This window comes from Eublepharis macularius, chromosome 5 (assembly GCF_028583425.1).
Source record: "Eublepharis macularius isolate TG4126 chromosome 5, MPM_Emac_v1.0, whole genome shotgun sequence".
NCBI lineage: Eukaryota > Metazoa > Chordata > Lepidosauria > Squamata > Eublepharidae > Eublepharis > Eublepharis macularius.
In genome coordinates, this window is record NC_072794.1 from 51,975,304 (window position 1) to 52,219,096 (window position 243,793).

Consider the following 243,793-nt stretch of genomic DNA (forward strand, 5'->3'; position numbering starts at 1 on the left):
CTTCAACTACGGAATACGGTTGCCCATCCACTGCTATCATGTTGACGATGTGGCGCGTGATGCGCCTGCTCGCCCTCCGGATCCCCTCTCTGGGCACACTAGCGCCCTGCATACCAAGCATCTCCGGGAGAGAGGCTTGGCGTCCCTTTCCTGCAGGTACCCTTGGGGGGAGAGCACCAGAGGAGCCTGCCTCCTTCTGGCTAGCTGGCGGCCGTGCGGCGCCACTCGAACCCTCCTCCCGAAGAAGCACCGCCTGGTGGTGCCTCTTCATATGGTACCTCATCCCAGACGTGGAGAGATGCCACACATCTTTGCCACGGCTGACGCGCTGCCTACAATGCAGGCACAGGGCTGCTCGGGGATCCTCCGTTGTCTGGAAGTGCTTCCAGATTTCGGAGGAAAAGGGCATCCCACGCTTCCCAGGAGAAGCGCGTTCGGGACCACCCTGCGGCACCTCCTGTGAGGTGCTCTGGCCGGACACACCGTGTCCCACTCTCGGCCGGGCAGGTGGGGATGGACGAGGCTGAAGGGGCAGAGATGTGGGCTCTTCCACCACAGTCTCTGCCTCTTCCTCCCGCGTCCTCTCCTCCTGCACAGCCGCGAGAGGCCTGCTGCTGGCCTCAGAGGAAACTGGGGTGGACCGCCCCAGGGGGGGTCTCACGGGCAGTTCCTCCAACATCCTCCGGGTTCCTGGGGTGAGCGGGAGCGCAGGGAAAGTCATGTGCTCCGCGCCCATCCCAGGAGACACCACATGCTGCCCCTCCTCCAGCAGCTGGCTCGCAACCACTGGAGGAGGAGGAGCCTCAGCAGCAGGCCCCTGCCCAGTGCCAGCCCCTGCCTCACGCACCCGGGTTGGGGGTGGCCCTCCAGCAGCTGCCTCAGGAAAGAGAGTCTTGCGAACCCTCTTCCTGTCACCAGAAGCCAGGCTGGTGAACGGCAGCAGCGCAGGGGAGGGCCTCCTCCGCTCAGATGGAGGGGCTGCCGCAGCAGTCCCCCTCCCCCTCCCCTCCTCCCCTCTAGATTTCTCCCTAGCCTTTCCCCCGGGTCCCCTCTCTGCTTTCCTCTCTGACATACTTTCCCCTCCCAAATTCAACCCTAACTAATCAGAAAAGATTTAGAAAACAAAGGTCAACTTTGTTTTCAAGACCTAACTAACCTGCTATAAATCTGTGTTTCTAGTGGCTCTGTGACTTGGAGATGAACAATCAAGTGCCTTTTTAAGCAACCCTATTTATGTCAGGGAACCTGAGCCTGCCAATCAGCTGAATTCCTCTGGAATTGAGCTGGCCCTAAACCCCAATAACAGGTGACGAAGCCTTAAACACTCACACACTAGTATGCCCGGGCCGGCCTGGCACCACCACGTGTGCCAGAGATGGGCAGTGGAACCCTAGTTATGGGGGCACTAATGGGAAGCCTATTGACAGCTATTACAAATTTTTATATATATATATATATATATATAGAATTCAAACCTAACACTCACTCACTAATGCTTTCCCTGCTGAGTCCCTATTTAGTTTTTTAAAAAAAACTAGGCTCGGTTTCCCTAATAATTATGTTGAGGGCAATTATCCACTGATCACCTACCAACTGGCCTACCTACCTAAGAGACACTATTTAGCGGGACCGATGTATCTGTGGTATGTCGGTGTGGGGTGTGGATGTGGTGTTTTGAAGATGAGCCTCCCCCCTCCCAAGCTAGCAAGAACCCACCCCCAAGGCCACCCAAATGTCAACCCGGACTCGCTCACACTAACACCAGTCCTGCAGTCCAGCGATGTTCAGGCGGTCTTGCAGCTGGTCCTCCTCTCCTCCACGATGCTGTCAAGAAAATTGGAAATGTTAGCAGAGTCAACACCACACGCCGCACACGCAACCCCAAAATTCAAGGCCCCGTTGCACAAGCCAAGTCAGCCCCCCCCCCCTTAAAGGCTAGGGCCAACCAGCAGCAAAACAAAACACATCCACCCAGCAGAGCTTCTGGCCTGTGCAGGCCAGAAGCTGGCACACTCATTTTTTAGTCCTGTGAAACAGCAGTTCATGCCCACCCCACACTCAAACTTGAAAAATGAAACATGAAAGAAAGCTGGCACTGCGATCAATGCTGGCCCCCCTAACCCCCAAACAATATCCTCTTGCCCAACCAGAAAATGCCCCCCCCCCCCGGCCCAAGCCATAAAGACAGAGCCAAAGCATATGCTCGCAGGTAGGCACAGCAGCAGACATAAGCTCAAAAACCAAATTTAACAACAACCCTACCAGTCCACCAGTGCAGATGTCCAGCAATGTTGATCCTCCACGCAGAGATCTGCAGGCCGATGTCCACCAAGTGCAGTCCAGTCCAGAAGAGGTCCACCAACGATAAACAACCTGAATGTGAAGCAAAACAGTGAGTGCCAGGCCAGCAAACGGGAAGGGTTACCAAAGCCGGAGCAGCAGGCCTGTGTGTGGGCCGAAGGCTGGCACAGTTGATCAGGACGGAGCCTGTTGGGAATCCTTGCAAGCAGGGGACCAGACACAGAAACGCAAGCCACACCATTCCAGATTGTGGAGCACAACTGTGAGTGCCAGGCCAGCAACCAAAAAGGGTTACCTTGGCCAAAGCAGCATACCTGTGTGTGGCCCACAGGCTGGCACAGTTGATCAGGACGGAGCCTGTTGGGAATCCTTGCTAGCAGGGGACCAGACACAGAACAGCAAGCCACACCATTCCAGATTGTGAAGCACAACTGTGAGAGCCAGCCAGAAGAAAGGCTTCTGGCCTGTGTAGGCCCGAAGCTGGCACACTCTGGTTTTAATCTTCAAACAGTGGATCAAGCTTAAAGAAGGCAAGCACAACAACCAATGCTGAACCCCCCCCCCCACCATCAAACATTGTCTGCCCAACCTGTCCCCCAGGCCATACCTGTGTGTGGCCCACAGGCTGGCACAGTTGATCAGGACGGAGCCTGTTGGGAATCCTTGCTAGCAGGGGACCAGACACAGAAAGGCAAGCCACACCATTCCAGATTGTGAAGCACAACTGTGAGAGCCAGCCAGAAGAAAGGCTTCTGGCCTGTGTAGGCCCGAAGCTGGCACACTCTGGTTTTAATCTTCAAACAGTGGATCAAGCTTAAAGAAGGCAAGCACAACAACCAATGCTGAAACCCCCCCCCCCCCCCCACCATCAAACATTGTCTGCCCAACCTGTCCCCCAGGCCATACCTGTGTGTGGCCCACAGGCTGGCACAGTTGATCAGGACGGAGCCTGTTGGGAATCCTTGCTAGCAGGGGACCAGACACAGAACAGCAAGCCACACCATTCCAGATTGTGAAGCACAACTGTGAGAGCCAGCCAGAAGAAAGGCTTCTGGCCTGTGTAGGCCCGAAGCTGGCACACTCTGGTTTTAATCTTCAAACAGTGGATCAAGCTTAAAGAAGGCAAGCACAACAACCAATGCTGAACCCCCCCCCCCCCACCATCAAACATTGTCTGCCCAACCTGTCCCCCAGGCCATACCTGTGTGTGGCCCACAGGCTGGCACAGTTGATCAGGACGGAGCCTGTTGGGAATCCTTGCTAGCAGGGGACCAGACACAGAAAGGCAAGCCACACCATTCCAGATTGTGAAGCACAACTGTGAGAGCCAGCCAGAAGAAAGGCTTCTGGCCTGTGTAGGCCCGAAGCTGGCACACTCTGGTTTTAATCTTCAAACAGTGGATCAAGCTTAAAGAAGGCAAGCACAACAACCAATGCTGAAACCCCCCCCCCCCACCATCAAACATTGTCTGCCCAACCTGTCCCCCAGGCCATACCTGTGTGTGGCCCACAGGCTGGCACAGTTGATCAGGACGGAGCCTGTTGGGAATCCTTGCTAGCAGGGGACCAGACACAGAACAGCAAGCCACACCATTCCAGATTGTGAAGCACAACTGTGAGAGCCAGCCAGAAGAAAGGCTTCTGGCCTGTGTAGGCCCGAAGCTGGCACACTCTGGTTTTAATCTTCAAACAGTGGATCAAGCTTAAAGAAGGCAAGCACAACAACCAATGCTGAAACCCCCCCCCCCCCACCATCAAACATTGTCTGCCCAACCTGTCCCCCAGGCCATACCTGTGTGTGGCCCACAGGCTGGCACAGTTGATCAGGACGGAGCCTGTTGGGAATCCTTGCTAGCAGGGGACCAGACACAGAAAGGCAAGCCACACCATTCCAGATTGTGAAGCACAACTGTGAGAGCCAGCCAGAAGAAAGGCTTCTGGCCTGTGTAGGCCCGAAGCTGGCACACTCTGGTTTTAATCTTAAAACAGTGGATCAAGCTTAAAGAAGGCAAGCACAACAACCAATGCTGAAACCCCCCCCCCCCCCCACCATCAAAGATTGTCTGCCCAACCTGTCCCCCAGGCCATACCTGTGTGTGGCCCACAGGCTGGCACAGTTGATCAGGACGGAGCCTGTTGGGAATCCTTGCTAGCAGGGGACCAGACACAGAAAGGCAAGCCACACCATTCCAGATTGTGAAGCACAACTGTGAGAGCCAGCCAGAAGAAAGGCTTCTGGCCTGTGTAGGCCCGAAGCTGGCACACTCTGGTTTTAATCTTAAAACAGTGGATCAAGCTTAAAGAAGGCAAGCACAGCAACCAATGCTGAAACCCCCCCCCCCACCATCAAAGATTGTCTGCCCAACCTGTCCCCCAGGCCATACCTGTGTGTGGCCCACAGGCTGGCACAGTTGATCAGGACGGAGCCTGTTGGGAATCCTTGCAAGCAGGGGACCAGACACAGAAAGGCAAGCCACACCATTCCAGATTGTGAAGCACAACTGTGAGAGCCAGCCAGAAGAAAGGCTTCTGGCCTGTGTAGGCCCAAAGCTGGCACACTCTTGTTTTAATCTTAAAACAGTGGATCAAGCTTAAAGAAGGCAAGCACAACAACCAATGCTGAACCCCCCCCCCACCATCAAACATTGTCTGCCCAACCTGTCCCCCAGGCCATACCTGTGTGTGGCCCACAGGCTGGCACAGTTGATCAGGACGGAGCCTGTTGGGAATCCTTGCAAGCAGGGGACCAGACACAGAAAGGCAAGCCACACCATTCCAGATTGTGAAGCACAACTGTGAGAGCCAGCCAGAAGAAAGGCTTCTGGCCTGTGTAGGCCCAAAGCTGGCACACTCTTGTTTTAATCTTAAAACAGTGGATCAAGCTTAAAGAAGGCAAGCACAACAACCAATGCTGAAACCCCCCCCACCATCAAACATTGTCTGCCCAACCTGTCCCCCAGGCCATACCTGTGTGTGGCCCACAGGCTGGCACAGTTGATCAGGACGGAGCCTGTTGGGAATCCTTGCAAGCAGGGGACCAGACACAGAAAAGCAAGCCACACCATTCCAGATTGTGGAGCACAACTGTGAGAGCCAGCCAGAAGAAAGGCTTCTGGCCTGTGTAGGCCCAAAGCTGGCACACTCTTGTTTTAATCTTAAAACAGTGGATCAAGCTTAAAGAAGGCAAGCACAACAACCAATGCTGAAACCCCCACCCCACCATTAAACATTGTCTGCCCAACCTGTCCCCCAGGCCATGCCAAGAATAAACTGCAACACCTTTTTGCAGAGGCAGGCCACAGCAGCACATTGCCCAGCATCAAAAAAATTTACAAAAATTTTAAAAAGGCCTACCAGGTGTCCTCTCAGGATGTCCAGCACAGTTGATCCTCCAGGCAGATGTCCTCCAGGCTCCAGGTGCAGTCTCTCTTCTTCTCCTCTCTCGGTCACAGCTCAGCAGCAGCAGCAACAGAAGTGTTCCAGACAGTCTTGCTCCAAATTTAAATCCCCTGCTGCAGCCTCAGCCAAAGATTTAAATCTATTGGCTGGCATGAGAATGCAGCAGTGGGATTGGTGACTCCTAAAGTCCCCAGTCCCCTGCCTTTCCCCACCCACACTCCAAGAGCCACCCTCCTCCTGCTCCCCCTCCCCTACCTGTTAGTTTTGGCGGGAATCTCTGCTGCTTTGCAAATGCAAAGTGCAATGCAATGCTTGCACCTTGCATTTGCAAGGCAAAGCAGGATTCCCTATCCTCCTTTGCAAGAGGGGTGGGGGGTGACAGAAGGAGTGAGTGATTCACTCCTTCTCCCCCCCTCCCCTCTTCTAAGAGCCTGCAGGAAGCCTTTGCTTCCAGCAGGATTTTGCTAGCCGCTTGCTAAGGCAAACGGCTAGCAAAATCAAAATGGCGATTCTCGAATGCCGAAAGAATGCCGAAAGAATCCCGAAACGTTTCGGGTTTTTCTTTCGGCAATCCCGAAACGTTTCGGCATTCCCCGAAACGTTTCGGGATTCTTGAAGAATGCCGAAACACTTTTGTTTCGGCATTCTTTCGGCATTCAGAATGCCGAAACGCACATCCCTAATTGTAAATAACCATATTTACGAAGGTGCCTACTAATCTCCATGAGTTATGGGGGTGTTGGTGTTTTCCCTTGAGAGGTGACTGGAGCACAGGGTGCTTTTGAGTAGTTAAGACCAAACAAGGATGAGTCAAAGAGACCTCCAGCTTAGAGTCTGAGGACTCAAAATGGAACCTGAGAAACTTGGGCCAAGTTGCCTAGGAAACCACTGTTTGTACCACCCTTACTTGTAGCCTAGGCCTGCATAGCCATAATGCCATCACTGTGGTAGTTACCTGCCTACCTGACACACAATGAAACTCCAAAGAGGGTTCTCTCATGGTCTAGAGGTCAACATCAAAAGGAATGAGATGGTGAATAGCACTCTTTTCCAGACAGAAATGGGACACTTTATATGAAGGCACTTCCACAGGACTACTTCCTAATGCCAACCAGCACCACCCTAGTGGTTGTGTGATTCAGTCATAGATAATGTTTTCAAATGGTAGGGAGGAACAAAGAGGAGGGAAAGTAACTCTAACCTTGATATTCAACCAGCCAAAGAAGTAGAGTTACCAGATCTATACTCCTACTCAAAGGATGCAATGCAGTAAGGAAGGAGACCTTGTAAACCTCAGATGAAACAGAGAATGACGGGATCAGGCTTTGATGGGGAAAGATAAAGTCAATAACTCCACTTGGATCCACACAGCAGTGCTCACCTCTGACATTCTGACTCTCTCTACATGAGCAATGTGCCATTGATAACAACAGGAGTCCCTGGCACATATGGGGAAAGAAGAATATCAGAGCTAAGTAGTACGAAGAGAGATTTCCCTTTACTCTGTAAAAGGAAGATTTCAGCATGAGGATTGTGTTGGGTTGTTGTAAACTGTAAAGGGGTTCTGGTTTGGAGTTTATTTTTTTAATCTTTTCACAGTAGCCTTCTTAAAATTTAATGACTCGTCCACTGAACTTTCAAGTATTCTTTGCAAATATGGTACATCTCGGAAATAAAATCTAGAGCTGCTGTCCTGATAGTATTTCATGTTTTCTTGAAGCATTTGTCCTGGAATTACTGACTACATGTTAACCCAAGTATAGGAGAACTAAGTATGGGGAAACAGGCCAATTTCACAACTTTCAAGGCCTGTTTTTAAGCTGTTAGACCAGTGCAGTTAACACTTCCCTATGGTTCTGTCCCAATTCACTTTGGTAACAGCTGCATCCATGGGATAGACTGATGATACACCCCAGCACCACCTACCTGCCAGCATTGAGAATAAGTGTAGTACCTATATTCTGTGATGCTCCTTAGTTTTCTAGACATTACTCTTTTCCATTTTAAAAAATGCAAAGTATCTCTTTGGGAAGCCATTGAATTTTGTAAAGCAATTAGTCCTAAGCAGATATATAAGTCGTATTTCCTTTGTTTAATTTTGCCTGCCATGCATAGTGAATGCTTTGTCCCACCACTTCCCTGAACAGGCCCTACTAGGAAATGAGTTGTTGTATTCTGTCTAGTTTGAGTGTCCCGAATGGGATTCTCAGTTTCAGTGTTAATATATTAGAAAACTTGTGAATAGCAACTTCTGTTGGCAAGCCTGTGGTTACTCAATTTCAGTGGATGATATCAACTGGGACATGCCCAACTTTAATTGGCCTGCAGACATGAAAGATGGATCTGGTTACTAAAATGGGATGTTTTATATTTTTTTAAAAAAATGGGAAATAGACCCCAAATTCATATTGGATTGAGATATGGCTCCCTGGGGATCCAGAAATGCAAGAATAGTCTGCAACATTTGCTCTTTATATTTTCTATGGTTACCAAGCATTGGCCATTGCACCAGTGGGAAAGCAAATGGCATAGATCATAAATATGCAATATAAGACTTGTGGGATATAAGACGTGTAGCATGACTTGATATCATTCCACCCTCCCTCCTTGACCTCCACTCATGCTCTTCAGTTCTCACTTTTTCACAGCAAAACATAGTTTGACATTACCTCAAAATCAGGAAACCATGGTTTGCACTCGATGTCAAACGTTTCAAACGTGGGCTTAGAAGGCAAGGGTAAACCATAGTTGCCGGTTCACATGGAGGAAGGGAGGAAATTCCAGCATGGGAAGAACAGTGGGAGCAGGAGATGCAGGCAGAAATATTTTAATCAGCCCATAGGGTTTGATCCTGCAGTCTGCAAGTGCATGGAACATGGAACTTTCCACCCTCCCTTAAGCCATTTCAAACCCCAGGAAAGTTTATTCCTGGTGTGGAGGGACACACATGTACTAATAGCCTGGAGGGTTGGGCAGTTACAGTTGGGAGGGGGAGATGGTAGAAAGGGGAATCTGCCGGCACCTGGCCCACACTCATCTGGCCCATCCTGGGAATGAACTTGATGGTGATGGAGAGTGCCCTCAAGTCATAGCTGACTTATGGTGACCCTTGGCTGGGTTTTCAAGGCAAGAGACTAACAGAGTTCACTTCAAATCAGTTTGAATACAAATATTTTGTCAACTGTATTGTGGGGTTGCAGCCCAAACAAGTAATGATCTCTAAAAAATTCCTTTTCAGCTGTTCAAATACAACAGGACCTGCTGTTTTTAGTGTATTTGGGGCATAACATCTATGTAGAATACTTAAACTTTTTTCTTTAATTTTTCCGATGTTGTGCAAATGCACAGCCTTCCTTGGTGCAGTCTGTGCTGGCTCCCAGATACCTTGCTGTGCTGAATTCTAAATACACACCAGAGAAATCAGCCCTGTGGTTGTGCAAGTCAAGATCGCCATAGCGCTTCCAAGCTGGTAGCAAATCCTGTACAAATGCACTTAGGGAAATTAAATTTCCCCACATGCTTTGTAATATGGACACTTTATTGGGTTTTGTGTAAGTCCTTTAGGGGGAAAATACCACATTAATGAACAGAACACAGCTTGTTAGTTTGGGGAAGCATGTACGAAACTAAAAATAAACCTTTATATAGTGGGTCACTGTTCCCCCCTCTGTTATGAAGTGTGCTCTGCTCCATTAAATATTGTTATAATGCTAGTAAATAACTAAAAAAAAATTACATTTCAGGCCCCCAAATAGACATTTCTTCTTGGAACCGTTCTTTAAATCTGCAGCTGCCAGTTTATAGAAATTCCTTAAACTGATTGGTTTTGAAAGATAGTTTTCATTTTAGTGTCCGTTTTAGCACAAGCAGCTTCTACTGCACGGCTCTTAAGGTCTGGATAAATGTAAGCTGATGCAAGCTTGATAGGGTGATCTTTTCATAATGATTCTTATCATGTCCATGGCCCTTCTGATGCATAGAGTGCTTCATTCTTAACCTAGTCTTGCAAATAAGGTCATGAAGGTGCCTCCTATGCAGCCTCTGGTCACATGTGAGCTACATCCAGGATTATCGATGGCATAATGTTCTGCTACTACCATGGGCATAACTCAAGCTGAGGGGCCTTAGGATGCCAACTAGCCCAAGGGTGCATGCCTCTGATGCTTCCCATTTTTATGCCTGGACCAGGGTTATACTGGTATAGTGCCAGCTTAGCACCAGAATGGCTTTCTACCATCCCATCTTTCCATATGTTTCCATATCTCCTATTTCTGTCAGTGTATCTTCCACTCAGGTTGCTCTAGGGGTTAGTTGCAATCCTAAATTGTTTAGAGGAAAGGCTTAAAATGGAACTGTAAGTAAGCCAACTAAGGATGGGATATATTCAGGGCCAGTGCTACCATTAGACCAACTAGGTGGCCGCTGCCGCCTAGGGCACAGACCTCAGAGGAGTGCAGAACTGACCTGAGGGGCACAGTTTTATCCAGATTAGTTTCTTTTTCAAAAACAATTGACAATTTATATTTTTATCTTAAAATAAATACTACAACAGTGCTCTAGAATATATAATTAATTATAACATCTTATCAAAGTTTTCTCTGCACCCCCTATCACTTGCAAAAGTCCTATTGGCACCAGCCACTGTGGTCTGCCTTCTGGGGTTATAAGTCGGCAAACAGAGGGAGAAAACCTATTGAGCATTCCCCAGAGGGTAGGGGGAATAGTCCTGTCAACAATCAGATGTGATGAGGGTTTTCAAAAAGTTTTGATAGCTCCTACTGAGATTGCAAAGGAGATTGGAATACTACCAAACTTCAAAACAGGTTAGAAAAAGGAGAAAGAAACAGCAGTTTGAGTATGAGACCCAAGAAGAAGCAAAACAAGATCCAGAGCAGAAATTCAAAGTAGATTTCTATTATGCTGTCTTAGACATAGCCATACAATCTGTTGAAGAGAGATTCCAACAGCTACAACACTCTAATTCCCTATTTGGCTTCCTTTAAGATATATACAGAATCAACAAAAAAATTGCTGAAGACATACTTAAAGCCTGCAAGAATTTGGAAAAATCACTGATGAACAAACGAAACAAAGATATTGATGCTGGAGATCTGTGCTGTGAACTTATAGCAATAGTTTGAAGTCTTCCAAAGTCTATGTCACCACAAGGAGTACTTTTCTTTATACTGCAACAAAAACTCCTGGATAGTATGCCTAGCATTTCTGTTGCTCTAAGGATCCTTCTCACACTTCCACTGTCAGCGACAAGTGGTGAATGCAGTTTCTCAAAGCTCAAACTTATAAAAATGTTGCATACATTCAACAATGCTGCAAAAGAGACTAGTTGGTTTGGCAACAATATCAATTGAACATGCCCAACTATCAGCACTTGATCTGAAGAAATTGGTGATAAAATTTGTGAAGGAAAAGGCACGCAAAATGAGATGTTGATGTTCTTGAACTGGAAACATTCAAGAGACTTAAATTTTAACATCACAATTCACAGAATTATTCAACTAGCACCAGAGCTCGTTGTGACATAATACAACGGGCTCTAGCAGCGGGCACCGGACTGAGCTGCCTTGCGCCACAGCAGGCCACCAGGATGGGCTGCCCCACACCACAGCAGGTGGTCAAGCTGGGCAGACCCATGCCCCAACAGGCCAGGCAGCCCTACGCTGCCGCAGGCCACTGGGCCAGGTAGCTTTCATTGCAATGAGCCGGGCCGCCCTGCACCACAGCAGGCCAGTAGGCTGGGTCGCTACACACTGCAGTGGGCTGCTTGTCTGGGCAGCCCCATGCTGCAGTGGACCACTGGGCTGGGCTGCACTGGGCCCCAAGACTGCGTCATGTCTTCCTGCTGCCACGTTGGTCCTTCCTTGGCCCCCAAAAGCCCCGAGGCAATGGGAAGGCCTGGTGTTGTGGCACCGGGCCTTCCCATAGCCACGCTGGGCCTTTCTAGGCCTCTGGAGGCCCCAAAGAGGTGGCAGGGAGGCAAATCATTTTGCCCCTGACTTGCTTCTTATCCTCATGTACTGCGCCTGTGAGTCATTGGCAACATGGTTTGCCTTTTATGTTTACGGATGATTTGTGATTTGTATGCTAAAACTGATTTGTATTTGAGAAAGAAAATCAAAGTTTGTTGTATTACTTATTCTTGCATTTTTTTAAAAAAATAGCAAATTCAAGTTTTGTGCTTTAGCTTTTCCCTACAATCTATCTGTTTTTGAAAATTGGTTAGCAGGGGGGTGGGGCGCAAATAGTTAGCCTTGCCTAGGGCGCAAAAAAGCCTGGCGCCAGCCCTGGATATTTTCTACAACAATATGAAAATATATTGTTGAAGGCTTTCACAGCCGGAGAACGATGGTTGTTGTGGATTTTCCGGGCTGTATAGCCATGGTCTTGGCTTTGTAGTTCCTGACGTTTCGCCAGCAGCTGTGACTGGCATCTTCAGAGGTGAAGCACCAAAAGACAGAGATCTCTCAGCGTCACAGATCTCTCTTCGCTGCTGGCGAAACGTCAAGAACTACAATGCCAAGACTACGGCTATACAGCCTGTAAAATCCACAACAACCAACATGAAAATAGTTTGGGGTGAATTTGTTTGTCTGTTCTACTTTCTTCTTTTTTTATTCTAAATAAATAGTCACATATGGTCCAGTCAATTTTTAAACAAACTGGTGCAAAACCCAGCTCCTAACTGTGTTTTGAATAGACTTCTATTGATGAAGGAATAAACCCAACTCAACAGTTGAAGACAAAGTAGATATATTTGAAATATTGATTATATACAGCTCCTGAAAAATGGTAATGGAGGTATTCCTGGATGTAGTATGCATGATTCTCCTCATCTGAAAAGTTTGATTAATGCACATCTAATCTTTCTTTTTGTGCTAATAGACTTTAATGTGTTCCCTTAGAAAGAAATGAATTATCAGACCAGTAGTACAAGTGGTTTTAAAGAAGTCCATTTATAATGCTGCATCTTCAGCAAGTAATTCTTGACCTAGAAAACTGTTTCACTAAAAATGACTAATTTTGCCAATTTGATATTTTTGCTTTCCATGTGTTTTTACACCAGCAGACTAATCTATTCTAAAATGTGCATACCAGCTGCAGAATATAAGTGTGAACTGAACATCACTATTTTTTATCTAAAAGAACACCTGAACTATATTTTCCTTTTGCTTCTAAAGATTAGGTTAACCCAAGCCATCTCAAGATCAGAACTCCAAAACACAGAAGGCTAAAAGTGCCTATGATATTTTTGGCTGTTTCATTGAATCAACTATGCATTGTGATTAGAAGTAGAAAGTAAGCCATTTGGGGTTAAGTGAAGGAGAGAAAGGCTATGCATACTGCCTTTAACTCCTTGGACAGAGACTGAAATAAGAATGTGACGGATAAAAAGACTATTTACAAGTGGGGGACCTTGTTGCGGAAAAATCAAATCCCCCCCCTCAGATTTTCCCTCTCCCCATACTATCTCTAAGCTGCATAGAGCCAAGAGGAAAGGCGGGGTATACATCTTTTAATAAATAAAGTAATAATAAGGTATGGAAGTCCCCAAATGGGCTGCAGAGATGTCACAACCTCCAGGAACAGCAGAATGTATTCTGCTGTAGAAGAGGGAAACTGGTAAAAATTACCCCCTCCTTCCTGTTCGTCTACTGGATATCTGGATCCTACTCATCGTTTGGTTTCTTGATCCAATTTCATACCTCTCCTAAAAATAAAAGACTGGCAATAAAAGCTTAACCACATTCTTTGTCCCATTTCACACATACATGTATGTATACTGGCGGATGTTTGCTATGTAGAATAAACACAGCCAATCTGGGGAATTATTTTCAGGAATCAACTTCCCACACAGTTTGATGATTCAGCCATGTGCGCAATCCTTCAAATAAGCAAGGTGTGAGAAGTAATGGTAAAATCCATTGAACCATGTGAGATGCTGCTTCATGCACAGATTTGGTCCACCGGCTGCATGTGTAACAAGCCAGACTGGTTCCTCTGTTATATATGTTACTGAACCAACAGGCAATGGGATGAATAAGTATTATTTGGATTAGGACTGTTTTGCATTTGACAGTTTGCCTGTCTTTTTTTCTAGCTGAAAGGATAGATTTAAGTCTGCTAGGATTAGCAGCTATTGGGGCTGAAGCAGCTATTGGGGCTGATGTGCGGATTCGAGGGACTACCTTGCAGTGGCTCGTCTCTTTCTTCCACAGTCGGGGACAGAGGGTGGCATTTGGGGGGAGGCTATTAGTACGCCAACCCTTGGTGTGTGGTGTCCCGCAGGGGGCAATACTCTCCCCTCTGTTATTCAATCTTTATATGCACCCCTCACCCAGCTGGTACAGAGTTTTGGACTGGGTTGCCACCAATATGCGGCTGACACCCAGTTGTATCTGCTGATGGACGGCCAGCCTGGCTCCATCCCTAGTGCCCTAAATAGAGCCCTGGAGGCCGTGTCTGGGTGGGTGCGGCAGAGCAGACTGAAGTTAAACCCTACAAAGGTGGAAGTCCTGTACTTGGGCCATGGTGCAGTGGATAGGAGATCCAGCGTTCGATGGGGTGCCACTTGTGCCCGTACCAGCAGTCAGGAGTCTTGGTGTGACACTGGACTCCTTATCAATGGAGGCCCAGGTCACATCAGTTACCCAGTCTGCCTTTTTTCACCTTTAGCAGACCAGGCAACTTGCCCCCTATCTTTCAACCCCAGATCTAACTATGGTAATCCATGCAACGGTCACCTCCAGATTAGACTACTGTAACTCGTTCTATGCAGGGCTTCCCTTGAGTCTGACCCAGAAGTTGCAGCGGGCCAGAATGCTGCTGCACATCTCCTGGTGGGTTCACCATATGGGGCACATGTGACTCCAACCTTGCAGCAGCTGCACTGGCTCCCCGTGCAGTTCCAGATCAAGTTCAAGGTCTTGGTCTTAACCTGTAAGGCCCTAAACGAACTGGGACCAGCATGTGTGAGGGACCACCTCTTCCCGTATGTATCCTGTAGAGCGCTTAGATCAGCAGGAAAACATCTACTGGTGCTCCCTGGCCCTAGGGAGGCTCAACTGGCCTTGACCAGGGCCAGGGCAATTTCGGTCCTGGCCCCAACCTGATGGAACTCTCTGTCAGAGGATACTCAGGCCCGCCAGGACCTTGTGTCCTTTTGGCAGGCCTATAAGACAGAGATGTTCCACCAGGCATTTGGTTGAGGCTGTCAGGGCTTGCGGCAGCTGCCGCTGGGCAGGGCACCAGGCAGCCTGCTCCTGACATCAAAGGAGTGCCAGGGATGCTGCAGGACCCTGCTCTGTGGAAGGAGGGGCAGAATACATCACCCAGACTCCCTCTCAATCCACTTGCTGGTCCGCTTAACCTGCACCACTCACCCCCCTTTGCTCTTCTTCTTCTTCTTCTTCTTCTTCTTCTTCTTCTTCTTCTTCTTCTTCTTCTTCTTCTTCTTCTTCTTCTTCTTCTTCTTCTTCTTCTTCTTCTTCTTCTTCTTCTTCTTCTTCTTCTTCTCCTCCTCCTCCTCCTCCTCCTCCTCCGCTCCAGTGCTCTCCCGAGCCATCCTTTATAGGGCTTTCTCTCCCCGCCCCACCCTCCTTGCAGGCTCCACCTGCCAGGCCACACCCCTCCTTGGCCTTCCAGCATTGTTCTGGGCTGCCTCAAACCGTTGCAGCTGGGGTAGCTGGTTTGGCTGCATAGGTCAGCAACAGCTGTGTCTTGTTGGCTGGCTGCCAGGCCTCTCTGGCTGAGCTGGTTGCTGAAGGCAGGCCCAGCTGTGGCCCCTTGGCTGGCTGCCCAGCTTTTCCAGCAGAGTGCCTCCAGCAGCTCCACCTGGAGGGGCTTTGCTCTTGGCATCTCCTGAGCCAGGTTACTGTCTTCTAGCTGAGGTGTAGGGTGGGGCATGGCTCTGAGCTGTTATGGCTGCTTCTCCTCCTTGGATGGTAAGGGCTCTGTTTGGGCAGCTGCTGGGTCCCTATTCCCCCTGCCTTTGCCCTCTCCCTCTGCTCTGCTTAGCCCCCTATCCTCCCCCTGGAGGGTGAGACTAGCTGGCCTCTCCCTGCACCTTCTAGCCCTCTGAGGCTTTGGACCTTTGCCCCTTTCCCCTGGTGTAGGCAGGTTCTGGCCATGGTTGCCAGCTGGGGCAGCAGGACAGATGTCTCCCGGCTGCCTCCCATTGCTTCCTCCAGGCAAGGCCGGGGGCTGTGCCTCAGACCCCGTACAGAGGCCAGTATTCAGATCCACCAACTGGCCTCCCTGCCTGTCTCCTATTAGTGGGGGGGGCTATATGAGTAATCTGCCCCAACTTCACCCCTCTCTTCCCCTTATGGTTGGCAGGGAAGGGTGGAGTGAATCCCGTCCTGGGATATTGGGAACGTGGTGCAGAGTTTGTTTTTATGCTGCTAAAACTGGCTTTTATTATTATTCGATATACTGTTTTATTAATATGTTTTTATCTGTATGTTGTAATCCGCCCTGAGCCCGTTCACAGGGAGGGTGGACTGTAAATTTAATAAATAATAATAATAATAATAAAGTTCACAACAAGTCTTGGAATTCAGCCTGCACTCCTTGACCCAGCTATGATCTCATGATGAAACTACAGAAGGACTAGCTGCACCAACCAAAGAAGCTTCCTAGCACAAAGAGTTGAGAAGGGGTCATGCCTGGCTTCTGTAAAAGTTTCTGGATAAGGCTTACTTGCTGTTCAGAGCAGATAGAGACTTGCTATGGCTGTATCCATTCCTGATGGCCTTTTCTGCCATGGTAGCTAAGTATAAGTAACTAATTACAAAGTGTAAAACGTATATGGTGTGGAGATCCTTGACTAATCAATAGCAAATCAGAAGGAAAATATGAAGCCCCTGAACAGTAAACTCAACTGATTATGTTCATTGATTTTTTAGGTTTGTTTGATATGTGAGAGCCCCCTTTGGATGTCCAGAAATGTTTGGGGAAGAAGTTGGAGAAAAAGACTCAAAGCTCATGTTGAATTAAAGGCAATCCCTCTCCTCCCACCCCCCAGCTTGGATTTAAAGGATAAAATGCTTTTCCTACACTTGTGCCATTTCATGAGTGCCAGTAAAAATGTCAAGAGGAAGGTATAAAATACCTAATGTTTTCAGTTTCCAAAGCACTACACATTATCTTGGTAATTCGTACCAGAATCCCATAAAGTAACTGATATTACTGTCCCTATGTCCTTATTGCCAGTTTGTGAGCAGAGGCATAGTAGCTCACCCAATTGTCTATTTGGATAGTTTGGTGTACTGGTTAAGAGTGGCAGAACTCTAATCCAGAGAAGTGGGTTTGATTCCCTACTCCTGCACTTGAAGGGTGACTTTGGGTTAGTCATGGCTCTCTGACAGCTCTCTCAGCCTCACCCATTCTACAGGGTGATTGTTGTGGGGATAATCGCTCTGAGTGGATGTTAAGTTGTCCTAAAGGGCAGTATATAAATTGAATGTTGTTGTTGTTACCACCAATGGCTGAATGTAGTAGGATAAAACATATTTATTTACTGAAAACATTTCTATGCTGCCTTTTGACCCAGCTCAGGGTCACCAAGACAGTGAACATGAAAACATTTCAAACATTAAAAAATAGCATTTTTTAGTATTCTTGGGGAAAGTATTTAAAGACATTAAGCAAAGCACATAAACACACACCAAACACACAAACATGGAGGAGGGCTAATGAGAGTTAGTGAGGGAATGCCAAACAAAACAAAAAGTCTTCACCGGCTGATTCCACACACGTTGGATAATGCACTTTCATTATCAATCGTTTCAGGTGGATTTTTTGTTCCGCACATGAAAAAATCCATTCCAAATGATCTATAAAGAGGATTGGAAGTGCATTATCCAACGTGTGCAGAATCACTCACTGACTGGTGGAAGAGAACAATAGAGGGAGATAGATGAATCTCCCTTGGCAAAACTGGTTTAGGGACAGCTGGTGTGTCATGATAGCCAACAGAAGTCATGTAGCTGGAATCCTTGGTTCAAACCTTGATTCAGCAGTAGGTAAGCTACTTAGATGAGTTGCTGTGCACCAATCAACAACTGTTGGGACAAATCCTTTTCCCAACCATGAAATCTAATGGAGAGATTTGACATTTAATGGATGCCTGTTCTTATATATAAATGAGTATATGCTATAAAAATGCTGCAAATATACTGTATAATAAAATATGGAAGAAATGGCCTAGAGTAAAAATACCATATAGCACAAGAGAAATGGACTAATGGGAAAGCTAGCAAAGAAAACAGGGCCAAATTGCTCACAACAATTATGTACCAAAACTAAAGAAACAAAAAGCATATTTGCACACCTGCATTATCACATTAACACAGCTATTTTATTCATTTATCTAAATGTTTTTCTCTTGCTTGAGTTTTGCAAAGCAGAATTTTGAAATCAGGCCTTTATTATTGAGAGAAGAGGGCTCTAAGATACATTCAAATTCTGTAGTAGGAGTGAGTATTTCTGATGATACATGCCACAGATAATAGAGAAAGCCAAAAGTGCCCACTGAAGAAGTCAAAAACAAAACAAAAACAGGCAATTTTCACTGGAATGTATAGAACACTCTTTGTGTGTGTGTGTGTGTGTGTGTGTGTGTGTGTGTGTGTGAGAGAGAGAGAGAGAGAGAGAGAGAGAGAGAGAGAGAGAGAGAGAGAGAGAGACCAACCTCAGGTGGGTCAAGCCAAGAGTACGTCTAGTCTTGTGATAACTTTCCTTCAATTATTGTTCCTATCATCTATTATTGACAGGTACATTGCTTCTGAATAGGGAAGATCCATTCATCTCTGGTGGAGAAATGCCATTAATAAATATGTCCTCTATGAATTTAAGAAACCATTCTGTTCCCTGATAAACACTACCACTTTCGGGGAGAGAACTTCAGCTGCCACCAATGTATTTTTTATCCAGAATGTTTTGTCTATTCTAAAACATCCACAATCTTCAGTTGAAGTGTTCGTCACAAATTTTTAAAAAATTATTAATGTGTATGCTTTTACCTTGCCACAGAGTATGGACGCAAAGCAGCTTACAATATGAAAAAACACATGATGGAAAACTACAAATCTATCAATCAGCAACAAACTAATCCACAGGGGAGGGAAACAGGTGGTAAAAGCTCTATGCTTGGTGGCAACAGTCTTCCCCCAGGCACTTAAAAATTAAAAAGTATATCTTTTTAAAAGTGATTAGATGAAGTGAACACCAGCTTACCCTGGCTTCAGGCCTGAACTTAACACCTCCAGCTTTCCACCTAAGGGCAATGTTAAGTAGTAATGACATTAGCAGAAAGGATGTAATCTTTAGCAAAGAAATCCTGAGGATAAAGCTGATGGCTTCCTGCCTATCAGTCATGTCATATGCCCTTAGTCTTGTGAGTTTTTGTTCAAACATTGCTTTCAGTATAGCAGGAAAGGCTTTTGCCCACAGGTAAGCAGGCATGTATACATGCTGAAAGGCAAGAGCCATGACTGACACTCTTTGAGGTAAGGGGGGAGCCTCTTTGGCTGGCTGCTGCTGCTTTCACCACGGCTACAGATGCTGATACAGCTTTTGACACTGGTAGTGATGAGTTGTATATGATGGCCTTAAAGATGTGAGGCGGTGACAAAAACACAAAAAGAAATCTTCAGAATGTCAATTCTATGACCTATTCATAGCTGTGAATCTCTGTAACGGCTATAACTAAACGGCCAAACAATATCAAGTAGGGCAATGAGTGTTATTCTTAACATCACAAAACTATGTCACAGTGAGATTAGTGACCAGATCTCGCCTGGGTAATTTTAAGCTTCAAGTAAGGTTGCTGCAAATTTCTCAAAAATGCAATCAACGTTCAGACTTACCTTTTTTGGAAAACTCATTTCTTTTGTTGAATTGGGTTGTGCTTTGGAACACTTTGAGATTTCTTCACCATTCCACATTGCTTTGATGCTTTAGGTGGTTGGCTGCAGAGAGGGTGGGGAAGGAGAAAGCCAATGGCAAAATATTGTGACGACTCGCAAGGGCAAGGGTAGGGGCTGTAGCTCAGTGGTAGAGCATCTACTTGGCATGCAGAAGGTTCCACGTTCTATCGTTTGCATCTTCAATTAAAAGGATCAGGTAGTACATGATGTGAAAGATCTCTGAGACACTGGAAACCCACTTCCGCTAAGAGAAATCAATACTGACTTTGATAGACCAATAGTCTAACTGAGTTTAAGGCAGCTTCAGATATTCAAAATATTTGTGATTTCAAACATTTAAAAAAAATGGATATTTTTCAAATATTAAAAAAGAACCCTGATCTTTTTCTGTTGTTGTGTGACTATACTTTGTGGGCAAATTGTGAATGAACAGAGAGAAGACCATTCTTGCTTTAAAAAGCAGTAACAAGGGAAATGGCTTATTCAGTTTGTAGCAATGGAGCTGGAATGGGGTGTGTGTGACTCTTTCCCTTACATTATTTTTCCAAGGGCAAATTACCCTCTTGGAACTACTATTTGCCTTGTAGGACAACATACAGGCACCACATGATATGACATAATCTATGCATGGGAATCCTATCATCACACTTAGTTGGGCCTTAAAAGCCAAAGGGAGAGCAAGAGAGTCAATGACTAGTGTTCTGTAAGAGCATGTCTGTAGCTCTCCCTTTTTCAGTTTTAATGTACCATCTATTTTAATACACTGTCTCTCTCTTGGAAGAAGACTTTATGCAGTGAGGGGGTTTGAGAGTGTGAGTGAAGCTGAGAGCAATACCATCTGGATATGAGTCTAAACTCCCAGCAGAGTCATTCAAGGCAAAGATGAAATAAGCAAACTCTCTGAGGAGTGATCTCTGCTGGCTCTAGAGAGCTGAAACTGACAGAGCAACTACACTTCCCAGCTAACGTTGACTCTCCCTTCACTTGAGCATGATTGTGTAAGAGGTCTCCTGTAGAGAGACTCTAAGATGCATCCATTTCTTCAGGAATCAATGGTCACATCATCAAAAGAGAACTGACTGTTCCAGTGGTGAAGAATAGCTACTAGACATCAGCAGTAGTGAAAGGTGACACTAGCAGAGGATTTTTCATAGTCAACAGCAGTGACAATTCAGCTAACCCTGCTAAGTATTGTGCAAAAGAAGGCAACGGTAAACCACTTCTGACCATTTCATGCCTTTAAAATGCTATGATGAGGCAACCCAAAATGAAAGATAATACAGTTCTGGAAAAAAAGACCTCCCAACATTCAGCTGGGGAAGAACAGAGGACAAGTACAAATAGTATTGTTCATAATGACATAACGAAACTAAAACTGAAAGGACATTCAGTTGCTGATGTGAATAGATACAAAAGGAAAGTCCAAAGCTGTACTATATCCATAATAGAAACATGAAATGTGAAAAGTATAAATCAAGGTAAGCTCAAAATCATAAAGTGAGAAATGGAATGTTTAAACTTGTAACCCTAGGTGTAAGTGAAGTTAAATGCACAAAGACTATGCCTGTAGCTAAAAGAAATGAAAAGTCTTGATGGATGAAATTACTAAACATAGATAAGAAACAAAAGGAGATAGATATAGAAGCAGAATTGTAAATGCAGCATTTCAGAGACCTGCATATAGAGACTTTCCAATTGGCAAAGGTATCAGGACAGGATGTGTTTTATTATTTCCCTATCTGTCTGCATGCAGAACATATACACAAAGCTGGATCAGATTTACATGAATGTGGAGTGAAAACTGGCAGAAGGAACCTTATTAATTTGAGATATCTAGATGATACCACATTACTGGCAGAAAATGGTCAAAACTTGAAACAACTACTGATGAAGTTTAAAGGAGTAAGTGTCAAAGCAGGATTACATCAAGAAGACAAAAGTAATGAGTACTGACTGAGGAATGACGTAGATTTAAGGATGACAATGAAAAAATTAAAATGGTTAAAGAGCATCTATTGCTTGGCTCAACCATCAACCAAAAGGGAGAATGCAACCAAGAAAACAGAAGGAGACACAGAAGGGCAGGTGTGAAGGAACTAGAAAAGATCCCCAAGTGTAAGGAAGTTCATACTAGGTATTCACCTTTGCTATATATGGATGTGAAGGGTGGACAATGAAGAAAGCTGACAGGAAGAAATTTGATTCATTTGAAATGTGGTGTTGGAGGAGAGTTTTGTGAATACCGTTGACTACCCAAATGCCAAAGTGGGTTCTAGATCAAATCAAGCCCGAATTCTCCCTTGAAGCTAAAATTAACTAATGCTATTGTACTTTGAGCTCATCATAAGAAGGGAAGACTCACTGAAAAAGTCAATAATGCTAGGAAAAGTTGAAGGCAGTAGGAAAATAGGAAGACCCCAAATGAGATGGCTTGACTCAATAAAGGACGCCATAGCCTTCAGTTTCACGATCTGAGCAAGGCGGTTGATGATAGCATGTTTTGAAGGTAATTAACTCATAGGGTTGCCATAAGTCAAAAGCAGTTTGATGACATATGACACACATTTAGAGAGAATCATTTATATTCTTGTCTAAAGAAAGGAATGTGCATGGTGTAGTACTCAAGGACGTCCCTTTGCACTGAGTTCTGTGCTTACTATGTAATAGCCAAATACTTCCTTATTTATTTATTTTTTATTTATAGTCCACCTTTCTCACTGAGACTCAAGGCAAATTACACAGTGTGAGATTAGTATAGTTAATTTCAAGGACATTTACATAAATGATGCCATAGGGTAAATAAACACAATTTTACAAAATCATAGCCTTAATAAAAAGCCAATACAGAGTTGAAGAAATGCTGAAAAAGAACATAAGCAATGACATTAAACCACGTGAAGCACAAGTAGCTCATAGGAGCACATATTTAAGACAACAGGAAGTATGTAAGGCAACACAGTGGTGAAGTCTATGGTCCTTAACTCATTAGTGAAGCATCTGAGAGCCCCTCCCTACAATACAAACGCCTTTTTAAATAATTCAGTTTTGCATCATTTGTGGAAAGTTCCACAAGCCGTTCCACAGGGTAGGGGCCACCACAGAGAAAGCTTGTGTACGGGCTGCTGTTTATTGTGAGCGCTTGAAACATATTGTTAGGTTTAGTTGTTCATTGCAAGTTTGGTTAACCTTTCGTCAACCTAGAATGGCCAATCATAATAACTTCAAGACCATTACCTGTCAATTGGTATATCAGTGGTCTTTAGCAAAGTAGGGGCGTGGCTAATGCTGTGAAGTGGGAATGCAAATAAGTGGTGCTTAGTGTTGCCTTGTGTGTCCTGGGTAAAGCTAGAACTTCCCTGGGAGATTTCCAAGAGCTGTTTTTGAATACAGGAAATATTTAATCAGCATCCAGGTACAAAAAAATATAACACTTTGAGAAATAAAGACTACCATTTATTTAAACGTGGGTTAATACACAAGGTCTTCAGAATTGCATCAAAATTCACTTATTTCAGTTTCTTAAACACACATAAACAACCAGTGCCAGTGAGCCCAAACAGTGCAATATGCAAATTGTGTAGTTTGTCCTTGGCTTGGGTGCTGTTGTTACCTTTGTTGCATCTGGTTTCTTCTTCTCATCTCTGCCTCTGCTTGAGAAAAGACTTGGCTTGTCAAAATGTTGGCATTTTGTAAAGTTGAAATTAATGTCAGTGCAATATGAGAGAGTCAAAAATCTTGCTTTCAGCTGTTTCACAAAGTGGGCATACACTTTCTGCTTGTCTGACCATACTCTCTGGATGCCTTTTAATTATTTTTATCAATGAGACTGGAAATGCTTCTCAAAAGTCCACCAATCCAATTTGTTTTCCTTTATATCAAGTGTGTTCTTGTGTATCTGGTGTTTGAATGCTGAAGTGCAAGTCAAGAATTGATTTTGCAATTAAACAAATATTAGCTCTGATATGATGTTAGCAGATATAGGACTGAAGGAGAGCAGTAGAATTGATTTATTCTATGTACATCCCACCCCTCCAAAGCAGTACAGAAAGGATTTTCTCCAGGTTTATCCTCAACAGCCCCATGGGAAAGGCTACTGTGAAAAATATCAGCTGACTCATGAATAATTTCATTTGTTTATGGTTTCCTATCTCTTCCTGCTCACTTTTCCATCTATCAGAGAGTCATCTTCCTCTTTGTCCCAGTTCTGAGCTTTTATGGCTGCTGATCTCCAGGTGGGGCCTGAACTACAGAGATCAGTTCTCCTGGAGAAAATGCCTTCTTTGGATGATGGTTTTGCTGTTCTCTGGGGGGGCACTATTGGTTGAATTGAGATAGCTGGGTGTCAGCACCTGTATTCATGTGGTTTTTAAAAATTGTTTCAAAATTGTTATGTCTGTAAAATTATTGGTTTTGTAAGCCACCTGGAGCATTTCTTGGGAAAGTCAGGATATAAAAATTTTGAGACTATTTAGAGAAGCAATTGTGAGACCTTTATGGAGAGTGGGGAATCTTCCTTGTTTTCGATTCATTAAATCATTATAGGCTGGTGTCAGACATCCCATTTTAAGGGAAGGTTCTGAAAGGGGTGGGGCCCAAGCCACTTCACATTCTCTTGGATGAAACTGGTCTTCTGGATCCTTTCAGTTTGGTTTGAGGCCTGGCTATGATATGGAAACTGCTCTGGCTGCTGCGTTGCCAGATCCCCTTACCCTCCCAGCAGAAGGGAGGGGGATCTGGCACTTTCATTCTTGTTGCTCCCAGCATGCTCATCATACAAGGTGGGGGAGCATGCTCGCACTTTGCAGTGGGCGGATTTGGGCCCCAAATCAGCTTACTGCAAAGTGCGGGAGCACTCTTGGGGCAACATGATGTCAGTGATGTTATTGCATCGGCCCTGGGAGTGCATTAAGGAGGGTCATTCTCTGTCTTTCTTCCAGCCGGCCAGGTAAGTGGTGGCAGGGGGCAAAAGGTGGAAGAAGGGGATTCCCCCATTCCCACCAGGGGAAATGGGATCTCAACTGGCTGCTCTGGAAGATGATCTGTATGCACCATTTGACTCTGTCCGTGATGGTCATCCTGGACCTTTCAGAGGCCTTCAACATCAATATATTTTTCCAGACCACCTGACAGAGATGGGTTTAGGTGAAATCTGCTGCCTTTCTCTTTACTGAAAGCAGGATCCAGAATTTGATGTTGGGGAGCTACTATTTAATTTCATGACCATTGGTATACCACAAGGATCCTGTCATGTGACCTATGCTTTTTAATATCTATATGAAACTACTGGATGAGATCATTTGGACCTTTGGAATGCAGAGTCTTCTGCATGGTGATGATGCACAGTATATCTCTCCTTTGCCAGCCACATCCAGGAAGTCTGTGGAAGTGCTGAACCAGAGCGTGGAGTCATTTGGAGAGGAGGATACCATGTCACCTACTGCTTTCTCAGGTGAAGGGTCGGAAGCAAATTCAGAGGTGATGTTAGATCTGGAAAAGAGTTCCTTTTCATTTTCTGAATCCAAAAAGGCAGGAGATGGGTCTCAGAACTGATGGGATAGAACCAACAATGTCCTTGGAATGGGAGCCATTGGAACTGGCAGGATAGGAGCCAGTGATGAACCTGGAACTTGAGCCAATGGAGGAGCAGACTGCAGCAATGGAGTAATAGATTATTCTGAATTCTAGGACACTTATATGTGACCTCAACTCAGAGGGAGACCAAATACCATGAATTGAGTGGGCCCCACAATAAGTTTCCCAACCTAGAAGAGAAACTCCTGTGGTGATGGAAATATCAGTGTATTGAATATCAAGGGGAACCTTGAAGTAGATTTTTGGTGTCAGGCTACCAGCACAGGGCTTTAATCACTGACCTGGGAATGGATTCAACAGTTTTTTGAGTCGGGATCATGGGACTGTTGTTACCAGAACTGCTCTTTATTATAATGGGGAATTAGCTGTAGCAGTCTGAAAATTAGCGCGGATCTTAACCTATGTCTACGGAGGTCCCGATCCCAGACACTCTAGTGAAAAAGAGGCAGACAACAAATAGGTTCCAAACACGTGTATTCAGTGTGGCGTAAGCCTAAACTTGCACAAGCATACAAGAGAACATACAAGATCTAAGAAATACAGAGTAGGAAATACAGAGACGTTCGCATTAGCTGGTTCCCAACGATGATAGGGGGAATACTCACTTATCCTGAAGCGAAGCAGAGACACAGCAGCGAGGGGGGTGGTCCAATGCCAGCACTGGAACCACAGACGGACAGCAAGGAAGTCTGGATAGGATGGCACGCGCACCATGCGGTCTGAGAGGCCGGCTTAAATACCCCAAAACGTACCCTGGGGCTGGTGCTGTACTTGGTGGTTCTCACAGATTAAAACAAAGGGTCTAATGGGCTACTGAATGGCTTGGATGGGCCACTTTGGTAATCAGATTGTGATAAGTGACACCTCAGGAAGAGGGGACAAAAGAGGGAGGGGGAAATCCAAGTGGGCTGAAAGGATGTTCCAGCGGACAGGGCTTGTCCTGATGTCATCAGCTCTGGAATGCGGACTTTTCTTTGAGATGCATTCTCTAAGTGCTTGGGATGGTCGGCACTTAGTTCTTCTCCGGGGCGGCTCCTAAGATATGCAGAGCGGGGCGAGGGGCTCTCGCTGCGGACGTGGTGTGCCCGCTTCGCCGAAATGGCTTCCCAAAGCAGTCTTCTTCCCAGGGTCTTCTGGCTGCCTGAGAACATGGATGCCGGCTGGGCATAGCTGGGGCTGGATAGCAGGCTGCCCGGTAGCGAGGGCAAGCTCGGGGACCGGCTCGCGGGAGGCTCCAGGCGGGAACTGACCAGGGAGCGCCTAGCCAGGCTCGCTGGAGGTTTCCCCGGCAGGCGCCCGGCTGCTAGCAGCGGCTTGGGCCCATATGAGGCAGGCTTCCATGGAGGCAGGGGGAACAACACTTTAAAACACAGTCCAAGGCAAAGAACAGGCACGGTCCGTGGTAGATGGCACTGCAGGCACGGGGCACACAGTCCAAACGCACACTGGGAAGTCCAGATACAGGGCAGGGCAGGGTTGCCCAGAAAGAGAGTCCTTTGTGCAGTTATCCAAACATGGAGTCAGTAAACTACACAGTCTATAGCAGCAGCAAGGTAATTGACACGCAGGCAGGAAACTGACACGTGTATCAGAGCACACACGTGCAAAGCAATCTTTGTGTAGCAGCAGTGAAACAGTAATGCAGGAAACTTTAACACAGTTCATAGCAGGCTTTAAAGCAGGGGAGGGGGCCTACTTGGCAACACTGTATTATTGTATAAACCAATTGTGTAGAGTTCTCATTCTAAGATGTGTAAAAAACATGACAGTTGTTGTTGAAGCCATAAGGCCTAACAGTTTTTGAATTAACAGAACAGGCTGAAAATGCTTGGCTTGAAATAGAAGGTAACAGAAGTTGGAAACCTAAGGGCTGGGTGGAGCTTTGAAATGGTGTCAGAACTGACATGGGCACCATAGGGAAAGTGGGCAGAATGAACAGAAATAGATTTGGCCCAGCAGTAGCCAGAGATGTCAGATCTAGCGGTGGTTGAGGGTCCATTCCAACAGAGCATTGATTTCCTCCATGACATTCCATTGAAAGACATCTGCCATGGAGCTACCTGGTCATCGGCCAGTATGTTTGTGAGACATTATTCTGTTGACACCAATTCAAGAAGGAAGTCAGTGGCTGGGACAGCCGTACTACATTCCTTATTCAACCGATACACTTACACCCTCCTCCATTGGTGAATAGCTTGCCATACTCCCAGTGTGTGCCTGAACAAAAGACACTCAATGAACAACTGTTACAGGTAAGTGCAACATTGTTTTCTTTTTGGTCAGTGGTTGCTCTCATGTGTTTGGCTAAGGCTTCTTTGCCCTGGAGAAATCATTGGATTCCACCCCCTGTAGGAGAGTAGCTGGGGGTACCTTGTTCAGGGACCTGTAGAATTGGACCCCTTGAGCCAATCTTCTCCCCCACTCCCACCCCCCATATTCCCAGCTGCATACACTGCCCAGAGCCATCATGGAAATGGCTGTGGGCAGTACAGATGGCTGAGAGCATGGGCAGCAGGAATGCTTGTGAGCAGGACATGACAGATGCACAGGCTGGTAGTGAGACATATGGGTGAGCGGGTAGGAAGGAAGCCTCTGAGAACTCTCTGTCCAGGGACCTCCAAAGCCTGGAACCAGCCCTGCAGGCTCTACACATGTACATTCTTAGAACAACCACTAGCATAAATGGTTTTAAAAGGGTATTAGATAGATTCACAGAGGATGGCTACTAGTCATGATGACTAAATGGAATCTCAATGTTCAGAGGCAATAAACCTCTAAAAGCAGTGCAACCTCTGGGAAATCCTTGGTCTTTATACCTTATTGGCTGGCCTTCCAGGGCCAGGGCTGGCTGTTGAATGAAACAGGATGCTAGACTAGATGTACCACTGGTCTGATTGAGCAGGGGCTCTTATGTCCCTGGAGAGGACATTTGGCAGAAACATAGGCTAGGGTTGCTAGGATTGACCTGGCTGGTAACCCTTGGGAGAATTTTGGGAGTGGAGACTCACAGAGCAGTGTTTGGTGGCGTGTTGATAATTTCCAGCCATGTAACCAGAAATGTCATCACTGCATTGCTGGATGCTCTAGAATTCACCTAAAACAGCTGGGAATAATGTCATCATGACCTCACCAATCGGCACTCTGACACCAGCGTTTTCACCCCACCATTCGCCAGAGCAAGGGCAGAATTGGGAGTTCCCCAACTCCCACCTTAAAATGGTAACCCTACTTAGGACCTCTGTGGCCACTAAGATTTGGATGCACATTCAGATTATTTGGATTCAAGTATCAGCAACAATAACATGGAAACAGCCTTCATCACATGATTTCACTGCATTGTTTGTATATTGCATTTATATCATGCATTTATATTATGTTTTGAACTCTACTGATTTTTTTAAAAAAATATTTTAGACCAAGAAACCCCCTTTTACATCATATTACACTTTCTAGTGACATTTCATTTGATACCATACAAGAAACATTTGATGTTACTGTAATAAAATAAGCATGCTATATAATTGAATCACTGGGCTCCATTTTGTTTTTTAAGTAACTCCATACTATCAAAATTTGTCATCTGCATGATCTCAATGAACAAATTGGCACAGTTCCCAGGTTGGTATCAGTATTTGCTGACGGACTGTGTAGTTCACTAGCTTACAGCTTGGAGTCAGGTTGCCTTTCCTGCCCAGCCTTTTCTTAAACCAGAGGCTAGGGGAAACCTGGAAATTCTATTTCCGAATGGAATTGGAAATGCCATTTTCAAATGCAAATTAATGTAAATGCATGTAAAGGTCATAGTGGTCAACTGATAGATCAGCTGAGAATGCAAGTAGGCTATTAAGTCCACCAGAACAGGAAGACTGGGCTAGACTCTATGCCTACATGGCCCCTGCTTTTGTAGTCTGCCTTTGATTCTCTGGGAAATGATGCTTGGGAAATGAGACCTTCACTGGCTTTTCTGGCCATGACACAACCTTTAACTATTTGACATCTGCTCAGAAGCCCTGATGAAATACCTCTGCTTGGTCTCTCCTGCGGCCTTGTGCACTTTGATCCGAAAACTGACAAATATTGTTCTGCCTCAGGCATCCTCAGTAGTGCCCCTCAAAGTCAGCTCTAACACTATTATTTGTAGTATCTGTTAAACGTGGCAGCATAGGAACAATTTTCAGCTGCAGCTTCTGAAAAACAAGTGGTAGCTAGGGACTGTGAGCTTGTGCTTTCTGTCTCTTTTCTTCTTGAGACGTCGTCTCCCTGTAAAACAGAGGTTAAAAGGGCATGTTTGACTCAAAGTTTTGATTAGTATCTGAATGCGCATTTCTACAGTCTGCCCTGTTTTATGCTGCTGCTATTACTTTTTTACTGCCTCTTTAATGTTTTTAATTGTTCTATTGTTCTCTTAAGTTTATTGGTTAGCTGTTTTGGAATGTCATTGGCTGGAAGGAAGTATAAATGTGAGTTAAATAAATGAAATACCTCTATACTAACTGACCCTCTCAATTCATTATAAAAGGCTGATGGACAGGTCTTCCCATTGCAAAAGGCAAGCTGATTTTTCCACTGAAATCCATCTGTATATATAAAAGGCAAGCCATATTAGTGACAAGATGACTCACTTTTTATCCTGGTGCACCTGTGTAGGAGCACCAGGATAAAAACTGTCATCAGCAAAACAGCCTCCAGCGGGCACCACTGCAGTGGGAAGGCCAGGCGAGGCGGTCCATCCCTCCGGAAGGTGCTGCCATGGCAGGAAGTCCAGGTGAGGCCACCCATCCCTCCAGAGGGTGCCACTGTGGCAGGAAGCCCAGCATTCCTGTGCTCCATTTTCTAGATCCTATTTTTTAAAACAGGTTCTGTTGCGAGTAGTTTGACATTTGTTTAGTCATTCTAGTTTCATTCATGCCTTCCACCTGTTTACCCAGGACAAATGTCTTTTGTTGTGATTTCCTGTTCCACCTTTCCAGACTGATGTTACATTGACTGTCTTCTAAGCCTTTAGCAAGGAGGTTGATTTTAATGAAAGGCTGCATTAATTTTATTAAAACAGTGTTGTGTAGTGGTTAGAGTTTTAGCCTAGGTGTGGGGAGGTCCCACTTGCCCTGCAGCTCATCATGGGCCAGTCATTAACTTAGCCTAATCTAATTTTCTTTGTTGTTGAGGATAAAATGGAGGAGGGGGGAACCATGTATGCCAGCATGAGCTCCTCAGAAGAAAGGCTATAGTACTAAATAAATAAAAAAATCAAGTAAGTTCTCATTTGAATTTTAATAACCTTTTAGCAAATATGATGCATCTCCTAGTGATCTGTTAATTTGTTATTTCTAAAATCTCATCCTTTGGCATAGCACTTCAGATGCCCTTCCCAAAACAATAGTTCAGTTGTTGGTATCTCTCTTTTGCAGTGACAACAAATATGAAGAATTTGTTTTTCTTTGTGGCGGTCTCCTTGTCTACCTTCAAAAAACCTCCACATCTTTCTTGTCTAAAAGTCCAACTTCCTCCTTGGCTGATTTCCTGGTCCTGATGTATTTGAAGACTTTTTATTTTTTAAAGCAATTTGTTCCTCAAATTCTTTCTTTGCTTATCTTATAAATGTACATTTATTTTGCCAGAGTTTGTACTCCCCTGGATTGGAGCAAAACTAGTGTAGTAGGATTGCCTTTTGTGGTTTCCTTGGTCTTGCAGTTGAACCATACTGGCATCCTCTTGGACTTGTTTCTTTTTTCAAATCTATACTACGCTGTTTATCTGGCATCTATTATTACGATTTTAGATAATCTCCAAATTTCCCAAAGGGTTCTGAACCTAACTCCCACTTTCTACTTCCTTTTAACTAATCCAATGAATCCTCTTATTTCTGAAAAGTTCTCTCTTCTTCTAAACTATGCATTAGATCTTCCGTGACCATTTTCTAGTCACAAAAAAGTTTTGCAAAAAATATTCAGGCAAACAAAAGCTTTGCGAAGCTGCCTTTGCCAACAAAAAATGAATGTAAATAGGAATAAGGAGATAAGCAGCATGAAGGAAACTGTCCTTATAGCTCATCTAAAATAATTAATCTGCTTTGGGGAGCTGTGCTTCAGAAACTGAACTTGCTCTTCACTGGCAATTGCTGTATGCAATATGACATTGAGGCACCGCAGAAAGTTATTTGTGCCTGTGTCATTCTTTCACATTACTGGAGCACAGAATTCCTTTCAGATCAATGGGTAGTACTGATACAATGCTGACCAAAGTCAGGGCTGGTGATGAGGTCAGAGAGAGAACAGCAGGAGATGGCAACTGACTCATTATAGTGCTGGCTTTCCTCCTGACCAAAGGAGAGGCTATTGAATAAAGTAATGTGTTTTAGGCCAACTACATGTGAATGCCATTCCTTAGATATCAAGTTGCAGGGCAGGTCAGTTTGACCCAAATTGCTTCGATAAATATAAAAGCATCCCGAGTGTAATAAAATCAGAGATAGTAAGGTCTTGCTGCTTAAAGGGGCAAAGCAGACTCTTTTGGTGGCTTCCCTGTTACACAGAAAATCCTGTGAGAGATCCCTGGATGCTTTGTCGAGTTGTTTCCCTCCCTCTGACCTGCCTGTGGTGGTTATTTTCATGAGTGCCCTACTTGAAGGCTTCATTGTGCTGTAGTATTTCAGCCCTGAAAACAGAGCAAATATTGGTGTGAAATACTGTTTGCTGTTCCTGCCAGTACTTCAAAACCCACGAGCCAGGAGCACAAAGTCGTAAAATAAAGATGTATGCTTTAATTTCCGACTGGTATCATGATAGTCTATAAAACTGAAATACTGTACCATTATTGGAGCTTTCTTTACATCATTATTATAGCGAGCAATCCCTGCATGTTAAATTTTTCAAAATGGGCAAGGGAGCAAAAGCTATTTGTCTTATTTAAAATGTCAAAGTAACAAAGGTGTCTGTGTATTCACACCTGTGTGGAACCGGGCCCCTATCTGGAGCAACAGACCATGGTTTTGAAAAAGTATAAAGAATTCAGTTTCTCTTACAATTCCTTAAGATATTTTAGAATGAAGCAAATATCCTTAATATATCCTTAAAATATCCTAGCAGTGTCACTTTCTGTTCACTTTGGAGAAGTAGCTGAAGCTGGCACCCAATTGGAGCTAAGAAATCGTTGAACTCTCAGAGTTTTCATGCTAAAAACAATACATTTTAATGTAAGCACTTAACTGAATGAAAGCTTCAGCAAAGGAAAGGTTTTTCTTTTGTATGCAATATAAAAACATCAAGTATTTGTATAATGCTTTCAGGGTTCAAAACATTTTCGTTATCACAATAAACCTTACAACAGCCCTATGTGATGGGTCAGGATTATATCCCCATATTGTAGGTGGGGTCTGATATCTTTGCACAAACAGAGGTGCTAAAAGTATTCCTCACATTTTGCTTGCGCAATTCTATCCTTACGAACTTTTCTGCATAAGAAATGGCGCAAATTTCTTTCTTCTGCTGTGATTTCAAAAACAAGTTTAATAAAACCATGCAAACCATCTGTTGTATGTTCTGTTATTCTGTATATACTTTGGCTTGGATCATGCTAGAGAAAGGCAAACTCTCTGCCTCTCCCCCCTCCATGGCAGCCTTCTTTGCCCCCTGAAATCATGTTCTTTTGGCTTGGTGGACCAGAAGGAACAATGCGGTGGGCAAATTGGGAATCTGCAGCAGGAGGGGAGAAATTGGCAAAAAAATGCTTTCCTCTCCTCTGCAAACAGAAAAGGTGTTCCATTGGGACGAGATGCTGCTGTGCCAATTAAACATCCCCTATACAATCACAGTAATTATTATTTTGTTAAAAATTATGTTGATGTGGTCTCTAAGGTGCTACTGGACCCAAATCATGATCTTCTATTACAAGCCAACATGGCTACCCATGTGACGCCCTTGTACTATTGATTGTGGCCAAGATGAGATTCAAACCAACTACTTCCAGTGCACTGTTCATTCTTTTAGTCATCCACTCTTGGGTGCAAAGGACTTATTAGAAACTGTAGGAGTCCAGGTTCAGTTTTTGGAACCCCGACCACATTCCACACAAATATATTGCAAAGCTGGTGCCCTTAATAGCAAAAGGGCTGATTCATTCATGCCATTAGCAGCAATTGCATGCCACAGCTTTGGTATGAGATATATATTGTTTTGTATCTACTTCCCAAAGAATCGTGAAATAAGAATGTTACCAAATTTTGTGTCAACTGTGATTTGATTTGAAAGTTCATATTTCTCTTATGGTTTCTCCAGACTTGGACTTAAGATAAAATTGCACTTGGCATTTGTTCCAATTATATTAATGGCATTCAATAGAAATACTGCAATAAAAAAATTCCCCTCAATTCTGTATAAAAACGGAATATAATGTGAAAATGGCACCAAAATCCCATAAAAGAAACAAATGGAAAATATGCAGGACAAAAATGGTCTTCCCAACCATGCACAAAAACAAAAAGAAATGGAAAAACTAGTGATCTTTAGTAAAAATGTTCTTTTACACAGAAGTTTTGTGAGTTCCATTTAAAAATCTCCCCTTGACACTTGGGGCCACAAGATCTCTATGCAGTATTTTCTACTCCAAGGTAAATATTGCCCTTGGAAAGAGTGCTTAGGGTAGCAATACTCTAGGTCAGTGTCTCCCAACCAGGGTTCCACTGATACATTGTCAGGGGTTCTCCAAGGGGGAAAAAACCCACTGTATGTGTGTCAGGGCCAGGAGGAAAGTGTGGCAAACTGAGTCATCTGCTGGGGCCCAAAGGCTGTCCATGGGCCTGCTGGTACAAGTGGAGGAGAGACTGTGCCTCCCTCCTCCTCCCCCTCACAGCATGTGGGAAGGGTGTCTCCTGTGTACAAGGCAAAAGGTGGCAAATCTGCTGAGGCTCAAAGACACAGAAGTAGAGGATAGCGGGACTCTGCCTCCCTCCCTTATCCACTTGTAACTTGCAAGGGAAGAGCAGCCAGCCTGGCTGCAGCCTCTCTTGCAGCTGTGCACTGGGAAGTACGTGATGTGTTCTCGCATGCCATCATCTCAGGCAGGAGGGGATAGCTTTGGTTGCCTCTGATTCCATCAGTTTTTTCTGCCTGGTTGTCTTGTTAATTCCCCTTTGCTTGTTCACACAAGGTGCTGCTCAGATTAGGACCCTAGTATATACCAGAGTGGGATCCTTTAATAATAAATTACCCAGATGTGTGTGTGTTGGAATCTGGCACGGAAGATAAGCCTACAAACATTACAGGCCCTCAGGGCTGGCATCAGCATACCCTCATGTGGGGCAGGTGCTGGAGTCCAGGGCTTACTGCTGCCAACCCCCTCATATGTCCCTGTGCTGCTCACACCCATGTTTCCAGCAGCATACACTGCCCAGAACCATCAGGGAAATGGCTGTGGGCAGTGCAGATGGCTGTGAGCATGGGCAGTGGAAATGCTTGTGAGCAGGATGGGACAGATGCACAAGCAGGTAGTGAGACACATGGGTGAGTGGGTAGGAAGGAAGCCCCTAGGAATTCTCTGCCCAGTAACCTCTAAAAGCTGAAACCAGCCCTGCAGGCTCTTCACATGTACCCTACATTTTAGTAATAATGTTTAATCCAGCTCGATAGGTAAGCACAAGACTTCTAAACAGTTGGAGGGATAATGCTGAAGTGAAAATGTGTTTGAATTCCTCTTCAAATGTAGCATTTCGGAAGAATTGGGTTTTCAGTTGGTGGGAAAGAAAATGGGGGGAGGGGGAGAGAGCCAGAAATGAATATAGTATGTACATTATGTAATGTTTTGCAAGTGATGTCTTAATTTTTAAGTTCTTTAGAAGGTTTACATTTGTACAGAAGTGCAGTATTAAGAGATCACAAAAATACATATTCCAAACATCTAATATGTAAAAAAGTGCTTTGGAGGTTTCTGAGGTATATGTAATACCCAACATTCAGTCTTCGGCATCTCCAATAAAAAGGATCTGAGGGAGCAGCTGCCGTAACATGGCACACTAAGCCTTATAACCAGACTCGATTAATTCTTTGTCAGTTTAAATTGTATGCTGCTATTATCCTCTCAAGAGATGGTGGAGGGCATCAGCAGTGACTTATACGGCAGGCTTCCTTTTCCCATCACAAAGTGCTGCTGAAGGGGGAAGCACAGGTGCTGTTCTTTCTAGTTTCTAGGTATTGGGTAGGAGACAGATAAACTGGGGCCATGCTGTGGTACTGTGCAGTTATACTGCTACTGATTGGAAATCCAATCCAGCACTGGCCAGTGGTGTCATCACGGGCACCCATGCAGCCTGTGGTAACAGTTCTGTTACCCAAATTGCCATAAACAAGATGGGCCTGTAATAAGCAAAGGCATCTCCTTGCTGGCCCGGAACAAATGTGTATATTGCAGGGTGTTTATAACAATATTTTGGGATCTTTAACCTGTGTATACCAAGGTACAGATCCAACCTAGAACTCAAAATAACTAGGAGGAATAAGTACTCTTAAAATGAAAAGTGTTTTTATTGAGATAACATAAGCCAAATTAAACAATTTTACAAGAAATAAGAGAGAGGCCATTTCCACACATGTTGAATAATGCACTTTCAATGCACTTTAGCAATCCTTTAGAAGTGGATTTTTTTGTTCCACACATGGAAAAGCACTTCCAAATGTTCACTAAAGAGTATTGAAAGTGGATTATCCAACGTGTGTGGAAGCAGCCATTGAGAGATTACAAAGCTGCAAACCAAAAAACCTTTCCCTAACAGCTACCTGTCTATAAGGGAAAATAAAGAAGGGGGGAATGAGAGCATATGACCTGTCCTGTAGAGTATGGAAATTCTATAAGGCCCTAATGTGAAGAGCAAGAAGAGTGGAGTTGGAGTATATTAGACAGAGACCAGCTCATGTCTCCAAGGAACCTGTGCTCACAGAGGCAGTAGCTTGAAAAACTGCTGCAAAGTATTGAGGACTTGGGGGCTATATTTATGGTTCAGATGTTCATAATCTCGACTGTGATGGTCATAAGGTGAGGCAATGATAAGTAAATAAGACTGAAGTGACAGATGGCTGTCTTTGGGAGGATGATGGGTTTATGATAAGGCTAAGAACCTACTTGGATGGGAGACCTCCAATGAAGACCAGGGTTGCAGAGGCCCGCAAACCACCTCTGTTTATCTCTTGCCATGAAAACCCTACCAGGAGTTGCCGTAAGTCAACTCTGACTTGAGGGCACTCACCAACACCACAAGAACCTGCTAGATCCTGCCCTGCATTTAGACTATCTGAAAACCTAATTCTGGAGAATCATCCAGGTTTAAAGAGGCAGATATTGAAAAGGTAAGTTTTCCTGGTTTGTATAAAAATTAAAAATGCTTCCTGTATGAGGTTTGGAGAGACACCTAAGGCTGGGGGAATAGCACGATTAAAGAGAGGGCAAAAATCTTCCTATGCATTTGCTAAAATAAGGGAGGAACTGGCTGGGCTCAATCCAATGCTCATTGTCTTGGATACCTGGGTCATTCATTAGGGCAAAATTATTCACAGAGGCGGCTCCAAAGTCCTCCAGTTTAATCAGCCTAAGGCGGGCTTTAGGGAGGAGCGGGTCTACATTCCATTGCTGCTTAAAGACTCACCACCTTGTCCTTGACATGGCTCACGGTTGCATAACGAGCCAGTGCTGTTAGCTTAACTTCAGCAAGATGTAGGCTCAGGGCTTTTTTTCTGGGGAAAGAGGTGGTGGAACTCAGTGGGTTGCCCTCAGAGAAAATGGTCACATGGCTGGTGGCCCCACCCCCTGATCCCCAGACAGAGGGGAGTTGAGATTGGCATCTGCGCCGCTGAGTGGCACGGAGGGCAATCTCAACTCCCCTCTGTCTGGAGATCAGGGGGCGGGGCCATCAGCCATGTGACCATTTTCAAGAGGTTCCGGAACACCGTTCCACCACGTTCCCGCTGAAAAAAAGCCCTGTGCAGGCTCCATTTTCTAGCCCTAAGCCCATGGCAGAACCAAAACGGGGGATCAAAATAGGGGTTCCCATGAGAAGAGGGGTCCAGGGGTTGCAATACCACCTTCTGTTAATTAATTAATCAGATGTATATGCTGCCTTCCAGAAACATACTCAAAACAGTTAACAAGATAAAAACAAACAATAAAAGCATAATAAATACTTTTTATATTTCTAAAGTCATAAAGTTGATGATAAAATGTGCATGAAGGTGATGGGACTTGGAATCTTCCCAGTGACCCATCTTCAACTTGTGAGCTGAAGCTGAAAGGCTTAAATCTGTAGCAGGCCTTGGAATATGATTCAGAATTGTTTGGGTAAAATGAAATAAGCTATTAAGCGCCTTAATTACCAAAATTAGAGACAGCAGAATTGTAACTGCCTGTGTCACTACTAGAGGTGGGCACAATAAAAAAAAATTGCCAATCAAGCTGTTCATGGATCCGCACCAGCGACGACCCCAAATCACCGATGCACACCTGTCATCTCCCGTTTCCGATCCGTGGTTTGGTGATCGGGGAGGCCAAAGCGGGGCTCTTTGCTATTCCCAGCTATGTGGGAAGGTGGGTGGTGGTGGCAGCTGCCGGGCCCGGCTGGCACGGGGAGACGGTGACGAGTCGCCTCCCCTCAGGGAGGGGACATTCACACACACACACACACACACACACACACTTAGAGCAGGGGGGGAGTTTTTAACCCGGCAATGAGCCGCCTCCCCTCAGGGAGGGGACATTCACACCAGGGCCGGATCTACGGTTGCCAGCACCCAGGGCAACCGTAGTCAGTCTCTTGAGCATGCACACTCCTGGGTCGCCCCACCCACGCAGCAAGCCGGGACCACACAGTGCAGCATCCAGACAAGAATAAAAGAAGATGAAAGACACTACAGACTTGGACAACCTGAAAAATCAGCAGTGGCTGAACATTGCCTAACTCAAACAGGACACAGTATCTTATTCCAGGACACCAAAATACTGGACAACACGTCCAACTACTTTGTCAGACTGCACAGGGAAGCCATTGAAATTCACAAGCATAAGCAAAACTTCAACAGGAAAGAAGAAACCTTAAGAATGAACAGAGCATGGTTTCCAGTTCTGAAAAACACCAGGCTAACAAAGGACTCTACAACCCACAATAGCCCTGCAGAGAAGATTAGCATATCAAGCACCAATCCATATGCAAAAGAACCTCCTCAGGATACAGTGAAGCATTAGCACTCCATTAGCATTCCACACCCTTGGAAACCCTTACAGGATGACACAACCCAACCCACCTTTCTGAGTAGATATAAATCACCTGCAAACATCTCCTCCTCAGTTTGACACTGAGAGATCCCTGGCTTTCGGTGCTACACCTCTGAAAATGCCAGTCACAGCTGCTGGCGAAACGTCAGGAACTACAATGTCAAGACCACGGCAATACAGCCTGGAAAATCCACAACCACCATCGGCTCCAGACTTCTCCACCGCCCTGCGGGCCCGCAGCTTCCTCCCCCTCCTCCAGCCACGGTGGCCATTTGAGAGGCGGGAAGGCCATTTTTGGCCTCCTCCACTGCCCCGCAGGCCCACACAGCAGCAGAGGAGGCCAAAAACACCCTTCTCGACCCTCAAATGGCCACCGCAGCAGCCATTTGAGGGGCAGAAAGGCCCTTTTCGGCCTCCTCCACTGCCCTGCGGGTGCGCACAGGGGCAGAGAAGGCCAAAAAGGGCCTTCCCACCTCTCAAATGGCCACAGCAGCAGCCGCAGCAGCCATTTGAGGGGCAGGAAGGGCGTTTTTGGCCTTCTCTGCTGCCCTGTGGGCCCACATAGCAGAGGAGGAGGTGAAAAACGCCCTTCCCACCCCTCGCTGGAGGAGGGAGAGGAGGCCACGGGCCCGCAGGTCGGCGGAGAAGGCTGGAACCACTGCTACTGGGCCGCAGCCTCCACCACCCCAGCAGCAGACATCTGAAGAAAGGAGCTCTAGCTCTCAAAAGTTTACATCCTGAAAATTTTGTTGGTTTCTAAGGTGTCACTGGACTCAAATCTTACTGTTCTACTGCAGATCAACATGGCTACCCACCTAAAACTATACAGTAAAACCACACTCTCTGGTAAATACATTGGGCTGATGGTGTGACATCACTTCTAAGAGAAAACTGGAAGTGAGGTAATGCCAACTGCCCAACAGCCATTTAGAAAAATCAGTGTGGTGGTGGGAAATGAGTGCTGGGGGATATCCTGTCCCCACTGAGTGACTAGCAAGTGGCAACCCTAGCTATCTTGTGGAGCAGTTGGAATACTGCTTGAACATTTTCCATTAGGAAACCAAATGGAGAGGTTAGAAACATTTTAAAAAGGAAGCTGGAAATTCAAGAAAGGTGTATAGTGAGTGTGACTCTAAGGAGGCCAGGTCCCTACAAGCTGCCCTATAGTTACAGACGCGAGTTTGGGGTTTTGGCCATGAGTCCAGGGATCCAAGCTTACAGGCATCAATCCTACCCCTCTCCTACCATTCCACTAAGCAGTTTGATGCCTTCCTCCAACTTCAGTGGCTCTTCCATTGTAGAATGGTTGGATCCTCCCCAGTGATATTTGCAGATCTGAAACCTGGCAACAGGATGTTAGCTATGAAATTCCTAGAAATTTTATTAACTACTAAAGGATCAGGAAAGGATTCACTTTCTATCAGGACAGTTTGCCTTTTAATGGGAGTATATCGGTCAGGGCTTCAAAACTATGTAATGTACTATACTGCAGGAGTAAGTGTGTATGCGACAGCTTTCCGGGAGCACATTTGTCATTTTCTGGCAAGTGACTAATAAAGTGACACTCAAAGTCACTAGGGGTCAGTTTTAAAGTATGAGCTGCTGTATAAAAATATAACCCAAAAGAGGCCCCTGCCTCTCATACGTAATGGCCACATTATACCAGAAAAAGCTCAGGTGGGGTTTCTGTTATGGTAGACCACTGGTGCTACTGAACTCAAACCTTGCTGGGCTACCAGTGTGGCTTATGATGATGAGAATTTGGTTTTCCCCATGTTAATCTCTGACTGAGCTGAAATTAACACTTTGGTGCGGAATTTGAGCAGAGTTGATATAGCCTCCATGTGTCTGCTTTGCAGGGAATTTAACCCTCATGTCCATTTGAAGACAATACTACTGGTCTGAAACAACTAAAAACCCCAAGGACTTGAGACAGCAGTAGTACATTAACAACACCATAATCAAAATAAATAGCATGCACACAGGCACACACAACCCCACTTGAACTTTTTTTTAATGGGCAATTTATCATCTAAAACAAAGGTATTCATTAGGAAAAAATGCACTTGGTTATCAGTAAAATAAATGGAGTGTCATAAGATTACTGATTCCTGCAATTGGAGAGTTCCACATTATGGAAACCAGGTATATAAGAGATGTTTCAGGACATACTTGCCACATATTTGACATTCATCTTTGTTGTATATCTTAGGTAGAGTAGTCTGAATAGTCTAAAGATGGAAACTGAGATAAACACTGAGAAGGCAGACAGCGTTTTGGTTTTTTTATATCTAATTGCAGGCCAATTTCTCATGGAAGAATTAATATGGCATATGGAGGTTATGTTTACTCTGGCAGTGTCATAGAAATGCACGTCCTTAAGCTTGAAAGGTCAGTGCATTCGACTGCTTTAACTCTGGGCATTATTGCCATATATGTGTGTGTTGTGTGTGTGTGTATGATTGTGATTGTTTCTATATACACTGGGATATCAACATTATTAAAGTACCTCTATGGTGGCTGTGCAACCTTAAGCTTTCATTAATGAGAGATTATTTGGATTCATTTTAATTCAGTTTTATGTCCTAGTCTAGAAATGGAAACTGTCTCAGTCACCATAACTGAGGTCCTTTTCTGGGAGAATTTTCTGTTTCTCCCGGACCTCATGATCTTTTGATATCAGTTGTGGTATTCTTCTGTAAAGACTGGTTAAAATGGGTTTCAGAGCTCCACTCTCCAATGGTTCTATTCCTATCTAGCTTAGAAGATGGTGCTGGGAAATAATTGTTCAGAACTGTGGTATGGGCACTTCTGCAAGGTTGTTTTATGCCTCATGCTGTTTAATGTTAAACACATATTAAAATTAAAATATTTAATATTTAAAATATATATCAAAACACCAGGAGAGGTTTGTGGAGTTTTGAGGTACGGTTCCATCACTATGTGGATGACAACATGAACTCTTTCTCAGGTGAGTTAGGTAAGTCAGTGGAGACTGTTTAACAGCTTCAACTAATTCAAAATGCAGCAGCCACTTTTCTTGCTGGTGCAAGTTATAGGGATCACATTGGCAGTTTTAAAAAACTGGATGCCAGTTTGCTTCTGGACATAATTGCTGGATATTGCCTATAAAGCCTTGCATAGCCTGGAACCACAGTACTTTAAAGATTTTCTCCCAGTTGAATTAGGGGGGTGAGAGCTTTTCTATGTTTGTGGGGAAATAGCTTGGTTTACCAAACATAATTCTGAATTCAGCTGGGGGGGATTTGCCCATCTCTAATAACAATGTATGTGCTTCACTGTCTAACAAAGTGTTAGACTCCTTCTCCAGCAAATAGAACATTGACATTGGGTGCACACTTAGTCCAAGGGACTCTTATTGCTAGACCAGACTGAAAAACATGAAGTCACAAAATGAAACTTCTGTCATAACAGCTAGTATTCTACCGTACAAGCAAAGCCTTGAATAAATGCAGAGATTTAGTCTTCTTCCTTCACATACTTCAGTGATCCTTGGAAAGGAAGAGGAGATCATAGCAGCCAGAAGAGTGTACACATGAAATTGAATACTGGAGAACAGGGTTGTGAACCTCGTGGTAGGGCCTGGAGATCTCCCAGAATTATAATGGATCTCTAGATGACAGCGATTGGTTCCCATGGAGAAAATGGCTGCTTTGGAGGATGGCTGCTGAGGTCCCTCCCCAAACCCTGTCCTCCCCAGGCCCCCACCCCCAAATCTTCAAGAGGTTCCCCAACCTGGAGTAGGCAATCCTTCTGGAGAATGAGGATGTAGTAAGAGTTTCCCTTTCAAACAGTAGAAAAGAGCAAGCGTCCAGTAGCACCTATAAGACTAGCAACATTTGTGGTACGGTATGAGCTTTTGTGAGTCACAGCTAGACATGGACATGAACAGAAAAAAAAAACCAGTGAACATGGTGTTTGTTGTTCGTTGCCATCCATGAACAATGAACACTGACGAACATGATCCTGTCAGGAACATGTTGATTGTTCGTTGTTCATGGGGGCCAGCAGGCTCTCCTCCAGCCATCAAGATCCCTACCACACCATTCCTAGAAACCCTACCTGAGCAGACAGCATGAAATATACCAATAATAAATAACAGCTTGGCCCCAGAGCCTGGCAGCAGCCCTGGAGCCTGAAGGAGTAGATCCCTACCACACCACACACAAAGAAAATTCAAGCTCCAATGCACTGACCTGTCTCAAAATGCCAACAGCAACTGTCTCTCCTTCACTGCCACACAACGAACAGCAACAAACAAGGCTTGCAACGACCACCTGTTTGTTTTGAATGAGGCCTCATAAACAGCTTGTTCATGAACAGCAGATTGGGTGTTCGTGGCTTTTTTTAGTTTGTATTGCTGTTCATGCCCATCTCTAGTCACAGCTCACTTCTTCAGATACCTGAAGAAGTATCTGAAGAAGTGAGCTGTGGCTCATGAAAGCTCATACCCTACCACAAATTTTGCTAATCTTATAGGTGCTACTGGACTCTTGCTCTTTTCTACTACTATAGACAGACTAACACAACTACCCATCTCTTGAGGGGGAAGTAGAGTATAGGAACATATCTATGCTTGAAGGTGGGAGAACTATAAAATTCATGTTTGTTTCTTTTATTTGTGATAATATCACTTCTACACACAAACACACACGTTATTAACTTGTTTAGAAAGGCTAAGACCCCTTTCACCTTTCTGTTTTAACCCAGTTGTTATCCATTGCTACCCCATCTTTGTGTAAAGCAATGGGGGAGGAGCCGTTTCAAACAGCATTTATGTTCATTTATGAACTGTATGTGAATTACTGTGGCCATTTCAAACAGTGCTGCATTTCCTGGCACTTTGAGTAGCCACTCTCCCTCCCCTGTGGGCAACCAGGACTTTTGCATTTTTAAAAAAAGTTAGGCACAAAAATATCACTATGCCATTATAGCTTTGTAATTATAGGTATGACACTTTCTCTGAATTCTCAGGTTTTATTTTTTTTAAAAGTAATAATCTCACCCCTCCCCTTGTAAGGAAAAATGACATCATCATAATGGGAGAGGCTAGAGATTTTTTTTTTTAATGAAAAGCTGGGATTTTAGAGAATCTGCTACACCTATCATTATACTATAGTGCTATAACACTAATCACTTTCTGTTTTTAAAAAGTAGAATACACTGGAAATGGGAGGGAAAATAAAAAAGGTGGTGCTGAAGTACACCAAATCCTTAAGAATGGGAGAAAACTTTTTTTTAAAGGCTCAACCCCATTTTGCAAACAGGATGCAAGCAGCTTTGTCTAAAATGGTTTTTAAAAATCTGTTAGCGACCAGCAGCCAAAGTGGTTGTGTCTGAAATGGCACAAAAAATCCACTCGCAACCAACCGCCAAAATGGTTTATAAATGCTGTATGAAAAGCTTCTTCTAAGTCTTCTTCATATGGATACAGAAGTGTTTTTGTATGAAGAAGTATTAAAACATTAGAGCACCCAGTCCAGCAACAACAATGTCAAATGTCACAAACGTTGGAACTGAAAAGATTTTTTTTTTTACCAGATTGGTTAAGGGTCCTGGCAGGGACTTTGTGTTTCCTTCTTCACTTTTGCTGTGTTTTATATTCCTGGCTTGTTTGAGTTGTCTTGCTCTGTTGACATTTGTATGTGATGTACTGCTTTACATTTTATTTTTGCAAGTAGAACCCATTGATTCCAGTGGATACAGTGATTTCAATAGTGCCTACTTTCAAATTGAAGGCAGACCATTAGGATTTTAGCTTGTACATTCTTAAATTCAAGTACACCACTTAATGTGCTTAGGAATCAGACCCATATGTAAGGAAATTAATAAATCTGAGCACCCTCCTTTTAACAGGAGCCGGTTTGCATGGTCTTCTGTGCTTTTCATATTCAGGCTTTGTACTCTGTTCCTTTGTATCCCATTATCGATTAAATAAATAGATCAGGGATCATCTAAGGTACACAGCTTTAAAAGGATCAGACATCTGCCCCTGAAAAAGGTTCGAATTTTAGACTTCTGTTTGGAAGGTTGTCATGAACACCAACAAATGCAAAGCAGGGCTTTCAAGCTGACTTTTGTTAGAGGCATATTCTTGAACTATTCATCTGTGCTAAATGCATTTTGCTTGAATTGTATGTCATGTTGCCAGAAAAGAGTTGTTTCCATGCCAACTCATTTGCAGCATGGGAAAAAGGAGGGAGGTGGGGAAAGGGGGATAGAATCAAAGCAACTAACATCTGGAAGATGTCAGTACTGATAGAAGCTACTTGCCATGAAAGGCAGAAGACCGCAGAAGGGTTTGCCAAATAAATGTGACGTGTGGGGGTAGGATATTGTAAACTTACTGCTCAACAGTGCATTATTATTCCATTTTTGGTGATATGCTGGATCTAGCCTTTTGCCAGAGAAAGGTTTGCTGCAAAATGAATATAAATACCGTCTATAATTCTCATGTACTTGTTCTTTCAATTTCTGTGCCTCTCTAAGCTGCAATGTTTTATCCCTGCATTCTTACCATAACCACATGAATCTAAGTGAACTAGGAAAAGACTACACTTCTTTTCCTGTAGCATTTCTTTCAATTCACTGCTGGGCCTCCATTTATAAAAAGCTAATTTATCAGCAAGATTAATGAGTGGCAGGGTCTGAAACTGTGGACTCTCTTTTTGTGTCTGCCACATTTTGTTCTCTCCCCCACGCTCCAGACTTGTGCAGTTACTCTTTTCTCTCTTTTTTCCTGTTTCTTTTTTGCCCCCCAGATAGAAATAAGATTGTTTGGTTATTACCTAAGCATGATGAAATGCCAGCGGCTAGAGCTCTGGTTCTTGAACAGTTCACAACATACCTAGACATATTTAATTTTGAGTCTATCCAGGAGCTGTTCTACTGTTAAACCAATAGGAAGCAGCAGAAAGCAGTACTTTTGCTTCTAGGTGCCAAAACATTTCTAATTTTCTCATCTACAGGCTTACAACTTCATTTAATTTATATTTGTAGAGGCACAGTTATTACTTACTGAAATGTTCTGCAATACAGACTGTGAATGCAATCTACAGGCCATAATGAGGTGGGGTGGGGGGGAATCCCATTGATTTTAATGTATCTGTGCTGCACCCTGTGGATATACCTTCTTTCTTATTATACAGTAATAGCAAATACCCAATAAATTGAAGTTTAATTCTGATTTCCAACAGCTTATATTTGCTTATACTTTGCTAAAGCATCTATCCCATAGCCTAAAACAGTAACTTTTCCAGGGCCTCCTTAAAGGCTGATCAGGGACATCTCAACAGAATCAGTAATGGCTGGCAGCCTTCTCAGAAAGTCTATTTGCCTTATGCTACAGCCAGTTCATTGTCATGTGTAGCCACAGGGGACTGCTAGGTAGGCTCTAGGCAGTAGGTTTGCCAGCTCAGGGCTAGGATATGGCTGGAAATTGGGGTGGAGCCTGGGAAGGGTGCACTTGGGGCAGAGAGAGACCCAGCAGGGTGCCAAACAGTCAACCCTCCAAAGTAGGGAACTGATCTCTGTTGTCTGGAGATCATTTGTAATTCTGGGAGATCTCCAGGCCAAACCTGGAGGTTGGCAAACATGCTCTAGAGTGTTTTCATAGGGTGATCATGAGGCTCTGCATCTCGGAATGTGCCTATTTAGTATATTATATTCATCCTGCTCTTTCTCTAATGAGCTTGGGGAGGCACAAATGGTTCTCCTTTAGAGACTTCCCTCTGGCAGCCCCTGGTCTCTGCTACTGTACTCAGCAGGGCAGTCAGGCTGGAGGTGGTGTGAAAAAGCAGCATTCAGCAATGCCATGACATCACTTATGGAGCAAACTCAGAAGTGACATCATTGCATCATGGTAGGGTTGCAAACATGAGGTTGGCAACCAATGGGAGATGCACCATGAGGGGGGATCTCACTGGCTTTGTAATGACATCAAAGGCAATGTACTGGTGTAACTTTTGGCCATGCAGGAAGTGATGCCAGTGCACTGGAACGCTGACAGTCACCCCTCTTGTTTCCACTCTATTTTTTTCCTGCCACCTCTCAGCTTCACCTGCTGGGGGTGTGGGATCCCTTGTTCCTAGCTGGAACTTGGCAAGCCTGCATCTCAGTGTCATCACTTCTAGGTTCATCCCGGAAGTGATGTCATAGCATTTCTGAATGCCAACCTCCATGTCCCTGCTCCCCCCAGACTCTTGCTGGATGTTACCTGCCAGCTGGCAACTCTATCTTCCTTCTCCATTTTATCCTTGAAACAACCCTATGGAGTAAGGCTGAGAGACAGTGATTGGCCCAAAGTCACCCACTGAGGCTCATCCTAGATCCCTGCCTGATAGGCTAACCACTATGTAACACTGGTGGACACTTGCTCTTTCTGCCTCTGCAGTATGCAAGACTCACAGTAAAAAAGTCAATTCCCTTCAGTTCAAAAGTTTGAAAAGACTGTCCTAACATTCCCCATTCTTGCTCTGTCTGAACATGAATGCACTTTCTTGTCTCTGCTGGTTTCAGGGCTCATTTCGAGGGGGAATGTGCAGGAACACAGTTCCGGCAGTTCCCCAAAGAGGTCAGATGTCAAGTGGCCACGCCCACCTGACTCTCGGCCATTGTGGGCCCGTTTCATCCTGGATTAGGGCCGAAACAGCCCAGATCGGGCCTCTGACGGGTGGTGGATCACTCTCCTGTTCAGCAGCAGCCCAATCCTGACCATTTTGGACCCCTTTTCGGCCATTTTCAGCCCCTTTTTGCCGTTTTGGGCCCAATTTCGGCCCTGAATGGCCAGGATTGGGTCCAAAGCAGCCAGGATAGGTGATGTCTGGGGGTGTGGCATATGCAAATCAGTTGTGCTAATGGCACATTTCTGGTACTGTCAAGGGGTGTGGCATATGCTAATGAGTTATGCTAATGAGTTCCTCCAGCTCTTTTTCTGCGAAATGACCCCTGGCTGGTTTCTATATCTGAGCTTGAGAAGGGAATTCAAAATTTATGCAGTTCACAAAATTTGCACATGCACAGATGTACCTCTGCTGCCATTCTGAACATAAACATAAGTTTTTAAAATGTGAATAGTCTGAGATTATTTTAATAAACATGCTTATCATTTAACTATTAATTTTGAGATATCAGGATATTAACAATTATATTTTGGGCTGCCCCTAAAAAGATAATGGCTGTTGAGCTGGACTTTGTAATAAAAAAATCCTCAGTTCAAAAATACACACAACTTTCTTTGTTGTCAAATTGTAAAACCCTAACAGTGGTGATTTAAGGATTCTCAAGCAATACTGAACGCTACTAATTTTTCATTGCATTTAAATATATATTTTATTGGGCATTAACTCTAGAGTTTATTTTGCATGCTCCTGCTTTGTGTCTTTATTTTCCATAATTGCAGTAACTATTGTGAACAGGTACATTTTATGTACAATTTTTATAACTGCAAAGAAAGTCATGCCTTGGGGATATGTGCTGCTGTCTGTGGGTGCTTTCTTGTGTAGCTAGCCCAGGCTGAATGGTAAGTGTCAATGTTCCATGTATTAAAACCACTTAGGACTAATTTAGATTAATGTTGATTGTCTGCTAACATTGACTCACCAGAAGCTGCCTTGATTTGGGCATTCTTCCCAACATGTGCCATGTAGGAAAATAGCACGTGATGGAAGTCGTCTCTTGTTACAATTCCAGCATGCCAACACGTACAAACAGAGATTAACATAACATGAGAGACTACCCCAGACTTCAGCTTTAACAAATCAACTGATGGATTATGTCTTTAAAAAGTGATTGACCAAATGAAATATGTCATATCAAAGTGCAAAGTTGCCAAGAGGCCACGTTAGCCATGCTCCATCCACTCAATATGTTACTCATTATTTCCCGCCTGACATTTAATTACCGCAGGGTGCCAAACCCTTTCATCCATATCTTTCAGTCTCTAATGATGAACAATATGACTGAGTCAAGGTAGAGTTTCGGCCATAAAGCTGCAAATTGATGAGGAGATCGCCTCTGACCTTGTTGTGCAATTAGGCAACTTGGAGCACTCATTGACAACTGATTAGAGATTGGATCCTTCCCCCCCCCCGCCCCATTTCATTCATTCAAGTAATAAACATTATCAGAAAAAGCAATGAATGAAATTATCTCATTCATTTATTTAATGTCTTGTCCTGGGACCTCTACTGTCCTCCTCCAGATGCTTCACCACCTCTCCTCTTCCCTTGCTGCAGACTTTTGCTGCTGCTACTGCTGCTTGGGTGCAAGCAGGAGGCAAGTCAGCTAATCAGATGACAGATGGTGGTGGGCACAGGAACCTCTCCCCCACCTCAGCTCCCTTTTCCTAATATGTGTGCCATACCTTGAGGAATGTTGTCCTCAGCACATGCACATGTTTGGGGGACTGGGGAGAGAAGATGGTAGAAAGAGGGTGGCTCCAAATGAATGACATAAAGCAACTGGTTTAAATAAGAAATGGAATGAAAGCAAATGTGATTTTTGAAAAATAGATTAAACAAGAAAAACCACAGTGTTAAAAGCTGATTATCATCAATATTGTAGGGACTGTGTCTTATGATGGACAACATGTCTGATGAAACAGTCAAGCTCTTGATGTGGAGACCAACTTAGAAAGGCATTGGACTTTCAGTAGCAGAGAGAGGACTCTTAATTCCACATTTACCTCAAGCATGGAAAGCAAAATTAATGGCTAGGAGAAGCTGAAGGCCGCAAGTGAGGATGCTTCAGTTCACTCTTCCCTTGGTCCCACATTTCCTCTACACCTCTGCTTGTGATTACTTTTCCCTCAGCTTGGCTCCAAGACTGGGGGATTTTTTGGCCAATTGTGAAAAACAACATCAATCCTAAGTGGTTGATGAGTTATATACCTATCTGGGGTTTCAGCAAATGCAGTTCTCATGGTTCATTTGAATGCATCAAAATTCAACATCCTCAGTGTCAGGTTCTGACTGTGTTCAAACCAAAGAAACTCCATTTTGATCCTGTCTGTATATTAAGTGTTTTCTTTGCAGGTGGCAAGCCTTCCAGTGGAAGCTCACAGGGAGAAGAAGAATGTTATGTCTACAGATAACTGCCTTTCCGACGCCCTTGGGAAACTTTCGCTTTCTCACCCTCGGGCCGATTGTTTTGAGAACTAAGGGGGAGGATGGGGCCCACAGGGAACTGCTATTCTGTACCTTTGCTTTTGCCTGTCATTCGTAACAATTTTCTAAGCTCAGCCCTGATCCTTGGATCTGGGAATGTAGACTTATAACTGTTGATATTTTCAGTAAAAGCCTTTTGGAATCAATGAACTCTTGTCTCATTGCAAGGGGTAGGCTGGATTGCAACTTTTATTCAAGCCTCAGTCTGACACTCAGAGCCAAACCACATGCGACAGTAGCCACAAGTTTGACCCATTTATTTGACACCAATGCCATTTACAGAAGAATCGGACCATTTAAAAAATGCCATGAAGATGAAGGCCCAATCCTGTTTGGGCCTGTGGTGTGGGGAGAAAGGCAATCTTGTTTACCTCCACACCAACCAAAGCCATAGGTAGAGGCTGTTTCAGCTCTTGAAAAGTCACAGGTATGAGCCTCAAGGCCAGGGGAAAGATGATCCAAACGTGAGGTGTCACCACAGAAACTGCCCTGTCTTTAGCCATGACACACCTCACTTCTGAAGGCAGGGGCACAGAGAACAGAGCTTACAAGGCAGAGCTTCCCCCTCTCTTTTTCCCCTCCCTTCCTCCCTTCCCCTGAGCTTTCCTTCATTTCTTTTTGTTCTCATTCTGCAATTCTTTTGCAATGTGATAAGGTATTGCATTTGGCTGTGCCTCCTGCAGCAACTATTTGGGGTTTGGCTCTACTTCCTGATGAAACCATTTTAAGGGTAGCACTTATCACCCTCTCAAAAGTGCTCAAAGGTCAAAAAAGTTGGGGACCCCAATTCCATAACACAGATTTTAAAATTGCTCCAAATAGTTCCTATTGGATTGCTCTCATTATTCAAAGTTTTTAAAAAGTTTATAAAAACCAACTAATTTGTTTACCACTTGCTCCTTATTTAAGAACTTTATACAGGGATTTCATTCTTTCTCCTAATGTGCTGCTGTATGTTTAATCTTAATCTCTAATTTCATTTTTTTCATTAAATGCTTTAGTTAGTTTTTAGCAACATCTGCAAAGCATTTGCTCAAGCTGGTGGATCATTTTTCCTGAGGTGCTTTATTCATGTACACATGTAGCTCTGCACATTGATAAAACACCACACACAAAGAATCTTGATGTAGCACTATGAGACATCAATATTGCTTTTTTTTTTGCAGTTTTATCTATTTATCTATGTTGGTTAGAAGGGGGACACAGAATGAATTGTGCTGTGGACAAAATTTAGAAATACATAAATATCAGAACTCTGGAAAAGACTTAGTGTATTGGCTCCAGCTGTCTGATGAGTCTGTAACCCAAACCAGACTCTTCCTAAGGAGCCAGGTAGTATCTACCATTCTACCCAATATGGGGGTAAGTCTGGGATCAGGCCCAGTGCCAGACACTCTGCTTCTCAACACATATGAAAAGTGGCCTCTAGATCCTTATAAGGTGTTTTCTTGACAACTGCTCACCTTTCCCTTCTTCCTTCTCTCCTTCCAACTCACCTACTTTTTATTTGCCCTCTAACTTCAATTATATTTCTTATTTCATTTATGCCCTGCCTTTCTCCACAATGGAGACCCAAATTAGTTTACATCTTTTCGCTCCATTTTATCCACACAAAACCCTGTGAGGTAAGGTAGGCTGAGAATGTGTAACAAGCCCAAGGACACCTACTGAGCATCCAGAGGTGAGTGGTGATTTGAACCTGGGTCTCCCAGATCCTACTCTTGCAGTCTATGCACTATACCACATTAGCTGTTGTTGGATGGCTGTTGAATGGTAGTAAGTCTAGGTGAGTCATGCAAGTCACACTGTAGCAAGTCCTCTGGCCCCAATAAGTCCTCCTTCAGATGCCAAAGATCCCTGGAAAGCCCCCCTCCCAGCCTTTTATTTACAGAATGTAAATATTCTGTAATGCTGTGTTTGCCTAGCATTCATTTTAAAGCAACAGACACTGCTTCTATTATTTGTCGGGCTAAACCTGTGTAGTTATCTGCTATTCATAAAGCTAGCTTATATAAAAGAACATTGGTCCATCCAACCCATGTTGACTGTTGGGAGGGGGAAGTAGGGCCCCAGGCCAAGAAAGTCTTTCTCAAAACTCCCTTAACTGAAGCTGCAATCCTGAAATGCATGGCATGCACTCTAGTATTGACCCACAGTTCCTTTCTAGGTCTCCAACTTCTTAAGATCTTCTAATTTTTTCGATTGTTAAATGTTGATTGTTTGAAGGTCTTTTGAAAGGTCATAACTATATAAAGTTATGTAAGAGAAGGCAATTGTATTCTCATTGTGTAAGTTAAGATGCTTTCAAAGATTGTTCATGCTCATGTTCATTGTCCATGCCTACACAGATCGCCAAAGTGTAGCAATGAATGAATGAAAAGAGAGGAACAACACTCAGGACTACTGGTTGCTCTGAATTTCCATAGTTGATGGGACCTTGTGTGTAGGGGCTTCATGCATGATGTGTGACTCTGATGTGTGTGTGATCTGTACCTACAAAAATGGAGGCTGTGAATCCTGTATTGTATGTCCAGTGGTTATGGATGACTTGGGCATATGTGTTCAGAGATGTCATGATTTCTGATCAACATGTGGTGATCAAGCAGTTGCAAGATTCACCCCCTCTCCTCACTTTTCCCTCAAACACACACACACACACACACACACACACACACACACACACACACACACACACACACACTCTCTTAATTGTACTTTGTTTGGTTGCCTGCCTAGTGCTTAAATTTTCAGGAAATTTTCATTTGTTGACTGATCCCCTATCACGCTATTGAATTGATAGTGGTTAAACTACTGAACTGCTATTTGTGGGTTTTAGATAACATACAGGCTGGCCAGGTGAAAGGTTCACAGCTTCAACAAACAGCAGGGCACTGAATAGCATATATGTTCAGGTCTTCTGGGGAAAGGATAGCTTGATCTTTTAAGGACCATTTGCTACAGCATATTGAATTCTGTTAGATACTCCCAGCTAATCCTGACCTAGTGCCTCAGCCTTTCCCAATCACCTTTCAGATTTTATCTGTATTGCAAGAGTCTTATTCCTCCATTTTTCCTCACTGCATCTTCCCTACCTCTTAGTCCAGCTATTCATCAGTTCATTTTCCTTAGCAATTTCTGCTTATTCATCACCATCCTTATGCATAGATTATATCATTTTGGCTTGATACCGGAAATGTCAGCAATTGACACTATATCTGTTCTGAATAATGTTGTGTTGAGACTTGAGGATGAGCCTAAGGATGGGCCAAGTCTTAGGGTAAACAGCAGAGGAGAATTCTCTTTATTTATTATGTTTTTATCTCACCTTTCAGGGAGAAAGGTGACATGGTATAGCCCGATCTCGTCAGATCTGAGAAGCTAAGCAGGGTCAGTACTTGGATGGGCAACCACCAAGGAAGACTCTGCAGAGGAAAGCACTGGCCAACCACCTCTGCTTCTCACTTGCCTTAAATGTCCCATGCTGGAGTTGCTGTAAGTCAATTGTGATTTAAAGGCACATACACACACATCTCACCCTTCAGTGGATCTGCCTGATGTGTTTATGTCTGGGATTGGCAAACCCTTCCCCTGTATACTGGCTTTGGGGACACCTCCAGGGTGAATGGCAGGAGTGCTGGCAACATTCAGGCCTGCCAGGAGGCAGGGAACACTGTCTGAGAGAGCAGCTGTCAGGCAAGATGCAGCAGGCCTGATCTTGGAGCCAGGCAGGCCACAGCACAGGTCTCTGAAGGCGTGGAGCACAGTTGGCAGGCCATTCCAGCAGACTGGCTTGCAGGCAAGGCTGTTAGCAGCAGCCTTTAATTACCATAGCTTTCCTCTCCACTAGGCTCTCTGACCTCACTAAGTGGGAGAGAATAACATGCACTTCAGAATCTGAATCCTTCCATGCTAACATTTGGAATCCATCCACTACCACAGGTTCGCTGTAATCGAGATCCATGCCACTCTTAGAGGTTAATATTGTGAGGGGGAAGATATATTTAAATATCACAGACAGTCCTTATGATGGGGCAATATCCCTTCACTCACCAGATGCAGGACATACCACCATATAGCAGAGTCAACAGAAGAATCCAGTGAGAGGTAAAATCACCTAAGAAGATAATGTTTAATAACTATTTACAGTAAAATAAACAACTGTGAGAGAAACATTCATGGCTTATACACAGAAGAGAGAGGCAGTTACAGCAACAGACATCTTAACTGCCACAGAAGGAATGTTCACTCACAGCAGGGAGGGGCCAGTTCCACAGCAACAGAAAAACAGACACTATACAATGTATCAAGCCCCTTCTCCACCTGCAAGCACTCTTCTTTACTCTTTCAATTCAAATTAGGCCACAATGTCTTATTCCAACAAATATCACACACTCTCTGGTATGTCCTGAACTTAAAATGGCAGTTAGTCTCTCTAATGCTTGGTTCTCCACAGTAGCCTCTGAACAGTCTAAGCCCTCTGTGGCTTAGACTGTTAACAGTTGAGGAGCAGGCTGCGCTTGTTTGATAATATTCACTTGTTTTGGTTTTAAAGAGGTTGTTTGTTCATTTATTTTGGGACAATTGTACTGCATATGTCTAGTTTCACCACACTGGTAAATTTTTTCCATGATCCCTTCTTTCTGGCCTGAGGGGTTTCTCTGACTCTTGTCACCACTCCCTGTATAACATTTTTCAGTCAGGCAAAGTTCTTGAAGTGGCTCACACCTTTAACATACTTTTCTAGTTATGGTGTTTTATATGATCACGGCAGCCAGAATGTGTTATGCACAGATGTGGAGGACTCAGGAGATACCATCTATGGAAGATTGGATTCTGAAAGTTTTGAATATGGCAGAAATGGACAAATTAACAAGGAAATTGAAAGAACAAGAAGAATTGGACTATACATTAAGCTGGGAAAAATTTAAGAAATATGTGGAGAAAAAGTGGGACATGAAGGGGAAACTGTGGTCTTTGGAGAATTAGGGGAGATAGAAACTTACTTAAGCTTAAAAGGGAGTATATTTTACTGTATTTTATTGGATTAGTATAGTATATTTACAGGGGAGTATAAGTATGAGTAATAAGGTTATAGGGAGTATATGTGAAATATAGATAATATAGTTAATTGGTATGTAAGGAATAGTATGTTATATATATGTAGTTCTTTTTCTTTTTTAGTTAGTATATGTACCTATTATTACTTATATAATTTTTATATTTTTAACTAAGATAAGCAATATAGTTAGTGTAGATAGTTAAGATAAGTAAAGAGATTTGATTAGTATGTATAATTTAGATATACATTATAGATTTTAAGAATTTATATGATATACTTTTTAGATGGGTATGGAAAACTGCTGGGAGTCACCAGAAAAGGGGGGGGGAAGGACGGGGAAAATGCAATGGGGTGGATAATGATAACGATTTTTATGTTTATATTTGTAAACCCATCCAATAAAAATTCTTCTAAAAAAAAAAACCCTTTAACATACTTTTCTGAGGAGAATTTTTTTCTTCCTCGTTTCTCCCTTATCAACCCTAACCCATCCATAATATCAACAGCTTTAGCTACTCTCCCTGACTTTTTATCTTGCACCAACCAGCAGTATTCAGTAGAGATGGGCATGAACAGGAAAAAACCTGAACTATGCAGTTCGTGGTTCGTCAAATTTCACGAACCATGAATCATGAACTTTCATGAACCTGCCCCTGGTTCACGAACCGGTTCATTTGGTTCATGAAAACGTCACATCCAAGTCAGAAAACCATCACTTCCAGGTCAGCAGAAGTTCGCTTCCGGGCCAGCAGAAGGTCTGCAGGAAGTCCATCCCATGTTGCCTAGGAAACTGATTGATTGGCACCAGGCTGTCTGCAGTGACGAACCAAAAAACGAACCAAATGAACCAGCGTAAAAGTTCATGGCAGTTGATCAGAAATGGGATCTGGTGAACCGTGATTCGCAAACCACAAACTGGCCTGGTTCGTGCTTAATTTTGGTTCGTATTTCGGTTTGTGCCCATCTCTAGTATTCAGTAGGCATGATTTTAGAAAATTGTTCCAGTCCTATACGTTTGAGAACATCTTGCTGGGTCATAGCTTTTTCTGTCCATTGTTTTAGCAACCATTGTAGTTTACAGGCTATTTGAGCATGTCTCCTGAGTTTTTTCCCTAAAACTTAGGTGGCATTTTGGTGATGACTCCTTATACTTTACTCTTTCTGATTTTACCTCAGGAGCGTCAAATCTTTTTGAAACAACTGTTCTATTTCCTTGAAAGGTTCTAGGGTCCTTACTACAGCTCCTTCTTACATTACCTCAAAACTATTACCTCAAGAGGGCAACCCCTTTTGTTAAACCTCTATTCTGTTAAAATGCTTTTGATTTCTATTAAAGCTTCTCCCTACTTTTTTACTGTTACCTCAGAAGGCCAACTCCCTATTTGTCAAATCACTCTTTTTAAAAAAATTCATTCTGTGACTCTCTCCACAGCACCTTCTTACATTTAACTTTTACCTCAGAAGGGCTTTTTGTCACACTGAATTTCTACATGTACACACCCAGCTTTACCCAGGTGTTTGCCTCAAGAACATCTTTACTTTGAGTTTGAATCTCACCACTGATCCAACACTTCATGATGATGAACCCCTATCAGACAAGCCTTTCACACTCCTTGCCATCCAGGAAGGTAAAGGCTGGATGTCTACCACATGCTTCCTGTCTAGCCTTCACTATAGCAAGCAGGGAGCCCTGACCCAAATCCTCTCCTCTTTAGGGTTGCCAGGTCCAGGTTGGGAAATTCCTGGAGATTTTGGGGATGGAGCCTGGAGAGGTCGGCTTTGAGGAGGGGAGGTACCTCAGTGCGGTATAATGCTATAGAGTTCACCCTTTATATCAGCCATTTTCTCTACAGTAACTGATCCCTGTTGCCTGGAGATTGATTGTAATTCTGGGAGATCTCCAGCTATCACCTGGAGGCTGGAAACCCTACTCATCTTCCATATGCTCTACTAGACAGGTAGCCAGTTCCCTCCATTTACCTCACCTCACCCAACTATTACCCAGGGCTACTGGGGAAAAGGGGACTCAGAGGTTACTTTCCCTGTACATGCTGCCACCGTTTTAAACTAGGTCTATTTAACTTGATCAGAACATTTGTGTGTATGGTATTTTCCACCCTTGGCTAACAATTTCAAGCCAGTCAAGTTTAAACAAAACAAAAAAAAACTTTAGTTGTTGTAGATTTTCTGGGCTGTATGGCTATGGGCTTGGTATTGTAGTTCCTAACTGCCGTGGAACTACAATGCCAAGACCACGGCCATACAGCCCGGAAAATCTACAACAAATAATGTTCTCCGGCCATGAAAGCCTTTGACAATATAAAAATAAACTTTATTTACAAAATGGAACATAGGAGTGAATCAATTTCAAACTAATAAACAGAATGTTTCAAAGTATCAGAACAGGTTTGTAATCAGCTCTCTCTCTCTGCTGTCTTACCTCAGCAGAGTCAAAACCCTTCTCTTCCTCAGTCTCTTAAAAGCTTCCCCCCCTCCAACAGACACTAACTTTCATTGACCTAGCATTCCACCTGCTCCCATAGGCTCTTTCTCAGGAGTAGACATGGGCACGAACAGCAAGATGTATGGAAAAAACCCAAGAACAGCCCATTCATCTCTTCGCAAATGGGCCGTTTGTGAGTCCCCATTCCAAAAGAACAAGTGGTCATCGCAAGCCTTGTTCGTTGTGTTCGGACGCAGTTCAGGAAGCCAGACACTCAGGCGCCTTCAATCAATTCCCCTGGCAACCGGCAAGGACTGAAATCTGTCTGAACTCCTTCTGGCTTTAACCCTTCAGCTTCCAGCAGACAGTCCAGTTTTTGCCACTCAGAAGAGAAATAGACAGCAAAGGAGGGGACCCATTGATCATACCTTTCCCGGGCTGCAATCTCTCTGAAACTTGGGGGGGGGGGGTCTTCAGAGGACAGTGAGGACTATGTCCCCTGCAAATTTGGTGAGTATTGGACATTGGGAAGGTCAGTTTTGTAATCCCTCAATGTAGCTTCCAACAGGCAGTACAGTTTTTGCCAGTGTGAAGAGAAAATGACAGCAAAGGGGGCAGCGCTGGGTCTCCCAGTGCGAGAGGAATGGAGAGAATCTCTCCATCCTGCTGGCACTGGGAAGGAGCAGCCCCACAGTGCTGGCTCTGCCCTCTGTCAGAGGGACAAGGAGATTCTCCTCGTCTCTCTGACAGTGGGCAGAAGTGGCCCCGTGGTGGCACTGGCTCTGCCCGCTGTCAGAGGGACCAGGGGAGTCTCTCCTCGTCTCTCTGACAACAGGCAGAAGCAGCCCTGTGGCAGAGCCGGCTCTGCCCACTGTCAGAGAGACCAGGGGAGTCTCTCCTCATCTCTCTGACAATAGATAAAAGCAGCCCCGCAGCAGCGCTGGCTCTGCCCACTGTCAGAGAGACCAGGGGAGTCTCTCCTCATCCCTCTGACAGTGGGCAGAAGAGGCCCCGCGGCGGCTCTGCCCACTGTCAGAGGGACGAGGAGATTCTCCTCGTCTCTCTGACAGCAGGCAGAAGTGGCCCATGGTGCTGGCTCTGCCCACTGTCAGAGGGATGGAAAGAATCTCTCCATCCCTCTCGCACCCAGCAACAGCAGCCCGGCAGCGCTGGGGTGGGGCAGGGGTGTGGGGTGTTTAAAGGGCCCTGCCCCTTGCATGTGGCAGGAAAGGGTCCTTTAAACTATCACCTGGCAGGCAGCAAGGGGGAATCCCCCCTGCCACCTGCCAGCTGATAGTTTAAAGGGATCTTTAAAGGGCCACGAACACTAAACATGTTCGTTAAGGGGACATGTTCTGTTCTGTTTGCTGTTCGTGGATGGCAACAAACAACGAACAGGGTGTTTGGAATTTTTTTCCTGTTCATGCCCATGTCTACTCAGGAGACATAGAGCTAAAGCCAATCCTGTTCATCACAATTATGTTCTCCTATTAATCAATCAAGATAAGTTAATCAGTATTTATTCCTATGTTATCTATATAGGGTAAAGCACTAACACTAGTACTGCTCTTTTTACTCTCTTTTATTCACCTGCTCTCCATTTTTAGTTTCCCTCTTTTATGGAGGGGGCAGATATAGGCAGATAACAGAGGGAAGCCTATTTTTAGAATGCTGTTTGGCAGGGTACCAATTCCTTTCATTTTGCAGAAAGTTGGTAGATAAAGAATACATCCAATCCTCAGGGTAACATCATGAGACACAGATATTAAACAGTCCAGCAGCACCTTAAAGACTAGCAAAATTTATACCAGCATAAGCTTTTGTGAGCCAAAGCTCACTTCATTGGATGCATTAACTATGCATCCATAGACAGGTACAGTTAAACCTAAAGCTACACTCAAATGAAAGGCAAGAGCTGGAAGAGGTAACAAAGAGAGGCCAGTGTAAAACAAGAGCAAATCAAAAGAATAAGTACACAGGGTAGATTCACTCTCAACTGTTGAAAGATGTGTAAAGTAAGATTAACAGCAAATCAAATCTAAACATGAACCTAGATATTTAAAACACAGTTTTAAAAATCACATATAAAATAGCATTTACACAAATACCCTTACCACATGAAAATAAGCAAATCTGCATATTAGACTAAAAAAGCAGGAATCTGCAAGGGGGGTCTCATTTCCCCTTCCAGCACTATTTCCCTCCCCTGCAAACCCTTTCCCATTGCTCCTACCCTCAATTTGTGCACCGCTCAGGCGGGCCAAGCCAGGCTCTACCACCTCCCTTGCCTCATGTGGAGTTTGTGTGGGCTGAGCCAGGGTTGTCTCCCTGCCTTCCCCTCTTGCAGAGTTTAGATGGGGCAAGCCAGGTGTTGCCTCTCTTACCTTGCACAAGGCTTGGGAGGAGCCAGGTTTCACTTCCCCCACTTTGCCTTGTGTAGGAACTGGATGGACTGGGTGCTGCTTCCTCTACCTTGCCTTGTGTGGGGCTTTCGTGAGCCAGGTGCTAAACTCTGTCTTGCCCAGGGCTTAGTTGGGCCTGGCTCAGCCCTTCTGTTACAGGGCTTGCCCAGTCCAGTTCGGAGGAGGCCAATGGCCCACCTGGAGATCTTTATGGCCACTTCATCTCATGAATCATGAATTTATCTGACCATTACCTTGATCCTGACAGAAGCCAGGTTCAGGTAGCCAGCTCAAGGTTGACTCAGCCTTCCATGCTTCCAAGATCAGTAAAATGAGTACCCGGTTTCCTGGGGGTAAAGTGTAGATCAGGGGTCCCCAATCCCCGGGCCGTGGACCAGTACCAGTTCATGGACTGTTAGCAACCACGCCACACAGGAGATGAGTGGCGGGCAAGTGCAGAGCCAGCTCCAGGGAGCAGGCAAGGTAGGGACTGTCTAGTTGCAGAAAAACAAGCTCAGGGCTCCCACTGATTCTGCATTGTGGTGAGTTGTATAATTATTTCATTATATCTTATAATGTAATAATAGAAATAAAGTGCACAATTGTATCATCCAGAAACCACCACCACCACCACCCCTGGTCTGTGGAAAAATAGTCTTCCATGAAACCGGTCCCTGGTGCCAAAAAAGTTGGGAACTGCTGGTATAGATGACTGGAGAAGGCAATGGCAAACCACCCTGTAAAAAGTCTGCCAAGAAAATGTCATGATGCGGCGTCCCCCCATGGGTCAGTAATAACTCGGTGTTTGCACTACCTTTACCTTTTTTACAGCCTACAAGAAAACTATCAGGAGGGCGGGGCTGAGAGGGCATTTTTTGAGCAAACTCCACCAAATTTGGAGGCATTTTTCAGGCTTGTAGAGTGATCTGTCTTATCTGTTAATGGCTCCTGTCTCTGGAATCCCCTATCCTCCAATTTGCCTTCCACCAAATGCCCTCTGAAATAGAACTGTCATAAATGTCATGAATTCTGCCCAAATACAGACAGAGAAGGAGTCTTCCATACCCACTCTGGTAGGCTGTTCCAGAGGACTGGACCTATCACAGAGAAAGCCCATGTCCTAACTGTTGCTGTACATATGATCCCAAGAGAGGACACCACAAGGAAAAGGATGATGATGATAATGATGATAATAATAATAAGAAGAAGAACAACAACATTCAATTTATATACCACCCTTCAGGACAACTTAATGCCCACTCAGAGTGGTTTACAAAGTATGTTATTATTATCCCCACAACAAAACACCCTGTGAGGTAGGTGGGGCTGAGAGAGCTCCAGAGAGCCATGACTAGCCCAAGGTCACCCGGCTGGCTATTCTGGGGAGTGGGGAATCAAACCTGGCTTTACCAGATTAGAGTTCCACGCTCTTAACCACTACACCAGACTGGATGTCTGAGGACTGTAACATTGAACAATAAAAGGATGAAACAGGAGAAAACAATCTCAGCTCCTGGTTGTACTGTGATTGTTTCAGACCATTTACATTTAAATAGTCTGAATTAAATTGAACAATTTTTAATTGAGAGTTCTTCCTCAGGCAAAACATCAGAAAACTTTCAAAGGATAGTAAAAGAATTTCTGTACAAGTGGCAACGTTTTTGCACACTTTTTGTGAAAGGCAATATGGAGAACCCTCTTAAGAAATATGTTAGAGAAGTAAAACATCTCAGGAATTTCAAGGGAAGTCTGAAGACATTCAATGATTATGAATATTTATTTGCCTCTAAATTCTGTTAAAGCAGCCCACAACCATCCTTCATAAGTCTCGTAAAAATTTGCTATAGGAGGAATTTGCATATCTCTACACTTAACCTATTCAAAATGATCTATTTATATTGTACTCAAATCCAAACTCTTTTTCTCAGTAAAAACAACCAGTGCATCTAAGGTGTTGATAAAGCAAAACAGGAGACATAGCAATGACAAGGGGGGAAATCGACACGTATCTGTCCTTAAACAAATGGAGTATTTGTTGATGCCAAATCATGTTCCTATTGTTAGGAAGACTTGATCACGATACCAAATAGTATTGTTCAGCACGGATGCAAAAAGCACCAGCTTTGCTTCTGTTATGTAAAATAGGCATTATATAATTATGATGCCTCATCTTCTTACAAAGTCTCTAAATCAACAGTAAATGCTGTGCACTCTCTACTTGTAAATAGGAACATATTGGCTTTGATTTCTCCAGAACGTCACATAATTGCTTTGATCTTTATCGTGAATTACTCTTCAGCTGAGTTTCATGGCCTGTGTTGTCAGTTTAAAATTTAGGGGTTGGGTAGAGGTATTATAGACCAAAATGAGAAGAGACAAGGGTTTTGTTTTGTGCCGGAACAGCTGCTCTGAATACCAAGTTTTTCATAGAAGAGATTAGAGCTCTTCAGCTTGGGAAAGTGATGGCTGAGTGGAAGATATGCTAGAGGTATATAAAATCATTAATGGTTTGGAAAATGTGCTTCGGAAACACCTGTTTACCCTTTCATATAGCACAAAAACACATAAGCACCTGATGATTTCCCTAGCAACAGGTTTTGGAAAAACAGAACGATTCCTCTTACACTGCTGAAATGTTGGATACAAAATGCTCTTTGCCACAGGGTATAGTAATGGTAAAGCACAGAGCTGCCTCAAATGTCATATGGCAATTGTGTTTGCTATGGCTGTGTTTGTCTGCCGTGCAGCAAACATGTAAATCAAGTGTGAAGAACAGATCTGTGTTCCTGAACACATGCTACATGCATACTAGGGCACTGAAGGATACCAGCCTTTCCCATGCATGACCCTAACTCCCTTTTGAGATTGTATATACTTGTTGCAGGAAACACCAGCATAATACATATATTGCTGTAGCAAATGTGATGGTCACTTATATAGACTATGCAAATACTTTTAGGCAATGTATTGTCGAAGGCTTTCACGGCTGGAGAATGATGGTTGTTGTGGGTTTTCCGGGCTGTATTGCCGTGGTCTTGGCATTGTAGAAACTACAATGCCAAGACCACGGCAATACAGCCCGGAAAACCCACAAAACCAACTTTTAGGCAAATTAAGAAAAAACAGCACAATCAATATTCCCGATTCTTAGTAATGGCTTGATCTTATTGACTACAGTGAGTAATAGGCATGAAGGAGTTATCCCGTGAACAGCTAGCAGAGGTTCTCTAGCAAGTAGAAGTGACCATGAACCAGTATCTGCATAATAGATGTATATAAAATGGTGGAAGACTAATGCAATCCTGTAAGTGAATTCTGTGCTAATAAGCTCTGGGAGAAAGGCAACATTTGTAATGGCAAGGGCTGGTATTGTCCAGAAGGTGCTTAGCTGTAGTAGTATAATTAGGTGGTGTCTGCCACAATTCTGCTGATCTCCAAGATCAAGCTCTAAGAAAGTTAAGGTCTGAATTACCAGGTCAGTGTGGTATAAGGGTTAACTCATCAGACTAAGACAGCAGAGATCTGTGTCCCTGCTATACCTATGTGATTTGGGGCCATTTTCACCCAGATCTACCTCACAGAGTTGTTATAAGGATAAAATGGAGGCAATGAAAATGTTTTACACTGCATCAAGCTCTTTGGGGAAGGCTGGGGTGAAATGTAATACACTGATGAATGCTTAAATGATCAGTCAAAACCCAAAGTGATTCAGAGTGGGTTAATGTTTCATAACCACCATATATTGCTGGTGAACACCATCTTCATTCCTGTGAAATATTTTATGTACTTATTGTTGGAAATACAACATCTTGTGACAGAGAAAGCAGAAGACACAGAATACCTGCAGGGGGCAGCAGGTCTGACAGATAGATAGCAGGATGAGATCCTTCTTTCTTCCTCTCTTCAGTCCTTCTTGAATGTCTCCAGATTGGTATTCTTAGGCTTCTTCCTACTTCTTCCTGGAGGGCCCTCTCTCTCAGTTTAGTGAGGTAGTTAGTATCTATCCTGTTTCTCTGCTTTCTATCAAGCCATAGTTCCTGGATAAACTCTCTTCATTCACTTCTTCATCAAACTCAAGATCATTCCTAAGATATACCATACCCTACACTTATTTACACATTTATACCATTTTCTACTCCAATGGGGACCCGAAGCAGCTTACAACATCATTCTCCCCTTCTCCATTCTATTGTCTCTGTGAGCGAGAGTAGGCTGAGAAAGAGTGGGATGGGCTCAAGGTCATCCAGTGAACTTCCAAGGCAGAATAGAGATTTGAACCTGGGTCGGCCAAATCTGTGCTAGCTCTTCAATTCAGCTCTACTGTTGAGCTTTACTCCTTAGAAAGATATCCCTTATTGTTTGGGTTTACTCTTTCAGGTTGCTTTTAGCTTGGGAATGGTTATTTTTGGTAGCCTCAGTGATTATTATTTTTTTTCTTGTTCCTTTCATACTGAAGGCTGGTTTATTATAACAAACGCTCCTGTTTTTCTTTCCCTCTTTCTTTTTTTCTTCCTCTCTAATTTGGTTTTCTTTTGTTTTTGTCTTTTGGCTGTGTTGTTTTGCTGATGGTGCTGGTTTCCAATCAGCCTGATTGGAACAGAGGAGTGACTGGAGCGATAACGAACCCTTCCTACTGCTACTATTGTTGGTCAGATCTGAGTAGTAGCTGCCAGTAAGGCTCTTGCCTGTTCCATGGCTGAAGTGGGCAGAAGGGAGAGGGGTGTGTGTGGGGGGGAGGTGAGTTAAGGACCCCTGGGAGGGGACATCCATAGTAGACAAGCCCCTACAGGACCCCTCTTACCTATGACAACATGACTGGCCCAACTAGATGGGCTCCATAGTGACCAAGACACCTGGAACTGTGTTTCCTTAGCCCCACCGCCATGATCCTGGTTCTCACAGAAAAGCTGGATATAAATATTTCAAATAAATAATACAGTATTATACATTTACTCTACAGCTGGATGCTGGTTTCTGACATGATGTGATGTGACCTATGTATGAAAATGCAAACCCAGGAATAATTTTATTTATTTACTTTAAATTTCTTTCTTTAATCTTATCCTACACTTGGGCAGTTTAATAGAAACAGCAACAAATAATAGGTATAAACCATTTAAAACAATAATATTAATCAAACACCAACAAATTAAAGAGTCATCTAAAACATCCTGCAGCCCAGAGAGGCAAACCGAATTACAATAACTCTAATAAGGCTGTCTAAAAATAATTATTTTACCTGCCTTCAGGAAAGATGGTTCTGTGGATGCCCTTTGGACTGCCTCCAGCATCCTGCTCATTCCAGAGGACTGCTGCCATGGCAGAGAAAAGGCACTACAGTCTCTCACTGATGGAGCACACCTGGAAGGTGGAGGCCTTCACCCTTAGGCTTGTTGTGAGGACCTAAGTTTATACATGTGTTCATAGGGTAGAGATAGCTCTTTAGGTATGTGGATCCCAGGTCATGGAAGGCTTTGAAAGTAAGACCTTTCCAGCCTCATCATTTCCATTTTTACCATGTGAAAACATGTTCATTTATTGTGTAATCTGCTTGGGACATTAGATTTATTTCTAGAGCAGCTGCTTCATTCAAAAGACCTTAAAAGCACACATCTTTGCCACATTTAACTGGGTCTCTGAGAATCATGTATGACACCATTAACACTAAAAAAAAAAAAGAAATCTACTGTCAAGATATTGTAATAAAGGACCAAATTGAAAGTGGAATCAGAGAGTCTTATTGCTACACTGTGCCAATTATATTAGCACATTGTTTCTTGGCTGCAAGACTGATAAGAATCTACAAGCGCCTAGAGCCCAAGGGACTTGAACATGTCTGCTGAAAATTGGAAATCAATAGGAGTCTATAATCGCAAGCAAACAGCATCATTTTCGTTGAGGTGAAAGATGACAGGCATCATTGCATTGCCGGAGACATTGCTACACAAAAGTGTATTTGTGAAATCCTTCTCTGCTTCAGGACAGTGTAAAAATGCACCTGGCTTTCTTATTAAAGCTGGGCGCTAGAAAATTCAGACAAACACTGATGGTTATCCTTTTAGAGAATGATTTGAAACAGATACATTAGCCTTTTGAGGATTACATTTCAAAAGGATGTTTTGTACACAGAAATTTGTAGTCATGCTGACTTAACAAACACAAATTAGCTTACATTTACAAATTTATCCAACATCTCTGCAGAGAAGTTAATGTATCCAGGAGACCAGGGATTCAAGCATGAGAATCAAGAGGCAGCACAGTTTTACATAGGTAAGGTAAAGGTAGTCCCGTGTGCAAGCACCGAGTCATTACTGACCCATGGGAGGATGTTGCATCACGACATTTTTTTGGCAGACTTTTTACAGGGTGGTTTGCCATTGTCTTCCCCAGTCATCTGCACCTTACCCCCAGGAAACCGGGTATTCATTTTACTGACCTCAGAAGGATGGAAGGCTGAGTCAACCTTGAGCCGACTACCTGAACCCAGCTTTCGCCGGGATTGAACTCAGGTCGTGAGCAGAGCTTGGACTGCAGTACTGCAGCTTACCACTCTGAGCCTTGGGGCTCTATAGTTGCTATAGAGCTATTAAACCCTACACAGACATAGGGTTTAATAGTGAAATTTCTTTTCTCCGTATAAGTGCAGCAACAACTAACTGACAGTACAATCCTAAATCAATGGGTTTAGACTGGAGTAACTCTGCTTAGGATTGCACTAAAAATTGCTTTGAGAATTTTCTCCTTTAGTCTTTCTAGTTCACTTATAAGTCCTGATGTGGATTAGCATGTGGTTTACTCAGGGCAATGTGAAATAAAATCCCCCACCACAGCCCTGCCAAATACTCTGCTCACACTACTTAATATCCAGAAAAGGCAAAGAAGCAGCTTTGTCTGTCTCACACAGACAGACATGTCATTTAAGCCTCTGCTATTCAAGGGATGTTTTGGAGAAGCCCATTAGGGCTACAAAGAGTTAATTCTTCAGATGACGGCAGTTCTGTCAAAGAAGAGAAGGTTCAAAGGTAGTGGGGTTTATGCATGAAACTTCTTTAAATTCATTTGAATGAGCAGGCCTCCCAGATCATGAGATTTGAACCAGCAGCTTCTTACTCACTATGTTATCCCAATTCACAGGATGGAGGAGTATGCTGACTGGAGAAGGCTTGCAGAAGACATGGAAGAGCTGGTCCTTTTGGCAAACGAAGCTGCAGATTGAAACACAAATGGAAAGGGAACAGATGAGTTGGATACTAAAAGCTAACTGTATGGTCTGTCTATCCATCTGTCTAAAACCTTAGTGCCCTGCCTTATCTTCACAAACTTAAGGAAGTTAACAAAACAGCAAAAGCTGCAGGACACATTCTTCAGAAGTGCCCAAAAAGTTAAAACCAATACATACTAAAAGCATAAACATAGCCAGAACAATCTATCCTCCACCAAATACCCCCTGGAACAGAACACTCTTGCTGAATGTGGCAAGTGAAGGTGTCCACTGCACCCAGAAGAATGGACCTACCATAGAGAATGCCCATGGCTGCACTATTGCCAGTGAGAATGTATGAGGAATGCTGCTGATGAATGGGAATATACTGGGAGATATGTTTTAAGAGGTATGATGGTGCCATGAAGGGCTTTAAAGGTGTGACACGAATTGAATACAGGCAGCCAATGCAGTTAATGCAGCTCTAGTATTAATACGTTCCAAGCAGCTGACCACAGACAGGAGTTTTGTTGCCTCATTCTGCACCAATTGAAGTATCTTAGATGTCTCAAAGGCAGATCCACATCCAGCAGGTTACAAATCAGTGTGTCTAGGACCCGAAACAGACATGACGAGTTACCTCAATTCAACCTGGGTTTCCTTGCCTCAAGGTTTGACGTGAAGTGTAGGCGTCCTTGCAGGTGCATCGCTGCATTTCTCCTTCCCCTGCTTGTGTGGCCCGGAGCTACATAGCCTCACGTGCTCTGCCTCCCCCCCATCGCACTGAGCATCACTTCTTCTCCCCCCTCCCTCATCTGGCCCAGTCCCCGCAGTTCTGGGCTGCGTGGCTTCTGGTGGGGCCCGGGCGAGTGAGGGGGAGATGCAGCCTTTCCTCCCGCTCTCCCGGTGCAGCCCGGTGTCGCTCTGTGGGGGCTGGGCCAGGCGAGGGGGGGAGATGAAGTGACGCTCAGTGCGATGGGGGGAGGCAACTCCACCCCCTTGCCTGGCCCAGCCCCCACAGAGCGAAACTGGGCTGCATTGGGAGAGTGAGAGGAAAGGCTCCCGGAGCATGCTGCATCTCCCCCTCACTTGCCCGGCCCCCACCAGAAGCCGCACAGCCCAGAACTGCGGGGACTGGGCCAGATGAGGGAGGGGGGAGATGAAGTGACGCTTACTGCAACAGGGGGGGGAGGCAGAGCACGTGCGGCTATGTAGCTCCGGGCCACGCAAGCAGGGGAAGGAGAAATGCAGCGATGCACCTGCAAGGACACCTACACTTCCCATCAAACCTTGAGGCAAGGAAACCCAGGTTGAATTGAGGTAACTCGTCACATCTGCTTTGGCTCTAGGTCAGCAGACCCAGGGGCTAGCTTACAAGCTATATATAATTGAAAGAAGGCACTCCTAGCAACAGGACTTACCAGTTTATCCATCAACAAGGCTGAATCTAGGAGCACTCCCAAGCTCTTAACTTGATCTACTAGAGAATGCTTTACCCCATCTAAACTGATAGGTCTACCTCAGCTAAACATTCTGCCTTTCCAACCAGCATCCCCGTCTTGTCTGGATTAAGCTTCACTTTGTTCACACTCAGCCATTTGACATGAGCCTAGGACCTTCACAGCTATTTCTGGAGGCTTAGATAATGATATATAAAGCTGGGTGTCATCTGCATATCGATGACCACCCACTACAAAGCATCTGATGATTTCTGCTTTAGGTATTCCAGAATCTTGAGGATAAAATGTATTATTGGGATACCCCATACAACAAAACCCCTCTAAACAATTCTCTGTCTCCTGTGGAAACTCTTGGCTTCCTGCCAGCAAGAAACAAGTGAAATCAATGGAGAGATGTCCATCCTATGCCAAATATTGATAGCAGTCAGTCCACCAAATGTCACAGATGACTGTATCAAAAACTTCTGATAGACTTAGCAATATCAGCAGCAAGAAGTGGTGTTCACATCCCCAAGCATTCTGTCAATACCAGTCAAGGAGTCCGATATGAAATTATCCTTAGAAATGTGAGAAGTTGTCACTGTGAGCAGATCATGTATAAATGATATAACCTAATCTGAAGGTTAATGGCTGCTTCCAAAATATTTGAAAACATTGGCCAAGTTTTAGGCTTAAAATTCCAAGAAGAGCTAGATTCTACAGCTGGTATAAATTAAGTAAGTCAGCATAATTTTGCATAACTTATTCTGCTTTTGTCAGTCAAAAGCCTTGTATAACTATTTACCGGCTTCTGGGATTTCAACAAGCATTTCACCTAAATAAAAAAAAGAGAGAGAGACTATATGAACAAGTGGACCAGAAAAATAGTATTCCATGACTGTACAGTTAATTCTTAGTTTCAAGATAACCAGCCAGATGATTTGATTTGCCAGTGCTTACCATTCCTTCTCTTTTTGGAATGTGCTAAAAATAGGAAATCTATTGACCCCACCCCCCCAAGTGGGGGATGTGGGCATGATTTTGCTTGGGAAGGCCCCATCTAATCTATAGGGTAGATCCAGCCACTTTTTTCACTCAGTTTCACCTAATCTCCCTCCTTAGTACAGTCCCCTCCTACATACATGTCTTTTGTCCAGGACTCCCAACAGATTTTGGGGGAGGGTGGTCAAAAAGGGAGAAGATGGAAGGTTGACTCAGCCTTCCATCCTTCCGAGGTCAGTAAAATGAGTATCCAGTTTCCTGGGGGTAACATGCAGATGGCTGGGGAAGGCAATGACAAACCACCCAGTAAAAAAGTCTGCCAAGAAAACATCAAGATGCGACGTCCTCCCATGGGTCAGTAATGACTCGGTACCTTTACCTTTTTTAAAAAGGGAGAACCTCTGCTCCCCTCTTCACCAGCACAAAAGCTGGTTGGATCCAACCCATTATGCAATTACAAGTCATGTCAAATATTTTTTCTGAGCAATCCAAAGACAATCTGCTAAAACTGTCTGACTGGTCTGGCTAGAAGGTTTTCCATTGGAATCATCATCAGGTAGCCATACTGTGTCTTCTGTTGAAGAATTCTGGTGTCTTCTGTGCCATTTGGGCTTTTCACTCTATGAGAGGCCTCAGCATTTTTCCTAGCTGACAGAGGGACAACTGGCCAATCCTGTTTTGCACTCTAATGCTGGTATTTCTCCATCTGCTAAATCCTGAGGCATTTTATCATATAAACTGCAAGAACAAATGATACTTTAAAGATTTCACCCTATGTGTTTTTATAAATATTGCATTGCTGAAAAGCACATTGTTGAAGGCTTCATATCAATAATAAATTTGTAGACTGTAAAGAAAGCCAGATTGTGGAACAGGACTCATCTTGTATAACATGATGTTCAGGAAAACTGAACCCTCCTCCACATTTTATACTCTGCCAAAATATGCCCCGATACTACAGAGAGCATAATCTAGAAAGCGAGAGCATCTTTGTGTGTGCCGTTCAGTTGTGCCTTTCAACTGTACTTTAGGGGATTATTTCAACAGTACTCTAGATGACTTTGGTAGGATTAGCAAAACTGTCAATTCCATCTTTGTTTATTAAAACGCAGGCGAGTGCAAAAGAGCATCGGTATACCCTTTTTTCATCCCTTTTCTCTCTTTGGCAGGGATAATTATTTATTAATGCAAACTTTGTCTTGAGGATTGCCTATGTCAAGAAGCGAACCAGGAAAATAATAACCTAATAAGAAGCTACCAAGGATGCTTCATTGTATCGCAAATGGAGAAAATATGCGGCTCCATTTTTACCACATTTTATCAACTAGGACATTTTTGTTTGTTTCGCAGCATCATGAAGACATAAAAGCAGGCTTTAGCCCTTCCATTAGACCATACTCTCTTTCTTTTCATTGATTAGAGACTTGCTAATGTCAGCATGCTCTTTTTATAACCCTGTCGCAATTCTGCAGTATTTACACAATGATGAGGATTATGGAACGGGAAACTGCTGGTGACTGTCTAAAAGAACTCAGATGTCACATAAGCAAAATGAGCAATGCGAAGGTTTTCTCGATATATCTTGGCAGAATGGAGGAGGTTCTTATTAATGGCTTAATTAGGCTAAGCATTAGATGGGGGAGAAGAAAGCTAGCGTTGCCCTGCCACATAGAAACCTCAGAAGTTAGAGATGTTTCCTCTCCCTTAAGCGAATGCTCTGTAGCCATGCGGAAAGGCACTTCAACCACCAAATCCTGTCTCCAAGCATTTTTTTCTTACAATGAATTATCTGAATAATGAAATGTCTGTTTAACAGTTGTTTGTTCTTTAAATACTGAAGATGCTCACCAAAATCATTGTTGTTTTTCAGATTTAAAAATCGGCCTTTCCTTTATTACTATTATCACGTGTTTCTGTTTATATTAGATTCGTGTTGTTTTCATTACTTTTAATGGGAAATGCATTGTGGCTGTAACTATTTCTCAGTTCATTTTGGATGAAATATACCTTGTACACTTTGCATATGAGAGACTCCCTCTCAAAGTTCAGGCAGACAGGAGAATGAGTCCCCACTTTATAATTATTATTCTTATTTGCTCAATAGAGAGAAAAACTAACATTTGGAAAATAAAGAAAGCAGCAGCTCTAAGTGATCCTCAGATATGACAGAGTACAGATCTACCCATTGATATGAGAGGGTCTATTTTTTTAAAGTTAAATTGACCGCACAGGCATGGAGAAGTAAACCCTGCACTTTCTCGTGCCTTATCTCACTATACTCTAATGCTTAAGGCTCCAACACTGGTGAGCTAGGCTGGGCAAAAAATGCTTATGGAATCAGAATATAGTGGTAAAGCATAGAAGTGGGCAGAGTTCAGTCTTCAAAACTGCCTGTATTTATACCAGCACATGTAAGAAAAATGGCTGCTGCTGGCTGGATAGAAGCAGTACTGCCTGTCAGTAGGAAGAGGGCAGGTGTGGCATTTGAAGTTATCACATCTGTCGCGAACATGATGAATCTGATGTGGGTGGCTACCATCACTAGCCCACCATCCTTTTTTTCTGCGTTTCTAAGTAAATTTAGAGATTAGGTAGAAAGCAAAATGGTGGATGATGATAATCATTAAATCCTCCTAAAATCGAAGGGCATGTTTTAACCCACCCCCTGGCCTTCTTTCTTCATCTGTAATTAAGCCTGAAATTGTGATATAAAATGTCTCAGATCCAGAACTTGAAGTTTGTGTGTGTCAATGCTGAGAAGTAATGCACATGCTCATTGCAATCTATCTTATAAACAAATACTTTAGAATACATCTAGATGTTATAAGCCCCAGTGATCTATCCCCTAAAGAAATCACTTCTAGTGCTCTTTTTCCAGTACAAGAAGCTCCCATGCAGTTGGATTCTAGTACAGTTTTTACCAGAGAGCCAACCCCTTTTTCTTTAACATATTAACAGTTTTGCACAATAAAGGAATAATGGACCATTAGCTGTTTTATTGCAGTGAATGTAAACTCTGGTAACTGCTTAAGTTGGTGGTGTAGCAGAAAACTTTCTGCTGCACTGTAGCTCAACAAGGGTGTGGGTGTGTGCAGTATTTTAAGAGGAGGTGCACAGTATACAGATCTACTGTCTGACTGCTATTAATGAAAGATGACTTTGAGGTTCAGGGAGGGGATTAGATGCAGAGTGTGGAAACAAGAACAGAGACAGAAATCCTAAAATAATATGCATCCATTGATTTCCAGCTTTCTTTGAGGAAGTCATCAGTCTCTGCTTGATCTGCCTGTAGGATGGGCAGGCCTGCTCCCGACAAAAAAGAATGGCGTGATATAGTATGTGACTGATCGTGCACGCTGTAAACATTGCAGTGCAAGTGAGCTGCCATGCACTATTGATGCTACATGGGTGCCTAGGAATGGGGAAATCAGTGAAAAGAAAAGAAATGGGTTACGACGACATGCCAGTCCATTTGACCCTCTCCTAAATTTGATTTATGTATCCTTCCAATCTAAGACTCAAACTATACCCCTCTTTCTCCAGGTTTCTCCAGGTCCCCCCCCCCCCAGATCTCCAGGAGTTTCCCAACTTGGAGCTGGCAACCCTATTTCCAGAAGAGTTAAACTGCCTATACTTCCTCTTCAGACACTTCCACTTCTCTGTGGCCATACTGAGAGAGGAACAGAAACAGGGAAAACAAAGGAATTGGTTAGTGCAGTAACAGGCATGATACTTTTCAACTGCATTTTTCTTGGTTGTCCAGATGGGCAGAGACCCAATATGAATGACTCTCTCCTAGAAACTAGAAGCAGCCAAGCCAAATGAAACAGACCAGGCAAGCCCAGGACAATGATGATCAGCAGCACGTTACTATTGTGAAATTATGCAGTCATACTTTGCTTGGGCACAGATAAAAGCATCCCATCTACCAAGAGTAAGAACCAATTGTCTTTTTCATTTATCTGGTCATCAGATCTGACTGGCATGACCCCAGCCTCTCTTAAAAGTGGCCCAAGAGGTAACTTCAAAGCCAAGACTGGCTCTGGAAAAAAAGAGAAAGAAAACTGGCTTTTACTGATCAAAAGATTAATTACTTTGAAGTAGATGGTTAGTGCAGACTAAATGAGGAGCCTCTAAAGCAGCTGAATGGAAACCTGAAGGAAGATGCTTACTTTGAACTGGTAGTGGAGTGTATATTATACAAATGGATGCATTTCTACTGAGTCAGTTTGGAGGTGGCCCTTTTTAGAGCTGTAAGGTAGGATGAATGGCCTTTTTATCTGATAGCCATCTAAGTAGCCCCAAGGAAATATGTGTTCAGAAGTTTAGGAGCACTGATGTCTCCTTTAATATCTGCCAGAGCACAAACTGCATCCAAGGAATTAAGAATACTGCAGGATTGAAATAACCAATTCCTTCCAGAATGCTGTTGAAAAAAACCCAGCATGTGTTGTAAAAAGAGACATTGTGGTGATGATGCTAAATTTTCTGTCAGTGTTTGGCTGAGCTTCCCTATATCAAAAAATATGGGGCAGGAGGGAGGGTGCTTTGCAACACCATTTCATTTCATTTATTAGCTTTATAGCCCGCCTCCCCACAAGCAGGCTCAGGGCAGGTCACAACAATATTAAAAATACCAGCGCGAAATGCTATGTAATAATTTGTCTTCATTATATCCACACTGGGTCTCCTGCATGAGATGCCTCAGTGCATGTTCGTTAAGTCTAGGGAGAGGCAATGTTAGCTTGGATGCATAGTTTTAAAAGACAGAACCACCGGAGATCACTCCTCAGGGGGTTTGCTAATTTCATCTTTGCCTCCCAAAGGCTCTGTCAATTTCACCTCTCCAGTCTAAAACTTTGTGGGATTGCAACCAGAGGGCAGGGAGGAATAGAAATGGGCTGGAGTTGCCTTCCAGAGCTTGGATCTGGAGATGTTATAATGGGCTGAAGTTTTCCTTCTGGCATTTCACAGCCCCTTCACACAGCTCCAGTCTTTGCCCTGCTGCTGGATCAGTCTTTTAAAACTACCTGACTACCATTGCATCTCCCAACACGTGTTCTTCACATGTCAGATGTCTCATGTAGAGATACTCTCTGTATCATGCATAATACACTATGCTGATTAAGATTGTGGTAATTCTTGTCCTAGTACATTGCTCATTATTACATGCCTCCTCATACTGACTGTATTGACCTACTCTGTGCTTCTTAGAGAGCTCTTTGTGAGGACTGTTATCGATTTACACTGTGTAATCCACTTTAAATCTCAGTGAGAAAGGCAGATTATAAAGACAGTATATAATAATAATATTGATTGGGTTGCTGCAATCCCGGATTGGGGCAGATAAGAAAGGCCTAAAAAAGGAATCAAGACAAGAAGCGAAGCAGACTAGGGAAAAAGGAGACCGAAGCCTGAGAAGGCTAGGACAGGATGGCTGGGTGTGGTCCAGAAGAATGAGAGGAAGAGAATGCTGGAAACGAGACTGAGATCCTCGCTACAAGTGACATCTTTCATGCGAAGGGCACTTGATCATTTTCGCAAGTCTTTCTGGGTACTGAAGTCCCAGTCCCACCCCCCTTTTCCTTCTGTTCCTTCCCCTCTCTGTTAGCACGGCTGCCTGAAGAGACGGAGAAAGCCTACGACAGCAGCTTTTGCAAATCGTCTTGCTGGGGGGTGGGAAATGCTCCAGAGAAAGCTGACATGTCGGTGAAGTCCTCCCCTCTCTGTTAGAACTGTTAGGATCGCTGCCTTAAAAGTCAGAGAAAGCCTGTGTTTGCAAATCGTTTCTCCAGTCGCAAGCCTGCTCTCAATGATCTTTGGGGGCGGGCAGCTGCAACTTTCTTAGCTTTCTCTAGAGTATTCTCCCCCCTCCCCGAGCAAGACGATTAGCAAAGTTGCAGCTGCCTGCCCCCAAAGATCATTGAGAGCAGGCTTGTGACTAGAGAAACGATTTGCAAACGCAGGCTTTCTCTGACTTTTAAGGCAGTGATCCTAACAGTTCTAACAGAGAGGGGAGGACTTCACCGACATGTCAGCTTTCTCTAGCGCATTTCCCACCACCCAGCAAGACGATTTGCAAAAGCTGCTGTCGTAGGCTTTCTCCGTCTCTTCAGGCAGCCGTGCTAACAGAGAGGGGAAGGAACAGAAGGAAAAGGGGGGTGGGAGAGGAACTCCAGTACCCAGAAAGACTTGCGAAAATGATCAAGTGCCCTTCGCGTGAAAGATGTCCCTTGTAGCGAGGCTCTGAGAGCCAAGCTACAAGAGATGAATTACACGAGGAGGAGCACGTGAAGGGAATCACAATGTTAGCAGGGAAGCTGAGTTTTAAAAGTGATTGGAAGGCTGTGTTAATTTCCCCTCTCTAAAGGGCAGGGAGATTGCTGCTCAGAGAGTTTGTTAATTTCCTCTTTGCCTCCTGAAGGCTCTGTCAGTCTCACTTCCTCTTTTAAGAGGCAAAGAAGAAATAAACAAACCTTCTAAGCAGCGATCTCCCTAGCTCTGTAAAGGTCTCTTTACAGAGATCTTAAAAGAGATCAGAAGAGATCTCTTCCAATCTCTTTTAAAACTCAGCTCCCCGGCTAACATTGTGACTCCCTTCATATGCTCCTCCTCATGTAATTTGTCTCTTGTAGTTTAGCTCTGAGAGGGGAAGAGAAGGGGTCTGATTTGAGTGAATGGGGACTTCAAATGGATCCAAAATTATGGTTGTACAAAATGAAGATGCAGTATATTTGCTTATATTTTGCAATCTGAAAAGGCATCATGAAAAGTGGCAGGGCCATGCAGAGTTTGCTGTGGAAGAGACATCCCTTAGGAGGTTCCCTCCCTCCCCATATGCTCCTTCCTTCCTTCCTGCTCCCCTCTGCCTTCGAGCAGGCAATTGACTGCCACCACTCTAGTTCTAGAGCTTTACTGGAGAGGGACCAGAGCACTCGCCCTGCCCCTGAGGCAACTTCTGTTTCAGTTAGGATGTGCCCTGATATGTGGCCAAATATGAGGCATGAATAAGGTTACCAGGCACCACCAACGGCTGGCAATCTCCCAGAGATTTATGCCTTTTCCTGCTAATCACCAGCTGATTGGTAGAAGGAGGCAGGATGGGGAAAATGGGCATGCAGCCCAAGACATATTGTTTTCACCCAGCTCCTCCCCCTTGCCCCCTCCCTTTAGTCTCCTGCTGACTAAATGTAGTTTTAAAAAAATTGACCAGGTTCCAAGTTTCTGTCTTCTTTATCTTATAAGAAAATTCAATATTAATTGCTCTAATCAAATGGATTTTCTGTTTCATGGAAGGTAGATCTGAGTTAAATTTACTTGGGACTTCATACAATAGCACCAGACAATTATATTTCATTCCAATGGTTATTTTGAGAGATATCTAAATCCTTACCATCTTAAAACTTAATGTGATTTCCTCTATGCTCTGATACTTCAGGATGCAATCCTATGGATGTTGAGAGTAAGCCCCAGTGAATAATAAATATGATACTTAAATTTGAGTATAACTGCTTAGGATTACTCCCTAGTCACTGGTGACCTAGTCACTGGTGACCCATCACTGGTGACCCAGTGCCTCTTAAGTAGAGATGGGCACGAACAGCAATACGAACCAAAAAAAGCCACAAACAGCCCAATCTGCTGTTTGCAAACAAGCTGTTCATGAGGCCCCATTCTAAATGGTGGTCATTGCAAGCCTCATTCATTGCTGTTCATCAAGCCAGACAGTCTGGCACCTGCAATCAATTCCCTTCGGAATTTAGGCAGGGATTGTCTGAACTCTGTCTGAACTCCTGCTGTTGCCCTGGAAACCCCAATCTAAGCCCAATTTAGCTTGATAGGCAGGTCTTCCTTTCAAGTGTGGAGCTCCAAATTTGTTACAACAAGGGAACAAAGACCAGGAGGGAGGGGGGCTCCCAGCTCTGACTTCGTAGACAGTGGAGAGGGAGAGAGAGAGTTGCTGTTGGCATTTTGATAGAGTGCATTGGAGCTTGAATTTTCTTTGTTTGTGTTGGGATAGGGATCTACCCCTTCAAGTTCCAGGGCTGCTTCCAGGCTCTGGGGCCAAGCTATTATTTATTATTGGTACCTTTCCTGCTGCCTGCTCAGGTAAGGTTTCTGGGAGTGGTGCAGTAGGGATCTTGACTTGGATGATGGCTGGCGGAGAGCCTGCTGTCCCCCATGAACAGCCAATCACAAACATGTTCGTGAACAGGGCCGTGTTCATGGTTGTTCATGAGTCCCTATTCGTGGATGGCAACGAGCAATGAACATCATGTTCGGGTTTTTTTCTATTCATGCCCATCTCTACTCTTAAGTAGCTGCACTGAATTCTAAGGAGCTTATTTCCAAGTCAATGTGCATAGCATCATAGCCTTAAAGGAAAAGTCATACCTGTAAGATAGGCAAGTTGCCTTCCTTCACTTGTTAGAGGGCAGGGTAACTGGCATGAATCCAATCAAGTGTGGATCAGTGGTGAATGAATGCTTGTTTGTTGAATGTACCCAACAATACACTGAGCCTGCACAAGCATATGTATAACATTGCCATGGCAATGGCATGGGCTATGGCAGCAGGGCAAACATTCACAAAGAGGAAGACAGGATGAAAGCAGGGCCAATTCCAGATGGCCAGAAATTGCAGTTTTTCTGCGGAAATAATCGCTTACCGGCCACGCGTTCACTTTCGTCTCCATCCACTTTGTCTCGCAGCGTGCCGTGCTGTCCCGCTTCCGGATTTTCACACGGCCAACTGAGGTACCCGGGATTGGTTGTTTCCTCCCCATCACAGTTGACGTCGGGGGCCTTCATTAGTTTGCATTTCAGTTTTTTTTAAAAAAAAATTTAACGTGTTTTGCGCAAATGCAAAAACGCGCAGGTATGTGAATACGCAGCGTCGACTTTTGTGCGCTTTTGTGCATTTGTGCATTTGTGCGCATTTGCGCAGTTCGATGTGCGCAAATGTGCGACTGCACAAATGGCGCCCGGTTTAAAAAAAAAATTAAGGGAATATTGTTGCCGGCCGGCTGGCAAAGGAAGGAGGGAAAGGGGAGGGTCTCTCTGCTGCGACGAAGCGTCCAGAAGTGTGCAAACCCGCAATACCGCGTTCACACCGTCCGCTTATAGAGCGCAACCGAGCGCCATGGACCGCAGGTAAGCCGGGACGGGAAATTGTGGGTTTTTACGAGTGAAGTCACTGAAAAAGCGAAAGCACTCGCTCTATTTGTGCTCATCTGGAATCAGCCCAGTTAAAGAATTAGGCTAATCACAGCCACTTCTTTCCATTGGGCTCAAAACTGTTAATTTCATTGGAGTAAGAGTCCTTAAAAGGGAAGTTAATTCTGATCCTATTAACTGCATTATATCCATATGATTTTGTTTCAAAAGTAAAATAATAACAATAACAACAACAATAATAAAGTGCATATTGTGTTGCCTCTGTTTAGCACCATTCTGCCTTCCTATGAAACATGCCTTTAGCAGTCATCCTGGGCCAGTTAGCTACTAAAGAGCAGGATTGGGGGGACAAAATTCTGGCAGCTCTGGTCACCCGGGGAGGGGGCATGTAGTTAGGTAAATCTTGTGATTTGTTTCCATCATGCAGGGCTGCTAGGTCCACCGGTGAGGGAGGGTATTCCCATCCCCACTCCCAGCCTCTATCTCATGCTGCCACTCACCTGGTTGGGGGGAGGGGAGTTCCGGGAAATGGGCCTGGGGGGGGGAATCTCCCAGGCCAGCGTGCTGTGGGCACGCTCCTCATGGGCACGATGACATCATTTCCAGCTGTTATAAACGAAACTAACTGGAAACTTAATCTGTGGCCTCTTATTCATCCATCCAGCACTCTGCTGAATCCATTGTTTTGTCTCACTCCAAGTGCAGGTACATTCCCAAATGGGCAATCCCTCAGTCAGGGCTGCTGAGAACCAGCAAGGGCCTTTGAAAAAAGGTTTGCCGGGAGTCACTGCTTACACACTTAAAAGGCAGACGCACACAGTCAGGACAAAACTAACCAGTCCACAATGAGGGAGGATGAGGAAAAGCCTCTCTAGGAATTCTAATTTGTCTCTCTCTCTCACCCTTCACTTAACTGCAGTTCAGGCTGCAGAAGATCACTAGCTATGATTTATGGTTAAGGAAAAGGTTTAAAATGAATAATTATGCATTCCTAGATGGGCTGCTAGCTGTTGCTGAAGCCCTGAGATTATAAATATTGTCATGAGGAGAAAGTATGAAAGCATTGAGTTTGGCAGGAGAACTTCCTAGCTTCTCAGGGCTCCCAGAGCAACCCAGGCCCAAGGACTTTGTACCTCTAGTCACAGTCCCAACATGGTGGCCCTGACTCTTTGTGCAGAGAAATTGGCACAGGTATCTCTTGAGCTCTATGCTACTCCCCCACCCCTCCATGAATGGGTGCCTGTTCTCAGAGGAAAATGAGCAAAGTTTGTAAATATTATTTGTATCCCACATTTCCCTCCAAGTGGTTAATCACATTATCCTCCACTATTCTACTTTATCCTTGCTGCAACAAGATTGTGAGTTAGGCTCAGGTTGTGACATGCACAAGGTCACCTTGTGAACTTCCATGGCAGAGTGGAGATTTGAAGCTAGGTGTCCCAGGGCCTAAACTGACACTCTGCCCTTTATACCATGCCATCTTCTGCACGTAATGTAAAACATGGAGATGATGGGTGTGCTTCAGAGCAAACTTTCTCCTAACTTTCCCTGGATTATGCCGGCAGGGGTGATGTTTACTTAATAAAGAAAAGCTTCCTTTCTTCTAGTTCACCATTCATTTATCTTTGTTCAAAGTAAGTAAATGCACTACTTAACCTAATGACGCTCTGATATTCTCTAGCAATTTCCTGGGATTCAAAATTGTTCCTCCCTCATTCTATGTGCCTGCTCTTCAGTCAAGGGTTATTACTGATTTATTTAAAGCTCTGTTCATGTCTAGAAAAAGCCCTTATTATATAAGAGCAAGAAGTGTTACTCTTCTGTTAAAATTTGCTGTGTACTTCTGTGCAGGATAGTCTGTAGCAGTTTGAAGCGTAGTCCGCTAAACCTGTGCTTCCATGTCTCCTCCTCCCCTGTTAAAACCATTTACATATTTTTTTTTAAAAAAAATACCCCTGCTCATTTATTAGTAACTGATGTTTGACCATTTCTTTAATGCAAGCCTCCAGCTTTCTTTGGCAAGCTGGTTTGCATAATGTGTTATTATGTCTAAATGGAAAACTAAATGTCTCCATGTGGTCTTTAAATGACAAGTGCTTGTCAGCTTCATGCAATATTCAGAAGTAATAGATCCAAATCACAACATCTCACACAGAGATGTTAAAAATCTTGTTGTATAGCCTTCCTTGACAAATTTACACTTTGGTGTGGAATTGTCAATTAGAGTTTTCATGTGTTAAACACTTCAGTTCAACTGTGAACAAATTTAGTGTAGCTTTATTCTACCATGCTTTGAGAAATTACTGTTCACACAACAGAGAGTTTTTATCCCCCCTCCTCGTTTTCAAACAATGCTGCGCAGGGAATAATCTTCAGATGACCTTGCCAAGATATACTGAAGAACTTTGTCATTAATTATTCTGGGAAACACAAATGCCTCGTGACAAAAGTTCTAAGAGCTCTGAGAAAATCCGTTACTGACTTTCCATTTTAAATAGAGTAGACTTTCATTGTTAGTGTATTGTTTGGCCTTTTTTCTTAGAAGGGGAAATTCAAGGCAGTTTCCACAGTAATGCAGCAGTCCCAGCTGGCAGCGAAGCTGCTATAAGCTGGGGGCCATTGATTGCTCCCCTGGTGGAGGAAGAGCCATGGCACGCTCTTCCTGGCCATCCGAGGATCTGGGGAGGGGCAGAGCAAAAAGCATATAAGGCAGCTCTGCCCCAGCGTTCCCCAGCAGTTGCCTCATGCTCGGCCCACCCACACATGCTATGGTAGTACAGGTTTAGCCGGTCGCTGTTTCAGGGCCAGGTAGGATTTTTTTCTCCCCACCAATTGGTCGACAGTGGGGAGTTTTTCACCTACCTTGTACTTCCAGTATGGTGTGGTAATTGGCTCGTGGTGGTGCTGTAAATAGGTTTCCCAATGACAGGATAGGGTTCTGTCAGGAACACTGGTATTGTTTGACGGCTGCCAGCTGAGAGGGCAGACTGCTGCGTGGGGCCTCCTGTACAAGTACGGCCCCTCACATTTGATGCTGGCAGGGTTAATAGGCTTGGTCGAGGTTCCACATGCCTGGCCAGCCGGGTCCCAGCCATGTCTTTGGATGGCTCAGGCCCGGGGCAGAGGGGCTCGCCCAGACAGGTCAAGGCAGAGGTCCAGGGACCCCAGGGCTTGACCTGTACCGCTAGTTAGGCCCTTGCCATGTTATGTTTAATGTTCTGTTGTTGCCAGAATAAAATTGGCCCTTAGTTCCCAATATCCATGTCCATGTCTTCATTCCATCTGTGGGGGCAAACATTCATGTGGACAAAAATGAACGGAGGTGTGTGTGTGGGGGGGGTCACGCTCAAGCCCACTGACCCTAACCACAACCTCCTTTTATTTTTCATTTGCATGAACAGACACCTAAACCCCACTAGTCCCCAGTATGCATGATGCATGCCCCTCATTTTTACAGAGCATAGAACTGGAGCCAGCCAGCTTCTTCTCTCAATCTAGCCTGACCCCCAAACTTATTATACCTCCCATCCCACCATAGCTGTTGCCAGGCAAGTTCCACAATCCCCAGAACAGCTTTTTTTGATGGTCAGTGGGGACCGCCTGTCTTTTTTACCACCAGTTCATTTCTTCTGCTTTGAACGTCTGGACAGACTGGGCATAGGTTTAATTTGTATTGAAAAGTTCAGCAGACTGTTTTACAACTGTACAGGATGAACAGATATTATGAAGCAAATATATAGGGAAAGGTGTTAGCCAGAAGGAAGGAACCCCTGAGGGTAGTGCTTTGGGAAAACAAAGGGACAGCATCACAGCAGACAAAAGGAAGGATGCAGGAACTGGCTTGTGTGCCTTGCTAGCCCAGCTGCCCCCGCTGAAACACCAGTTGTATCTCCATATCTGAGGATTTGTTCAGAATGAATAATTCAACTAGCTGAGGTAAATTCTATAATTATTTTTAGTGAAATGATGTTAGAGGCTGAAGACTTTATATATCATAATGGCAAGTAAATTTTGTGCTCCAAGTGGCTGTTAAATAGCTTCACAGGCTGTACACACTGTTGAAATAATGTGCAGGGCCATTGCCTGTGTTTTGTATATTTCTGAGAGCAGCTTATTGGGTTTTTTGTGATTTTTCAAAGTAGACTTATTGTCTGATATATGTGCAGTGATTTATTTGTACAGCTCCACATGCATCAGAATGAGAATAAACCCCCTGTTGGGTAAAACCAGCAGAAATGGAAGGCCTCCCACAACAGCTTTCAGTAATCTACCCTTGCCAAAGAATAGATTTAATTATATGAAGAGATGGCAATCAGACTTGATCTTGAGGTAAAAGAAAAGTGGCTGGCGATGTGGAATTAAAAAAAGACACACACACTATTAATTTTTGTTTTTCCTCTGTTGTAGACAAAGGGGTTTAAGGAAAAGAATGAGAAAGTGGAGAGGGCTTCTTCCTAAGGCAACTTTATTTGAGAGTCTTATTGTACCTGTGGATTTCAGCAAAGGATTTTGTATCCTAAGCATGCATGTGGAGAAGCTTATAATGTCCAGTTGCATTATATGGAAGCCGAACCCTCCAGCCAACTTTGTAGGGGGCAATTAAGCCACATTACTGCATGAATGTCACACTGTGATTAAGCTGATGGGACATACTCATCATCAGCCCTTGCATTGAAAGGGGTCCTGATTATCATTTGTGTGCTACATTTTAATAATCAGAAATCATTCTACCGAATACCATAATAGGTTGGAGGACCTATCCCCTAAGCTGTGCACAACTAGCAGAGGTTTTTTTTTTTAATCAACTTGTAAATAAATATTGCTTTCATTGTCAGGTTGTTAGCACTTTGTCAGGTATTCAATGCACTAACAGCCTGACATTGGGGTACCTTTCATGCTTCTGCAGCAAAAGCATAATTCTGAACTATCTAGTAAACAGATTTACTGATTCCACAAAGTCTGAGAACTGGTTTACATTTTACATTTGCTGCAGAGATGCTGCTGCAAATAGCTTCTATCTGGCAAGTAAAGCTTGGCCTTTACAATGTCCAACAACCTACCAGGTAGACCCGTGCCATTTTCTATGTCTCCTTGTTCTCAGTCTATTTTCCTATAAGGAGACTCATGATGTGACAGCAGAGCTTCACAAGGGAAGGCCTCTATACCGGCATTTATTTGGGTCCATCCCATTCTTCCTCCAAGAAGCTTGGGTCAGCAGCACATATGGTTCCCCTCTCATTCATTTTATCCTTACAATAACCCTGTGAAGTGGGATATTTTGAGAGAGAATGACCGGCTCAGCGTCATCCAGGGGACTTTATGGTGAGCTGAGCTTTTAACCTGGGTCTCCCTAGACCTACTCGAACACACTAATTACTACTTCACACTGCCTTTCTGTAGAAGGATGATCCATCTTCAGGGCTCATTTCGAGGGAGAATGCACAGGAATGCAGTTCTGGCAGTTCCCCAAAGAGATCACATGTCAGGTGGCCCTGCCCACCTGACTCTCGGCCATTTTGGGCCCATTTCAGCCTGGACTGGGGCCGAAACAGCCTGGATCGGGCCACTGACAGGGGGTGGATCACTCTTCTGCTCATTAGCAGCCTGATCCTGACCATTTTGGGCCCCTTTTCAGCCATTTTCAGCCCCTTTTTGCCATTTTGGGCCCAAATTTGGCCCTGAATGGCCAGGATTGGGTCCAAAACAGCCAGAATAGGTGATGTCAGGGGGTGTGGCATATGCAAATCAGTTATACTAATAACACACTTACAGTGATGGCAAGAGGCGTGGCATATGCTAATGAGATATGCTAATGAGTTATGCTAATGAGTTCCTCCAGTTCTTTTTCTACAAAATGACCCCTGTACATATATATAGTGTAATATATGCTCTCTGTCTGTTTCCTTCTGTCTTAGCATTTCCCTTGCTTGGACAAAATTAATGCTCTTGAGGTGTACACCTTCTGGAAGGTCTAGTGAGGAGAAAATGTATTGCCTCCACTTACAGTTCTTGGTGTTTGATTTCTTCTGTTGGGAAGGGGTCAGCCTTTCCAGGCATCCTTCACTGCCTCCTTTGCAAAGTAGCCAGTACTATAGAACATGATAAGTTCTACTTTTGTTTATGCATTTCTGACAATATTAGATAACTATAGATTCATTAAAAATAACAGCTTTCCTAGAAATAAACCACTTCACAGGTGCAAAGATATAAGAGCTCCTGAATGATCTGAAGTACATTATAGTCAATCAGAATATAGAAAAATACCTTCTGGTGAATTTGTAGGGTTCGTTATTCCCATAAACTACTAAAGTGACGCTTTCTGACATATTTTGACACCTGGCTCTTCAAATGATTTGCCTCTAACTATTATATTGATGTCTTAACAATATTATAACTCTATGTTTGTCACTGAATGTTGAATACTTCCTTTACACAATCTCTCTGTCACACACAAGACACCTCATCTGTTTTTTTTCCCTTTTTTCAGGCAATCTAACCCCCCTTTACTCTAGGAAATGATCCTAGTAAAGAAATAGCACAATTGTAGTGTATGCAGGTTATAATCAAGAGGGCTACAGATGTAAGGGGGAGACCATTGCATATGTATCTCCTTGTGTACATGCACAATGAGTGGTGTGGAATAAAGCTTGTGTAACTTCCAGAAACTAGTTGGTTTAGCCCAGGAGGTGTGAAGTCTGGAGCTTACTGGCTGAGGAGGAAGCTAGAACCCATGAAGAAAGAGGTGAGAAAAATGGTGCCCAATTAGTGTGAGACTTGGAAGTGAACTTGCAAACAGAGATTGCTGTAATGGATATGTGAAAAACGTTGGGGTTTGATGTGCATAGGACTATTCTATTAATTTATATAGATTCTAGTGATGTAGTTGCAGAGATTAAAAAATGCTGCAGATCTGTTGGGTGTAATTTCTAAAATTCAAAGGTTAAAGGGGCAAGACAAAGAAATGCTGCTGTATGAATTCAAGCCTACCAGTGCTGCTTGGACAATAGGACAGATACTGGAAGCACATGTTGCATGTAGGGTTGTCAGGTTTCCTTACCCTCCCAGCGGGGGGTGAGGGGGAGAGACTTGGCACTCTCCTTTTGAGTTTCCTCTTGTGCTGTCTTGGAAGACAGGTTTCCCCCTCACTTTGGTATGCTCCAAATCTTTACGGAGCATACCAAAGTGATTTAAATACCTGAAGCCGAAGCGGCTTACCACTTTGGCTTTCAGGGTATTACAAATAATTTTCCTGCTTCGGGTAAACACGAAGCAGGAAAATCGAATTTTTTCCCCATGCATACCACTACTGGCAACCTAACCTGCATTCCATGTAGCTTTAAAAGCAGGGGAAACGCTACTGCAGAAGAGTGTTTCTATATGAAACTGCATATGGCAATATTGTCCCTGTTTCTGAACTGAAAGCAAGTTTTATGATACTTCACAGTGTACTAAAGAAGTCACTTCAGAATATCTAAATCGTTTGCATGCTCTGGCTATGCAGATTTTAGAAGAAAGGCAGATAACAGAGGAAGAGTTTAATTCATATGTACCACAGCAATTTTGCAGAGAATGCTGGTATGAAGCAATGTTAACTGCTTTTAGAATAAAAGGCATAGGTGCTGGTAATAAGCCACGGGGTGTCTGGTATGTGGAGCTTCTTTAAGTTGTGAAATCTTTGCAGAGTAAAATTCTTGATAAACAGGAAAGAAAACTTAAACAGGTGATAGCATAAAAGGGGAAGATCTTTAAGTTAAAAGCATGGAGCGAACTGAAAAAATCCCAGAGAAGGCTCCAAAGAGTTATAATGGCAGAGAAATACATTAGAAAGCCAAATATTTTGACTGTGAAAGACAGATGGCTTAGTTAAAGCTAACTGCTCAGTAAGCAAAAGACCTTCTCTTCCTTTCTCGCAAAATTATAGTGAAGAAAGATCAGTAGTACCTTGGAGGAATAGCCAAGCCTTATGGTGCTTTAATTGTGGATTAAAAGGACATTTTAAGCATGATTGTGTTAATCAGCCTAATCCAATATTACTTCATCAGACTTTAATGAGAACAACAGAGAACCAAACGCAAACTGGTTGAAAGGAAACAACCATGAGTTAGACAGTGGGCATATAGAAAGGATATTCTGACCTTGAGTGAAAAAGTATTGCAAGATTTTGTACAATCTATGTGTAATGATTATGTGTATCTGGATGGAATAAAATGCACATATTTAATAGACATGAGTTCACCAGTAATCTGCATATGTGAAACCTTTTATAAAACCCAACTTTCTCATTAAGAATTGCAGCCTATTGGATAAATTTTGGAAAAAGAAGTAACTAGAGTGCAGACAGTGCCTTATTTGGGATTTGTACGCAATTTGGAATTGCTTATCTCACATAATGTGGAAGGAATGGAGGTTAGATATGACATTTTAGATCTTGTGTGTCCAGATCAGTGCATGGTCAAGAAGTCTCAGCTATTATTCAAACAAATGTATTTAAATGCATCATGGATGCTACTACTTATGAAGATGGATCTTGATAAAATTTTCTTTGCCCTTATTATCTTGTATAAGGTAACTGGAAAAATTTTCAAGATGGGTAGCCCTGTTAGTCTGTCTGTAGCAGTAGACAAAATTTGTGGTAGGGTATGTGCTTTTGTGAGCCACTTCTTTAGTATCTGTGAGCTATGGCTCACAAAAGCTCATACCCTACCACAAATTTTGTTAGTCCTATAGATGCTACTGGACTCTTGCTCTTTTCTACTGGAAAAATTTTGTATGTGAAAATTAATTAGTAAAAAGGGGGGGTTAGTTTGATTACTATTATTATTAGTGGTATGCAGCAAAACAATTGAGCTAAATACCATAAATATTTGATATTCCTGAAACCCATGTCAAATTCTCGATTCAGATTTGGTTTAAACCAGGAATATAGAATATATTTGGTCATTACTCCCTATGGGAAAAACTATCTGGGGCATTTTTCAAGCAAACTTCACCAAATTAGAAGGGCACTTATTCCTGCCTGTCTACTAAAAGACCCACCAGTTTCAGGAACATTAGACCCAGGGCTTCAGTTCTATGGGCCCCTGAACAATGTGCCCTCGGCCACTCTCCATTGTTGCCAATGGAGGGAAACATTTCCAAGGCTTTCCAGGTGAAAAAACCTTAAGCAAAGGGGTAACCTGAGGCCAAAAGTCACTCCTCAATGAAAGTTCCAATGCAAGCTGAACCACACCAGAGAATCCTCCCAGAACCAATTCAAAACAAAGAAACCCACCTGAACCAATGTCAACCAAGAGAATACTGGAGAGTCTAGATACTGTTGCAAGTACAACACAACCAACAACTAGGGCTTTTTTTCTGGGAAAAGAGGTGGTGGAACTCAGTGGCATAGTGTGGGTTGCCAGCATCTAGGGCAACTCCTGGCATGAGGTGGCGCCCCAGGACTGCGCGATGATGCCACTTCCGGGCATCAGTGCAGTCTCTCCACATAGAGTTGCAAGCCTCCAGGTGGTGGCAAGAATTACAACTGATCTCCAGGCCATAGAGATTGGTTCCCCTGGAGAAAATGGCTGCTTTGGAGGGAGGATTCCATGGCATTATACTCTGCTGTGGTCCCTCCCTTCCCCAAATCCTGTCCTCTCCATGCTCCACCCCTCAAATCTTCAGTAATTTCCCAACCTGGAGTTGGCAACCTTAACTCCATAGCGTTATACCTTGCTGAAGTCTCTCTCCTCCCCAAACACCCCCCTCTCCAGGCTCCCCCCTACATCTTCAACCTGGAGCTGGAAACCCTATCTCCTTGGCGCAGCACTCCTTAAAAATGTTGTGCCTGGGGCGAATGCTCCTCTGCCCCCCACCATGCTACATCACTGTCTGCCATGCCAAAGCAGGAAGAACAAACAAAAAGCACAGCTTAGATGTTACAGCGTTCCTCTCAGTCTTCCCTCTCTGCTTATAGGGAGCTGGATTATCTTTTGCAATATATCGCTAACTACTGTCCACTCTTTGACTAGAAAGGCAGGGAACAAATTTAAAATAAAATAAACATATATGCCACCTAGGGCTCTCCTGTTGTGTGGGGGGGGGGGGGAATAAGGAAGGATATGTGTATACAATAAATTTCAACAGGCCAGGCACAGCGTAACATCCTTATGAATTGTTCCCAATATTAGCTATCTGCTTTTTAAAAAAACCAATTGCTTTGGAGCAGTTCTATCCCATGCTAGATTACTGGAGGATGTTTCCTTCCCTTTGGAAGCACCCAAGAACGCAAAAAGTGCAATGCTGCACAGGGAGACTCCAGCCGAAGCCCCACGGCAATGCCCTGGTTGATTCTCGGGCAGGACTGCACACAATGGAAAGCCCAGCACAGTTACAAGGGACCCACAAATCATGGGGCGGGTGAGTGGGAAGGAAGGCAGGCCAGAGCGACGCCTCCAGACAAGACTCACAGGGAGTGCAGTGAACAAGGAAGGGACGGGCAGATTCACTGGCTGGCTGGCTGGGGACTGGGTCCACAATGTCAGTTGTGCTCCAGCCTGAGAAAGCCCATGAGCTTGGGTTGCCTGGGTGCAGGGCTGAAGTGGAGGAGAGCCGAGAAGGGGAAGCGCCAGCACCTGGTCTCTGCACCCAGGAGAGGAAATCTCCTGTGCCAACTGGCTATGCCTGCTGCTTCACTGCCTGGCACACTCTCGCGGACAGGGAGGCTCCCTTCTGTCACTGGTTGGGGGGAAGCTCTCAAGGAAGCAGTGGTAGAGGCAGTCCCTCCCTGGCAAACTGGGGTGTGGGGCCTGCTTTTGCTTTGCTGCTGCTGAGGTTCAGCATGCCACAAAAGAGCCGGGCATCTTGGGCTACGCACAGGGAGGAAATGGGATCAAGGGGTGGGGCCACCAGACACATAATTACTTTTGAGTGGTCCTGGAATGCTGTTCCACCGTGTTCTGGCAGAAAAAAAGCCCTGCCAACAACGAACACCAAACCATTACCAGTTAAGTCTTGGAGGTTTGCAAAATGGGAAACCTCACTAATTCACTCACTCCCCTTCCTCGCTACCTCACTCCCCCCTCCCCTGAGGGAAAAAAGCCTGGAAAAGCCTTGGAACATTGAGAGAGAATAAAATAGCTTGCCAGAGCAGCTAGCCAGTTTTAAAAAATCTGTTGCTGCGGTCGGGTTTATCTGGCATTGATTTATTTGGTATCCTAATTTTATTCGGGATTTTCTAATGTTATTAAAATGTTAGAATTAGGGAATTTTATCCCTAATTTTATTCAGTATTTTCTAATATCCAGGTAATACTGAATCAGCAATTATTCGGTATTATCCAAGAACACTGAATACTGAATTGCACATCTCTAATTTTTATTTGAATCATTAATATTGCAGGGCTGTATTATTAAACTGAAGCCTGAAGCCGGGTTTCTCTGATGCCCAGTTTGTTCCTTGTTCCAAGAGAACTGCACTGAAAGCCTTTGCCACTTGGTGGACCAGAAAAGTTGGATTTTGGTTACTTACCACAAAATTCTATCAAGCAATAACCTGTTGCTTAAATGGATTCAAAGACATTATCTGCTGCAAATTTCTGTTCTTTGTTACACCTTTGTTTAATTATACAAATCTGATTGTGTTGTTCTGAATAATTAAAGTTTTGACTTCAAAACTTAACTTTGTTTTTTAAGTTCTATTCTTAATTTGCCCCATAGAACCCACACAGAAAGCGGTTATGCTTGCACAGATTTTTCTCCATTTTTTTATTCAGCTCATTTTATTTTAAAAAAATTCAGATCTTTCATTATTCAAATTATTGAGATTAATTATATTTTGTTTAGATTTCCATTGGTTCCTGCTGTACATTATTTTGTCTCCCAGTTCATTAAGATGAAGTTCTCATGAACAGTACACAAGGGATACATCTTGCAAAATTCAAACAGATAAAAAAAATCTCCTTGCCTGCTTTCCAGGGAGTACAAGCAAAATGTTGCCTATGTCGCCGGAAGGTACACGTGTGGGTTGGGAAAATGAAGTCTCTGCTTCCTTCCCCCTTCATTTGGTTGCACCTACCTTTATCCTGGCAGAAAAGCAGTCAGAATACCAGTGCATAGAATGGCAATCAGACCTAGCCATTTCTTTTTCTGATCAGTGACAGGTGATGTGCACCTTTGAGAAAACCACAGCAGTCTTTGAAAGCCAATACTATTTTAGGTATTAGACTGGAATTTAAATCTCTACTCAGTGATGAAGCTCAGTGTGTGATCTTAAGCCAGTCACTCGCTCTCATTCTAGCCTGCTTTACAGAGATGCCGGGGTGTGGTGGGGAGACTATGAATGCTGCCCTGAAGTGCCTGGGAGGAAGGGTGAGATGAAAAATCAAGTAAATAAAGAAAAATACTCTTCAGAGCCATTATAGGCTTATACATACAACAAATATTGATACTGGACAATGGGCCCAACTCCATTTTAAATGCATTTGCACAAATCTTCTGTGCAAAGGTGAGATATGTATCAGTTCCACCCCTGTGACTAGGAATGCTGTTTTCCAAACATTCATGATTACAGGGACAGAGCCTGTGTGAGTGCAGTTTGTATGCACATAGACCTGGCAAAGGGTGGGGCCAGCATACATGATCCCCCTCTCTTTGCTATCTGCTTTGTCCTAGCATGCATACAGAGGCTACTGTCTATGTAAATCACTGATAAATATACTACCATGAAGGCTGTGGTACAAGAGCACACAAATGGCTGATACTTTGATCTACCGGAGGCGGGGGGTAGTTCAAGTCTCCTGCTTTCACTAGCTCCAAACAGAAATAAGATTCCTTTTACAGCTGCCGCCACCACAATAATGTTGCAGATGTATGCCTGTCTAGTCCCGAATAATACACTTTCTATTATTTTCTCTTAAAAGTATGTTTCCAATTAGGAACCCCAAGTCCTGGAGAATAATTCAAACCCACCTAGGAATTTCCCTAACTTGCATTTTGTACCTTGGTAAGTATAGGCCAAGTTGGGCTTTTCTGTAGGTGTACATGATGACAGTAGGGACAAGCTTTCTCTGTGGTAGTGTGATTCACATCCAGAACAACCTCCGCACATTTATTTGTATGATGCCTACTCTTACACATTTTTGCCTCAGGTTAAAATAGAGTTGGTTTGCTAGACATTTGGTGGTCAGTTTTGCTGATCTGTATAGTTGCTTCTATGTGGGCTGCTGCTGGCTAGCTTTATGTTTATTTAGTATCATCTGACTGACATTGCTATTGTTTCATTCTGCTTCTGGTTGTCTTTCTCTTTTATTCAATATTGATTGTAACCCTGCCAGGGCTGGGTCACCATCAGTCAACTATGACTTATGGGTAGGATTTCATGTCATGTGTAGGTGTGAAGCTTATGCAGTGCATGTGGAACTATGCAGCATAAGTAGCAGCTTTCCTACCTCCCCTCTCCCACTGCTGTCCTTTATGCCCTCCCAATACTGTGCCCCACAAGTTGGTGGGAACCCCCCTCAGGAACATCATGGGGGTCAAAAAAGTAGGGGGTTTCAGTCAGAGGTAGAATTGGCAAAAAGTGCTTACTGCAAATTGAAAAGGAATTTAGGATCTAAGCCACTGTATTTTATGCTGTATTGTGTTTTAATGGGTCATAAGCTGCTTTGAAAACTTTGGTTAGAAGGTAGGATATAAACAACTTAAATAAATTTCTCTACATGAACATTCACATTTCTCCACACAATCATTATAGTGAGCAAGAACTTTAGTTAAATAATCTAATTCAGATTTAGATTATTGTTTATAAAATGGGAATTATTTTATTACCTAACTTGATGTTCCCATCATGAAAAGAAAAACAATTCACTTCCTGAATGATATGAAAATGGTTCTGTCATAAAGTTCTGAGGAAAAATATCCATGTAGAATGTTAGTAAGCAAAGTTCCAGGGCTTTAACTAGGAAGAAGTTAGGTTAGAACTGAAAAATGTTGAGTTTCTTGTGAAAAAAAGATGCTTTTGCGTAGCCTGGATTCTGAGGTCAAAAGTGTTGTACACTCCCGCTACATTTAATCATAGATTCCGGGGGTTTTTTGTATGTATTTCATTAGTTTTCCATATAGATCGCATTAGAAAATAAGAAAAAAGAGTAAGAAAAAGAGAAAGAAAAAAGGATACAAAAAATTCATTAAGCTTGCTTACATTAACATTCTAGTTCTCCATATCTCATACTTTATCCTACCAGATATTTGACTGTGATTGCTGATATTTCATTACAATATTGTATTACTACATTTTAGTCTCTATATTTATCTTTAATCCAGTTGTAGAAGGGAGTCCATAAAGCAGAAAAGTCTTCTTCCATTTGTCCTTTCATTAATATGGTACATTCCTATCAGCCAATGATTTCTATACATTCCACCTTGAAGGAACCCATTCCAATTTGAATTGTCTGTTAAGGAACTGCTGAGTTTCTGCTGTATGCATTGCAGAGGATTCTGGGGCATGTTGTCAGGTATGCCTTCACCTAGCTCTTGCCATCACCTTGCATGAAAGTGTACTCTAGAATACAGTCTATGTATGAAAAAACATTTTAAAATTCCTTTTATTGCACATCTCTCTCTCATTTGACAAAAGTGACCTAAAACTTTTTGATGATGGAAATTCCTGTGTATATACTGTCTTTATTATATAAGAAATCCTAAACCAATGCCAATGTTTGTGTATGGGCCTCTATCTATATACATATGCTGTTCTGAACCAGTGCAATTTGAAATAAATGAATTAGGCTTTATTTTTTAATAAGGTAAGGTATGCAATTATATGATAACTAATTTGTGTGCATAATTAACATGATTGTACGTGCAGATCAGGTAATTATGCATGCAAATAATTGTAATTAACTGTTTTATGGGTAATTATTCAATTATTCAATTTCCACACACAATCACAGTTAATGAGTGCAGAAATTAAGAATGCAATTGTGTGTACAAGTTCAATGCACACTTGTGTGCTTAATAATCAAGCTGTCTTGGAGTTTACTGATTTTTCCTATATGACATGGGAAATCTTTGGTTATACTTTATTACAATTTGCTACAAGTAGCGCTACATCTCTAATAAGTTGAAATTTTATAAGAAGATTGGTAAAATCATGGCGTACAGTTACATGTATTTCAAGAGCGTGCAGGAACTGCAGCTGGGTTCATAAACAGCAGCATTTGTGTGGAGATGCTTTTTGTGACAATCACCACCTCCAGAGGAGAACAATTTTATTTGCATAACTTCAGTAGCCCATTGTTAGGCCAATAAGATTGCACAAAGAGGCACAGATCCATGTCCAAATAAGTAGATAGCCAAGGCTTACAGTTCCCATACATTCTTGGGGTAAATATGATGTATCCCAGAGCTGTGCAGTTTTTAAGCTAACCCAGAAGATCAGGGAGTTCTGTAGTCTTCTTTGCTAGCTCAAGAACTACCTCAGGCATAATTCTTTGGGGCTGGCTTAACTGTATGCACACACACAGAGAGAGGAAGGGAGGAACACAAGTCTGCCTCAAGATGGCTTCCATATGACCATTACAAGGAAGTGCTTTTAAATTGCTGCTAGGGTTGCCAAGTCCCCCTATCCTCCCAGAAGGAGGTGGGGTCCCTGGCACCTACCTGCTGTGTTGCTTGTCACATCTGCACTCCTGGTCCTACGTGATGATGTCACTTCTGGGAACTGATGTCATTGCACAGGCCGTGGCTGCCCTAGGAGCTCTGTGGGAGGAGCTGAATCAGTCCTGATTCAGGCCGAATCAGGATCACATCAGGCCGGATTTGGGCCAATTTGGGCCCAAATTGGCCTTGATCAAGCCCAAATCAACCTAGATTGGGCCTGAATCAGCCTGGAACAGGCTGCTGCAGAGCGTGGGAGTGCTCCTGTGCTCCTCAGCTGCCCGATCCAGCCTGATCTGGGCCCGAATCAGCCTGTTTCAGGCCCAAATCTCCCCATATTGGGCCCAATTTGGCCTGGAACAGTTCACTGCAGAGCAGCACGCTGCAGGCTGATTCTGGCCCAATTTGGCCCGTTTCGGGCCGAATCTACCTAGATTGGGTCTGAATTGACCTGGAATAGGCTGCTACAGAGCATGGGTTCAATCCGATTCTGGCCTAGATCGAGGCTGCAGAAGCACACTACAGTCCCCAGGACTGGCCAGGTAAGTGGAGGCGGGGTAGAGGGTGGGAGTGGGGGATCCCCCACCCCCAGCAGAGGACAGACAACCCTAATTGCTGCATATGGCATTTGTAATCATGTTGAATGCCAGAGAATCACTCTGTGGACTGGGTGATTTTCTTGCAAAGAACATGAAAATCAGGAAAAGCCTAAATGTAAAATTAACGTAGTCGGCTGCTGTACATGAATAGTTTTTTCATATGGAGACTATGTGGTGGTACAATGTGGCCTAGTGTTCCAATAGGCCTCCTGATTTTAAATATCCTCTTTTTTCTATTACTATATTATGTAATAAAATAAGAACACATCTGGATACACATCCACCGTCCAGCACAAGCTCTTCTGCACTGGATGTTGTGCTTAGATATGCAAGCATCATGTGGTTGTCCATTACCACTAGGCCAGAGCTCAAATACTTAAGGTAGTATTCCATCTTTTGGACCCCGCTGTCTTTTGTTCACAGTGCACACTCATTCAAAGTGAAATTAAAACCTCCAGAAAAGGCTAATTTTAAAATACCCATAAATGATATAATTGAATTGACTTTCCACCCAGTAATGTGAGTACTGAATTTGAAACAGAGAGACAAATGGCTAATTAGCAATCATAAAGCATTGGATGCTGTTGTTTCTCAATTTTTGCCGTCTTCATGGAGCTCGCAGCTGCCTTGCACCTAGTTATTCCAAACATTTTATTGTTCTATAAAGTTTCCACCTTTTTTCAGACTGGCTGTTCCAATATTTCTTTATCTTTAGTTTGTGTAACTAAAGATAATTGTGTGTGCATTGTATTCTTTAAGAGAGTCCTTGTTTCTTGGGAGCACGTCTGCTTAACTGTTTATCATGCATGCAATGAAAAACTGAATGCATTGACAAAACCCACATTTCCCTCAGGTTAAGGATGCCCTCTGTGATGATAAAAAAAGGATCAACCTGGTGATCATATCTGACCTAATGCCCCACCTTTTTCTTATTGCGACAGATTCAGTCAGACAAGTTGTTCCTCAAGACAGACAAGACATGACCTTGAGGAGACTCAGGAGAATTCAGGATGCACTGGAATTCTAAGTAATTTATCTGGTGTTAACAATATTACTTCAAATGTCCCAGAAATCTCTTTATGGAAGAAAGGACTTTGCACAAGTGTTAGTGGTATTAATCTTAGAAAACTGATAAAAATGAAGGAGAAAAGGCAGAAATGAAGAGGTTTACAAGTGTAGTTACTCTTTCAAGAGTAGCACATATACCCTTAAATCACATTGCTCCAATTATGATCCTGTAAGTTTCTTTATGTGTGTCCTAGACAAGAGTAAACAAATTTTGCAGTCTTCCTGAACAAATTTTAGATATATTACTAGAGTTTAACTTATTGTAATTGTTTTTATTGTTGTTCTTGTTTCCAAGACCAAGTGAAGTGGAGAGGACTTGACACAGATATAGTAGATATACAAAGAATTTCCTGTTCCATGTAATGACCTAGCATGTTGCCTAGGTGTACATATTCATATCATGGAATGAAAATGGAGTTCCATTATGATCACAGGTATTTTACCTGTTGTGGTCTGGCTCAAAGCAATAGTGTTTCATCTTATTTTTATTTATTTTATTTACTTCATTTATAACCCACCTTTCTTGCTGAGACTCAAGGTGGATTACTAAATAGGGAAAATCAATCAGACAGCATAAAACATCCAATAAATAAGATGATAGGCCTGGGATTACAGATTTGGTAAATAATGCAGATAAACAAATAAAAAGAAAAACCTGCCTAAGACATGCCATATTATAATGCAGAAAGTGGGTTACAAAGGTAGGAGACAAAGAAGTAAAATTCCAGCATTTAATATGACCCTATAAAGGGTGGGGGGGAGGCATGGGTGACTGCAAGGGAATCCTCAAATTACTGATTTTTTAAAAATGTACCCTAACATGTCAGCAAGAGCCAATAAGAGGTCTAAAGTGATCTCTGAGTGACCCCCGCCCACCCCAGTAACTTCTGCAGATGTCCACAGGCAAGGCAAAGAGAAGGTTCTGTACCGGAATGCAGTTGCAGTTAGAGATGCTATCAAAACTCATTTCTCTTGTGCTCAGAATACAAGTTTGCAGTTCGTGCCCATCTCTACTCACCATCTACGCAAAGGTGGATATTACAGTCTGAAATTGTCCTCTGGCTCAGATTGTAGTGCCTGATCTAAGATGTTATCTTTTGATATCTGTATCTTCTTAGTAGCCATATGACATATAGATGCATTAAGGATCCTTCAATTGGCCCTTACTAATATGGTTGGGCCATTTAAACTTTGTTCCATCTACATCGGACATTCACAGAAAAAAATAGTGCCCATATAGCTCAAATAACACATAAAAGACCCTGCAATGAAAAATAGCTTTTTAAGCTAGAAATGTTCCTTTTACATTCCCTAGAACTTGTAACAAAGTTCAATAGGAGAAAAAGGAAAGAGTTACAGTATGCTTATTTGAAACATAAGGAAATTGTTATACATTTTCTTATATGTCACCTATATGTTTGGACTACCTTACATATACCGTATGATATACCAGTGCTCAGCTTGTCTTGTCTCATTAGTTCACATACATTTATTGATTGTGATATTTTGGAGGCCAAGGGGTTTTTCTTCCCCTGCGGAACAGAAGATTCCCAGCATTTCAGGGGGCGTTTTGGCCTGCAGTGTAAGACGGGGGGTGAGAAGGTCAAGCTCTGCAGGGAGAGATCCTTCAGCCTGCAGAAATGCTTCAGTGGATTCAAGCCAGCGTGTCTTACTGAGGAGGCCTGAGGAGCACACACAGGCCTCGATGGAACAAAATAGTGGGCTCCAACACAATAATGTTTAGCATATGTGTCGTGGTTCAGAGCATTCAGTGCCTTTCACAAAGACTGTTTCAGGAATTCCTACAAAAATATCTAAATTAAGTCTCTATTATTATCCACATATTGCTGGGGTGTAGGTTGGCTGTTGTAGAGTGCTTGGCTTTAAATAAGCCAAGAATTTCCTTAAAGTCACCTCTCTCCAAAGACTCAAGGCTGCTAACAACCAGTGTGCCAACTATTAGAAACTACTAAATGAAGCAGTAAGGATACCCATAATAATCAATCAATGAATAGAACGGCATACTTCTAGTGTAAAGATATGACTTATTGTTGCCAGGGACCCCCCTCCTCCTGCCATGGACTGTGTCAGTTTCCTGTGTTGCTGTTCCATCAAAGACTCTGTTTTGGGGCAGCATTGCCCATGCCTATTTCCTGCTCTCACTGCTGCAATGGACTGTACAATCTATGTCTGTTTCCTGCCTCCTTGGGCACCCACCTCACCTGGGCCCAGAGCCAGGCTGCCAGCAGCACAGTGCCAGCCAGAGGGACTCACCACGAGCCTGGCCAGGCACCCCCTGGTCAGTTCCCATGGAGAGGTCCTTGCAGGCCGGTCACTGAGTAGAGATGGGCATGATCCACATTACGATCCAAAAAACCCCACGATAATGGCAATCGCACGATTGTGACTCAGCGGATCGTGATCGGCCACGGCCAATGATCCAGCAATCGGGAGGGGGCTGGATCAGGGCTGGATCGTGCTTGGATCGGGAAGCCAGACACTCAGGCGCCAGTAATCTATTCCTGGGGCAACGGAGCAAGGGGAATGCCTGAGCTGTGTTTCCCCTCCTTCTGTTGCCTTGGAAACCCAAATGGAAGCCCAGCTTTCCTTGATCAGCAGGGCTTCCTTCCAACCAAGGAGCAGCAAAGCAGTCACCAACTGGGAGAAGACACCCAGGGGAGGGAGGGGGAAGGGGGTGTTCTGTAGCCATGAGCACTCCAATCTCATCCCTGCAAACCCTGATAGGCAGCTCTGACAGCCAAACACAGACAGCCAAACGCAAAGATGCTGCTGGCATCACCCACCGTTCTTTTCTCGCCAGCGCACTCCTTTTTGGCCTGGCGGGCGGGCACATGGGGGGTGCTGCCAGTGAGCGGCCAGACCCCCTGCCCCCTGAGGGGAGGCGGCTCATCGCCGTCTCCCTGTGCCTGCTGGGCCTGGTGGCCGCCGCCAACACCCACCTTCCCACATAGCTGGGAATAGCAGTGCGCCCCGCTTTGGCCTCCACGATCCACGATCCACGGATCAGGAACGGGAGATGATCGGTGTGGATCGTTTAGTTGGGATCATCACCGGTGCCGATCCACGATCAGCTGGATCGGCAATTTTTTTTGGATCGTGCCCATCTCTATCACTGAGTCCGCCCTCACCACGAGGCAGCCTGCCAGCGAGCCCAAGCCATGCCAAGGAAGAAGCCATGTTCCCAAGAAGTAAAAAGCCAGCCTGGACAGTTTACTACAAGGCTGCCATTTCGTGAAAGCGAGCCAGTCACGTCTGCAGCGGCCGACCTCACCCCGCTCTGCATATCTCGGAAGCCGACACAGAATGGAAGCTATGTGCCAGCTGTCCTGGACACTTAATGGACACATCTCAATACCACCGCTGCATTCTGGAGCTGATGCCATCAAGACAACACCAGCTTCCTGGCAGATCCAATCAACCCGCCCGGCACTCCCTTCCCCTCCTTTGTCCCCTCTTCCCAAGATGTCACAGTCATACAATCAGACACTAAAGTGGCCCATCAAGGATAGTTGTAGAACCCATCAAGCCATTGTTCCCCTTTTGAGAACTACATGGAAGGCACTAGCCCCAGGGTATGTTTTGGGGTACTTAAGCAGGCTTCCTTGGCCATGAGGTGCGCGTACCATTCCTATCCTGAACCTCCGCTGCCTCTCTCTACGGGTCTAGTGCAGGCATTAGATACCGCCACGCTTTGCTGCTACATCTTTCTTCCACGCCGTGACCAAATGAGTGTACCCAGTTCCGTCGATCTCAAGTGGGTCCTTCTGCTAATGCAAACGGCTCTATTTTTCCTACTCTTTATTTCCTAGTTTCTTGAATGTACCTTAATTGTGTGTGTTATTATAGGCATATGCAACACCATTAGTAAAGACACGTTTTATCTTATTAGTCTCGCGTCTTTATTGCACGGGTAATCTGGAAGAGGAACTCTGTATAGCTGGTTAAGATCCGCAATAATTAAAACCCAGACTGCATGCTAATTTCCCCATAAATAGCAGTTCTGGTAACATTATGGATTTTGTGACTTTCTGCTGTTTCCTAAACAATGAACTATAGTAGTTCTTTAAAAGCCAATAATTTATGTACAAGAGATACCATTAGAATTGAACAATCCATCTTTTACTTGTACTCCCCCCTCCCTTATTCTCATGCACTAGTTGAATCTGGAAAGAAAATTATTTAAATTATCTGCTCTTAGAAGAAGAATTTTGCCTTTTGTACTAGAGAATGTGGACCCTCTCCTTGTTCCAGGCAACCACATGTCTGAAGTGTAGAGTACTCCTTGAACTAGTGAAAAGGGGAGTCTTAGATATTGATTTAGCAAGTGCGTCACTGTCTAGCTCTGACCAAAGGAGGAAGTTACTAAGAGACTAGTACACCAATACAAGGAGGCTTCCCAGAACAATGGACCAAAGTAGACCAGGTGAGCATCCCCCCAAATCTCTCCCAAAGATCAGGGTCAACAAAGATAGAAGAACTTATGGAGGATGGTTATTGGAATCCATCCCTAAAGAGAAACAGTTGGCATGTATGATGACCCCATCAGGGCCTTGAATTGGCAGCAAGGGGAGGTGGTGATGAATAGGCATGGATTTCTTTTTAAGAATGGCATCAAATAGCAATTCCCATTTGGTAATGCTGTTTCACTAACAAGGAAAAAAAAGGAAATTTTTCAGAGAAAATTAAAAAAACCTATGAAGTCTCATCACAGATCTGGATTTTTTATTTTATGTATGAACCAAAGTATTTTACAATGAATCACATCCTGCTAGGGAAGCCTGGCAAGCAGTATAATTAGCTTATTGGCATGACACAGTTTAAACTAAGAGCATGCCAATCTGTTTCATAGTATAGCAAATACTTTAGGAAATTTCCCTTTTTAAGTTTGGAAACTTGTTATTTCTTCAGATGATGCAGCTGCAGTGAATGAAGAAAAAAAGCATTTCAACCTTATTTTGGCTCGTAGCACTTCATACAGGTGCAAATCACTCTTTCTCTCACTAATGTATAATGTGAGTGAGTGTTTGCTACCTATATTAACATATCTGGCAAGGAAAATAGAGAAATCATTGGAGGGTTCTTTTTCCCTCCCTCTTTCTAGCAGTACCTTATGGTGTTAAACTGCCAAATAGCATTTTAATGATGGTGGTCAGCATTACAGTGGCAAAGTTTTTGACTTAAGAACTCATGAATTTTCTAGTTAGGTCAGATCAAATTCTTTCTAATCCATCATTGTGTTTCCACTCGATGGGTAGCATCTGCAGATGCAAGGATCACAGGTCTTTCTTTCATTCCCCTACCCACAGCCATCCTTGCCAACTCTTGAAAAGTTTATTTCCAGACTTGCATGACCTGAGTGGAGTAATAGTCACACAGATCAGGAGGCTGCGGCAGGGAGGAGAAGCAGGAAGAACATCTGCCCCTTTCCCTTCCCAGAGCTGTGCTGAGGCAGTTTTATCCCCTTCTCCCTCCTTACTGCTATTACCTCATGTGGGTGCTTCTATTCTGGAATAAACTTTGTCAGGTCAGAAACAGCTACTGGGAGGAGGGAAAAGCCAGGAAGATCTACAGCTATTAACACCTTCTGTTGATGGATTGCAAGATTCAACCCACTAGTGTTTATTTCCAACATCTGTTATTCCGAGGTACACTATCTGTTGTTGAGCAATGATCTAATCCATGAAGAAAAAGGGGGGACACCAAGGCAAAATGAAGATGAAAAGACAATTGGTGCAGAAGAAAAGGAATCTTTAATAATTTAAAAATTATTTAATAATAATACTTTATATACTCTCCGCTAGAGTGTATATATGGGAACAGAACTAAAAAGAATCTGGAAGGTTCCCACTGACGAAGCTACATGTGAAATGTATAAGAGTTGTACAATTATTAAAGAATCCTTTTCTTCTGCACCAATTGTCTTTTCATCTTCGCAATGATCTAACCCCAAAATATATCATGTGGCTATATTCTTGAACTGTATAGCTTCATGCACTGATAGAGGGTTATTAAACTGGAGTAAGTTTGCATTGGTTTGCACTGTAAAAATGCTAGTGTAACAGCATGGCTAAGATTGTGAGACTGGAGAACTAGGAAGTCCCTCCTTGGAGAACAATAGCATAGTGGCTGAGCATACGAGTTGTATGTGGAAGGTCCTAGATTCAACTCCTGAGTCCTGGCATCTATAGTTAAGGTACCTCTTATAGAAGATGTTGGGATAGACCAGGGATCCGCAACCTTTTTGAGCCTGAGGGCACCTTTGGAGTTCTGAAACAGTGTGGGAAGTGCAGCCACAAAATGGTGGCCACACAATGGCTGTTGCAGGAGGCAGCACCCGCCACAAAATGGCTGCAGCAGCTTATCTTCACCACAGCACAAGAAGATTCTTGAGCTGTCATGGCAGCTGCTGCTGAAGCGACTTTTTAAAAAAAACCCTGCATATCCAATCAAACCTCCAAATGCCAAGCCCTGCTGGGCAAAAGACTCATCTGGCTCCACCCACTTTCTAAAAACACTTGGTAGACACCCAAAAAGGTGTGAATGGGCTTCATAACACCCACTGGAATCACGTTGGGGATCCCTTGGACAGATCTTTCACTGTCTGAAACACAGGAGAGCATCTTCCAGTGAACCAATGATTTGTCTGACTTTAAACAAAGCAGCTTCATACATTCATAATTCTCATGTTATAATAATTAAAGAACTTGAACTCAGATCAATAGTTATTGTTCTGCAGAGGGAAAAGCAAGATATGATTTAACAGTCATGTCCTGTCATTTGCCCCTAAGAGCCAACAGTTAAGAGATCTAGTGCCTCTCATTTGGCTTGTCATGGCTAACGTCTATTGATTGGCCTTTCTTCCATGAATTTGTCTAATATACTCATTAATGCTTCTTCTTTCTACAATGTGCAATAATTATTAATGTGTCTACAATTTTGGTCTTCAAAGACGGCCCATCTTCAATTATTTCATGAAGCAAGGCCTTTTCAGTAGCTGCACCCTCATTGTGGAACTCCCTGCCAAGCTTCCTTTCCCATGGCCTCCAGGATATTTTTAGATGCAGAGGAGTTAGTTAGTTAGTAGCAAAATCAAAAAGAGTCCAGTAGCACCTTTAAGACTAACCAACTTTATTGTAGCATAAGCTTTCAAGACTCACAGTTCTCTTCGTCAGACGCATCTGACGAAGAGAACTGTGATTCTCGAAAGCTTATGCTACAATAAAGTTGGTTAGTCTTAAAGGTGCTACAGGATATTTTTTAAAATTTTGCTTTTGGAGGGCCATTGGTGAGTGATCTGGGTGCTGTTTTACTGCTTCACTGCTTCAGTTATAGCTGTTGTCCTCTGATTTTATGGTTGATGCTGCTGTTCTAAATTTTAAGGTGTTAGCAGTTGTTTTCAAGTCTAAGTCACCTTGAGGGATCTATCGATTTGAAAGATGGTATACCAATTAAATGAATGAGAATAACAATAATTTTTTTAAAAAAAGATTCAGACAAAGAAAACCAAAATGATTGATCAATATAGAGTCACATATTTATTTATTATTTATTGATGTCATTTATAGTCTGCCTTTCTCACTGAGACTCAATACTAGAGATGGGCACAAACAGAAAAAAAAATGAACATGATGTTCATTGTTCATTGCCATCCATGAACAGGGACTCAGGAACAACCACGGACACGGCCCTGTTCACGAACATGTGCGTGGTTGGCTATTTGTGGGGACCAGCTGGGTTTCCTCCAGCCATCATCCAAGTCAAGATCCCTACTGCACCACTCCCAGAAACTTGACCTGAAAAGGCACCAGGAGAGGTACCAATAATAAATAATAGCTTGGCCCCAGAGCCTGGCAGCAGCCCTGGAACTTGAAGGGGTAGATACCTACTGGACCACTCCCAGAAACCTTACCTGAGCAGGCAGCAGGAAAGGTACCAATAATAAATAATAGCTTGGCCCAGAGCCTGGCAGCAGCCCTGGAAATTGAAGGCGTAGATCCCTATCCCACCACACACAAAGAAAATTCAAGCTCCAATGCACTCTCTCTCTCAAAATGCCAACAGCAACTGTCTCTCTTCCTCTCCACTGCCTGCAAAGTCAGAGCTGGGAGCTCCCCTCCCCGCTGCTCTTTGCTCCCTTGTTGTAACAAATGTGGAGCTCCACACTTGAAAGGAAGACCTGCCTATCAAGCTAAATTGGGCTTAGATTGAGGTTTCCAGGGCAACAGCAGGAGTTCAGACAGAGTTCAGACAATCCCTGCCTAAGTTGCCAAGGGAATTGATTGCAGGTGCCAGACTGTCTGGCTTGACAAACACCAACAAACAGCAATGAAGGAGGCTTGCAACGACCACCTGTTCATTTAGAACGGGGCCTCACGAACAGCTTGTTCGCAAACAGCAGATTGGGCTGTTTGTGGCTTTTTTTGGTTCGTATTGCTGTTCGTGCCCATCTCTACTCAAGACGGATTACATAGTGTGAGATCAGTACAATCAATATCAAGGACATTTCCATACAGTGTCAAGGACATTTCCATAAACAACATCGTAGGATTTTACAAAGACAGCATTAGCAAGGATCCAATATAATATGTAACAGATAATATGTAAGGTAACATAGTGGTGAAGTCTATGGTCCCTAACTCATTAGTGAAACATCTGAGACCTCCTCCTTACAATACTTCCCTCCTATCTGAGTAAAAAACCTTTTTGAATCATTCGGTTTTGCATCGTTTGTGGAAAGCCAGGAGAGTGAGGGCTCTCCTGACCTCCTAGGTAGGCCGTTCCACAGGGTAGGGGTCACCACAGAGAAAGCCCATGTACAGGCTGTTGTTGATTTTGCCCATGTGCAAGCTGGCACCTGCAAGAGACCCTGTTCAGATGAGCGAAGCTGCCATGGAGGGATGTAGGGAGAGAGGCGGTCCCATAGTTATGCTGGGCCAAGGCCATGAAGAGCTTTTTATGTAATAACCAATGCCTTGAATTGAGATGGTAGCCAATGGAGTGACTGTAGGATGGGAGTGATGTTCAGGCTCCTGCTCTCTCCTTCTAACAGTCGACCTGCAGCATTTTGCATAGTGTATATTACATTTACATTTTGTATCGTGTATATATTACATTTTGTATAGTGTATTACAACAGTCAAGTTTTGATGTTACCATAGCATGGATTCAGGTGACCAGGTCGGCCATGTCAAGGTAAGAAGCCATCTTCCAGGCTAGAGTGAGATTGTATTAAGTATTTTTTGTGGCTGCCTTAACTTGTTTTTCTAGTAGTAGTGCTGGATCCAGTATAACCCCTAGGCTCTTAACCAAGTCTGCAAGGGTCAGACGAACTCCACCAAAAGTGCAGAGTACAATGTCTTTCAAGATCTCTGCTTTCCCAACAAGCATCACTGCAGTCTTGTCTGGTTCAATTATATATAGAGTCCTTTATTACAAAATTGCTGAATTCTGCAGTATGGTTTATAAGCAATTACAACATGGTCATCTTTAGTGTTATTTAAGGGCAGGGAGCAGCATGTGTTTCATTACATTGACTTGACAGGGTTAACTGTGTCATACTTTATAACATAAGCTATGTGGATTGCATTATTGTTTGAAAAGGATGAATCCAGTCTGATATCACCACCTTTCTATGCCACACACTCAGCATAATCTGGCCCTAGAGCTGCTAAGCCTTCACTGTGCTTGATATTCATAGACAGCATTTTCACACCCCAATGGACACTGTTCCACGATTCAGATTTCAAAACAGCATTCAGGCGCTGCTTTGCAGGCAAGATAAAAAAGAGTAGTGCTTTAAGATATTTTCAGAGTTGGGATTCCAGTTACAGAGCTGCTAAGATCTAGGTGCCCATAATGCTCTGGTGCTTGACAGTAGCCTGGCTCACAAACCTTCCAGGTGCCTAGAGTCAGGATATGATTTCCCCCTTCTATATGTAGGCTGATGATGTGATCTTAAATTTCACCTTAAAGGTTGTTTGTCAAGATTACCTGCTTGGCTGTGCATCACATGCCTGTCTTGGGAGCTGGATCGCTTAACCTTGCCAGCATGCATGGAAAATGTTGGTGTTTGGGCAATGAGGTGTTTTATAATGATGTATGTATTTATAACATTTAAATATGAATAGGAGTCAAAATCTTTTCTTTCTCTGTTGGAGGGAGGGTTTGGGCTCAGATCAGTTGAATGGACCCAAGTTCCTGGTGAATTAAAAGATTACAGTGAAGTCAAAGGTCAACCTGGAGTTACCATTAGTTGACTAGTAGAGAACCAGAGCCAGAGGAAGAGAGAGATAAATAAGGAAAGAGAGTAGAAGCAGAATCAAGATGGGACAGAGGAAAAACAAAGCAAAATGTTTAAGTATTAGCAAGGAAGCCTGCTAAAGCACAGGTTTAACAGAATTTATATGTAACCCTTTTAGCCTTCAGAGGGCCAGATTAGTGGTCACAGAACCGTGGATGTCCCATTCCAAACCTGAATGGCACTTAAACAAATAGCTGTTATTTAAAGGTAGGGAAACAATGGGTTCAGAACTGGGAGTTTTAAATAAAACAGTAAGAATAATAAATTATGTTGAGCAGTCCCAAAGTCAGGGTGAAAAGAGAAGAGTCTTTTTAGTTACTGGGCTCTGGCTCACAAACTGCAGACAGGCCAAATTATGCACTTAAGTGAGGTCTCTCTTTGTCACAGGCTTTGAGAAGCCACCTTTCCTCACAGTCACAGCCGGAGAAGTCCCACAAACACTCTGGATCAACTCTCCTGCCATCTGTGTTTTTCCATCACCACAGGCTTCTTCTGCAGAAACTCTCAACTCCCTCACGAGAAAAGTGCCTCAGCTTCTTCTCTACTCCTCTCCTGGAGTTTACCTCTCCTTCTCCTGTCCTGTTGCCAAGCAAGCACTCGCTCAGCCTCTCTATAGAAACCCCCTCCCTCAGGAGAGCAGTGTTTTCAGGCCAAGGCTCACTATGCAAGTGAAAAATGCCACAAACTTTTTACAAGGCCTACATATAGAAATGAAAAAATGGTACAACAAGATCTGTGCAAATATCCTTCTAGTTGTCCATCCAATTCTTTGTGAGGATAGCAGAGTTATGAAGTGGGATCTATCAAATTAACTCATCGTTTATAAGCAGCTAACACTATAGTGTGGCTAAAATGGCTACAGAAGCAAGGGCCCACGTGATGGAGGCCTGAGGCTCATACATGAAGTAGTTCAGTGGACAATGCAGTAATCAAGCCCAGTTTAACTCTGAAGAGTCTTATAGCACAACCAGCTCTAAGTTATGGATTCAAACAACAGGAGAAGTTTTTGCCTTAGTGACCCTAGAATATGGTTGCAAAGTGCCCGCCAGTGGGGGGGGCAAACCCCCAGTGGTTTGCCACTCTGTCCACTGATTAGGCTTGCCATCCTCCACCTGCTCCCCCCGCCCTGCTCACCTAAGGAAAAAGCACAGGGAAGAGAAGTACATGCACATATGCTCCCACACTCCCCCACTGTGCAAGCTGCAGTTTGCAATGAAGCCAGCGTCATTAAAAATTGCCCATTTGGAATTGATTTTTAATTAATCTGTCTCCAGTGTGACCTGCAGCTCCTCTGTCATGCTGGAAAATGATGTTATTTTCCAGCACAACAGGTGGTCACAGGAGTGTGCAAAAGCATAAGCATGCTTTGCACACAAGAGAGAGGTGAGTATCCCTCTGCCCACTACCCCCAGGTCCCTGCCCCCTGGTTTGGCCCATGGGAACCCTTGTAATCCTATTGCCAATCGCTGCTGATCCTGGCAATTACCACCTGGCAATTACCCACCATTAGCAGGCAACCCAGGTAAAAAAGGGAAAGCTCTCCTGGCCCTGTGCACAGTGACATCACTTCCAGAAGTGAAGTGAAGAGCATGAGAGTGCACATCTGCTTCATGCCAAGGATTAAGAACTGGCCTCAAATGCTATATCTTGGGCTAATTCTGAAAGAATTGGCCCTAGTGTGTATTCATGTATGCCGCCCAATTATGTCACTTCCAGAAGTGACCTCATCATGCATGGGGTTGGAAGTACATGTGTGAGGGATATTGGGGCGAGTGTTGTTTAGGGTTGCCCGGTTACCGGTAAGAGAGTGGGGGATGCCAAGTACTTACCAGGTTCAAACTTCACGCTGCATGCATATACTCTTGGCTGAATCACAATGATGTCACTTCCTGTTTGGGGCTGAAGTTGGACCTACGTGAAGCCCAGGACACTGTAACGGCCAGCACATTGATTCCACTTTGGAAAGTGATACTGTCATGCCCAGCTGGGAGCATGAACTGTTTCCCAGGTTGTCTACTGGTGGTAGGCAATAGCTGGGCAGCGATCTGGGAGTTTGCTTACCACCGGCAAGTACCTGGCAAGTCTATTGCCATTCCCCTACTCCCACCCTCCTCGTGCTGGTCACCAGAAAGACCTGGCAACTTTACCCTTTCTTCACTCTAGGGGTGCTAACTTCAGGCTGGGAAATTCCTGCAGATTTTGCGGGGGAGGGGGGGGGGAGCCTGTTGAGGGCAGGGTTTGGGGAGGGGACAGACCTTAGCAAGGCATAATGTCATACAGTCCACCATCCAAAGCAGCCCTTTTGTCCAGGGGAACTGATATCTGTGGTCTGGAGATCAGTTGTAATTCCAGGAGATCTCCAGGTACCACCTGGAGGTTAGTAACTTTACTTTACTCTCACATTTACACTTACCCCCCCCCCCCCGCAGAATGGTTTTCATACTAATCCCTTTCAAAAAATGATTCTTTCTCACACATACCATCTTAGAAGATTATATCCCTTACCTTCCTGAATGTATGGATCATAAAGATAGCATGAAGTAAATAAATATAAATAAAACTGTGTTTCTCTCCTTCTCTGGAGTAACTTTGAGAATTTGTTAAATTGCCCCTCATCTCACAAACAAGGTCACATGTTATTTCAAGTCATATTTTCTCCTATTCCTTCATATCTATCCCCCCATTATGAGTATGAATGAAACAAAGAAATGCCATAAGGCATGGGGAAATGCTTGTATTTAAGAGATTCTCCCTGATTCCATTTTCAGCATCTATACATTGCATTGTCCGGGTAGAGAGCCCTTAGCACCCTGAAGAAGGCTTGAGTGAGACTCAAATGGCAGTGGATCGCCTGCATTGGTCAACAGGTATTAGGCAACTCATATCAATTTCCAGGGACCCAAATTAGCAGACAGTGTTGTTCTGAGGAACCTGGGAGAACTTGCAGGCAAGATAACGTCATTTAGACCATTCCCAATTGGCAACCCTGTAAGTCTACAGCAGCAAAATAAAATAGATGCGGCACCTTAAAAACTAACAGAATTTATTCCAGTATAAGCTTTCCTGAGTCAGAGCTTACTTGTGTGTGTGTTTGTGGTGGGAAGAGAGGGGATGTTACAAAGAAAGGCCAATTTAATAAGAGATGCACTCAAAAGTGTGGATTATTCCCTCTATCATTTTGTTTAAAAACAAAATGACCTGAATGCAGCCCAAATAAAACTTTTTTACTTTATTTTATACCTCACCAGTGGGGACCCAAAGCGGCTTATATCAGTCTCCTTTCTTCCATTTTATTTTCACAACTACCCTGTTACGTTATGCTGAGAGTATATGACTGGCCCAAGGTCACCCAACGACCTTCCATGGCCGAGCATGGAATCGTACCTCGGTCACCCAGATCCTAGCCCGTCATTCTAGCTACTACACCATTTTGGCTCTTGAAGTTCTAGGACTCTTTGGACAGGGACATTAGAGAAACTAAATGGAGGAAAAAGAATGGTACAAGAATTTGATGAATTGATTGATACACAGTGCAATTGATTATGCTGATAATGTCTGGGCTAACAGACAAAGATGTAATGATGAATGACTGTATGGTCAGTCGCTGCTACTGATGCATTCAATCTTTCAGCGGGTAGGCTGAGACTTCAGCTGTGGCCTTAGAGTACTGTTATTTGTATCCTGTGGGAGATATTAGATGTGCTACTAGTTTTTAGGAGCTTGGTGGCAATTTCTGATGTATTTGCTGCTACATTCTAGCGCAAAGTACTAGAGGGCTTTATCGCATGCCGAGAGAGGACAAAGCAAGCCTACATTGTCTCCCAACCAAAACACTCTGAACTCTTTGCTACCCATTAAGAAGAATAAAGAAAAGCTCTGGTTTGATGACCACCATATGAATGAACTGCTTGAGGCAGATAAAGTTATTGCTCCTCGTTTGTGTAGAAAGTGGGCCTCTCAAAGCAAGTATAAAATGTGAGGGTATTATGAATGTTCTTCCTTCGATATTCTCCAAACTGTGAGTCTTGTGAGCAATAAATCCATTAAACAATTAAAGGCTCAGGAAGGTATTGGCAGTGTCTCTGCATGATTCACTGCTCTGGCTTTTCATTCCCATCAGCCTCCATTGTAGGGTGGCAGCCTTGGGTCTGGGTCAATCATTCAATTACTCCCAGTGCAGAGATGTAATAGAATTATTCACACGCATCCTAATCAAATGAGATGAGATGGAGATCAAGACTTTCTTGGCATCTTTTAAAGCCAAATTTCCCCATTCAAAGCCTGAGGTAATCAGTCCCAACCTTTGAGAGGCAGCAACCTTCTCCTGCTTTGTGAGGGGGTGGGAGAAAGGATGCACACACATACATAATAGCAGGGCTTTTTTTCAGCTGGAACATGGTGGAATGGCGTTCTGGAACCTCTTGAAAATGGTCACATGGCTGGCGGCCCCGCCCCCGATCTCCAGACAGAAGGGAATCTAAACTCCCCTCTGTCTGAAGATCAGGGGGCGTGGCCACCAGCCATGTGACCATTTTCTCCGAGGGCAATCCACTGAGTTCCACCACCTCTTTTCCCAGAAAAAAAGCCCTGCATAAGAGAAAGAAGAGATTTATTGTGCAGAGACAACTAAGAGATGCCTTGTTTTTACTCAGACACATGCATACAGAAAAAAAACCTTACCCAGGGTAGCCCTGTTGCCATGATGTAGAAAGAGAAGCACTGTAACAGCTTGAGCTGGGTTCCCCGAAGGAAGGGGCCCCCAGAACAAAGAGCTGCTCTAATCCTTGTATTTCTTTCCTGAGCTTCTTGTTATTCTGTTTTCTGATAGGCCAACATTCTCCGGAGCAAGGGTTTGCCTCTGTCTCTAGGGAGAGTTACTTAGATACTTTTGACACTGTTCCTTCTGCATTCCTGTTAACCATGAAAGAAAAGAAAATGGGCATGCATTCATTTTTCATCCATTTTTTCCTACCATGGCAAATAAGATTGGGGAGAGGGCAGTTTCAAGAAGAAAATGATGAAAGGTTGGAAGAATTACCCTTCCTTCTCCACATCACCTCAATCCAAATTAGGGGCCTACATGCCTGAAATTTTAGAGAAGCAGTGGAGAGCTGATCACAGATATCCCAGCGTCTCATCTGTTGTACACCTCAGAGGAACCTGCTTGCTGCATCTGTGTATGGATGACTGCTATTGTGCTGTCTTCCCTTTCCAATCTGGAGGTACAATTCAGTCAGTGCCAAAAACACAGGGGAAGGTTTTCTTTATCCTTAGGAATACTGAGGAGCCCCGTGGCGCAGAGTGGTAAGCTATAGTAGTGCAGCCCAAGCTCTGCTGATGACCTGCATTTGATCCTGGCAGAAGCCAGGTTCAAGTAGCCGGCTCAAGACTGACTCATCCTTCCGAGGTCAGTAAAATGAGTACCCAGTTTCCTGGAAGTAAAGTGTAGATGACTAGGGAAGGAAATGGCAAACCACCCCGTAACAAAATTCTGCCAAGAAAACCTCATGATGCAATCTCCCCCCCCCCCATGGGTCAGTAATGACTCAGTGCTTGCACCTTTACCTTTTACCTAGGAATACTGTTATCATTATATATTTAATAGTGGAGAGTGCCCCCACAGTGTGAATAATTTAAGAAAAACCCTCAAGGACAGGGAATGTGGGGCTGAGATAGGTTGGCCTGGGAGAATGAGTGCCTGGCCCAAAGTCACTTGGCAAGCATCCATGACAGAGTGGGGATTCAGATCTGAGTCTCCCAAATCCTAGTTCAAAACTCTTACCACTACCCCACACTGGTTAGGACAACACAAACACTGGATTTTCTAAAATGCAGAGAGGACTGAGTTCTTAATCAATTTTAATACCCTATCCAAGATGCAACATACTTAAGGAGAGGTAAAAATGCTGCTAAACTACCAGAGCTCATCCACTTCAGTAATATGCTCTAGGAGATTCCTTATCTTTACCTTGCCCCCCCCTTTGCAATTCCTATGGACCTGCAACTTGTATTCTCTGAAAGTAAATCTTTTCACATATCCTTGTGTAAATGTTGCCAATTTTAGTTCAGAAAAAAACCCTCATGTTTTAGCCATCAGCATTTGGAAACTGCTGCTCTACAGATTTACCATTTTATTCTGTTGATTACATAAACCAGCCCTCAGTTGCTTCCAACCATCTGCTTCGTGCTGCATAAATACCTCTGGAGAGGCACACCTTGATCCCTTCTCTTGCTTCTGACAGCCTGTGGTGTAGATTATGTGGGTAATCTGTCAGAGACTGATGTATGAATGATCCCGCTATTGCATGGGGTCAGGGGACTGGAATTGATGACCCCACTCATTGCCTACAATCCTATAATTCTAGATTAAGTAATTAACCATAAGGCTCGACATGGATAATTAATACAGAATGTTCATCAGGCTAGTGGGTCTGAGAAGTAATAATTTACATCTGTAAATTAATCAGTTAATTAATTGGTTAAAAAGAAGAGGAGTAATGGATTAAAAATCTTTAATCAGCCGACAGCTATACGTACAAGGTGAGTCGTAAGGCTAGCCTAAACACACCTCCTTGGAACTAATCCTCATTGATTTCAGCAGAGTTATGCTCCAGCTAAGTGTGTTTAGGATCAAATTCGAAATGTACAATCTTTGGTGGAAATGAGCTCATGACTTATAGGCCCATTATAGTGTTTCATGATTGTTATTTGGACTGTCATTAAAAAAATCACATTGTTGACTCAGGCCGCACTCCACTTATCTCTGTGACATAATCTGTAAGCTAAACACTTGCATTAGTTTGCCATCCCACTAAACTGTTTCCAATACATTAATGCCATTATCTTGTTAACTCTGGCAAATCCCAGCCTTGTTATAAATGTGTCATTAGATGAAGAATTATTATAGAGACAACAAACATAATGAAAGGAGAGCAAAATAAAAAGTGCGGAATTGTGTGAAAATCATTCTGAAACTGTTGCTGTGCTTTGTACTTCTGTAGTTCATTAACACATTATTAGGGCCTTAAGTGTGGGTTTGACAGATCTGCACATAGAAAGTTGTCCATAAGTAAAATTGATCCACAGTGAAGAATATATACAGCAATAACGGAGCAAATCCAACAGAGTAAGCTTAGCTTTGTTCTAATTGATCTCTTCTTATCCCTGATTTTCTAACAGCAAAGAGCATAAAGAGTGGCTGGTCTGAGCAACCTTTTGGCAAGACGGACTTTTATATGTTTCATTAGCTGATAATGGCTTAGTTAACAATTTGGCTGATATTTTTCTGAAGCCAGTAAAGCTTTTGTTCCTGTATGCTTATGACTCAGAATTGTACCAGGGCCACTGGTTGCTCATCATTAAATGTTTTTAAATGTATTATTTAATGTTTTTAAACATGTTTGTATTTGTTATCCGCCCTGAGCCTGCGAAAGCAGGGAGGGCGGAATATAAATATAATAAATTAAATTAAATTAAATTAAAATCTAATTTTCCTTTCTTTTAAAGAGAGATACAAGAAAAAGAGGGAGAAATGTCTGTTTGCCTGGTCAGGCAGCTCAGGTAGAAGATGCATCCAGACAAAAGAGAGGTAATGCTGGTTAAGTGAAGGCTGATGGTGTAGAGGGATAGGATCTCCTTGTTCTGGATGGAATGGAGTTGGCCTTTGCAGAGCAGGTTAAGAGCTTGGGGTGCTCATAGACCAATCCTTGCTGTTTGAAAAGCAGGTCATTGGGGTGGCTGAGTGCTTTCTATCAGCCGCATCTGGTTCTCAAATTCTCTCAAGTTCTGTCTTCCCCTTTGCCAGGGCTCTGAAGCAGTGCTTTAACATCCTGGGGAAAAGCTGCATTGACCCTGACCTCTGGTATCTGAGCTGTTCATAGGGTTGCCGGGTTGCCTGTATGAGCGAGAGACCTCCCACCCCTGGACGGTCCTTCCTGCTGCCACTCAGCAGGGTGGCAGGAGAAAATGGGGGGATGGGGAGAGTGATCACCGGTGTACTGGCACAATGATATTACTTCCAGTGTGACTGGAAGTGACATCATCGTGTTGCTGGTGGCATTAAATCACTATTGAACCCCCCCACACACACACCTCAGGTCAATCTCTTACCAATTGCCAGAGTTGTGTTGGGATCCCTAACCTTCCATTCCAGCCACTACCACTAAGAGGAGCAGGAGTGGGGAAGAGAGACAGACTTCATGCCATCCCGGCCATCAAACATAAGAGACAGCCCTCAGGTAAGTGACTGGGAGCAAGACAATTTTAATCCTCTTGTGCTTAGATTTCAGTCCAAGAATTTAGGGCCACATTTTCCTATTCACATTGCCGGTGTGCACTACAAACTCATCTGCCTATCCTAATCAACAAAAGAGGAAGTTCTGCATTATCACTAACAAAGGTTTGTATAAAAAAGTTGAAAACTACCTTACTGTTCACTAAAGTCTGAAATAATATTTTGTACAGCTGACATTCCTGAGAGTGACTGAAATATATAAAGTTGTACAGTGATGGTTTTAAGTATCTAAGATAGACAGACGGTCAAAAGCAAACCTCACATTCCAGAAAGCTGAAGGTGTTTGTTTTTGCAAAGCTTGTTTCAGTGGAAGAAGGAAAAAAGTGCTTTAACTTAGTTCACCCTTGTCGTCTCCTGTGAATTAGTTTACTTGACACTCCCCCATCCCTTATGATTTTCTGGACAAACATCACGCTGCTTGAAAAATGGGAAGCTGGTGGGGGTGGGGTGGGGTTGCAAACACTTTCTATAAAAACTTCTGGTGGATCCAGCCCCTTGCTTTGAATTTGTTTGTTTACATTATTTATAGACCACCTTTCTCAGTTAAACCCCAGAATTACATAGTGGAAATCAATATGAATACGGCTGGAACATCCCATAAACAATGCAATAGTCAGCAAAAATCAGTACCCAGTAGTATAGACTGCAGTCAAAGCATCTTTCTGAACCATTTTGGTACAATACAGCCCTCTTACCTATGTAAAAAAAAGACCTCCTGAATAATTCAGTTTTCCATAGTTTGCATAAAGCCAGAAGAGTGGAAGCCCTCCTAACCTCGTCAGGTGGGCCATTCCATAAGGTGTGTGTGGGGGGGGGGGCACAGCAGGGAATGTGCCTGTGTAGCCAGTTGTTGATTTTGCTCATTTGCAGGCTGAGACCTGCAAATAGAGAGGTGGTCCAGTAGCTATGAGGAACCAAGGCCATGAAGGGCTTTGTATGTGATAGTCAGCGCCTTGAACTGAGCCTGGGGGTAACTGATGGGCAACCATCTTAATAGGATTTCATGCCATTTGAGCAAAAAAAGACATTTTTTATTTCAGCCGTTCATCATGAGTCTTGTTACTGGCAATGCATTAATGGCTGACCCCTGTGTTTAATAAGGCAAAGTGGTGCTGGCCTGTAATTATTCTCCAATCTCCAGCATCTAGAATTAATTGTCAAGCCTTGTTTACAATTGTGCCTGATCAGAATTTGTGGTTATCTTTCTAAAATATTTATTAATTTACATTTGGTAGTCTATGTAGGAAAAAAGTCAACCCTGCCCAGCTTTATAGGGCGAGAAACAGCATGTAATGGAATAAGCAACAAATGATTCTCAAATTGATTATAAGTATTTGTTATCCAGCAGACAGTGGTTTTAAAAGTAAATTCTAGAGAAACAGTTCTTTTCTTCACTATAATGTTATGCTATCTAATCCATGGCTCAGTGTTTTGAAGTATGTTTTCCTGGAACATTCTTTTCCCCAACAGTGCATCCTACAGGTATTTATGCTCCTATAAAGAGACAAATACACTTATTCTAACAGTTCGTCAAACAAATAACACTTTTCAAGAGTAGACCTGCCACAGTAGAATATATGTATGTCTCCAGCTATATATTCAGTGTATTACAGATTCATTGGTGTGCTATTGCTCCATCTGTCTACTTAAAAGCTTTTTTATGAAGAAAAATGAATTAACTGTCCCGCCCAAAAGAGGAGAACTCTTTGGACTTAGTAAGCGCAATGTTTATGGAAAGAAAATCTTCACTCTCTTTTCAAAGTAGAGTGAGGAAGGGCCATTTCTCAATTAATCCTGAGTTATTTTAAGGACTGAAAGGTCAACAGAAGAATAGAAACATATCATTGTCTTTCTCCTGCTTACTGCAGAAACAAAATAAGTAATGTGAAGAGTGATACATTTGCTCAGGTTGAGGGTATAACAAGAAGTTTATTAGATATCAGTTCAATATTAATCACCAGTCTTCCAAGGAAAACCCTCGCACGTGTATGCTCAGCTGCCTGGAGCACAGAATTGGCAGATGGCAGCAAAGTAAGAGCAGCTTGTGCCTGTCACATCTCATGGACCCATGATGATACTGCCACCTAGGTAAAGGAGGCACTCTCTCTCTACTTGCCATAGATATCACAGAGGTCACATGAAAGAAGGTGTACCCCCCCACCCACTGTGCCTTGGCAGCCTGCGTCCAAGGCAGGTTATTCCTTCTTCCATTTGATCTCCACAACAATCCTATCTTTATATTTTCCCCCTGCCCCTCCCATTTTTAATCCCACTCTTCCTCCAAGGAGCTCAGAATGGCAAACATAATTTATTTCCCTCCATTTAATCTTCACAACTGTGAGATTAGTAAATTTTAGTACTGACTTTAGATCAATCATGAAATCACACTAGTATAGAAAAAGGGACATGAAATATGTTCTCTGTACATGTTTTAAAGTAACTGGTCCCTGCCTGGGCCCCTCTGGCTCCTTGGGTCTTTCTGGCTGCACACCGGAAAAGGAGAACTTTTGGCCTTCTGGAAGTATAGATAAATGGGCATTCCTTAGACCCACCTGCAGAAACAGAGATAAGAAAAAGTGAGGGTAGAATGACCATATATGGGGAAGCTGATAAGAAGAAGGTATGAACAGGGATAGAATTGCAGATGTTCTGTTGCGAGACTAAGCTTGAAAAACGGACAATAGCCAATCCAAAGATGTGAAAGAAGTCAGATGCTTCGCCTTAAGTGTGACTTTTGTTTCTCCAATGTGATGTAATGTACCTTTAAAATAGCATGTACTCCTTTGTTCTGGTGACACACTCAGAGCTCACCTAATAGTAGTGTGACCTATATTTGCAAATATACCTGGCTTTTCAACATCCTTCATTAGACTTCATTATCTGTGTGTATTCATTTCTCTTAATTGGCTAAGATAACCAGACACACATAATTTGGGTACAACACAACATCCCTGTGAAGTGAAGTTAGTCTAAAAGAGAATGACCGAGCAATCCAAAGAAGCATTACATCCTTCTAAGTCCATTGAAGCCAAAGGGCTTAGAAAGGTGTAGCTCTGCTTAGGGCTGTTCTGTGACTGGCTCATAGTCACCCAGCAATAATTAGGGGTAAACCAGGGTTGGAATGTAGGTCTCCCACATCTCAATCCAATTCTTTTCCCACTACACAACCCTGCCTCTACCTATCCTGTGAGGCAGGATAGGCTAAGAATAACTGGCCCAAAGTTACCCATGTCAAAAACAGACACTCTTCCTTTATACCACAATGGTTCCCATGCAAGCAGCAAAAAGGTTATTGTCACCATAATGGGTCAGCTTTCTTGGCTGAAGGTACTGAATAGGTCTGGATTTCCTCAGTTCGTATAATAGTGGAGACAAATAATAACAGCAATACTATTGCAAGAATGGCTAAAATGAAATCTGCGACGTGCTTTGAGCTCCTAGGGTAAGTGTTGATTAAGGGCTCCTAAAATATTTTTCAAGAACTTTATTAGTGTGGTCAAAATCTTTTTATACTTTCTCTCTTCCTAAGTACCTGAGGGGGGGGGTCACCAAATAAAATCCATCAAGCCCTAAAAAGATACTTTAAAGCAATAACAGCCATGATTAACAAAACCCACAAAATAGAATCTCAGCCTATGAATTTAAAGAACCTGAAATAAAAACATCTTTGATGCTGAAAGATGCATCATGATGGTGTCAGATTCAGAGGGACAAGGAGGATATTCCCAAGCCAAGGGGGTAGCCACTGAAAAGGCCCTATCCCACATGGTCCTTTACCTTAGAAAGTGGGGAAAATATGAACAAAGGCCTGAGATGAATATCATAGTGCCTGGGCATGTCTATGAATGTTACAGCAATCCATTCATCCCTCCACTTAATACCTTTCCTATTCTGGAAATTATCCTACTAGCTGGAATTTATTGTTCAGTTTAGTGGAGCTCAGCTGGTACAAATGCATTTGGGACGGCAGCCAATGTTTTCTAGCTTAAACATGTTGCTTATGTACTAGGTAATGATGTGGCTCTGTTGATTAAAAACCCTTTAAATCTTCATCCTCTACTACAAGGTGAAACACAGGGAAATGCTACATTTTCTAAGCTGACAAAACTGTAGTTTTCCCTGTGAAGAATGCAGAATATTATGAACAGTTCCTTCAAACTTTTGAGATTCCATTTTTTCTGCTTTGAAAGTTTGTTCTTCACTAAAGAGATTTCACCTTCAAAGATCCTCATTCCAGAGGGATTCCCCTTTGAGGCTGTTCACTGTAGAGGAAATGACTCCTCTCCTTTGATTATTTTCCTCTTCAGAAACAGTCACATTGCTTGGGTATCCTCTTTGAAGATGAATTTCTTTTTCTTCTTTTCTTTTAACTTAAAGGATTTCCCATTTGAATACATTCACATTGTTGAGAGGTGACCATTCCTCCTATGACATTGGTTCTCTTTGATGAGGTACAAAATTTGTGAGGAAAGTCCACAAAATTAATCCTGTAATGATTATACAGTGGCTAAATATACGTGCTATGGAGATATATCTGGTAATTCATGTTGGATGGATGTAAACAACACTAAAAATATGGCCCACTCTGGTGAAATGATACTTTAGCAACAAATTCTGTATAAAAATTACAACTTTGGAAGGTAAATGTTTTAAATGTACTCTGTTAGATGTTGCCTTTTCAGGTAGGCAAAAGGTTGCAGATCACATTTTGGCAGCTAGCCTCCAGTCTGCCAAATCTATGTGGGTATTCCATAGATTAAGGACTGATAGCAAGCAGAATATTGCATGGTATGTGTGTTAAATAAAATGTTTTTAAATATTTTAAATAAATAATAGATTATATAATAATATAATGCATTCTCTCTGGTGACCTCCCATTTTATGGAAAGGCCTACTTGATGAAGTAAGGAAAGTTCCCACTCTCCTGGCTTTCCACAAACTATGCAGAGCCAAATTATTCAAGAGGGCTTTTTTACTCAAATAGGAGGGCTATACTGTAAGGAAGTGGTTTCAAAAGGATAAAGGGATAGGAACTATAGAATATACCACTATGTACTGTCTGTTGTTCTAAGTATGATACTACTGTGTATTTTCTGCCTTGAAATATGTCAGGTTTAGAATTGTTTATGCTCTGTTTCAGCATTGTTTCAGCTCTCTGATCTCTGCGTGTTTTCAAATCCCTGCAAATTTGCATTTGTCTACCCCATTGCCTTGTTTATTGAATTTCCCTGCTGTTGATTGTATTGATTTACTCTGCGTAATCCACCTTGAGTCTTAGTGAGAAAGGTGGACTATATAATTAATGTAAATAAATAAATTCTATAACCTATAAATCATTGCTAGCTTTTTATAGGAAAGTACAGAAGTACTAGCACTTTCAAGGAGAACAAGAGACACAGGTGGCTAGCTAGTCCCCATTCTTTCAGATGGTTTGGAATCAGACTTCAATGGTAGAAGATATCAAAAGCCTCCTTGCACTGGAGTATAATGCAACAAAAATCTTAGTGTCATGGGATAAAAAGAGAGATCCAGTGTGTTATACTGATTAGAGTGTCCTACTAGGATCTGGGAGACCCAAGTTCAAATCCCCACCCTGCTATGGATGCTTGCTCGGTGACCTTGAGCCAGTCACACACTCATAGACTAAACTACCTCACAGGGTGGTTGCGAGGATAAAACGGAGAAGAGGAGCTGCTTTGGGTCCCCGCTGAGGGAAAAGGCAGGATATAAATTTAGTACATAAATAAATAAATCATATGAAATCTATTATTGTTTTACAACAGCAGGTGAAGATTTTTTTTTTAATTTGGCATACCTCCTTGGTTGTGTAGGCATGTGTTTATTTATTTGCATGTCTAAATGCTTTTTATTGTATTTATATCTACATTTTAAATGTTATTTTAATGTTTTAAATGTTTTAATAGTTGTTGTTCAGTGTCCTAGGGACCCTATTTGGGTGGAAATGTTTTAAATAAATAAATAATCATGGGATTCTTAAGGTAGATTCCTTAGGTGGGCAAACTAATAACTCATTATGCTGCATGCATGTAGCAATGTCGAAATGAACGAATGTTTAACATAAATACAGAAATCATCTTGTGATGGCTGTATTGTCTAGACCAAACTTTAGTTCAGTTCTGCGAAACTTCAGTTAGTATTAGGTTAGGTATCTCCATGGTATTAAATAGATCAAAGGCTTAAAAGTTTGTCCAAAACTTTAATGGGTTTTTTAAAAAAAACTTTTGTAAGCCACCATGAACTTTTTGGAGGTGGGAAATGAAATTAAAGAATGAAAACAGTCATTGGTGGGGGGGAGGGGGAAGTAAGATGGAGATTTAAGATAGCACAAAAATTTCAACTTTTTCAGAATGTACCTTTTGACTGGTATTGGGCAAGCATTTTTGCATATAACACCAGTTTGGCAAGGTGCTGGTTTTAATTTTTAAAGTCCTTCATGACCTTGGGTCTGTTTGAAGGATAACCTCACTCTCAGCTCAGCATCTTCTTTTAAGATCTCTTGGGAGATCCATGTGGTTTTTGTCTGATGCCTTCTTTACATCAGCACTTCAAGGAATAATCTTCCAGACGAGATGTGAAGAGGTGAAGTTTGGTAAGTTGATTAAGACTGCTGTATTCCAACAAGCATTTTCTGGTTGATCCTTTCTGGATTTAGATTCATTATTTGCTGTGGTTGATAATATATATAATGTTTGTTTTTGTTCTGTGTCCGAAGTTGTTCAGTAACTTGTTGTTCTGCAGTTGTATTTTATGATGGTTTTCTGGAAGCAAGTAGGAATATTAAGAGAAAATGGGATATGTATTGAGGACACACAGAAACGGATAGTGAGGTTTCAAGGCTGAACATGAATATTTACAACAAGAAGGTGTTATGGCTACTCTCCCTGTTTGATTTGCATGAAGTATCATTTGCTATTTTTCTTTGCACTTCTATGCAATTGAATTTGTCTATTTCCTATTTATATATTTCCTATTTATATATTTATAGTCTATCTTTCTCACTGAGACTCAAGATGGATTACACAATCAAGGGCCAGGACATTCAATAAACAATATAATAGGGTAAGGATTGCAGAAATGTGAAAACAAGCACAAATTTGATACAGAGCTGAAAAGAAGAAACACAACATAAGCAAATAAGCAAATTCCACAACATGGAACTATGCAGTAGAAGCATACTTATAGCAACAGACAGTACACGGTAGTATAATCTACAGTCCCTATTCCTTTCCAATGCATCTCTCTGAACCATTCCCTTACAGTGCAGTCCTATTACTTGTATAAAAAAGACTCTCTGGAATAATTCAGTTTTGCATTGTTTGCAGAAAGCCAGGGAGCTTTCCTGACCTCTTCAGGTAAACCGTTCCATAACATGGAGGCCACCACAAGAATGCACATGTATGGGCAGCTGTTGATTTTGCCCATGTGCAAGGTGGTATATGCAGAAGACCCTGTTCAGATGAGTGAAGCTGCTGGGGCAGGACAGAGGTGGTCCTATAGATATGAGGGACCAAGGGTGTGAAGGGCTTTGTAAATTGCTTTTTAAAAAGGATGGCATAAATACTTTTTTTGCCTATTAGTTGCCATTACTTTTAGTAATTGTTACAAAACATATCTGTGTAAATAAGCAACAACTTGATAGCTGGGATTTTTCTGACACATGGTATGTGTTATGTGCCATCAAGTCGCCTCTGACTTACAACAATTCTGTGAATGAAAGACCTCCAAAATGCCCTGTCATTAACATACTTGCTCAGATCTTGCAAACTGGAGGACATGGCTTCTTTTATTGAGTCAAGCCATCTCATTTTGGGTCTTCTTCTTTTCCTACTGCCTTCCACTTTTCCTAGCATTATTGACTTTTCCAGAGAGTCTTATCTTCTCATGATGTAGCCAAAGTACAATAGCCTCAGTTTTGTCATTTTAGCTTCTAGGGAGAATTCAGGCTTGATTTGATCACTTATTTGTCTTTTCAGCCATCCATGGTATCCGCAAAACTCTCCTCCAGCACCACATTTCAAATGAATCAATTTTCTTCCTGTCAGTTTTCTTCATTGTCCAACTTCCATATCCATACATCGTAATGAAGAATACCATCATTTGGGTTATCTTGATCTTGGTCCCCAGAGAGGCATAATTATCTTTAAGGATCTAGCTGCTCTTCCATGTCTCAGTCTACTGATTTCTTGGTTGCTGTCTCCCTTTTGGTTGAAGATTGAGCCAAGGAATAGAAAATCTTGGCCAATTTCCTCATTGTCATGTGTAATTCCTCGGTAGTCATTACTTTTGTCCTTGATATTCAGCTGTAATCCTGCTTTGGCACTTTCTCCTTTAACCTTTATCATTAGTCATTTCAGGTCTTCATTATTTTCTCCCCGTAATATGGTATCATCTGCATATCTCAAATTGTTAATGTTCCTCCCACCAACTTTCACTCCACCTTATTCTAGATCGAATCCAACTTTCCTTATGAAATACTCTGCATAAAGGTTGAACAGGTAGGGAGATAATATACACCCTTGTCTGACACCCTTGCCAACTGGAAACCATTACGTTTCCCCATATTCTGTCCTAACAGTAGCCTCTTGTCCAAAGTACACATTGCTCATCAAAATAATTAGATGTTGTGGCACCCCCATTTCTTTTAACAATATCCATAGCTTTTCATGACCTACACAGTCAAAAGCTTTGTTGTAAATTGTAAAGCACAGACTGGTTTTCTTCTGAAATTCCCGAGTATGTTCCATTAGCCATCATAAATTTGCAATGTGATCTCTAGTACTTCTTTTTCTGAATCCAGCTTGAATATCTGACATTTTTTGTTACATATATGGTAAGAGTCTTTGCTGTAGAATTTTGAGCATCACTTTGCTTGCATAGGAAATTAACACAATAGTTCAATACTTGCTGCGCTCTTTAGCATCCCTTTTTTGGGGAATTGGAATGTAGACTGAGCATTTCCAGCATGTAGGAATGTAGATTGAGCATTTCCAGTATGTTTTCTTTTCCATATTTGTTGACAGATTCTTGTTAAGATTTTGAGGGACTCAATTTCTGTAGTTTGAAATAGCTCTATCGATATTCTATCTACTCCAGGTGTTTTGTTTCTCCCAATTGCTTTGAGTGCAGCTTTTACTTCACTTTCTAAGATTTTTGGATGTTTGTCAAAAGATTCTTCTTCAAATGTATCTGTCATCCTTCCATCTCTTCTGTATAGTTCTTCAGTGTATTGTTTCCATCTTTCCTTTATTTTGTTCTGATCAAATACTGTATTTCCATGTTGATCTTTCAGAATCCCAAGTTCTGGCTTGAATTTCCCTTTGATTTCCCAGGTCTTGTGGAACAGATCTCCTGTTCTTCCTTTTTTGTTGTTCTCTTCTATTTCTATACATGGTTCTCACTGAGTGCAAGTCGCTGAAAAGGAAGCCTGTTCCACTAAGTGACCACTCTTACTGACAGGAATTTCTTCCAAATGTTTAGCTGAAAACTCTTTTGATTTAATTTCAACCTGTTGGTTCTGGTCCGACCTTCTGGGGCAGCGGAAAACAACTCCATTCCATCCTCTATATGATAGCCCTTCAAGTACTTGAAGATGGTTATCATATTGCCTTCAAGGCTGGGAACCAGATCCCAAGACCAAACAGCCCATGGCCAGGTGCAGGACCTCCATCTTTGTAGGGTTCAGTTTCAGTCAGCTCTGCTTCAACCATCCAGTTACAGCCTCCATTGCCCTGGCCAGATCATCTGGGGCGGAATCCAGCCAGCTGTCCATCAACAGATAAAGTTGGGTGTCATCAGTATAGTGATGACAACCCAATCCAAAACTCAATACCAGCTGGGTGAGGGGACGCATGTAGATGTTGAATAACATCAGAGAGAGTATTGCCTCTTGAGGAACGCCACACACTAAGGGGTGGTGAGGCGACAGCTGCTTCGCAAGCTCCACCGTCTGTCCCCAATGTAAGCAGATCTCCACATCAGCAAGGTGGTTGGTCAACAAATCATAGTCAACTGTATCAAATGCTGCTGTGAGATCTAGCAACACCAGCAGCTCTGATCCACCTCGGTCCATGTGTCTGCAGAGATCATCTGTGAAGGCGACCAGTGCCGTCTCCATCCCATGGCCAGTGCAGAAGCCGGACTGGGATGGATCCAGGAAAGAGGAGTCCTTCAGGATACAATTGTCTTTTTGGTTGCCTGAAGCACATGTTAGCAATGAACAGGTTGTTGGTTTCACAAAATCCTTTGAGTTGCTCTCCTGCTTCATTCCTAGTCAAATTTTCCAAGGATGTTTGATTCTGCTTTGTCTCATACTTTTGCTTTCCACTCACCTATCATTATCAGCATATCTTGTTTAGATGTAAAATCAAAAAGAGTCCAGTAGCGCCTTTAAGACTAACCAACTTTATTGTAGCATAAGCTTTCGAGAATCACAGTTCTCTTCGTCAGATGCATGTTTCGTCAGATGCTTGTTTAGATGTATGATCAATTTATCCTTAGACACTTGCATAAAAAGTTTTCAGTTTCTTCCTCCTCAACATCTGTAGTTGGGGCATAAACTTGAATGATAGTTATGTTAACAGGCCTTAATATTAATCAATCAGACTTTGCGTTGTAGCTTTTGACTGCTTGTGCTGTATCTCACCTTACTATTAGAGCAACATCGTTTCTTTTGAGTTTGTCATTTCTGCATAAAGCACTTTGTGGGTCCTTTACGCAACACGATATCTCTCATCACCATTGGGACTGTCAATTCCCTCCTGCTGATGTGACCGTTGATTCCTGAAGGGGGTGGATGCATCTTATTTTGGTGTCTCAGCTCTGAGCATTCTGCCTTGAGTGACTCTTCCAAGAGTTTAGACTCTTGACCAAGCCTGTGCTCCTGACAGTGTTGCTCTCAGTTTCACGGACACACTCAAACCCCCTCACCACGTTAAGGTGTGTATCCAAGAGGAGGTTCTGACACACTATGACCTTTTAATTACAAGGGTAGTAACTTCTTGATTTTGATTTTTAGATAATTTCCCCATTCTTTTATAATTCTTATTCTTTGAAAAATATTATTCCTTAATAATGATAATAATAAAAATAATAAACCTAAATCTTGTGCATGCTTTCCCGCCCTGTAGTACAAATTGATTTGATGTAGATATATTATACCAGGGCTTATTCTGAGGGGGAACGTGCAGGAATGCAGTTCCGGCAGTTCCCCAAAGAGATCACATGTCAGGTGGTCCCGCCCACCTGTCTCTCGGCCATTTTGGGCCCGTTTCGTCTTGGATTGGGGCCAAAACAGTCCGAATTGGGCCTCTGACGGATGGTGGATCACGCTCCTGTTCAGCAGTGGCTCAATCCTGACCATTCTGGGCCCCTTTTGGGCCATTTTCAGCCCCTTTTTGCCATTTTGGGCCTAATTTTGGCCCTGAATGGCCAGGATTGGGTCCAAAGCAGCCAGGATAGGTGATGTCAGGGGGGTATGGCACATGCAGATCAGTTATGCTAATGACACATTTCTGGTGATGGCAAGGGGTGTGGCATAGGCTAATGAGTTATGCTAATCTGTTATGCTAATAAGTTCCTTCAGCTCTCTTTCTACGAAATGACCCCTGAATTATACAGATATAGAACAATCATACTGTAATAGTCTATAAACATTTTATATAGAACAATAATGTATGTATCTTGATACCTCTCCTAGTGATTCTTGAAATGTCCCAGTAATTCTACAATTGAACTAGAATTCGTACATGGTCTTAGATAAAATGGCTTCTTCTATTGAGACACATTCCACCACTGGATTTTAAGAAGTATTTTTGTTCCTAGTTGTAATCTGTCCAGCCATCTGCTTCTCCCAGAACACCTCTGAAAATTTTGATGGTGAATGAGTTACTTCGATATCTAGGCTGTCACCAAGAGTTTGTTATATCTATAACAAAGAAAAACTGATCTACTGGAGTATCTGAATGTAAAGGTCTGTATGGGAAAGAATGAGGAAAATGTTTCTTTTGGATCCTTTCACACTGCAGAGTGCAGAGGATTGGACAGATACACATTTACAGCTGTCCGTTGTTGTATATTTAGAGCCGATGGTAAATAAATAATCTTGATGTCAAGGTCAGGTTTGTTTTATTTGCAGGGACCCTTGTAGAGTAAAGAATGAGGAGTTAAATCTTGTAGTTTTACCTCTAGATAGAAGAGATCAGGAGTGCACACCTGGGGAATAACACACTTTTTGTTGCTGGGAAATAAAACATAACCTACTTAGAAATAAAATGCCAGAGGATAGCCTATAGGACTTTGCTCTGACATTCACTTGTACTAGCAAGAGTCCTTCTGATCTGAACATTTAAAGAAGAAGACCTGGCTGTATGTATGCTTTCACCTGTAAAGCTACTTGGAGCAGCTGCACAATTTGGTTCAAAAGAGCAGGACAAAACCAAGCCAGAGTACTGAAGATGGAAGACATTCACAGGGCCACAAAGAGCATGAGCTAATGGAGCAAGTGGTCTAGCTTGCCAGTTCTGCACATGATCTAAGGATGGAAAAATGTATACAGTCCTAGACAGCTTGAAAAGATAAACAAGCATTGAGCAATAAGGCACTTTCAACAGATACAGATGAACGATGTAGAGGGCTGAGCCTCTACGTCCTGAAATTTTTAACTCTGTGCATGTTGTTGCTGTTGCTGCTTACTGATTGGTCAAATTTAGCTATGATGTGCATTAGGTCCTCAGCCTCAAGCTATGATCATAATTAATCTTCACATTTATCCTAATAACTTTCTTCAGAGAAGGGGTTTTGTTATGGTTCTCAAACCACTAGGAACCAGTAAAATGAAAGAGTGTACTATAGTTTTAAATACACCTATAAAGCCCTATGCGGACTGGGACCAGCATATCTGTGGGACCGCCTCTCCCCACATGTGCCCCAGAGGACGCTCTGATCGGGAAAGAAACACCTATTGGTGGTTCCTGCCCCCAAGGAGGCCCGCCTAGCCTCAACTAGAGCCAGGGCATTCTCGGTCCTGGCTTCAGCCTGGTGGAACTCTCTGTCCACTGAGACCAGGGCCTGGCAGGATTTGTTATCATTCCGCTGGGCCTGTAAGACAGAGATGTTCTGCCAGGCATATGGTTGAGGTTGGGCTTGGCCTCTGCCAGCCAAAAAAGTGGAGAAGAATGTAAGAACTGAACCCTCTCTACTAGGGTTGTCCACCACCTTGTGTTTTGTTTTGCTGAGTTGTACCTGCTGTTTTATTGCTTGCCACCGTCTGAATCATAGAATCATAGAATCACAGAGTTGGAAGGGGCCATACAGACCATCTAGTCCAACCCCCTGCCCAGTGCAGGATCAGCCTAAAGCATCTCTGACAAGTATTCATCCAGCCTCTTCTTGAAAACTGCCAGTGAGGGGGAGCTCACCACCTCCCTAGGCAGCTGATTCCACTTGGTTACTATATCATTGTATATTAGTGTATATTTGTATTTTATGATTGAATGTTTTTAAAACCATTTATGGTTTTATATTGTGTAAATTAATTTTAATGTGTTTTAACTTGTTGTAATCCGCCCTGAGCCCTTCATGGGGAGGGCAGAATAAAAATCCAAAGTAAATAAAATAAATAAATAAATAAATTTTATATTATGCTGATTAATCTACATATTCCCTTCATTATGACAATTGTATGTACATTACAATTCACCAGAGAGAAAAAGCTTTATAACCGAATGGGACTATTGGTAGCTTTTTGCCTCCCTCCCCTGTTGGCATTACTTCCGTAATAATAATTGTATGTTTTTGCTACCAAATGTATTATGATGTCAAGATTATTCATTAAAAATATATGGCCTGCTATTGTCCTCTAACATCCCTAACAATTTTAATTATCAAACTAAATGGCATAAAGATCTTAATGAAGTACTGACATTAGACAACTGGGAAAAAGTATGGGCATCAAAATTAAATAAATCCTCAACTATATTAACTAAAATACAAAGCTATAAAATTATACATAGGTGGTACCTAACACCCCAAAAAATCTCCTTAATTTATTCTTCAGCATCGCCCTCTTGTTGGAAGAAATACAATAATGAGGGTAATTTTGCTCACTGTTGGTGGGAATGTCCCTTGATATCTCGATTTTTGTCAGAAATACTAAATATTATTAAGGAAATAACAGGGTACAGTGTCCCTATGTCACCAAAAGTAATCTTCTTGGGACTGTGGGATCAGACATCAATCCCAAATGTTAGAAGAGACCTTATCAACTCTCTCCTGGTGGCAGCTAGGAGTGCAATAGCAACCAAATGGAAAGACCAATCTCCACCTACTACAGAACTTTGGTTTACAAAAATCTGGAACCATTTGATAATGGAAAAAATAACTGACAATCTACATCAGACGGAATATCAAACTTCGGGATCAAACTTCTGGGAAAAATGGATCCCATTTTACAAATGCATAGAAGCAAGAGACCTGCAACCTCCCTCTTCACACCACTCATTGTTAATGTATTAAAGTTGAAGCACTGTGTTAATATTTGTAAATGCAATATATTATATTGGTTTGTTGTTTGATTATTGTTACAGTTCTAAAATTGAATAAAAATATTTTTTTTTAAAAAAAGATTATTCATTGATTTGCTATTATGTTTTTATCTTCTCAGCCAAAATTGGCTAGTAAAGTGGTTCACGTGGATAAAAACACATACAAATGATATCAAAGTTCAATAGAAGTCTTCCTTGGGGAGGAAATTCTTGGCTGAGTTCATCCAGGCACAATGGAGGCATGCCTGGCTGCTTCCTGCTGTCCTTCTGATGGCCCTATCTATAGCATTTGGAAACCAGCACTCAGCTGGGGCTTGATCCAGGCATGATGGAAGGGTGCCAGAATGCTTCCTGCCCTCACTCTGACAGCTCTATTCAGCAACTTCAAAGCTGAAGGGAGACAGAGAGTATTTCTCACTGGAGCTAGATTGAGGTATGATAGCCTCACCTTAAATCTTCATGCCATTGGGTATAACAATGGCACATGGAAAGAACACTGCACTGGACTAGATGCAGAGCTGGTATAGCTCTAATATGTCTATTCCCCACCCACCCCTCTTGTCATCTCTGAAGAGCCTAAGAGTGAAGGTCTCTGAGGACTTCTGCTACGCAAAGCTCTGGGTGGGTTTTTCCTTCTGCCTGTAGCTGAGGAAGCAGAGCCCATTGAAAGAGATGCTCAGCTCGAAAAAGAGTAATCTCAATTGGACAACAAGAGTATTTGATGCACTCGTTGCTGCACTCAGCGACGAGTGTTTCAATCTCTTGATTTCAGCGGGATGAAGCACACGTAACAGAATGGATGGCTGTGAATGAATTGGCATGTGAAATCAGCACCCACCACAATTCTAAAAACATTACTTCAAAGTGAGTCCCTTTCAGATCAAGAGGATATGTGTTCATCTTATATGGAGAACACTGATATTCATAGATAGGCACACTATAAGTCCCACATTGCAACACCTGTGACTTCCAGGTGTCCATCTGGCTTATCAATAGCGGTGCAGAAAGGCAAATGCCATAGATGGAAATGGACTGAAGTGGGTGGTCAGTACGGGAGGCAGAGAGAGACAGGAGGAGCTGATGGGCAACGATGATCACAGCTGCAGGCTTATCTTCTCCAGCAGGCTTCCTTTTGCTTTAAGGCTAAAACATCTAAGCTATTTACTCTGAGAAGGGGCAGGAGGGGACTAGCTGAATGTTGTCAGCAAATACAGGTTGCCATACACAGCAATGCATTCAAACTGTGTAGGCCTGAGCATGTGCAGTAGATGCCATCATCATCCAATCATTTCCTCTTTATTGGACTCATGTTTGCATCTGTACATGTGCAAAAGTGTCTACAACCCTGTAAAAAAAAAAACAAAGACAACTGAAAATTAAATGACTGAAAGTTCAAAAATCAGGTCCTTCCTTTTTCCTTTCTGGCAATTGTGCAGAAAAGGTGGGGGGAAATGTCCACAGGCCCTTTTCCTATATTGTTATAGGGATGTATTTATTTATTTAGAACATTTCTGCCCCTCTTTATCTTCTTGGACTTAAGACAGTGAATAACTTAGGTATCTTCATCAAAGCGTACTTGTCATGAATTTGGAGTTTGGAATGGGTGGGCTAGTACCCTAAATCCACGCCCCCAAACTTTAGAAGCTGTAAATGGTCATTTGCATCTAAATGCTCTGTTAGAGCCAGGCATTTAAGAATTGATATTGGAGAGTAGAGAGGGGCACAAACAGCAAAACGAACTAAAGTTCATCATGAACTGGGCTGATTCATGCTTCGTGAAACAGCAGTTAGTGGAAGCTCATTTTCCATCAACTTCCATGAACTGGTGTGCCAGTTTGTTTGGTTCGTGAAAAAGCCCAATACCCCTTTCCATGCTACTGAGAAGCAGCAAGGAAGGGGGCATTTAAACCCCTGATCAGCTGCTTGTCGGGGAGATCCTCGACAAGCAGCTGATCCAAGCCTGCGGGGGTGAAATGCTCCTTTTCATGCCACTGCGAAGCAGCATAGAAAGGCACATTTAAACCCCTGGATCAGCTGCTTGTCAAGGATCTCCCTGACAAACAGCTTATCCAAGCCAGTGGGGGGAATGCCCCTTTCCCTGCTGCTGCAAAGCAGCACAGAAAGGGGCATTTAAAGCCTGATCAGCTGCTTGTTGGGGATCTCTCTGACAAGCAGCTGATCCAAGCCAGAGGGGGAAATGCCCCTTTCCCTGCTGCTGCGAAGCAGCATGGAAGGGGGCATTTAAACCCCCAATCAGCTGCTTGTTGGGGATCTCCTTGACAAGAAGCTGATCCAAGCTGGTGGGGGGTGAAATGCCCCTTTCCCTGCTGCTGTGGAGCAGTACAGAAAGGGGCATTTAAACTCCTGATCAGCTGCTTGTTGGGGATCTCCCTGACAAGCAGCTGATCCAAGCCAGTGTGTGTGTAGGGGGGGTGAAATGCCCCTTTCCATGCCACTTCACAGCAACATGGAAAGCGGTATTTAAACCCCACAAACCACAAACCACTAACTGGTTTGCGAACTGGGGCAAGTTCGTGAAAGTTTGTTGTTTGTGAAACGGGACGAACCACACGGTTTTTTTTTTCCCATCCATGCCCACCTCTATTGGAGATTAACATAATTAGCCCCATGTCATGATCTACAGAGAAAGCGGTAGGTTTGCCAACCTCCAGGTGGGGCCTATTGATCTCCAGGAATTACAACTGATCTCCAGAAAACAGAGATCAGTTCACCTGGAGAAAATGACTGCTTTAGAGGGTGGACTCAATGGCATTATACCCTGCTGAGGTCGGTCTTCTTCCCAAACTCTGCCCTCCCCATGCTCCACAGTCTAATCTCCAGGAATATTCCAACCTGGTGTTGGCAACCCTAGGCAGAGGGCAGGGAGAAGGGGCTCTTCTAAGCTTCAGTGATGGTCATAATCCCAGCTTTCATCTAAGAGAGAGAGAGAGAGAGAGAGAGAGAGAGAGAGAGAGAGAGAGAGAGAGAGAGAGAGAGAGAGATTGCTATGCTCTATAGGCTTTTCCACACGATTTTTTCAGTGGTTCTGGCCCCATGCTGTTTTGGTTTTATCCCCTTATTTCTGCATATATTTTTTTGCTTCTATTTTTGTCTGTTTGTTTTCCTATATTTTCCAGGTTCTTTTGAGACCACTTTTATTCCAATCTTTTTACCGCAATCTTTTTCTTGAAGCCTATTTTGAGTCAATTTTTCCTCATGCATAATATTTCTTTCAGTTTTGTCTCTTACACTCCTACCTGCCTCCAACCCACTTATCATAATTGTTGTTGTTATTATTAAAATTATTAATTCATTTATAGACCACCTTTCTCACTGAGGAGGATTACATAGTGCAAGTGAGATACAATATAATCAACAGCTAGGATGTTCATTGAGGAACTCCATAACGAACAACATTTAGGATATTCAGTGAACAATATAGTACGGTATGGTAGCAGATCTGAAAATAAGCATAAAGTGAAGCATAAAGATGAAAACTTCTGAAGCAACACATAATTAACTTACATGGCATGTTAAGCAATGTGGAAACTCCCTAGTGGTTTTTTTTCTGTATCAGCAGACAGTACCCAATAGCATAGCATATAGTTCCTGTTCCTACCAAAGCATCTCTCTGAGCTATTTCTTATGACATAGGCCTTTAATCTGGGCAGAAAGTTCTCCTGAATAATTCAGTTTTGAATAATATGTGGAAAGCCAGGAGAGTGATTAGACATTTGTCATTGTTGAACTACTCCTCCACCCACCTTTCCGCCTTATTGTTTTTTTCCATCTTGTTTCAAAAAAGCATTAATTTAATATCAATATAGTGACCTACCATTGTAATAATAGGTGCAACAAGTTCTCTGAATTCACAGCTTTTATTATTTTTTTAAAGTAAGTCTCTAGCCCCTTCCATTGAGGTGATATGCCTTTTCTCTTAGATCTCCACAAAGGTAGGAAGTACAGACTTACTTTAAAAAAAGAGAGAGAGCTGGGCATCCAGAGAACTTGCTGCACTTATTGTTTACAATGGGTAGGTCAATGTATTAACATAACATTGATGATTTTTTCAAAAAATACAAACCCTCGGTGGCCCAGGGGAGGGGGTGTGTGCCATTTTTGGTGCCTAAAAAAGCAGCAGAGTTTGAAAAGCACATCACTGCTGCTGCTCCGGGCTCTATCCAAACAGAAGTTGGTTTGCTGATGATGACAGCACCCTCACTTGAAAACCTTGATCATGTGAGGAAGAAAATAAACCACAAATGTAAAAATGCAAAGAAAGGGCAGATATGTGAAAGAACCATACCCAAACCAGTTTCAGTGCTTGTGGACTGATCAACAAGAAAATCAGAAATGTGCAGAAAATTACTATGACTCACTGATATGTTGTGGTGCATTGTGGATATTGTAGTCATTGCAGAGCTGCACTTCTAAAGACGCACCACAGCACTGACATATGACTGGGATTTCAGTTGAGAGTGGACTGTGCAGGGCTTGGCTGCGGACTAGATCTTATTTCCCTCCTTGGAGCCCTTCTGCCCTTTCCTATGGGCCTGGAAATCTTCATTGCAGAGAACTACTATCTGCTGATATACTTTAGGATCAGGGCAAATTTCCAGCAGGGGTCAAGAGCAAAGGGAGGGAACCAGTTGCTCAAGCTAGGCTTGATCCGGAGATATATGTAGCTAGCAAGAATTATAAAGAAGAAACTGCTATTGCAGAATCAGGCCAAGATATGAGGCTAAAGGAAGATACCTTTTTCTGGTGCCTTGGGTAAGCTGAGAACCCCCTGGGAAAGATGCTTCTTCCTTGGGTTCCAAAGTCTTGGGGCTACCCAGCCCTGGTTGTGATGGAAAACACCCCCTCCCTTCATGTAATTTAGAGGTAAATTAAAATCTACAGAAGTTGAAAGAACAAAAGGAAATACTTTTTAATGGGAGGAATGTGGTTTTTAAAATTACAAGCAAGACTCTGCAACAGTATGCTGAAAATTAGCACCATGGGGATGATAGAAATGGGCTTCTACTTGCATCTGATTGTGTCAGTATTTAAAAATGTGAATTAAATTTGTTCTCTCACTTCTCCTTGAGATTGAGTCCCTCTTGGGACAACTTAAATGTATCCATGGGATCTGCAAACTCATTTCCCCTTGGGTGTGAAAAAGTAATAGATGCTCTATTAAACATTTTGGCTGTTTTCACAAGTGATGCTTAAATCATGTTCTGCCTCTGTAATTTGAAAGGAGAATCAACATTTGCTAGCATGTTCTTTCCACTTAGATTGGTTCTCTTCCATTTTCTCTATTGCACTACCAACATTCACAAGCAATTCAGAGAGGCGGTGTGGTGTAGGGGTGGTGGACTAGGATCTGGGTAACCCAGGTTTGACTCCCCGCTCTGCCATGGAAGCTCACTGGGTGACCCTGAGCCAGTCACATACTCTCAAACTAACCTACTTCACAGTATGGTTGCCAGCCTCCAGGTGGGGCCTGGAGGACTCCCAGAATTACAACTGATCTCCAGGCTGCAAAGATCAGTCCACCTGGAGAAACTGCTGCTTTGGAGAGTCAACATGCCCTACAGAGGTCCCTCTACTGCCCCAACCCTGCTGTCTCCAGGCTCCACACCCCAAATCTCCAGGAATTTCCCAACCTGGAGCTGGCAATCTAGCTTAGAGGGTTATTGTGTGGGAAGATATCAAGAAGAGAATGATGTAAGCTGCTCCCCGTTGGGGAGTAAGGTGGGGCATAAATGAAACAAAATAAAATAACATAAATAAAGCAATGGTTTCCAGATAAAAAAGCATCCTTAGAATTCTTCCCCAGGCTCAAAATGACAATATTATTATTGTCAACAGAGAGTAAGGTACTATGATACTTTCCCTGCCATTAATTATTTTTTATTATGTTGGGGGCACTAACATTGATTCCAGATTGTTGTGGTTAATTGACTCTATGAGACTTTTATGCACGTGTTTGTTGTAGCAACTTGGGTCATTTGTCTAGATCCTTCCCTCTGTGGAAGGGGGTACATCAGGAATGTGTTTGGGCTCCTCTATTGTTAAATGTGTATATGAGCGATTTGTTTGCAAAATTAAAATCACCTGACCATCACTCCCCTTCCCTAGCCAATGTTGAAATTCCTGTTCTGTTATATGCTGACGATACTCTTCTCCTCTTCCATATACCTGTTGGCCTATGGCGTTGGTTGAAATCTTTTTCTCAATACTCCATTGGGGGAAAATTGGAAGTCAATACTAAGTCTAAGGTTATAATTTTTACTAAGTGACAGCAACCTCCATCCTATAACTGGGAAATTAATGGGTATAAGTTAGAACAAGTTAAACAATTGGGAACACTCTTTCAATATAACTTGTCATGGAAACAACATATTGAGCGACCAATGCAATTAACTCACTATATTTTTCTAAAAGAGGCCAATATATATCTACAGCACTCTCAACGTATAACTCTAAGGAGGCCCGGGTCCAGCAGTACTCCCAAGTTATGAACCTGCTGCTTTAGGTGGGAATACAACCCCATCTATAACAACTGGTGACAAACCAGTCCATATCTCTGGATAACTTCTCTCAGCGGTTTCATGTAGATGTTAAAAAAACATGGGGGACAAAATGGAACCTTGTGAGACCCTATGGGCAAAGGGGGCCAAGCCTCAGTTCCCCAATACCACCCTCTGAAAACTGCCTTCCAGGTAGGACTGCAACCACCACAGAATAGTGCCTCCCAGTCCCAGTCCCTGAAAGCCACTGAGAAGTCCAGGAGGATCAACAGAGTTGTGATCTCTGATCTATCTCCTGATGCAGTTCATCATCCATATTGACCAAAGCTGTTTCAGTGCCACACAGGTCTGAAACCAGACTGGGAAGGACCCAAATAACATGTTCCACTCAGGAATCCCGGGAGCTGTGCTGCTACCATATGTTCTTTCACCCTGCTCAAGTATGGTATATTTGAGAGTAGACAATAGTGGGAGTACTACCATATGTTTCAGGTAGGGCTGCTAGATAGTTTCTGAAAAAGTACTGGACTCAGTGACTTCATTGCACAGCCCTCAGTTATTGATGCTGCAGCCAGCTGGCTGGCATGGTTTCTAGCTTGGCAGCTGGCCTGCAGAATGCGTGGTCACCTGGGCAGTTTTTTGCAGAGGGCTCTGCTTACTAAGGGCCCAGCTCCTTTGAGCTCTCCCTTCTGGCATACCTCTGCCCCGCTCTGCCCCAGAGGGCCACCACCGCCACAACAGCAGCCGCATCAACTCATTCATGAGACAAGGTTGCGGGATGTAGGTGGGCTGGCTGGCCGCTCTTTGGCATGCAGGAGGCTGGGCGGGCCAGGCAGGCAAGCAAACACTGAAGCGTAGGTCTACAGGATGACATGCTCTGGATGTGCTGTGCACTAGGCTGGGCAGGTGGCCAGCCAGTGCTGGCCACCATCCCTCCAAGGCGGGTGATTCAATGAGGCTATTCTTGGTGGGTGTCTCCTTCTGCTCCTGCACATGTGGCCCCAGGTGAGAGGCAAGGCCAGCAGTGGGGACAGGGAACTAGTATCTCTCCAGGAGCAGCATCTTATTGGCTGACTGCGCTGCCCGGAAGCAGTGGAGGGAGGCAGAGGCAGTGCATGAACCTCAACGAAGGTCTACTGGTGCTGCCACAAGTACATACAAGCCTCAGCCAGCCACTCCTCCCAAGCACAAAAATATTGAACGTTTATATGTCTGGTATTTCCCCTCCATTTCTCCTAGACAGTCCAAGAAAATACCAAACTGTCTGGGTGAAAACCAGACATCTGGCAACCCTAGTTTCAAGGCATTTGAAACCACACCCCTCTCTCAATGATGTATTTACTATCTCCCTGATCCAGTCAGCCAGCCTTCTCCTGGCAATTCTAAGCTACTAGGATGGGCAATGATCATATAGAGAGGCCACAGATACCCTAGAATAATGTCCACATCCTCAGAGTGAATAAACTGAACATATAACTAGACAACCTGGCAATATCTGTTCCTATCATCCATGTAGAGTCCAAATTGGTTCAGAGATTTTATCTACAAACTGGTTCAGAGATTTTATCTGCAAACTGGTTCAGATTTTTTTCTGCAAATTGCAGGGCAAACTAGACTCAATGAGCCACTGAGAAGCCTGCCTCCTCCCACAGGCCAGATCCCAGTTAGGGTCAGGAGTCGGGACAGAGAATTCTCAGTTCCCATGTCCTGCTACTACTCAAAGCAATGGCAGGAGAAAAATAAAATTAAAAAATGGCTGTTGGGCCTATGGAATTGATATAATCTCTCTCTCGGAATCACCAGAAGCTCTATGGTAAAACTATAATGTTTCTGGCAATTCCTAGGTGGTGTGATGTTATTTCTAGGGTTTTCCTGGAAGTGATGTCATTGTATTGCCAACAGCTACTACTCTATGTCCTGACTAGGGGTCCCAGGTATCCACCAGTTGTGGGCAAACTCCTGGGGGTTTCCCCCTTACCAGCTGATCCACCAGTGATCAGCAGGAGGTGGCAAGCTGCTGGAGGTCGCCTGCCACCAGCTGGCACCCCAGGAACACGCATGGTGCACACACTCCCAGGAAGTGACGGTGTCATGCTGGCCATGAGAGTACTCCCATGTTTAATTTGGGCCTGATTTTTGGCCCTAAACGGGCTGAATCGACCCTGCATGTAAGGTGGGAGCACTCCTGTGGCCGATGCGATGACATCACTTTTGGGAGTGGTATCATCGTGCAGGTGCCAGCCAGGAAGGCATAGGGACCTGGCAACCCTCGTCCCCACCCTCCTGGTTTTCCGCTTGTTGCCTGGCTGGGCCTGGCAAGCGCAGGAGTGCTCCCGGGGTAGCACAATGATGTCATTCCCAGGAGTGTGCCCCAGAGACCTGTTCCCCTGCCTTTTCCCCCTGCTGGCCAGATAAGTGGTGGCGGGGGGTAGAAGATGGTAGTAGGGGGAACAGCAACCGTATCTGGTTTTTGCAGGCCTACATTGTGCAGATGCAATGGTGGTGACGTATTGGGGAGGGGTTACTGCCATCATCACAACAGAGTAGGCTTTAAAATCAGCTAGCCCATGTCTTGATGGATTAGTCCTCAATCTGTCTCTATCAAGGGAGCATAAAATTAAAACTTCAGCTCTTAAGAATGTGATTGATCTGAATGAAAAACAAGTAAACCATCTGTACCAGCTACTACCAGAATGAACAGAGCTTTATTAAAATAGGCCTTACTATACCTGTTTCATTCTGCATATTGGAAAAGTAATTCTTGTATCTTCATAAAATAGTTTTCTACAGTCAGATATGGGACAAGTCAACCTCAGTCACATGGTTCTTCTGCATAGACATAAACAGATCTTTTGGGAGATAGATCTTAATATTATCGCTAATGAGCTCATCAAGAGCACATTAATTAGAAGAAAAGCATTCACTGTAGAAGGATTCTGGCAATGTGTACATGGATTATTGCAGCAAACTTTTGTTTTATTCCCTTCCACAAACTCACTTGTTGTGTATAAGAGTTCTTGTATTTGTTTCTACACACATTAATAAGCTTTAAATGAGCTTGTGCAGAGATGTGTGGGAATAGAATGTGATCACCACAAAAGTGGAAAAGAAGTGTGCTGGGTGTCAAATGGAATATTCATCAACCCATCAGTATTTCATTTATGATCTTTTCTTGTCATCTTTGAACTGAAGCATCCTCTCCTCCCACATAGCATACAGTGGTAATTTGGTATTTAATCTGATATTTACACTTCAGGAAGCTGTGCGGCTTGAGGGTATGCTGTACTTTTATATCACTTTTGATTGTAAATAGTGGGTTGAAGAGTTGGTTCCTGTTAGACGGAAAAAAAGGAAGAGGGTCTCTCATAAAACCTAATATTTCTCGCTAGAGACATCCATTTTCTTATTGTTAACATGAAAGATCTCACTAGACCTCAACTAATTTGAAAATGTTTAAACCAGCAAATTTAACTTAACTTTGTTAATGACTCTATCTTTAATGTGTTTCCCTGAACCTAAACAAATTATATGATATGCTTACAGTGCAAATATATTCACTTAAGAATTAGGCTATGATTCACAAATCACTGTCTAGTAGACTCTTTGCATTCAGAAGAATTATGGCAGAGTAAGTGGTTTGAAGCTCATAATTGTGGAGCCTGAGTTCATGCTTGTTTACTCAGAAGTAAGTCCCATTGTCTTCATTGGATCTTACTCATAGGTACATTTGCCCAGGATCATGCTGTTAATGTGTGTGTATTTAATAAATACCTAAACAACTTTCAACATGTTTGTGGATCCTGCAACTTATTTACTGACATATTGTTCATCAGACTTCACTATATTTTCTAAATATTAAAGTACGGTATCTATTTTGACATTATGGAAATATAAACCAGAATATATACAATTTTTACTTTGTCAGATAATGTTGTATAGCTCATTTTGGCCCTTAATGCCTAAATGGATTGTGCTCCACAAACCAGCTAAACCAGGGGGTATTTGACTATAAGTCAGTTTATTTCCAGATTCCAGTTCAACAATACTTGAATGTACTGTTTTTTTGCAGATTGGTCTTAGGCTTGACAAGCTGTAATTATACTGTGCATAATGGCATGACTACTTTGAGTGTGACTCAGTAGGGCATCATGTGATCATACCTTTATGACAGGAAAAAAATTCTTTTCACATTCATCGCTACACAACCATGTACATTATGGGAAGATTGTGACATGTTCAGAAATATTCTTCTCAAAGGGATTTTCGTTTCACATTTTGTAGTTGGATGTTGATATCAAGTATAAAATTCATGTACCTCATATGTCAGCTGAGAATACCTTTAATTTCTTGTTTTCCTCAGAAATAGTGACTGGGAATTCATGTTTGTGTGTATCTTTTTTGTTTAGCAAAGCAACAGTTTAAATTTTTGTGTAAGATTCTCAACTAATATGAGATGCACACAGTCAAATTGTTGTACCTGAGGGGAAAAAATGTTAAGTGGCAGGCATCCCTGAAATACAAGGTTATTCTCTACTGCAGCAGGTTTTAGGATAACAGCCCACATAGAGGTAATAGTATTGGACTGGGACTGGAAACAACTGAGTTCAAATAAGCTCATGAAACTAGGGACTGTGTTGCCTCCTCTAGATACCTTTCTCAATTGGCTCAGAGACCCCCATAACGTAGCAGCAACTCTTTCTTGGTCTGTTTAGTCCTGGTGCCATTGATAAGATTTAAAAGATCGTGCTTTCTGCAGTGTTGCTACTATGGGGATCAGGGAGTCACAGTTAAGAGGAAGTAACTTGAGAAAGAGGAAGGGGCTACTGGATATCCATGTCTCTATTTTAACCTGTAGCCCACTCTGCCTTGGCCCCATTGAAAAAAGAAAGCCTAGGAACACGCTACACATTCCTATGCATGCTTGTTTTTGGTGTAAGTCTCATAGAAATAAATTGGATTACTTCTGAATAAACATGTAAAGGATTAAGCTGTAGGAATGTGCGCCTTTAATCAGAAACCAATTCTGTTGGAGGCCCACTTTGAGACGAAAGTGTGGGATGATATTCAATCTCCATGAGTTGCCAAGTCCCCCAAGGAACAAACTGGGGGGGCAAGGGGTGCTGGACTCCAGGGGTAGGGGATACTTACCCTTTCTCTCTCATGCTCCTGCACTTCCCGTCACACTGGAAACTTAAGTCATTTTCTGGCCCAGCGAAGCTATGGTTCATGCCAGGAGGTAATTAATTAAAAAACACAAAGAAATAGGGGCAATTTTTAATGAATTGCCTTTGAGCGTGACCTGCAGCTTCCCTGTTGTGCTAGAAAATGATGTCATTTTCCGATGCGACGGGAGCATTTATTTATTTATGTCATTTATAGTTCATCTTTCTCACTGAGACTCAAGGCGGATTACACAGTATGAGATTAGTACAATCACTATCAAGTACATTTCAATACAGTATCAAGTAATGACGAGTTATGTCTGTGTGAATTGGGTATGTTCAAGTGTACAGTTCATACTTTGTTGGTGTTTGTATGGCTTATGGCTTCGGCCGGAAAAGCAATAAACATATTATTATTATTACAGTATCAAGGACATTTCTATAAACAATGCCATAGGGTAAATAGATACAAGTTTAAAAGACATAGCATTAGCAAGAATCTAATACATAGTAGAAAAAATTCTGAAACAGAACATAATTCTAGGACTGACATTAGACAACATGGAGCACAGGTGGAGTATGGTGTGCTCCGTGCTTCCCTGCCAGGTGCCTTTACCCCTGGCGGCAGGTGAGCAAAGGCAAGGCAGGGGATCCCCCTGCCACCAGCAGGGGGATAGCACCCCTACTTCCATCCCCTCAAATGCCTTGTCAGTAAGCTATATTTAAATACAACCGTACTTACTTAGAGTCGCTCTACATAATACATCTTACACAGGGATGCTCAAGTGACTTTCTGTGTGGTTTTATATCCAAGCGTACTCTGTCTCCCTAGCAGTGCATGTGTATCCACATGGGAGAACAAGGACCTGAACATCTGTTCCAATATATTGGTGGCAGGGAACTGGATTGACTGCATATAAAACAGGTAAATACAGTTGTTTCAGATGGAACAGGGACATGGTATGAACACTCAAGCTTGTAAAGAAAATGTGGCCACCCAGTTCTAACCTTTTTTTCCTGGGAGCCTTATGGTTCTGAAGGCGCAACCATACAGAAGCCAAAACACATTTTTTTGTCACTAAATCATCATTTAGGCTATTTAGAACTGTCCTAAATTTTTGGACACACGTCTATGTAACAGGATGGTTTAAACACACATCCTCTCTCTCTAGATGAGAAATGTGGGAGGACGCTTTCAAGAAAAAGAAAAAGGCCCAGAGTGTAATGGCTTCTTTCTGAAAAGTAACAGTAGCTAATCAGGTTGCCAACTCTTGGTTGGGAAATTCCTGTAAATGCGAGGGTTTTGGGCAGACCTCAGCAGGATATAATTCCACATCGCCCACCCGCAAAAGCAGCCATTTTGTCTAGTGGAATTGATCTCTGTTCTCTGGCTATCAGTTGTAATCCTGGGAGATCCCCAGCCTCCACCTGGAGATTGGCAACTCTTCTTGTTCATTTTTTTAAAGCAGAAAGAATGTAAATAACTTCTTTCCCGCACCGTTCCTCGAGAAGACGGGTTAAAAAATAATCATCGCAGTTCCAAGGCGCAAAGAAGGACTATACCACGCTTTTAGGAAGAGACGGGCATTTCCCCCCTTGCCCTTAATTTCTCCCTTTAGGCCTTCTGAGGGCAAAAAACTTCAACTGCGTCATCTGCGCATGCCCAGATACTTTGCGCATGCTCACTGAGAACAAAGAAGTCCGCCAGTCTGATGGGGAGCGGAATCAACTAGCGCTCGGCAACCTTCGGCGGTTTCCGTTGGGGCCCGGCCGCCATTTTCTCGCTCCCTCTCTGCGCTCGCTACCTGCGCGGCTCCCTGCCCTGGTCGCCAGAGCTTTGTCCTGTTCGGCGATGGACGGGTGAGTGCGGGAGTGGATGAGGGACGGATGTCGCCGCCGCTGTCGCCGCCGGGAGATGAGAGGGAGGAGGGAGCTGTCGCCGCGCGCCTGCCTCCCCTCTGCCGCTTGTGTGTCTGATAGGGGCAGACGGCGCATCCCTGGTCCGCTGGGGCTCTTTCCCAGTCTCTTCCCGTCTGCCGCTTCTAGGTGCGGGCCAGCAAGTGAGGCCAGCAAGGAGACGACGAAGAGGGGCGTGTGCGCGCGCCTTCTGGTTGGGGCGCCGCTGGTAGCGGTGCGCTAGGCTGTCTTTTCCCCTCAGCCAAGGTGGGGTTTAAAGGGTCTGCTTCTGCAAGTGGCTGCCCCCCTCTCCCCCGAGATACACGGAAGGTTTGGACTCAAGTGTCCTTCGTGGTGCGGGTTGAGGTGCTGTCTTTTGCAAGGCAGCCGAAGAGGGGACCAAACTATGACAAGGCCTTTGCCTTCAATTCCCAAGAGATTTGTTCATCTTCTTACATTCCTACGATTTTCTGGCTGTGAGACGAGGGGATCCTTTATTTATTTCCTTCTCTCCCAACCCCCCCCCCCCGCCGTCCTTTAGGGTTAGAGGAAAAGCTCTAAACAAGCCCCCCCTCCCCGTTTGGAGCCGTTCAGATGAGGAACAAGAAAGCAGCAGGAGGCAGATGTCTAGGTCTTTTGTTTCTCTTGGCTGGTTTAATGGCCTTCTTTCCTCCAAGGTAGAAAGATGCCTTTGTGCATGTGCTGGAGATAGGCAGTCAAAGCCAAAGGAGGGAAAGGGGTTGCAGGCGTCTGCCATATGGAAACAACACGAGGGCCTTCATTGGAGGTAGGGAGCTTGGGTGGGTAGTCTACAAACGTATCACAGACAAGGCCCTCTTTTCATTGAAAGCTGGGAAGTCCCACTCTTGGCAGTAGGCTGTATCAGCATAAAGAGCCCATACCCTAGTTGCTTTGTGAAATGAAGCTGCCCAGTTCCAGTGTACATCATAAACATTAGGGCTGCCTGCAAGATGATTAGCAATCATAACGTTAGCGTGACTAACTCTACTAAACTGTGACAGATTTAGTTAACCTCATGGCAGAGAATTGTGTGTATCTTTAAACTAGTTGAAAGGAGGGGAAAGCTTGCAACAAACACAAGTTGTACTTTTCACTGTGAGCTAGCATGGACAGCTATTGTCTCTACACAAAGAGGCCTTAAAGTGGCATGCTCTTATTTTAACCTGAACATTATTGCCCCAGCACTAGTTAAAATCCAGTGCTTGGCTTTGATTACATTAGATCACATATATTGTGTGCGTAGGTTTACGTGATCCTTTTTATCTTAACGTGGAGATGACAACATGATGTCATGGTGACGATACCAGTATAGTGATAATGGTTCAATGAATGGGCGTCCTTAGTAGAATGTCGTTGTTGTTTTTTTTTTTTTTAGAAAGAGAGAGAGAACTTAATATGACCACTATGTTTTGTTTTTGGAAAACTAATTTTTTTCATTTGCATTGTGTTCAAAGCCTGATGAAGCTCATGCTTTGGGTGAACTGATTCTATGGGAACTGTGCTATGAGCTAACTTACAAAACCATGCCATGAGCAGAATAAACTGCTCATATGAAATAGTGCGTGTTATTTATCAAGTAATCTTAGGGAATCAAATATGCAATACAATTGTTGGCATTCTTTTTTTTTTTAAAGGAGATGGCTTTTATTGTAGAAATAAGAGAGCTAGATTGCTTTTAAAAACTCAGAACAATTCTGAGATTTGTCCATGATTTTCTGTTCAGTATGTAATTTTATAATTATGCTGCTGCTAACTTTTCCTACTTTCCTCCACTATATTTGCCTTCAGCTATTTATTTATTAATTAAAATATTTATGCCCCACCTTTTGTCTTGGCTCAAGGCAGCTTGCAAGCAATAGTTAAAACATTACAAATTAAAACACACACACAAAGGATACCTGGTGTTCATATCCATCAAAAGCCTTCATAAATGAACAAGTCTTGCAGTACCTCCAGAAGCTCTCCAATGACGGGGCTCTCCTCACATCTTCTACAAAGTGAAGGCTGCAGTGGAAGAGGCCCAGGCTCTGTTTTATGCCAGGCAGGCCATGCTAAGTGGGGGAATAGTCCACATGTGGCAGTCTGAAGACTATAGTTGGTGCACAAGAACATGTGGGAGAAGATAGTCCTTGAGATGTGGGCTCCAGGCTGTGAAAGGCCTTAAAGATCTTAAGCAGCATCTTGAATTCAGGAACATACTGGCAACCAGTTAGCTATTCAAAATAGGCAAAATAGCAGTTCCCATCTGCTGGTCCCTTGCAGTAATCAAGCTGCTGTGTTCTGGATTGGCTGCAGTTTCTTGCTTGCCTTGCAACCTAATATCATGCATGTTACAATAATTCAAACCACAAAGTTACAAAAGTATGGATCAGTATGAGTAGATTGGCAGAGTTAAAAAAAGGAGAGATTTGGTGAATCAGATGCACTCAGATCTGTTGGCCTCTGCACCAAGCTGCTAAGGGGAGACATGATTGAGATTTATAAAATTATGCAGGGGGTGAAGAAAGTGGATAGAGGGAGCTTTTTCTCTCTCTTCCATATTAGAACTTGGGGACACCCAATAAAATTGTTGGGAAATACATTCAGGGAAGACAGAAGGAAATATTTCTTTTCTCTACGAGTAATTAAACTCTGGAATTCACTGCCAGAGAAGGTAGTATTCACTGCCAGAAGAGGTAGTAGAGATAACTTTAAAAGGGAGTTAGACAGATTCATGGAGAAAAGGTCCATCAATATTTACTAGCCATGATGACTGAAGGGAGCCTCCATATTCAGAGGCAGCAGACCTTTGAATACCAGTGCTCAGAACACTTTGGCCTCTATGTCCTGTTTGTCCCCCAGGACAATTAGTTGACTGCTGTGTGAAGTGGGGTGCTGGACTGGATGGACTGATCTGATCCAGCAGGCTCTTTTGCTTTTGAAACCGCAAGACTGGGCCTGTGAGCACCCCCAAACTGCTAACCTACTCTGCAAAAGCCAATTCCGCTCGATCCAGGACAATTTCTAACATCAGTCTTTCTGACAAGCATTATCTTTTTATTGCCTGGTTTAAGCTTCAGCTTGTTTTTGCCTTAGCCACCTCACCACAGCCTCAAAGTACTGGTTCAGAACCAAGACAGATAAATCTGGAGGATAATGAAATATAAAGCTGGATGTCATCTGCATATTGATAACACCCAAAGCCAAAGCACTGGGCAATCTTGTTCAGCAGTCTTATATATAGGTGAGAGAATAGAACCCTATGGCACTCCACAGGATAAATCCCATCCAGCTGATTCTGCTCTTTTGGTGGAAACTTTTTGTGTCCAGTCAGAAAGAAAAGACTGAAACCACTGAAGGGCTATTCGATTAATGCCAACTCTATTGGATCCAATAGATAAGAATGGAGAGATCAGTAATGTCAAAGGCTGTTGAAAGATCTATCATTATCAACACAGTCACTATCCCCTGTGCACAGGAGATCTTTTTAAACAAAGATCATCCACCTGCGCAACTAAAGATGTCCTAGTTACAATCTTAGGCCTGGAACTAGATTGAAATGGGTCAAGGGCATGAACCCCAGGAGCTGCTGTACCACCACACACTTACTTACCTTTTCTAGGGAATGTGGGTAGGAGATTGTCTTTTTAAGTGGCCATGTTATCCCTAACCAATGAAGATGTTTGAAACCAAGGTCTAACACTATTTCCTTCAAAGATGTAGAAAGAACCTTCTCAGTCAATGAGACATTGGTGATTTTAACCAACAGCTCCAATACCTTTCCCCAGTATGATTATAAGATAATCAGCAGTAGAATTTGATTTTATGCATGGCATTCATTCTTTGCCCCCTACTTAAGTATGCTATATGTAAGTCTTAATACTTTAAAATCTGGATTGAGTGCCATTGGAATGGAATAAAGCAAACTGTCTTGGGAAAATGGAAATCTGTGGGTTCTGTGATGCCTAAGAGGAATAGTGCATCCTCTTCTCACTTTGTCTACTTGGTTCTGTACTAAAACTCAACCGTATGTTTTTTTTATTTGTTTTTAGTCACTAATGCTTGTCGAGATCTATGCTTTAAAGCTGTTGGTTTTAAAAAAAGAACAGTGGATATGTAATTCCACAGTTGATGAGTTTCCCAAGAGACTTAAAATGTATTGGAAAGTTTGTTTTCAAGGAAAACACTTTCCTCCTTGGGAAGGAGAAATGAAGGTACAGTTTGCACTCTAAAAGATTTGTTTTTCTCTTTCAGCATTGTCACTGATGTTGCAGTTGGTGTGAAGGTAAGCTATGAATTTGACTGATAACATCAAAATATAAGGCTAGTTAATATGAAATCTTTGCAAATTTGTTGAATATTTTCTGTGGTTACTGTTGGATGTAGGGTGGATGCTTACCAGAAAAATATCTTTTTGTACAGTTAAGTAGATCAGTAGTAATTAGTATCTACGTCCAACTGACTTCTTTCTACTAAACAAAAAAGGGGATCTTAGTATGTGATTGAAATCATTTCTTACATCTTAACTGGTGGCTTTTGCCCTCTTATTCTTTGAGGCCTAATGCCAACTAATATTTGCAATGTAACCATGGTTAGAAGACTCTGAGTGTGTTCTGTCCTCCTTTTTCATCGTTAATTTTAACTGTGGTTCCATTGGCATCACATTTAATGATAACCAAAGTTTTCCCTGTATCATGAAATTGAAAACTAGGGCGTAAAGTTTATTTGAAATCCAGGTTTTGAAAGATTCTGGTTAATGGTGCTGATCTTAAGGAAAGCACTTAATCAAACATCGTACCTGTAATCTTATTATCAATATCAGTATATCTAATTCTTAACCGCGCCAGATCTCTGGATTCTTAAATCCAGAGACTGGAGTCATGAACAGACAACATGCCCTTTTTTACAAACCTGAGAAAAGCCCAAGGTTTGCAGGAAAATCTGAAATCTAAAAAAATAAAAGTGCATTGGGAGTTTGCCTACACCCCAAAATAATAGAAATAGTGCCTGCAGCTTTTAGAAACTCAGTGGACATTATGAGGATTGCTAGGCAGCTGCAACAGTATTTCCAGCTCTCTGCCCTTGGTTTCTGTTAGTAAAAGGTGTGTGTTGGGAGGGAGGCCCTTTTCAGTACTCTTTTGGCCATTGATGGAAGACTTTATCAGAGCCAGGGCCAACAGCAACTACTGATGTCTTGATACCATATGATTTTTATGACTCATCCAAGCCTGGCTTTTTGCTACTTTTCAGCAACCCTGAGTTTCAGTCTTGGATATGGGAAATCCAGGTTCAATTTGCCTTTCTGTCGTGGAAACTCACTGGGTGACTCTGGACCAGTCACTAATCTCAGCCTACCTCACAGTGGTCTGGTGAAGATAATATAGAGGAGAGGAGAATGATGTAAGTCAGTTTGGGTCCCCATTAGGGAGAAAGGCAAGGTGTAAATTAAATACAAGTTTAAAAAATATAGCTGAATATGGGAGGCAGATAAAATATAGGTTAGTGGGTGGGAAGGAGAGAAGGAAGCAGGGAAGTGGGAGGATACAGAGTTTGTCGTGGGAGAAGAAAAGAGGAAATAGTATGGGGAGTGGGAAACAGGAGAGTGAAGCCTCTTCAGCAAGTCTTTGTAGGTTCCCCAATGTGCAGCTCGGCCCAGCGGCCAGCACCATGCAACTGGGCCCACCCCTGCAGCCAATACTATGCAGCTGGGCAATGGTTTTCCTGGGGAGAGGCTGCCAGTGGGAGGGAAGGAGTGAAAGTTGAAGATGGAAGGCAGGTAAAAGATAGGTTGGCTGTTGGGTTAGAAGAGGAAAAGAAAGCAGGGAGGCTATGGGGGATTTCAGGGAAGGAACAGGGGAAATAGTGGGGGAAGGGGAAGTGATGTCCCCCGCTTGTTTTACCTATTTACCTTAGATTGAAAGTTGAAGTTCAGGTAGGCTTTATACGTGAAGTATTCAAGAAATCTCTCAATTTTTCTATATAAGCAGCTGAAAAAATATGAGAAACTTTTGAACCCCTGTGAGTGGCAATGTCTCGTGTCCTCTTGAAGGCTCCTTTGCTAGTGCTAAGAGTGGCCTGAAGTGCTGCTTGCAGGTCAGAAAGTTGTAAGTTGTCACCCTGTTAGAGAAGGGTGGAAAACTGTCCTTTGCAGGGGTTTGTGTGGCATGGAACATCCCTCAGGAATAGCATTTTGGAGAGGGAACATTTAGGACTGCTGGGAGAGGGATCGGTGAAAATCATCCTTCACAATATAGAAATCTATGTGAAATCCAACGCACAGATTTCCGCAATATTTTTTTTAAATGATGAAGCATCCCCTACAAATAATCTGAAAGTTCTGAAAATGCATTTTATTTTAAATGTTTTTAAGATGTGCCTTCTAGTGATGTCCTTTTACTTGCTATTTTTAACTTTGTACATTAACTTAGAGCAGCAAGGTGTGACTTTCATCTGAGTAGATTTCTAGTGAGGGATGAAAAAAACTATGACTCTAGGTTTCAAAATGTGACAGAAGCCTCATCAATTTAGATGAAGCTTGTGTTTGTACAGTACTGTGTTTATAAAACTGCCTTTCTTTTGGGAGCATGCCAGCGTATTATGGAAACAGACATGGAACTCCTCATTGCTAGCCATGTAAATTTGTAACAACAGAGTAGAATTTTGTGGCGACTTCATTCTTCAACATAACTACTTCTAAGAAGCATATAAATCACCTGTCATTTGTCAGGTTTCCACTTTGCCTCCTTCAGAGTTGGATTGGCAGGAAGAAGATAGATTAATTTGTCAGAAGCATTATTGGTGATGACAGTGCAGCTATGGTCAAACACCTGCCTGACTTGGTGCCTTGCTCTTAAGCAGCAAGATAACCATGTCATTAATGTAATGGGCTCAGGACGGCCTAAAACATTATATAGTAGTACAATAAATTAAAACAATGACAAGGACTTAAATGAGTTGTAACTGAGTTTCATTTCAGTGCTTTCAGATGGACTTCAACCTCAGTTCAATACAAAAGTTAAAACCACTATCTACGATGCAGCATGTGATGGTTCAACATAATACATCCCACACACTAGTATCATGGAGGTAGGGCAGGCAGGTTGCCAGAATGTAGAACGAGCAGGCCAAAGGCCACAGCAGAAAGGCTGACCAGGCAGTTCACCCACGCCTCAACTACCATCGTAGGCCTGATGGAACATCTCTGTCTTGTAGGCCTGGCAGAACTGTAACAAGTCCCACAGGGCCCTGGTCTTAATGGAGAGAGCATTCCACCAGGCTGGAGCAAGGGCCAAAAAAAGCCCTGGCCCTGGTCAAGGCTAGCTGAACGTCCTTGGGGCCAGGGATCATCAGAAGGTGTTTGTTGGCAGATGGAAATAGCTTTAAGTACATGCTACTTTGTAGTATGTAATAACATGGTGGTAATGGGAAGCAAAAAACCCTCTGGTATTCCTTGTTGTCCATCTGACTGAATTAAGAAACCAATTACAGTGTCGTTCCTTTATGTTAACTAAAAGGCAAAAACTGAGCAGTGAAGTTTTAACAATATCTGATATTCTTTGTACATAGGTCTATCAGTGCATCCCTAAGTAGAGCTGCACCCTTCTAAGCCCATTGTTTTAGAAGGGTTTAACAGAGAAGAAAACTGTGTTTAGGATTGCACAGTATTTTTCCTAAAGGCATGAGAGAGAAAACTAGATGTTCTGCATGAATCTTCTACAAAGTTGTTGACAAGATGTTCTGAGTTCCAGATAAGTTGAATTTGTGTTTGAAACGTATCTCAGAATCCACTGTAACATTGCAGAGTATTCTGGTATGCACTATTTTTTCATTCAGTGAGCTGCTAGGCAAAATTGTAAACCCAGAAACAATCCTACTGATCCATTAATCTTCCTGCCATTTCTTCTTGGAACATATCTAAAGCTAGGAGTTTGTGTCTGTGAAGTTGGGAAGGAGGGGTGCTTCGATGGAGAGACTGCCCGTTGTCCCTTGTTAGATTAGATTTGGCCTAGAGTTGCTAGATGCCAGTGGTTGATCATGGTGATTTTTTTCTTTTTTTGTTTAGCAAAAAGCTCCAGCTCCAGAAACTACTGATTTACAGATCTGCTTTGGGAAATGTGTGTAACTTCTTTTGTTTATCAGTACAGGGATCATTGCATGAACGGTAGCTGATTGTATGATGTCTTACATGTTTGTGTGTGGGTCCTTAGTAGAATGGGACCAGTACTTATACAACCATGCTATTATTTCATCATATACTGTAATTGTAAATATTTCTGTTTGTGAAGCAGAACAGTTTCTTTTTTAAACAGTATTTGATTTTCAGACTTAAGTTTTTTTTAAAGTAACTTGCATAGATCTGTTGAGTCATGTTTGGAAAACACAAACCTCTTGCCCTTGATACCCAATCCCTCAAAAACTTTAACAAAAAATTTAAATGGTTTATGACAGAGAGACTCAAATTTGTGTTGGCTGTTTTCAAGCAATTCTGTAAAGAATACTAGAAGAAAAGGACTTTAAAAACATTACTACAATTCCTGGAAAGCTATAACCATGATCGCTTTCACGTTAAGAAGATGAAACATTGTGTGTAGTCTATGGAAAACATTAGAATGGCCCTAACTGATAACAACAGTTTCTTGTAAGTAGATGTAAACTATTTATAACTAATTTTCTCATTTATAAATTATCGCTGTACACTGTATTACTGTATATACTGCATTATAACTATATAGTCATATACAGTGACAGATACAGTCACTTTCCCATATTTACTCCTTTATAGCTCTTTAAATACATAATAAGAAATACAGAACATAGCTTTCAAATGTTATGGTAAATGTTTATTATTAAGAATTAATGATTTTTAAAAATTACCTTTCAAAGCTCTGATACTAATGTCATACTACTACTCCCGAGTTTCTCGAAGTCTTCTTCAGTACCAGAGTAGTGGCCTACTTGTCTATTACTATTTTTGTTGCAAAGCTAATGATTTAAAGAAGATTCATGGTTTACATACTGGAATTTCAAACTTTATTTCATTTTAAGGCCCATTTTGTCTCCTCGTAGTTATTGAAGAGTTTAAATGTTGGGTGACTTATCACTTGAACTACTGCAGTGAAAGTCAGTATTTTGTGTCCTTATTTCAGCTGTGTGGAAGGATGACTGATGTTTTCAGTGTTTTGTGTCAAATACCGAAACAATTTTTTCTGCAAGCCGAGGAGAGCAAAATGGGTAGCTTGCTTGCTAAGGTACTACAGTTCTGTAAATGTAAAGGTTGAAGAAATTTTTACAGAATGGGAACTTTATGACAGCTTGTACCTACTGGCCCTAAAAATTACTTGCAGCATTCCTATAATAATACATTAGGGCACTTTAAAGCAGGAAATACACACCAAGCAGTTACATTTGGGGGGTAGGGGAGAGCTCTGGTCCTTCAGAAACATCAAAGAGAAAACTGAAATAAACAACATATTAGTTCTTATGCAAATCTTGGCTTAAGAGTCATTGGATAGCCTGTTTTGATAAAATTTGCATATGAATTGGTCAGTCTATAATTTTATTGTCTAGCTGTCATACTGAGAGGTTACACTGTTGTGATGTTAGTTGGGATGTCCTGGTCTTGCTTGTTTACTTCTCTGTCCATGTTCTCTGGACCCAATTATTTGAATATGGGATTTTATTAGACTGTGGATGCTGAACCCATTAACATAGTGGGTGCAGTTTCTAGGGCCAAATGAGATCAGCTTGATTGTTCACTTTGGGGTTTCTGGGGTATGTGAACCTCATGGCTGCTCCCAGGCACTATTTACAGGTGAGAGATAATTAATAACTTAACTGACAGAAATGATAAACCTATTGGAATCAGGATGGTGCTGGTCTGTTTGTGGAATCTTCCCAGAACTTACTGCTCCATGAGCAGCATCTGTGTAAGAGGTGCGATTCAGCAAGCTTATCTTAAATTTAGCATACTGTTGAAAAGGCAGTAGTAAACTATTTGAACTGAAACTAGAAAGGTTCTAGAAAGTTACTTATTTACTTAGTGCATTTTTATCCTGCTTTGCTCCCAACATGCAACTCAGAACAGGTTGTGATATTGAATCAAAACCATAAAACTGTAACCTTCTATACAATCTATCTATCTATATAAAGACAAGTGTCCTGTCTCACTCAGCCCAAACCCCTGGACCTAGAAACATGGAATTTGGGGAGAACATTCCTTTCATGATCTAAACACCCACTAAGAAGAGATTTTAAGAAATTTGCCCCCTAAGGGAGTAAAAAGGGGTCAAGTGTGTTTTCCCAAAGGGATATAGCTTCCTTGTGTGGCTGGCAGGCTGCTGCCTGTTTGTGCCCCCGCCCACTGCCAGCTCAGCCACTCTTCCCTGATTGGGCCAGCCTTTCAAGGTCATTTGCATATGTGGACTGATTGGGGCTCACAACATTCTATACCTCATCCACCCCTACCCCAGACAGTTGGAACACAGAAGTCATTTGCATATGTGGCCTGATCTCCATTCTGAACAGTATGCAGTTGCTATTGGGAGTCATTGAATGTGTCCTGAGGTAAAATGCACCTCCCAGTCTTCCTCTAAAAGTTCACGAGGGTTGCCAATCTCCCTGTGGGGCCTGGCTTTCCTGGGTGGCTGGAAACAAAACACAAACCAAAAAATGTTACATACCGATAAGTATTATAACTGGATTTAAAGTAGTTATATACTGTAGTGAAGCACAGTTATCAAGCTAGTAGATGATAAAGACAAACTCCAAGAAATCAGCCTTCAAGTTAATTCATTATTAGATCTGTTCATTATATGAAAGCTCTCCTAAGCAATCTGGTCATGCAAAGTTTCTGAAAAACTTGCAAAGAGGTGGCCTTGGTAGATTCATGAGGGCCATTTCAAGAGTTGCAGCAGAAAACCTTTTGGAAAGGGTAGTAGCTGTCTTTGCCTGCTTTCAGTGTAATACTGCCAACAGGACTTGAGAGAGATAGTTGTGTAGATGCGAAGAGAACTAACCACAGGTAACCACAGGTGAAGAGAACTAACCACTGAGTTGCCACATTTTTCATCAATTGAAGCTTCTGAATAGTCTTCAAGGACTGTTTGAACAGAACAGTATAATAGTCCAACCTTAAAGTTAACTTTGTTATGGATCAGTATGATCAAATTGGCTGGGTTCAGAGAGGGAGCCAACATCCATACCATAGGTAGTGGAAAAAAGCCACCGACTAACTTGCTTCTGGAACAGCAGTGGCAAGGTCCAGCATAATTTCGAGACTCCTGAGTCAGTGAGAGACAACTGAACCGCATGAAATGTGGGGAACACAACAGTTTTGGGGACCTTGGCTTTCTTAACCAGCAACACCTCCATTTTGTCTGGATTAAACTGCAGATTGTTCTCTCTTAGCGCCTTGACCACAGCATGCAAAGATAACAGCCACTGATGGTACAGGAGAAGACGTATAGAGCTAGATACCATCATTGTATTGATGGTACCCAAAGCATTGAGTAGTCTCCCTTAAAGGTTTTACATGCAAATATAAAGTATAAGGGTTAACTAGAGGTGTGCAAAAAAATAAATAAATTTGGGTTTCCCACTTTGGGAAACCTGAAGCAGAATAAAGGGTCAGAAATAAAGGATTCCTGAAGCGGCAAGCTACTTCAGGAATCCCTTGTTTGACTCCCTTCGGTGTGCTCCATAAAGATTCGGAGCATACTGACAAACTACCCCCCTGCTGCTTATTTCACCCGATTGGAGGGGGAGGAGGGAACCCCCTCTTTCCCCTCCCATCGTGTGAAATCAGCGGTGGAGGGAATTCAAACTCTGCCGGCACAGATCAGATGCTTGGCAGGGTTTGCGGCAGGCCCTTTAAATTCCATCTGGGTCATGGGGGAACCCAGCGCAGTGGCAAGGAAAGGTGCATTTAAAATCTTGTATCCCAAAGCTTCCCAAAGCGATACGAATTGCTTCAGGAAGCTTAGATTTGGGGTTTCCAAACTGGGCCCAGGATGCTGTTCCCGATCCGGAAACCCCGAGTCCGATTTGGGTGTTTTACCCGAATTGGAAACCCAATTCGCACATCCCTAGGTTTAACACAATCTTGTGGCATCCAGCAGACTATATCCCATATTTATGATTTTCTGAACAGGAATGTTCTGAACACTCTCAGTAGCTTGTTTCAAACTGACTTTTTAAAAAGGTTTCAATGGAAAATATTACTCATTTAATGTCAGGTCTCTGTCATTGTACTCACAAGAAGGATGAAGAGTTATTACCATTCTCAAAACATTTTACCTTTGTTTCAGAGAGTTATGGTGATCTTTGTTCTGTTTAGGATTACTCATGATGCCATTGTTAATATTTATGTGGATAAGCAACATTGGGAAATGGTCAGGGAGCTTAAAAGATCTCAGAAGTAGTATTATTAATGCTTTAAAATCTGTTTCAGTGTATTTATTTATTCATTTCCCATTGTGTCTTGCCTGCTTTTGGAAGACAGTGGGACAGCTTATCTTGTAAACTTTAAACCCTGTGGCCTTCCCTTGGTAGGGAAGGCTTAGCTGTTTCTGAAGTCTGCCTTATGTTTGATTTTGTTTTATAGAGTAAATGTAAGTAGAGCAAAGCGATAAGATATTTTTAGTAAAACTTTCCTTGTGCCGTTTTAACCTCCTCACCATATCTTCTGTCTTTGGAAACCAAAGCAGAGCACCTCATCAATTGCTGATGAAATTCTGAAGGGGAGAGAATGAGGGATGGGTTATGTTGCCACCTATCTCCTGAACTCTTGAGGGTTCCTAGTAATTTAAATGGATGATCACTGATTGTTTCCAGCCTGCTTGTACACCTTTCCTGTTGTTTGAGTAACTGAAATGTATTACTTTTTCAGATGGTATTGCAGTTTATTGCTGGATTGTAGTTAACTCAGCTTTCAAAAAAGTTTATTTCCTCTTAATGCATGCCTGGAGGTGATTTTTAGCACATGCCATTGTTGCTAAGATGTTGGAGCCACTATCTAAGCTAGTAGATAAGTTTTTTTATCAACCAAACAAGTAGTTTTGGGACATAATCTGATGTATTGAATACAGACATTGGATGAGAAGGATAGCCTTTACAATCCAAGCAACATGTCATAGCTTTATTAGAGCCAACTGATCTATAGTCTGTAACACAGTAAGATAAAGCCAATGACATGTTTTACAGAGTTAATTAGGTGTTATACAGTTCTAGGTAAGCAAACGCTCTCAGATTTCATCGAAGGGTATTGGAACAAATATGTAATGGCCAGTCTTACTTTGAATTGTAGATTAATTGTGAAGTTGATGGTTTTCTGTTTTGTATCCATGCATATGCAAAGTTCTAAGCGAGCTCACTTTCTTGAAGACAAGGGCCATGGTCCAGATTATATGATAGGTTATGGGCTAAGTGGACAGAACTTCTCAGATGTAGTTCTAATAATTATTGGCTAAAACAGCATTTCTCCATGACAAGGGAACATACATGTAATGTGCTTGATAGTGACAAATATTCATAATTAGCCATAGTAATAAATGCAACGTGCTTTTATAGTGCTTGACCTTAGGTTTCTATGAACGGCCCTGAGGAGAATTCAGAAGTTTCAATTAGTAAAATATTAGGGTAGAACACTTCAAACAAACACCAGTCTTGAAACATTGTGCCTGTTTGCTTCCAGGTTCTATTTTAAATGTTAATTCTTAGCATCAAAATGTTGTGATCTTGAATAAAATAGATAGGCTATGATGTACAGGCCCTAACTCATTCCCCCACTGTGAGACAGATTTCCCCTCCAAAACTGATAAAAGTTGCTTGCTGTGGCTGGACAGTCTCTGGTAGACATGGGCACGATCTGAATTTCGATTTCAACACCCCCCCCCCCCCCGATTTTGGCGTTTGCGCCATCGTGACTCAGCTGATCGGTTCCATCCACGGCAACCGATCCAGCAGTCGGGGGTTTGCTTGTTCGGGACTTGATCGGATATATCGGTTTCTGTTCGGAATTGCAGACACTCTGGTGCCAGTAATTTATTCCCAGGGTAACGGAGCCAAGGGAATGAGCTGTGTTTGCCCTCCTTCTGTCGCCCTCGAAACACGAATGGAAGCCCAGCTTTCCTTGATTAGCAGGCTTCTTTCCAACCACAGAGCAGCAACCCAGGGGAGGAAGGGGGAAGGGGGTGTTCTGAAGCCATGGGCACATAGGAAAGGCAAAAGGCAGCGCGGGAGGCTGGGAGGCTGCCTGCGCCGTTCATCTTTCCCCAGGACAAGGGGTGCGCGGGCAAGCTGGCCGCCCCTTGTCTTGCGGGGCAGGTGAACGGCGTGGGCAGCCACCAAGCCACTCGCGCTGCCGCCAACTCCGCAGCGCACCGGGACAGCCGGCTTGCTGCGTAGACGGGGGGGGGACCCAGGAGCGCGTGCGCAAGAGCCTGACTACGGTTGTCCTGGGCTCTGGCAACCATAGACCCAGCCCTGGGAATGTCCCCTCCCTGAGGGGAGGTGGCTCATTGCCGGGTTAAAAACTCCCCCCCTCTACTCTAAGTGTGTGTGTGTGTGTGTGTGTGTGTGTGTGTGTGTGTGTGTGTGTGTGTGTGTGTGTGTGTGTGTGTGAATGTCCCCTCCCTCCCTGAAGCGAGGTGGCTCATCGCTGCCTCCCCCTGCCTGGCGGCCACTGCCACCAACCACCATTCCTATATTGCTGGAAACAGCGGGGCGCCCTCCCGCTTTGGCCTTCCCGATTCCGGATCGGAAATGGGACTTGATCGGTTAGAATCGGTGGCCTGAGTTCGGCAGCGGCCTGGATCCACGAACAGCTTAATTGGTATTTTTTTTTGGATCGTGCCCATCTCTAGTCTCTGGTAGTGTGTCTCTGAGAATAATTTAAAGGTCTTTTTGTCCCACACTTAACACACATATTTTTGGCTTATAACCCAGCTCAAATACATGGGAGGAGCAGGAGCCCATGTCTTCTTTGAAATAAAATGGCACTAGAGGCTGAGTAAAGTTCAAAAGGAAATAGCAGGTTTATTAAACAGGCAGGGTTGGTATATAAGTAGGCAGTGAAAGAAAAGCTGAGGTAAATTTTAATTGCAGAACAGAATAATTCAAAAGTATTAGGCACAATCATCTTATAGCTTAGTTTCAAATATTTACAGTTCCTAAAAGTGAGAGGTTTGTAGTTTCAGACTACCAGACTTCCAGTTCTATCTTGTCTGTGTAAATTAGTGCTGGCATTCACACTTAAAAACTTTAATTAAAGTCTTCTTATATCCAAAAGCTGTCCTAGTTAGGGCAAACTTTCCCTTTTTCCTCACACAGAGAATTACTAATCTGACCCTCCCTGTCAGATTCCAGACTTCAGCTGTCAGCACCATATGTTACCTTCTCACTGGCCAATCACAGAGAGGGAGAAGCAGCCTGTCAATCATTCTCTTATCAGGCAGCTTTTTTTAACCCTTTCTACTTTCTGGGTGCTGCACTTAGTAAACTTTTCATTTCAAAAAGTGGAATTACTTCCTTTACTATCAAACTATCATTATTTTGCCACTTTAACAACATAAAATGCATCATTTATACCATAACATATAAAATTATACTAATTGGTATGTTTGTGGAATTTAAAAGTATAATTCCTTAGTTTTTTGCAAGAAAAGTTGCAAATATACCCAATAGTTGAGTGAGCGCTGCAAACTACTGCACCCTTTGCCACCATAAGCATATCTTAATTTTAGCCGTCTAAGAGGAAAGAAAAATTAAAAGCTGAAATTATAAAACAAGTTTTGTAGTTAAAAAAATGTATTTGGACAGAAACAGTATCATACACTTACAATAGGTAGGACTACCAGCTTATTTGAATATCAAGTTAAACTTCATAACATTAAAAAGACTGAACTCAATAATAATTCATTATCATCAAACACATTATAACATATTAATTGTTGCCTAAATTAATCACATTTATACAATAAACATGAGAATTACCATTATCTAACATGGTTGATTGTCAAATTTCATGCTGCATGTAAAGACTTAATTCAATGTTTTTAATAGAGGGCTATGAGTTACTTTAAGAGCTATATATACTGGTACTTCTAGGTTGGTGTTAGTGCGGTCTGACGTGATCCAGGGAGCTGGATCATCCGAGTTGCTGTTTCTTAGGCTGGTGAGGTGCCTCGACCACCCACAGCCCCCCGATTTCAGGAAGAAATCGGGCAGGAACGCTCTGCAGCCCCAAGAGTGAGTGATCTCGGCTGAGGGGGGGTTCTGAATCAAGGATTCTCCCCCAGCCTTGAGGTCCCCTCGTAGAAGGGCGAGCCTATATCTCTGCAGCAGCTTTGGAGTCAACGAATTGGCATAGGATTGTCATACCCAAGCTTCAGTTACGGATTTGATTGGAATTTAGCAAAAGAAAGTGATTACAACCCCAAGGAAAGAAGAGGAGGTAAAGATTGCTATCTCCCCTAACGGGCTTGATTTTTAAACAAAGTCCAAAAGTTATTAAATGAGAGACAGAGTTAATTAAAGCGGAAGAGCCAATAAAGAGTTTGGGAGTGAGAATTGTGAGACTCTTTAACATATAAAGCATAAAAGATCAAAAAGGAACTTTTTGTTTACATCCCTGTGGTTTTGAGAAAGCGACGTGGGAGGAAGGAGTGTGGGAAGCGGCAGAAATATCGCAAGAAGGAGTTTGTTTGTTGGAGCCGCAAGCCACGTATAGAAGGGCAGGAAGTGTGCCGGAGTAGCAGCGGAAGAAAAACAACAAGGGGGCAAGGAAGAGCTGAAGAGGAAGCGGAAATTCGCCATTTTGGATAAGGGAATGACTGGAGACTTCATAATAGAGTTCACCATAGAGAAAAGACGCCCGACATTTTGATTGCTGGAAAAGGTACGGATTTTAGTAACTTTTAAACCTGACACAAGCGCAAAAAGTGACAGGTGAAAACGGAGTTGAGAAAGAGAGCGGACTCGTGGGCAGGTGCTAAGGCAAGCCCAACGATGTTGAAGAAGGATAAAGATTGGCAGATGGCGATTGAGAATTTGGATAAAAAAGTGACAGAGGGCAATAAAGAATTAAATGAGACTATACAAAAGACACAGGAAATGTTGCAGGAGTCACAGAAAAATTTACAGGAGTCACAGCGGAATTTATTAAAAGATATTAAAGAAGCAATAAAGTCAGAAGTTGGAGAGGTGGTGAAAAATATTGATGAGATTAAAAAAGAGCTTCAGTCTACCCAACAGAAAGTGCAAGAGGTGGAGATGAAAACGGAAAATTTGGCCACTAACCTAAAAGCGGAGACATCAGTGTTAAGTGACAGGATGGCTGTTATGGAGTGTAAAGCTACTGAAAACAACTGCGATTTAGAGGCGTTCCGGAGACAATGGCACAACCAACCCTGAAGCAAATTACTGAAATAATAGCAGATTTTTTAAATATAGAGAAAGAAGAGGTGGTAGCCAATCTGGATATAGCATACAGAGTTAATTCAAGATATGCAAAACAAAAAGACTTACCAAGAGATATTATTGTCCAATTAACCACAAAGAGAATGAAAGAATAAATTATTGGAAAGCATTTTGAGACCCCATTGGTACTTGAAGGGAAGCGGGTCAGGATTATGAAAGAGTTACCAAGGAAAATTTTGCAAGAGAGAAAGAAATACAGAGATTTGACACAGAAGTTTAAAACTTTGAATATAAGATACAGATGGGAGATACCTGAAGGTCTGAGCTTCGAATTTCAAACAGTAAGGAGAGTGATTAAATCAAGGCATGACATGGAGGTTTTCTTGTTAGAGAATGAGAAAGACTTACCTGACACAAGTAGACTTTAAATATGGAGTACAAATTAGTATCATGGAATGTAAATGGATTTAATTCATCTTCAAAGCGTAAGGCATTATTTCATTGGTTGGCCAAACAAAAATGCAATATAATTTGTCTACAAGAGACCCACATAAAAGATCAAGATATTAAATATTTGAAAAATAAGAAATTGGGACAAGAATTTGTGGCGGCGGCAAAGCAGAAAAAGAGAGGAGTTGCAATTTATATAAAAGATGAGCTACAACCAAAGATGATTGTGAGTGACAGTAATGGCAGATATTTGGCTGTGGAGTTTAAATGTAATACCAAAAAGGCATTAATTTTGGGAATTTACGCTCCGAATGGAGCAAAAGAACAATTTTTCAATGAAGTTATGGCCCAGCTGGGTCAAATTACATATGATCAAGTGATTGTGGCAGGAGATTTTAATGGAGTGGTGGATTTGCAATTGGACAAAAAAAACTAGTGTGAGTAAAAATAAAACAGGGAAACTGCCAAAGGTATTTTTTGAGCTTCAAAAGCAGGAAAGCCTTGAGGATATCTGGAGGAAATATAATTCGAAGATCAGACAATATACGTATTTCTCAGCTAGTCATCAATCATTATCAAGAATAGATATGATTTGGGCATCTAAGGAACTAGCAGTTTGGACAAAGGAGATTGATATCATGCCAAGAGTTAGTTCAGACCACAATCCTAATTTTTGGAGATTTGGAATGAGACATAAAAAGCTGAGATGGAGAATAAATGAAGATCTTTTATACAATCAAGTAAATTTGGATGTCCTGAGGAAAGAAACAAAGTGTTTTATTCAACATAATGTGGACCAAGGGCTGTCAGTTCAAAAAGTTTGGGATGCCTATAAAGCGGTCATTCGAGGAGTTTTGATGGATTTAAATGCCAGAGATAAGAAAAGCAAAGAAATGAAATTGAAAGAAATACAAGAAAAAATAAAGCAAACAGAGCAACAACTAAAGAAAAGACCGGGTAAGAAGAAACTTCAACTTGAGATTAGAATTTTACAGGAGCAGATAAGAGCAATGGAAAATAAAGAAATGGAATGGGAATTGAAAAGATTGAAGCAAAAATCATTTGAAGGAGCCAACAAACCTGGGAAATACTTAGCATGGCAATTGAAAAAAGAGAGAGAGAGAAGAAATTAATAAGTAAAATTATGGAAGACGGCAAGGAGTTGTTTGATCAAGATGCAATTGGGAGAGCATTCTATAAATACTATGCGAAATTGTACCAGAAAAAACCAATTGATATTAGACTAATTGATGAGTACTTTCGAAAGATAACCTTACCAACGTTACCTGATAAACTGAAAGATAGATTGAACGCCAAAATTAAAATAACAGAAATAATGGAAGCGACACAGGCAACAAAAATGGTAAGGCACCTGGACCAGATGGAATATCGGCTAAATTTTATAAAGTAATGGCTGATGAATTGATACAATTGTTGCAGAGAGTAATGAATGCAATATTAGAAGGAGAGGGAGTACCGGAAACATGGAATGAGGCAAACATTACATTGATACCAAAAGAAACCCAAGATTTAACGAATGTTAAAAATTATAGACGGATATCTCTAACAAACAATGACTATAAGATATTTTCTAAAGTATTGGCGGAAAGACTTAAAACTTGGTTGACGAGTTTATTACAGAAGAACAGGCTGTTTTTTTGCCGGAGAGACAGATAAAAGACAATTTAAGAGTAGTACTGAATGCCATTGAATATTATGATAAACATCCAGGGAAGGAGGTTGGCTTTTTTTTTTGTTGACGCAGAAAAGGCTTTTGACAATTTAAATTGGGACTTTATGTTTGCTACAGTGGAAAAGATGCAGATGGGTAAGATATTTATCCAAGCAGTAAGGGAAATATATAAAGACCAATGCGCAGCTATTGTGGTAAATAGTGACTTAACAGAAAAACTGGAAATAAGGAAGGGGACGAGACAAGGGTGTCCACTCTCTCCACTGTTATTTGTGATGGTGTTAGAAATTCTACTTAGACGGATATGTGAAGATGATATGATAAGAGGACTGAAAATAAAAGGTCATTCCTATAAAGTGGGAGCCTTTGCCGATGATGTGATGGTGATAGTTGAAGATCCAATTCAAAATAAGCCAAGATTAATGGGAAAAATAAAAGAATTTGGTGACCTTGCAGGATTTTATATTAATAAGAATAAATCAAAGCTATTATGTAAAAATATGACTAAACAAAAACAACAAGAATTGATGGAGATAACGAACTGTGAGGTGGTGCATAAAACGAAATATCTAGGCATTGAATTAACTGTGAAGAACATTGATTTATTTAAAAACAATTACAACAAGCTATGGCAGCAGATAGATAAAGATATGTTGAAATGGAATAAATTGAATTTATCATGGCTGGGTCGTATTGCTGCGATTAAGATGAATGTACTTCCAAGGATAATGTTTTTGATGCAAACAGTATCAATTGTGAAAGATAATAAGCAGTTTGATAAATGGCAAAGGAAGACTTTGAGCTTCGTTTGGGCAGGGAAGAAGCCTAGAGTGAAAATGAAAGTGTTATATGACGCCAAGGAAAGAGGTGGATTACAATTACCAAATTTACAACTTTATCATGAAGCCATTTGCTTAGTTTGGCTGAAAGAATGGATTTTATTGAAAAACCACACATTATTGGCTTTGGAAGGATATAAAAAATTTTTTGGATGGCATGCTTATTTGTGGTATGATAAGATTAAAATGGATGCTATGTTTTCGCATCATTTTGTGAGATGGAGTTTATTTAGAGTGTGGCAAAAATATAAAAGATATTTCGAGGAAGAGACTCCATTGTGGATTATACCAGCTGAAGTTGTAAACCCCGAATGTGGAACATAGTGGAGAGGAGTGGATGATGTATAAAGAAATTTTAAGAATGGAACAAAATACATATATTATGAAAACTAATGAAGATTTATCATTTCAGTATGGTTGGTTTCAGTATAGACAAATTAAAGACTTATATGATGCAGATCATAGGAAAGTAGGATTTAGGGTTAAAAATTCAGAGTTAGAGGAGTGTTTACTTCAAGAAGGGAAAAAGTTGATATCTAAAATATATAAGATTTTGTTGAGAAGATGAGGTGGTTAAAGTTCAAATGGTTAAATGGGCAATAAATTGTAATAAAGATATTATGATGGAAGCTTGGGAACGATTGTGGAAAAATACAGTAAAAATTTCAACATGTACCACTATAAAAGAAAATATTTATAAAATGATTTACAGATGGTGTCTTACACCAGAAAAGCTAGCTAATGGTAATAGCCAAATGTCAGATAAATGTTGGAAATGTAAGAAACATGAAGGTTCCTTCTATCATATGTGGTGGACGTGTGAAAAGGCAAAGCAGTTTTGGGGGAATATTGTGGATGTTATGTCAGATATTTTGCAGAAAAATGTTGTTAAAAACCCAGAACTGTTACTATTATGTATGAACTTAGAAGAATTTGATAGTATGGACAGAACAATGGTGTTTTATATGGTGACAGCAGCTAGGATTTTATATGCACAACTTTGGAAGACACAAGAGATACCATTGGTGGAAGATTGGATCCAGAAGTTATTGAACATAGCAGAAATGGACAAATTAACAAGGAAACTTAAAGAACAAGATATAGAAGAATTTATTATGAACTGGGAGAAGCTTAAAAACTATATGGAAAGAAAGGGGGACATGAAGGGGAAAATCTGGTCTTTGCTGGTAGTTGAAATATTTAAACAATAGATAATGATAGATAAGGGATTTTTATTGTTAAATATAAATAGAAGAAATAGCAGATAGACTGCAATTTAAATAGGGGAGGTTGGAAAACTGTTGGAAGTCTATTATAAAAGGGGGGGGGGAATGGATAGGGGAACCGAAAAGGGATGGAGATGTTAATTGAATGTTATGAGTGATATATGTTAACCCATCCAATAAAAACTTTTTTTAAAGAAAGAGCTATATATACCGTTAGGTGTTTTTCATATTTCATTTAAAACTAGGTATTTTTTTTATTGTCACTACTTTTTGAAGAACCTGATTTAAATAAAAAGCTCTACCTTAAAAAGTAAATATTAACACTGATTTTTATCCAATCAGCTCATGTTGTGGTAAAGCAACAAAAGGAATTTACTTTATCTGTGAATTTTTCCAAATGTTTTGCAAGGAATTCACTTATTTTTCAGCTCTCTTAACAGAAGAATGTATAGTTTAAGTACTACCCCCCTCCCATGAAAGAGAGTCCAGAATTTTTCATACATTCTTTCTAAAATACCTAAAATGTGCCGTTTGAAACTGATAGGTAGAGAGACCAGAAGGAAGAAAAAATAGTCCTAAATATAGCTCACAGCAAGAAAAAATATCCATTGTTATGCTATGCTCCGTTGTAGATGCCATCATTGTATATAGGAAAATTTGTTACTTATGCAAAATTAGGAATGTTAACTGCATTGATATGCAGCTGATACTGTTAATTTACTTAAAATGTTTATGAACTGTTGAATAATTCCTGCTGTCTTCACAGTTTATGTTCCTGTGGTTCATGGAAAAATTGCCTTGATTTGAATGAAAAACTGCATACAAATAAACTTAACTTCTATTAAATGGCTACCTGATAAAGAAGGCAGGATAATTGTGTCTCTAAATAGATTTTCTACTCAAGAATTTTATTTTTAAGAATCAGTCATTTTTAATATCTGTGTTTTAAAATGACAAACAGCAAAGAGTTTATTCTTTCTTTCTTTTTTAGAGAGGATCTGACGAACTTCTTTCAGGCAGTGTACTCAATAGCCCAAACTCTAACATGAGCAGCCTGGTAGTTACCGGTAAGTGATGTATATTTAAAGGAGATGGTCACTATTAGTACCAACAGTATATCTTGAATAAAATAAGCAGGCATGAGACATATGTGTTGTGGTTTCACTTTATCTATATATTGAACTTTATGGGTTTTTTTAAAACATACCAGCTGCCTAATCAAATATGTATATGTAATTAAATTTAAATTTCAAGCAATATGTTAGATTTTAAATTTAGTATTCTCATGTTTACACTTAAGAAGAGATGCTTCACTTCATTCCCCTTTCCCCAAGCAATTGTCAATATTCGCTCTTATCAACAGTACCATATATTTCTCTCTTTTCAGCCAAGTAAGTGTTATTGCAGCAATGCCTGGAAAACATACCTCAATCTTTCAAGTTTCTTCTACTAGTTTTTGCGTTTTACTTGAGAAGCCCCCTGCCCCCTAGTTAGAATGGTGTTTCAGAAATATATACAGTGGTGTCCTAGTGATTGGGCTGACTTTTAAAACCAGTGATATTTTTAAAATAGAAATTTACATTACTTCTTTCTGTAGCCAATCCACCAAGGTGCATCAGAGAGAAGGGAAGAAATGGAGGCCTTGCTGGGATCAATTGCAATGTTGCTGTTTTTTTGTGATGTTGCTGATTTTTTGTGTGTGTTCTGTTACCTTACAAAGACCAGTAGCTTTCTTAAGTTAGAAGGTGAAATTAGATAGTGCTGTGTAGATGTATTCTTCTAAGAAATGTGCATGTTAATTATGGAGCATGTTAATTTTGGAGCACTGTAAACATTTTTCTTGTTTACAAAACCTCATACAGGGATTTACAACAAGATGGCACGTTACAAGTGGTATGTTAATTTCAGTGTTTTTACTGAATCAAAAGGGTATGGGGAGCAGGTTTATGAAAGTTTAAATGTGACAGAGACCTTTATATTGATGTAGAGGTCAGGAAGCCCCCTCAGGAATACAGGGAAGGAAGCATCTCTACTGCACAGCAAGACAGAAAATGTTCATATTGTCAAGACAGACTGGTTAGTTTTGCTGCAGACAATGATCCTCTACAGTCTATACCAAATGAAACTGAAGACAAAGAATGGATGGACTGTATTTGCTACTAGCGACTAAGCCCGTTGTGAGAAAAAAATACAACGGGCTCTAGAAAGGGGAGGGCGGGCAAGCAGGCATTCGCTCCTTCTCCATCACTGATTCCAGCTGGTGATGGAGGAGGGTGGGCATTGTCATCTGCTCCATGCCTGATCTGCCTGATCTTGGCCATGAAAAGGGGTGGTGGGCTTTGCTGCTTGCTCCATGTGTGATACATTCCAGGTAAATGGGGGGGGGGGTATTGCCTTCTTCTGCACCTGACTATGGCTGGGTGAAGGGGGTCAAGCATTTCCACCTGCTCTGAGCCTGACCCCAGCTGGATGAAGCGGGTGGGCATTGCCACCTGCTCCCCGCTGAGTGAAGGGAGGAACAGGCATTGCTTCCTGCTCCATGTCTGATCCTGAGAGGTGAAGGTGGGCTTTATTACCTGCTCTGCTCCAGATCCCAGCTGGGTGAAGCAGGTGCAGGCATTGCTTCCTGCTCCAAGTCTGATCCTGACAGGTGAAGGTGGGCTTTATTACTTGCTCTGCTCCAGATCCCAGCTGGGTGAAGGGGGTGCGGGCATTGCCACCTGCTCTGAGCCTGACCCCAGCTGGGTGAAGCGGGTGGACATTGCCAACTGTTCCCCACTGGGTGAAGGGAAGAACAGTCATTGCTTCCTGCTCCATGCCTGATCCTGATAGGTGAAGGTGGTTGGTGGGCTTTACTACCTACTCTGCTCCTGATCCCAGCTGGGTGAAAGGGGAGCGGGCATTGCTATCTGCTCTGCTCCTGATTCCTGCAGGTGGAAGTCAGGGTGGGCATAGCTGTCTGCTCAGTGGATTATTCTGGTAAGTTGATGAGGGTGGGCATTGCCACCTACGCTGCTCCTTATCCCAGTTTGGTGAAGGGAAGAAGGACATTGCCTCCTGCTCTGTGTCTGATCCCAGCCAGGTGAAGGCACAAGGTGGGCTTTGCCACCTGCTCCACTCCTGGTCCCAAATGGCTAATGGTGGGGGGTGGGCATTGCCACCTACTCTGCCACTAATACCAGCTGGGTTAAGGCAGGGGAGGGTATTGCCTCCTGCTTCACTCCTAATACCAGCTGAGTTAAGGTGGGAGATGGGCATTGCCACCTGGGTTAAGGCAGTGGTGCATTGTCACTTGCTCCACTCCTGATCTCAGTTGGCTGAAGGAGTGTGGGCATTGCCACCTGCTCTGCTCCTAATAACAGCTGTGTTAAGATGGGAGGGGAAATTCCACTGGCTCCGCTCCTAATACCAGCTGGGGTAAGGCGGGGAGTGGGCATTGCCACCTGCTCCGCTCCTAATACCAGCTGGGTTAAGGTGGGGAGAGGGCATTGCCACTTGCTCCACTCCTAATGTCCGCTGGGTTAAGGTGGGGAGTGGGATTTGCCACCTGCTCCGCTTCTAATACCAGCTGGGTTAAGGTGGGGAGAGGTCATTTTGACCTGCTCTGCTCCTAATACCAACTGAGTTAAGGCAGGGAGTGGGCATTGCCACCTGCTCCAGTCCTAATATTAGCTGGGTTAAGTTGGATGGAGAGCATTGCCACCTGCCTCACTCCTAATACCAGGCATACAAAACAACAAGGCCAATATCCGGTTCAAACCAGAAAAGCACAAAGTGGAAAACCACCCGGATATTCACAAAAATAGTCTCAACATTTATGCAAAGTTATAGCAGTGTTATATACAAATTTGTCCAATTTGCAAACTGCAAATATGTTAGCTTATTACATGCAAAATACATTTATCATTTCCCAATAGTCCAATTGCGTGCCCCGTTCCGTTTCTTCTATGAACAAGGCAAGATCTCTGTGGGTGAAGAATAATGGTAAACATGAAGTAGAAAAGCAATTGTATGATGAAAACAATTATAAAATAATCCCACATGACCCGATGGTCAACATTAGGCAACTGATCAGAACAGTTCTCAATGAAGCCCTAGCCCTAGGGGATATAGATCAGGAGGTATATGATGCATTGAATAAAGATGCAGGACGGACTCTGGTATTTTACATCCTGCCTAAAATTCATAAAAAGATATTTCCTCCACCAGGGAGACCCATTGTCTTGGGCTGCGGTTCCATCTTGGAGCCGCTTGCAGTATATTTAGACTCATTTCTGCAAACAGCAGTGACAAGTGCCCCCTCATATATTAAAGACACTGTCAGTTTTATTCAGATTGTAGAGGATGTCCCCATTGAGGAGAGTCGTGTTTTACTGACTGTGGATGTAAACTCGTTATACACCTCCATACCCCACGACATGGCCAGGATGGTGGTGATGGATGCTCTGCAAAAGAGACAGGATCACAGACCTAGCACCGACTTTTTGATACAACTTCTTGATCTCATATTAGAGAAGAATTATTTCAGGTTCATGGATACCTTCTTCTTTCAGATTAAGGGTGTCGCAATGGGGTGTGCTGCAGCCCCAAGTATTGCTAACATCTTTATGGCCCAATGGGAGGCCAGGTACATTATGAATCAGACCAACCCGTTCTATAATAACATACCCATTTTCAGGAGATACGTTGATGATCTCTTTTTTCTGTTCCGGGATAAGAACATGGTAGAAGATTTTTGTCAGTGGCTTAATAGCCAAGATGAGAACATCCGGTTTGCATGGTGTAGTGATGAGCAGGAGATTAATTTCCTGGATATCACAATTTTCAAGGGGGAGGATAGTAGGTTGAAGATACGCCCCTACACCAAACCCACAGACAGGAACACGTATTTGTCATATGACTCTCATCACCCTATACATCTCAGACAAATTATCCCGTACGGACAGTTTTTGAGATTAAAGAGGAATTCTACATGACAGGAAGACTATGACCGTGGCAGTGAGAGTATGCAGTTGGCCTTTAGGAATAGAGGCTATCCTGAAAGAATTGTGCATAGGGCCAGGATTAGGGCGGATCAGACTTCTAGACAGGGTCTTTTTGAGCAGAGAAAGAGGACAGAGAAGGGCAGGCTTTATTGGTCACTGGATTTTACACCTATGTCTAAATCTCTGCATAATATAATCCGGAGGCACTGGAGTCTTGTATCAGACATAGAAGGATGTGAGATTCCACCCTGTGTCAGTTATAGACGCACCAGAAATCTCAAGGAAATGGTGTCACATTCGGATATAACTAGAAGGGCTGTGGAGTCCAATCTGCCTAAGGGCAATTATAGATGTGGTCATTGTGCAATTTGCCCATTGATCTTAGAGGGCAATGTGCTGGAGATACCAACCTCCAATAAGAAGATACATATTAAACACTCTGCCACCTGTCAAACCCCTGCAGTAGTATATCTCCTTATCTGCCCCTGTAACAAACTTTACATGGGCAACACCATCAGACCTTTAAAGGTGAGGGTCCTGGAACACATTTCCAGGATTAGAAAAAAGGTGCTGGAGGCACCTTTAACAGAACATTTTTTAGAGACACATCATACCACAGAAATTAAGGTAGCTGTATTATTTGTGGCACAGTCAATCCCTTCTCGTAGTACCAACAGAGAGTTATTGAGACGTGAAACAATGGATTTTCATGTTAAACACCTTAAAACATCAGGGGTTAAACAGTGATATTTCTTTCCAGTGTTTACTGGGTTAGAAGAAGAAAACCTTTCTGATGTTACTGCACCTTTAAATCAACATGGTTTTCTTAAGTGTTAAGTGGCAGAAGCCCATATATACAGATTATTAACACCTGGAGAGAGACGCGGACCTGGGATTCTGGGTCACTCTTTGGGTTTTCTGGAATGAGTCAGCTTTCAGGGTAAGCAACCCAGGGTGGGGTCATTTAGTAAATAATGAAAAACAAAATGCTTGTGGAATTAAAATCTTTATGGGCAAGTGCATGAATTAGTGTGTATATGCTCTTCATTGTGTTTGTGTAGTGATCCACCAGCCCCTGAGGAAGTCGTACTGACGAAATCTGCCGCTTAGCCGGCTGCAGTTAGGGCTGCATGTGGTTGGACTCCTTGTACAACATCTTTATGAACATCGTGTGAGGCACCTGCAAGGATAAAAAGACAAAAGCGGATGGATTTTGTTTTGACTCATAGTTACCATTCTTCTTCACCCATGGAGATCCTGCCTTGTTCATAGAAGAAACAGAACGGGGCATGCAGTTCCCTGCGGCAATTGGACTATTGGGAAATGATAAATGTATTTTGCATGTAACAAGCTAACATATTTGCACTGTTTGCACATTGGACAAATTTGTATATAACACTGCTATAACTTTGCATAAATGTTGAGACTATTTTTGTGAATATCCGGGTGGTTTTCCACTTTGTGCCTCACTCCTAATACCAGCTGGGTGAAAGCGGGAGGCGGGCATTGCCACCTGGTCCCATCCTGCTCCGAGTCTGGGCTTCCCGCCATGGCACATTTTCTGGAGGGACATGGTGCCTTACCTAAGCTTCCCTCCATGGCAGTGCCCTCTGGTGGTGCACCAAGGTATAAAGTGAGTTGTCTGAAGCACGCTTACTCAATTATATAGTAAGATAAGTATAAGTGACATTTTTATATAGCCAAATCTAAACTCGTGGCACCAAGATCACCTTTATGATTCCTTTTTCACCTGGGATCACATAATGAAAAAAAAGAGAACTATGGCAATCTCTGGAGAGGGCATATACATTTTCTAACAAAATAAACAATAGCCTTTAAAATATTTCGCAAGCAGCAGGATATCAGGTCTGGAAACAAGAAGAAAACAATATTCACAGAAGGCATGAAGGTAGAGTTTTGGGAGGCTGTTCTGGATCCCATGTGAGCTGTTTAGCCCGATATTTAAGAGTTCATGTTTTGGTTATATATATTAAGTTACCATTCCTTATATTTTCTGGTATGATTCTAGCAAGCGTGTGGTTAAAAAACAAGAGAGAATTCCAATTTTAGGTTACAACCTTGATTATTTCAAGGGACTTGTAGATACAATTGCAACATAAAATATAATATTTGAAACTAGAAATTGGAAAATATCTCACATTTATGTATCAGTAATATAGGTGGCACAGCTTGTATTATTCTATTAACAATTTGGAAGTTGTGAATCTTGTAGAGCAGGGAAGGAAAAATGTTTTCAGTTCTAAAATTCTTGCATAAGAATTTAAAGTGAACTTATAGATGAGCATAATTGGTCTAGCATTCTGTTAATATATAATTTATGGATTGAAGGTCTGTAGTTTCTTTCAGTTGATTGTAAAAATGTATTACACTAGTAGGTGACAGTCACAGTGACTGATTTTGGCTTAATTAGTAGGCCTGTATTTTATAATGTACACACCCATGCTTTAAAATATGGTTTTTTTAATACTATGGTTATGAAGCTTTAAATTATTTTGCTTATTTCATTATTTATAGTCCACGTTTCTCACTAAGATTCAAGGTGAGTTACACAATGTAGATCAATATAATCAGTGACTTGGACATTCAATAAACGGAACTATAGGATATGGACTACAAAAATCTGATAGAGAGCTGAAACAAAACATAAGCGATTTAACATGACATATTAAATGACACAGAAATTATCTAGCAGGAACATACTTGCAGCAACAGACAATACATAGTAGTATAGTTTACAGTCCTTATACCTTTACCAAAGCTTCTCTCTGGATGATTTCTTTACAGCACAGCACACCTTTGTAAAAAAAAAAATCCCACCTGAATAATTCAGTTCTGCATAGTTTGAAGAAAGCTGGGAAAATGAGACCTCCTGGCCTCGTCAGGCAGGTCATTCCATAATGTGGGGGCTACCATAAAGAACTCATGTGTGTATGGCTAGTTGTTGATTTTGCCCATTTACAGGGTGGTACTTGCAGAAGGCCCTGTTTAGATGAGCAAAGTTGCCATGGCAGAGCATAGGAAGAGAGGCAGTCCCATAGATATGAGGGACCAAAATTATGAAGGGCTTTATGTGTGATAATCACAACTTCAAATTGAGCCTGGTAACTGATAGGTGGAGTGGCTGCAGAATGGGAGTAATATACATGCTCTGCCTGACTCTTGATAATGGTTGAGCTGTGGCGTTCTGCACCAAGTGGAGTATCGGAGTTGACACTGAGGGGAGATCTATATCAACACCCTATGTTACCATGGCATGGATCCAGGTAGTCAAATCAGCCATGTTGGATAGGGGAGCATCAAGCTAGGCTGGACTGGAAGAAGGGATTTTTTTGCAACTGCATATATTTGCCAGTTTAGCAGTAGTGATGGATCCAGTATAACCCCTAGCAGGGCTTTTTTTCAGCCTGAACACCTTGAAAACTAATCACATGCCCAGTGACCCCACCCCTTTCCTCCCTGATCAGCCCAAGTGTTGCTGCTTTCAAAGCTGGCAAGTTTTTTCCACTGACAGGAGGGGGATTCCGCTCCCATCAGCTGAAAACTGTTTTAAAATGCCAGTGGCTTTTTCAGCTGAGGGGGGAGGGTCCCTCCCCTCAGCTGAAAAAGGCAGCAGGCATTTGAAAGCAACAATACTTTTCTTGCCATGCAAGGAAACTTGCTGTTTCAAAGCCTGCAGATATTTTCACCTGACAGGAGGGAGATTCCCCTCCCATTGACTGAAAAGCGGCTGGCTTTTGAAAGCAACACTTTTGTTGCCATTTGCAAATGGCAAGAAAAGTGCTGCTTTGCACTTTGTTGTGCTCCGTAAAGATTCCCGAATCACTAAGGAACATATCGAAGTGTTTAAATAACCGAATCTGAATTGGCTTGCTGCTTGAAAGTTCCACCACCTCTTTTCCTAGAAAAAAAGCCTTGACTCCTAGACTCTTAATGGAGTCAGCAAGGATCAGTTAAACCCCATTGAAAGTGGAGAGTGCGGTGTCCTTCAAGATCTCCACCTTCTCAGCCAGCATCACTGTCTAGGTTCAGTTTAAGTTTGTTTTCAGCCATTGAACCAAAGCTGTCAGGCAGCGACTTAGGACCTCTACTGCATCAGTGGAAGATTTGGATAGAGAGAGAGAGCTGGATGTCATCCCCGCATATTGATAACATCCAGTTCCTTAGCTACAAATGATTTCTCCTAAAGCCTTTACATGGAGGTTGAAGAGCACGTGAGATAAGATTGCACCATGTGGAACCCCGCAGAAAAATTCCCACAGTAAAGATAGATGGTCCCCAATGGCAACACTTTGAGCTTGTTCCATGAGGAATGATTTAAAGCAGTCTAAGGCACATCCCTTCACAGCTACTTCTATCTTCAGTTGCCTTAATGGGAAGGCATGATCTACTGTGTCAGAGTCTGCAGATAGACCCAGGAGCAATGAAAAAGCATCACCTTTGTCTACATTCAGATGGAGGTCATCAGCTAAAGCCACCAGAGTTGTTTCCATCCCAAAGCCCTGCCTGGAACCAGAGTGAAAAGACTCTAAAGTACACATATTATCTAAGAAGGCCTGGACTTTATTTGCTACTCCCAATCATTTTGCCTAGAAAGGGCAGATTAGAAACTGGACAATAACTGACCACATCATTTGTGCCTACTGATGTTTTTAAACTAGTGAGTAGATAATCACCACTTTATGTGGCTGAGGGAAGGTGCCTTGAGTTAGTGACTGATTTATGATAGATAGCAAGGACTCTTTTATGTGGTCTTTACATGATTATAGAAGCCAAGATGGACAAAGATCCAATGCAGAATCAAACGCCTTCTCAGAAACCAGGATCTTGTCAATATTCATCATTTTAACTGGGTCAAAATGGTCCACAAGCATGTCAGATGGTGTTTTTGTCCACCTCACAAACTCCCAGAGTATGCAGGCCAAAAGGTAGACTCACCTCATTCACTCTGGAATTCCAAAGTTCAGAAATCAAAGAGTGGCATATTGACCTTCAGCAAGACTAGCTCCTCAACTCTCCAGGGGAACAGGTGAATGAGATCTGAGCTGACAATGTTGTCCACATGGGAAAAGACGTGCTCACCACGTTTGTTGGAGGATATGAGAAGTGCTTCTGAGCCAAGGAAGTCCCTGACTATTACCTCCGTCAAATCCTGAGTGATGTGCCAAGTTTACAGAGTCACGATACACCACCTGTCAAGTCTCTTATTATCAGGCAGAGAGCCCTGACCCAAATCCACACAGTGTCCCCTTCCTCCTCCGGAACTAAGGTGTGCGCTTCGGGTTCCTGGTTCGGAAAAGAACCCTGAACTGGGCCCGATTCATAAACATTTGGTATTTCTGAATCAGGACCAGTATAATGTCCCCGATTCGGAAATAATGAATCAAAGCTTCCCAAAGCGATTCAGATCGCTTCAGGAAGCTTTGGGGCCTTTTTAAAGGGCTGCCTCCCACCACCACCCCACTTACTTGTGACATCCTGGCGCTGGTGGAAGCAGGAGTGCTGGCGGCAGCCTTCCCCACCGCCCTGCTGGCCGCTACGGCAGCCGAAGCAGCAGCGCGGGCAGCAAAGGTGCCGGCTGCGGCCTTCCCCGCCGCCCTGCTGGCCTCTGCCACGACTGAAGCGGTAGTGGCGGAGGCACTGGCTGCGGCCTTCGGGAAAGGTAAGTGGGGTTGGGGTTGGGGAAAGGGGGGCTCAGGGCGGAGGTGGGGGTCTCACTTCAGTATGCGCTGAATCATTTCAAAGCATACCGAAGTGATTTCTGATAACCCTGCTTCAGGTTTTGCGTTTTTCCGAATCGTTTTCCGCTTCAGGTAAACCTGAAGCAGGAAAACTGAATATTTCCCCAGTGCACACCCCTATCCGGAACTTCACTTGACAGGGCAGCCAGTTTGATCAATTCATTACCCCTCTCCAGGTTGGAGTCAGGGAACTCCATATTCTTTCTCTTATAGACTGTCACCATTTAGACACTTTGGTTGTGCCCCCTTAAAATTGTGTTCATGTGTGTAATGTCTTCCTAAGCCAACAACTTCTAGCCAGCTAAGATTAAAACAGAAAATAAAGTAACTTTGATTTAGAAGATGAACAATATCAGAGTTAGTGATTCAAACATTTGAATATATAGTTATTAATGTTTGGTGTAGTGGTTAAGAGTGACAGGACTCTATTCTGGAGATCCAAATTTGATTCCCCGCTCCTCCACTTGAAGCCAGCTGGGTGACCTTGGGTCAGTCACAGTTCTTCAGAGCTTTCTCAGCCCCACCCATCTCGCAGGGTGATTGTTGTGGGCGTAATAATAGCATACTTTGTAAGCTGCTCTGAATGGGTGTTAAGTTGTCCTGAAGGGTGGTATATAAATCAAATGTTGTTGTTGTAAGATGTGAACTTATAACTCACTCTTTCATAACAGTGGATGGTTACTGCTATAATATTACAGGAGTCAGAAGCCAGCTTTCTGTTGCTTCCCTTCAGTAGCCTCCAATCCTCCTCCCGCTCTTCCTGACTATTCTAACAGATCTCAACTGCTACCAGTCCCAACATTGCATTAGCTGTCATTGATGGTTTATTATTGGGAGAACTTGATGGGTCCATCATAACAGCTCATCTTTTTTCTTCAACTGAGTATTCTGTTGGACCACTGGAAAGTATAACACAATTTTAATAGCCTGTATTGTTCCCCTTAAGAGGAACCAAATATATTAATTCTTCAGGTTTGAACACTATTTGTATTTGTTAGATCTGTAGTTTCATTCTCCTTTTTCTTCTAAAGAAGGCATTTGTATTATAATTACCCACTAAAAAGGCAGTATGCATCCTCCAAACATGGCCTATAGATACTGAATGCTTTAAAATCCTTGATTTCATTCCACTTCATGAAGCAGGTTCCTTGCCCTTAACTATTGCAGTTAATGGTCTGGTGGTAGATTTTTTTACAATTAGGAATTTTCATCCGTGGGAAAAAAACCAGGTCTAAGGGCCTAATCCTGTGCAGTGCTGGCCAGAAAAGCAAAGAGTGCATTGCTTCTACAAATCGGTTACTTTTGATACTGAGACCACAAGGGATACATAGTTCTAGCAGCTATACCCCATGAGGGCATGTTTGTCATGTTGCCCAGGGCAGAACTAGCAATAGTTCCTTTGCGTAAAGCTGAGTCACATTGCTGATCATGCCAGGGCAACAGATGCATGCCTGGGAAGATGACTTTTTAGTGTAAAGGAGGGGGCTACAAACAAAATTACTTTTTAAAAAGGTTATTATTATTGCTGCTTCTTGAAACATCAGCAAAAACTCTGGAAATTAAAAAACAATCCTGGAAGTGAAATTGTTATTGAAATATCACGTATTAAAAGGGACTGCACGTTTATAAATTGAGAATCTCCTTTTGATACATTGAAAGGCCAGCTATTATCATGTACTAGCAGTTGAAATTTCTTTTGTAGTTTAAGCCTAGTAATGTGGTAAAATAACAGCACTTTTCATATGAGATGACTATTTTTAATTGTTATAACCGAAATCAGTTGTGATTTTTTCAAGAAAACTAGATAAAATTGAAAAGGATTTTTTTTTCTTTTTTATGAAGCTGTTCTATGGCCAGCAAGTGAATTCACTTAGGTATATGCTCATTTAGAGAAATGCAAAACATTAAACTTCTTTAGACCTTACGTTACAATTAATATAAAAAAGATTACAATTATTGGAACCTAGTAGATCCCTTAAATTGGAGTTAATGATATTTTTTGCTATACAGTTTTCTGAATTTGGATATTAAGTTGCATATTTCAGTTCTGCTGTAGTTCCTTGTTTATCAGTTTGTGATCAAGTTTCAAATAGGCAAATAAAGACAGGTGTGTTTTTGGTGATGTTGAAAGTCACACCCAGAACCCCAGTTGTGTGATTCTTTGAACCTGGTAAATGAGTTGAAGTTTTCAGCTGTGTGGGAGACAGTTTGCAGTTCAGCTACAAACATCCATTCTATAACCAAACATCAGAAATTGTCTGAGTAAATTTCAGCTTAGCAGTTTGTATTTATTTGCTACAGTTATAGTCCCTCTTTCTTAATTTGCTACAGTTATAGTCCCCCTAGACAACGGAAAGGAATGCTCCCCAGTATTCGCATCGAACGTGATGGGGATTGATGAATCTGGTGCCGACATGCCTCCCGGCTTGTACGTGCTCCCAGCAACAAGTCGGCACCGACATGCCTCTGTGGCTTGTGCGGTCTCCCGGCTACAAGTTGGCCTCAGAGCCGCAGAAGAGTTTCAAAAGGCTCATCTCACTGATCGGAAGCTGGATGCATCTGCGTGCACCTGCTCTGCAGCTGGAGTTAGCATGTTACCTCAGCCCAGGCTTTTGGTGGGAAAAGACACCAGGAATCTCCTCAGCTCTGGCACCACAGTGAATGTGCCCATTCCAACCTCCTGGCTGGAGATTCCACAGCAGGCTTTTTCTCTTCAGATCTAGCCCTGCCTTTACAACAGGACTCCTCCCGTCAGATGGGTAACATATGAAGGTCGCAAACTTGCCTGTGTCTTTGAACCTTTTAACTTCCTAAGACTAAACATGAGGGAAGAAATATATAATCTCTGCCGGGCTGAAACCTCTATTAATATGAGATGTTGCAGGTACCTGTGATTGACACCCCAGTGGCCTGGAAAAAAGGGGTGTATAAATCTTAACCCTCCACCATTCTGTTTTAAATTTGTTGTTTTTAATGAACATGAATTTTTAATTGTATTTTTAATATGTTGCTAGCCTCCCTGAGCCCACTCGTGGGGAGGGCGGAATACAAATTTGAAATAAATAAATAGAATCTTTCTGCGCAAGATATCTTCCACAAGAATGCTCAAGTGTAGGGAGACGCAATGCTAGCTGAGAAGCATAGTTTAAGAAGACAGTGCAGAAGGCTCTGTCAATTTCAGTACTTTACACAGTGCTGTCAGAGTTCCCTTCTCCCTCTGAGGTGGAGGACATCTTGATGGGTGATTCCCACCCTCTAGTCAGGGAAACAAGAACAAGTTTTCTATTTTCTGTCTTCCTAGAGGGAGTCACCCTTTCAGTTTCATTCCTGCCTCAACAGGGAGAACAGCTTCATCCGTGCACTGCCTTGCCTTTCTACTGTATTTCTTCCTTTCCTTCGCTTCTACTTTCTAGAACCTGATTCTTGCCTTGTTTGCTCCTTTCTACTCTACCTCCTTGCTATTCTTTCTCCCTGCTCCCCTTCTAGAAGGCTTGCAGGGGAAGCTTTCTCCTTCCTTCCTTCCTTCGGCTGTGGCGGCCATTTCATGGCAAGACAGAATCATGGATCAGCAGAACATGCTCTTCAATCACAATAGGATTCCTCTCCGAAGGAGAGTTGGAAGCCCCCCTCACCACTGCTTCCTGGCAACAGCCCCAGAGACAGTGGGGCAAACCACAAGGAAGCCGCAGTAATAAAGGTAACTTTATTACTCTAGCGAAGATACAAAATAGAAAGAATAGAGCCAATAGTAGTAAAAGAAAGAGAGATTGAACTATTTAATGGTAACAATAACTAATTAAGTGCTATCAAGTCATAGCTGACTTATGGCAAACTCTGCTAGTGTTTTAAAGCCAAAAGAGGATCTGAAGTAGTTTGCCATTGCTTGCCTCTCCATAGCAACCCTGGTCTTCCTTTGTGGCCCCATCCGAGTACTGACCATGACGGACCCTGCTTAGCTTCCACAGTCTGACAAGCTCAGGCTAGTCTGGGGTATTCATGCTGTTAATGATAACAAGACATCAGAAATTTGTGCTGCAATCCAACTAAAAATATTTATTATTTTATTAATTTCATTTAGACCTCACCTTTCTCCCCAATGGGAATCCAGAGTGGCTTACATCATTCTCCTCTTCTGTTTTATCCTCACAACAATCCTGTGAGGTAGACTAGGCTCCCATGTTGGCACTATAACCACTGTACAACCTGGATCTCAGTGGCCAACAGGGAGGTGGGGAAGGCCCAGAGCCGCCTTCTTTGCTGCTGTGCGGCTGCTGCCTCTGCCACTGCAGGAGCCAGCTGTGCAGCGGGGAAGGCTGCCGCCGCTCCGCCGCTACAGCGGCCAGCGGGAAGGCCCAGGTAAGTAGAGTGGAACTTGGTGGGAATTGGGAACTTGGTGGGGTAAGTGGGCCCTGAAGCTTCCCAAAGTTACCCGAATCGCTTTGGGAAGCTTTGATTTGGGATTTCCAAATCTTTACAGATCGGGTACAATTTGGGCATTTTTCCTGAATTGGAAACCTGAAGCGCGCACCCCTAGTTACAACATTAATATTTTCAACCCAGATGAAGGCTTTATTTTAGGAACAATAACTTCTCAGGTTCGTTTAACAGTTATGTCTGAAAACTAATGATTGTTTAGTTGTTTACTATATGGAATAGATAATTATGAAATCATTGCTAAGTGAATTATCTCCGGTTTAATCATTCATATTTGGACAACTTTTCTACTGTACTTTATTGGAAGGAGAAAAATAATCATTAACAATAACAATAACCATTTAGATTGTTTTATTTAACGAAAACAATATATAGCATATGTATGCTTGTATTTCCTTAAGCATCTATGTTTATTAAGATTGTTAAACAAAATATCTTTAAAAAAACCCTTAAGACTAAATCAGCCAGATCCACATGAAAAACGTAAAATACTGTGTTCTGCAGCTCATCATCTTCATTTTCTTGTTTGTTCATAATCTGGAAAAGAAAAACAAGCTTTCCTGCTTTGTCAGGTCCGAAATGATTTTTCAGTTAGAATGAATGAGTCCAAAGGTAAAGAATATTCTTCGTATGCCAGCAGAAGAAGCTACTGTTGTTAAAAGTGAAATAATTACTTCAGCAGTCTCTAAATACAAGTGCTTAAGTGACTTCCAGTGGTGTGCCTTTCTTTAAAACATCAGCAAACATAAATTCCTTGAATGGTTCCCCCTTAGCTCTGAAGTTTATTATAGTTAACATTACAGATGGGTGATTACTCTATACCCATCTCAAAGCTGACTCCTCTTCTTCAGCACTTAACGATTGACCTTGGTACTGGATAGTGACAACATTTGAGAGAAAATGAGCTGGAGATAGTGCTTGTCCCATTCTTTTTTATGATTGTAATTTAATTCTGTCATTGCATATTTCTGTTTTTAAGTGCTCGCTCAGTCCTTTCCAAATTTCAACAGCATCAGCAATAAAACAGCTATTTTTCTGTATTTTGTTTAATGCTTCGGAAGTGGTTTTCAGGATGGTCAGCATATGTTCAACATTTTTCCTAAGCCCAATATTGAGGATTTTGGCTGTGATGGTGTCATCTGTTTTTTCTTGATTTTGTTCACAGACTGTCATCAGAATAGGCCAGTTCTTGATATACTGCTTAAAACAGTCCACTACAGAGTTCCATCTAACATCTTGTGGGAGAGTTCCACCCATTCTTTTCAAAGCAGCTGTTGCAAAATGATTGTTGTGAAAGTATTTAGCAATATCAACATTAGCCTTTATTTCTGGAACACTGGTTTGGCTAGAAGATACATCAAATGAGCACTGCAACCATACGTTAATAGTTTGGTGTTCCCTTCATTCTCTTCTATATTTCTTCTCATCTTGGATTCATTTGCAGCATTGTTCACATATTATTATAGCTTTTGCTGCTATTTTTTTAAGTATTCCACTGTGTGTGCATTTCCTGAGGTATCAATTGCTGTTGCAAGGGAGACATTCTCTTCTGTTGTTATACAAGCACATACATCAGCATCATTGTGGGCATTGCTCCATCCATCACTTTTACCCTCTAGACCCTCTTTCATAAAATTTATCCAGCAGTTTCCCTGCAACATCTGCTTTGTATCTTGGTTTTAATGATTGAACCATATTAATGAAATGTGGGTTTCAGTCAGACCAAAATAAGTGCTGCGTAAAGAAACGGGGCATTTTTTTTCATTTTATCACAGACTTATCTATGGTGATTTTTTTTCCTTTTGATGTATCTGATGTGACTGAAACACTATCCTGGACAGGTAGCTCTGAAACTGTAGAAGAGGAAGAGGATGATCTCAGAGATGGATAGTTTCCAAAATCCTGTATGCTGATGATGGATTCCCCTAAACAAAAAAGTCGAAGCTGTTATTTCATTATTTATACTATTTCTGCTTATTTGGTATTGGGGTGATTCCGCACGAATGGTTTTCCCTGCTTCAGCTTCTAAATGACCTCAATTTTTTCTTGTGTTTCCACACGTGGGAAGGCAATCCTAGCAGCAGATTCGAAGTCACTGCACGTTTTGTCCATTTTTTTTTCATCCTGCTTTCCCCTGACTTATTTGTCCATGTACAGCAGATTAGGGATTTTAATAATGCGGAATTCTTTATCCGATGTTCTCCCCACCCTTGCCCTATTTTCTCGCCCTTTGAATCAACTTAATTTGATTGGCCAATCATGTTTTCTAAGCTACACCCACTACCCTTTCCCTTCCCCTCTTTTTTTTTTTTTTAAAAATGTAAAAAGTTGCAACGTTTCTACAAATCTATGCAGAAACATATCCTGTGTCACATGACAACAGCTGACCAATAACGGATCCATTTTACAACACGCCAAATTTGTTACTTGTTGCTCGCTGACAGCTTCTGAGGTAGTGTGAAAGTGTGATGGAGGGACTCCAGCGTTCAACTAGTGGTCTAGGCATTTCATGGAGGGAGAAAGAGACTGTCCTCAACACAACACCTATCACTAAACCATACTGCTCACGAAGAAAGCGGGAAAGATAGACGCAGGGTCATTGGTAACAATTTTCCCTCCAAATGTCAATAGCCAATACTCTTCCACAATATCGGCGGGAAGTGCTCTGGCCTATCCAATATGTTTATGTGATGCAATGTTTATGTGTAGCAACGTTTTTTTGTGAGAATTTTTTATCTAATGTGTTGGTTTGATGCAACGTTTAGTGTAGCAACGTTTTTTTGGGGGGGGAATAAAAAAAAATGAAGATGTGCATCATTCGACACTTCCCCCGGAAAAAGCAATGAGGAATCGATTTTTATCCTGTCAAAAATTCTGCATGATGGACTTTGAGCCGATGAAATGTGCGAAACAAAAGCCTAATGTGGAATTGGGGAGAAGTGGATTCGTAGGACTCCACCGCGGCATGACTGCTCAGAAAGTCCGATCAAAATTGATCATGCGGAATCCCCCTTGTATTCATTCAATCCTGGTGAAATCAAAAAGTATACCAACTTGAAGATCCTGTTGTGGGTTTTCCGGGCTGTATTGCCGTGGTCTTGGCATTGTAGTTCCTGACGTTTCGCCAGCAGCTGTGGCTGGCATCTTCAGACCTGCCAACATCTTCTCCACACTGTGACACTGAGAGATCTCTGTCTTTTGGTGCTACACCTCTGAAGATGTCAGCCACAGCTGCTGGCGAAATGTCAGGAACTACAATGCCAAGACCACTTCAATACAGCCCGGAAAACCCACAACAACCATCGGTCTCCGGCCATGAAAGCCTTTCTCCTGTTGCATTTGGGCCCCAAGTCCTTGCATTTCTTTGATGCACTGTTTGCATTTTGCATGCATGCCTGCTTTGCCCATAGGTAGAGGAACTTCATTAAAATATTCCCAAAGTGGGTCTTTTTTTTTTTTATAATTTTTTTTATTTTTCATAACTACAAAACACTACACCAGACTATCACAAGGAAAGGGGAGAGGGAAGGGACAAAGGGAGGTGGAAAAAGAAAAGGGGGGGGGGAATGAACTACAAACACTAAACACTACACTTCAATGTTTCCCTTCATACTGTCATAATACAAAAATAGCTCCATAGAATAATGATGGAGTGGTTAATCATACAGAGAATAAACATTTCAAATTCTGATTAAACTTTCCTCCCCCTTCTAGGTCCCGGACGCAATTCTCTCTGTGCAACTGCTGTTGTGATGCTCTCCTCCTCCTCCCCCCCCTCCGGCTCCTCCTTTTCTTCGTTCTTGGTGCAGCAGAGTTCTGGGTTTTTATTCTCAAAATCCTTTAGTTGATCTTCTGATAATATCTTATAGGCCTGATCTTTATATCTGAACCATATTCCTTCCGGGAATAACCATTTGTACTTTATTCCATGGTCCCTCAGAAGAGCTGCAAACTTTTTATATTTAAAACGCCGTTTCCGGACTAGAAATGGAACGTCCTTCAAAATCTTGACTTTCAAACCCATAAAGTCCAAATCCGCATTGTATGAGTTATATAGGATGGTGTCCCGAATCTTTTTAGATGAAAAGTCAATAATGATCTCACGAGGCAACTGTCGCTTTGTTGCATATTTTGAAGAAGCCCGACGGACCTCCAAAATGGCGCTTTTAACCTCTTCTTTAGTCGTCCTCGCGGGTGTCGCCAGTAGTTCCGAGACCAAATCCCACAGATCCTCATTTTCCTCCTCTTTCACGTTTTGGAGACGCAAAATTGTCTGCGTTCGTTCCACCTGTAGCCCGATCAGCTGGTTCTCCACCAACTTCAGCTCCTTTTTTGTAGCCTTCACAAGTGACGCACTTTCCAGAGCAGACTTTTCTGCCCCCCCCCCGCTGCTGCCTTAATGGTTTTCACCTCGCTTTCAATTAAGCCCACCCTTTGATCAGTTTCGTTCAGCTTGTCAACAAAGGGTTTTATAGCTTCCACCACCGCCCTGCGCACCAACTCTTCGAGCGACTCCCCCTTCTGCAAGGTAGCCGAGATTGACTTACCGAGAGCGGGACTTTGTTTCTTTGCTGCCATTTTGGGGGGGGGGCGCCAACAAAATTCTGGAACTCAACGAAGGGGAAGAGCGAGTCTTCTTCAGATCAACCTCTCCTTCACAAACGCTTGTAGAACAGAAGGGATTCGCTTGTTTACAGGCTTCCGCCTGTTTCTTTTACTTGCCGTTTCTCGTTGCCCGGCGGCACTCGAGGCGCCGCGCACATCTGCCGGCCTCCATAGGGACAAACGGGCAATTCCCCCCCCCGCATTGATTTCGGGGAGTTCTTCCCGCCGCGTCCCGGACCCTGGCTCCCTCCCTGGGAGTCCTGGGGGCTAATCCTTGCGGATCAGCCGCCCGGTCAGGGTGCCCGGTCGTTTCCTCCCGGACCAGCCGAGAGGAGCGTCCGGCATGGCTGAGAAAACGAAACCGAATCCCCAAAGTGGGTCTTTTTTATGGCCTACTGCCATTACAAGTTTTCACTTCAAGGGAGAGAATAATAGGATACACTCACAAAGATCTCAAGACTTTTGGAGTATTCCATTTGTACTACTGCTTCCCCTCCCTCACCCTTAGTCTTAACATCTCTTCCTTTTTCAGATCTATTCTAGTTTTCATGCTGCTGCTTCTTGAAAGCACATCGTGAAATACATGCTTTGGTTTGATATTAAGAGAGCAATGGATTCACCCACACCACTAACTCCTGAAGTCAAGATCCCAGAAGATCTCTGGGAAGTCAAAAGTCATGGGTGGGGGGCTGGAAAGCACCATAGGGGACAATGCTGTCCCCTATGGATACAAATTGGAGGTGGTTAATACTGAACTTGCAGCAAAGGTTGACCAGTAAGCTGCTTTATGGAATGTATTATATAGTACTGTTCTCCCACACACATTCTAGCATCCTGTTTTCTAGTGGTTTGGATCTAACATTCTGAAACAGCAAATCAAATGATTACCTTCCTATTCTAAAAAATTATTTCAAATGTTTCTTCTGGGTATCACATTACTTAGAATTTCAGGAGGGCTAGTCATGTTAGTGTGTTGCAGCAAAAATAAAGAGGAGTTTTATGGCACTTTAAAGACTAACATACTATGATTTTAACATAAGCTTTTTTGGACCAGAGCCCACTTCCTCAGGTGCATGTATTGGGTCTTCACCAGATAGACAGACATACATGATTATGAAGAAACAAATAGTAAGAAAGGAAGTAAAGGGTGAGAAGTAGAGATCGGCACGAAACGGGGGGAAAAAAAGAGAGTTTCACGTTTCATCGCGTTCCATGAATCATGAAACACGAACTTCCACGAAATTGACCCGTTTGCTATACGATTTGTTCGTTTCATGATGCATCAGAACCTGGGGTACTTCAACAGTCCCCTTCATACCCAGAGATGCCAAACTCGCAGGGAGACTTCAGCATGCTCTCTTCCACCAATCCTCCCAGTTTGGCCAAGATTGCACAACATTGACCAGGAGGTGTTCAATGGGAAGGATGGCAAGTGCTGCCAGAGTGCTTGATTGAAACAGGGACCGAGACTTGCTGGTCAGGAGGTGGACGATGGATTACCGGCCATGGTGTGGCGTTGGACTGGGAAGACAGAGTGAGAGGTGGACTGCAAGCACAGACAGTCCCAAGAGTTTAGGATGTGGAGGAGCAGGGTTTCTCCAAAACCCTGCCGTTCATCCTGAGAATTCCCCCTTGTTGTCTTCCTCAAAATTTTTGAGGATATCCACTTCCACCCCCACCAGTGGTGAGACCTGTTCTGCATTCTCCACAGCCCCTGCAGGCAGATCTACAGTAGGAGTCTATGGTGCCTCCGAGACCTCCCCCGAATATTGCTGGGCACCAGTGGGCGACCTGGACAAGCTTTGCACTTCTTCCCCCCATGACCATCCTTGCCCTCCATTCTATGCCTCATAGTGCTGCACACAAAAATAATTTGGAAGCAAAAACAAGAAAACTTTGAGGAGTTTCCACCTTCAGCAGAGGAACCCAGAAATCTTGACTCCTGAGGCAGGCAGTCGCCCTGAAAGTGGGCTTGGGGGGATAGCCCCAAAACACCAGAGACACCTGCCCAGGCGGGAGAGATGCTCCAAATAAAAGTAAAATGCACACAGTAGATGAACAAAACAAGAGTGAGATGCACCAAACAAGTGCACAACAAGAGAAAGTAAACAGAAGAGTGAGGCCCTCAGGAACCCACACAAAGCTGTGCCTCAGAGCCAGGCAGTGGCCCTGAGACTGGACTTGGGGGGAGAGGCCCAAAACTAAAACCAAAGGAAACGACAAAAGTTTGAGCGCTCAAAAGAGCAGAAAAATTAAGAAGAAACAAAAACAAGCAGATAAAAAAGGGAGGCCTAGCCTCCAGAGCCAGGGAAAGGTCTGAGACTAGGATGGGGTGGGGTGGAGGAAAAAAGCACCCTCATCCAAAGACCTTCTCACAGCAAGGCCAAGAGCTGGAAATAAGAGACTTGTTTTCAGTCTCTTTTAAAGCAGCAGCAGCCAAAGCCCAATTCCACTCTGTCACTCCAGTCCCAGCAACAGGTCCTCCCTCTCCTTCTGTCTACTGGGACTGAAAAGCACAAGGCAGAGAGCGCTGCCTTATATAACAAATGCTCACATAGAGCAGAACAGGAGGTCTGTGGTTGGTAGACAGACCTACCTAACAGGGTTTGGAGGGGTGAGATTTGTGCCCATGGCTACAGAAGGCCCACCTCCTCCTTTGCCTAGGGGATTAACCCCCGCTCCTTGCTATATAGGGCAGAATGGAAGCTCTCCAGTTGGCAAGGAGAGCTGCCTATCAAGGTTAAGTGGGTTAAGATTGGGGTTTCCAATGGCAACAAAAGGTCTGCTGACATTCTGGGCCTATATGGCCTAAGGAATTAATGGATCAGCGCCAGCCTGTCTGGCATAACAAAGTGTTCATGAATCAAACAAATTGGACCAAAAAGTCGTGAATTTTGTGAAAACGTGAATTGGCCTGATTCATCACGAAAATTGATTCGTATTTCAATTCATGCCTATGTCTAGTGAGAAGTAGTTAAAAACTTGTTAGCCTTTAAGGTGCTGCAACAATTTTTTTGTTTAATTGTACATGTTATTTAGAAATTCCCCTCTTGGGACCTGTATCTGTTAGTGCCATACTAGTTTTCATTTGAGCCTCTGTGTGCGGTTTCCTTGAAGTTCTCACAGGGTTATTTTTGTTGCAAGATACACATTAGTATGGAATGGTTCTATGCAAAATCTTTTTCATATGAACATGTATAATTTTTATAAAGAGTACCTAGCGCTCTGCTGAGTTCTTCTTCCTGTGAAATACTTGACTTTAAGAACTAGGGGTAATTCTCTTTCTAACCAATTCCCAAATTTGTATCGGGCTGTCTCTTATAACATGATTCTTTCATTGTCTCCTTGTTCCTCTTGTCACCCAAATGTAATTATGCAGCCCATCTGCTAAATCCACCTCCTCTAGTCTTATTAATCTGTTCTTAGGGTTTCGTATCCAATCAATAATCCAAACCAAGCCAGCTGCTTGATAATATAACTTGATATTTGGAACCGCCAGCCCTCCTCTACTTCTTTCATCTTGTAGTACCGTGAATCTTACTCTTGGTTTTTTGCCATTCCAAACAAATTGATTTATTTGTTTCTGCCAGTCTTTCAATGTCTTATCTTTTATGCTAATTGGTAACATTTGAAACAAATTAATTTTCGGTAAGATACTCATTTTAATTGCAGAAATTCTTCCTATCCAGGACAGCTTTAACTTGGACCATCTTTCTAAATCTTTTTGGATTCTCCTCCACAATGCCTCATAGTTATCTTTAAATTGTGTTTCATTTTGTCCTGTTACATTTATGCCCAAATATTTCACTGCACTTGTTGCTATCTCACATCCTGATGCTTCCCGAATTTTCTTCTTCTTGCCTTGTTAAAAACTTGGTAATTATTTTAGGTTTTTTCCTATTAATTTTAAATCCTGAATATTTTCCAAAATTCATGAGCTGATCCGTAACATACTGTATTGTCTCCTGTGGGTTCAGAATTGTCATAAGCATATCGTCTGCATAGCATTTCAATTTGAATTCTTCCTCATCTACGTCTTGTCTTAACTTTGAAGCAAAAATCTCCATTGCTAAAATGAATAGTTGTGGTGATAGTGGACATCCTTGGCTAGTGCCCTTTTCTATTTGTAGTTCTTCTGTTAATACTCCATTAATTAAGATCTTTGCCTTTTGCTTTGCATAAATTCCTTTTATCTAATTTTCAAACTTTAGGCCACAGTTTAATTTTGTATTACTTTATATAAAAAAGTCCAAGAAAGATTATCAAATGCTTTTTCTGCATCTAAGAAGAGAAATGCCGACTTACGTCCTTTCCCCCCCCCCCCAATTACAAATCAAACGTTCTCTTTCATATATCTCCTTGGCACAAAGCCAGTCTGATCCGGATGTATTATGTTCGCTATGCATCTTTTAAGTCTTTCTGCCAAGATGGAAGTGTATAATTTATAGTCCACATTCAGGAACAAAATAGGTCTATACAACTGAGGTAGTATTGGATAATTTCCCTCTTTATAAATCAGCGATATATGTGCCTCCTGCCACGTTTCAGGTAAAATCTTATCTTCACTTACTTTATTCATTACTTTCTGGAGTGGCAGCATCAGTTCTTCCAAGCATTTATAATACATGTCAGTTGATCCATCTGGGCCTGATGTTTTACCTTTTTTCATTTTTTTTATAGCTTGTGTAATCTCTTGCACTGTAATATTGTGATTCAACGTCTCTCTTCTGATTTAAACTTTGGGATTAATGTATCTTTGATGTAGTCTTCCATTCCTTGTTCCATGGAAATTTCTTTAATAATTTAGAAAAAAAGGCTTTAATTTGTTGATATATTTCTTTTTCTATGTATGTAATTCCATCGTGTTATTTGCTGTGATTTTTCTTCTCTCAGTTTCATTTCTTAGACAATGAGCTAGGAAGCGACCTGGTTTGTTTGCATGTTCGAAGTGTTTCTTCTTGATAAAGCTTAATTTCCTCTGCATTTCTTCGACTTACAATAAGTCCAATTGACTTCTTAATTGCTTAATCTCAATCAATATTATTTTCCTAAGTGATTTCTTATGTTGTTCTTCCAAGTATTGAATTTTTGCTATGATTTCATTCATCTTTTTTGCTTTCTCCTTTTTTTTTTTTTTTTTTGCTATCAAGGCTGTCAGATTCCCTCTCATGAAAGCTTTACTTTCTTCCCAAACTGTAGTAATGGAAACATCAATGGTACAATTCAATTCAAAAAGTTCTTCTAAATTTTTCTTACATATCTTTAAAATACCTAATTGTAATAGTATATTGTCATCTAGCCTTGTAATAGTATATTGTCATCTAGCCTCCATCATCATCTTCTGCTTTCTTGCCACTCTATCAGTAAGGGATTATGTTCAGCATAGATTTTCACTTGTATCTCTACTTTCTTTAAATTCATTAATGCAGTTTTAGATATCCAGCACATATCTACCCTTGAGTATATCTGATGCCTATCAGAAAAAAGGTATAATCCTTTACTTTAGGATTCAGAGTTCTCCAAGCGTCTTAACAAGTGAAGTACTTTCATACGATGCACGACATTTTTAGGTAGTTTCCCTCCTCTTGTTCTTTTCGATCGATCCATCTTTGTATCCAGCACTCTGTTCATATCCCCACAAATAATAATTTCTCCTTGAAAATCCAGCAGTTTATTAAAAAGATTTTCATAAAAATTTTCTTTAGCAGTGTTTGGTGCATAAATTGTAGCTAAGGTGCTAATTCTCCTATCTGGGTGTTTAATTTTCAATAATATATATCTTCCTTCTGAATCTTTCATTTCCTCCATTATATTAATTTGTTGGTTTCTAACATAGAGCGCCACTCCTCTCCTTGTCTGCAGATGATATATAGGCCTTACTTATTTCTTTGTTCTCTAAGACATATTCATGCTTTTTCTTAATAAGGGTTTCTTGAAGACATATCCACTATCGGCTTCTTTAATAGATTAGATATTTTAGATCATTTTGATGGGGAGTTTAAGCCATTGACGTTTACTGAAAAAATACTAAAGTTTTCCATATTGTTAATATGCTGCCTCTTGATCCAATTTCCCCTCTTCACCCTCTGATGTTTTGTCTCTTTGCGCCTGCTGATCATCCAGAATACTTTCAGTTGCCAATTCTTCAAGCAGTTGTTTAGCTTGTTCAGTAGTTGATACCAGTCTCCTCCCCTTTGGTAACAAAACTTCAAGAGCAAATGGAATTCTCCAGTAATATCTTTCCTTCGTAACAGTTGCCTCAGAGAATCAAAATCTTTTCTTTTTTTCAACAGGCTTTGTGGAAGATCTTGGTAAATTTGTATTTCTGTCCCCAAAACTTTAAGCAGATTCTGTCTTTGTTTCTTCAGGATCAAGTCTCTCGTTCTTTTATGTATAAATTTTACCAATATATTCCATGGTTTTTTAAGTCCTGACCCAAATCTTGAGTAAATCCTGTATATTTGATCTATCTCTAAGCAATCTTCTTTGATCTTGAAATGATCTTGCAATAACCCTCTGAACTCCTCCTCCAGATCTTTTCCCCCAAAATCCTCAGGCACAAATCAAAATCATAAATTTTGAATTCTGCTTTGTACTTCAAGAGTTTCTACCTTTTGATCTTCTAATTCCAGTTGTGGGGTTAGAACCTCTTGATTCAGTTTGAGAGTTTTGTATTGATCTTTAACTACCTCAATATCCTGTGTATTCTTCTGTACCGTTTTTTAACTTCTCCCAGTCCCACTGCAAATTCTTGCTTCAAAGCTGAGATGTCTTTCTTTATCTTCTCATATGGATTTTGATCTTCCGATTTAATATTTTGTTGAGTACGTTCCTCTGATTTTTTTAAGCAGATCCTCTTCTTGAGATGTAATGGTTCGAGAGTGTATCTCTAGATTCTGTTGAATTCTCTCCATAAGATCTTGAGAATCTGATTCATCCTCACTATCCTCCTCCTTCTTCTTCTGGTGGTCATTTTTTGCAGCTTCTTTGATCTCCTCTAAAAATATTTCATACAGATTTCTCATATATCTCTTAGAGGAACTTTGACATACAACTTGTGTACTTATCCAAATTAATCTTCAAGGCTTTGACAAAAATAGAAAAGCAAGAGATAGATGTTAATTGAGAATGAGCAGGAAAGATATCAGTATGGCCTAAAAGTCCATTGATATCATCAATATTCTCACCAATTGAAGCTTTTTGTGATAAAAAAAACAGAAAAGACAATGACTTAATAACATATAGAGATATGATAAACTTTCAAGGAAAGATAAAATCATGGCAAGAAATTCAAGATGAAGGAATAAAAATACAATGGCTGATATACTTTCAGGCAGTCTCCAGATTAAAAGAAGCTCTTAAAGTTCAAAGAGGACAATTAAGAAATCTTACAGAATTTGAGAAAATAATTACACAGAAGAAGGAGCACATTCTGGGTCACATTTATAAACTTTTACTTCAATAGGATACAGAAACAGAACAAGTTAAAACTTGCATGAAAAATGGATGCAAAATTTTGGAGAAGAAATAACATTTCAAAAGTGGGAGAATCTTTGGACAAAGGGTATAAAGTTCACGGCAAGTCAAACTCTTAAGGGAAAACTGGTATAAGATGTTTTTCAGATGGTATATCACACCAAAGGACGTTGAGAAAACGGTTAAGAAATATATAGGGTCATGTTGGAAATGTAAAGAAGCGGATGGCTCTTTTTATCATATGTGATGGACATGCAAAATAAGTAAAAAAAAATTGGAAAGACATACATGCTGAGATGCAAAAAATTTTAAAATTAGATTTTGCCTTGAAACGCCAGACTATGTTGTTGGAAATAATACCAGAAAATATTGATAAAACGTTACATGAATTATTCAGATATTTGTTGACAGCAGCAAGAGTGACATTTGCAAGTAAATGGAAAGAAGATGAATGCCCAACTAAGGAAATCTGGAAAGACAAGATGGCAGAATATGCTGTGATGGCAAAATTGGCGAGTTATATAAATAGAGGACCAATAAGAGAATTTGAAGAGAAATGGGGGATTTATTTTGCTTTCAAAGACTAGAATAAATAAGATGTTGCAGTTTTATAAATTGGAATAAGATCACATACTGACTTATTGTATATAGCTTATAAGAGGTTATAGTCTGACAAGGGGGAAATGTATGAATATATAATTGAATATATAATTGTTAAAATAGTTTGTAGATTTGGAAACATTGATAAAGTTAGGGATAAGTAGAGAGGATTGCTATATTAATCAGTTACATAAAGAGGTAAGATGAAATATTGTAGTAATAATGGAATGAGGAGTTATTCCGTTTTAATTATTAATTTTTATTACTAAGTGTGGAGGAGGAGGTGGGAGGCGCTAAGTATGTGTAGTATAGAGGAATAATATACAGTAATGGGACTTAACCATTGCAATCTTTATTGGTATATGGATAAATGTTGAAAAAGATTAAGTTTTTGTGCACTCTGTATTCTAAGAATTCTTGTAGCGATAAGTCACAAAATCTTCTTGACCTTATTAACTTTTCCCTCCCTCCCTCCTTCTTTCTTTTGTATCCCCTTTTTTACTTTGATAAAATAAAATAAAATAAATAAAAAGAACTAGGGGTAATATTACCTCCTTTTGTTCCAGCTTAATTCATCAAGGAAGAGGAGTGATATGGTGTGGCGAAGGTGAGGGGTATGCAGCTGAATATTGCAAGCCCAATAAATCGACTGATATTTTGGCTACTGAACATGAAATATCTGATACTGCTCCTGCTCTCCTAAATCCCAATTCCAGTATTACCATTACCAATAACATTGGAATTAGGAATCCTATCAGAGGTAGGGACACCTTGGGAAGAAGTAAAACTTCTCAGCTGATTGGCAGAGCACCTGTCCCTTAAATTGTGATTGACCAATGATTTTTTTAGTATGGGGACCATTGAAAATAATGTCCCTTCAAAGTTGAAAGGACAGATGTGCTGCCAACCTGCTGGGGACATTCTAAATAATGTAGCAAGAGGCAAGCCTTGTGGGAATCCAAGGAACCTCCCACGCTTACCTGTGGCTCAACCCCCCCCCCCATTCTTCCTCTGCTTTATAGGGTGGGAGCTTAGTCGTAAAAGGGTTGACCTGGAAAATAGCAGAGTGCACTGGCAGAGAGCAGTGTAGTCTCGGACTCCTCCAGCAGGGTTCTAAATGTCACAGAGATCAGTGGGATTGCATGAGTTCTTGCTTTTGGAAGTGGTTGGGATCCTGGTGCATGTATGTTAAGGCTAATCCTGTTCTCATAAGTCTAGAGGGTCCACTCAGGGATCAGCTGTATTTAATTTGAGGAGTTTAGTTACCATAGTTCACAGTACTTTATTTCTCTAAAAATCAGGTGTACAGGGGCTACATTTGGACTAAGATGGTGGGTGAGGGCAGGGGTTGACTTATATATGCACAAATGCACCCCAGAGTGTGTGTTTGTGCATATATAAGTGGTTAAGTTTAAAACCAAGTAAGTAGCTAAACCTCGAGGTTTGTAGGGCCAGGTATAAGGCATTCCTCAGCTTTATATTTGAATATCTAATTTTCCTTTATGCTTTAGTTGACAATATGTTATGTCAGTTTTCCATGCTATGATAAACATTTACTATCACATTAGTGCATTCTGTAGTGTTTGTAATCTAAATGCCCATTTAACTAATTTTTTTAAAAAAGTAATTAGCTTCACCTTACAACAACTGTGATTGTTTGCTTTTCTTCTGGACTAACTGTGATCATCATGTCCCTTTCTCACAATACGTTATTCAGCTGTCTCCTTCTGTGAAGTATGTGATGTCACTCCCTATTTTAAATGAGTATTTTGAAAGTTTGTTTTTTTATTTAAAAAAATCTTAAAGCTTCTGGCATATTATGCAACCTGATTGAAGCTTGTTGGGAAGTAAATCAGATTCACGCAATATTTTGTCAGAACACAGGGCTGCTTGGGTTAGAGTAATGCAGTGTTTCCAAAGTCACATTTCATTTTTTAAAATTAAAATTGGAATCATACTTAGTTTTCATTCAAAAACAAAAGTTTGATTTTTAATGTGCAATATAACCATATATCTTCTGAGGAGCCTATGTCCTTTGTCACCTATCTGGGCATGCTTTCTGCCTGGATTAAGAGTAATTGATGCTACTGACTGGAAGGGTAGTGGCATTTGATAGGCAGCTTCCTCTAAGGATTTTTATATTCAGATCCAGTATGGAAATGGATCAGAATTACCTACCCTCTGATTGAAAAGAGGTAAGCTTGAAACAGAAAATCTTGCATAGATGCAGTGGGCGGCCTCTTGTGAGGGTGAATAATTTTAGCCCTTCCCCCTTTTAAGGCATGCTAGCTGTTTTTTGATGACACACTAGTATGCTCCGATACACAGTTTGAGGATCACTAAATCATGTTATTAACTTGATAATAAGAGTTATCACACTTGATAACATGAGTGTATGAAAGTGTTACCATTTATGATATGATAATCATTGCTTCTCAGTCGGTCAGGAAATTTATTCTGTTATGTGTGCAGCAAAAAATACATGGTAAGTGGACCATTCAAATATTATAGATATCATGTTCTTATTTGGAAGTTGTACACATGCACAAAATGTGTGTTGGGATGGTTAATGAGAGAGAAATAAATAGGATAGCTTTCCGTTATAAAATGAACTATAAAAAAATGTCTTTCAGCAAATGGTAACGACAACAAGAAATTCAAAGGTGAAGATAAAATGGATGGGGCTCCTTCTCGCGTTCTTCATATCAGGAAATTACCAGGTGAAGTGACAGAAACAGAAGTTATTGCTTTAGGCTTACCTTTTGGTAAGGTAACCAACATTCTCATGCTCAAAGGAAAGAACCAGGTACTTTCTAATTTTGTCTTACTATTCTAGTATAGGAAACATGTCCTCCCTCAAAACCTGATTATTCTGTCTGCCAGGATTGGGCCCACATCATAGCATTTGAGCCAGGAGATAAGATGCTTGTCAGGCCTGAAAGTATTTTAACTTTCTACATGCCAGAATCAGTCTTGGGCCAGTATACAATTTTTATGTGCTGTCCTTTTGCAGGAATGATGGCAAACATTTAAGCGCTATTAAGCACCGTTGTAATTTTTTTCAGGTATCTGTTTTTTCTAGCCTTTACTTGATCCTGTTTTCTGATGTTGGACAGCAGAACATAGGATTGGATTCTAAGTAGGGGTGCGCACTTCAGGTTTCCAGTTTGGGTTTTTAACCCAAATCGGGCCTGATTTGGAAAAATTCAGGATTCCCGAATCGGCACCAGAATTGCAAGTGGCAAGAAAAGTGTTGCTTTCAAATGCCTGCTGCTTTTTTCAGCCAATGGGAGGGGGAAGAGGGACCCCCCTCCCATCAGCTGCAAAAAGCAGTGGGCAATTCAAAACAGCAACATTTTTCTTGCACAGCAAGAAAAGTGTTCTGCTTTCAAACACCCTACCGTTTTTTTCGGCTGATAGGGGTTTTTTTTTTTTTTTTTTTTGCTGCTTTCAAATGTCTGCCACTTTTTTCAGCCAATGGGAGGGGGAGGAGGCACACCTTCCTCCTCCTCCCATTGGCTGAAAAAAGTGGTGGGCATTTGAAAAACAGCAAACTGCAAGAAAAGTGCTGCTTTGAGCTTTGGTGTGCTCCATAAATATTCCCAAATCTTTACGGAGCACACCAAACCTTTTAAACACCCAAATCCCGAAGCGGCTTGCCAAAACAGGAAACCCAAGTCTCTTTCGGGTGCACATCCCTAATTCTAAGTATGGGTAAAACCTGGCCACATTTAAACATTTTAGGTCCCATTGTTTCCAACAGAGAAGCATTAAACAACTTCTTAACCACCAAAGACTGTAATGGTGCTGAATATCTTAATGGTGGCATTAGATTAGTGAAATTAGGGATTCTTCCGCAAACACAAAGCAGAAACCCCTTGAAAATAGACTCCAGACTTCCATTGTTCAGGCTTCACTCAATGCCATCAGACATTTTTTAAGAGTCCCCCCCCTCTCTCTTTCTGCCTCCTCCCCGTTCCCAAACTTAGCTTTGCATAGAGCAACTCTTAGTAGAGGAACTTCCCAGTTGCAGAGAGAAATCTCTTGAGTTTAAGACTGGATATCTTGTGATGTGATTTTAATATTGTGAGTTACAGTTTCCGTTTCCCAGCATCACTGGTTATTCCTGCGTATATTACCAGGAATGTCCAGGCATTAAACATGAGATCTCTGTCACCAGGGAAATCGTGCATATATCAGGGAACATTGGTGGGAAAGCTCGGTGAAAGGAAAATAACAGGCAATCTCCCCCAAGTCTGGCTCAGAATTGGGCTTAAATTTAACTGTATGCCTAATCAAAATCAGGCCCAAATTAATGTAAGTGAGGTGCCAGTGGAGATCAAGCCAACGTTAACCAAGAGCCTGGATAACTTTATGTTCCTGTATGGGATATCACTGCTCTGTTTATTTAAAAAGTCAGAAAGTTTCTCTTACAGGTTGAGAAATCTGGAACACATGAGAGCTGCTGGCAAATCTACCATTTCTCACCTTAACTCTCTTACTAATTTCCCTTCTTCTCCCACCATCCCAAATCCTTAAGGAAATTAGTTGCCAAGGAAGAAGGATAACCAGAAGCAATTCATAAACAAAGTTGACTAATTGCTCCTTGGTTCCTCAGCATATTTGCAATCGTTTCCAGCTTTCTGTATCTGAAATAGCAGGACTTCAGAATTCTCATCAGAGGTGGGCTGCTGTTCTGTAGCCTGGCTCTTGTCATTTATTTATTCCATTTGTACCCAGCCTTTCTCCCCATTGGGGACTCAAAGCAGCTTACTTCATTTTCTTCCATTTTATTCCATACTCCTGATAGTATGTCATTGGCCCAAGGTAACCCAGCGGGTTTCCATGACGGAGTAGGGGGATTGAATCTGACTCTCCCAAATCCTAGTCCAGCATGTTAACCCAGGAATCCCTAGCTTTTTGAACTTGTAGACCCCTTTGGAATTCTGACATAGTGGTGGGTACAACCACAAAATGGCTGCCACAAGAGGCAGAACCTCTTGTAGCAATATGGTTGCTATAAGAGCAAACCACAAGGTATCAGGGAGTGAATTCATGTATTTCAACATCTCAGGCAGAAACTCTGTTTAACAGGATACCTTTTTAAATGAACATATTATCTAAAAATATTTTCTTGCATATACACAGCCTACCTTCAATCATTCAGTGAAGATCCTTGTGCTATATTGGCAGCTGCTGCTGAAGCAACTTTAAAAAAAAAATTCTGCACAATCAGATCGCCAATGGGCAGTCAGAAATCCTGCTAGACAAAAGCTTTATCAGGCCCCACCCACAGGAAAGGTGTCAGCAGGCATCATGACTCCTGTAGGCACCATGTTGGAGACACCTACTGTAATCACTACACAACACTGGCCGTACTGGTTTCTTACTTAGTAATATTGGCCTAAGAAGCATCTTGATATGTCCTTTTTAAAATGTTGTGTATTTTTCAGAGCTCTTTAACTGAAACACCAAGTGTTTTATCATTTGCTTTCTGAAAACTGAGCAGAATAATTGTATCTGATCACAAAAATAAATATGACTTGATTTTTCCAGAGGGCTTTATCTAGGAGAATTAGGATCTCTCAAGTATTAGCTTTTTTCAGCCTTGTATTATCCCATGATGTCACAAAATCACACACATCATCTTTCATATTGCATAGTATAAAATTGTATGCATGAGTTTATAGGAAACAATCAATTTGGAGAATGAGGATTAACAGATCCTTTTGATTAGCATGCTCTTGAGCAAGCAGCATGAACAACTTCCTGCCTGCCAGCATATTTACATATTAACTTGAGAAAGTAGCAAAAGAGCCCTCAACACTTCAAATAGATGAAGACTAGCTTGGGCAGGGGAATAGTTCTGTTTCATATTTTATTTTTCCCCCAAGTACTTATCAGTCAGTGACGTAAGGAAGGTTTTGGTTTCTTCATCACAATGGATTTTGCAAAACAACTAGAATAATCTCTGTTTAGTAAACAGTATCTCTAGGTAAAGTAAACTTCGATTACGCAAACAACAGGATCTGATGAACTGATACAGAATCCTGATACACCATCCTGTGAGACTATTTGTGACAGGCTAGTCTGCCTTCTTTTAGCTCAGACTCGGGACAGCCAAGTCAGCTCACAGGCATTTAACATCAAATATGTGTCTATGACAAAGGAACATAAATCCAGGTCCACACTGAGTACTGCTACTTTGAAAAAGACATGCACGACCTTACACTGCTTGTGTGCAGCATTTGGGGGAACTTGCAATAAAGATAAATTTTGGATTATCTTTAATGAAGGGCTTTTAATTAATCGTTTCCTAATTTGAAAGATATCAAAAGGCAGGTAGGAAATCTCAAGAATCATCTTCTGTCACATGACCTCCCTATGCCAGAGAGTTGCCAAGGAAGCCCTGCTCAGGCTACCATTTTAGCCCTACTCTAGGTACCATGTTTTGTGGAAGCAAGTTTGGCATCTATTAGGAGCCGCAGCAGATCCTGCTGATACTATGGAATACCCTCATTTAGGAGGTGTGATTGGACACATTGTTTACTTCTTTCAGAATGCTAACAAAAACGTGTTATATCAGGTGTTGTGAGGAGACTTTTGTTTATTGAATTACGTCTGAAATCATAGTGAGTTAATAGCTGTTCTTGTTTCGGTTTGTTGGTTTTATTATTTTGCCGCAAAATTAATAATTGAATATTTTAAAAAGAAACAAACTTAGTAAATGTGTGGAGAAGCACTTACATTAATAGTATTGGCATGTCACCTGTTGTTTTAACCTGCAGACCTCCTTTCAGATGTTGGGGTATGCAGTGCTTTGGTGGACTTGAATTTCCCCTTATAACCATCCATCTTTTTATTGCACCCTTACTCCAAGGTGCTCAGGGCAGTGTACATGGGTTATCCTTTCTTGCATTTTATCTTCACAACAATCCTGTGAGGTAGGGTAGGTTGAGATAGAGTGAGTGGCCTCAGGTCAGTCGATTTTGCTCTGTGGCAGAGTGAGGATTTGAACTTGAGGCTCTTACCAGTCCTAGTCTGACATACTGACCACTACACTAACTGGCTGGTGATAGGTGTGATATGTCACTCCCTTTTCAGTGTGCTGGGATTTGGGATGCTGCTGCTTGTTCATGACATCATGCTCATTCCATTAGCTAGACTAGTACTGGTTTCTGTCAGTTCTGGTTTCAGCTAACGTGACAGTCTTTTGTCATGCTGCCATCTCTTTCCTCCTTCTCCAGTTGTGGGAGTGAGAGCTCATATAAAAGTGCTTTTCTCTCTGAAAACAGCTAGTAGGTTTCTCCCCCCCCCCAAAAAAAAACTTTTAAAGATTTCTTCACATTTTGTTACCAAACATAGCTGGGAATGAGCTGGCAGCCTTAACTATCTGGGTTCTAACTCATTCTCTCACAATTTTTTTGCTGTCAGTGGGAATGCTTAGAACAAGAACGTGCCTATTTCAATAAATTTGCCAGAGCAGAGTGGCAGTTACTGTCCTTTTTGCATTCTGTACACTGTTGGGGTACATTCCTAAGGCTTTTATGTACACCTATTGTTGTCTATATTTTCATTTAAGCTCTGAATTATGATTGATCAGCACGTTCAGAAGTAAAATTTAAATTCTTTATTACAGAATTCTTTATTTTGCTTACAATACTCTTTTTAACATTTTCATTATAGGCTTTTTTGGAACTAGCAACGGAAGAAGCTGCAATTACTATGGTTAATTATTATTCTGCTGTGACGCCTCACCTTCGTAATCAACCCATTTATATCCAGTATTCAAATCATAAAGAATTAAAGACTGATAATACACTGAACCAGGTAATACGTGACAGTTAATTGTGCAGTGATTATACACCTCAATGTGCTGGTTGTTTTGTTGTTAATGTGTTATATGAGGTTTGGGTTTTGTTATGAAAATGCATATTGAAGACTTATTTATTGTAAAACCAAATAATGATTTTTTTTTTGACAAATTAAAGGAATAATGTCTTTTGATTAAAATCTCAGATTCACCCATAAAAGAAACTTTCTGCCTCCCTTGTATGTAACAGAAACTCTTGTTTCTAGTACATTAAATAATCTATTTAAATTTAAACATGTAGCCATAGCTTATTTTAGCTACTCTTTCCATAAATGCAGTCACTGAAAAAAAATATTCATATTCACTCCAGGAAATAACTGAAAATACAGTTATTTGATCTTAAACTTTTAGAACCTATTCTTTCAGATCAAGACTGTATTCTTTCCTGAACAGGGAAACTACTGCTCCTGCAGGTTCTAACTTGAAAGGTCTTTTTAAGCGTTTGATGTTCCCATTTCTTACGAAGAATTTTAAAGAAGAATTGACCTATCATGTGTCAGATGATGACATCTTCTTGTTCATTTCTTGTGTTCATTCCTTGATCATACTTACAGTGCTATAATGAGCAATAGTTTTTAGGACTCTTTCTGTTCTGTTTTTCCCTTAATAAGCTTTGCCATTTGAAAATCTCACTTTACCTTTTTAGGACAGTTTACAGCAGGTATTTTAAAAAATGTCTTGGTTTTGGATTTTCTGTGCCAGCAGCTGTGCCAATTAAATGTAATGATATTTGATGAAAGTGTTTGCTTTGTGGTAATCAGAAAAATAGAGCCCTCTCAATGATTCTAGTTGAGTGACACTGATGCTGAAATTTGAATACCTTAATTATTCCATGATACATTCTAAAAAGATTTTAAGAAGGCTTTTTGCTTTATATTCATTGTTCTTGGTGAACTAGTCGTCAGTGGCCATCCTAAAGCTTTACAGTAGAGATGGGCATGAACCGGAAAAAACACGAACCGTGTGGTTCGTTGCATTTCACGAACCCCAAACTTTCATGAACCTGCCCTGGTTCATGAACCGGTTAATTTGGTTTGTGAAAACGTCACATCCAGGTCAGGAAATCGTCACTTCTAGATCAGCAGAAGGTCACTTCCAAGCCAGCAGAAGGCCCCTTCTAGGTCAGCAGAAGGTCTGCAGGCAGTCCATCCCCTGTTGCCTAGGAACCTGATTGATTGGCGCCAGGCTATCTACAGTGATGAACTAAAAAACGAACCAGCCTAAAGTGCGTGGCGGTTCATCAGAAATGGGCTCAGACGAACTGCAACCGCCAGGCCAAAGAGAAGAGCGCTGGTATTCCCGGCGTGGGAGGGAGAGGACATGTCATTCGGACCAGGGGCCTGATCCCCCAGCCACCACGGGTCCTCACCCGAGGGTCCCACTGAGGAACAATGCGGTGGCGGCCGCCAACAGTACACACCTTCCTGCCTTGCTGGAAAACATGGGAGGGAGAGGACATGTCATCATGAGGAGAGGGGGGAACATCCCCCAGCATCCACGTGTCCTCAACCGAAGGTCCCACTGAGGAACAGTGCGGCGGCTGCAGCCAGCATCTCACACCTTCTTGCCTTGCCGGAAAGGATGGGAGGGAGAGGACCTGTCATGTGGGGGGTAAGTGGGAAGATTCCCCGCAACTGCCAGGCCAAAGAGAAGAGCGCTGGTATTCTCGGCGTGGGAGGGAGAGGACATGTCATTCGGACCAGGGGCCTGATCCCCCAGCCACCGCGGGTCCTCACCCGAGGGTCCCACTGAGGAACAGTGCGGTGGCGGCAGCCAACAGTACACACCTTCCTGCCTTGACAGAAAGGACGGGAGTTTTAGGACACATTCCCACCCAGCTGAAAGAGGTCCCGTCAGTCCCATTGACAGGGGTGCCACCACATTGTCAACCGACTGTATCCGTACACAATACAATCGGCTGTGCGAGCGCAACTGATCTGTGTAACCAAGGAGGGAGCAGTAACAGGATATTCCCTCATGAAGCAGGGGCTGACCTGATCTGCCGTCCTGCCTTTGTGGAAAGTAGAGGATAGGCAGGACAGGAGGCATTTTTTGAACTGGTCAGAGTGGTTCCTGAGAGGGGGGGACAGAAATGGGACAGCAGCAGCTGAAATCGGCCACCTTCCTGCCTTTGCAGGAATGACATCAGTCGAGCGACCCATTCCCCCCTGCTCAGAGGGCTCTGTGTTTGCAATGGATGGGGGCACCGTGTGGCTTAACTATATATGCAACAGTTCCTGAGCTGCTGCGCAAGTGTCCAAAGGAGGCTTCCATCAGCAGCATCACCCACCTTCCTGCCTTGCCAGAAAGGATGGGAGGGAGAGGACCTGTCATGTAGGGGGCGGGGAGTGGGAAGATGCCCCTGCAACCGCCAGGTCAAAGAGGAGTGCGCTGGTATTCCTGGCATGGGAGGGAGAGGACGTGTCATTCGGACCGGGGGTCTGATCCCCCAGCCACTGCGGGTCTCACCCGAGGGTCCCACTGAGGAACTGTGGCAGCAGCCACCACCTGAGCCATCAGCCTCGAGGTTGTAAGCGCCGCTGTCCCAGACCCCGAGGGGACAACCTCCACCAGCGCGGCCTGCTGGAGCGCTCTGCTCTCACCAGCATCACGCTCAGGGCAAAGTGATCCTCCCACTGACCCCTGCTCAGAAGAGCTGGTGGCCCCCTTTCTCCCCTCAATGGATGTTTCACTGGGTGAGGAGGGAGACAGGCTCGGGTGGTGCCTCTTCAGGTGCCGAGTCAGGGCCGTCGAAGACAGGTGCTTTGGGGTTTTGCTCCTGCGCACCAGGACATCACAGGCACAGCACCGCACCACACGGGGGTCATCAGGAAGGGCACGAAAGTGCCTCCATAAGGAGGCGTTGTAACGTCGACCGCTAACTGTCCCAGGGGAAGGAGGACAAACGGTTGCAGGCTGCGCTGCGGGGCTGGACACAGACGATGGGGTGAGGGGGGACTGCGGGAGGAGACACCACCGAGAGTTTGGAATGGGGACGGGAGGGATCTTTCATAACACATACCATACCTCCAGGGATCTGTTGCCCACCCACCCCTCCTCAAAATGTTGAGAGAGATTCTCTCATCCCTGCACAAAGACCTCTTGGGCCTCCACAGCCCACATAGGTGAATTGGGGGAAGCGGAATGACTCCCTACGGCCCCCGAGCCAGAACCAAAACTGCTTTCCACAACTGAACCAGGAGGACTGCCATCGTACTTCACCCCACAACCATCCTTGGCAGCCATCATAAGAAGAAGACTCATTGTGCCACAAAACTAGAATTAAGGAGGACAGGAAAGGAGATGACTCTGTGTGCCCTCCACCACAGTGCCCACCGAGCTTGGCCCCAGGGCCTGGCAGCAGCTCTGGCACCAGAGGGAGGGAGGGACTAGAGCCCTAGCCCACCATGCCCACAGATCTGAACAGAACAGTCACTAATAACACTGTGTGAGCCCTCAGTTGAGGTGCCCACTGAGCTTGGCCCCAGGGCCTGGCAGCAGCACTAGAACCAGAGGCTGGGGCTATAGCCATAGCCCAGCACACCAAGATGCCTGGGCAGAACAGGCGCAGTGACTAAGAATAATAATAGTAATAATAAGAATGACCATTAAAATGATTAGGATTGTGATAATAACACGAATCATTTGGTGAGCCCTCAGCCGAGGTGCCCACTGAGCTTGGGCCCAGGGCCTGGCAGCAGCCCTGGCACCAGAGGGAGGGAGGGACTAGAGCCCTAGCCCACCACTCCCACAGACCTGAACAGATCAGGCCCTGATTAATAAAATGTGAGTCCTCAGCCGAGGTACCCACCGAGCTTGGCCACAGGGCCTGGCAGCAGCCCTGGCACCAGAGGGAGGGAGGAACTAGAGCCCTAGCCCTCCACTCCCACAGACCTGAACAGATCAGGCCCTGATTAATAATAATGTGAGCCCTCAGCCGAGGTACCCACCGAGCTTGGCCCCAGGGCCTGGTAGCAGCCCTGGCACCAGAGGGAGGGAGGGACTAGAGCCCTAGCCCACCACTCCCACAGACCTGAACAGATCAGGCACTGATTAATAGTAATGTGAGCCCTCAGCTGAGGTACTCACCGAGCTTGGCCCCAGGGCCTGGCAGCAGCCCTGGCACCAGAGGGAGGGAGGGACTAAAACCCTAGCCCACCAGTCCCACAGACCTGACCAGAACAGGCACTAATGTGAGCCCTCTGCCGAGGTACCCACCAAGCTTGGCCCCAGGGCCTGGCAGCAGCCCTGGCACCAGAGGGAAGGAGGGACTATAGCCCTAGCCCACCACTCCCAGAGACCTGAACATATCAGGCTCTGATCAATAATCAATGTGAGCCCTCAGCCGAGGTGCCCAATGAGCTTGGCCCCAGAGCCAGGCAGCAGCCCTGGAACCAGAGGAGATAGATCCCTATCCCCCAAAGCCAATCTCAGTTGTACTCTCTGTCTCTCTCCCCAAATGCTAGCAAGTGGCAAGCAAGAGCTCTGTCCCACTCCACTGCTCGCAGAAAGTAAAACCCAGCCTGGGAGACCACGGCTATTTATAAGCATGGGTCCCATTCAGAAACACAGGAGGTCTATGTTTGGCCGTCAGAGCTGCCTATCATAGTTTGCAGGGATGAGATTGGAGTGCTCATGGCTACAGAACACCCCCTTCCCCCTCCCTCCCCTGGGTGTCTTCTCCCAACTTGTAACTGCTTTGCAGCTCTGTGGTTGGAAGGAAGCCCTGCTGATCAAGGAAAGCTGGGCTTCCATTTGGGTTTCCAGGGCGACAGAAGGAGGGCAGACACAGCTCAGGCATTCCCCTGGCTCCGTTGCCAGGGGAATAGATTGCTGGTGCCTGAGTGTCTGGCTTCCTGAACCACACCTGAACGCAACGAACCAGGCCTCTCCCAGACGCTGGTTTGTTGGCCGTGGACAATCATGAACCGCCAGATCACAATTGCACAATCACCATTTTCGTGGGTTTTTGAGGTTCGTAATGCGGTTCGTGCCCATCTCTAGTGGAGAGTGTTGCAGCTGGAGTGTTAACTGGAGTTGGCATAGGGACCATATTACTCCAGACTTGGTTCATCTAAACTGACTCCCAGTTTGTTTCCAGGCACAATTCAAAGTGCTGTCAAGCCTTGTATGTTTTGGGATCGACATATGTATCTGAATGACTACCTATTCTCTTACGAATCTACCCAACCACTGCGGTCATATTTAGACGCCTTGCTTCAGGTACCCCAGGCAGGTGGCAATCTGGGAGAGGGCCTTGTTCATGGCACCAAACTCTGGAACTCTTTCCTCCAGGAGATTTGTCTGTCTTCTTGTTGCCATCTTTCACCAATGAGTGAAGGTTATTTGGTTTCATTTGGTGTTCCCTCAGTGATCCCTCCTTCATTCCCAATGTTTTAATTGTTATATCTTTATTTTTTAGCTCTAGTTTTAATAATGTGGTGTAGTGGAAGTGATGTTTGGTTGGTTTTAATTGTTTTAAAATGTGGTTTTGCTGTCTGTATTTTTTATTTGTTACTCACCTTTTTAGCCCTTGTGAGGGCAGAAAGAAGGGCTGTAACTTTTGTAAGATAGACAAAATGACCCGCTGTGAATGGGCAAATGCCTTTGAAAGGCTAGCTTGCTGCAGCAGTCACCACCACCTCCCTGGGCCGAGTGGTGGATCTTTAAAGGACCATTTTGTCTTAGCAGCTGGTGATGGAAGCATCAAACTTTTTCTCCCTCTCTGAGCTGCTCTATGTTGTTTCAACTAGAAGGGGTTATACTAGACTCAGTGTTGCTGCTAGAGAAGCAAGTAAATGCAACTGCAAAAAAAGCCTTCTCTGAACTCAAGCTATCCTGGAAGATATTCCCTTCCTTCTGGTTTCACAGCACAGTAATGTTGAGACTAGACTACTGTAATGCACTCTACATAAGCCTCTTCTCAAACTTGATTCGGAGACTCCATCTTGAACAGAACGTTGCAGCTTGTTTACTTTCAGGAGTGAGTTGGAATATGCGTATCACTTCCATTTTGCAGTCAGTCCATCATCTTCTCATCAGTTACTGGCTCAATTCAAGGTCATGACTATCACATTCAAAGCCCTTCATGGCCTTGACCTATGATATATGTGAAAACTCCTCTCCCCCTATGTTCCACCATGGCAACATTGTTCATCTTAACAGGGCATTCTGCAGATACCACTCTGCAGTTGTGCAAAATCAACAGCTGCATGCACATATGCTTTCTCTGTGGTTGCTCTCACCTTATGGAATGGCCTGCCTGGCTTTCTGCAAACTATGCAAAACTGAATTATTCAGGAGGGCTTTCTGCCCAGAGTATGAGTCTATGCCATAAGGAATAGCTCAGAAAGATGCTTTGGTAGGAACAGGAACTATATGCTATGCTATCAGGTACTGTCTGCTGATGCAAATATGCACTGCTAGGGAATTTCCATGTTGCTTAACATGCCATGTGAGTTAATTACACATTGTTTCAGAACATTTCATCTCTATGCTCAACTTTATACTTTTTTCAAATGTTTTGCAACTAGAGGTGGGCACGAACCAGGAAAAAAACGAACTGTGTGGTTCGTGGTATGTCCCGTCTTATGAACCATGAACTTGCCCACCAGTTCGTGGGGTTTAAATACCCCTTTCCATGCTGCTTCAAAACGGAACGGAAAGGGACATTTCAGCCCCGCCAGCTTGGATCAGCTGCTTGATGAGGAGATCCCCGACAAGCAGCTGACCGGGGGGGGTTAAATGCCCCTTTCTATGCTGCTTTGCAGCAGCAGGGAAATGAACATTCCCTCCACCAGCTTGGATCGGCTGCTTGTCGGGGAGATCCCTGACAAGCAGCTGATCCAGGCATTTAAATGCCCCTTTCTGTGCTGCTTTGCAGCAGCAGGGAAAGGGGCATTCCCCCCACTGGCTTGGATCAGCTGCTTGTCAGGGAGATCCCTGACAAGCAGCTGATGGGGAGGGGTGAAATGCCCCTTTCCCTGCCGCTTCGCAGCGACACGGAAAGAGGCATTTCACCCCCACGAGCTTGGATCAGCTGCTTGTCAGGGAGATCCCCGACAAGCAGCTGATCAGGGGTTTTAATGCCCCTTCCTGTGCTGCTTCACAGTGGCATGGAAAGGGGCATTTCACCCCCGCAGACTTCAATCAGCTGCATGTCGGGGATCTCCCCAACAAGCAGCTGATCAGGGGTTTAAATGCCCCCTTCCTTGCCGCTTCTCAGCAGCACAGAAAAGGGTATTGGGCTTTTACACGAACCACACAAACTGACAGCCCAGTTTGTGGAAGTTCATGGAAAACGGGCTTCCACGAACTGCTGGTTCATGAGGCACGAACACGCCCAGCTTGTGATAAACTTTAGTTCATCTTGCAGTTCGTGCCCGTCTCTATTTGCAACCATACCCTGTTGTATTTGTTCACTGAGTATGTTATCTGTTGTTCATCATGGTAGTCGCTCAGTCAGTGTTCTAGCTCTTGATTGTATTGTATCTCACCTGCACTACATAATCCACCTTGGATCACAGTGAGAAAGACGGACTATAAATGAATAATAATGAATGCTTTCTGTAGTTCATGATATTGTGTCATTAATTATGAAAAATGTATACTATGTTACATTTAAATGTAATTGTTAACATTTTAATGTAAATTTTAGAAATATTAGCCTTCAAAAATAACTTGAAAATGTCTAAACTGCATTTCTAGGTTCCCAATGCTTGTTCTGAGCTACATGCTTTCTGTCACATAGTCTTCTTGACTTAATATAAAGAATTAGCTGCAATGCACTTTATGTGAATTCTTTTTTCTTTCTTTTTTTTTTGGTAGCAGGGCTATATCTACTTGAGTGAGTAAAGATACAGAGTCAGCAAAGTTAAGAATGTATATTACAGCATTCATGGCTTATTTTGATCCATATTAATCAGCCTTTCAGAGGCCTATGAAATAAGTGGCAGTCAGTACTTTAAAAGTGGACTACTTCTACTGATTTCCATACAAAGTCCATTGCACCTAAACACCATAGCCCAGCAAAGGAGATCTCTGTGTGTAAGCAGACTCTAACAGCTAAGAAAAAGCTTCATTGTGATTACTACCCATGCTTCATTAAACTTAGTGGAAACAAATTTTTATATACATAGATGAGGATGCTACCTTCATCCAGGGCCCTTATATGTTAACTCAAACTGGATTAGGACTAAGATGTTTAATCTCTTTGAATTGGAAAAATTAGTATTTTGACTTCAAAATATTGTCAAAAAAAGATCTGACTATGAGACATTCTTATCTCAGCGGTGTTTACCAGATACTTTTTTTCTTATTCTTTTAATTTCATTGTGAGAAGTATCATGTTAATAGTGAGATTTTCACACTTGTACTGTAGCTTGAATAATAATTTTAGAATGCATCGTAGTAATCACTAGGGGTGTGCACCGAGGAAATACTCGGTTTTCCCAATTCGGGTTATTGGAATCTCTTTGGTATGCTTTGTAATGATTTGGAGCATTCCGAAGTGTGGTCCCCCCCCCCGCTGAGCCCTCCTTCCCCCAACCCCACCTACTAAATGCTGAAGGCAGGAGCCAGCTCCTCCACTGCCTGCTCTGCTTCCTCTGTCTCCGCAGTGGCAAGCTGTGCAGCAGGGAAGGCCAGAGGAGACTCCGCCCCAGCAGGGCGGCAGGGAAGGCTGGAACCACCGCTTCCACCTCTGCAGCGGCCAGCTGGGTTATGGGAAAGGCCGCCACCACTTCTGCCTCCACAGTGGCCAGCTGGGTTGTGGGGAAGGCCAGAGCAGGCGCCTCCGCTGCCGCAGCAGGGAAGGCCACAGCTGGCACCTCTGCCGCTGCTGTGGCCAGCAGGGCAGCAAGGAAGGCTGCAGCCGGCACCTCCACCACCCGCGCCACCGCCACCAGCTTGTCCCAGGTAAGGGTGGTGGTGGTGGGAGGGAGTCCTTTAAAAAGACCCCAAAGTGACTGAATCGCTTCGGGAAGCTTTGATTCGGTATTTCCGAATTGGGGCCCTGTTTTGGAAATACCAAATCTTTGTGAATCGGACCCGATTCAGTTTTTTTCCACACCGGGAACCCGAAGCGCACATCCCTAGTAATCATCCTTTATAATTTTTAACTGTCATGTCATATACTTGCCATGTAAAACCCTCTTGTATCTTTTGACACAATCATCTAAGCCGGATGGAATAAAGTAATATTTTTTTAAAAAATTATTAAAGTGCATCAGTACATAGTCAGAACCAGTATATTACACTACTAAAAATAATAGTTGCATTTATATATTGCTTTTCTAGGCTGATTAGTACGAAGCAAACAACACATCCAGTTCACAAATTAAAAACTATTGAAGGAAATTAATAATTATTTAATTATTTATATTTAATTATTACTATTTAATTATTAGTTAATATTAATTTTTCTTATCCATTCATTTCTCACAGTTTAAAGATCTTTTTAAATGCATCCAATTGTTGCCAATGTTTGTAATCTAAATTATTTTTAGAATGTTGAATTGCTGTTAGTTTAACTATTGATTAAAAATTTCCACATCTTCAAGAACCCTTCTAATTTGCTAGGCAATGTTGGTGGTTTCCAATAATGTGCAAATACCATCATGGCAGAGGTCAGAGCAATACTTATCCAAGCTCAAAAGTTATAGTATTGACACACTATAAGAGAGAAATTTCAGGTTTCAAATTAGAGTCCAATGCCCATATCTCAAAAATTGTCTTTGTACATATAAATGTAATCTGTTTTCAGGAGGTACAAAAACCAGCACTCATTACTAACAGAGAGAGGAAGTTTAAATAATCTGTTCTATGCTAGGTGCCATTGAAGCGCTGTTTTAAAGCAGTTATCTCTTACTTGTATGCTAGAAGAAAACTCCATTCCCCTTGTATAAATACATTTCCATTTACTAGGATCCAAGCAATGGCCCTTATTCCATTTAAGAATATGGGTTTTTTCGTTGTCTGAGTTCATACTATACAGTATAACAGTACACAATACTTCCTTGTCAGTTGTCATAAGCTACTCAGTTTGGATCAGTTTATATTCTGCATTACTAGATTGAATCTGCGATATTGAAAAGCTTTTGACTAATAGACATATAGGATATTTTTTAAAACAAAGTAACGTGTGGTTCTATGCTACTAATACATAAAGATCATGGGATTTTTACAAACTTCTATTGCTTTATGGATTTTCTTGGGTTTTGTTTGCATTTGTCTGGCAAGGCTTAGTTAAGTTGATCTTTATTCTGAATGTCTCCAATAGACTTTATAGCACAATGTAGATTTATTAACATAAGACTTGTCAAATTATCCAAAAATCTTCTGGAAGTGGAGTGGGATAAGACAGTCTTGTAATAATCTTCTATGTAAGAGTCAGGGGGGAGGTGAATAAAAGGCACTTCTGCTTTTAGAAAGTAGAGGCCTTGATTTCTCTGGATTCTCCTCTTCAGCAGCAGTCCTCTGGGCTGCAGCTCACTTAGTTCCTATATCCCCCCTTTGCCTCTTCCTCCCTTTGCCTATATCCTCCCTTTGTATCCCTTTGACACCCAACTATATCTGACGATGGATGGCCGGCTCGACACTGCCCCAGATGTCTTGGAGCTTGTCTTCGAAGCTGTGACTGGATGATTGAAGCAGTCGGTTGAAATTAAATCCCACAAAGACAGAGGTCCTGCATGTGGGTCTGGAGGCCATGGGCACAGGACTCTGGCTCCTCGCTCTTGATGGACCGCTACTTGTGCCGGTTTCGAGAGTTAGGAGCCTGGGGGTGATCCTGGATGCCTCCCTGAATATGGAGGCACAGGTCACAGTGGTTGCCTGGTCTTCATTTTTCTATCTAAGACAGGCCCAGCAGCTTGTCCCCTACCTATCTACCCATGACTTAACTGCAGTGATCCAAGCAACGGTCACCTCTAGATAGACTACTGCAACTCGCTCTACGCAGGGCGTCCCCTGGGCCTGATCCGGAGGCTACAGCTGGTCCAAAATGCAGCTGCGCGAGTAATTGCAAGGGTCCTGATTAGGGAACATATAACACATATACTACGCCAGCTGTGCTGGTCACCAGTTGAGTACCGGGTCCGGTTCAAGGTTTTGGTGTTGACCTATAAAGCCCTATGCGGCCTGGGCCCAGCATATCTGCAGGACCGCCTCTCCCCATATGTACCCCAGAGGATGCTTCATTCAACAAATAAACAATTGTTGGTGATCCCTGGCCCAAGGGAGGCCCGCCTGGCCTCGACCAGAGCCAGGGCCTTTTCGGTCCTGGCACCGACCTGGTGGAACTCTCTGTCTGAGGAAAACAGGGTCCGGCGGGATTTATTATCTTTCCGCCTGGCCTGTAAGACAAAGATGTTCTGCCAGGCATATGGTGGAGGCTAGGTTGGGCCCCCACTGGCCACACTAAAGATCTGTCCACCACCCTACGTATGAGCCAGGGCTTGAAAAGCAGTATTTTATCATCGCCATCTGAAGAGAAGCTGTATTGTATAAAGTTGTTTTAATGTTATTTGTATACTGTTTTATCTGTTTTTAACTGTTATTTATGTAAATTGAAACGTTGTATTCCACCCTGAGCCTGCCTGGCAGGGAAGGCGGACTAAAAATCTAATACAATAAAAATAATAATCCCCTTCATGGGCTTCAGGAAGGCTCAGGAGGCTGCGGTGGGAATGAGGTAGTGGGAAAAATTCACTTTGCAAGCTGTGCTGCTTTGACTATCCTATTATCCATAAGTGCTTAATAAAAATAACTTGTTCTAGAATGCTCTTGTTTTAGAACAAAATGCTGAGTAGGGAGTTAGCACCAGTGTTTGACTTCCATTGCTTCTCTTTTGCTGACACTAGTGCCTCAGCTTATTGGAGAGTTGAGACTTCCAGATATACAAAAATTTCTCATAATCCATATTGATTTCATTCCACAAAATATGCATCTTTTACATGATAACAAATGTCAGTGCTTGCTCTTATTCAGTATCTAGATTGAATAAAATGCATAGGTAATATTTAGTTCTGACAAAGTATTCTCTCATACAAGGATTTGGAAAAATTTAAATATTTATAGCAATTCCATTTTTTCTCTTGATTGTTTCACATTTAGTTGGCAATTAAATATAGATACCTCCCACCTGACCTCTTGCTTTGAATGTTTTTCTTTTTTTTTAATTTAGCGAGCTCAAGCAGTTCTACAGGCAGTGACTGCAGTGCAGACAACAAATACTTCCATAAGTGGAACCACAGTTAGTGAGAGTGCAGTAACTCCCGCTCAGAGCCCTGTCCTTAGAATAATTATTGACAACATGTACTACCCTGTAACCCTTGATGTTCTCCACCAAGTAAGTCTTTCTGTGGTTTTTCTTCCTCCTTTGCTGTTTGAACAATGGCCAAACCAATTGTAATGGTATAAATATAGCTTTTGCAGAAGATTTGTCTGTATCTGTCTTCACCCCCAGTAATAACTGATGCTGCTTGTCTCATGTGGCACTATCACGATTCCTTGTACTTCCATACTGTCAGTAATTCAGCCACTAATGTGGTGGGATGGGGTTGGAGAAATAATGTCAAGCCATGGGGTGAATTCTACTAGGTGATTACAGGGAAGCAAGGGGACTAGACATGTCACGGTTTTTGGCATCAGCAGTATGTTTACCATTGTTTACTTTGCTCTGGTTTGAAAAAAATATTACAAGGGGAAAATAGACCTAGGATATGATAAAAAGCTCAGTATCTGATTTTATATACACATTTAGTATTCTAATGTTGCTGTTTGCTACTGTCGTAACACGTTAGAAATTGTGCAACTGTGAAGTGGTTAAAGGGATAGAAATGGATAATTTTTTAAAAGGATAGAGAGTATTGCTGTGTTGAAGGGAAAAAGGTGATGATTTTGTTATAAGACATACACAGTCTCCAATATGATGAATGAAGATTCATCATGTATTCCTATTGTCTAGGAACAACTGAAAATAGTATATTGTAGTTATAAGGTACTGTTGAACTGGTAAATTTATTTAATAGGTCCCATATTTTGGACTCTAGAAAAGCATTCCACATTTTTGGTAACTTTTTTTCCTGGGGCAGCTCAATAGAGTTGATAAGGAGAGAAGCGCAGTGTTAATCTGAATTTGTTTTATGCTAGGATACTAACAGTGCAATCCTAAGAAGAGTTGCTCCAGTCTAAGCCCATTGAAATCAATGGGCTTAGACTGGAGTAACCCTTCTTAGGATTGCACTGTAAAAGCATGAAATCAGATGAGGTTATCCACATGATGTTGCTCCCAGAAGGATGCAAGCTTCAGTGTGAGGGTAGATTTATTTATTTAGAAAATTTCTTCAGAGTCTTGCCTATGGTGGCTTACAATTAAAAACCTCAGTATACAAAACCAAACCATTGCATGAACCTCCATTGAAGATAAGAAGTCCTATTTGAAGGTGCCAAAATATGAACACATTTGAGGAACTGTGGCTACCAACAAGTTTTAAAAAAAGGAAATAGATGGATTGTGGTGTGTTCTCATACCCATTGAAAACATACTTTAGTTTTTGGAAATATTTGAGGATTACATTTGGTGCTGGTTTACATGTAATGCCTAGAATGAATAACTAAAAGCAATTTGGTTTTTATTGTTACACATCTGTGAGACCTGAAGTGCCCTGTTTTGACATTTGATTTTGTTGTTAGATTTGCTGAGGCGGGGGAGGGGTGGGGAATAGAAAATCCATATTTAGATGTCATTGCCATTGAGTATTTTTGACTAAGGTTCAACAATTCCTATTAAGCGTTTTATATAGGATTTCTACCACATCAATTGTGATGGAAGTCCATTTAATAAAACACGTTATTTTGCAATTTATAGAGCTCTATATCTGTATCTATTAATTTCTGATTTTTTTAAAAAAACAGATATTTTCTAAATTTGGTGCAGTTTTGAAAATAATCACATTCACAAAGAATAATCAATTTCAAGCACTGCTACAGTATGGAGATCCAGTAAATGCTCAACAAGCAAAACTAGTAAGTATAGTTCTGAAAAGTTTCACTTAACCTATACTGGTTTTTCTCCTGGCAGTATGTGTGAAATTGTCAAATTGTAATAAGCTAAAGTTCTGTTTGTTGGGAAGAATGTGCAGCCTTGGAGAACATAAATAAATAACCTCCTGCCTGTGAGTAAGTGCTCTTAGATAAATCTAAACATTAGTCTCTGGTTTGTTTAGACAAAGAAATACCTGAGACCAAAATGGATAATGTGGTTTCCAAAGTCACTTTGAAGAAAAGGGATCTCTGTTTCTGATCTACATGTAAATGATTAAATTGTAAAATCCTATGTAGAGTTAACTGCAGTCTAAATACTGGGTTTAAGCTGGAATAACTGTGCATATGGTTGCAGTATAATTGTTCTGCTGAGTGGTTTTGAGAATGAGAGACAAATGGAAGTAATTGAAAGGAATTATTTTTAAGAGAAATAATTTAACATATGTTTCCTCTTCTACAGTGATTGGAGGGTGTATATTTGTTTACACATTTCAATGGTATTTGTGCTATGTGTAGAAAATTAACATGATGAGAGTTAGGGCTCTCTTGATTCATACAGATTTTAGGACATTGTCAAGTTCCAGATTACCACTGAATAAGTTACTGCTGAGTGGCAGTCTGTTTTCAAACTGAATCTACTTACTTTTATTTTGCTGCTGTATAGACCGTTTCTGGACTAAGGACTTACTTAGTTTCCTAGATACGGGATTAAAGTGGTAGAATATTTCTTGTTTTAAGTTTGTGTTTTAACAGGATTGATAGTAATTGGAAATCTCAATACAATAATTTTTGAACAAGTTTTTTTTGGATAAGTTAAAATTGAACAATTTAAAATTGTTCAGCTGCTAATTGTTAACCTCTGATTTGAATTAAAGGGTTTTAAATTTGAACTAAAAGGTTTAAAAGGAAGAAAGAACCAGCATGATTAGACTGCAACTAAGATCTGAGACACTAGCAGTGCAATTCTATGAAGAGTTACTGCAGTCTAAACCCATTGATTTCTGTGGGCTTATTCTGGAGTAACTCTTCATAGGATTGCACTGTTAGTTTTGAATCTCCGCTGTACTGTGGAAACTTGCTGGGTGACCTTGGGCCAGTTACACACGCTCAACTTAACCAGTAGTTGTGAAGACAAAACGAAGCAAGAATAACTGTGTTAGCCACTTTGGGTTCCCATTGAGGAGAAAGGTGGGGTATAAATTAAGTTTTAAAAAATAAATTAAATAAATAAAGTTTAGGAATATCAGGTTTATTGGCAGAGCACTTGAAGATTACCTTTCCTTCAGCAATTGTGAAAAGGTGTATTGTAAATGACAAAATTTTAAATCAAGAAATAAGAATTCTTTATGTGCAAGATTGAACTGCACTCGTACAAAATCAGTAAAATTTTTAGGACAATATTGAAAAAGGAAGTTTATTTTACCAATCTTGAAACGTATTAAGGAAAATGTATATCCATGTCATTCAAATTATGTCATTTAAAAGTCCTTTTAAAAGCCTAAGAGTTAACCAAACTATAAAAAATTGTCAGCTAATTGAGGAAGTTATAAAGGAAAATAGAAAGTACTATCTTACAGCTACTCCCAAAGAATATTAAAAACAGGATGGCTGAGTATAGAATAAAATAGCCATGAATTTGAGGATCAGCGAAGAAGCAGAGAATTTAAATGAGTTTTGTCACTACTTATCAGTTGGTATTTTTTATAGGGAATCAGAATGTGGCCTTCACAGAAATTGAAGGCTCAATAAGGAAGTTTAAAGAGCAATTTAGAAAATCAAGCACCTAGAAGAGAGAGCATTTTCCTAAAGTGTCTGATGAAAATAGTGTTGTTGACAAGACTATGTGCTGTGAAGTGTCTGTGATTTTGAGATTTACTGTTCAAGTTGCAAAAATGGATTCTGCCTTCCAATGATTCATTTTAGTCTATGTTTGATGGCTGTCTTTCATTTATCTACCTGTTCTAACTGATTTGTTGATATACTTAAGATAAAGATAAGTTAGATTCCTGCCATTGCAAATGAAGGGATCCTTTCTAAATAAAGAAAAACAAATATCAGGGTGGGTATAAATTGATTATACTTTAAAATGTTTTATTGTAATCTATTCAAATTTAAAAATCTGTATTGAAAGTTCAGTTCAAATTCCTTACTTTTAAACGGTACTAAAATCAAACCTAAATGCCATGCAAACAAGCATGTTAATACTTTCTCTCATGATTTCTTAACATGATCATCTTCATCCAGTTGTTCAGTTCAAACAATCTTAGTCAGAATTTGCCATGATGTCCAAATTGGGTTAACTGTGGTTAACACATAACCCAAGATAAGATGTGCAGGCACATGCTGAAGCCAAGAAGATCTCAGTCTGGTCAGTACTAGTATTTGAGAACCCTCTGTTCAATACCTCAAGTTTTGTGGCAGAAAGAAGGCATAATAAGTAGTTTCATATCATGGTTTGAAGGTTAGCATTAACCGTTGCTTGCTCAATTGGGGCGTCATGGCCCAGCTGTGGTTAGAGAGAAACCAGTAAACAGAAGTTAGAATTGGCACATGAGAGGGAAGGAGAGATGGGGGGGGGGGAATGTATGATCCAAACCTGGAATGTGAATTCTGGGCCAGGATATCAAATTGATACCCATCTTTCAATTTTTAAAAATCTGAAAATTTCAATCAAGCATCGTGACACAATAAGTCATATACTGTATTTGTGCAAATTATAGGTTGGATACTATAATCTGTCAACAAAAGGAACCAACATTTATCGATTTTCCTTGCTGTCCTCTTCCCTAGCAGTCATTTTTGACCTCAGGAAAATTTGTTACTGAAGTTGCTTTCCATTTTGTAAAGAAATATTCTTCTGCCTATTAATTATCAGCCCTTGTATCTGGAAAGTTTGGGACCGGGGCGGAGTAGCTCTAAACATTAATAATGCTAGCATATTGGTTACCATGACAGCAGCATAGCCAACCCTTTCTCCCCAGAGAAGTGCCCGAAAGTATAATGACTGTACTGGGCTCCATTAGTAGCACTGCTGACACCCAGCAGTCGTGCAGTGGAATCCTCTCTGTCGCCCGTTAGCCTTATATGAAAGCAGCCAACCAACACATTGTGATGAGCCTTCGTGATGTCACCTTTATCCATCCTCTCACAGGGAAGGACAAGGAAAGGAACAAAGACAACACAGCCTTCCATTTGAAGGTAACTGTAGTATGCCCACTGGGAGCTCTGTTGTTGCATATAGCCCTTTTGAGAATGCACAAATTACCAGATGAAAGGGCCTTTTTTTGTATAGGGCCATTCTTTCTAGCAGTCTGTGCCTCAGGAAATCTCCATATATGAGGGTTCAAATCTTCTTCTACAAACACATATGTTTTGAAGGCATGCACTCCAGGGGTGGGGTGTGTGTGTGGCTGCTCCAGTCATATCACTCAGATGTCTCAACAGCTCACTTTGCAGAAGAAATGCATATGGGCTTTTCCACTTGGGTCCAGGTCCCTTAGGGGACAAAGGGATAATGCCTCAAGGATTAGTTCATTGCAAAAAGAGAACACACAACTGCACATTCTCATAAGGCATTTCTATGAACTCTTCAATACCTCACCAGGAAAAAGCACAGATACGGCAAATGAGTAAGGGGTTTAAATTCCACCAAGAAGGGAACTGAGACTAATGTAAAGCTTTCGGCCAGTGATAACAAGATGATGAACAGCAAAAGAGGCAGGATTAGAGGTCGTACGTCATGCACTGCAAAGCCAGTTGGTCACATAAGAAAAAGACACATTGTTTGGAGTGTCAACCATATATATCAAGACAGGAAAGACTCCAGGGAGATACAAAATGCTATGGAACAGCACCAGGTTAGCATTCCAAAAGGATGTGGTTTTTATGATCAGCGGATTTGTGTTATGTTTCTAGGTAGTAAAAAGGCTCTATTTAGTTATAAACCAATATGCTTTGAGCATTTTATCAACCAATTATTAAGACACACTTTTCAGGAAATACGAGTTACAAAGCTGCAATTTGATTTAAATCCTTTCAGTTTGATTTTGTGAAGCCTTTTTTTCTTAATGTCTTCAGATTAATAATTTAAGTTGCCTTATTTTACATTAGTGTGTCATGCTTGAACTATATCCTGTGCATCTTTGGCCTGAGCTGTTGCCTTTTTGCCTTGGTAAGCATATGATGGTTCAGCTTTACGCTGGTACTCAGATAAAGGAGCTGAAATTAAAAGGAACTGATTTGCATTTTGTTTGTTTTTTCCCCACAGTAGTTGTCCTGGCAGTATCAAACTGATGGTTGACTTGTAGGAACTCTTTTTTTTTCTGAGACTGCTTCTGTACTTCAGTATTCATCATCCTTGTTTAGTGTGTTAACCACCAGTCAGTATGCAATCTAAAACCCATGTCCTATTCTTAAGCAAAGGAGATACTGTATTTACTCAAATACAAGACTAAATTTTTCCCCAAGTGTGCCATCAGAAAAAGAGTGTTATATTCATATAAAAGTTACAGTTATGTCCAGTAAAAATGCTTTATCTAAATAACAATATTTTAGGAGACTTGTCTAACATTCAGGATCCAGTAGTACACTGTAGAGCAAATACTGTGGTAAAATACCAACATAAATTATTACAATTAAAACCTTATATTTTATTAATATTCCATCAGTGACCTTTAAAACTTGTGCTAATATGGCAAGTATATTAGTAATTTCATATTGGCCTGGCAAAGAAATCTGGTGGATATTTTTAATGAGTACTGGTGAAAACTGTGGATAGATGTTTTCAACAGTACAGTTAAATCTTAGTTATTTCTCAGTGATATATTCAGCCCAGGGCATTTCTTTTTTTCCCCGTGGTCAGAAGCCTTATTGCTAGGCTTGAAATTATTTCTGACTACTATTTTTGCCCAATTTCTATGAATAAAAGCAGCACATTTGAAGGGGAAAGTACGTTATTTTGGTCATGACCCACCTCTGTTCATGGGCAACTGTTGGCCCAAAGTAGAAATGTACATGTAAGCATCAGCATACACATCCAGGTAATTCAGTGCACATCAGATATAGATTCATGTCTGCATCAGCACATGGACTGTTGCTTCCTATGAATTTCTCTCCTGAGGTTGAGACATTTGTATTTAACAACAAATAAATAAAAGAAGCATGCCCTCTAAGTCAAGAGACCCTGAGATATTGTCTTTGAACTGTGCCTCTGCACATCCTCCTCTGCAATAGTTGCTAGGAGTAGCAAGAAAGCTCAGAGAAGGGAAATTGTGAAATCAGATGAACTTGGTTTGATTTAGATTGTCTTAGGTCTCTTGGTCTAACTTGGAATTGTTCCTTGAGGCAATGATGACAAAAAAAGGAAGTTAGGTTCTGCATCATCATGCAACACCAGCAGATGACAGAACTATCTTAGAACTTTACTATATAGGAGTGAGAGGAATCCTTGTTTTAAAATAACATCTGCTACTCATGGCTTTCTGTGAGTACTATTTTTTTTTTGGATTTAAAAGGTGTGATCAGAAAGCTCTTAATAGGTTAAATGGTTGTATCTGACTGAATATTTCATCTTATTTATTGACCATTCATTCTGAAGGGGAGAAGGTTAATTAGCAGTCCTCAGAGGTATAACATCAAAATAATAACCATACCGACTTGGTTTTTTGCTCTTGTGTCTTGTTCTTTGAACAGACAACATTCCTTCACCAATTAAAGCTCTCGTTTTAATTTGTCAAGAGAGCAATGGTTTTTAACTTAGTATACCCTGCTGTCTGCATAGTTTGACATCACTTGGTGGTTCCTAGAATGTGGTGATAAAATAAAATACTGCTAAAGAGAAGAGAGAGATGAAAAGGAAATCTGAGAAGATGTGTGAAAGGGGAGAAGTGTTATCACCAAAGCTATTCATAGTGTCAACAGAGGCTGTGTTCCATAGGCTGAGTTGGTTTCCTTGAGGTCTCAAAACAGATGGCAAATGTTTGCATCATCTAAGAGATGCTAATTATGTGCATGCATGCTGTGAGATGTTTTTTGTGAATGCTCATTTAGAGCCACTTGTGAGATCAAGTTTTTTTAAAAAATTCTAATAGTAGTATCCACAAATTAGATACTTTTCTGCCTTTATGCCACCTCTTCGAGACTTTCAAGGAATGTATTCTGAATTTCATGTATTATGTATACATAAAATTTAGGCCTTTGTGAGTTGGACGTGAAAGATTATTCAGTTTCTATCATTTGAAACAACAGTCAGACATTCAGAGCCACCTGTGTATTTACTGTTGCACTGACCCAGAACACTTGCATTTACATCCTGTTTCATCTCATTTGAATGTGGCTGTTTGTAATTAGCCATGTTCTTATAAGCCTCACTGGAAAACACTGTTGATGAAGATTGGCTCTGAGAAAGAGATGCGTCTTTCGACCTTCATAACTTTAACTTGCTGCTGTCATTCTTGGCTTTTTGTGATGGTTGTTGGTGTGTGACCTTTCATAATGGATTTGAAAAGAAACAGTTTTTCTGATGTGTGCTTACCTATTAAAGTATGTTAATCTCTGCACTAATAGAATATTTGAAGGCACCTGGTAGGATGGAAGAAAACAAAATCACTATGTTATAGTGCCATCCTAGGAAAATCAGTGAGCTTAGAAGGCTGTAACTTTGCTTAGGTGGGCACTGTTAGAAGTAGTCATATATTAACCTCTTAACAAACTCAGATGACTATTACATGTCTCTTCTGTAGTGATTGGCTTTATGTGACTTCCAGTCGCACTGAGCCAGATTCCCACATAAATATTTACTTACGTTTGGAAATATTATGCTGCAGGAGGGTTACTACTAAGTAGAATGAAGTAGAACTGCTAGTGGGCTTTATAGCTGCCTTTATGCAGTAACTGACCATCCGATGGTATGGTTAGAAGTAAGAATTGTGGGCATGACTGCAACCTAACAATTATTAGTAAATATAGATAGGAAGTTCTGCAGAGTTAAACAGTGCATATTCACAAGTACGTGTTCTAAGGACTGAAATTTAAGAGTGTAAATAAAAAATAAGAATAAGAACTTTAGGGCATTCTTTTTTAGTTGGGAAAACCATAAGACTATAAAGATCAGGGCAGACTGTCAAATGATTAAAATAGAATAAATAGCACACAAAAGAGACCTCTGTAAAGGAGTGCAACACAGAGGTGATTATATATTAATGCTGGAAGCCTTTCCAAGCCATAATAGGGCAGCTGGAATGCTTGGTTTTGAAAGAGAACATACATACAGTGGCCATATCAGAAACAAAACATCAATGGGATGTTATAAAGATCTATAGAAAGGACAGGGGTATACTTGGGGTAGTGCTCCTCTGCCTGTCAAATAAATCAGAAAACTTAAGTGGAACAGATTCCTTCATAGGATCACTGATTAGTAGAAATGCCTGGTTCAAAATGTAATTTAGTTTTGTGACTGGCCTGTAATCTGAATGATCATGAGATAGAGAAATCGAGAGAGGCAGCCAAAAGAGATATAACTACCCTCACATTGATAGGGTAAATAAACATTTGAGTCACGAGAAAATTGAGTCAGTACAATAAATGACTATATTCAGCACCAGTCTAAAGGACTAGAGAGGAGACAATCTAGGACTTAATGTGGACAAGATCTGGTATGAAGATGCAAGTAATGTTGAAATGATTAGAAACACTGAGATTCAACATACATGCAAGTGGAAAATTTCCCATAAAGTCTATTATTACCACATTTAATCTCAGAAGGAGTAACACTTGTCAAAAATGAAAGGATTACTTAAAAGGAAGTTGAAAAGAAGAATCAAGAATGTCAAAGCTAAACAAAATGCTTAGAAGTGAAATAAACCACGACAACAGAAGCTCAGCTTTAATGTATACCATAGATAAGAAAGGAACAAATAAGTCCAAGAGGATGCCAGCATGGTTAAAGAACAGGGTCAGGAAATATATAAAAGACCAGACTTCTTTTAAAAAGTGGAAGCCTTGCTTAACAAAGAAGGTTACAGGACATCATCTAAGCAGACTTTGGAGGAAAATTAGGAACACCTGGGAAACAGCAGAGTGAGAACAACTAATCTCTAAAGGAATATGTTTACAGATTTTGGGTCATCAAAATAGGCACAGAGTACTAAAAAACATTTGTAAAAAATTATAGCCAGTGCCATCACAATACTATTGTATGACTACTATTTAATATGGTAATTGAAAACATTTAACTCCATACTAGAGCCGTGGTGATTTTGGTAGTCTTGGTGTTGTGATTCTCATTTAGTTCACAGCTTTAGTACAGTACTTATTCTCATTGAGTACTTAACACGACCAAAATCTTTAGAGAACGTTAGAAATATATATCATGCAGCAAAATTCTTGGGAGGGACTTTTTTTCAACACTGGGGGGAAACGCTTAAAAAAAAAAAAACTCTTAATAGGTCCCAACATGTAACAACACTGTATAGTAAAGTAATGCAATTGGGATGTTCTGAGAATGTCATAGTAAGACGAGGAGAATCCTTAGTTGTTGTTTAACTCTATCTCATGACAGTTTGCCCTATAGGGTACAGATAAAACATGTGGCTGGTGGAATGATTTTATAAATACCTTCTGATTAATTTCAGGGAACATAAGGAATGTGTTGATTCTTCCAATTTTTCAGTTATATGCATCTTAATATTTTCCTTTCATTCCAGGCATTAGATGGTCAGAATATTTATAATGCCTGTTGTACCTTACGGATTGACTTTTCCAAATTGGTCAACTTGAATGTAAAATACAATAATGACAAAAGTAGGGACTATACTCGTCCTGACCTTCCCTCCGGTGATGGCCAACCAGCTCTGGACCCAGCTATTGCAGCTGCATTTGCCAAGGAGACCTCACTTCTAGGTATGATTGGTTTCTCTCTTGTTTTTTCTTGCTCTCTCCTTCCTTTTCCTCTTGTTTTCTCTATTTACAGTGCCTCCTAAATTGGTGTCGTCTGTAAATTGTATTCACTTTCCTGTTCCTATCCTCAAGGCCATTAATGACTATATATATATATATATATATATATATATATATATAAAAAGACAAGTGTCCTGACTGACCCAGCCCACACCCTTGGACCTAGAAATGTGAAATTTGGGGAGAACATTCCTTTGGTGATGTAGAGGCTCACTAAGAAGGGATTTTAAGAAATTTGTCCCATAAGGGGGTAAAAAGGGGTCAAATGTGTTTTCCCATAGGGATACAGCTTCCCTCTGTGGCTGGCAGGATGCTCCTCCCCTCCCCTCTACTAACTGCCAACTCAGCCTCCCTGAGGTCACTTGCGTATGCAGCCTTGATTGGTCATCATCCCAACATTCTAAACAGTATGCAGGACACATGCTGCACCACCAGACACGTTAATGACTCCCTGTCGTTGAATGTGTCCTGAGGTAAAAATACACCTCCCAGTCTGCTCCTCTAGGGTTGCCAATCTCCCTGTGGGGCCTGGCTTTCCTGTGTGGCTGGCAGGCTGATGGGTCAGCTATAGAACACTGTGTTCTGAGGTAAAAATCAGGTCAAGGAAACTGCAGACAGTTGAAGAAAGACAGTCCAAGACTCCTGAAAACGGATTTTATATAAAAGTCAGTATGGCAGCCGAGTTTTTAAATGTTCATGGGGAGATGGTGCACGACCTTTCTAGGGGCCATTTAAATACATGCCTCTCACATGAACCTGCCGAAGTGCCCACCACACTATCCCTCCCTCAGTCCAACTCCACCTCACACCTCTTACAGCCATCACCTCTTACTGCCCCCAAGAAGCCTCCTGGCAGACGTAGAGCAAGATATACTGATGCTAAAAGGAGGAAGCAACTTAGAGATGCAGCAAAGAAATACGCACATCATACTCCTGCGGTGCACTGAGCTGCAGTGGCCAAGTACCAGCAAGTCCCAAATCCAAGAGAAAGGTGACAATCCCTGCAGGCCTAGGCACAGTACTGAAGACCCTAGCAGACCTAACAGCCACGATATATCCTGATATCGTCACTATTACGGAGAAGTCCATGGACCGGCTGTGCAAGAGTGCTATTCTGACCCCCAAGAAGACAAGGCTGCCATCATTAATGAAACACAATTTAACTCCCTCAAAGTGGCAGAAATGGATACAGATCTGTGGACTCAGTGTGGCAAATGGATGATGCGGTCCACTACCCTGTGGAATTCTTCCACATGCTCAGCCCTTCTGGCTTCCCAGCCCACAAACTTCTCAAAGTGCGGGCTCCAAAGTGGGCGGAAACCACCAATGAGGTCTACAAAGAGGTCCTTCAGTAGAAAACAAAAGGTTGCACATATTTTCACTTTATTTATTGCACTACAATCTTTTCCTTTTAAAAATCTCTTTAATAAGTCTTACATTTCGAAATTCACTTTTTAGGTATCAACATGTTTCACCTTATTCAAACACTTTTGTGAAGCTCAGGCGCTATGCTATTATACTACAAAACCAACTCACCCCCCCCAACCCAAAAAATGTTACAAATCCATAAATATTATAACTGGATTTAAAGTAGTTAAATACCGTAGGAGAGCATGGACATCAAGCTAGTCTATATATATAAAGACAAGTGTCCTAACTGCCCAGCCCAAACCCCTGAACCTAGAAACATGAAATTTGGGGAGAACATTCTTTTCATGATGTAAACACTCACTAATTAGGAATTTTAAGAAATTCGCCCCCTAAGGGGGTGAATGTATTTTCCCAAAGGGATACAGCTTCCCTGTGTGGCTGGCACTCTTCCCTGATTGGGCCAGCCTTTCAAAGTCATTTGCGTATGTGGCCTGATTGGTCCTCACCCCCCACATTCTAAACAGTATGCAGTTGCTGTTGGGAGTCATTGAACGTGTCCTGAGGTAAAATGCACCTCCCAGTCTTCCCCTAAAAATTCACCAGGGTTGCCAATCTCCCTGTGGGACCTAGCTTTCCTGTGTGGCTGGCAGGCTCCTGCCTGCTTGCACCCCCCCCCTCTGATTGGTCAGCTGTGGAACACTGTATTCTGAGGTAAAAATCAGGTCAAGGAAACTGCAGACAGTTGAAGAAAGATAGTACAAGACTCCTGAATAGGGATTTTATATAAAGGTCAGTATGGCAACTGAGTTTTTAAATGTTCATAGGGAGATCATGCATGACCTTTCTAGGGGCCATTTTGATGTGAACCTGTCACATGAACCTGCTGAAGTTCCCACCACACCACCGTCCAACTCCACCTTACACCTCTTGCAGCCATCAGCTCTTACGAAGCCTCCTGGCAGACATCATGCAAGATACACCAACGCTAAAAGGAGGAAGCAACTTAGAGATGCAGCAAAGAAATATGCACATTGTACTCCTGCTGTGCACCGAGCAGTGGTGGCCAAGTACCAGTAAGATCACCCTGAGGTGCACAGAGCAGCAAAGTCTCTCTATGAGCAAAGCTATCCTGGAAGACAAGTAGAGAGGTGCTCACTTCCATGGAAGGTCACGGCTCACTCAGGCATGGCATATAATCCTGATGTGGTTTATAAGGCAGATAGCACTGTATCTCTGGGTACCATGACCCACAAATGCAAGTACTGCAAGGCCCTCAAATGGAAGTAGGCGGCCCTCGGCATGTGTTGCAGCAATGGCGAGGAGCAGCTCCCACTCTTCAAACCTCTGCCACAGCCTCCATACAGCCACCCCAACCACATCCATTTCATGGACTCTGTATGGAAGTACAATGGCTGCTTCAGCATGACATCATTTGGGGCCAAGCAGGTACTACGAGATGGCTTCGTGCCAACCTTCAAAGTTCAGGGTCAAGTGCATACCAATCTTATCATCAGATGACCCCTTCGAGTTCAAGAGACTGCATTTCCTCTCAAGGTCTGCTTTGCTATGATGATCAACGTCCCAGGGGCAGACACTAAAGATGGCAGGAATTGAGTTGAATTGGCAGGTCTACGTGGGCAGTTCTACGTGGCCTGCTCCAAAGTCAGCTTATCCAGCAGCCTGGTGATCCTAGCAACTGAGGGGAAAACCACCAATGTAGTCTACAAAGAGGTCCTTCAGTAGAAAACAAAAACGGTTGTACATATTTTTCACTTTATTTATTGCACTGCAATCTTTTCCTTTAAAAATCTCTTCAATAAATGTTACATTTCAAAATTCACTTCATTGGTTTTCGGCATCAACACTTTGCTTTATTCAAACACCTTTGTGAAGCTTGGGTATTATGTTATTATACTATAAAAACAACTAAAAAAATAAAAACGAAAAAATGTTACGTACCCATAAGTATTATAACTGGATTTAAAAATTTTAAGCACAGATATTAAGCTAGTACTGAATAAATTAAGCCTCAAGAGAGATTTTGTTAGTTAATACTTTGCTTGCCTTTCTATAAAATGCTTTTGTCTTATCCTGTTAACTAATTCCTTGCCCGTTTTACAGAACTGATACCAATTGTTTTAAGTTTTGAGTATCTGCCACCAAAATTAAACTAATAGATCTGCAATTACTTTAGTTGCTTTTATTTCCTTTCTTGAGTATAGATATTGTACATGCATTGGGTAGCCCTCCAGAGTAAAGCTCTATATTAAAATGAGTGCTAATGCATTTGCTGCTTCATGTGCCATCTCTTTTAATATTCTTGGACAGAGATTATCTGACACCACATACTTTAGAGCAAGAGCTTCAGGCTTTGCCTCAGTCTCCAAACCATTAATTCCTGTATCTGTAAAGTTCCCTTTTACTGTTGTTTTCTATCTAGTGTTCTTGAATGTTTAATACAAGCTTTTTTAAAACTATGCTTTGTGTGGGAGCAGTTTTAAAAAAAAAGTCCCTCCCTAGAATAGAAAAATTCAAACTATCTTCTATATTCAGATTGCATCAATTTCATAGTTCTTATCCCTAGTTTAATCTTTGTCCCTTATAGTAATATATGCTTAAATTTCCTTCATTTATATCCCACATATCTCCTCAATAAGGATCCAAAGCAGCATGCACTGTTCTCCTCTATTTTATCCTCACAGCAGCCCTCTGTCCTAGGTTAAACTGAGAGTGTGTGAATGGCCCAAGGTCACTCAGCAAACTTTCATGGCAGAGTGAGGATTCAAACCTGGGTCTCTCAGATCCTAGTATGAGACACTAATCACTACCCCTCACTAGCTCAGTAAATGTGTTAAATTCCACAAAGAAACTTTATATCAGTGATACTTACTCCGTAGCTCATAGAAAGCCACATTCAAAATTACCATCAACTAAAAGAGCCACATTGTATCCTTGATAACAGTTGTAGTTGCAACTGATCTACCCATTCAGACTGGACTGAGATAAACTAGTTTATTTTCAGTAAGCATATTTTACATGCTACTTATATCAATGATGCTTATGCCAAATCCAGCATAGTATTTCTCATAGGGATTTGAGTAATAGAATGGTGAAGGAATGTATTGCTGGCTCATCCAAGAGTAAATTTCCTCTCCCTTTCTGTAATTACACGTTTTCCATTTGTTTTAATTTCTTCAATAGCAGTGAAAGGATCCATACCTCAGATGGCAACTGCTTGAACTAATTTGTTTTATCTATACCATTTTAATTCTGCTCCACTGATTTATCTTATTACATCAACTTTTTGAAATAATAGGAATATGTTTGTCATGATTAAGACACTATCCTGAGGATAAGGGTTTTATAACAAGCCAGTGTGATTTTTTACAGCTTTTATTTTAACTAATGCCCAAATGTCACATAGCAGACTACTTCCTGCTTTTTTGCCATGTGATTTAACTGCCTACAATTTAAGAAACATGAATTATCCATCACTTCCTTAACAGTGAGGACTAATTTTTTAGATTCTCAAATTTTTATTTGCTTTGTTCTATTATTACCCAAGGCTACCTTTTTGTTTTATACTAATACCAGTTCCTTATTTAGACATAGGTTGCATATTGCTGTTCTGTCTCCTTCATCTGCAACCTAATTTAAAGCTGTAAATGTAAAATTTTCAAAAATTTTGAAGACATGGGAGTGGGGCGGATATTTATGGAAGTTTTAGAAAAATAAGAATGTGGTGGGGGGGTTGAAATAGATGCAATATGTACTTTCCTATCAAAGGGAAGTTTTGATAGGAAAGTTTTGTTTTGCTGCTTAGTATAAAATGCATCATTTATTAGTAGACATATAAAATTGTATTAATTGGCTTATTTATGGAACATAAAAGTATAAATGCCTCCATTTTCTAGTGCAACTACACCTAGTACTGAAGAGAGAGTGCACTTCACACTGATACATGCTATGCTATCTTAACACATTTCATTCATTCCAAAAGGGGGGGAAAATGTTGGGTTTTTTTTTTTGTTAGGTGCTTCCCAAAATTTCCCATTTTTCCCACTTCGGAAAATTGAACAAAAGTTGAAGGAGACGGTCGTTTTTTCATGGTCCCCCCACCCCAGGCCTTCACATCTCTGTTTCCTAGTTCAGTTTGATCTTGTTTATCTGAGCCATCCTCTTGGAACTCTCCTGTGATACATGAGATCAGGGCTCATTTTGAGGCGGAACACTGCAGAACGGAGTTCTGGAAGCTCTTGAGAATGATCACATGGATGGTGTCCCTGCCCATCTCCTTCCTTTCCCATGTGCAGTCCACTAGTTCAGCAGCAGCAGCGCTGAGCTTGAGCAACTGTGTGTGTGGGCGGGGGGGGGGGGGAAGCTGGCCCTGAGCTTCGAAGCCTTGATTTCCCCAAGCAGACCGTGAGTGTTCCCTGCATGTGTTCCCCTTCCTCTCCAACTCCACGGCAGGAAACGCAAAGGTGGCCTTCCTCCCCATGCTGCTCTCCACCAAGCCCACCTGGCCGTCCATCCCTCCCTCTGCCGCTGCTACCTCCGCCGCTCCTTCACTGTGGCTGGGATGAGGTTTGCTGTCCCAAAGGCCAAGGTTCCCGTGCCTTCTCTCTGCCTCAGCCTGCATGATTAGTGCTGAGGCGAACACTGTGACTAAGCCATGCTCCTGCCGCTCATCGCAGCCCTGGAAGCCGTGTGTCACCAGCCCTGGCCAGCAGGCACCTGCGCAGGCTTTCCCCCACGCCCGCTGCTCGTCGCAGCTCAGGGCAGCTACGGCCCTGGAAAGCCGTGCGGCGCCGGCCCTGGCCAGCAGGTGCCAGTGCAGGCTTTCCCCTGTGCCCACCGCTTGTCATGGCTCAGGGTGGGCGGCCACGGCCCTGGAAAGCCACGCGGTGCTGGCCCTGGCCAGCAGGCGCCAGCGCAGGCTTTCCCCCGCACCTGCCGCTCATCGCGGCTCAGGTTGGGTGGCCGCAGCCTTGGAAAGTAACGTGGCGCCAGCCATGTCCAGCAGGTGCCAGCGCAGGCTTTCCCCCGTGCCCACTGCTTGTTGCAGCTCAGGGCGGGTGGCCACGGCCTTGGCAATGGGGGCCTAATCTCTTCTTCCCTTCTGTAAACTCTGTAGCAAAAAGGGGGGGGGGAAGAGTGGGTGGTAGAGAGGGGTGGGGGGGAGAGAAAGAGTGTGTGTGGAGGGGGGAAAGGGGGTGGTAGAGAGTGAGAGAGTGGGTGGGAGGGGTGTGTGGGAGAGGGGGGTGGTAGAGAGGGGTGGGGGAGAGAGAGTGTGTGGAGGGAGAGGTGGTGGTATAGTATGTAGTGTTTTTTAGTCTGTAGTGACTTTTTTCCTCTCAGGTTATTTTTTTATTGTCATCTTTTGATTGTTATTAATATCTTTTGATTGTTGATTGTCATACATATCTGGATTCCTCTGGAGCCTCCCTAGTGTCATTTAATGTAATAGGAAAGCTTCTTATTTTTACTTTGGCTGGATGGGTGTCAGAACTGGAGGCTCTACCTGCTGCATTCTGGAGTGGCAATTAGGAAAAACAAAACCAAAGTTACAGATAGATGTGTGTTTCCCATTGAAACAAATAAAATGACAGACCAACAAAGGATTGAATCTATCTTTTTAAAAAAGCCCTTTATTTTCCAGAGCTTTATCTTCACAAAGCAGAAGACAAACAGTCAACATTTCAAGAGGGAGCTCACTGTCCCATCGGTTGTTCTTTCCCATTGGTGGCCACACACACCCCAGCATCACTTCCGGAAGTGACATCACTTCCGGAAGTGACGTTGCCGTGTGCTTCCGGTGGCGTGTGCACACAGGCACAATAGTAGAGAGTTCCACCACCTCTTTTCCCAGGAAATGAGCCCTGCACGAGATCGAAGGCCAACAGTTTGCACCATATGGTGCAATTGTCCATCCAATCTGCTTTTGAGTGGAGACTCTGCATTTCTCAGGGGTTCTGTGAAGTGTCCCTGCATATACTACCTTTTGAAGATTGGGAGCAGAGAGCCATTTGATGCACTCACACTCCTCTCCCTTCCCAGGCTCATTCTATACATGTGGCACACAATAATAGGTAGTGGAGACAGGTGATGGAAAGATGGAGTTGAGGAAGAAAAATGGAGTAAACTTTCACATAGGGCCTAGAGCAGAAGGGCTGTTTACTGTTGGCAGGAATGAAATAGTAAGAATTGCATAAGAGGAGAATTATGGCTTCTGATTTGACATAACTGCCCTAAGATGTCAGTGAGGCCCAGAAAGGGCATATGTGTGAATTGGCCAGATCTTTGGCTATAGATATTTGCTCTGCAGTCTTGTATAGTCATGAGCCACATGAAAAGTTTTGCAAAGCTAATCCTTGACTAATTCTATCCTGTTATTGCTATCTGTTTGTTCCTTAAATGTTGAGAATTACTTCTATCTTTTCCTTTGTTACATCTCACTGGACTTTGGGGGATCAGGCAGTGTCTGTTTTGTTTGTGTCTGAAATTATGCAAATCTTGCCATTTTCTTCATTGGTGGCAAAAGACAATTAAATGTACTTTTTGCTTTGCTGATGAATATTGCTTCAAGGGGAAATACAATAAACTGTGAGTATATTTATAGGTCATTCTGCATGAAATTGAATTTTATTTACTACATTTATTTGTCAGATAGAAGTGAGAATATGCAATGAAAAGGTTTACAGAAGCCTAATATTGTGGTCTCATTGACCATGCAAAGCAGTCAAGTGATAATAGTTGGTAGCTATCCACACCTGCCCTCTCCTAATGTAAAATAAGCCATACTAATCCAGTACTACACATGCATAGCCTTTCTTGCTAAGTCTTTAATGCATCCAAGGTATGTACGGCCTGCTGCTATTTATGGATCTTCCTGGGTGTCCCAAGATTATTAAAAAATGAAATTTTAACAGATTAGCTTCACCCAGACATATTCATATGCTCTGTTCTCCGTCTCATTCATTTGTAGCAATCAGTCATTGAGATGGTAAATTGAGTATAGTTTTTAATGAGCACCATCTTTTCATAGAAAAAAACTCATCAACAAACAGAATGGTTTACTTTCAGATCTGTTGTCAGGAATAGCTCTTGATTCCGTCTAATGATGTACATTTATACTTATGAAACAGAACTATATGAGGAAAATCTTTTTATGTAGAAGCATACTAGCTCTTTCTTGCCTCTTAAGAACAATAACATTATGAAAGTGACATAATTTATCTCTGGGAGGAATTTAAAAGTTTGAAAATTTGGTACTAATTGTAAATTGAAGTCATTCTAAGGTGCACTTGGATACTTTGATCGCAGCAAATCCCTTCCATGTCTTACATTGGTACACCTTGTCAGTCTGCTGTGTGAGTTAGAGATTTGCCCAGGAAAATTGGTTGATTTGGTTTGGTAATATTGAACTGAAAAAAAATTTGGAATTCGGGGAATACTGAATTCATTCTCTGGTTCAGTAATAGAGAGCAAATTCGATAAAATTCAGCCATTGTTTCCAATGGGAAACTGTTTCCAGTGGCCTGGAGGGAGGGAGTCATTTTTGACCAAAGTTCGCCAAGTTTGCATGGGGCCTACTCCTAACTGTCTTCTAATAATCTCTCAAGTTTCATAACACTACTAGGTTAAATTATCAAACAGAACCAAGCTCCTCAACAAACACCTCCCAGAAGAAGAACAACTAACATTTGAACACTTGACCAAGCCAAACTTTTATGCCAACAGAAAACAGAGCCCAGCAAAAAATACCTACCAAACTTCTGTAAAAAAAGCCCAACAACAGGGGAGAAAACAGGCTTCCAGAAGAACAAGCAGCAAAATGAACAGTAAATATACTTCAAAAACCAGAAATCAAAGCCCCCCCTACACAACAGACCAACCTAAGCGAAAACACCGCGAAAAAGCAATTTTTAAAATGCAAAATAAAAACAAACCTTTTCCCTCTTCCCCCCTCCCTATAACTCTCAGATACCAGACTAACCCTCTCCCCCTAAAGACAGAAAAAATCCCGTGAGTCTACAACTTTCAAACCAGGCAGCAGCCAAGAATCCTCCCCTCTCACTGGGCAGCAGGATCCAGTCACTGCAGGCCAGGAGAGAAAGTCAATATCCAGCAGCAGCAAGCAGGCAGTGTGTCTCAGTCTCCAGAACAGAGCAAAATGGAGGCTGACTGAGACAAGCCTAATTTAGCTTCTTGCAGAAGTTTTAAAAAGGCGCTTTCTTTGAGAATCCCATTGGCCAGAGAAGGAGAGCTGCTGTAAGGATTGTCTACTCGCACTCCCCCTCCCTTCTGCCTTTGACTTACTCCCTTTTCCTTCTCGCCATCTGTTAAAAAGGCAGTGTTTCTTTGCAGTTCCTTAGCAAGACTGAGAAGGCCTGCTCCTTTTCAGTCAGTATGCTGAAAGCTTGAGTGCAGTGTGATTCTGACATGTACGAAGAGGCAAATCTCCACAGTGGACACCTCGTTCTGCTCCTCAGTGCAGTATTTTTTATCTGTAGAACTTACCAAAGTTTGATACAAAAATTAACTTTGCAGATTCTAAGTAAGATCTTAAAAGCTGCTTGGTTTATTTGCTGTAAAACATAGAATAGATTTACTGGAATTGGATGGTTTCAGTTTCAGTAGCTAGCTAAAGACTATTTTTGAACAAGTAGCAAAAAATAAAAGTAGATGATCCACTTAACTGAATGCGTTGATCAGGTCCCCCATCTCTTTCCATTATCAGACTAATTGAAGTTGATACTAAGACTTTCTCTGGTAGTTCCAAGGTGGGAACAGTCTTTGGCAGGGTAGCTCCTCTTGGTTTGCAGGCAGGACTTTGTGCAGAATTGATTTTAAGCAACTTCCAAGGAGAATTGCCCAGCCGAGTCTTGATTGACTTCCATGCTAGCCTTCCTCTCTCACGTGGCAAGCATCATTACCTCAAAGGTAAATCAGGATCTCCAAAGCATCCAGCTAACTGTTTAAGACCCAATGGCCAGCCTCCTCTCCTACTATCGCAAGAAAGGCTTCTGTGCTTCAAGTATACATTGACAAGTACATGAGCAGATGACCAGGCAAGCAGTTGGAGGAGGGAGGGTGATACAAGGATCTCCACAGATGAAGAGCATTTAAGCCCTAGCAATGGTGTCCATCACAGCACCAAGTCACTGAAGTGGGGTGTTGCTGCATATACTCTTGGTGCAATACCAAAGCCAATTCAACTGTGTTTTGCTTCTCTCTTGTCTCCTTGAAAAGCTAGCAGAAGCCATTAAGCCTCCATTCCTTTCTCTCAATTTCCCTCTCATCACCACAGTGGTAGAGAAAAATTGGAGAACTTATGCTCAAGAATAGGTAATTCTCAGCAACCACTGACTTCCTGGTCTCAACAGAGTTTACTGAGGGTACACATTCTCATCAGACAGAGTCAGAGGAAATCATTTTATGTATAACAGCAGCCATTTTCAATGTCAACTCAGGTTTTCTTCAGCAGCAAAGATCTTTCCCAAGGTAGTGATGATGTTCATTCTTTCTTTATCTGGAAGTCAGCCTCAATTGGTTGTTTAAGCTTTTTCAGTGGAGACAAGATATGTTCAGGACCATTAGATGTCTCCAGAGACAATGCTTCATCATAAACTGGGGCAAATGCTCCCTTATCTCCAAACTGGAACTGGCTGTCCATTTAGTGCTTCTGGCCCTCTTGGACCACATCAAAAACAAAGTTGTCCTGCTCTCTATACACAGTATTCAGCCATACAAAAAACAGTGAAGTGTCAAGGAATTTTCATAGGAGGGGATTCCATTTGTCATTGATCAAAGTAGAACACATTGCTGGAGAATCAAACATGATACCAGGCTTGGCATAGCAGGTAGACTCTGAACATAAGAATGTGGCAGTTCATCTGATACTTCCAGCTCATTTGCAAGTGGTATAGGATGACAAGAGGATGATCTGCAGGTCTCCTGTTTGCCTTTCCTCCCATCAAGCTGATCTCCAGAGTGTTACAGAAAATTCTCAATGGAAGTCATCCTAATCATACTGTATTCACCCAAGAGGCTCTGATTCATGGAACTTGTGGATCTGACATTCAGCCAGCATAGCTGCTGCTAAACGAATCAGATCTGAGACAGAGGTCAGTACTCTATCCTCATCCAAAATTTTTAAGCTTCAAAATCTAGAAGACAAGCAGCAAAACTACTCAGATGAAGTCATAACCACTCTGCTATCAGCATGTAGACTTCACACAAACTGGACCTGTGCTGTATGGCAATTCTTTATGTCCTGATGCTACTCCAAAAATGTGAAACCTGAAGATGTATGCATGATCCTTGAGCTCCCCCAGGAGAATGTCCAGAAAGGCCTGAGCCCAACATTCTCAATGGCAAGTCATAATCTCCAGTATTCTCAGCCATTCCCAAACTAGCCATTTGTCTAATTATCCTTGCATTGAAGCGCTTCCATGGGGGATTGGGGGGGGGAGTTTACTACTGAGCCAGTTTACTCACAATGTATACATTTACCTGTTTTAAGGAACATTATCTGGAGGCTTAGGAGAGTGCATGTCTATAACATAGGCTTAGGAAGTTTCTTATCCTCAAGTTTTGCCTTTAATAGTTACAGTTAACCAATTTTTTCTTGTTACAAGTATTGTATTAGTCCAGCGCTACAGCAGTTTCCATATTTTCAGTTTGGCCTGGGAGCTGAGCTTGGTAGTGGTTGTGCCTAAGGCCCTGTCCACTGACCTAGAAGAGGAGCTCTCCTATCAGCCAAAGATTGCCCTATTACAGAACCACCAAGAAGAAAGCTTTGCTTTGTGAATTAGTTCACTAATGCACTTTGGAGACAAACATGAGTACAGCTTGCAGCAGGGCTGTAGTACATTTGGATCCTTCCTAATTTTTCAAAAGTTGAGTTTTCAGAAATTGGTGAACAGTATTGTGACCTTACTTTGAGGGTAGGATTTCTTTTGGTTTTAAAAAAAATCAATGGAACTGCTTTCCCATCTTTCAAAGAGAGAGAAAGTTCCCAGTGTGACCTATATAACCAACTTGGCTTCATACTTGCATATACAGACTGGTATAGATTTTTGAACATCCATTATTACATGCTTAAATAACCCTTAAAAATCACTCTAGCTACTATGGCTATGAGCATGGCAGGCTGTTTAAGAATAAAGGATTACTTTACTTAATATTACATCTAATTCCCTGTTAAATGCCTCACTAAACTCAGAATGAATGACTAAAAGATGTTTTTTCAGACTAAGTCAGCCTTCATTACTATTCACAATTAAGTTATGTTTTTAATAAAATACTTCATTATGCTACTGTGGTTGTATGGAAAGATGCTAAAAAAGCATACCACTACCCTTTAAGGATGCCCCTTTTCAGAACCCTGCTCTTCTATCAAATTTACTGACTAAAAGGGGGACTTTTTTTGAAGGCACACAATGGTAAAAAATGAGAACACATCTGTACTATGCCAGTAAATAAGTTTAAAACCTGGATACGACCACACCTTAAATTCATCAATGTATTGTGCCTTGTGCATCTTTGAGGCAGCGCCTCACTTTATCGTCCCCTGTTCTTTATCTTTTTACATAAGGTAATTCTTTAAAGAAGGCATTCATGGGAATTTGGTTGAAGCTTCTGGGCATAAAAATATCCTTATTTAGTACCTTACTGATACTTTCAATTAATGGACACCAAAATAGCGCAAACACATGGTCATGGCATATGAAAGTGACTGATTTCTACTTTTCCTGGTGTAATGCACACCACGAAATGAGGCAATCCCATCTAAGGTTACCTGCAGCTCTTCCTTATAGTGATGCACATTCTGTGATCTGTACATCTTTCCTGCTCCTGTTCTTGTTTTCCTTGCTCTGAGGTCTGCAGTCAGCCCCCTACATCCCCCAAAAAGCTTACCATGAACACATTTAATCAAAAGTCACATTGATATAGAAAATTATCTCTCCTTTTTAATTCTACAATACCACTTAGTATATAGGAATAGGCAGAGGTTTCTTGATAGATGCCCAAAATTACCATTCTGAGGTCTGGCTTACACACATCCCCCCACCCCTCCAGAAGTGTTGGCGTATACTTACCACTTTAGATGACAGGTGGTAGAAACACATTTTGAATGTCTCCTGCATAATACAAAACTTGCAGAGAAGGGAGCAGGCTAAGATAAAATCTCTGCTGTTTTTTGCCAATTGAGATTATTGAAAAGCTTGATTGTATGTATTTAAAATACTTGCATCACATCTTATAATAGACATTTTGACGCAGGTGGATATAGACTGCAAGTCCCTTCCTTACAGTGCAATCCTAATAAGACTTTTCTGGGAGTAAGTTCCATTAAGTAGATCTATTTAGAATGGAACTATTATTTATTCAATCTATCCTGATCTGTGTTTGGAGGGATGAAATAAATAGCAAACAGAAAATAGCTTAGGTAAGTCTATAAAAGACTTCTTAGCCTTGTTAATCCTAAAAATCCTAAATCCTTTTTGAGGTAATACTCATACTTAGAAAGTGAAACTAGAAATATCTCTGATTTATCTAACTCAGATTTGTAAAGTACTCTAGTTGTTCAGATAAACAAAGAAATCAAAGAAGTTTGTAAGCAGTAATATTAGTACTTGTATGCACACTGCAGTGATCTGTAAGTTTCTTTCTTCAAGAATATTTCATCTGAAAACTAGACAAAGCAGGATGAAGATGTAGATTACACATCACAATTAAGGGAGAAATGTTTTGGAGGAAGGATCAGAAGTGAGTAGCAAGATTGCATGTATTATGTTGTGGGAGGAATTTGCAGGGCAACAGCAAGGCTGAAAGTACCCACAGATAGAGAAGATGGTGCTTTGGAGAGCAAAGATCACAAGATGAGGATGAAATGAAGGCTGAAGGATAAAGTCAGTGTTTGTCATAACAACAGCAGTAAATTTGAAATTGGTCAAGTTTGTTCGGAAGTTTAGGGCTTTCATTCAGGGAAAGCAAGCAAATTGGATAACATGAGTGGAGCAAAATCAACATAGGACTTCTAAATTAGATAGATTGGAACGACTTGTGTGTGTTTCGTAAAATATGCTTTATTTTAAAATTAGGGCTTCCTGTTGCAGCTGTTCCAGGAGCGCTGAGTCCGTTGGGTATTCCAAATGCTGCTGCTGCAGCAGCAGCAGCCGCTGCTGGCCGTGTCGGTATGCCTGGAGTCTCTGCTGGTGGCAATACAGTCCTCCTGGTTAGCAACTTAAATGAAGAGGTCAGTGAACCTACTTGTTTCATTCTTCCCCCCCCCCTTCCCCTATTTCATTTGTGAACTTTAAAAATGCTTCTTTCATTTTGAGCTTGCTTCCATTTCATTATTTATTAAGATCAGTTTACAGTTTTGTTTTGTTTTATTTTTGCTTCTCCAGATTGTTTTACAACTAGATTCTAGTAAATGGTTTCTATTATAGTTGAATACTTTTGTTTTCCTAGGTAGCCAGCACCTTTTAAAATATCCTTTGCTATTCGGCTACCTATTTTTCCTAAGAAAAATATGGTAAATATTGCATGTTTTGGATGTCTTTTAGTTTATTTTTATAAGTACCAATGTGCTCCATGTTGTAAATTAGATTTTAAGCAAGCTGCTTTGTTCTTTGTCTCTGCTAATTATTTGCTTGTTCATTTCATGCTTACATGTCACTGCATTTTGTAGTATTAATTTATGTGAACAATTCTAACACATTTTTCTTTGAAGGTTCTCCCAAAGATCTTGACACGGCACTCTTCAGTCTCTCTTAGTAATTTTTTTTCCTTTGAGGTTGCTATTCATTTGTCTCCCAAAAAATCTCCACTTTAATACTTCCCTAACTCTGAAATCTAAGAGATTTTGTTTAGTTTTGCATTTTATTGTCTTGTACCTTTACTTTGACTTGCTGTGAAAGCTGGTATGAAATGTTGGCTAGTTTGTATCAGTCTGTCTACTTTGAATATATGTTCCATTTTTACTGGCCTCTGTTTGTAATATCAACCATTATACTTTTATCATTTGATCTTATTTTTGTCATTCATAGTCTTGCATGTTAAAATGCTTGATCAGAGTGCCATTTTTGAAGACTTTTGCCTGCATTTCATAACCAGCCATGCTTATGCAGTTAAAGTTCAGATTTTTTTAAAGTTTCTGTTGCATGCTTTTTTTCTTTTCATGTACAGATGAAATGTAATGTACTGTTTGATATGGATGTACTTTACCCATATTTTGTCTTGGGTGACTACATTTTACTCAGTTTTTCTTGTACAGTACATAAACCAACCATTTTCTGACCAAATTCCTGCATTTCCTATGTACTGACCTATATTTTATTTTTTTTGTTCCCCCACTACCTTATTTTTCTTCTGCATTGCTGTTTTCCCTTCCCCATTTCATCCTTCTCCCTTTGTGCTCACCTACCCTTTCCCTGTCTCTTCCCAAATTCCCACACCCTTCCCTGTCCTATCCTTTGCATACCTTGTCCTTGTCTACATCCCCTGTCTCCATTCCCAATGTTCATGCTTCTGTGCTTGAACAAAATGTTCCTCGGACCAACTTGCCCCAATTAACCGCCTTGAACCATGATCCATGACCACCTCACCATTCTGCGGGAACCACCCTTCGTTATGGATGATCTGTTCATCTCCGCTCTTCCTCGACTCTTCTCTCTTCTTGTCTTATGCTGCTTGCTCTTCTCTCCTTCTAAAGATGGTTACGCCCCAAAGTCTGTTTACCCTCTTCGGTATGTTATCGTTAGCACTATACTTTTATTATTGATTTAATTATTTGTTTCACTTTAATTCTTATTTGTAGCTAGCACTTTGGCTTAAAGTTGAATAGTAAATCTTTTGCTATTTTTCTTTTGCGGTTTTAAAAATTCTCCATAGACACAAGATTTTTTTTTAATGCATGCTTTTTATTTTGCATGATCTTTAATTTAATATCATTCACATAGCTTTGAGGGTTTATCAAAAATGTCTTCCTTTTTTTCAAAATTCACCTATTCAAAATCTTGTTCTTCTTTATTCATTTGTGCGAATGTTGAGAGAAATGAGAGAAATGTCCGAATGTTTCATTGGTATGTCAAAATGTGCTGTTCAGCTATCCTTAAAATATTGTTTCTTTTGGATTGCTTCTCTGATTCTAAAAAGGTGTTTATGGGGATGTGCAGCGCGTGAAGATTTTATACAATAAGAAAGACAGTGCTCTTATTCAGATGGCAGATGGAAACCAATCACAGCTAGGTAGGGTTTTTTTCCCATATGCTTCTTAAATGCTTAGTGTCCCCTTGGATGAACTGTGTTTACATTTCGCTGTTTACTTCTAATTTTTTCTAAAATGTGAGATTTGGGATGAGATTTCTGTGAGGGTACTTACTCATAAACTCAGTTGACATTCTGAACTGAAAAATTATTTTGTGAAGTGTTCTGCTGAAGAACAATGCCAAGATCTACACCATCTTTTAAATGCTTGCCAGTTCATTTGATATGGGCCCTGTTTAATCTGTTCCTGAAATTTCCTCACTTTGAAATGTTTAGCTAGGTTGCGGGGGATTCTTTTTGAGAGGGTTCAAGGGCTACATTGAAAACAGTTTACTGTATAGTCCCTTTGAATACCAACTCACCGCCAGAATCCAAAGAACACACGAAGGGCTTCCTTACCCACATAAGGATGGGAGGGCAAGGGGATTGGACATTTTTCTCTCTTTCCGATCAGAGTCCCTCATAATAATAATATTTGGTTTATATACTGCTTTTCAGGACAACACCCCCTCAGAGCAGTTTACAAAGTATGTTATTATTATCCCCACAGCAAAACACCCTGTGAGGTGGAAGGGGCTGAGAGAACTGCTAGAAGCTGTGACTGACCCAAGGTCACCCAGCTGACTTCAAGTGGAGGAGTGGGGAATCAAACCTGGTTCTCCAGATTAGAGTCCCACGCTCTTAACCACTACACCAAACTGGCTCATGTTGTATCCAAACACCACAGACTCAGCAGGAATGATTTTTGGAGAAGGGGCACGAAGCACTTGGAAAGTCTTGGTGCTCTTGGGCTACCACACACACAGGCAGTGTGACTCCTGCTCCACCTTTTAAACTCAATATGTCCGAATAAAATAAAACCTCATAACAGTTTCTGTTTGTATTACTATGTTATGTTATCAACCAATAATAATGGCTTATTAGAAAATAAGTTTATGATTCACTATGTATATGAAGTGTTATCTTTATGCATTAAATAAGTAATGTCTCTTGAAAAATTCAGGGTAAAATCTTGTTTGTTTGCTTTGCTGGATATATTACAATAAGAACAGAGTTTTAAGTTAGGTCTTGGCAAACTTTATAATGAAAAGATTTTTCCAGTATGTAGTATTAGCTACGATTGTTAAACAAAAAAAAATATTGTTAAACAACATTTTTAACAGTGAACGTATTTGAAATTTGACACTGAATTTAATAGAAAATGAATAATTTAGAATAGTTGTCTTATTTTTCAGCCATGAGTCATCTTAATGGGCAGAAAATGTACGGAAAGATTATTCGTGTTACTCTTTCCAAACATCAGACAGTACAGCTACCTCGAGAAGGACTTGATGACCAAGGGCTAACTAAAGATTTTGGCAATTCACCTCTTCATCGCTTCAAGAAGCCTGGCTCAAAAAATTTTCAGAATATATTTCCTCCATCTGCAACTCTTCACTTATCCAATATTCCGTAAGTGATAGTGAACAAATTACCTAAAGGGTTCACATAAGTTTTGAAGACTCGGTTTCTAATCTGTTTTTCTCTCTTTTCCCTCTCCCGCTCATTCTTTTTGTTTAGACCATCGGTATCAGAAGATGACCTGCGCACACTGTTTGCCAATACTGGGGGCACTGTGAAAGCATTTAAATTTTTTCAGTAAGCACATTTTCTTTGGAAGTTAATTTAAATCAAGAATGCTTCCCTACTTTGTTTAAAATAAGGAAATGGTCATCTGGTAAGAGAGAAACTTATGTTGCTACTTTCTAGTACTGTTTCAGTGTCTAATTTTATTGCTTTGTTCCAGAAGAGATCACAAGATGGCTCTTCTTCAGATGTCAACAGTAGAAGAAGCTATCCAGGCTTTGATTGATCTGCATAATTACAATCTTGGAGAAAATCATCATCTGAGAGTTTCTTTTTCCAAATCAACCATTTGAAGCTAAAAAGATCAAACTAATAAGGTTGTATCACATTGTTTAGTGTTGTCATCTATGACTGTTCAGGAAAGCGGGGACCAGAGATGGACATCTGTTTTTCATGCTGTTACCATTCCTTGATTGTTGATGTATAAAAGGAATACAAAAACGGATTTATAAGGAAGACATGGTGGTATTACCTGCTGGTTTTGCATATGTTTATGAAACCGTTTTGTTTAAAAGGGATTCCAAGGTAATCCCATAGTTTTTCAACTTAGTTAACATACGTGCCTTAAAAAAGGAAAACCTAGAGTTGCTAGAGTTGCATTTACTAGTTAAAAATTTGGTTGTCTGGGGCACATTGTTACAGGGGAATTAATGGGTACAATCCAGTTAGTGTTAGGTGTGTCTCCGTCCCGTTGAAATCAATAGCATTAAAACATTAAGTTGAGTGCTTTAAGCACTATTGATTTCAGAGGGACCTTATTGCGCCTAACATTTGTGGGTTTATGCCGAATGTATATTAGGCAAGAGTGTGTAAAAAGGTTAAGCTTTGTTTCTCCTGTTTGGAACTGATTGGCTTTTTGTGAATCATATTTTTTTAGTATGTTGCAGTACTTCATGAAAAATGCAACACATTTAACTTGTGCTAATCCCTCCTTTTTTAAAAAAAAATAAAAATGGCCTTGTATATTCCAGGTGTAGTTCAGTCAAGAATATAGACATTAGAATTAACAAGATGCAAAGAACTAATTTCTTTAAATGACAGGAAGCTGATTTTGTTTTATTCATTTGATCTTACGGCTTTGAGCCTTCTGTAGGAAAAGCATTGTAAAGTCTTAACCTTTTTGTACACACAGTTTGGGGGCGTATCATATAAATGTTGGCACTAAGTAATGTCTTGTTTGTGGCTGAATATTTTTTGTAGATGTTTTTGAAGTTGACATGACTTACGTGCATTTAAATATATATTGCCATTTTTAGTTAGTAATTACAATTTGAAATATGGTTGTGGATTTCTGAGCATGTGCAGACTGGTCTAGCTAGTTCAGGAGTTGGTGCATGTATTTCAAGGATGAAGAAAGTGTATTGCAAACTTTTGCAGAAAGATTAATAATTTTTGTGACAGTTTTCTTTATATAAAAAACAAAAACAAAACTGACAACCAGGTGGGACCAAAGTTTATGTGCCTTTAGTCTTAATTTACCTTGCATTGTAATATTCAGTTTTAATAAATCTCTTCAAAATATTTTGTATCTAGAAATGGATCTGACTTTACTATAAACATGGCTCAGAATCTACAGGAACAAATTAATTTGAAAACAGTTCCTCTGTCAGTCCAGACTGTTGTCTTGATTCTGTTTGAATGACCAATACTTTTTGCAATCGATGTACTTAGTTTCAAGAGTCATAGATTCTGTTATCTATGTAGAAAAAGGTCATGTATATTTTCTATTAGTTGAGTTTTTACATCTTTAGAAATGTAAAATTTCAGTATAGTTTGAAAGCGGCACAATTAAAAATTAATTTTCTAACAAAGTTGGGAGGTTTGATGGTTGTTTAATTTCTCCTTATGTGTACGCTGCTTGCCTCTGTAGCATGCTCAATAAACACTTCTGTAGCTCTGTATTCACCACTTCTGTCTTTCTCTGCTGCCTCTTCTCTCTTCTCTTCTTTGTTTTCCACTCCCACTGTGCTTCTGAATTCATGTTTATTCTCTTCCAGGGTGGGAAAAGCATAATAATCTGATTTTATAATTGTCTGGCTTTATACCATATGAAAATCAAATGCTGTGGAAAACAGCAACTTTTATTGTTTGTGTACTTAATATGTGCTTTGCTGAAGCACAGATAAAAAAATCAATATTAACTATTTCCCACCCTGTTATAACCTATGGCTTTAAAGACATAACTTTTATTGTAGCTTGTAAGTTCTATCTTTTCTGTTTTTCAAATAGATTTATGCACTAATTGACTTTCAGGTTTGCCATGCTTTTGCTGCAGTTTCATCTTCCATTTTCTGTGTCTGCTAAAAATTTCCCACTAATCATAAGATACATTCACAGGTTGAAAAACTAAAATAGCCGACTCACTCAAACAGAAATGCTATATTCTGCATTGAGGAGAGGGAGGGAAAGGGGAGAAGGTGGTAATTTCTACTTAAATACACCAAAGGTGCTGAAAACATTAGTTGGATAGTTTGTACATATTACAAACATTTTATACAATTTTCTCTAAATAAATGAAGGCTATTTTCTCTGTGGGCTCAAACTATAATTTATTCTGTGTTCCCCAAGAGCAAATAATTTTTCTGTACATTTTAAAGAATTATATTTAACTTTGGCTGAACAGTTTAATAATGCCAAGTGATTTTGAATCTTAGTGTCTATTCTTTAGCCTCACTGGGTTTCAGTCTTAAAACACAATTATATATGATTGAGACT

General features: G+C 42.1%; 1 protein-coding gene across 7 annotated transcripts; it reads left to right on the plus strand.

The window, feature by feature from the left end:
• Positions 1 to 142,278: 142,278 nt before the first annotated feature.
• Positions 142,279 to 243,561, plus strand: PTBP2 (polypyrimidine tract binding protein 2). Of its 7 annotated transcripts, none has more exons than XM_054979962.1 (14): positions 142,279 to 142,410; positions 146,701 to 146,731; positions 165,061 to 165,136; positions 194,562 to 194,734; positions 199,615 to 199,758; positions 211,986 to 212,150; positions 213,719 to 213,829; positions 222,550 to 222,745; positions 237,283 to 237,437; positions 238,899 to 238,932; positions 239,342 to 239,434; positions 240,688 to 240,904; positions 241,013 to 241,090; positions 241,239 to 243,561. In XM_054979962.1, exons 1-14 carry the CDS (start codon positions 142,403 to 142,405, stop codon positions 241,369 to 241,371), a joined length of 1,614 nt encoding a protein of 537 aa, XP_054835937.1. In that variant the 5' UTR covers positions 142,279 to 142,402; the 3' UTR covers positions 241,372 to 243,561. The 7 variants fall into 7 exon arrangements, with proteins under 7 accessions (XP_054835937.1, XP_054835939.1, XP_054835938.1 ...); XM_054979964.1 differs by having other exon boundaries at positions 237,298 to 237,437; XM_054979963.1 differs by having other exon boundaries at positions 241,242 to 243,560.
• Positions 243,562 to 243,793: the final 232 nt, after the last annotated feature.

What these genes read in the sequence shown, in the direction of transcription:
- PTBP2 (XM_054979962.1), top strand. An exon ending in TGCTCAAAGGAAAGAACCAG is followed by an intron (nt 194,735 to 199,614) that starts GTACTTTCTAAT and finishes TTTTCATTATAG; the next exon opens with GCTTTTTTGGAACTAGCAAC. An exon ending in AAGTCTGTTTACCCTCTTCG is followed by an intron (nt 238,933 to 239,341) that starts GTATGTTATCGT and finishes GATTCTAAAAAG; the next exon opens with GTGTTTATGGGGATGTGCAG.